Source organism: Salminus brasiliensis, chromosome 5 (assembly GCF_030463535.1).
Source record: "Salminus brasiliensis chromosome 5, fSalBra1.hap2, whole genome shotgun sequence".
NCBI classification, from domain to species: domain Eukaryota; kingdom Metazoa; phylum Chordata; class Actinopteri; order Characiformes; family Bryconidae; genus Salminus; species Salminus brasiliensis.
The window spans coordinates 13583514-13857961 of NC_132882.1; the positions used below are offsets into that span (position 1 = coordinate 13583514).

General features: G+C 40.0%; 14 protein-coding genes across 31 annotated transcripts; 10 read left to right on the plus strand and 4 right to left on the minus strand.

Moving 5' to 3' along the window:
* The first annotated feature begins 10912 nt into the window (after window positions 1-10912).
* npr1b (natriuretic peptide receptor 1b) lies at window positions 10913-72649 on the plus strand. 5 transcript variants are annotated; one of them, XM_072679466.1, is made up of 23 exons: window positions 10913-10948; window positions 13678-13770; window positions 16389-17189; window positions 36274-36461; window positions 40975-41088; window positions 44522-44657; window positions 51589-51683; window positions 53329-53464; window positions 54571-54655; window positions 54827-54947; window positions 55278-55352; window positions 55485-55562; window positions 56829-56933; window positions 57985-58056; window positions 58295-58454; window positions 59570-59725; window positions 66292-66460; window positions 67009-67155; window positions 67314-67437; window positions 68277-68345; window positions 69094-69268; window positions 70034-70132; window positions 71437-72649. In XM_072679466.1, exons 3-23 carry the CDS (start codon window positions 16424-16426, stop codon window positions 71583-71585), a joined length of 3219 nt encoding a protein of 1072 aa, XP_072535567.1. In that variant the 5' UTR covers window positions 10913-10948; window positions 13678-13770; window positions 16389-16423; the 3' UTR covers window positions 71586-72649. The 5 variants fall into 5 exon arrangements, with proteins under 5 accessions (XP_072535567.1, XP_072535565.1, XP_072535564.1 ...); XM_072679464.1 differs by lacking the exon at window positions 10913-10948 and adding an exon at window positions 12986-13502; XM_072679463.1 differs by lacking the exon at window positions 10913-10948 and adding an exon at window positions 12986-13472.
* A 1869-nt stretch (window positions 72650-74518) lies between these two features.
* gon4lb (gon-4 like b) lies at window positions 74519-97905 on the plus strand. 6 transcript variants are annotated; one of them, XM_072679471.1, is made up of 31 exons: window positions 74519-75087; window positions 78367-78590; window positions 79141-79221; window positions 79346-79587; window positions 79732-79806; window positions 79906-79956; window positions 80069-80119; window positions 80754-80852; window positions 81022-81144; window positions 81526-81702; window positions 82543-82750; window positions 83805-83906; window positions 84056-84096; window positions 84190-84305; window positions 87688-87889; window positions 88160-88246; window positions 88944-89118; window positions 89356-89506; window positions 90470-90620; window positions 90709-90825; window positions 90955-93198; window positions 93477-93762; window positions 93888-94051; window positions 94373-94570; window positions 94781-94924; window positions 95127-95441; window positions 95536-95649; window positions 95910-96093; window positions 96236-96575; window positions 96925-97027; window positions 97164-97905. In XM_072679471.1, the coding sequence occupies exons 2-31, from the start codon at window positions 78380-78382 to the stop codon at window positions 97275-97277; spliced, it is 6666 nt and encodes a 2221-aa protein (XP_072535572.1). In that variant the 5' UTR covers window positions 74519-75087; window positions 78367-78379; the 3' UTR covers window positions 97278-97905. The 6 variants fall into 6 exon arrangements, with proteins under 6 accessions (XP_072535572.1, XP_072535571.1, XP_072535575.1 ...); XM_072679470.1 differs by lacking the exon at window positions 74519-75087 and adding an exon at window positions 76521-76595; XM_072679474.1 differs by lacking the exon at window positions 74519-75087 and adding an exon at window positions 76521-76595 and having other exon boundaries at window positions 96269-96575.
* A 1249-nt stretch (window positions 97906-99154) lies between these two features.
* pdia7 (protein disulfide isomerase family A, member 7) lies at window positions 99155-106378 on the plus strand. Its single transcript, XM_072679478.1, has 13 exons — window positions 99155-99431; window positions 100059-100137; window positions 100376-100493; window positions 100589-100696; window positions 101789-101918; window positions 102088-102201; window positions 102501-102626; window positions 102887-103069; window positions 103576-103684; window positions 103760-103888; window positions 103972-104051; window positions 104141-104198; window positions 104813-106378. Exons 1-13 carry the CDS (start codon window positions 99259-99261, stop codon window positions 104900-104902), a joined length of 1497 nt encoding a protein of 498 aa, XP_072535579.1. The 5' UTR covers window positions 99155-99258; the 3' UTR covers window positions 104903-106378.
* Window positions 106379-107406: 1028 nt separating this feature from the next.
* On the plus strand, window positions 107407-113421 carry cct3 (chaperonin containing TCP1, subunit 3 (gamma)). The gene is made up of 14 exons (XM_072679468.1): window positions 107407-107493; window positions 108144-108205; window positions 108299-108349; window positions 108585-108647; window positions 108737-108833; window positions 108996-109113; window positions 109530-109716; window positions 110247-110396; window positions 110639-110771; window positions 111244-111325; window positions 111424-111604; window positions 111845-112090; window positions 112267-112398; window positions 112781-113421. Exons 1-14 carry the CDS (start codon window positions 107466-107468, stop codon window positions 112874-112876), a joined length of 1626 nt encoding a protein of 541 aa, XP_072535569.1. The 5' UTR covers window positions 107407-107465; the 3' UTR covers window positions 112877-113421.
* Window positions 113422-115971: 2550 nt separating this feature from the next.
* Window positions 115972-122607, minus strand: tmem79b (transmembrane protein 79b). 2 transcript variants are annotated; one of them, XM_072678742.1, is made up of 5 exons: window positions 122554-122607; window positions 120606-121342; window positions 119902-120096; window positions 119326-119548; window positions 115972-118753 (listed from the first exon to the last, which is right to left on the minus strand). In XM_072678742.1, exons 2-5 carry the CDS (start codon window positions 121201-121203, stop codon window positions 118552-118554), a joined length of 1218 nt encoding a protein of 405 aa, XP_072534843.1. In that variant the 5' UTR covers window positions 121204-121342; window positions 122554-122607; the 3' UTR covers window positions 115972-118551. The 2 variants fall into 2 exon arrangements, with proteins under 2 accessions (XP_072534843.1, XP_072534842.1); XM_072678741.1 differs by having other exon boundaries at window positions 122444-122601.
* Window positions 122608-125747: 3140 nt separating this feature from the next.
* LOC140555490 (cortexin-2) lies at window positions 125748-128701 on the minus strand. The gene is made up of 2 exons (XM_072678743.1): window positions 128360-128701; window positions 125748-127384 (listed from the first exon to the last, which is right to left on the minus strand). The coding sequence occupies exon 2, from the start codon at window positions 127294-127296 to the stop codon at window positions 127063-127065; it is 234 nt and encodes a 77-aa protein (XP_072534844.1). The 5' UTR covers window positions 127297-127384; window positions 128360-128701; the 3' UTR covers window positions 125748-127062.
* Window positions 128702-133873: 5172 nt separating this feature from the next.
* Window positions 133874-149722, plus strand: phf20l1 (PHD finger protein 20 like 1). Of its 5 annotated transcripts, none has more exons than XM_072679479.1 (24): window positions 133874-133947; window positions 134990-135123; window positions 136191-136362; window positions 136610-136705; window positions 137203-137287; window positions 137368-137456; window positions 138098-138281; window positions 139075-139200; window positions 139437-139492; window positions 139623-139851; window positions 140511-140645; window positions 141905-142096; window positions 142259-142318; window positions 142512-142802; window positions 142984-143196; window positions 143458-143514; window positions 143608-143712; window positions 144099-144242; window positions 144364-144548; window positions 146141-146240; window positions 146388-146583; window positions 146904-147153; window positions 147697-147862; window positions 148089-149722. In XM_072679479.1, the coding sequence occupies exons 2-24, from the start codon at window positions 135041-135043 to the stop codon at window positions 148229-148231; spliced, it is 3357 nt and encodes a 1118-aa protein (XP_072535580.1). In that variant the 5' UTR covers window positions 133874-133947; window positions 134990-135040; the 3' UTR covers window positions 148232-149722. The 5 variants fall into 5 exon arrangements, with proteins under 5 accessions (XP_072535580.1, XP_072535583.1, XP_072535582.1 ...); XM_072679482.1 differs by having other exon boundaries at window positions 143611-143712; XM_072679481.1 differs by having other exon boundaries at window positions 138101-138281.
* Window positions 149723-151258: 1536 nt separating this feature from the next.
* Window positions 151259-197957, plus strand: tg (thyroglobulin). The gene is given in 48 exon segments (XM_072679484.1): window positions 151259-151424; window positions 151647-151755; window positions 153088-153182; window positions 153301-153489; window positions 154343-154502; window positions 156350-156456; window positions 156625-156768; window positions 157329-157511; window positions 158499-159542; window positions 160037-160633; window positions 160804-161037; window positions 161437-161574; window positions 161943-162020; window positions 162236-162336; window positions 162437-162557; window positions 162964-163167; window positions 163282-163488; window positions 164558-164703; window positions 164813-164966; window positions 165712-165876; window positions 166586-166735; window positions 167012-167176; window positions 168033-168155; window positions 168504-168619; window positions 169290-169398; window positions 170137-170334; window positions 170882-171052; window positions 171255-171341; window positions 172232-172315; window positions 172425-172562; window positions 172690-172863; window positions 178321-178432; window positions 178729-178808; window positions 179318-179455; window positions 180376-180441; window positions 180897-181031; window positions 181626-181790; window positions 182343-182547; window positions 182658-182745; window positions 183472-183610; window positions 184273-184469; window positions 191579-191740; window positions 191946-192113; window positions 192196-192383; window positions 195579-195686; window positions 196975-197115; window positions 197216-197409; window positions 197647-197957. Coding segments are annotated over 48 exon segments (8286 nt in total). The 3' UTR covers window positions 197790-197957.
* Window positions 182997-190471, minus strand: sla1b (Src like adaptor 1b). Its single transcript, XM_072679485.1, has 7 exons — window positions 190213-190471; window positions 189030-189129; window positions 187143-187229; window positions 186887-186984; window positions 186664-186795; window positions 186442-186571; window positions 182997-185039 (listed from the first exon to the last, which is right to left on the minus strand). The coding sequence occupies exons 1-7, from the start codon at window positions 190292-190294 to the stop codon at window positions 184814-184816; spliced, it is 855 nt and encodes a 284-aa protein (XP_072535586.1). The 5' UTR covers window positions 190295-190471; the 3' UTR covers window positions 182997-184813.
* Window positions 197958-203356: 5399 nt separating the features above from the next.
* Window positions 203357-209205, plus strand: ccn4b (cellular communication network factor 4b). 2 transcript variants are annotated; one of them, XM_072678745.1, is made up of 5 exons: window positions 203357-203495; window positions 204461-204737; window positions 206756-207010; window positions 207643-207836; window positions 207956-209205. In XM_072678745.1, exons 1-5 carry the CDS (start codon window positions 203445-203447, stop codon window positions 208253-208255), a joined length of 1077 nt encoding a protein of 358 aa, XP_072534846.1. In that variant the 5' UTR covers window positions 203357-203444; the 3' UTR covers window positions 208256-209205. The 2 variants fall into 2 exon arrangements, with proteins under 2 accessions (XP_072534846.1, XP_072534847.1); XM_072678746.1 differs by lacking the exon at window positions 203357-203495 and having other exon boundaries at window positions 204531-204714.
* A 1492-nt stretch (window positions 209206-210697) lies between these two features.
* Window positions 210698-217165, minus strand: ndrg1b (N-myc downstream regulated 1b). The gene is made up of 14 exons (XM_072678747.1): window positions 217026-217165; window positions 216001-216106; window positions 215790-215910; window positions 215179-215241; window positions 214982-215042; window positions 214479-214565; window positions 214044-214100; window positions 213607-213710; window positions 213130-213192; window positions 212996-213047; window positions 212843-212890; window positions 212597-212632; window positions 212448-212499; window positions 210698-211580 (listed from the first exon to the last, which is right to left on the minus strand). The coding sequence occupies exons 1-14, from the start codon at window positions 217074-217076 to the stop codon at window positions 211360-211362; spliced, it is 1122 nt and encodes a 373-aa protein (XP_072534848.1). The 5' UTR covers window positions 217077-217165; the 3' UTR covers window positions 210698-211359.
* A 4648-nt stretch (window positions 217166-221813) lies between these two features.
* Window positions 221814-249876, plus strand: ptp4a3b (protein tyrosine phosphatase 4A3b). 3 transcript variants are annotated; one of them, XM_072678749.1, is made up of 7 exons: window positions 221814-221915; window positions 222788-222862; window positions 239308-239877; window positions 240244-240336; window positions 244723-244853; window positions 247457-247531; window positions 248636-249876. In XM_072678749.1, the coding sequence occupies exons 3-7, from the start codon at window positions 239773-239775 to the stop codon at window positions 248751-248753; spliced, it is 522 nt and encodes a 173-aa protein (XP_072534850.1). In that variant the 5' UTR covers window positions 221814-221915; window positions 222788-222862; window positions 239308-239772; the 3' UTR covers window positions 248754-249876. The 3 variants fall into 3 exon arrangements, with proteins under 3 accessions (XP_072534850.1, XP_072534849.1, XP_072534851.1); XM_072678748.1 differs by lacking the exon at window positions 222788-222862; XM_072678750.1 differs by lacking the exons at window positions 221814-221915; window positions 222788-222862 and adding an exon at window positions 234262-234301.
* A 1772-nt stretch (window positions 249877-251648) lies between these two features.
* csnk2a1 (casein kinase 2, alpha 1 polypeptide) lies at window positions 251649-260236 on the plus strand. Its single transcript, XM_072679486.1, has 15 exons — window positions 251649-251751; window positions 253558-253654; window positions 253883-253961; window positions 254792-254920; window positions 255213-255324; window positions 255444-255545; window positions 255662-255712; window positions 256043-256102; window positions 256299-256382; window positions 256638-256748; window positions 256894-256995; window positions 257101-257201; window positions 257362-257510; window positions 258543-258632; window positions 259278-260236. The coding sequence occupies exons 4-15, from the start codon at window positions 254820-254822 to the stop codon at window positions 259397-259399; spliced, it is 1185 nt and encodes a 394-aa protein (XP_072535587.1). The 5' UTR covers window positions 251649-251751; window positions 253558-253654; window positions 253883-253961; window positions 254792-254819; the 3' UTR covers window positions 259400-260236.
* A 4691-nt stretch (window positions 260237-264927) lies between these two features.
* On the plus strand, window positions 264928-268509 carry LOC140555836 (uncharacterized). Its single transcript, XM_072679156.1, has 3 exons — window positions 264928-264934; window positions 267336-267407; window positions 267935-268509. Exons 1-3 carry the CDS (start codon window positions 264928-264930, stop codon window positions 268507-268509), a joined length of 654 nt encoding a protein of 217 aa, XP_072535257.1.
* The last annotated feature ends 5939 nt before the right edge of the window (window positions 268510-274448 follow it).

Here is a 274448-nt window from a genome sequence, read left to right on the forward strand (position 1 = left end):
TATTTGCTCTCGTGTTTTGTTTTTCTTGTTTGTGCAAGGCAATGATCTCTGAACTTTATGGACAACTCTCCTTATTTGACATATTTTTACCAGACAGTCAAACGACACAGTCAACAAACCCATAGCCAGCCCAGGTATTTGATGTGTTTTATCTCAAGCACACTTGATCTGACTAATCAAGCCCTTGATTTGCCATCTTAGTTGCAAATGTGCTCTAATGAGGGATTCTATTCAGGGGATAGAATAGAATATTGTCATCCAATTGTTCAGACCATTTTATACATTTTACCCTGAATTAGGTTGTGTCCCACATTCCTTTAAATGTATTTTGGGTACAGTGCCCTGTGGTTGTAATTTTGGCTACACTTTTTGTCCATGTTGTGCTGACTGAAACAGCATGGTGGTAATGATTTGTTGTTTGCCAGTGTGCTGAAGTGGAGAATTGCATTCATGACTGCACAGACCGCTGAGAGTGCCTCAACACAGGTGGATTTCTGGCTTAAAGCTGGCTGAAAAAATAAAATAAGAGTGGATAAACTCGGTAATTTGATGCTCTTTAACACCTGACCTGTATCTAGTGTTCCTTAATGCACTTAAACTACACAATTCTAAAGTGCCCACAAAACATGCATGGTCTGTTGTTCTTTGTGTACATGAAGAGGATTAAAATTATTCTATATAATATTGTTGGCTTCAGATCACCATAGCAACAGTGTATGGGTTTGAGGGCAGTGTGTACACTTTTTTTTTTTTTTTTTACTCCTAGTTCTAAAGTGTACATTTGTTTGTTTCCAGTTGATAAAAACCTCATGTCCATGAGGTGCTGAGAATAAGTGGTTCTACAGAAAGAGAAAGAGATACAGACAGAGAAAATAGACCAAAGAGGCAGAGTCAAAGAGAGCTGTATAAAGGTCAGGGAGTCTGTAAATGGTGAATCCAGCTCAGTTTAACCACATGGTGGGAGATGTATCGTCTGAAAAGAATAGATGACTGAAGTTGAGTGCAGAGTTGTCCATTTACTCAGTTCTATGTACTCAAGCAAAGGTTTGATGGATGTGTTCGAATTCTTTGTTTCCCTGCCCTGTACCTTTATCTGCATTACAGCAGGATGGTGTTAGTTTTGCTTATGCTCTTGGGTGTACTGGTCTGATGTACCAAGTAAATTATTAGGAGCAGGGTAGCCCACTGAACACTGATCTCGTCTTTATGTTCATGAAACCAGTTTGAGACCACTTTTGCTTTGGGACGAAATGCATTTTTATGCTGGAAGTAGCCATTAGAAGATGTGAAGATAGAAGTAAATTGCAGCCATAAAGGGATGCACATGTCAGCAACAATCCACAACTAGTCTGTGACATTCCAGTGATGGAAAAAATTCACACCATTATACCACCTCCACCAGTCTGAACTGTTGACCAGCCAGGTTAGGTCTAGGATTCATGTTGTTTGTGCCAAATTCTGATATTCTCTATTATCTGTGTTCTTCAGCAGAAATTGAGATTCATCAGATCAGGCTGTTTTCCAGTCTTCAGCTGTCTAGTCTTTGTAAGCTTGTGCACACTGCAGCCTCAGCTTTCTGTTCTTGGCAGACAGAAGCTGGGCCTGGCGTGGTCGTCTGCTGTTGTATTTACCTCATTTTAGATGGGAAGGATTCTGAAAACACCCTAAATCTTAAACACACTGATTCCTATGCTTATGTACGATGATGTTCCACATATCCTTTTTATTTACTTGAGTTTTAGTTTAGGCCACTCTACACACAAATAGTTGTCTTAAGAGAACATCATACCAGGACCTAAAAGCCAAAACACATTAGAAGGTAAAGTCAGGTTTAGGAACTTGTTAAAAGCTTGTGTCCTACATGCTAGTATAGCTTTAGATTTGTTTTTAAATCTAGCATTTCTGTCACCGTTCTAATCACTGTGCTGCATGGATGAAATATTTCTAATCAGCTGAGAGTCAAGTAAGCGTATTTGATGCCGCTTAATAATTAAAAAGAATGTCCCTGTCTTCTTGACAGATGTAGGGCTCATTAGCATTATTAATGATGGTGTTGAGCAGTGTCTGATATGCGGTTACAGTGATGTGATCAGTTTAAAATCATGGTTTCTTAAACATGTTGAAATTGAGGCCAATTAAATTTGACAATTAGTCGTGAGCACTGAAGCACTGGAAGACGCGTGCATACTTAATCACACTGAATGAGCTAGAGGTAATTTTCTGGTTAAGCAGCTAAATAAACAACCGTGTGGCAAACTTAACAGTGCAGATCATCCTCTGTTAAAACGGCATTCTCCACGAGGGGCAACACATTTGTTAAGCCTCACAGTGATCTGTTGGGTAGACGCACCACAAGAATTATTCATTGGAATGGATGCGTTTGATTTGAGATGTCACTGAACTTCTAGCTTTATTTGTATGCACAGTTCGCAAGTGCTGTTTTATTTAACAGCCCTCTGCTGCTAGCGGCATCGTCTGCATATCATTCAGACATGATGTGACACAGTAAGACAGGAGACACTGTTGTAACGGTATGAAGTCACCCCTCCTACTGCGCTGCACAAAACCGGGCCCACAGAAATCTTTAACAACGGCCGCATGGGACGAGACCCTGATGGTCTCGTTTAGAACACATTACTGTTCTGCTGGTTGAGAGAGTCTTTTTACAAGAGCTGATCCAATTATCACAACCAAAAGTTCATTGCAGGGGTCAAGACACAAACTGACATTGCCAACATAAGCATACTTCTAATACGAAAGTCAGTATAATATAATATACATCAGAACGACCAAGGCAACTGAACTAAGTGCATAACTGTATTGTCCTTGTGTAAATCGGATGGCTCCAAAATAATGAACTAGTTTACTCTACTTGATCATGTTCATGTAGGACAGGGATGTCCAATCTTATCCATAAGGAGCCGGTGTTGGCTGCAATTAAGCCCTTTGCAGATAAGTTTTCCTCCTGATATAGGAAATAGGAAAAAGATTAGAAATAAACTATGAATGAAAGCTGTTAAGTAGTTGCTGTAGTCTTTCGGCCATCAACTGGCATATGTTGATCTGCATCTACGCAAACGTAGCAAGAATTGAATGTGGATGTCTAATATATATTTTTTTTATAAAATGTACCATTTAATGGATGAGTATCAGAGTTGTGTGATAAAGCAAAATTATGCATCACAAAATTCACCAATGGTGCTAGATTTGAACTAAATGATAGTTTTTTGTAATGAAATTAATTCTGTAATACTCTGCTACGTTTGATTAAAGACTTTTCCTTTCTTCATCAACTCCTGACAATATAAGACCTGCTATAGCAAAGTGTATATAATATATAATAGAATATGATATCTTATCTTATCATTGGATGTGGCTCTGCTTTGCCTATTCTGAGGCTCCCTAATTTCTGTTTTTGGTGATCGGATCACGCTCAGATTTTACTTGTCTACATGTGTTTTTCTCTTTGAGTGCCTGGCATAACTTCAGCTGAAAACAACTGGATTTGTTCATGAGGGCAATTTTAATCTGATTCTGAAAGTTGATGTAGTGTTACTGTGTTAGTAAATATTGTCATTTGGGTTCTGTTTTGTCCGCTGTCATTGCTAATTTAATAATAAATAAACTGTGTGTTTAGACACATGCACAGGTTTCATACATAATGCAGACAGACTCCATCTAATTTGTGCATTGAAACTGGTGCAAAATAAGGGTTAGGTGAGGATGGTTTCAAAATGTAGTCTGATACAAATGACTGATTACCTGTTTAAATATAGTTGTAGTGTAATTAAATGGATAACTATTTTAAGGTAATGTAATCTGGTTGCTTTCCATTACTGTTGGGCTACTCTGTTTTTTACCCTTTAAAGCCACGTTCAAATAAAAAATACCTATAATCTGCTTCTGTCTTACTGGCTTAATTCCATCAGTTAATTAACTTGACCGTTATCATATTCTTTGTCCATTTTTGGCATCCAATGTCTATCATATTGTCATCTGATTATTTTCTGACAAAGTTAAACATTGCACAAAAGCCTTTGAGGTTCAACTCGATGAGACATCCCAAACAATAATGCCGCCCATCTGACATCAGGAACCCATCCTGCTACGTGTTCAGATTTTGGAAACTATATGTCAAAAAAAGTGTGTGATTTTGTGCACATTTCTCACATTATACTTAGTCTGGTATTGTAGTTAGTAGTATGTAGGTCTTGCAGGAAAAATGTGCTTTCACCCCCCAGATAATGCAGTCAAATTGAAGAGTTAATTAAGATCAACAAGCAGTATCCAGTGTGAGTGCTTCAGTTAACAACCAGCCTTGAGCCTTTTGGGCAACACTGTCAAGTCTAATTCTAACTTTGGACTTTTAAATCAGAGTGAAACGGTCAGTCCACAGGTTGTCCAGTCATGCACATCTTCTCACAGAGAAGTGAAATTCCTGAACATCTCAGAGAAAGGTTGTATGAGGACGCCTGTTAGTCTGGAGAGGTTTATAAAGCCAATTCTAAAGTTGTAGGCCTCTACTGAACTACAATTGGGGCCGCATGTAGAACTTCCTAAGAGTGGACCTTCTCTCAAAATCAAGAGCAAGGTGTAAATCATCCATTTTGTGACAAAAAAAAACATAAACTTGAGGTCTCTGCCTAGTTTAGTGTTTACGACTCAACCATCAGAAACAAAAACGGATGGGATCCATAGCGGAAACCAATGCTAACTAAAAAAAAAAAAAGGTATAAGATTATTCTCGAGTTCTGGAATAATATATCATGTACAGATGAATCGAGCTCACATGGCTTCATCTTGTCTGCCTAAGTTCTAGTAAGTGCCTCCAAATTATTGAGCAGTGCATTTTTATCACAAGATGTTGATGATTCCAAGCATACTGCTAAAGCCACGTGGGTGTTTTTCCAGAGTAAACAAATGGAAAGTTTAATGCCAGTGAGCATGTGTTTCGTATCCTAAAGAGAAAACTTTAGGGAACAAGGCCCAAAACAAGCAAGAGCTAAAGATGACTGCAGTAAAGGCTTGGTATGACTGCTTTAATGTACCTATCAGTGCTATGTCCCAAACATCATGGAGCTCTAATATGAGGGGGACTGTGTAATGTCAACATGGTGAAAGAAATACCTTTTAAATTAATGTTAAATTGAAGGGGAATGTGGACTTTAATCATGTCCGATTGCTTTGATTTGAAACTATGGAGCAGAAGGCAAAATTAAGCGTGAACCTTGTGGAGGGCCCAGTATGTACTATCGTGTGTGTGTGTGTGTAATATATCTATCTATCTATCTATATATATATATATATATATAAAATGTGTGTGTGTATATGTCCTTTTATGAAATGTGCATATATGACCATATACACCGTGATGAAATTTATAAAGTAATAAAATAAGCAAATACTTAAAGAGTACCCTTCTCAAGCACTCAGTAAGGTCCCTTTAGGCAGGCAGCACTGCCTGCTACCCATGTCTGCCGTAGCACGTGTTTGTTCATGCCTAACATCTAGCTTTAAAGAAATCTATGATGCAGTGTTGATTAGGCACAGGGAGTGGTAGATTAATGCCCAGTGATTGTTCTTTCAATGGATAGTTGTCTCAGTGCCAGCCCATTGCAGCCCAGCACTACTAATGTCTTTTTGGACCTGTGGAAATGGGTTCGGTGTTGCCATGGCACTGCTTCCGTCAGTCCTGTGTTTAGCTGGAGATGGTCACAGAGATGAGAGCCACTGAACTGAGCACCGCTGTTAGCCCCCATTTACACTGGACTACAAGGTGCAAATCTTGTCAAAAGAACATAAAATGTAGCTTCACACTCTGTATTTCAGTGGTCAGACACTAATCAGCTTGTTAGTTTTGGCTATTTGCTTTTTATGTACAACTGTGAAATATGAACAGCAATGTTTAACATAACATAATTACTATAATGTGAGGTTTAGGCCATGCTGTCAGCTGACGGTCGATATATTGTTTTAGTGATGAAGCCGTTCCCACCTGTCAGTACAGTATTTCCTTCTGCTTCACTGCAGTAGACACCAGAGTTTATCCCCCCGGAATGGAACCGTTTATTTGCTTCCGCCTAATTTGTTTTCCAGCCTTCTGGAATGAAATCAAAAATTGATGTTGCTACTCCTGCATAATGTTTCCAGACAGACAAGCAGATCATGTTCCTCTGTTGTTTGGGTTTCCTGTAATTTTACTTTAGCCTGCAGTCCAAGGGCTGTCAGGGGTTGTATAAAACAATTCTGTCAATGTTTGACATTGACATTGTTTCACGAAGGGCAAGGATAAAAAGTCTGATGGTTGTTGTTGGTTTTACTTGTGACTTTAGCTGATCCAGTAGAAAGCTCTGAGGAAGCTATCCCCTACAGCTCCTATGCATTATAGCTCCATATTCCATTTAATTTTATTTATATAACACATATATATATATATATATATATATATATATATATATATATATATATATATATATATATATATATATATATATATATGAATTAATTAAATTTTAGCGCTTGTTTCAAAAAAGACTGGCTTTAATAGATGTTTTGTGTACTTCATATGTTTTTTCTAATGAGATCACAGGTAAACTTCCCTTCAGTTGACCTTTCCCTGCAGATCATTTTTAGTAATATTGTACAGTGGAAGGGTAGCGCTGCACCTGTGTCAGCTAAACTGCATTTCCTTTGCTGCCATATGGGGCCTTGCTTTGCCTTTCTGACCAGCATATGTGTAGTTCTATCTCAGAGTTTTCCTGGTCTTCCAGATCTTCAGTTTGATTACTTTCTTACTTGCTTACATCGCCTACGCATTATAGCTCCAAGGCAGTGTGAGCAGAATTAAGGCAGTTTTTTGAGACAATTCTGGTAAAATGGACTGCATGTCTATACAGTATGCACAACCTCTGTAGCAAACAATTAAAAACAATGTATCATTTTCCATAAATATTGTTTTCAGTTATTAAATGGGGAAAATAGTAGCAATGGCCTGTACAAAAGTTTTGATATCTACTATGTACTGACTGAGCAGAGTATCAGATATTAGCAGAATACAGAATAACTGTAACAAATTAGAAATCTTTTCATTCCTGTTTTCGGAATGGTCACCCCTTCTTGCTTCAAGTTATATGATATTCTTGAGCCGTCTTGCACAGCATGTTGAATGTCTACATTCACGTTCACATTTGCTTCCAGAATTTGCTGGAATTATGTCAAATCAATTTAAATAGAATAGGACTCTCTGAAGTAGATAAACATTAACCTATTGGCACCATGTCTGATACCAGGTGTGGGCTGGTGGGGCAGTGAAACTGTCCCTCTTGAATGATGATGCTCCATGCAATCCTTTTGGGATAAGTTGGGATATTTGGGATGGGGTGGGGTGCTGATCGTCCAGCATCCTGACCTCAGCAGGTTAAACTCTTTTGAAGACCTTTTATTTCACAAGAAACAGATATTCCAGTACTGTTGTCCATATAGTGTTTGTAATCAGTGTTTCTTTCGAAGTGGCTCTGTATGCTGTGGTTCACAGTAAGTCTATTGCTGCCCAGAGGGTGCCTGAGAACTGGTTTGAGAGCCACTGCTCTAGCTGATGCTTGTCATGATAACCTCAGGCCCATGTGCTGCTGCTCCAGAGATTCTATTGACAAAGCCTTTCTCTAGAGATTATTATACAACACTGTTGAATGTTTGTGTAGAAGTTACAGAGCTAATCAAATGTTCTATACTTGCAGCCATACACATGCCACCACAAATGCCAGAATGTGTCGTTAAGATCTATAGTAGTAAGGCTTTTCACCTCAGCTTATGGCTGTCTGAATTTTTATTTGTTTTTACATTTTTACACTTACATCAAAGCATATGTGCAGGTGCATTTTATAGCTTTCTTAATGCAAGTGCCTTTTGCTTCCCTCACAATGGCCTAAAATGTATTGCATCATGTAGAGTATACGATCAGTGACATTACCATTTTCTTGCCATGGAAACAAAGAGAGATCTGTGGATTAAAGATGTCAGACATTATTTTTTTTTATAAGATTTTTACAAGAATAGTCATTTTAGATTTCATGCTCCATCACTCTAGTCCAGGTTTGGTACATCAGTGGAACTCATTTCAGGATGCCGTCAACTGTGTCTAAAAAGAGTTAAAGGGCTGAAAAGCTTGAAAGCTTCATTTGTATCCCAGCTGTACCTGTGGAAAACTCCTTTATGAAGTCTGCAAGGGAGCCTGTGGTTTATGTCAATCAGAAGTGTGTCTTACTGCCTTCTATTAAGCATTACAGGGTCAGTGAGTACTCAAGGGTGATTTGACAATATAATATAATATAATAACAGTCTTACTTTCCTCTGTAACCACACACACACACACACACACACACACATACTTTGCATTTGTGGCCTAATGTTTTGCCCTTTGTGCTGAAGTCAGATTATTCAGTACTTCAGATTCAGTAACATCTATAGAACTGAAATTCAAGTGTGTACACTGAGAGTGAGTAATGGAAGTCTGGACTAGCCAAGTGGTCCTTAGGTTTAGGCATACACACTTTTATACAGTCAAATGTATTGTATGCTTAAGCAATAGAACAGAAGAAGGGAGTGTGTTATTGCGAATAACATCACGGCTGTGATTTGGTCTGCTGTAGATCATCACAGTCTTGATGTTATTGGTGAAGACACACAACCTCGAGTATTCTATTGCTTTATACAACAGGTTTGCATAAAATGAATGCTACGAGCAGATGAGGTTCCACGTGCTAGTGGGGAAAGCCCCTCTCGATGTGGAGACCATAAGAAGAAGAGGTTTTTGGTGGATTATACTGCTTTAAAACCATATGTCAAATTACTGATAATGTGATCTTTGGTATTTTGGTCTCTCCTCATTCATCGCTATAAGAGTCTGGTCTTACGTGTCTGGAAATGCAAAGATGGCCGCCGACTGAATAGTCTTGCCTTTCCATTGTTGTAGACGTGTCAACTGAGTGTAAGTGTGAGAAAGCCATGCCATTATCACAAATATTAACACATCTAGAACGCTTCTCAACCAATCAGAATATGAGGTTGGAACTAACTATTGTGTAAAAGTCTTGCACAGACTAGTCTACGAAGGAAAACAAAAAGGGCCAGGGGCAAAAAAAAACAACAACTCTTCTGTAGAGCAAGAGAAGGAAACCTTAAGTGGGACCCATCCTCCTCTGGTTGGCCCCTAAATAATGAAACACATGAGTTAAGGATTAGTGAATAAGTAAATTAGTAAATAATACAAAAAAAAATCAGTGGGTAGAAATATTAGCAAGACCAGCGGGTGTAAGAGAGGCAGTGTAATAAGCATAAGAAATAAATCAAACTGATTACTCTGAATACATGAGTTGATATTGCTCTATTTGCCAGATGCTTATTGTAAGACATGGTTCATTTATCCCCATAAAGTAAAGCCAATATTGGACACTTACTCACACACATTCAGAATTGAATTGTTGCTCATGTATGTTCTTTTGAACATTGATTCATTGACGATTTCTCACTGGCTACACACTTGCTAACAAACTTGCTAAAAGGTTCTAGGCTTGAACAAACAGTTCTAGGAAAATCATTCGTTGCCCTTTAACACCTTTATTTTTAAGAACTTAATTGTTTTGCAACAAACAGCGGTATGCTCTACTGGGTTGCTGAACTAGCCTCCAATCCCGCAGATCCCTGGAGAGAACCCCTCTAGAGCTGCCCATTAAGGAGGCTTTTCCTGTTGGCCTAAAGAGCTGAAGAGCATCAAGGTTATGGCTAATTTTATGTAGTATGAAAAATGTATGCGGCTAGTGGCTGGACCGGAATGCACATATATTTTTTGTTGCATCAGTGCACACACACAGACACACACACACACACAGTCTGTTTCAAGTCCCAAGTGTTTTATATATCGATACACTTATGTTTTAGATGGACTGTTCTTTAATTTGAAACTGTGGAGGAACCTTTAAGGAACCCTTTTCTTCTAAAAGCCTTTTCTTCAGGGATTCTGAAGGCACCCTAAAAGGTTCCTCTGCAGTTTAAAATTGAAGATCCTCAAAATGTTCCTCAGTGGACTTGTACTTACATTGTGGATGACCCATCTCACTCCTCACACAGACTTTTCACCCTCCTGCCATCCGTTTCACCACCTCCAGACTCTGCAACAGCTTCTTAAATGAGGCGGACAGATTAGTGAACACACTACTGCCCCCAGGCATCACACTGGATCAATGATCCTTTCCAACACAGACTGACCTCACACCTCTTAACCATCACTGACATCACTTTACACTCTGTAGCTTAGAAATGCTTGGACTAAACTCCTTCAACTCATGTACTGCTTTGATATGTCTGATCATTGGCTTGTTGTCCTAGTTATTCTGATTGGTTGGTGTTTGTGTGTTTTTTATTTGATTGTCCCCCTATGGGCTTAGGTGTGTGTGTGTTTATTGCCTTTTATGTACGCTGTTGTGTATCTCAATTCCACTGTACGTAGTCCTTGGTAATGTGCTGCTGGTTTGCCGTTTCACTGTGGCTCTTGGGAACAATGTTTTGTTCCAATGCATACAAGTTATGTTAAGCAGTGACTGTAAATCCACTTGGCTTGACTACTTTACATGGATATTCTTTAAATCTCAGCATTTCATATATAAAAATGGTTATTTAAGGAACCGTCCATTAAGTAGTTCCCCAGAAACCCCTTTTTGAACAGTTATTTGTAACAGTGGAGGCATTCTCGAATCTCTGGAGAAGAGATGGGCTGACTGACTATGGTTGCGCAGTACAATGGAGAGGAAGGTAAGGCAAATTGAAAGACTAGGGGAGGGAGGCACTATTGTGTTGCATCCTGTTTTGGTAACCCTATCCTTCTTGCTGTGCCACTCTCTCTGCAGCCCGGCAGGACTGATCGAATGCTGATTGTACACAGACACGAGACCAGGTTGGTTTTTGTTTAGGTTCTGCTGTTTAGTTTTTATTTTTCCTGTGGGTAAGATGACGATGGCAAACGAAGCACAGACTAGGAGTGCTTCTGCAGCGGCCTGAGGTCAGTTTTACTGGTTTGTATGAAGGAGAGTAATGGAGGAGTGCTAATACATTCAAAAGTTTGGAATCACTTCACTACAGATTTTAGTAATTTTAGAATCCTAAATTCTCATCCTCCTCATTCTGGACATGCCTAAACAAATGTTCAATGTTGAAAAAAAATGTTGAAAACCTATAGTTGCCCCGGTCTCACCTCACACTTAGAATAATTTTATATGTGTTCCGAGCTTCTGAATGGTGATTCTGGGCTTTTGAATGGTTGTGAAGTGGTTGTACATGAAGGGAGCTGAAGGGGGTAGTGTAAGCAGGGTTAGGAGGGCGCCTCTTGGTCTGGGAAGAGATGTGAGCTCAGGTCAAAGTCAGTTCAGCGGCCAAAGAGATTTAGAGCAGGCTCTGACCCTGCAGCTATCTCTACTCAGCCCTAGAACTCCTTTCACAAACTAATGGCTTTATGGCTGACTGCTTCCTACTTTATTGATTTGTAAACGAAACGTGAAGTGGCTTGTAGAAGAGCAGTGAGGAAGCATGAGATGAGAAGATGAAGAACACGGCACACTTTTGTTTAATTGCGATGAAAGGTTGTGGATGCCTGGAGCTTACATATAGGAACACACTAACAACCATGTCTATCATCATACTTGTGTGCATATTATATGGTCTTCAGTCTGTTAAAGCTAAGAAAAGGTTGGTAAGATGAAAAGAAAGAAAGAAAAGAATGAAGAATGAAAAAGAAATTGCAACAGAGTCATTGTGGAGTTGGAGAGTGGAAACAGAAGAGAAAACTGCAAACTTTAAATGTAAAGTACTTATTTTTGGTTCATTAAAACTAAAAAAAGATCAGTTGAAACCACTCCGCTAAAAGGTTCTGTATGGTTCCAAGAGTGGTTCTCTTGTGACATTTTTTGTTTTTGTATTTTTGTTGTTTTTCCTTTAGAGAAAAAAAACAAACAAAAATCTAGTTAAAACAGTGGTTCTTCTTAAGGAACTCTTTTTAAATGGTTGTTTTGGTCTTTACAATTCTCAGCTAAAACCCCTCAGTTGAAATTTAGGGAGTGGTTCCTATTTGATGTTGCATAAAGAACCATTTTAATTGATGTTTGTTCTTTAAAACAAACAAACAAACAACAAATCACTCCGGTTCTTTAGGGTTCCAAGAGTGGTTCATCTGTGGTGTTGCTTAGGGAATCCTTTTAACTGATGTTTTTTCTTTACAATTCTCAGTTAATGTTTTTTTTTTTATTTTATTTTTTTAAACAAACAAGTAACTAAAAATACTCAGTTAAAATTTGAGTGGTTCTTCTGTAGCATTGCCTAAATAACCTATTTAATGGATTTTTTAAAACAAACAAATAACAAAAATCACTCTGATGAAAGGTTATTTAGGGTTCCAAAAGTGGTTCTTCTGTGGTGTTGCTTAAAGAACTTATGTAATGGATGTTTTTATTTTTCTTTAAAACATCAGGTAAAACCACTTGGTTGAAATATTCTTTAGGGTTCCAAGAGTGGTTTATTTGTGACATTGGCTAAAGAAGCTATTTAATGGATGTTGTATAAACAAACGAATAACAAAAATCACTCGAGTGAAAGGTTCTTTAAGGTTTCAGTAGTAGTTCCTCTGTGGTGTTACCTAAAGAACCCTTTAAATTGCTGTTTTTCTTTGCAATTCTCAGCTAACACCACTCAGTTGAACGCTGCTTTAGCATTCCAGTGTGTTCTTTTAAAATGTCTGAGCTGTGTTTTTCAGTAGCGTCACTCCAAATGATACATTTATTTTAAATCAATTCAAGCCATCTTTTTTATTCTCCATCTGTCAATCTCTTTCACTGCCCCTGTCTCTTTCCTCCTCTCCCTTCCTCCAGTAGAAGGAGAAAGAGCGCTTTACAAAGACAGAAGTGCACACACACACACACACGCACACACATTCTTGCCGCCACACACTATTACTCACCCATCCCTGCTCAGTGTGCCTCAGGTCTGCCGTTTAGTGAGGATTCTCCAGCTTAAGGGCAGTGTAATAGATTGATCCGGCAGTTTGGTCCACGACTACAACCAGAGACTGTGCATCTTCTCTCAGACAGGGCTGCTCAAAGCCAGCAGCACTCTTCTCATTCATTACTGCTGGAGGTGTGGAAGGGCTGTCCAATCTACTCCTTCACCGCTGGAACTGATGGGGTACTGAATTTAATTGAATCTGATTGAAACCTGGACCAGTCCTTTATGCTGAAGCTTTCAACATCCTTGATGTCCGTGGGTCTGCTCTATCCGCTTCTCCAAGACTGCAACCAATGACAAGCTCTTTACACAACTTCAGCCACTTCACACATGATCTGGAGAATCTAGGATTAGTTCAACACTCTAATTATAGAGGTGTTTGGGTTTGCTCGAACAAGTGGACAGCTGTACAACCAAAGACACATCAGGTTGGTTTGCAGCATGCTGGAATGCTACAGGTGAAGAGTCACTGTGGGGCAGATCCTCATTCTTTTCTCACATCCTCTTATTCTTACTTTATGTCTGTATTCTGTAGACCAGGACCTGTTCGCTCCTACTGATTACACTTTCATTCTTTCTCTCTCGCTCTCTTGATCTCTCACCCTCACTCTCTCTCTTTCTCTCTCCCACCAGCAGCAACAGCAGAAGCAGCTGAGAGGCATAATCACCCGTAGTTGCCGTACGGAGCGCGGCTCGACATGGAGATAACGCAGTCGTTTATTTAAGGTAATCTGATTTGAGACAAGCACAGCTGGTCTAGCCGCTGTGCGAGGACGCCTAGCCAGAGCACACAAAGCATTAGACCACTCTGAGAGTTAGTCAGCAGCTGTAATGCACTTTGTTCGCCCTCATCAGCGCTGCCCACGCCTGTGTGTGGTGAGTACACTGTAATTGGATTGTGCTGCCTGATGGCTAAATGGCTAAGAAAAGATGATGGAAATTGTAGTGAGAAGGAAGTATTTTGTTTTAGTTGGAAAAAAGAGTAAAGAACGAGAGAAAGGTTGTTCTAGAAAGATCTGCAGATGTAACTGGTGAAGTTTTGCTGTTTACTAGTGTTTACGGTATAGTTGGTCTGACAGATTAATGGTCATTCTTTTTTTTTTTTTTGTCTTTTGCTTTAAAGTCATACATATTTCTGACAATAATTATAGGACACACACAGTTTCATTCTCCATTTCTGTTTACATTCTTCCTTGTAATGCTTGATTACCAGACACAGATTTGCAAACAGGATTACTGTAGGTGCGATTAGCGCAGTTTTCCCAGCTGTGGTGGAAAACTGGCTTGCTTTCATTGATTTATCAGCTGCACAGAGTGGTTATCATTTTAGAGAGCTGGGGAAAAAGATTGCATTATTCTTACTGATTCTGTCACCCACAGGGAAACAACTTAAGACAATGTTTTGTTGTTTTGTCTTTAAACAGAAATTAAAAGTCCAGTAAAAGGCATTTATTTTGTCACAGCATGGTGATGTTCACTTGTGTTGAAGTGAATGAGTTAAAAGAAAAATCTATTCTAAACATATTTCGCCACAACATCGTTTTTATGAATTTAATAAGATTATTTTTTTATTTAAAAGTGTTTTTCTTCTCTCAGATGGTGTGTTATTTATTTTAAAAGTATTTTCAACCTAAAAACCAACAGAGAACCAAAAAATCCCATTATTAAGACACCTGGGTGCAAATTACCACATTGACAGTTTTTAATATTTTAATATTACTGTATTTCTCACATTGTATTCGTTATGAGGTAACAGCTGATATAATTATTTATAAAGCCATTTCTGTGTTGGTGTTTCAGTGTTTGCAGACTGAACTCAGATTTTCATTAAAATTTTAAAACATTTGGTGAAATTTGAAAGTTCACTTTCCTCCTGAATTCATTTTGTCTTTGACATTAATACAACACAAAAGCTCTTCTGTGATTGGCAGCCGAACAGCAAAGAAACCATCCAACATCACATTTGATGGCAGCTGTGAAGTGCTTTTATGAACCCCTCCTTTTCATGCTGCACATGCCAGTAATGCAGACTGCCAACAAGTTCTATTTTAGGCTAATCTGGCTAATGCACCGGGTTCCACTCAAAATTTGAATGACGTTTGGCAAACTCCAATATGCTTGCCTTTTGTTGACTGGACTCTGTGAGGCTTGACCTGGTACAGTCCACCAAAAGCTGTTCACATTATGAAGGTGTCTTAAACCCTGTTCTAGCTGAATAAGTTTAACTAGAGGAGGGCATTTTTAAGTGACTTGATAAGCCAGTTCTTGTGACATAAAACATCTCTAATTTCACCAAATGACCCCACATGGGCTGGATTGCAGCATCATAGTCTGGGGATTTACACTAGTGTTAAGACTGAAATGAAACTTTTATGGATATTGTAAATTTAACACATTTATTGAGCAATGAGCGAATCAATAATGATGTGAATACCTTAGTCAGAGATGTATTTATGAAAAATAGTCCGACTACATACATGGAGCTTGTTAAAAAAAAGACTGATTGAAGATTGAAGGTGAAAAAACACTAACTACTACAAATTAATGGAGGTTTTCAGAGGCTTTGTGAATCAGATTTAAAGTTGGTGAATGATTGCACATTCTGCTTTAATCATTATAAAAGAAACTAAGATATAAGATTGATTTCTGAGTAGCACTAATAGCATTGTTTTGTATACTAAGTGCAAGAAAATGCAAATTTCCTAAGTTTAGGTAAAGCAATGTCGGGGGGGGGGGGTTAGAAGCAATGGCTGATGCATTGGGAAATGAAAACACAAATCAGGTCTGCTTTATTTTTGGCATGCGTTATGAATTCACGTCAAGGGAATGCAAAACCAGCATGAAGCAGACCAGTTCTGTTTCTCTTAGTACTTCACTTCTTTATTGTACCGTGTTGCTAAAGAAAACTAAATTAAATTTAAAATTAGATTTTCTTTTCCATTTCTGTAGGTAATTTGCACACACCTCATGCAGACAGAACTACCAAGTAGTCGTAGGATGTTCACTTTCACATTGAAATTTGAAGAGATATTTGTAGTCTTTCATGTTTCTGCATACATAAATGATTTGTGCTTCTTTACAAGTTCTTCACACTCAAAGACCAGTGTCTAAAAAGGTTCTGTGGAGCTATACAATGGGGGACACACATTTAGTACCCCTTTGAGAGTACGAAAACCCCTTTCTTTAAGGTTGTTCTACACCAGTTAACCAAAAGCCTATTAAGAACTTCCATAAACCTTCAGTACGTGTTTTTCTGAGCATTTACCTTCTTGATCTTGATTTGAGTCTTGATGCTGTGCTAATAAACTGACATACATGTTCTTTCTGTGTTTGTGTGTGTACAGTTTTGCTGACTATTGGGGCAGTAAAGTGTGGTGCTATGAGGCTGCTGTGGTGCTGTTTAGAGGGAGGTAGACTCTCTCTGGCTCTGCTGTTGCTCCTGCTCTGCCATTCCACCACTTACACTCATGCAAAGATATTTCATTTTCGCGAGCCCCACAGACACACCCACAAGCATGAAAACATCATACTGGCCATCATCCTGCCAAAGAACAACACCTCCTACCCCTGGGCCTGGCCCCGCGTCGGCCCTGCCATTGTGCGTGCCATCACCCTTGTCAACTCCAACCCGTCCCTCCTGCCTGGCTACAACTTGCAGTACGTCTTGGAAAGCAGTGAGAATGCTGATGGAATCTGCTCGGAATCCATCGCCCCTCTCATGGCTGTGGACCTGAAGTTCGCCCACGAGCCGTGGGCCTTCATTGGACCAGGCTGCGATTACACCTCCTCACCTGTGGGCCTTTTCACCACCCACTGGGGTCTCCCCATGATCACGGCAGGTGCACCAGCCGTGGGCTTCTCCGACCGCTCTGATGCCTACACCTCCATCACCAACACAGGCCCCACACACAAGAAGCTGGGCGAGTTCGCCTTGAACATCTGCAGGCACTTCGGCTGGAGTCAGCACGCCTTGCTGATGTTCGGTGACAGCAAGATGGGCGAACGCGAGTGCTACTTTGCTGTGGAAGGCCTGTACACTGAACTGAAAGAAGTCAACATCACCACGGTGGATCTTGTGTTTGAGGAGGACAGTCGACCGGTCAACTACTCTGAACACCTGCAGAAGATAAAAGAGGAGGGCAGGGGTGAGTGTCTTGGCTTGTTCTTTTGCAGTTGCAGGTATATGGCTTTGTTTGCACATGCTATTACGAGATCCAGCTCTGTAATTTGAACTGTTATTATTTCTTTATTAATCATTACTTATTATTTAGTAACTGCTAAAAAGCAAATATGTAAATTATGTCGCTAAAGCAGCCTTATGTGAGAATTGGCATCTCTTGCTCCTGGGCTCCCCCTACATTCAGAAAGTTCAATTTGCACTTTGAGTCACCCCTAAAGGACACACTTCACATGCATTTTACAACATAAGAGATACAGAACCGGCATCTGAAGTGAATATGACTCTGGTTATACAGCATTACACATTTATGTTGAGCCCAGATTACTCTTGTTAGAGTAGGCACCCTGGTTCTAGCTTGTGAGCTAGGCATTCTCTAATTTTGACATTTGGCTGCTTTCCTTTAGTCAAGATTTAGAGATTTACTGGAACCTATTAGCTTAGCTTGATGAAAATCAATGACCGATCAGTGTTTTTGGTGTCGATGCTGATCACCTCTCCTCTTCCAGCTCGATTAGCCAATCGCTAATACTGATCGAGGGTGAGGCTGGATGCCACATTAACCTTGGTAGACTAGTTAATACATCATTTGAGGGACCATGCACGAACATTACAAAAGCCCTGCACAGTCCCTCAATTTTGGAATCAACCACATTTAAAACACTGTGAAACACCGTGAAACTGAGAGCCTGCGGATTCCCATACTCCAGCTGCACTGTAGAGCTCAAAGTGGAAATACAACCGAAAAGGGCTGCTTATCTAGTGCTAAAACTTCATTCATTTCTTGAATGGATTCCTTTACCTTCCAGCCAGTTGCTGCTGTACATTTGGTCGTGGTTAAATGTAGCCTGCACGGTTTGTTGTTTTGTGCTTAGTGGTGTTTGTTGTCTCTTCTGTGTTCTGATACTCGCAGTACTGGGTTGAGTAAAGTACTCTTAGTGTGCATCCGGTTAGTGGTGTTAATTCTTTACTCTGCTTCTTCTCCTTTGCTACGGATATTTGTGTTTTACACAGATACAGTAAAAAGTGTCAGACTGGCAAATTTGGCACACGGAGTAGACTATAGCACTGCCTCTAACGGGTTTCTGCAGCTGTGTACGAGCTCTGTCTATTACTCTTCTGAACAACTATACATGCATTTCCTGACGAGCTGAGAGAGAACCGGCATCTGAAGTGAAAGAAGAATGTGGGCTGACCGAGCAAAACCATAATACTGGATTTTACACCGGTATGACTCTGGTCAAGCGTTACACACTTTCTGCAAAAGGTTTGGTGCAGCTCCACCAAAGTTACAGGAGTAGCATTTCCTGACCAGAGTGGCAATGACAGGGGTACTTTTCTCTCTGTTACAGTCAAGATACAGTCAGATTTTCAAGCTGTTTTCTAGCTGTTATTTTATGGTAAATTTACAGTAAATTGCATAATCTGCATGGACTTCTATACAAACTGTTGGGGTCTTTTCTTTAGTAATAGAAGATTGTGAATGCATTCAGCCTGCCTGTGGCCCTTAGGCTTTTTAAGTGGTTAAAATGTGCTTCCAGATAAGTTATGTAATTTGCATTCTCTAGTGCTGAACTATAGTTGCCTCCTCATTGACATACTTTGGGGTACCAATCCCTTCTCTCAGTTTTTGTCCCTGTTGGTCTTATCTGTCCCATCTCTTCAGTGTTGAATTGTGAAATGCTGTCTTATCTATAATAATTTGGCCTTTGTTTTTTCCCAGCAGTAACTGGTCTGATTTATTGTCCTATTTGATTGCACCAAACTCACACACAAAGAACACAAGGGTAGTATCTGTCATCGCATAATATACTGCACAGATTTCTGCTGAATGCCAACCTGGGAGAAAGAGAGGGAAGGAAAAAAGGAAGGAAGTGACAAGGGTGTGAAATACTGCAATAGCTTCTTTCTACTGCCAATGATCATCATTTATATTACTGAATATAATGATCTGTGCAGAGACGTACTGTACTGAATTGACTTTGACTCTGACGCGTCATGTTGTTTATTGTGCTTAATTGCAGCAACACTCATACACAGGCATATCTCTCGCTCATTTCTTTCAATCAAACTCTTCAGTAATGAAGTAGAAATCTGTTCATTAGCCTTAAACTGAACTGCCAGTGAAAGAGCATGTGCGACTCCGAAAAGCTTTGATTTGTACTAAGAACAAATGTAACAAAAAGACATCCCAGGCACTTTCGGTATGTAAGTGAAAGGCTTCTTGGATTCTGTTTAGTTTGTTTTTCGCTTGCGCTGCCTTGCAACCAAAATTCTTGAATGCTTTTGTATTAATATCCTGCTAATAAGAATCATGTATACAAGATAAGTCTTTAATGTGTGCTTTAACATTTATCTCCGGTCCCAGTGGGCTATAAAAACGTCCGTACAACAGAATTCGTTGACACAGGTCACGAGTGTCGACGCCGTATAAGGATGATGCACATTGTATCAGATTAGTTGGCATTTCCTGTAAAAACAAACTTCATTTGCCTGCTTCGCTCCACTTTCCTACTCATTCAAGCTAGTTGACGGTGGTCCACTTGCGAAGAAGGGCAGTCTCATGAGAAGGCAGTCTCATTAAGACCAGTTAAGAGACTGTGAAGACCGAACACTGAACTTTTTTATAAGCCATCACTTTTTTTTTTTTACTGGTACAGTATACTGAAATTTACACCACAGTCAGATCATGGAATGACCACAATAAAGCATGATAAAATTACAGGAAAGAGGGAGCTCACCGTGAGAAATGCAAACAAAGCACTTTATTGGTGTTTTCGGGCAAGCACTTTTTGTGCATGTGCAATGTTGGTCTCTTTGTGAGTCCTATACGACACACACTTCTTGATATAAAAAAAACATTTATTCTCCTCTGTTGTATTCTAATATGAGGAATCTCCAACACCTTACTAAAGGCCGATACGCTGAGCGAGGAGAGCAGGAAAGAGGGTGATTAAAGACAGAGGGGACAGAGGTTAACCTCCTCAACTCTAGATCTATTACTCAGTTATTAATTGTAAGACTTGTTATTCAATAACTGATGTGAAACTAATATGTGAGTTATATACAGAGAAGCAAGAAGTGGGGCCACATCGCCCCCAGATCTCAGCAATGTTTAAGTGAAACTGAATAAGAACTAAGGCTATTTGAATACCTGAGTACTTTATTGTATAAATAGTATGTGATTTTTGTTGTGCTGTAATGCTAAGGTGTGTTTTACATGCCCATTAAAACCCTGTCATTTTGGTTAAGCATAGCTAAATATACAGTAGCATAGCTTTGTTTTTAGCAATGTAAAGGGAATATTTTAAGGGTTTTTTTTAAGGGGTTTTTGCAATTATTCACAAGTTTGCTGTGCTTTGTCTCCTCTTTGTGCGATGTGTGGTTAGCTAGCCAAAGAGATTGTAGCCAGGTTAGCTTTAAGTCTAGCACCCACCTAGCACCTAGCTTTCCCTATGTTTTGCCTTCCTCACACAACGTGGCACTTGTGAGTTCCTCTTCTACATACATAGTTAGCTCTAGTCTAGAGTAGTCCAGTTTGTATTTGAGAAATCAGACGCCTATCATGGTTACCCACTCGCTTTCCTGACAAATTTGCGTTACCCTTCTGCGGACACTGACTCAGGAACAGTGATGGATCAGTCAGTAATTCTGAAGGGCAGCAGCCTTCCTGTTCAACAGTGTTTCACTGTGGAGTCCTTCTGTGTTCCCTTCTCTTCTGCCTGTATTTGATTGTCATTTCAGTTGTAAAGTGCAACGGTTACAAGAACTTCACAGTGAATGGCTAAAGCTAAGATACATTTATAAAGTCTTGTTCTAAAAAACAGTTGAAATATAACCTGTATAGAGGCTGTTTTTGTCAGTTGCAAAAATACATAACATGGACAAAAGAATTGGGATGCACCTCTTAATCATTTCATTCAGTCTCCTTGCCACAGGTTTAGCAAATCAAGCACCTAGCCATGCAGTCTGCCTCTGCACACATTAGGGGAAGAGACAAGAAGGGGTCGTTCTAAGAGCTTTCTATAACAGGATGCCACCATTGCAACAGGTCAGGTTGTGATTTTTTTTTTTTTTATTTCCAGATATTCACGATCAACTCTGAGTGGAACTATTGAAAAGCGGAAGCATTTAGGAACCACAGCAACTTGGCCATGAAGTGGCAAACCGTGTAAAGTTACAGAGTGGGGTCGCAAAGTGGGGGCACGCAGTGGGTAAAAGTCTTCAACGCTCTGCTGACTCAATAACGGAGTTCCAAACCTGCTGTTAGAGCTGCATAGGGAGACCACTCCATATTCATGCCGATGGATTTAGAATGGGATGTCATAGAAGCTCCTGTAGGTGTCCCAATACTTTTGTCCATATAGCGTACATTTGTGTCTTGTTTTAAAACAAGTAATGACCAAAAAATGGAAAAAAGGCCTTTCGTTTTGCCTGGTGTCACTGTGTATGTCATGAAGTGTGGGCCCATATTTGAGTCGGTTCTGTTCTTTGCTAAGCACAGGTGATCTTGAACTGGGAGAAGTAATAAAGTATTTCTTTCAGAGGTTAAAGTGCAATGTTCTGTTAAAGCAGATATGGTTCTGAGTCCTGGTTGCTAGATAAACACCTGTGTTGGGGTGACCTGGGGAGCTGTAACCTTTTCCTCAAGTGTCATCAGCCGACAGGAAATGCTTCTCAATGCAGCCCTGCCTCAGGTCCCCCCCCCCCCAGGGCATAATAAAGACATACAGTACTCACACCAGCAGAAGCAGGAAGGCACAGCAGGAGGATGCAGGCAGGAGATACAATGCCTTCCTGTTCAAAAATATCCCACTGCAGATTCATTCTCTCTGTTCCCCTCTGCCTGTGTTTGATTTAGTCATTTCTGCTGTGGTATAAATATTCTGTCACAGAACACTCATTCCTTGAAAATGTAGTTGCCAAATGTCTCTATTTACAGTCAAAGGCTAGCATATCCGTTACTTTCAATTCAAGAACAATGAACCTTCCTTTACGGTTAATGTTGTGTGTTGCATAACTTGCAAAGATTACACACATACTTATGTGGTATAACCTAACCCTTAAAGGTGCCCTAGAATGTCAAACTGTATTTACCTTGGCGTGGTTGAATAATGAGAGGGCGTTACATTTTTCATTACTTGGTTCATAAGCAAAACCCTTGTAAATAAAACAAGGCTGTAAAACGGGCCAATTCCAAAAGCCGCAAACTGTTATGTAACAGTCTTGACTCATTTTATTTATACTGCCAAAGTGTACATACGCACAGACCTAGCAAAAGCCTGTTGAGGCGAAACACAACAGCTGTTTTGTGAGGATATGTAAGTAAAGATGAAAATGCTAAAAGCTAACGCTTGGAGAATGGCTGACCAGTGCCTAAAGAAAGCTCTTGCACTCTATAAACGCTAGGTTCATAGGAGCGAACAAGTGCTGACTGTACACTTAGGGGTCACTGAGGGGTCCAAAAAAGAACACCACCACCACTACCCAGGGTCTTCCCAAGAAATCAGTGTGTTTCATTTTAAGGTAATATAACAGGGTGGTAAAACATTTTTCATCATTTTTTGTCTTTTTTAAACAAAACACCAGTAAAAATGGCAATAATTCCCAGAATGTGTAAACACACACTAGGTCCTTCAGCAAGCTGTAACCATTTTGTCTCTTTTGGTATTTATTGGAGTGTTTCAGTGCTGGTAAAGTATATTGGCCAACCCTACCGCTGTGGCCCCAGTGTAAGCCTGTTTGTAGCACAGTCTTTCATTAGGACTGCTAATGGCCAAGAATCAGCAGGAGTTTCAACATCAAACCCTCTTCTGTGCGCGCACACACTCACACACACACACACACTTAAAAGCAGCTCTATTGATGAGGACCCATCAGGTTTCTCCAATTTAATCTCTTCTCGTTTCACATCACTTCATTCACACTTGACTGTTCTACTACAGCAGTAAAAGCAGCAAAGCAGTCTTTAGGTCCACAGATGATGCTGCCTCCTTGCTACCACTTTTTATGTTTCTACCAAATTACCCACTAAATACTCTCATTAAATATGATGTTCAAAATTTAGACTGAAATGTAGACAAAGCACTTGAGCTGAATTTGAGCAGGACACAAAAGATGAGCAGATACCATGCACTGACAGAACCCAGCTACAGCACTGTCACCTTGGAAGGTATTAAAAAAGTGGATGTGAACTATGTATCATTTGTGTTCAAAAAAGGTTGCATAAAAAAATGGGGTTCGATGGGGTCTGGGTGGCTATGCTGCACTACCATAATAAGAGTCCTCGGGCAAGACTCTGAACACTACATTGGCCTACCTCATATAGTCATGTAACATGTAAGTGGCTCTGAATAAGAGCTTCAGCTAAATGCCATACATGTAAATGTAATCGAGATATGTGAGTATGAAAAACCTTTTTAAAGGTCTGAAGAACTTTCACTTGATTTAAAATTCAAAGATACCTCTAAGCTTGGATACTAACCACAAGTCAATAGGGCGACCACAATACTCTACTCTTTGCCCAAGTTCTCTCGGAATAGGTCGGTCTTCCGTCTGCATTTGAATACAGTTAGCGACTGTGCCGTATGGACACCCAGGGGAAGTTCGTTCCACCTTCGGTGCCGGAATGGAAAAAAGCCTGGACGCTTGTCTTCCGTGGATCTTAAGGCACACCTCTTGTTGAGACCACATTCAATTGCACTTACAAGGCTAATAATCTTTATATGCATTGACAATACAATAGGGTTCTCTGGAGCAGACATACATAAGCCTAGGGGCACAGTGCTCAATGCTCAGCATCAACTAGAGTGGGATTAAACTACCTGGCATTGACCTCTGGAGCAGTGGTCTGTGTTCTCTGCAGCGATGGAGCTGCATCCAATAGCTTTGGGCTGACTTTGAGTGGAGTTTGTGAGCCAGAAGCAATCATATAACATCGTCACAGAAAAGTAGCGGTTGCTGCTGGGGCAGGGGGCATTGGTACATAGGTCTCCTATATGTGGCCTTCTTGGAAGTCATGCCACCATAGATGCCATACTGCATGTGTGACGCGTCAGACCCTGCCATCACCATGGTTTCGGGGTGAGGGCGCGCCCATGCTGAACTAAACTGCTTGCAGTGCCGTGCTGAGCGTTCCATTGCTCTCTGCTCGGGTCCGTCACATCCATCTGGCCCTGGTTAAAAATTAAGCCGAGCTGGGGAAGACTGTGGAGGCAGTAAGGAGGAGAAAACATGCAACTGTTTCCCATAAGCCTGCTGCTCTTGTTGATCGTAGAGGAAGGAGGGGAAACATGGTTAGATGTGCATGAATAGCCATGGACCTTATACATAAACCCCAGGCTGCTAAGGGAGGAATGTGCTGATGAGAGGAATCTGCTGATGGAACTGCTTGTTCTGGACAAATCCAGTTCAGACTGATACTTCTGTCAGTGGAAACTGGAAACTCTGTATTTTATCTGAATTATTCTCAAGTGGATTAACCTCGAGTTTAGAAGTCAGAAGGTTTTACTGTTGTTTTGCTGTATTTGTTTTAATGAAGTTATGTAACTACAAAATGACTTGCAAAGTTCCTTACGACTTCATTGTGACTTGCATTTACATTTGGTTTACATTTGAGTTACGTTATTCATCAGCACATTGACTCAAGTCTGCTTTTTACTTGCATTTACTTTCATTTCTTTTTGAATCTGCACTATCCGATAGCATGTCTCTAATTGAAGTTAATAAGCTACAATTGGAAAATGCCCACTTATAGCTTCCAATAAATGTATTTATTGAGTATTTTAACTTGTTTGCTGTATAAATAGAAAGTATTTAATTCTAGTCGGGGCCAGATACTTTTTTACAAGCCCATTTACAACCTTGTTATTTTGCTGAATGAAACACCATAGTTTTCCGTTTATGGCAGGCTAGTTGCAAAAAAACACTGAACTCTGCTTTTATTAGCTGGTTTGCGTCACTGTGATGGCTCACAGGAGCCATGTAGCATACAGTAGCATAGCCTAGCCCAGCTTAGCACTTTAGCTCACTTCCCCCATCAGCTTAGCTTTAGCTTTTATCATTTATAGCCTCACTTTCATTTCCCCCAAAGCAGCCATTGCGTTTAGTTTCAAAAGGCTGGTAGACTGGCTGTAAAATCATTATGGGGGTGTAAATGAATTGAGTGAAGAATTTTTCCGTAACAGTTTTGGGGTTTTGGTCCATTTTCCAGCCCTGTTTAGGTTATGCTGGCTTTTTCTGTAATGGAGGAAACAGCAGTGTTTGTGGTTCACAATGTATCGCCTCATTTACCGAACTCTAATTGTTAAAACTTGCCAGGGTGAATATGGTTTTCAGTTCTTGGGCACATAGGGGGGGAAAAGGGTACAGGATTCTTAAGGGAGAGGCAATTGTTCTGTATAGAAACATTGAAACATTAAACCTAATCATATAAATACAAACATGGTTCTTTGCCTGGTTTCAGGATTACTTACATATAAGAACATTTTGTATTAAATTAAGTCATGCTTTTGTTTTCACTGGCCATACCTGAGATTTCAACAGGATACAACAGATTACATATTGTAAAACGCACAGTTTTAGTTTATACCCATGATGTATGACCTCATAGCCCACTTATGAGGACTAGTGAGCTACATTCTGTCCTGTTAACATAAGGCTGATCAGAACTCCCTGGAGCCACAGAGAGGTTTCTGAGCTGATTGAATTTGGAATCAAACCCTGACTCATACAGCGTGTTAAATAAGATTAGATTTTAAATGTAATTTGACAGAAGCTCTGACTCTTAAGCTGAGTTTGAACACAGTTTCAGACTGTGGGCTCAATTATCTACATCATCCTGCCATCATGTAGATGAAGAAAAGAGAGTGCAAAATTGCTTTAGTCTTCATCCATTCTATTTTTCCTGTGGAGCTTAAGAGTTAACAAGGAGAATGAGGTTTGACAAGCGATTAGTGATACAAATGAGCTCCCCAGGAAATGACTGCTGATTCCTATAATGAAGTAACTGAGGCCTGAGAATGTGTTGGTTTTACATTGTTGTCCATGGGATTTTTGGTTGCACACAGGGCTGAAACAACACATGAGAAAAATCTGTAGTGCCTTCCAGGACTCTTGCCTTATTTGGTTTAGTAGTTGACCAGTTGGCTTTACATAGTTCTAACGGTCTGAATATCCAGCCCTAATTTCCAGTCTCCTTTCCTCTTTCTCATAAAACCACATAACTATTGTCATCAGTCATAGTGGCCCAGCTGTTATGCAGTTTATAGGCACACACCTTAAACTAAGAATTTACAGAATCACCCACTGATGTTGCCTAAACACATTCACTGTCTAAATTATTTGTGGACCAGCCCTTTTAAGGAATGCATTCAGCTACTTTAAGTTGCATCTATCGCTGACACAGATGTTTCAGATTGCCAATAGAATCGGACTATCTGGAGCAGATAAACTCGTATGAGGCCAGAGGGGTAAAAAGCCTCCCAGCATTGCACTGTGGAGCACTGGAACTGTGGATGACTCTCTAAGATGATTGTGCTCTATTCAGTTCTTTTGAGTTGGGGAGTTGAGAATGAGGTGAGGTGGTGGTTATCCAACATCCAAACCTCACTAATGCTCTTGTCACTTCTTCTTGAATGTTGCTCATCTGCCTGCATCTCTGGCTAGCCCTGCACAGCCACTCAGTATGCCATGTATGTTCTAAACTCTGCTTGAGTGCTTAGTCATCGCTAATTGCATTTAGAAGACAAACAAGAGAAAAAATAATAAACGTAGTGACTCACGCCAGGTTTTATGGGATTTTGGATTGCTGGAGTGGACTGATCTTTGACACAGAGCTGTAGGAATATAACATTCCAGTAGATCTAGCTGAATGTCACATAGAAAGGGCAAACAAGGCTATGTTGATGTCTGTAGAAATGCAGAAGTGCTTACATTCACATACCCTAAAACCGTCCAATTTTACACATCTGCCTCATGTTGATGATGCTGGTACCTTCTTTAACTTGCATTTCTGACTGATGCGCTACTCACCAGGCATTTCCATCCTTGATTCTAATTACAGCAAGTGCCGTCCAAGACGTTTCCTCTGATTCCACATTTTCATAATTGCAGTATGAGCATATATTGCTGTAGTTCTTTTAGTGTGCTTTCACTCTGGGAGTATGCTGATCATACAGTCCAACCCTTTGACACTAGAACTATCTACTGTCGGCGCTGTGTTTTTGCGAATTGGCTAAAGGAAGCTTTCAGAAGCGCGCTGCTCTGTTTCGTTTCTTATCAGAGTACATGGGAGTTTTAGAGCAGATGTGATCACACATTCTTCTTTTTCCCCACGGTTTCCCCCAGAGCCAGGCTGGGAAAATGAGTGGATGTACTGATTTGAGCATTTTACTGTTTGAATGTAGGACAAAAATAATCCAGCTCAGGTTCCACAGATATTCTTCAGTATCTTAGCACTGTCAAGCAAAAACCTTGTATCTCCATTTTTACAGTTTTTCAGTTTTGAAAATGTTCTTAACATTGTGTCACAATGTCATGATGAATGGACTTCCATTGTTTTGTTTTTTTTATTTATTTATTTTTATATATATAAATTTTCCCCCATTCTTCTGTAAAGTAATCATTTTGGAGATAGGAGATGTTTGCATGAGAACAACAATATGTTGATAAGCTTCAGGGCCTTCCTCAGAAGTAGACATACGCAAATAAATAATTTTTAGCTGGAATGGATGGAAATCCTGGTCATCATGCCCATTCACTTGTATTGCGAAAGTAACTTCACAATAAGCAATTTATTCCCAATGAACATGAAGTCAGAAATAAACCCTAGCTCTTCATTTTTGATAGAGTATGCACAGCTGTGGCCCCTTCTAATGGTAGTGCACCATTTCTTACACACTATTTTGTGTAGTAATGTGTAGTTTGGGAAGCGGCCTACAAGAATGCAATTCATTAATTTATGTGAAATTTCTTAAATGAATGCAATGCCCTGCACCCTTCCACTCTGGGCTGGTTAACCACCTGCTCCTCTACATAACAGAGAAAATTACCTCCCCACACCTCAACATACTGTGGTGGGTCCCAAAGGTGCAGGCCTCTGCTTAGAAAGACTACATTGTATACAATTCCTAATGATTTAACATGCATGCATTCACATGCACACAAAATCATAGCATGGAAGGGCTGGGGCACAAACTAATGGTGGGGGAGGGGTTTGTTGAGTGGCGCAGCTGTCGAAGCGTTCTGTCATCAGCAGATCACAAGCTCAGTAATTGACCTCACTCTCTCTGGTGGGTCTGCTAGCCAAGTGTTGAGTTGTCCACTGACGTTTGTGTTAGCAGCAGGTTGATAAGATACAGTGGTTGGCTTTATATGTGTTGCAGAAGGCACATGCTTCATCCCCATCCCCCAAGCAGTGGTAGCATGGTGTGATAGAAAAACCAAAAATGCTGTATAACATTAGAATAAGCAGAAATATCATTTTCATACATAGTAAGAAAACATTTCAGTGGTGTTACTGTTATTAGTTAGAAGAACACAGCTAGAGGAAGGCAGGTATGGTTGCTGACATCTCTGTGGACTTCAGCTTCTATATGAATTCAGTTTCACCAGAAGTTCACCTGATTTACTAATTTTTTTTTACCTCTAACAATCTACTGCCCAAATAAATATCTTTCTTTGAACTGTATGTCAGAATACAGAAGCTAAATGCGTGCGTTATGATTTCCAGTTAACTTTAACGTGAGCCAAAGACTGGGGCGAGAGAGATGGACAGTTTGAAGAATTAAGAAAGCCCCACTCCCCTGAGTGTATGTGTTTCAGTTCTAGTCAATATTTAACTTAAAGCTGCCGTAAAACAACCGTTGCTTCCTAACCCTTAACTCTGCTAAATGAAGAAGTGTTAGTCACCCTCTAGGGCTTTCCTTCATTATGAGATGTCAGCGCATGTGAAGAATACAAATAGATCTCCTATACTGTCTTTTTCTGCAAATGGTGCAGCGCTCAAATTCCTCAGTGGCTTTTTTTTTTTTTTTTTTTTTTTTTTTTTGCAGATCAGGAATGACTTTTATGCAAACCGTGACTTTTCTGCAGAGCAGTGTCTTGTTTTTCATTTAAAATGGGATGTCTTAACTATGCCAGATTTTTTTTTGTTTGTTTGAATTCTGCTCAGTACTGAATTTCTGAAGCCCACGCTGTGGGATAATTGAGTTGAATTTGAGGCAGATTTTCTCCTCCCGACAATTGCAATTGTCTTCTTATGTCAGAATGATCTTAAATGCTGATCTTCCCAGATTACCCAGATCCTGTAGCGTGGGGCATCTATTATCCAGTCTTTAGTCCTCAGATTTTCTCCTAGTGCAGTCTGGGATGCTTAATATTTAACAACCTCGATATTACAACTCGATACCACAAAGTATCTTTTAGTGTGGCATGGACACAATGCAGATGTCATGCCTGAATGACTGTCAACCAATGAGAGCTTTTCAATAATGCAACTTGGTGCAAGTTGGTGGTGGAATATCTAGGAGGGAAGAAAATTAATAAAATGACTCTTGCAATGGTGGCATTCTGTTACAACACCATGCTGGAATTGAGTGAGCTCTTTCACAAATGTGTGTAAAAGCAGACTGCATGGCTAGGTGCTTTGATTTTATACACTTTTGGCAATGGGACTGAATGAAACACCTGAATTGAATGATTAAGAGGTGTCCCCCATTACCTTTGTCTAAATAGTGTATGTACGCGTGTGATATGAGTGTAAGAAAATAAAGATATATCAAAGTATCATGATACTTTGTTTTGCAACACTGTATATTTACTCACAGTATTGATTTTGAATTAATAGTTTACATGTAAAGATTGGTGGCAGACGCAGTTTAATTTGTGTTATGTTTAAACCCCGACCACTAGTTGTACTGAGATCCCACTCTTCTGATTGCATAAAAGGTTTTTTATGCATATGATGTGTTATTATACTAAGACAGTTTTTCTATAAATTGATGGATCACTGCAGTATATTGAATCATAACCCCTGTCTTGATGTGATGCAGTACAACCAGTATCACAATGCTAGGTCCTTGCCAATACACATCCCTAGTATAAGCCCTGTTGACCCCTTCTTTTTAACCATGGCTTCATCCACATTCTTTTCTTCCTATTGGATTTTTTGTGAAAGCACTCAGGAGCTGTATTTGTTTACATCTAGTTAGAAACTCCCATCTGGTTTTGATGATCTGAGACATCAAAGAGAGTTGCGTGTGCGATTGGAAAGTATGTGGTTTTTCATTTGGGACAGATTGTCATTAGTTATCACGTTAGTTATAGTCCCTTAAATACACAATCAGGGACCGAAAAGCCTGTAAAAAATGTAATGTATGTGTGAGGTCTCATCCTTTCAGAATCTATTAGGATTTTTTCAATCCTGTAGTGTGGGCCAGGCATTACATCAACTGCAGCAGCTGTTTTTGGATCTGCCATTTGACACTTTTATTGCTACCGTGTTCCTACTGTAGCTATTTCTGCACAAACTAACTGCACTGTCCTGATGTTTGTTTGTTTTGTTTTTTTTCTCTCTCTCTCTCTCTCGTTCTCTCGTCCTGACTCACAGTCCAGTCCAGCCGTGGTGGATCCAGTCTTCCCCATTTGAGTCTAGCATTTGCATTCAGTATGAAATGTCATGTCTCCCACTGAATATTTACATTTCCGCCTTCAGGAAGCAGATAGCATATCCAAACTGTCTGCACACAAACTACACTGAGTTCAAATCACAACTTGTCCGCCTTAGGGACAGGACCACATGGCCTCATTCCATTCTGATCACGCATGCATCCATATTAGGGGCCAGCTGATATATTGTTTGGCTGATAAACTCAGCTGACATAAGGTTCCATGGATTTATCAGCATCTGCGGAAATCATTCCTATATATAGCACTGATAAGGTTACAGTCCTATAGAAGAAGACTGAAGAGAAGCCTGTGTTAGCAAGGTCTTTTCTATCTCCGCTGTGGCCTTCCCATCTAATGAAGTAACCTATGTATGTAAGTGTTGATGAGTCCAGACACTAGCTGCAAGTGTGTGATCACGAGAGGGTGGAGCCAGAGTGGAATCTCCTCAGAGGTTATAACTTCGTATCTCCCGTAGCTCACGCTGTTTCCTCCTGTACATCATGTTTCATAGCTCTGATTCTGCTATATACATAATTCACTGCTGACCGGCTGCTATGTGCACTGTGGATTGTTTAGTGAGACTGTGTTGGCTTTAATGGGATCATAGAGACATACACTATATGTCCAAATGTTTGTGGACATCCTTTCTAATGAAGACATTCAGCTACTTTAAGTTGCACCCATTGCTGACACAGATGTACAAATGCACACACACACAACTTGTCTAGTCCTTGTAGAGAGGTACTGCCAATAGGACTCTCTGGAGCAGAAAAACATGGAATGATGGTGCTCCATCCAATACTTTTTGGATGGGTTGGGGATTTGGAAATGAGGTGGGGTGATGGTCATCTTTCCTCTTGAAATGCAGTCATAGCTATCAAATACATACATTATATGGACAAAAATATTGGGACACCTGCTCTTTCGTTAAACCAATTAAATCCACACAGTGGTACTATGTAGTTGAAAACCTTCCCTGGGCATTTCAATACCCTTGATTTCGGAAGGGACAATGAATGAGCAGGTGTCCCAATATTTTTGTCCATGTAGTGAATGTATTTGATGGCCATGACTCGCATTTTGAGAGGAGAGTAAACTTGGCCCTAACGCAAACAGTCTGCTAGTACTCATTTCTATCAGTGGGTTAAAATGCTCTGAGAGTCTCTCCTGTAGGCTGCTGTAACATGAATGAGAGTGTATTTCAGTGCATGCAGCCATCCTGGAGTGTTTGAGACCTGTATCAATACCTTGCTGAGCTATTTTTGACCAGTGTGCTAACGCTTGATCTTTCTTTCATGTATTGTCCATTTTCCCTTACACTTACCTTCAGAAATCTCACTCCCACGCATCACCCTTACCTGAAGCTTTCTACTTCCTTGTGATTTGACATCTGCACACCCGACTCTATCCAGCACAAAGTCAATTTTATTGTCTGTCAGATTACTGCACACTGTGTCACTGTCTATGTCCTTGGCCCTTTCCAGGGTCTACCGTTTGCCTGTAAACACTGGGTGGATGGCTTAGAGAAACTCTCCTTCAAACCACAGGCTTGGTTCAGTTAAGACATAAGGACCTGTGTTGAGGACCCCTGCTATACAGAACCATATACATATTGGTTCTTCTGTATTATGCCTCCTTTTTGGCATCTTTATTTTTCATTTAATAGCAGTTGCTCTTCATTCTTGTTTGGCCATATTGATTAAAACAATAGCAGGAAACCAGTGCTGCATATCCCAGCACGCATATCCCAGTACTAATGCACATCTCTGTAACTAGGCCCTGTAGGCTGTAAACGTCCTCTCTCCAGCTTTCTGCTGATGTTTGAAGAATATAAAAATGGACACTCGCTTAGCACTTTATGAGGAAGGCCTGTACACCTACTCGTTTGTGTGTGATGTTCACATCAATTATCAGCGTGTGGACAATGGTTTTGGAGTGTGGACAAAAGTTTATAGAGAATGGTTAGAGCTGACAGAAAGGCTACAGTAACTCAGATAACCACTCTGTACGAAGACCACGTCAGGTTTCACTTCTGTCAGCCAAGAATGGAAAGCTAAGGCTACAGTGGTCACAGGCTCACCAAAACTAGACAGTGGCAGATTCTAAAATATTTGCTTCGTCTGATAAATCTTATTTTCCTCTGAGGCATTTACACCTGCTTACTTCATGTGTCTCGTGTATCGGGGTTTATATCTAGATAATGCCAAGCCATATAAAAACGTATATAAAAAAGACGCATTTACACCAGATCCACTTCAGGAGGTGGTCTGAGACACATTTGAGCCACATGTTATAGCAGTGTAAACACATTTGTCTTTCCAAGACACATTCAACCAACCAAAACTCCTCCCAGTATAACCCAAACACCGGTAATAACTGCCACGCAACAAACAAATTTGCATATTCTGTCCCACACAGATCGCATTTCAGTCTGACTAACCAGAGACTTATTTGACCACCAAGTGTAAAAGCATGTGGCTAGGATCCTATCATGATAACAAACAAGAGAGCGTAGTCACATGAAGGGACCATGTGTAAACAAGGCCACAGATGATTGGGTCAGTATTTGGTGCCAACAGCTACCTTGTGTGAACAGTACAAGCTGGTGCCGGTGGTGTGGGAATGTTTTTTTGGCACACTTTGGGCCCGTTAATACTCATCAATCATTGCTTAAATGCCACAGCCTATTGTTGCTGACCATGTGCATCCCTTCATGGCCATAATCTTCTAATGGCTTCTCCAAGCATGATAATGTTCCATGTAACAAAGCAAGAAAGTCTCGCTTACGAAGTTATGCAGTAACTTCTCGCAAGCATTGTCCTGCCTTTACCAAAAAGCCTTTACCAAAATTCCATAAAGCAAAGTGCTGAGCCTGGAGTAGCAATGATAGAGAAGCGGTTCCCCCCTTTTTACCAGTAAAGCTGTTATTTTATGGTTAAAATGCTTCACAATGTTGCTTCAACTGGTAGGAGGCTGCAGTGGTCCTATTTTTATTCATACTTACAAAGTAATGCTAATAGTGGTCTATAATTTCAATTCTGGTAGTAGTTTCTATTGTCCAAAACTCAGACCTCTCTAGTGAAACTGCTGTGCATTTGAAACCACTTCATATGTAGCCGATGTATGTTTCGCTCTCTAGTATTGAGTCCTATAGCTGACTGTGCTGCTTAAAATCCAAAGTGAGGTTTCATAATGGATGTACTTTCAGTCTTTCTCTGCGAGTGTGAGAGTGTGTGCGGGGGCTGTGAAGTGCTCTGCCCTTTCTCCTCATGTGAGTCTGACCTTGTTTCTCATCCTCCTCCTTCTTCCTCCATCTCCAGTTTCCCTCCTTCACCTTCAAGCAGATTCCCAGAGTTTGCTGAGAAGAGCTTAATTACCTGTGTTGTGCTGCTGTTCAAACAAATGGATCGAATTTGCAAAAAGAAGTCAAGATGAAAATATTGTTTATTTTTCACCTAGTCTTAATTTTCTCCCCAAGATTTTTTTTTATTCTCAGTTCGATATGTTGTCCCTCCATACTGTGTTGTTTACACTCAAACGAGCACAAGCTCGCAGACACACTTGTGTGGTACTTGTAATTGTGTGCTACTACAGTAATTACACTCCTGCAGCACTTGAAATGAAATGCTAGTCTGGAGTCTCTCTCTCTCTGTCTCGCTCTTTCTCTCTTTCTCTCTCTCTCTCTCTCTCTCTCTCTCTCTCTCTCTCTCTCTCTCTCTCTCTCTTTGTCTGTCTCTCTCTCTCTGTCTTTCTGTCTGTCTTTGTCTGTCTGTCTGTCTGTCTCTCTCTCTCTCTCTGTCTATCTCTCTTTCTCTCTCTCTCTCTCTTTTTCTCATTTAGTCAGCATTAACTGAACTTTTTGTAGCTTCCCCTCACTCTTTTATAGTATCTCTTTCCCGTCTGCTCTCTTTTTTTTAATGCTGTGTGTGTGTGTGTGTGTGTGTGTGTGTGTGTGTGTGTGTGTGTTGCTTTTTGCATAGTCATTCAATGTGCGCATTAGCATCTGTGGTTCTGTATTGATTTTTGTCCATTTATGGCCCTAAGCAGACAGGGAGACTGTGCAGACTGTGGATGGTAACCCAAAACAGAGCCAAATCTAAGACCTCAGCAGGACAATAGGGAGACTGTCTCTGATCCACCACTGATGTCTCTGTAAATGAATGTAAATTAACGTTTTCCAAACAGGCAAACGTAGGACTTGTTCTAGGGTTCAGTAATCTGAAAGTTTAAGGTATAGTTTTAAGTGACTTGTTTCATATTATTTAAGAATTATATTATTTAAAACTCAGTGAGAGCCTGTGAAGATCATATTTGACTGTGACCAGTTATACTTTTATACAGTCAAGCAGAAATGGAGTCCAAAGCACAAGCAAAAAGACCAGAAAGGAAAAGCAGGGAGTGCACGCGCATGAGTGTGTGTGTACGCGCGCACATAGGAGTGATCTATGCTGTACCAGCCTACAGCCCTAACCGCTTTCAGCCCCACCACTGAGACGGTAATAGATCCCTGACAAAATGCTAAATGCTCCCGGTTGCCATTTCTCCATCAGATCAGTTGTCTGACCGTGGCCAGCTGCCTCCCCGGCCTCATTAGAATGGATAAGACCATCACAGCGCTCGTTGTTTGCTCTCTCGCATGCTCGCGTACGCACACACACACAGGCTGCTAATTCCTATCTAGTAGTGCTGGGTAGACACTTCGCTCTAGCCGTATGCCGAGTTAATCTTGTTAGACTATTGATCACCCGGTCAGTGCTGGGAAACTGGGGCTAATGGGTGAAGTGCAAGGGCTATATTTGGACCAAACTCAAACTTTTGACTCAAATGGGGAAATGCTATGAACATTACCTTCAGAATAGCAAAAGGAAATGGCATGTACATGTCTCTTTAGGCCTGTGTATTGGCAAAAATCTGGTGATACAGTTCATATCACGATACAGGGGTTATGATTCAGTATATTATTCTATATTGCGATACTCTTAGCAGGGCCATGTTGCATTTTTTTTCGACATGCAATTCTTAGAAAGCTCTCATAGTATAAAACACACCATTGTGTGCATAAAACATTTTTTATGCTGTCAGAGCAGTGGGATCTGAAAACTACAACAGAAGAGTACAATGCTGCTATCAAGTGGGTGGGGTTTAAACACAATACAAAGTGAACTGCTGTCTGACGGCCATTCTTTACATGTAATCTATCTAAAAAAAAATTTTTTAAAGTCAATACAGTATAGCAATACATAAAATTGTGATAATTTGAGATATCACTGTTTTCACAGACCCCTGTCATCAGCATAAGTTTTAAATAAAGGTTTACTGGGTTTTAATAATGTGCTTTAATAACCATTATAACCAATAACCCCCCCCCTTTTTTTTCTTTGTAGTGGTGTTTGTGTGCTGTTCTCCGGATATTTTCCGGCAGTTGATGGTACAGTTCCGGAAGGCACGTCTTCCTCAGGAGGAGTTTGTCTTCATCTACATAGATGTGTTTGGACGCACTCTAGCATCCCAACCTGCTCGGCCATGGGCCAGAGGTGATGCTGATGACGAACTCGCCAAGAAGGCCTTCCAGGTAAGAGAGAATACAAAGAAAGGTGCTATAGCTTTAGACCTAGCTGTCGTTTCTTAATTACATCTCTAGCTTAGGAAAAGGTTACCTAACAACACTTTTACAGCCTTCTCCTGCTTTGTGTGCAACAATTACTTTCATTTTGAGAGTGCTAGGCAACTGCTTAGAGGAGACTATGGCTGCTGAACTCTAAAATTGAGCAAATGAAAGATCAGTTCATTTTCTACTCACTTTATTATTCATAGTAACAAAACCATTGACCCAAACATTTGCATGCCAGTGTAAACCATGAACAGATGAGAAAAGTAGGAGATTTGTAGGGGTGTAAAGCCGGACAGCGTGAAAGAGAGAGGGAGAGAAAGAGGGAGTAACACTGCAATGCATTTTGCCTTTAAAATCAAACAGCTTTCAGACAGCAGGAGAATAAAATAACTGTAATGGGGGGAAAGAGAGATGAAGAAAGAAGGAAATGGTGCAAAAAACAAAAGCACAGCAGTGAACAGCTTTGGCAGAATGGTATCACCTGCAGCTCTGACTGTGATTATGATCAAATCAATCATAAAGCATGCACACAAACAGTGGACAATCAGCGACTCCAATAACACAAGAGCCCTACAGACAGAAACAGCCAGGAACATGCACAGCGTCCAATCAGAACACCCCATCTCTCTGCCTGAATTAAAATTTCAGCTTTGGGCTGTGCAGAAATGTCATTGGCACTAAAGTGCCCCAATTGTCACAGGTCTCCTACTATTTTCTACCACATGTTTTGTCCTCTCTCAGCTGTCGTTATTCTCATTTCACAAGAAAGGAGGGGTTAATGAAAAGCAGGAACAGAGTGTTATTCAGAATTGACCCTGTGATTTGAGTCAATCATGTTCTGTGGCCTCTCTGCTATTCTGTATTCATTTTTGTAGCCATGGCCATGTTTGTCTTTGGGGATTTTAGCAGCATCCAGACAATCAGACTTGTCTTTTTGTACCTAGACTTGTGTGCATGTAGACGCTGGTGACCCATTGATAACAATTGACAGATCAATGATCCGCCCACACAATTCTCTTATTCCCCCAACCTCCTTATGAAGAAATTCAGTAGCATAAAACAGCGCATAAACAGACACACATAGGCAAATAGAAAATGACAGGAGTGAGCATACTACCTTTAGATAAATGTTTTGTGAAATAGAACAGCTTAAAAGAGCAATCTATATACTTCTGTATACATAATATACACAATATGGACAATTTATCTGAAGTTGAGGGTATTAAAAAAGGTTTTTGGAGCATTGCTGTGAGAATTTGATTGCATTCAGTGCACTCAGACTCTTTAACAAACGTATTAGATGGTTTCCACTGCTAGGTTCATGTTGATCTGCTCCAAAATGTTGGATGATCACCATCTCATCCCACCCCAACCTCATCCCCACACCTCATCCCCATACCTCGTCGACAAAAGTATTGGATGGCGTAGCATAATTCCAGAGAACACTGTTCCACAGCTCAATGCTAGGGGGCTTTATACTCCTCTAGCCCACACATGGCATTAGGCAGCATGGTGCCACTATGTTGATGTTCATCTGCTCCAGAGAGTCCTATTCTATTGGCAGTACTTCTCCACAGGTGCATTTGCACATCTGTTCCAGCAGTGAGTGCCACTTCAAGTACCTGAATGCATTCATTAGAATGGTGTTTTCAACAAACATTGGAGTGTGTGTATATATTGCTCTTACGGACTGCTCTATCTTTACACTACTTTACATAGAGACTCTAAATGAAGTGTGCTACAGTTTTAATAGGCTGAATGGGATTTGTGTCTACTGGTATGCAAGTTGCTGGGAAAGAACACAGTGACGTGTGGAACATGGATAGTTTAATTACAGCTCGTTTGTGCCCTCACCCCAGGGCAGTTTCCCAGTCCTGCTCTTGGGTGACCTACAGCACTGCGCAGTGTCTGTGATCTGATACACCCAGTTGTTAATTATTCACCTAATCCACAGTAAGGATTCCTTAGGTCCCCTGCCCAAAATAGAGCAGTGCTCAATTCACTTGTTCTTACGATTTAGCTGTAGAGGTTACAAATGGTATAAATGTGGCTTCCATTCACTCATATATACCCATCACCATGAGAACCTCACAACTATTATACCCATTATATGACACTGACATATCAAGCTACCAACCTATTAACTCAATGCCAATATGACTACCTTGCCCTGAGTGGGGTTTTAACAGAGGACGTTCCAGTTAGACAGTCAGAAAGACCCACTGAACGTGCCCTGTGACCCTGTGATAACACACTCCTGTTTTTACGGAGGAGGGTTCCCAGAGAAGAGATGAGAATGCTACACAGGAAGCACCCTGGGACTCTATTACTGAAACTGATATACGTTTATTTTACAGTTATTCATCAACCCTTGTGTCTCCCACTCTAAAAGTGCCAAGCAGGATGAAACTGGCTGCATCCTCCCACTGCAGGGGGTTAGTCAGCACTGAAAAAACAGTGCTATGAATTTACATGATTTAAACATAATTCAAAGAGTTGTACTTTTAAAAAAATTTATTAAATAAACACGTCAAGAAGTCAAAAAGCCCATTTAAGGTAAAGGTGCACGTATTTGTCACTGTACAGTGTACAGCGAAATGTGTCCTCCGCATTTAACCCATCTGGTAGTGAACACACACTCACACACACACGTGTTAGGGGCAGTGAGTACACACACACACCCAGAGTGGTGGGCAGCCAACTCCAGCGCCCGGGGAGCAGAGAGGGTAAAGGGCCTTGCTCAAGGGCCCAACAGTGGCAGCTTGCAGAGCCCGGGAATCGAACCCACAACCCTGTTATCAATATCTCGGCGCTCTAACCGCTGAGCCACCACTGCATTTAACGTATTTGAAGCATTTGTGAAGATTTTTACCTGACACTAATTTGAGTCAATAAGGGCTTAACCAAATACATCCTAGAAATGATTGCATGGCAGTATGTTTGTAGTATTGTGTGGTTCACATCTATAGCAGGCATCCATTTGAACTTTATTATTTAAAGTTACTTAAAAGAATGGTTCACCAAAATATTAAACATATATTATTTTATCTTTTTTTTCCAAACATAGTAGATTAGTATGTCAGAATGTCTGTTTGTCAACTCAGTTCAGTTCAACTTTGTTGCTATTATAATAATGCAGGGTTATAGAGTAAAACAAAACACTGTTAGCCTAAATACTCCAACTCCAGTGCAGTAATCGTTAAAGGACATGGGACAGTAGTGCATAATAGTGCATCATGCAAACTACTGTATGTTACTATATTAAAGTAAACTGCTATGAATATTTAGTCCAGCGATTACTAATACGCATTTGTGTACATTAATGGAAAAGCACAGAACGTTCAAGTATAGTTCATTAAAGTAGACCAGGACTTATGTTTGTAAAAGGAATCACATATGGCATGTTTTTTTAATTTTGCAGTGGAGCTTTGAGGCTGATGCAATAAGACAATAGAAAGTAACCGAAATGTTTTGAGATATTTTGAGGACATGAACATAAATTTAGTTTGCTACATTAGCTTCATATCTGCAGTGCTAAACAACAAAAAAAACTACAGGTGTGCAAATGCTCACACAGCTTGTCTAGTCCCTGTAGAGAAGTAGTGCCAATAGAAATGTACTCTCTGGAGCAGATAATGAATCTATTGGCGCCATGCCTAATGCCTGGCATTAGGTATAAAGCCCCCAGCATTGAGCTGCGGAGCAGTGAAACTGTGTTCTCTGGAATGAGGGTACCCCATGGCAACTTGCATTTAAGATATTCTAACAGAGAACATTTATACATAGATGATAATATAACTAAAATATGTAAAGACTGTAATGTAATATATATATATATATATATATATATATATATATATATATATATATATGTATATATTTGTCTACAGAGCTCTGATCAAGGTATAATTTGAGTATAGTGGTTGTAAAGTATTCTTGTGACAAATCCATTACAGTAGTGTTGCCATTAAAACAAAAGCATGGATCGGTTTATCAGCATCTTGCAGAGTAAGAGAGGGTCTAACTTGTGCTATATTTCCTAAATGCCAGAAATCTTATTCAAGATGTTTTAATGACATTGTAAACATAAGGCTGCAATGTTAAAGTGGAGTCAAGCATTACTCAGCGCTGACTCTGACTCTACAGACAGATACAATTGTCTCCCTGTTTCTTAATAATGTAACCAAATGCTAGCACACTAGAACCTTGCGGTACACCAGGACATGCAACCTGATTGCGGAAAGTCAGTAAGATTAACAAAGTACTTTTTACTTTTAAGACATGTCACACCTCTTTAAGACCTTTAAGTTCCTGAAAGGCCTTCCCAATTTCTAAGCAGGTTTGTAAGATCATCTCCTGTAATGATAATTGTAACACACTTTGTATCACTGTCAGTATCAAAATTTAGGTATCATGACAAACCACCTTTTTAATACGTATTGTGTTTAACTTGTTGTTACTTTTTAATTTTCAGAGTGTGAAGATCCTGACGTACAGAGAGCCCCAGAACCCAGAATATAAAGACTTTGTCACTGATCTGAAAGCGGGAGCGAAGACGATGTTTAACTTTACTGTTGATGACTCTCTGGTAGGATATCATCCCTCTGTGTGTATAAGTGTGTATGTGAGTATGTGTGCTCACAAGCACCTGTCTGTATCTTTATGTGGAGTCACCATGGATATGGGTATTACACTATATTAGCCTGTGTAGCCCTGTGCAAACGCACAGTGTGACTCATAGTCCTGGTAAACATTCAGAATAGCTATGACCTTTCGAACGACTTCTGCTGAATCTGGGGACACGGATGAGAATATGACTGTGCACAAAGTTCTAGCTCAAATCCTCAAGGAAAGCTATGCATGTAGAAGACATACATAAGAAAAACTAATATGGGCTAATGCTGTGATAAACTATCAACACGCAGTTATTGAGTTATTCTAACCAGATCTGTGTCTGTGCAAATTCAAAGTCTCATATTTCAGCTATGAGAGTTTAATCCATCACTTTAGCAACCCAATAGAAATGCACTGACTGTGTAGGGTGTATGTTTATATTGGCTATAGAGGTTAAAGTTAGCTTTATGGCTTCGGCCTATAAATTCATTATAACTGCATTTTTAGTTTTCAGATATTTAGACTATTGACTAATAGCCCTTAGGATGTACTAAATGTCAGAGAGTTTAAGAAGCTAAAGTTGTACTAAACTAACTACTATGAGATGGACTATATATATGATAAATCACACATCTTTCCATAATAATTATTTATTAGTGTTGATATTATACAATTTAAAGTCTTTGCATCAGGCTACCAGTATTGTGTGCCCCACCCACACTGGGCAAATCCAATTTAGTTAAGTGGTCATAGGTGTGCATTTTGGATTAAACAGCTTGTATGTGGCTCTTAGAACTAAAATCTAGAACATTTGTACATATGTTGTATGTAATATACAAATGAACAAAATTATTGGGACATAAGGGTCTTAGAGTTGTCCAGCAGAATAAGGAGCGGTCACTATGATCAGAGGATTGCTGGTTTCAATGCTGATCATGCTGTTAGTCAATGGCAGCCGAGGCCCAGAAAGAGCACAATTGGCCTGGGTGGGTAGATGGCACCTTCTCCCCACATCAGAGCTAAGAGCGCTTTCCTCCGAGTACGTTGGTTGCCCGGTGAAGCTGCATTGATGGCAGTCCCTGCTGCTCACATGTCAAAGGTGTATGCCAGTCTTCTCCCTTATTTTTCAGGGGCATTACATGAGATGGGGAAGAATATGTTTGGAATGAAATTTTTGATCCAAATTGGAGAGAAAATTAGTGAGAATAACAAAAAAACAAAAAAAACCCATTCGTAATAATAAGATAAATAGGAGCTCACTGGATTCCAGCATCAGTTTCTGAAATTTCTTACCTAGTGGAAATACCGCGATCAACTGTCCGTTGAACAGCTCTGGGATGAACTAGAATGGAGATTGCGAGTCAGGCCCTCTCGTCCAACATCACTGTCTGACCTTACAAATGCTCTTCTGAACGAATGGGCAAAACCTCTCATAGACACACAACAAATTTTTGTAGAACGCCTTTCCAGAAGAGTGGAAACTGCTAAAGCTGCAAAGGGGGACCAACACTAAACGAATGCCCATGGTATTTCATAAGAGCTCCTATAGGTCTCTCATACTCCGTATATGGTACGTACTGTATCTTACACAGAACCCACTTTTTGGTTAGAATTGAAACTGGCAGGGTAGATTTTAGTCTTTTCCTGCAGTATATTAAATGACTAAATGCATGTGGCAACTTTCCTCTTGGAAGAATTTTACCTGCTTGTTGCCAAACTACGCTTGTTTCTAGCCTGACTGCCTGTCGCTCAGCTTTCAGTAATGATTTAGAAACCCACATCTAAGTCACAACATCCTGTCGCAGTGAGTTGGCTGCCTTGTCAGTATTCATTTGCATTTCTGTTGAAAAAAAAGCAAGATAAATATACAGTATATATTCAATATCCTTTCCCCTTCCCCTAGCGCGCACACACACACACACACACACACACACACACACACACACCATTGCACAGGTTTTTCTCTTGATATCAGGCAGGAGTGTGCATTAGGTCACTCTGTCTAATCCATCATTCTGGCAGACAGGTCATGACTTTTAGTAAAATCATGGAGGACAAGCCCACACTCAGATTTAACTTCAGCCAAACAGAATGGCCTAGACCATAGAATGGCCTGGAGCATCAGGTGAAATGCTGAAATACAAGAACTGAAATGTGCATCCAGAGTGGACTAAAAAAGTGGACATGTCTGTTACAGTCTTTACCTGACAGAACACTTTATTAAAGGACATGGGACATTTGCAAAACACCACTTTTATCCCCTGAGATTCTTGGAGATCACTGTAAAGGTGCCAATATTACTATTTTTTCTATAATATAGTAATAGTAAGGAAATATTAAGTAATAGTAAGTTACTTTTGTGGAAAACAATGAATGCTGCCTTTATTGGCTGGTATATCAATGTGGTGGATCACAATAACCAAATAGGACCAAAGACTTTTCAAAACATGGGCAGCACAAGTGATTCTGTGATAACATTTTATGTGATATATTGTAATGAAATGATTGATGGCTTTGTCTGTTTTATTTAGCCTCGTTAAGATTACACCTAGTGAGACAAATTTCTGTACATTTTCTGGGTGTAAATATAAAGAGTCCAGACTGTTGTGGAACAGTTTGAGTTTTGGAACTCGCCCGTTTTACAGCACTGTTTTACTTGGGTTTTGCATTTGAAGAAAGAGACAGCAGTTTGATGTTCAGGATGTGTCACTTCCATGTCTCAAACTCTCAATATTCCAATATGCCAAAGGGCTCCTCAGTGATTTTTAGCTGCATAATTAACATAATGTAGTTCAAAACTAACTAAAGGGCCAGAAACTGCTGAGGCTTCCGCTACTTCACATGTGGGGCTACATCTGCTCATAACTACATAACTTTCATCTTAGCTTCTTAACAGCTTCCTAATGTTTCATAGTAGTCCCCAAATACTAGGTCCTACTATTTCTAACTGAATAATAAAAACTCAATTTTGATTCTGTCCATAGAATCCTAAACATGAAGTTGTACACTCACACTGATGCTCATACTGAAGAGTACTTTCAGTCTGAGAGCATCTCCTTAGTCTGAAAACTCTCTGATTCAAGTGTTTTTCTGGCCTTCCATTCAATTACACAAAGGGATTAAGTGGATTTGAATAATATACATTTCATTGGAAATGGCAGGGTCATGACTTGTGTGGCTACATGTGAAACTTGATAGCCAACAAAAAGAACACATCTATACACCAGACTTTTTTGCATCAGCTCAGCATTTAGGATACTCTTCCAAGAGAATTTGTCCAATTTAATGAATGAAGGATAAATACAAGACTGTAAGAATGAATGCACTGGGCTTTGTGTTCTTGTGTGATCAATTAAGGTTTCTCAATACCTGAAGTGTTCCTGTAACTTGCTATGCTTAATTCATAGATGAACATCATCTCCGGAGGCTTCTATGATGGCCTAATGTTATATGTCCATGCGCTGAATGAGAGCTTGGGAGAGAGCCAGGGCCGTCCCTCGAGGGAGAGCATCACCAAGCGGATGTGGAACCGAACATACTACGGTCAGTACAAACCACCATCTTTACCACATCATCCCTCACTGAGCCTAAACACATAAAACATGCAGTACTGGTTAAAGGTCTGAGGCATCTGAGAAAATCATGCATAATGCATAACGCATTAAACATAAATTCAAATAAACATTGCAATGATTCCGGGTAGGCTCCGGACCCTCCGCAACCCTGACCAGGAAGAAGTGGATAAGAAGATGGATAGATGTGATGAAATGGCTGTGCTTGTCTGTGTGAGTTTTAGCTTAACCGTTAAGGCCAGTTTTTTCAGTTCCCATCCAACACCTTGTTTATCTGATCAGTCCTTTATTAAAGTGAATCAGGTGAGCTGTCTGTGGACATCCATAATCCACAATCCATACAATGGTTGGAGTTCACAGAAACATCAGCACAAATTAAGGCTATTCTGACTATTAAGATTGCAAAGCTGACCCACATTACCTAACATGGCAGTACTACTGAATTCAAATTCGACGTTTAAATCTGTGACCGCGAACACACACACTTACACATTAGTAATTAGGGGTGTACCAGATACCCAGAACACATACCCAGAGCTGTAGGCAGCCGCCTCAGTGCCTGGGGAGCAATTGCAGGTTAGGTGCCTTGCTCAGAGGCACCTCAGCCATTGTTACCGGATCTGGGGATCGAACCAGCAACCTTACAATCTCAAGCTCTTTAGGCCAAGTGTGCCCCCTCAGTGTCAGTCAAGTAATCATTTCTACAATATTTGTTTGGCTCCAGTCGGGTTTAACTTTCACTTTATTCTTCCATCCTACGTTTACCACCCTGCATAGCTATAATCTTGAATGCTGAAGACACTGTGGTATTAGCAGCGAGGTCTACAATGAGGTTCAAATGAAATGTTATACCTGGCTAAAGCTGTAGGAGCTAATCCAGGTATCATTATTATTCATTTTGACTTTGCTTTGGTTTATTTGTATATATTTGGTTTATATGTTTTGTCTGTTGGATGACTGGCATCAGTATCAGTCATCAGTTGTTGTTTTTTGTTTTTTTTTTAGTCATATGCAGGTCGTCTGACTGATCTTTTTGCACCACGTTCAGTACTGATGTGGTGGTGGTGGGTTATAATTAATTTGACGTTATGTTTTTGCTCACCCAATCCTTGGAGGGCCTTCCAAGGATTTTTCTGCATATTGCCAAATGTGAATTACTGCAAGGTTACAGTCTGCCTCTCTTTGTTTCTCCTTCTCCTTTTTCTGCCCTTCTCACCCTCATTTCAATATAGATTAGGGGATAAAAGAACAACACATGCGCACACACACAGAGAGACACACAGACACCCACACAGATTCATCAGATTCCCTTTTAAATTCTATTTGAATCAATTTCTTTCTCCACTCTTGAGCCGTTGATTCATTCTTGTGTTGGACATCATGTTTTCTGTCCGTCTGTGCTGAATGAATTATTGAGTGGTCAGTGAGCATGGTCAGGGCAGGTGCAGTGAAACTCCCTCTGCTTATGCATCACTGCATCCCCACCGATCAAGCTCAACAAATCAAAACCTGCGCAGACAGAGAAAGTCAGATTTATCCCCAGCATTGTCCGCACAGAGGAGACTGGCTACTGCTGTTTGTTTTTTTTTTAGTTCAATTTATTTATTTCAAATTAATTAGATATTATATTCATTTCATATAGGTAATTACTGAAACTGTCTAACTGTCTGCTCTTACTTGTTTTTGTGTTTCCTAATAAATATATAGCCATCTGTTTTATATATACTGTCGTGAAAAAATGTGGATCACCAAAATTACATCTTTACAAGAGAAAAAAAATAGCATAGTGGATAACACCACCACCTTCCCTATTGTAGAATAGGCACACTGTCAAATGTAAGACACTCTGAATAAGAGTGTCAGCCAAATTCCATATATTGCTGCTATCCAATGAAAAACATGTATCTCTATTTTTGTCCATTTTAGGTTTCTCTATTGTTTGAAACCCGCAGCTGCTCTGTACACTCTGTAAATAATTCTGAATTATTAGACCAAAAGGAAATGCTCTAAATGACCTGGCATAAGGTCTTATTCCCCATTGACTTCTATTCAAAGTTAAGAATGTTTTTGCCTTCTCCTGTAAAGTTACCATTTTGGAAACACCTGTTTTTTCGTGTGTGTGTGTGTGTTAGTTATAAGATGTCAGTAATTTAGATTAAATCTGCTACATGTGTCATTAATACAATACAATCACGATGTGAAAGTCCTCTACTTGAAAGAGAGGCAGTGGAGACTGTAGAATGTGCAGCACGCTCAGTCTTTGTAGTGCAGAGCTCTGTGGCGCCTGTAGTGTGTCCTCATATCCTTGTGCCCACCACTGGTGGCAGTGACCAGCACTTTAATCAGTCCGGTCCAGAGCTTCTGTCTGCTTCTCTGCACTGACACTTACTCTTTCAATTCAGCCATTCTGTCTTCTCCCCCGCCTATCTCTCTCCATCCATCTGTCCCCTCTGCTCTGTCTCACCTCCATCTATCACTCTCTGCTTCTCTGCTTCAGCTTTCATACTTCTTCCCTCATTGTGTCCCTATGAATCTCTCCCTTGCTGTCTCTCACTTTCTCTCTCTGTGGCCGATATTGCCCAAGTGATGGTGGTCTAAAGCCGTAATGATGCTCTCCTGGCCCTACTGTTCAAGTATGGAGGAGAGGGTGGGAGGTAGGAGTGGAAGAGCCCTCACTGTCCACAACTCCATACAAACATTAATGTTATATATAGATACAAAATCGACTGTCTGTTGATCCTAAGACATGCAAAATTGACTCACTTAAAATATGCATATGGGATTTCCTTTTTTTACTCCCAATTTTCTTCACAGCCCTCTAGTTAGGATCCCCCCCAATCAAATTATGTTAACAGTGCTAAGAGGGTGAAGTCTAAAATGTGCAACTCTAGAAAAAGTCACATGATCTTATTCTGACATTAAAAAAAGTGAATTAGGCAGCTGCACCACAAGGAATTTCATCAGCACCCTCAACTAATATTTATATATATATATATCTATCTCAACTAATCTTTAACTAAGCTTTAACAGCATAAGAAACTTTGGTGTTTTACCAGTTGACCAGATTAATGCCCAAAAACAGAACTGAGAACAGAAGCATTCTAGAAGGAGGTGACCGGTCGTCAAAATATTTTTCAGTATTGTGAAATACTTCAGTTCTTGAATACACAACTTTTAACACAAAGGCATCACTGCTACAGAGCTGTTATTAAACTAAACTAGAGTCTAAATCTGACCTTAAAGATGAAATATTCTCTTCAAATAGAACATCTAAGGGTTCTAGATTTAGCTTTGAAAAAACAGATGTCCGTATTTTGCATATTAAAGCATAGTCTTGGCTTATGTAAATTGTGCCACAGAAAGAGATATTGTACATAGTGCAGTGGAAATTAGGAAATGTGTATCTTATAATTACGATGTAATCTGATGCTCTTTTGTGATGTCCTTGGCCAAGTTGAGAACACCAGGATTTTTGTTGGCCCCTCAGTGGTGAGATATTTGACATTTTCCTTTCCTTTCATCAATCCTTTCCTCTGTGCAGAAGATCAGCATGTTATTTAGATAATCAGCTCCAAGACTGGTCACTATCAGAGCTGTATATCTGTTTGATGGGACAGACTCGGGTCAGGCTTTCTATTCAGACATGATCTTATTAAACACAGAGGAAATGACTCCGTATGTCTCTCACAAAGAGGAGAGATGAAATAGATTAGTCTATGCTCTTTATTGCACCCCTCAATCATTCTTTTAAACGAGCATCACTTAACCACACCTTTGCAGATAGAAGAGCGCTGCTCTGTGTTAAACTATAACAAAAAAAATTCTGACATCCAGCACAGAAAGAGGTACTGTGGAGTTGGACATCAGTGGAGGTCAGATGTGAATGTGAATGGCAGGCGTCAGACATCATTCAGCCAATCTTGTTGCTATGAGCTTTCCTGTCCATGTCAATCAGACCACAAGCCAGTGGAAAGTGTCTTAGAAAGGCCTAGGCAAAAATACTGTGCACACACACACAGTCAGTATGGTCCTGTATTCAGTAAAAACTCATAACTCCTACTTTCAGTTTTCTTTTTTACACTAAATAAAAAAAACCCACTGAGCTTTATTACATAAAATGTCATATTGAATGGACTAGTGAAATGGTTACTTTTGCTCTGTATAAGGATGGATGGATAGGTCTTACAGCCATATCTAGCTTGAGGAAATTGTCAGTTTCCTCTTGCTAGGCAGTATGGACAATATCCATACTTAAGAAACCTTCTTTTTGTGTTGTTTTTCTCCCCCATTAAACCGCAGCACTTGGCAAAAAGGCTTCTACACTATATGAACAAAAGTATTGGGACACCTGCTCATTCATTCTACTCGTTTCTTCCAAAATCAAGGGTATTAAAGAGTTCATCCTGCTTTTGTTGGAGTAACTATCTCTCCTGTTTTAGGGGCTGCTTTCTACTACATTTTGGAACATTGCTGTGACCATTTCATTTGCATTCAGCGACAAGAGTGCTAGTGAGGTCTGGATGTTGGATGATTACCACCCCACCTCCTCTTCAGCTCCCCAACTCATATCAGAAGTATAGGATGGAGCACTATCATTCCAGAGAACATGGTTCTCACTGCACTACAGCTCAATGCTGGGGGCTTTATATTTCCTTAGCACACACTCTAGCATTGGGCATGGTGCCAATAGGTTCATGTTTTTCTGCTTCAGCGAGTCTTATTCTATTTGCAATACTGCTCTATGTGGGCTAGGCAAGCGGTGTGTGTGCATTTGCACATCTGTGTCAGCAATGAGTGCAATTTAAAGTAGCTGAATGCATTCATTAGAAGGGGTGTCCACAAACATTTAGTACTAAAAATAGTGAAACCCTTTTTTATGGTTTTATATAAATAGCCTGTAACCAGGACCATTTCAAAAGGCCCTGAGTTCCACTGGAACCACTGAAGCCCTGAAGAGGCTCACAAGTGTGGACAAGTTGCATGAAAGCCCTTCTATAAGTTCTGTTGTTGTGCTGTTGTCTAGAAGCCTTAGTTACTTAGCCCTTTGAGCCTTGGTTTGTTCTCAGGCATCAGTCCTCCACACAACGTGTAATCTCCATCATGTCATATCTCCATCATTATAGATATACAATTTGAGGTCACTGGCATTAGCCTTTCCATTTGGAGAAGAAAGAGGAACAGCAGGCTTGAAAAACAGATCACTCATTTTGTTCTGGTAAATCATACTATATGCACAGGTGTGATGTGTTTACTGCCTTTTTTCATTTACAACCATTTCAAGCAGCTTGAGTCCAGAACCAAATTGGTAACCAAAAGGTCCCTGTGGAGCTCATGGAGATTGTATAATTGCCTAGACTGCTTTTAAGCCCATTTACTGTGAAGACACTTTAGTGACTTTGTGCTAACAGGCTCAGACATACACATCTTCCTCTGAACATTGACATCCAAATGATGGTATGTACTGTCAGTTTCCATTTTCAATGGAATAGGAAATCCACCTAAAAAAAACAGCCCCACCCCTTCAAGACATCCGTCAAACTAGAATCATCATTTAGTGTAAAAGCACATCAGTGTTTTCACAACACATGCTCAGTAGAGTGTGGGCGCCTTACACCCCACTTTTACATTACATGTCACGTTCATCATGGTATGGAGCGGGAGTGATTGCTCTACATGAGAACCTTCATAAGTGCGCATAAGACATGAGCCTCCCAGCCCCCTTTACTTTGTTCAAGGATCGAGGTCTTTTTATCTCTGATTCTTCTATCATGTGTTTTCTTTTTGTCCCACTCTTTAGCACTCACTCTCTCTCCCCCTTTCTCGCTTCCTCTCCCTCGCTCTCATTCTCCTATATGGGTTTGACATTTTCAGACTGGTAATGGCTAAGCTTTTCATATCTGTTTAAATGTCAGTGCTGCTTTCCCCTGAGCATCTGCTCGTGGCAGAGCAGTGCAGAAGCTGGTTGGAGGAGGAAATGAGAGCACTGCCCCATGGTCCTTACACTTGGCCTGCAGATCACCCAGAGCATGGGGGTCACGGGAACGGGGGACCTGAGGATGGGGAGCATGAGACTCAGTCACATTTAATCACTTAAACGCATTCTTGAACACACACACACACACACACTCTGTAAAGCTGCTACAAGGGGTTCTTTGAGCCATGCCATAGAAGAACTATTTTTGTAAAAGAGATGCAAGTGTGAAGAACCATTTAAAGATTTAAGTGGATGTAAAGGTTCTTTACCAGTTTAAAGGTTCTTCAGGTTCTACTATGGCATCATTTAGGAACCCTTTGTATTTGTAAAAGTGTACTGACAGGATGGGCTCTCTCTCCATTAAAACATACAAAAGTGCAGGTGTAAAAAGGCCCTTAAAGTACCTGAAATTACTGATAAGTGGTGTCTGGATTATTTTGGACTAAATGTAGTTTGTGTGTTTAAAATGTATTTTATTTATACTTTTCTTACATGCCATATGTATTTGCAGCGAATGATTCATTTTAAATAAGTAATGAATTTAATAGATATTGTAAAAAAATATTTTATATATATATATATATATATATATATATATATATATATATATATATATATATATATATATAATACTTTATATTATACTTTAAGCTTGTTTTGAGGGGGAGAAGGAAGTTTTACCCATTGCACATATAGACCTATCTTTGAAGTAATCCTTGAAGTAGCTCATGCTTGTGTACATTTCATCAGTTAAAGTGGTGGTAAGCGGTTACAGAGCCTTCACTTAGCTCTGAGGCAGAATTGGCTCTGGGTTCAGAATGAGCCTGTGCTCAGTGCTGTTTGTGTGAGTGAGCGAGTGGTTGGCTTGTCTGACAAGGTGTTAATAGCTAATAACTCTGCTTTCTCTCTCTGGGATGTGCATTTGCAGGTGTGACCGGGCTCGTACAGATAGACAAGAATGGAGACAGAGAGACAGACTTCGCCCTCTGGGACATGACTGATACCAACTCCAGTGTCTTTCAGGTAGTGGTGGTCCCTCTGAGACACACACATGCATGCCAGGGCCCAGGTGGTTTCCTTTTCTGAGGAATCTCACAGATAGTACTAGCTGTAGTGTTTCGTCAGATACTGATACACACCCGCACATTGTGAACACTGCACATTTCTCTCTCATTGTGCTCTGCAGTCACTGCCAAATACTGCATAATTACCTTCCTGCATTCAATCCAATTCTCTCTCTATTCGGATTGCTAGGTCAAGCAGCCAGAAGGTTAATTAGGAGTTGTTTATTCAGTTAGCTCTTGTCACATGTGTGTATGCGTGAGTGGGAGTGTGTGTGGGTAAGTTCACTAAGTGTGTGTGAAAGGGAAAGTGAGTGAGAGAGGGCGTGAGAGAGTGGGTAGATTTAGAGCTGTGCAGAACAGAGGTCAGTAGTCTCAGCTGGCTGATCTCAAGCATATTAAAGCCTGTCAACCATTATGCTGGTCATGATCTCATTTAGCCCACCAGCTTTAAAGAGACACTGCAGGTTCTGTAGGTATATACACACAGTAACTTAAAAGTTCCACATGCAACATATTTCTGGTTTGTGTGGTTGGTGTGGCATATTGGATACTCACCACCACCTTACCAGTAAGCTACCATACCATGTGGGAGATGGGTTTAATTCCTGGTGTGGGTGACTATGCTGCTGTTATGGAAAATTATTTATGGAAAATTATAATATAACAGTACTAACACTACATTGACCCTCCTCTGCATCAGCTAAATGCCACTAATGTAATGTAGGTCCTCAACCCACCCCCTTGTGGGTATATTTGCCAAAAACAACTATAATTTGCTCATTTCTTACCAGCCTCTCTTTGTCAGGCTGTTTTCTAGGCTTTGTTTAAATGAGCTTTTAAAGGTGCCAAAGAATGCATTTATTCAATATTCATAATAAAAGTTTCTTTAGTGTCTAAATAGGAAGTGTTGAGGGATGCTCAGATGCAGTGTTACAAGCCCATTTTCAACTCTGTTATGTTGCATTAGAATGATACGCACTGATTTTCTTTTTATGGAGGGCTTGTGGGTAAACAAAATGATAAGCTCTGTTTTTGTTGGCTGGGTTATGGTACTGTGAAAGCTCACAGGAGCCACATGGCTCAGCACAGTAACAAGAATATTGTAATTCTTTTCAGTCTTATCGGAAATAACTTTCGGCACTGTATGCGGTTAGCTAGCTGAAGAAATTGTAGAAAGTGGTCTGGATTCGTTTTTTGTTTTGCACCCACTAGCATCACCAGCTTTTTCTTTATGTGGGGTGGTCCCTTTTATATCCATATATTGCCTGTCTGGAATGAACAGAATTTTGGAAGTTTAACAGTATTTACATACATCAAATTCAGTTTCAGTGATAAGGAAGCTTTAATACAAACGTCCATATAGTTTACTTCTCTCCCACATGCAGAGTTAAAGTCTCTCAGCAAGTTTAATCCAAATAAACCCCTAAGCGAGTATCTAAATCTTTCACTGGGCTCATGGATCTCTTTTTTTAATATGATCTTTTGTATGGGATTTTTACAAATGAATTAATGATATCCTCTAAAATGTAGACTTCTCTTCATGGTGTTTCTGTAGACACCTTTTACTTTTGCCTGTCAGTTATTTTCTGTTGCTTCTTGTGCAGATTGTGGCAGTGTACAATGGTACTCAGAAGCAAATGAGGACTCTACCGGGTATGGCCTTCCACTGGCCTGGTGACTATGTTCCCCCTGATATGCCCTTTTGTGGCTTCAAGAATGACAATCCTGCCTGCATTGCTCGTGAGTACTCCTTAAGGCCTACAGTACTATCCAGTTTGGACACTTAGACTGTATGTATGAAATGCAACTGAACTTAAATGGTTGTATATTGAATGTAAACCTACACCTAACCCTAACTTAAGTTAACTTTACCCTTAAATCAACCCTAAATCCTAACTTTAACCTTACCCTTAAATCAACCCTAAATGTTAAAGGGGTAAGGTCCGGGTTAGGGTTATGGTTAAATGTAGTATTATATTCCATAGATACTCATTTACATTGAACTTCAGTTGCATGTAAGAGACATTGAGTTGAATGTTAGTTGAATGGAAGGTGAACATCAAGGAGGCATCTACAATAGATCATCCAAGTAAAATGATACAGTGAAAATAAAAATAAAAAATCCTTATTTCTGCACTGGGTGTCATTATTCACAGGGTAGGCAGGGTTACATTTAAAAATGTACTCCAGATTCCTGATTACCTGTTAAAAAAATGTAATTGTAACATAATCCAAAGTATAGTACATTAAGGTAACATAATCTGGCATTACTTTTGCATGTTTTTTAAAGTTATGTATTTCAATTCAAATGAAAAACATGAATAACATATGAGGTCACATCAGACAGTTATGTGAAGGACATAGAAGGACCTTGTTTGTAAAAGAGATGTATGTGAAGAACCTTTTAAAGTCAATGTAAAGGTTTCAGTGCTTGTTTTAAGCCCTGCAGAGCACACAACGTTCTCTGTGCTAGCTAACATTTCTATATAAAAGTACATTTACTGGATTAATGAGCTGGAACAGTGCTCCTGCTGTTTTCATGGTCAATGAGGTTTTGTCACTTTTTAATTTTTTTTCCCTCTCTTCTGCTTAGATAGGAGGTTCAAGCCTTTCAGCATCAAAATGTGGCAATTAAAGCCATACACTTGATTAAATGTGTCCAAACTTTTGACTGGCATGTGCAGCCTTTACTGACAGTCACAGCCTCTCCTTGGTACTTTAGCTTTTGTTTCTTGGAACAGGCACATCATTACAGACTTCAGCATGTCTATAATCTATAGTCCGTGTCTGGCATGCAGGATCATTCAGTATGAAAAGCCTCTTTCTCGCACACTCTCTTTTTTCAGGGACCATCACAATGCATCAGATGGTTTCTATTGTAGTCTTCTTCATCCTTGTCATCATCTTTACCATCACTGTGTTCATATACAGGTAAGTGCATGTGGATTTAAATAAGTTCATATGGAGTAAGGTTGGCTCCTACATATTCAGAAGCATCTTCATAGGAATAGGGAAGCACACTGTTCTTCATTTGTCTCATCATCTCCTCACTATAAATCTCAACCATTTTGTCTCTCACACAAACTCACATACATATGAAAGAAAGCTGAAGTTGGAGAAGGAGCTGGCTGCTCAGCTCTGGAGGATCTCCTGGGAGGACATGCAGATGAGCAATCTGGAGAAGGTGCTGCGCAGTGCGGGCAGCAAACTCACCCTCTCTCTGGTGAGTGGTAAAAGATATTCTTTTTAGTGAACCGTAGAGTCAAAGTTCAGCAAAAATACAAAACATATGTGTAGTGAATCAGACAGATAGCACTGGAGATAACGACCCTATGGTAGATAACAAATAATGGAGGATGGATGTGTTTACACCATATGGCATCTTATTAACTATAAAATAAACAAAAGTATGATCTTTTAGCATCCATGTACTGTATATGATATGCAGTGTCACATATTAGCAAATATTTGAGATTGCTCAACAGCTCATTTTAGTTTGAAAGTGTGTGGTGGTTTAAATCTTCTCTGAAGCTGCTCCCCTCTCCTTGTGTAGCGAGGCTCCAACTATGGCTCTTTGCTGACTGCTGATGGTAACTTCCAGGTGTTTGCTAAGACAGCCTACTTCAAGGTACACACTCTTCATAAAAGATTTGATCACAATGCCTTTTTAGTATTACATGGGTTTGAGCTTTGATAAATGTCTTCCAAAGTCAAAGAACAAGCCCACTACCCATCCTTAACATGTCTGTCTGATCTCCAGGGAAACATTGTGGCCATCAAATATGTCAACAGGAAACGCATCGAACTGACCAGAAAAGTGCTGTTTGAACTGAAGCATGTGAGTGTATATAGAGACATATTATGAGGGGTTGTGGACCCAATAATTGCATTAATTTACTCCAAGACTTAATATTATTAGTTGAGTTTAGGAAATGTTCAGAAAACTTTTAGAGAAAAAAGATTAGTTTTGAATGACATCTCTGATAACACACACACACACTGAACATAAGTTTTACATATTAAACACACTGCACATTATTTATTATATGTGCACTGTATTTAATCTGTAATCACTGAATTATATCTTAAACCAAAGATATAATTTGAGTACATAATTTGAATTTAAAAGTGTTTAAGATATTAAGAACCAAAGTGTTTAACATTACCCCTCCCCTTAACACTTTTAATAGCTGCTAATTAGAGTCTCACAGTGTTGTGAAGGAATTCTGAGCTACTACTATCTTATTGCAAAACCGTTTCAGACCAGTGGGCCTTTGCGCTTCAGCTTCTACCACCACATTTCTGTAGTGTTTAAACAAAAACTCACAACTTCTAGACAAGGTTTTAATCATTGTGAGGTGGACTTGCTTGTGTGCTTTGGGTAATTGTCTTGTAGCATGACCCAGCTGCACTTTCACTTTAGCTATCTAACTATCGGTTAGTCTGTACATAAAAACATTGTTCTAAAATGGTTTTGTCGTGAACTTATGTTGTGCTGTTCTGCCATGCACATCTGATTCTTTGTCACTTCCTTTTTATGCCTTGCTCATGGAGAGATTTTAGAAGGGTTTCCACACCTGGAAAGATTTATTACTTTCTCCATTTTGGCTATGATTGCAGTTAAGTAGAGCCCTAGAGCCCTAGAAATGAAACCTTGTCCAGACTGACCATTTTTCTGAGCTATTTTTTGGCATGATGTGCCTGACTGGACAAACTGAGTACTGATAAGTTCATTAATTTAGATTGGACTTGTTTAGATTAGATTTAGATTGGACAGGGCTGGCCCAAATCAAACTAATTGAAGCACTCACTCTGGTTACTATTAACTGCTCCTGAATTTGGGTGCGTTATCTGGAGGGGCACACACCTTTTCAGACCTGAAGATGTTAAATTCAGAAATTCTAACAGGGATTAGAATTGTTTTTGTTTAATAGCCCTATATTTAAAGGTAATGTCACATAAGGCATAATGGTCACTTTATATATTGTAAGAAATTATATGAAATTCCACTGTTGCATTTATTCATCCTTTTTTCTTAATTTTTCAACATGGGTACTTTCTTAAAGATGTGTGTGTGCATTATTCTTTGTCCACTGTTTTTCAGATGAGAGATGTGCAGAATGATCATTTGACTCGCTTTATCGGAGCATGCATTGACCCACCCAATGTCTCCATTGTGACAGAGTATTGCCCGCGAGGCAGCCTGCAGGTACACCCTGCCTTCATTCTGCACCCTACAGTTCTGGAATAAATCAAAACCAGCAGTCATGCACCCCCACTCTCAACCCCCCACTTGCTCTATAAGCTGGTAATCATAGGAGCCTGTTCAGTGGTAACCATGGTATCTACATCAAACGTGAAATGTCTGCACACACAATATCATTACACAACACACTGTTCCACAGGAGCACTTCAGAGTTGACCAAAGCAATGCGAGGCCAGTTCAAGACTGTGAACGAAACTGTTATGTAATACATATGCTGCTTATACAGCCCAGATATACTGTTTTAAATTCAGGGAGAAAAGTTTTGGAATATAAACATTGTGAGTGCGGCAAGGCTATGGTTATTAAAGATACTCCTGAGGATGTACACTATATGGACAAAAGTATTGGGACACCTGCTCGGTTATTGCTTCGTCTGAAATCAAAGGATATTACAAAAGAGTTTATCGCACTTCTGTTGGAGTAACTGTCTCTACTGTCCAGGGAAGGATTTCTACTAGATTTTGGAGCATTGCTGTGAAAATTTAACTGAATTCAACAACAAGTGCGTTAGTGAGGTCAGGATGTTGAATGATCACCACTCCACCTCAGACCTAACTCGTCAACTCATGCCAGAGGAACTGGATGGATCCCCATCTTTCCAGAGAACACAATTCCACTGCTCCACAGCTCAGTGCTGGGGGGGCTTTATACCTCTCTAGCCAATGTCTGGCATTTGGCATGGTGCCAATAGGTTTATTGTCCTATTCTAGTACTTCTCTACAGGGACTAGACAAGCTGTGTGTGTGTGAGTGCATTTGCACATTTGTCTCAGCCATTAGTGTAACTTAATGTAGCTAAATGCATTTATTGAAAGGGGTGTCCACAAACATTTGGCCATATAGTTTAGTGTCATGAGTACCACCAACACAGTTAAACATTGCATTTATTATTGTCAACAGTGGGGTGCCTGGGTTGTAATGTAGGTTTGTCTGGACTACTATAGATCCATACCCCTGTACACTACTGATCATATTACACTATTTTGGACTTTTAGGACATTCTGGAGAATGAGAGCATCACGCTGGACTGGATGTTCAAATATTCACTCATCAACGATATAGTGAAGGTATGTGTAGCTCTGTTTTGAGCTGGAAAGACTCACTGTGTACCATGAGTTGATGTTTTTAGCCAGTATCAGTAATCTAGACTATCTAATGTGGTCTTTTGCTGCAATTATTAGTCGTTTTGTAAAATAGTACATCTGCTTTCGAGTTTACCTCATCTGCTCTTTTCATTTTTCTTCCTTGCTGTAGAGCCATCTAGCGCTCTCTTAGTCGTTTTGTCTGCTTTTTGTGTCCTCTCAGGGAATGGCCTTCCTCCATAACAGTGTGATTGTGTCTCATGGCAACCTGAAGTCCTCGAACTGTGTGGTAGATAACCGTTTTGTGCTCAAGATCACAGACTATGGGCTGTCCAGCTTCAGGACCGAATCTGACCCTGAGGATGCCCACTCTTACTATGCACGTGAGTCATTTGATCTACTTTTTTGCAGCATGCAGGTGATGCTGGATGACAGTACTGGTTTCTGTGCTGGTTTCTCTGCACTGCCTTTGCAGAGCTTTGCCAAACGGCAAATAAAAGGCAGACAAACAAAAGAAGAGGAGTCCAATGAGGTAGAAGGTGAACCTGCAAATAAATAAATTAGCCATAATGAGCACACGCCCAAAAAATAGAGATGCCTAAAATGGTTCTTGTAGTCTAACTAACTGCTTTGGGTTCCATACCCAACCTTGTTTGTAACAGAGATGTGTGCGAGAGTGTGAAGAACCTAGAAAAGGCTTAAATAACATTTATTAATGTAACAGAGGTTCTATACTAATTTAAGGGTTCTTGATGCTCACATTTTGTGGAACCAGAAGAGCTTTTCCTATGGTAAGGGTGAACAATAATGCAGCAGTAGGTAGTTGTAATCCAGCTGAAAGCAGAAGGTAAATCTTGGGGTATCAAGATATTAAGATGCTTGCTGTCAGGCTAATGTTGACATTTTTTTTTTTTAGCTTATTTTAAAATTTTATGGAATACACTTCACTGCCTGTTTTGAAATTGCAGTTCAGTAGTAAGATAATGGCAACTACGTCAATTAATAATGTGTTTTCCAAAAATGTGTGTTCATTGTATTATACTGGCCTTTTTTTCCTATGTGTGAGATGACATTAGATATTTGATGGTTGAAATACTAATTGCTTCTTACTTTCTTTATTACATGGAAATGCTCATCTCTACAATATATTAAACTGCTAACTGTCTCACTAGCTGCAGCTACACTGAAAAAACAGTTACTTTCTAATGGATAAATGACATCTGTGGTGAACAAAGTCTTATTTTGGAGCCTTTTTTGTCTCATTTTCTGCTGGGCTGTGGGTCTCCCCACTTAAACAGAATCATAAATCGTAATCAATGGTAATTGTCATTCTGGATTTTAATCACTACAATTAGTTAAATGTAGAGAATTATTTTAATTTCATACTATGCTCACAACAAAAGAACTGAGCCTTGTTAATTATAACAGCACCAGTCCAGCCTCATTGTGTGTGGGGGCCATAGCAGTATTTTCTGAGACTGTTCTGTGCTTCATTTAGGGAAGCTGTGGATGGCTCCAGAGCTGCTGAGGATGGGCAGCCCCCCAGCCTGCGGCACGCAGAAAGGAGACATCTACAGTTTCGGCATCATCCTGCAGGAGGTGGCTCTGCGTAGAGGGGTTTTCTACATCGAGGGAGACTCACTCAGCCCTAAAGGTCAGACAGACATGCCTGTGAACACACTGGCTAACTTTACAACCTAACTGTAAACCTCCATTCTAACCCTAAAATAACTAAGCTTAAACTTCTGCTTTAACTGTAATACCTCAACAGTTTAACCCCAAACGTCAACTTTAACCCAATATTAACAGTTTTAATCCAAACCTCAGTGTTAACTATTACTATGGTAAATCTGCAGCCTCGCCCTAAAACTTAGCACTAGCCATATATTAACCCCACAGTGTAACTGTAAACCTTCATTTTAATACTATATTAAATCTTTAGTTTAACCATAAATCCCAACCATTTTCCTGGGCTAACTATACAGCATAGGCCTAAAAATCAGCATTAGCTCTATATTAACTCTATGGTCTTGCCCTAAACATCACCCTAAACTCTATATTACTTCTATATTACCATAATTTAATCAACATTAAACCTAACCGTTAACCCTATAATTAATTCTACAGTCTAACCCTAAACCTCAGCTTTAACTCTGTATTAACTCTACAGTCTAACCATTAACATCAGTTTAAATTCTATATTAAATGTGTAGTCTAACCCTAAACCTCAGATTTAACTGGGGTGGATAATGAGTGTGGTCCACCTGCATTGTAGTCATGCTATAGTTGATGTGGCACTATGGATCTTAATTCTAGTTTTAAGAAGGAAGTATCAGAAATGTTATTTCTAAGGAAAGTCAGGGTTTAGTGAGGCACAGGCAGCATAGGAAGCAGCCAGTCTGAGGCTTTTTTGCTTCAAACGTCGTAGTGGCGAAAGTTCGCCACCCACCACTCCGTAATAGAGGGAAACCTTGTCTGTATTTCATCGTCAATTGAGATGGAGTTACAGACGCAGCAGAACTACATTTTCTCTAACTACTTTTGGAATTGCAAAAGTGTCATTTATCGCCATAATGTTTTTGACAAATCACTTGTTTTAACAAAATGCTATAAAAGGTCTTGCCCTGAAAATGTTTACTTTCACTTTAACATCTGTTAAAAACTACAATATATCTGCAGTCTAACCATGAACCTTAACTATAAGCTTTAATCTTAACCCCGCAAACAGCCTATGGTTTCCGGCAGGCCATATACGTTTTATTACAAACTTCTATTACCAAAGAATAGCCCCACCAGGTTGTAGGGAAGTCCCTGTAGTTACTGAGTAATATGGCTTAGTGAGTAATAAGTCTTGCTGTGTTAAGGGGTTAAGTACTAAATCTACTGCAAATAGCATAGAATGGCAGGATTACTGGAGTTTGAGAAAACTGGAAGCCATCCTCCAATACCTGGATCAAAAAACGCACGTTCAGTAATGCCTGTGTCTGAAATTCTTATTACGAATGAATTTCCTTTAGAAGCGTATACAGTTTTTGGTTTGGCTTCATTTCTTGCAGAAATGCACTTTTCCTGTGGTCTAGATTTCATGGCAGCAGTAATGGCTCTACAAAGTGACATACTTGTCTTCTTAAAGATTGGGTTTCAGAGCAATTTGTGCAAGCTCAGTATCAGTCTAGATGGAGGTTAAGAGGGGCTGAAATGGTACAGTTCCATCAGCTCTCACTGCAGAGTGGCTGTGTGACACTGATGGTTGACTCCATCTTCACAAGTCCCTCACATCTTATCTCTCTCTCCCTTTCGCCAATTACTCTTAAGAGGCACTGCAGTGATGCAGAGGAAGCTCTAATGGAATGGAGCTTTCCCTTCTTACCATCCATAGAAGGAGGTCATCCATGTGCGCACACACACACACAGACACACACAAAGACATGTATCCTAAATAATATCAGCTTCTTTTTAAACATTCCTAATACCCTGCTGGGCTAACGTGTCTGAGGAGGAACCTCATTTTAAGGATTATAAAGAAAGGACGTATTCTGTCATGGGTCAGTTACGCCCCCTACTGCATTATACCATATGTGCATGTACCACAGGTCCTACTGAGCAAGACACAGTTCCAAATGTATTGATTAAAAATAAAGATTGGAATCATTTGGTCTTGGCCTTGCAGTGTTCTATCTACCAGAGTATACATCTGACTACCAGTGCTTACTTCACACACATGCAGCAGTGGCAGTCAGACAGAACTGAAAAAATAAAATAGAGTAAATTGGTCCACCTGCATTGTAGTCATGCTTCCATTGCCATTTCTCTCTGGAACTTAATTCTGGGTCTTAGGTGGGATATCTGAAGCATGCTATTTCTGAGAAATGTCTTTTGCAGCCACGTCAACAACATCATTTTTGTATTTGCGTTTTTCTGCCTCAAGAGAGAAGGTTTGTTTCTATTTTAGTGGGTCAGGTTTGGAACATAGTGCTGCAGACTGGAAGCTTAACTTCATTAGTCAACTGAAAAGTACACTAAGTACATTATTTGAAAGTACACTGTATGGTCAAAGATTAATGGACACCTGCTCTGATCAATATTCTTTACAAAATCAAATTAAAAGCAAGATGGCCTCTTTTCTGCAGTAACTCTCTGTACTCTTTGGGGATACATTCTGGAACATTGATGTGAGAGATTCAGCCACAAAAGCATTGCTGAGGTCTGTTACTCATCCCAAAGGCATTGCATGGTGCTCCACAGTTCCACTGCTCCATAGCCCAATTCTGGAGGATTTCATACCTCTCCACCCACCCTTGGCACTGGGCACTACATTTGGGGTCGGTGAGGGGGGGGGGGGGGTGTAAATTGGATAAACATTGATCCGAAATCTGGCTTGTTTTCTGAGCTTTTTGTAAAATTAAAGGGAATTGTTGGAAAACTGTAAAAGCTGGAGGTCGAGCTGCAGTATACACATTATAGACAAAAGTATTGGGACAGCTGCTCATTAATTGTTTCTTCTGAATAGTATTAAAAAGAGCTTATCCTGCTTTTGTTGAAACAACTGTCTCTACTGTCAAAGGATTGCTTTCTACTAAATTTTGGCATTTATTAGAAGGGGTGTCCACAAATCTTTGGAGTATATTGTGCCCGTCACACACGAATATTCCATCTCCACAATATTTTTGTCATTTTTGCATGAATGGACCAACAGAAATGCTCCAAAAAGACCTGGAATCATCCTTTTACATTGGCTTCCATTGAAGGGCTTTCCTTCTCGTTTCCACATGCTGTAGTTTTTGTTACAGAGCTTTAAGAAGGCAACTGCAACACCATTTAACAACAATTCCTGTTGGTCCGTTGATCATAAAATTGTGACGTAGTGTGAAAAACATTATACCAAAAATAGAAAAGCAGGTGTAGAAGATGGAGATCAGAATCAAGGAGAGCCTTGTGGTTTCTTAAGATGTAATAAAGCCAGCCTAGACGTCTCTACTCAGTAGGAGCTTTTGTTCTCTATAGGGTCATGTTCACACAGTGGTGCTGTCTGGAACACCTTGAAGTAATAGCTCATTTAACAGTGGTGATTTTTGCTGCATAGGTTTCTTTTAGAAACAGAGTAAGAATGCTGTGTTAAGGTGAAATCTCAGTGAGTGGCTGGCATCACACAGTAAAGCTTTATGTGATAACACATTGTCTTGAGGCTGATGAACGACAGTGTGCAGAGGAAAAGGTAGGTTCCCTGATGTAATGAACCGGAAAGGAGGCAGGGGAGAGCTGGGTGTTGAGTTGGTTCACCTAGCTGTGCTATTTCTAGCCTCCAGGAACATTAGCCCTAGCTAGCATTGCTACTCTGTGCACTTTGCTGATGCTATCAGGCATTGAGGGATAAACACACACACACACACAAACACAGACGCACACACTAATTACATAGACATTATTCTCATATCATACGTAAGGAGCTGTTATTAAGAGAAAAAAAAGATAATGATGTTGTTTGATTTCTAAAGGGCAGTGTCCACAGCAGAGTGCCCATTAGACTCACCTCAGGCAGTGAGTGAGTGTCACATGGACATTTCATACCAATTTCCTCAATGGGGCTGACCACAGCAGCAGATGGTCAGCATAATGAGATTAAGGGCAAAAAGCCAGATATGCCTCTGCATAAATACGGCAATGGTAAACAAAGGGCCACACAGTTCGATCACAAATAGACTATAAAAGGATGCAGGATGGTGTTTTGATTTGGGATGTTGTACGTACACAGAGTACACAGGGATCTATTGCAAACCACCATGCCATTTTTTTATTTAGATTTTTGGGAATAATTTATACAGAATATAACCATTTATCGTGTTCTAAAAGGAGAGAAGCCAATATATGCATACAGTGTTTGTCCAAAGATTTGTGGACGCCACTTCTAATGAATGGATTTAATTACTTGAATTATTACTTACCCATTGCTGACACAAATGTGCAAATGCACACACACAGCTTGTCTAGTCTTTGTAGAGAAGTACTGTCAATAGAATAGGACTCTCTGGAGCAGATACATGAATCTCTTGGCACCATGCCTAATGCCAGGCAAGGTGTACAGGGGTATAAAGCCCCCCAGCATTGAGCTATAGACTAGTGGAACTGTGTTGCTCTGTCTAATACTTTTGGGATATGTAGGGAAGTTAGGGATTAATGGGGTGGTGATCATCCAACCTCCTGACCTTACTAATGCTCTTGTCGCTGAATGCAACCAAATCTTCACAGAAATTCTCCAAAATGTAGTAGAACGCCTTCCCTGGACAGTAGAGACAGTTACTTCAACAAAAGCACGGTAACTGTTTTATAACACCTTTGACTTCAGAAGAAAGGATGAATGAGCAGGTGTCCCAATACTTTTGTCCATGATGTGTATAACGGATTCATCAAATCAAAGGAGCTACAAGACTGAGTGATGCTATAGAAGTACCACTTTTGATTTCATAAAGAGCAATGTTTGATTCAATAGAGAGTAACAGAGATGTGTGTGTCAAGACCTTTAAAGAAGTTGATGTAAAGGTTCTTCACACTCGCTACTCTTTCACAATTGGTTCTTTGTGGATCCAAACATGGTTCAGTGTTTATTTCAGATTTATGTGTATGTGTATTTTTAATGAATGTGGTCACAAGGAAGCTTTACAGAAATACAGTTCCGAGCCTCTTTTGAGCAAGCTAAATGTGACAGATGATGGAAAAAACTCCCTCATATCAAGAGGAAGAAACCCTAAGAGGATCCAAGATCTGGTTCTTCTATGGCATCGCTCAAAGAACCCCTTGTAGCACCTTTTAGAGTGTAGAACTATAATCAGTTCTGTGGTACCAAGTATTTGGAAAGTAGTAGTTGACTCCAAAGACTTGAACTTCACTCCCAAGTAGGCAGTGATGTTTCCTCTAGAAAGACCTCACACACATCACTGGATTGGCTGTATTTTACTTTGCATGGAGTGAAAAATAAAAGTCCAAAACGTCTATAACAGCCAAATGGCATGATCAGTGCTTAAACATCTAGCCACCCAAGGCTGACTGAGGAGAATCAGGCACAGTTTAGTTAAAGTTAACTTTGCTCCATATAGTTCATTATATAAACCCCCATCAGGCTACAGCAGTTTAGCCTGCCCATTTACACTCATGTTCTAAGGAGTGCTTCAGCTTGGGCTGCTTTTTGAATGGGGCAAAATAAAAAAGTTCCACTGCTCCATAGCTCAGCGCTGGGGGGCTTTATACCCCTCTAGTCCATGCCTGACAGGGTGTGCAAGGTGAAGTAGCTGAATGCATTCATTAGAAGGGGTGTCCACAAACATTTGGACATGTAGTGTACATATCGTATTATTGCTCAGGTGAATAACAACAAAAAGCAAAGAGCAAAAAGTGCCAGAGAACGAGCCGGAGCATAAGAGGGGCAAAAAGACGTGGTTGGTGAAGAGACTTTTTCACATTGCGTTCTCAGCCCTGCTAAGTGCTTTGACTGAATAGAAAAAGTGCTTACTGTCCTGTCTAAGACAAGGCCATGTACAATTTTCTTCCTACAATAAATACACACACAGACCATGTACAAATGTGTGAAAATGCAGAGGGCTTTCATTGCATTCAGTGCACACCTGTCTACTGAAGAAAACAGACACAGTAAAGAAGGAATTCAGAGGAAATCCACTGAAAGAAGACAAACACATACTGATAAAATAACAGCATTTAGAGACATCCCCTGCGACCCCCCCCCCCCCATGTCCCCCAGCCCCAGTTCAGTATTTGACAGATGCTAAAGTGCAAATGAGTGTTAATGGTAAGGATATTAAATGGAAAATGAAAAATGTTGAAAAATACGGGGGCGCTGAGAAAGGATGAGCTCAATAAAATGAAGCAGGTGAGTCAGAGCAGAAAAAAAGTACTGAGAATGTTTTTACTCGCAGGGAACGTTTCCTTCCCTTCAGATGCACTGCTCTGTTTACAGTCAGAGAAAAAGTGATTACTGTCTGTCTTTCCCTGAAAAACTTTCCCAGACTAAAGTTCTCTCTCTCCTCCTTATTCTCTCTCTCTCTCTCTCTCTCTCTCTCTTTCTCTCTCTCTCTCTCTATCTCTCTCTCTTTCTTTCTTTCTCTCTTTCTCTTCCTATTCTGTTTCTGTCCCCCCCCCCTCTCTCTCTCACACACACACACACACATCCTATTGCTCTTTCTTGCTCTCTCTCGTTCTCTATCACTGTAGAGATAGTGGACCGCATGGCTTTGGGGGAATGGCCGTATCTGAGGCCGACGGTGAATACGCAGGCTCACAGTGAGGAGCTGGGGCTGCTGATGCAGCGCTGCTGGGCAGAGGAACCTGCAGAGAGGCCGGAGTTCAGCCACATTAAAGTGCTCCTACGCAAACAGAACAGGTCTCTCTCACTGTCTCGTACACTCCCATCCCTCACTGTTTTTCACTTTCTTCCATTCACTCATCACTGAGCTCTTCAGCTGTTTTCCAATGGTGGGTATAGTAGCAGCTTATAGCCACTCTCAAATAAAAATACATACACACACACACACACACACACACAGGAAAAATTAACTTGAACAAGAAAAGAAGCAGTATATCAAACCTTAGGCTTACAGTATTGTTACTTCATAACAATAATGACTCAAATAGAAACAACAACAACCTAAAATACTCCAAAACCTTAAATAAATTACCTACAATAACTGTAGAAGTGCAGTTTAATGTCTTAGGATTTCTAGATGAGTAGACAGTAAATTCCTTATCACACTAATACAATAAACAAATAGTTTTTCATTTGGAAATACAGAGAAATATAAATCCATGAAAGTGCATGTAAGCAAATGTATTTTTTTACTACCCACCCCTGTATCTCTCACATATAATTATCTTTAAACACACAGCCCTTTACTCCAGTGCTCACCTTTTGCTCTCTCCTTGCTGCTTCAGGGAGGTTAGCAGGGATATCCTGGACAACCTGCTGTCTCGAATGGAGCAGTATGCTAATAATCTGGAGGAGCTGGTGGAGGAGAGGACGCAGGCCTACCTGGAGGAGAAACGCAAAGCAGAAGCCTTACTCTACCAGATACTGCCCCAGTTAGTCTCTACCATACTGTACATACTGCACATATAAGCATCAATTTGCTTTACCTGGTAGTACAGAGCATTATTTAAGTTAACTTAGTTTAGTCAAGGTTCTCCTAACTCACATCTGTGAGCACTCCGATGTGTAAAATGTGTATTTTGTGCTGCAGTTCAGTAGCAGAGCAGCTGAAGAGAGGAGAGACGGTACAGGCTGAAGCTTTTGATTCAGTCACCATTTACTTCAGCGACATTGTGGGCTTTACCTCACTGTCTGCGGAAAGCACACCCATGCAGGTACACACCTCATCCTGCACTTGCACCTCATCCTGCACAAATGTTTTTAACATTTACTTGATTTACATGAGAGGTATTTACTCCCAGGGCTGGAGGGATGCTTAGTTTGGGCATAGCCAGTAATAGGAGTTAATACTCCTGCCTACACTGTGATTGCTAGAATGCATTGAAAAAAGTCATTAATACTAAATCTGAGCCTCTGTGAACTGTCGGTATACTTTACAGCCACAGAATTTTCATCCAAACTACCCACGCCCACTACCCATAGCATTTTAATCTGTCTGCATCCTATTTATCTTATTTATATATTGTATACTTACTGTCTCAGTACCTGCTGTTTCATATATGTCCTGGCATGTTACATTTCTATGCATCTTATTCTCACTACCTACCTGTTAAATATCTATGCACCTTATAATCACTACCTCTACTCAGTAACGAGTCATATTTATTGCATTCATTGTATTGTCTTTTTTTAGTTTAATGTTGTCACCTATGTCTGCATGTTGAACTTTCTGCAGTCTGTCCTGTACTGTATTGTTTTGTTCTGGAAAAAAAACAGTTTCATTCCACTGTGTAGTTTTACAGAGCTGAAATGACAATAAAAGCCACTTGATTTGACTTGACTAGAGGGCTGTCAATCAGTTCCTCTATTCAGAGATTAGCATTTTCCATCTTCCTACAAATTAAACTTGTGAAGGCCTTTGTAATCCGCTGATGAATTGAATCATGCATGTTAAATGAGGTTGAATGCTATACTCTGCAGTGCTGCAGTCCCCCGGGACTGGAGTCTGACACCCCAACCTAGGCTAAATTTGTCACCACTGTCTTTGTTGTAGGTTGTGACCCTCCTCAACGACCTCTACACTTGTTTTGATGCCATCATAGACAACTTTGATGTTTACAAGGTAATCCTAAGCCCAGACTCGCTCCAGACCATTTTTATGTTACTGATTTATACTTAATATATAAAGTTTTTATTGTAATAGGGGTGTGACAATACTCTTGGGGCACAATTTGATTCGATTGACATCTAATGCAATTCGATTTGATTCAGTTCATTAAACTTGATTCAGAATTCAGTATTCCTGCATTAGATGTCATAATTAATAGATGTGAAAACCTCATATGAACTTTACAGAGGAGGGGTAAAAAATCATAAATGTAAAACGATTTGATTCCAAGTTGTTTTGGGACATTTCTATTGGTCAATTCATCACAAATTTGGGACACAATGTAAAAAGGAACTACCTGATTGAAATGTCCTCAATAAGTGAATAAGAAAAATGGATATACACAGTTTTGCAAGAATGTGACTATATACATTGCTTCAGTTGTCTTGCTTCACTGTATATTAATACTACTGGCGTATTGATATACTGGACTTAAACCTTTTAAAGCCTATGTTTATTATTCTGTTATTATCATTATGCAGAACCTACTTTGAGCTATGAATGGGTTTATGTAACAGTTCAGCATATTTTGAGTCCCACAAGGTTTTATTTTAGACTGTATGAGACTGCTATTAATTATGAGTTGTTCTGCAGTCATGAGAGTGAACATTTAGGCCCACTTTTGGTATTGGTCACTTGGTTAGTGTTTTATTGTGATCGCTCCCTTCCTGTGTGTATGTGTATTTTTACATTCATACCTCAGGTGGAGACTATTGGTGATGCATACATGGTTGTGTCTGGTCTGCCGGTACGAAATGGGAAGCTGCATGCCCGAGAGATTGCCCGCATGGCCCTTGCGCTGCTGGATGCTGTCAAAACCTTTAAGATCCGCCACCGACCTGACCAGCAGCTCAAACTTCGCATTGGTATCCACAGCGGTGAGCACACCTCCAGCTCCTTGTTATCACGAGTGTGTAGGCTTGTGGGACAGCCTTCCTAAGGCTCTATATCCACGACTAGGGCTGATGCCTGAGAATGTGTTCCATGACATTAAAGAAAAGCAGAATGGCTTTAGCAGGGGTGTGGAACTGAGGGCCAGAGTGAAGCAACTTCTCTCGTTTCCCCACCGCTAGTTTGAACAGCCCATTGGGTCAATCAGATGAGCTTCAAATGAAAATTTCCTTGTGGAAAAAAAGGAAACTCATTTATGTAATTATTATATGTTCTGTTTAATAAATAGTATGAAATAAAATAGTTAAGTTAAGTATGCATAGTGAAATACACACTGGTTGCCCATTGGGTGTTTAAAGGACTGTGCTCAGCAAAGAATCTCAGAACTTTACTCTAATCCCAAATTTTGTTAATCAGGTGTTTTATATTTAGTGTTCAGTGTTTGGCCATACAAGTAACATAAGTCTAGGCTATAGACTTCCATTAGTTCTATTACTAGTTTCATAAGTTCCTACAACAGCAAAGTTCTGACAAACATATCTTGACTGATTAATTATGTTTGGAGTAAGGGGGGAAATGGGAAAATGGGTCAACTGGATGTTTTGTTTTCAGCAAATTTATGGTTAGTTGAACTGAAACAACAATTTTAATAAGGTCTTGGTCTGACAACAGTAGACCTGTCCTTTGTCCCCGATATGAGTCACCTTATGTTTCTCTCCCTAATGAATATCCATGTGTGTGTGTGCTTGCAGGTCCTGTATGTGCTGGTGTAGTAGGGCTAAAAATGCCTCGGTACTGCTTATTTGGAGATACAGTAAACACGTCATCTCGTATGGAGTCCAATGGTGAACGTAAGTAATTCTAGTTATGCAAATCCAAATTCCTTTTGCTTCTTACAACAAGGTCATAATGCTGAAATACTGAGGTCTAGAATGATTTCAGCACTAATTGTACAATGTAAAATAACTTTAATGATGCCACATTTATGAAGCATAACTTAACTTTACATCTAAAAATGCATCAGGTAGGTTGTAGAACTCAGGATGTGACTAAACTATAATTCATGGTTTTATGAAGGTTAATGTATTCTGATACAATAGCAAAATCATCTTATCCGTGTATGGTTCCTGAGCGTCGTCCTAATGAAAAGTACCAGACATCCAATTACTAAAAACTGATTTTAGAGTAGAATGCAATTAACTCTCCTGCCAGTGCCAAGAAATGAATGGAATATGCAGAAAAATAAGGTAATTATAATCAGTGATGCAAATTAAGGTTTGAATGTCCTGCAATTGGCCCTATAATGTGAGGCCACTCTTCTCACATTGCCAGTATAAACTGTATTAATTACACACCTCTTTGAATGCATTGGGTCAGTGACATCACATTATGCAGTAGAAACGTGAGGTTCAGGGCGATTTGCAGTGCGTAGGATGCTGGGCCAATTTTCCAGGGTGAAATTAAACCTAGTTCAGGGGGAAAGAGTACTTCCAGCGGAAACAGTGCTTTAATAGTGAGATCTAAATCTGTATTACACTGTGTCTGGAAATCCTTTCCATTACCCTTTAACTTTAGAGGGTGTTCAGAATGATATCCACTATTATGCTGAAAAATATCAGTGCTTGTTGTTTAAGGCAACTCGCAATTTCTGATTTACTCAGTTAACAAAAAGGAATGATTTCAAAAATAGACAAGGCACATTTATTATGCAGCATGTCATATCCAGAGACCATTGAAAGTGTTCTACAATAAGAGGAGAAAATACAAAGGAAAAGAGAAAGAAAATCACAAACATGTAAAACACCTAAAATACAGTGAAACATTTTTAAGGTGTAGTGTTGTAATTTAAAAACTGCTACATTTTTGGCACATTTAAAATATCTGGACGTTACTTACAGTTATGTGTAGCATAGAAGCTAAAAACTGATTCACCTTGTTTATTTCTGATTCTGGGCTCTTCTAGCTGACCTGAATTTCAAGGATCCTGGTGAACTATTGGGTTGTACTTTTTAAGCTGATCACAAATGTATTCTAGATCTAAACCTTTGAGTGTTTTAATGCTATCTATGAGATGTCCAATTAAAAACACATTACAGTAATCAATCCTAAATGATATAAAAGCATGGGTGGGTTACTGAAGTTCTTATTTTGACAGCTCTGAAGATCCATGTGTCCTCGGCCACTCGTGACGTCCTGCAGGAGTTTAACTGCTTCCAGCTGGAGCTGAGAGGAGATGTGGAGATGAAGGGCAAGGGTAAGATGAGGACCTACTGGCTGCTGGGAGAGAGCAAGAGCAACGAGTGAGTGGAGCCAGGTGCTGAGCTGGAACCGCACAGTGCACTAGTGGACCACCTGAACACACACAAAAAGAACCACATGAAGACTATCACAGCTGCCAGGGCTTCTGTCCGCCTTTGCACACTCCTTCACTTGCATTCCAGAAAGACATGTCATTGGAGCCGAACTCTGGGTTATGGGATGATGAACACATTAGGATATTTTGGATGTCATGAACACCCTTCACTGTCATTAATAGAGACCACAAAAAGGAAGGGGATGCCATGTTTCCAGTTGAAATGTAATCCTGTAAAACCTGTAATCCCACTGTTTTAAAATCATGACTTGACTCATGATTCATAATCTCATTAGTCTCATGCTGTAGTAGTTGTGTAATCCCATTGTTTTAGAGGAGGGGGCAGCCCAAGACCAAATGAGCATCATGGCTGTTTGAGAAGACTGTGACTTAAGTTTGAAGTGACAGTGGTTGTACTAGAATATTGGCCTAATTCAATTTTGTGAGGTAATTATGATGACTTACTATTTAGTAACAGGAATAACGCCTGTGTTTTCATTTTAAACATGTCTTTGCACAGTAGTTCTTCACCTATGCTGAGCACACATCACATCTACATAGCTGTTAAGCTGTTGCCTGTTAAGCTGTTGTATGTAGTTATTCTTTTGTCAGTAATGAGTTCCTCATTATGCCAGTTACTCCACTGCTGGAGCTGTATATACTGAATAGTAGTGATGCTCTGAATTTGTGAATCGTTCCTTAATAACTTAATAAGGAGTTCCTGTTAATTGGGTGTTTCTAAGAAACCTTTAGATTCAGGCATATCAACATCAGAAATCAGGTTATGATGAATCTTAAAAGTTGAATTCTGCATTCAAAAGTGCAGCTAAATGTATTATTTGGAGAATCCTTTGGAAATACTGAAGGGAATTAGAGTGGAAATTCCCTGTGAAATTTTTGCCATGTTTTGTTTTCTATGTTCATTTGAAATGTACACAAAAGATCATTACTGTAACTGTGGTTTGGGAGAGAGGATTAGCAGGATGTTCAAATATATTTCTATATGAAACACTTATGTTGTTTTTGCAAATTGTCATCTGTTTTTATAAAAAAGAAAAAGAAAAAAAGATACATGTAAAATGCTGTTGTCATATACTCCTTACAAGTTTGAGGGAAATTAACATGAACTGTAGTCTCTGTTTCTTTGCACACTTCAACATCCCTTCACCCTGTTCTTCAAAGGTCAGGACCCCACAGGGCCCACAGTGCAGCTATTATTTGGGTGGTGGGTCGTTCTCACACTGCAGTGACACTGACATGGTGGTGGTGTGTTAGAGTGTGTTGCGCTGGTACGAGTGGATCAGACACAGCAGTGCTGCTGAAGTTTTTAAACACTGTGTCCACTCACTGTCCACTATATTAGACACTACTACCTCGTTGGTCCTTATTGTAGATGTAAAATTAGAGACAGACGCTCATCTGTTACTGCACAGTTTGTGTTGGTCATCTAGTCCTTTATCAGCGGTCACAGGATTCTGCTCACAGGAAGGAACAGATGTACTACAGTCTATAATTATTGAACTACACAGTGCTCCTATATGGTATTGCATGAAGGGTATATGGTATTCTGCTATTAGATGAAGCAGACCTTACACACACACCTGGAGCAGTGCTCACCCACCTCAGCACCAGGGAAGCAATTGGGAGCTCTGTGACACAAACAGGCCTTTTCAGATACTGTCTATGAATGTCTAAAAAACAAATCAGATTACAATAAGACCCAATAAATTAATAAAAAACTGAACTGAAACAGCAACCCATGTAAAACAAAAATGTAGCGTCAAGTCATGTAAAAGATTAAACTCAGTTTAATAGATCTATATGGTCTTCACACCATATAGAAATATGACAGTACAATTAATTTATTCCAGTATTAACAATGGACCATGAGCCAAGGAGTATATGGAGGGAAAAAGTAGTATCTTTTATTATATCCCGCCCCCCAATAATGGAATGTATAGCTGCCTTTAAGTATGACCCATAACTAAGTGGATGGGTAAATCTCACTGCTTTATTTTCCACTCCTTATCAGCTCATTCTGCCTTTTCAGGCTCTTTTCCTGATTGAGTGTCTCTGTACTCGTAGAACTTCTTTTGTGTCAAAAGCACAAATGTCATTTTGAGAACGTCTCTGGAGGTGAAATGGCTCCTATGCTGAAAAGCGCTTCTTCAGAAAATACTTCAGTCTTTCTTTCCTCTGTGAGCTGCTGGGCCGCTGTGCGCATTTGTACGCTTTTGAACAGTCACATGAAGTAGGAGGATGATTTTCTTGTTGGGGAGCCGGACAACAGCACGCTGCTACGTTACAGGACCGCAAGGACCGCTCACTCTTTAATTTCACACACTGTAAGACAAAACAGACAGACAAATCCTGTAAAAACAGTAACATCTCTAGTAGTAAATTCATTTAGTGTTCATTTAGTCCCCAGCTGAGCCCATGTGAACACTGAAACACTGAAATTCTTTTGTACATGTAATTACAGTGTAAATCTTTGCATTTACAGTTACAATTACTAACTATAAATCATTTTAAAAATCCCATTTAACATAGTAAAACCATTTTCTTTAATGGTGATGGATAATGAAAAATGAATCCTAATACTTATTTCTTATAATTGAATTATTCTGAATGATGGTATTCAATTAACAGATTTTTTTAAATAATTTAAGAAAAAAATCATCAGTTATAATTTACAGTAATTTGGCTGTGAATGCATCCCCCCTTCAAACCCACCTGCTGCTCCTCCTGAGGAGCTTCTGTCTGTGTTAGGTTTTCCTGGAAGAACAGCGACTCCCTGCGGCGGACGCAGGGACTTTCCCCCAGGGTGACGAAGCCGTACGGGGTGGTTATTTTGGCCAGATGGGGCAGAGACATTGCGGCTCTTGTGCCCGGGTCTGACAGAGTACATGTGTGAGGCTCCATGTCCGCGAGGCTGAGTGCTGAGAACGGGCAGCAGCAGCAGCGGCGTGTGACCACACTGTTATGCCGGGTAGAGTGAGCTGAGGCCGGCAACGTGTTGCGCCGAGAACCGCCCCCTGCAGAGCAGCGCTCGGGCCGGCTCGCCACGCACAGCGGCGGGATGGTGAACGGAGGCACGCGGGCAGGAGTCAGCACCATATCCCGCAGTGAAACCTGCCTCGAAGCGACTGGATGAATGTCCTGAAAACCCGGAGGAGCTTGGAGGGACTTCTCTCGTTGAGCAGCTGCTGAACTCGCCACACGGGCAGACGCCAGAACCGGGGCTCTGCTGATGCTCAGTCCTGACATGATGTCCAGATGTCGGCTGAAGTTGCTTCTTGCCAGCTGAAACTAGGCTCTGCACACATTAGAGAACTTGATCGAGCACTGGGCGAACTTAAATGAAGACTGGTGCACCGATGAAGCTCAAGTACAGGTTTGCTGGTGACGTAGGAACACCGGTTCCGCCCACAAAGACTGGACTCCACCCATAAGGTGAGCAACATGGACCACTGGACCTGTGCAAAAACTACAGCTGGGTCTGATATAATACATTATATTATTAGGCTACACTTGGCTTATAATGGACTTGTAGGTTCAGGACTGTTCATTGGGTATTAACAGACTTAACACTGGACGTTTTATTGCATTCAGCCACAGCAGCATTAGTGAGGTCAGGTTGATGATGTTGGATGAACAGTTCTGGATCACAGACGCCCCCCCAACTCACCCTGAAGGTGTTGGCTGGAGCTCCATCACTCCAGAGAACACAGTTACACTGAACTACAGTCCCATGGTAGGGGCTTTATACCCCTCTAGCCAACGCTTAGGATTGAGCATGGTCACCTAGGTCTCACTCTTGCTGGGTGGGTAGGACGGCCCTCCTCCCCCCCTAATTGGGGCAGTGGTGGCTCAGCGGTTAGAGCGCCGGGCTATCAATAACAGGGTTGTGGGTTTGATTCCTGGGCTTGGCAAGCTTAAAAAAAAAAAATAGGTGCAGCAAAATGTGTCCTCCGCATTTAACCCATCTGGTAGTGAACACACACACACACACACACACATGTGTTAGGGGCAGTGAGTACACACACACAAACACACCCAGAGCGGTAGGCAGCCAACTCCAGCGCCCGGGGAGCAGAGAGGGTAAAGGGCCTTGCTCAAGGCCCAACAGTGGCAGCTTGCCGAGCCCGGGAATCGAACCCACAACCCTGTTATCGATATCCCGGCGCTCTAACCAATGAGCCACCACTGCCCCTGCCACTGTTGGGCCCTTGAACAAGGCCCTTTACCCTCTCTGCTCCCCGGGCGCTGGAGTTGGCTGCCCACCGCTCTGGGTATGTGTGTGTACTCACTGCCCCTCACTTTCACTAGTGTGTGTGTGTGTGTGTTCAAAAGAGGACACATTTCGCTGTATGGTGTACAGTGACAAATACCTGCACCTTTTACCTTTAACCATGTAGTGGTCACCTTTTGCTGTTAAAGTAAGTTGTTAGGTCAGTGTTGAGCGTCCTTGAGGTGTTGTGGGCTTAATTCAGTGAAACACTGTGAAGAGAGTGTCTATCTGTTGTAGGGGGTACTAGAGGTAGCGGGCTGGGCCCTTTATGTAACCCCAATGATTAGCTGCACGTTTTTTAACACTTAACTTGTGTAGTTCCACTATTTGTTTGGCTTCAGTAAGTTAAATCACTTTTGTTGTTGGTCAATTTAATTAAGTCTTTGCAGCGTCTGGTGGCACACTGGCACTTTATTATATTTTTGAAATTAATTTTTATTTATTGGAAAGTAATTTTTTAAAAATATAACATTAGATGCCACCTAAATAAATAAATAAAATATTTAACATCAGACCTCGGTCTGTAGGGGGCGGTAATTGTTTAGTGCCCTGTTTTTGCCCCCCGGGGTGGGAAATGATCGCATCACCCGCGAAACGTCAGTTTGTTGTGGACCGGCTGGCTAGTGCGTAAGCTAGCTAGCTACTGATGGCTACACATAGCTGCTTCAGGGTAAGGACTTTACTTCTTGTAAAAAGTAACTGAAGCTAGAGAAATAACATGTATGCTTTGGACAAAGGGCACCTTTTTCTAAACATATATTTGTAGAAAAACATTTCTGCGAAGGTTTGCATCTAGTTAGCCAGCTAGCTGGGAAGCCAGGAAAACGGCAGCGGCTACATTGTCTTGTTTACAGTGGTGGGGCGAGTCCAGGTCCAGGCAGGAGAACTCCAGCCCGGGATTTCTGTTCCACTTGCTTGAGCGTGTCCGCTGCAGGAGAGCCGCTCAGGCAGCTGTAGTAAAACCCTGGCGTGGATTTCTACTCTCTGGACCTGGATTCCTCACCATGGCTTGTTTCACAGGGGGGTGACTGTAAATAGGTCTGTAATTAGATAGCCAGCGCTACGTTTGTCTGTAGTTAGTTAATGAGAGGTTTACCAATGTAGCTAGCTACGTGTTTTCAGACGTGTGTCGGATTGTGGCCGGATATTAGCGATGTAGTGGAGACGTTTTGTACGTTTTACTTAGCTAGCTAGCTAAAGCTAAAGCTAACTGACCTGCCCGGACAGCAGCTAGCTAGCTCGCTCGCTAGGTTTCCGCCTGACTGTGGTAGTGGACAGGTTGGGTATACTAGCTAATGCCCAGTTGTAGAAACCCTTTTAGATGACTGTTTGGTCTTGGCTTCAGGCAGGTCAGTGAGAGACCTCCACTAGCAGACTGACTTTGGTCAATGCATCAGCCGATCATCCCTAATTTCTGTGTGTTTACGTTAAAATGCATCGTTTACAGATAAATAATGCGGCCTTTGGTTTAAATGTGGGGTAGATTGAGGCAGTAAGATGCACTGCATGGGCACATGGGCTTGATCACCTGCCCATTCACCGTTTCTTCCAAAATCAAGGGTGTTAAAAAGAGTTTAACCTGCTTTTGTTGGGGCAACTGTCTCTACTGTCCAGGGAAGGCATTTGATTTTGGAGAATTGCTGTGAGGATTTGATTGCAGAATTGAGTGTTCGTCGCCCCACCCCACCCCATCCCATCCCAACTCCCCAAACTTATTCCAAAAGCTCCATCAATCCAGAGAACACAGTTCCATTTGCTCCACATCTCAGTGCTTGGCATCGTACATGGTGCCAAATAGGTTAATGTTTATATTCTGCTCCAGATAGTCCTGGCCTATTGGCAGTAGCTACTTCTCCTACAGGGAATAGGTAAGCTGTGTGTGTCAGCAATGAGTGCAACTTAAATGAGCTAAATGCATTCATTAGAAAGGGTGTCCACATTTGGACATATAGTGTATCTGACGATGTGGGACCTATCATACCATGTTGAGGACCAGGATTCACGATTCCAGTGCAGTTAGACGATGTTCTTGCTGAAATGCACCTGGTTTAACTCTCCTGATAATTCTAAAGTTTATTAGGTGTGTTAGAGTTGAAAGATCCAGGACTAGGAGAGAAGAAAGGCCATTAATGAAAAAGTTCTTTACTAATTATGACTCTTAATGTAATCAGAATAGATACAGTATTTGCTTTTGTAAAAATATGCATCAGATTGGCCTACAGTAAATAATTGTGTGTTTATCCAAATTATTACTATGGATATTACTATCCATAGTGCTATAAATGTATCACTAATGTTGGAAAGCCTGCTGGTGCCATTGCTCTTCCACATATTTAAATGATGTTAAAGCTAATGCAATCCAATCACAATGTCCACCAGAATGTTTGATTAAAGTAATGAAATGTGCAAACTCAATTTTGTAATTATCCATTTCACATTAGCCCCAGAAGCGAGATGAAAACGGGCCGAGGACGCAAGTCAAGCTCCCCAGAACCTCTAGCTGTTCCATCGAAAGTTGTCCGGAGGGATTCTGTCTCTGGATCCCATGGCGTCTGCAGACTGACAAGCAGTCCAGCAAAGAGGATCTTCACCCCAACCAAGAGAAAGAACTCTTCTTTGCCTAGAAGGCCTTTTCTGAACTTTAAATGCCATGGCCAAAGACAAGGTACAGTATGCGGGAGCTGGTAGACACGATAAAATGGTGAAATTGGTGAAATATTGCTGTTTTGCCGACTGTAGTTAATTGCATGTCCTGAGTTAGGCTCACTTGCTTTACCGCATTCAGAAACTAAAAGCATAGATAGGTTGATTCAGTGTCAGTATTTGCACAGCTTGTATCTTACTATTTTCATCAGGTAATAAAATGCTTCTGAACATTTTAACAGGTCTGATTAGACTATAATGTTAAACATTGGACCTCATTCACCAGTAAATTACTAAGAATTGTATTAAATTTGTCTAGGCTAGATTCATGAACCACAGAATGAAACCACAGAATTGTTTACAGCTCTGCTCTTATAATAATGAGTCCCGTTTTCCTCATAAATTGAAAAAATTCCAAATGTGAAAGCATTGGGATGTCGAAATCTTTTTGAAAACTGCATTAGTGGGTTTTAGGAAGAAAGAAAAAGCCTTTCTTAAAAACAGTTGATTTGAGAAGGCCCAATATTCTTACTTGTGCTAAACCAACTATTTTTATTTATTTTTTTGTATAGATTATACTGAGAGGGAACATGAGCGGTCACCTGGCTTTCATTCAGAGGAGGACACTGAGCTGGGATTGGTCATTACACTGGGTACTGGAACAGTTGTTAACCCTGTTGTGAGCTATTTCAGAGGCAGATGAAAGATTTCTTCAATTTTCAGCTGTGTCCTTGCCAGTGTCCTCTCTTTTTTGATTGAAATTGTTGTTCCGTGTAGATGAAGAGAGGGGTGAGAAAGAAGAACAGCTGAAGAGAAAGAGTGGAGGAAAACTAAAAAAAGTGGCACTAACAAATAGTGATCGAGCACTGCCAGACAAAGAGAGCGTGACTGACGAAACCGATCAAGAGACTGATCAGGAGGAAGACAGCGAGGAAGAGTTCAGAAAACTGGACCGTGATTTAGCCATCAAGTCCAAACAACACAACCTGACATCAGTCAATGTGCGCAACATCATTCATGTAAGTCCTGCTGAGTTCCTCCTGAAACCTGACCTGGCTTAAACTACATTGGTTTGATTAGCTTTGCAGTTTGGACAAGCATGTTTATGTTGAGGGGAGATGTAATCACCTGTGCTTTTTCCTCTTGGCTTTGTTTGAGTACAGGAGGTGATCACCAATGAACACGTAGTGGCCATGATGAAAGCAGCTATCAGAGAGACACAGGACATGCCCATGTTTGTATGTGTGTTTGCACTTTTTATATAAGGTTACATGATTTCATACATCTAATGTTTGATATCTGATGTTTGAAATTATTCTTCTGTCCATTCAATAAAGGAGCCCAAGATGACCCGTTCAAAGCTTAAAGAGGTTGTTGAGAAAGGGGTGGTGAGTTTAGTAACTTCATTGAACTTTTTATTGTCAGTCGTTTTGTTTGTATTTTTGGTCTCTTGCATTGTTGCTATGTCATTTACTGTGTCTTTTGGCTTTGTGTTATCAGGGAATTCCCACCTGGAACATCTCACCCATCAAGAAATCAAATGAAGTAAAGGTACCTTTACTAGGAGGGTCGTTTTAGGGCATTTTCACACTTGCACTTTTTTACTCTGGTTAATTTGGACCCTTGGTGTGATTTGTTTGGGCAGGTGTGAATATAGTAATTGTCAAAACAACCATAACAGCTACACTGAGACCCTTGAGAAGAGGTGGTCTTGGTCTGATCCCAAAACGAGCTTGGATCGTTTGCTGTGAGAGTGTGATTCACCATTGATCCAACCCAACTATCGGCTGTATTCTGCCAGTTTAAGTTAAATTGCCAGTTTAACCTGGTATGGTGCCCAGATAATTACTACAGCTAATGCCATCTCTGCTGCTACTCCCGAGCCTTTAATTTGCACAGAAATATTCACTAGTCCAGAACACAGGATATTATTCCTGTTTTCCTGTTTTTCATGACTCTATTTGGTACGCTTGAGGTTTTGCCAGTGAGAAAACAAAGCAAATCAAGGGGAAAATGCAAGTTTACTCATTACCTGATTCAAACCACAGCAAATAAACTATAGGTGTGAAAACACTCTTGGATCATTACAGTATTACTCTCATGTTACATCTCATGTTATGTGTTATAATACAATAAATTGTGGTGTGTTTTTTTTCTTTCATTCTTCTTTCTCTGTCCCTGAAAGCCTCCTCAGTTTGTAGACATTCACCTTGAGGATGAAGAAGACTCCTCAGATGAAGAGTATCATCCTGACGAGGATGAAGAGGATGAGACTGCAGAGGAGGTGCTGAAGTTCTGCTTGATCAGGACACAATTCGAGAGAAAGAATATTGATGGAATACTGATGGTGCACTGAAGCTTTGTCAGCACTGTAATTTGTGATGCACTAATGCAGTTAATTGTGTGGTCTTTTTTTTTTGTTTTTTGTTTTTTTGTTTGTTTTTACTTTTTAGACTATTCTGGAGAGTGACATGGATAGCATAGCATCATCTCCACGAATCAGTAGACAAGGTCGCTCCCGCACACCAATAGAGCTCTCGGAGTACGATGAGGAAAGGAGCAGCAGTCCACGACCGGTATGTTGTGGCCATTTTCCTTACATTCTTCTTCATAATAGGCGTTTACAATTGAGGATCACAAAGTTTTTGGTGCACTGGTTGAGCGTGCAAGTTTAAACTTTTAGTTTCTATGGATAAATGTAGAGGGCCATATTCACAAAAGTAAGAAGATTTAAAAAAATATATATATAAATGGCATATTATAGCTATTAAGGCATGTGAGTCTAGGCAATGTACACAAATGGCCAAAGTAATAGGAGGTTCTAGTTTCTAATGTTTTTGGTCCTAAAGATTGTTGGTTTTAAGGGCCATGTGTCTATGTTAAATTTGATATTTCCTCATGCAAACAAATACATGTACATACTAAAAAAATGTCATTCTTCTCTCCGTGTCTTTCAGCAGCCGAGGCCATCACGACACCTGAGAGTAGAAGCAGTACCTATGGGTCCACCTGCTCCTCCCTCTCAGTCCTGTGGATCCTCCAGAACCCCAAAGACCATTGACTCGTTCATGGAGAAACTGTATGCTGTGGATGAGGAGTTAGAGCTCAACCCTCTCTGCATGGAGCCTTACCAGGTACACGGACTGCTACATGTGCATGTGCAGTGCTTGAGAATATAGTCAGATGAGCTCTTCCAGAATATCTGTTCTTTGCCTTTATCTCAGTTATCATCGTCCAGCATTGGGCATAGTGAATCATCATAGAAGTTACTCTTCTCTGGAGCAAATGTGGATTAAACTGGAATGAGCAAAAGATCTTAACCAGGCTTCCTGCTGTAAAAAGTTTGCTTTCGCCTAAAATATCATCCAGCGATATATAGTGTTAAAATGATTTTCTGATTAATCAGCTTTAGAATTTTAAAACCATGTTACACAGTTACTCTGTCCTTTTTAACATAAAAAAAACAATAAAATGGTTTCAAGCATGCCCAAACATTTGCATACAACTATATATTACAGTGAAGGGAAGCTGCCACTGTTGGGCCCTTGAGCAAGGCCCTTTACCCTCTCTGCTCCCCGGGCGCTGGAGTTGGCTGCCCACCGCTCTGGGTGTGTGTGTATACTCACTGCCCCTAACACACATGTGTGTGTGTGTGTGAGTGTGTGTTCACTACCAGATGGGTTAAATGCGGAGGACACATTTCGCTGTACAGTGTACACTGTACAGTGACAAATACGTGCACCTTTTACCTTTATTTAAGCTGCTGATGTTTACCTCTATTCATGGCAGTAGTTTTTATATGCTCCTGTGGAGTGTAATTTAGCTGAGTGATGTGTGTTAAATTAGAGCTGTAAATAAACTCTGCAGGAAGGTTTATTTCCAGGCGTGGTATTTTTATGTTGTTTGTTATATTCAGGGAACTCCACATTATAACTTACTTAGGTTCAGGGAAATCCAATTTTTCTCTCTTTCAGACTTTGAACAGTAATGCAGAGGAAAGCCTGGTGGCATGTCGAACACGATCAAAGCGCCCTTTAAGGGACATCCCTCTGGACCAACTGGAGGCCGAGCTGTGCGCGCCTGACATCACGCCGGACATGTACGACTATGTTTCGGCGGTGGAGGACAGAGAGTGGAGCCAGTGGTTACAGGGCCTCATGACCTCACACCTGGATAATGAAGGTTAGAGCTCACACTACACTAAGTGAGTAAAATATAGGCAAACTGATTTTTTTTGGGATGGTTTGATAAATCAGCAATTCAGCACCATGAGTCTGGCAGTGGGCTAAAGGTGAGTATGCAAGCATGGGATATTTACTGATGGGACAGGCTGTCAAGGACTGTTCTCCTAGACAGATGCTTCGCAAAGTATTAATGGCTTTCCCCAGGTGTGGTGTTCGTCTGTACCTACTTTAATGTGTTTGTGCGTCCTAATGGAATAATGGCTGAGTCTCTGTTTGCCCTCTCCTGTTTTCGTTCCCCTGACCTTTCCCCTAATCTTTATACATCACCACTGTGTGAATGTGTGTATGTCCATGCCTCTTTGTGTGGTATCACCATCTCTCTCTTTAGGACATTCAGTCTCCTCTGAAAGTATTGGAATGGCATGGGCAATTCATGGTACACGGAAAAAGCTAAAAAGTTGTAATCTATCCCCAGTTGTTTTGTTAAGATGTATTATAAAAAACTTGGAACTTGGAACTTGGAAACACAATTGAGTCTTTTCTTTGCTTTTTTATTTTTATTTATTTTCTGGCAGAATCTAGGCAGACTGAGTTACATGATAAAAGCAAAAATTAATGAGCCTATTCCAAAAGCAGCCCAAGGCATGACACTACCTCCACCATGATTAGGTCATGAGGACCAACTCCTTTATATATCTCCAAATATTCAGCCCCACATATTCATATTGCAGTTCTCAGGAGTGGTTCAGCTCTGAATGCTTTTAGAAAGAGGTACAGTACAAAGCAGCCAATCAGAACAAAGCTCATTATCTTATAGCAGTCTTGAAGGTGCAATAACAAAACAGGCTGTTTAATGCTAAGGGATAAAGGGAGGTTAGAAAATGCTAGTGGAAGAATTAACTGATTGTATGTGGCACATAAACCCACAAAAACCTTGTAAGTGGACCCCATTAAAATGTAAAATATAGGCCTTTGATGCAGACTTCCATGTCCATTGGATAAATTCTTATTATTATGTGTTTCTGTCTCTCTTTCTCTACGTACATCTTCAGAGGAGGGTGATGATGACGACGATCCTGAATACAACTTCCTTGATGATCTTGATGAGCCAGATTTGGAGGATTACCGCAATGATCGAGCAGTTCGCATCACTAGTGAGTTTAGTCAGGCAGTAGCTCTCGTGTATACATTGATATACATTATTAACAAATGGTTCTTTAATGTAGCCTTAAGAAAACCTGTTTACTTTAATAGTGCTTTTCTTTTTTCTTGTAACTCATTTTGGTTGTACATCTTTTTGCAGAGAAGGAAGTTAATGAGCTTATGGAGGAACTGTTTGAAACAGTAAGATGATTTAAAGTAAAAAAAAAAACAATAAACAAAGTGTCTTTTTAATGTCAAGTGTATTAAGTGCTGACTTTTTAATGTCCTCCTCAGTTCCGGGATGATTTGAGAGTGAACAAACAGGATGAAGGCCGTGAGGAAGACGAGGAGCGGGATGGAGAGACGTCACCACAGAGTGCTGCAAAATTTAATGTCCCACAAGCCATTAGGTACAGCACACTCTACTTTTTTCAGTACAGCTCTACATGCATTCAGAATGGCAAAGTAGTCTTAATCTGCAGTCTCTCACTCCAAGGTTTTTTTTTAGTTTGTTGTTGTTTTAAATTAATAAACTCTAATAAATGATGCTCTTAAACATTAAAGAATAAACACAGCTTTAAGTGCCAAAACAAAACGTTTTCCTGTGGGACATTATGCTGACAAGTTATACACAGGTGGCTCTTGATGTATAACAGGTTGATAACTGTGTAGAGTCCCTAAAAGTGCTTCACAAGTCCATAGGGTTCACCTAGGGGAATGTATCTGAAAATTCCTTTTTTTGTTTCCTGCATCTGTTCCTGTTTAAGTGACCTTACTTTTTCATAGGGAAGATTTATTTCTTTAGTTGTCTTGCCTTCTTTTGTTTCTTTGCTATTTCTCATACTCACCTGCTCCCCTCCCCCTTGTTGAAGCAATACTCTCTCTAGTGTCTGCTGCTGTGGCTGTGAATCTAAGCGTGTGGCTTTAGGCACGTATTCTGTAAGTCCAATCACTGCTGTGCTCTGTTTTGTTTGCATTTTGCATTCAAAGCAAGGCAGGTAGCAGTGCATGCAGTGTGTTATTTATATATACACACACACAAAAACCTCCATCTCTATTTCTGCCTATTTGACCTTTTGCTGTAGTTGAAAATGACACTTGTTTCTCACATGCACACATTTTTGTAAAGCTGTAAAGACAGAGTCACACAAGTGCCTTTAAAATCAATTAAAAATAGAAATATGTAACATCAAACTGTGTGAATGAACCCTCCCTTTGGGACAGAGCAGTAGAGGGGTGCTGTGTCTGTTTGGGTAGGGAGGCAGACTGATGCGCTCATGGTGTCACCTGACTTACAGCAGACTAAAAGTACAGTGTGAACACTTCAGAGCTACAAAGCATGTATGCAGACATACACACACCTGTTCTCCGCCAGGAGCATGCAGGTGTGTGTTTTGAGGAAATTCATTTTATCTATTGTTGAAAGGTGTGTGGGAGAGAGAGAGAGAGACGTGCAGAACCCAGGCATGGCAGACAGAAATAGAACTCATTTACTGTAATAGAAAGCAGCTGTGTTCCCAGACTTGCTACCTGTTTCACGCACAAGTGTACATGGATGCACATGCATATTTTTAAACAAACACGGTGGAGCACAAAGGCACACAACATTACACACGCACGTACACACACATACTCTTCATCAGTCAGGTATAAATGTAGCAGTAATTAAATGGGGTGAGTTGGGATGTGTTAACTGTTCATTTCGCCTCAGTTCAACACTTAGGAATAGAAAATATAGAAATAGAATAGAAAAATCAGCATTTATTCAACACATGTTTATTCTACACATTTTTAATAGAGATGGCAAATCATACTGCCTTTTCAGGATAATGATATTAAAATTGTATGTACAAAGAATAGCAATCTGATATCTGTTCTTCAAGAGCTGAGCTTTAAAATCTAGCTTCTAACAGACCCAGTACCAGGCCCAAGAGATCAAGAGACACTTGCCTAAGCCCATGTCTGCAAAAGTGCATCATACATTGTATTTTCCACAGCAGCAGTTCATCACAAAAACAAAAATGTCAGACGTAACTGCAGAAACAGCTGCTTTTACATAGTTATAGGCTAAGTTTTGTACATAAATATATATAACTGTTATGCAATATGTACAATATATTAGAGTTAATATTTGTACATCTGTGTGAGCAATTAGCCGTCTTTAGATTTAATAAATCACCACTAACAAAATATTAAGTTTGTTTAATACAGTACTGAACAGAAAAGATGAGGACAACTCTTCAATTTGTAGAGCCTACAGGATGACAGTAACCACCAGCATATTTGTATTATAGCATTGCTGACAGAACTGTCAGGTTTGTACAGGACACTGTCATAGGTTAAGTGAAATGTCTTGACTTGGAGATGAGCTAAAACATCTTGAAAGTAGGAATAATAAGTTAACCAAAAATAACAAAAATTGTGCTGCAATATTTGTGAATTTGAATTTTTTCTTGCTTACAACTGCCAGTCTGTCAAATTTGTGTCCATATTAAGTTAATTCTGCCATTATTGTTGTTTATTGGATGTTGTGCTTCTTAAAATTGGGCTCTGTATTGGTCATAAAATGTTCAAACTGGTTGGACTGATTTGAGCATGCCTTGTATCTCCATTATAATAAACGGGAAGCCATTCATTTCTGGAGGTGGCAAAGGCAACGTGGCTTCCATCTCGTGGCTTGTGCAGGCGTCACACAGAGCTCTAGGAACAGACGCTCATCTCCTGCCTGATGTGCGGCTCAAAATGTTAACGAGCCACAGTGACGTCCGCCCTGGCTTTTTCCACCTTGACATAAAGCCCTGTGTGTGTGTGTTTGTGTGTCTGGCTCTGAGACTGTGTTCTGAGCTGTTAGGAGGGTTTTGTGTGTATGCTCCAGTACCTGTGTGACTGAGCTTTAATTGACCCTCAGTATGGTTAGGCTGAAAGGGGTTATGGGCATCATTCTTTCATCAATCTGTGAAGCATGGTGGTGTTTTGTGTAAGTTTTTAACTTCGCAGGGTCCAAAGCAGGTCTGTGTTAGAAATTAACATTGATACTCCTTGTCTGGCAGTGCAGATTGTTACACATTTAAATTGCCTAAAACTAGCATTTAATGTTGACTGAATTCTGTATTCTGCAATAAGCTGTATTTTGTAATATTCTCCCAAATCAGTAAAGCATTTATGACTGCTAGCATATCCATTGAAAGGCTTATAAATATAGAGATGAGACAACATCCTAGCAGTAAAGTTAGTTAATTGACATCAGCCAGCAATTTAAAAACATTTCAGACTAGCCGGTCTCATGTATTGTAACCCAAAGAGCTTTCCTTACATACAAGGTCCATCATCAGAAATGGGTGTTTTCCTTTTCTTTAAGATGTAGGATACATTCAGCTACTTTTAAGTTGCACCTATTGCTACACAGATGTGCAAATGCACGCACATACACAGATTGTCTAGTCTTGTAGAGAAGTATTGCCAATAGAACAGGACACTTTGAAATTGATAAACCTAATGACGCCATGTCAAATGGAGACATAGGCTAGAGGGATATGAAGCCCCCCAGTATTCGGAAGAAACAATAAGAGTAGATGTCCCAATACTTTTTTCCATAGGATAAAAAAATACAGTAAAGTGATGGGCCTCGGTTTTATTATATGTCTTTTAGTATGATTTTCATTCAGCAGCAGCGACCAGGTTATGATTTGTGTCATGTCCAGTGTCCAGAAAAGGGGGGGTGGGGACTATAGCAACATGAAGCTCAATATTTAAAATGCACATATAAACGTATTAACACTCTTCTGTATGTAGGTTTGAGGAGCCTCTGGCCCACATGCTAACTGCATGCAGGCGTACAGTACGGGAGCAGCTTGATGCTCTCCATCAGCGGAGAGAACAACAAAGCAGACCAAACCAGAGCGCCCCAGGGACCACCATGGTGCTCATCCCACCACCCTGCACGCTGGTGGTGACTGCCACCCAGAAACAGCAGCTGCAGCAGCAAATCCAGCAGGTAGGGAGAATTATTTCAAAAATATCATTTCAACATTTATCATCAAATCTGTCTGAATAATCCCCTAATCAGATCATATTCAGTAATTATAATAAATCTGTACCATGAATTACTGCTGTTGAATTTGTAAGCGCAGACCCTTGTTCCAGCTTTGCCCTATTGTAAAACCTTATTCTCTAACATTAATTGTCCCTTATCAGTGACCTGATTCTCACAAAAAAAAATGTATACCAGTTTTAACTGCCCTACATGTGTTTGGTTCTGTTTCAGCACGTCCAGCTTCTGACTCAGGTGAACATGCTGTGTAGCCCTGTGGAGGCACTGCAGAGCCAGGCCGGCACTACCAAACTCTTCCTGGTAAATATCCTAGAACTTAGTTTCCTCTTCACTCTCATGATTTAGATATAGAAAGACTGGTCCTTAAGGGGCTGGACAAACAAACACTTCAATGACAGATTCTCTGACTCAGTCCTTTGGATGTTTCACCCCTACTTGCATGCTTGTGGATGTTCTTAAGTGTAAGTATACCTGGTCTTCACAGGTGGGTTAAACCCATCAACACTACCTACTCCATCCCCGCATGCCAGGTTTAAATGTAGCTGTTGCAGTGCCCTCTTACTTAATATAAAGTATTACCAAGGCCTACCGGGTGGGTTTCTATGAAATGGGTAAACTTTTTGACACAATGGCTAAAGGCAGGCGTGGGCTAGAGGGGTATGAGCTGTGGAGTATTCTCAGGAATAATGGTGCTCTGTTCATTACTTTGGGGGTGAGGTGGGGTGGTGATCATCCAACATCCTGACCTCACTAACACTCTTGTTGCTGAATGCAGTCAAATCCTCACAGAAATGCTCCCAAAATCTAGCTTCCAAGGCCTGATCGGTTTGGTTTCCCAGACTAGGCTTAATGTGGGTGTGTGTGGGATTTTAAACGAAAAGAAAATGTCTCATAACTTAGCTTAATTCCAGGAAGCTGGCCTACATTGCTACTGTACTGTAATACAGTGCTACTATACTGTGTTAGCACTGTATTAATTGTTGGTGCTGTGTTTTAGACAGAGCTGCAGTCATTCGCGGAGCGTGCAGAGCAGGTGCGAGCAGCAGTAGACCCTGGTTTCAGGAGTGTGTTCAGGGTGTGTAATCTCCAGCCATCTCTGAACCTGCTGGAAGAACTTAAACAAACTCCTCTTCCTCACGTACCTTCAACTAAAATTACGCGGTCTCGTGCTGGTAAGACTGTATAACCTGAGGGCTTTGTTGTGATTTTCTTTGAAGACACTTAGTTTCCTTTATAGGGGTTTTGGTCATTTTTAAATTTGCTTGTGGTCCATGTCCTGATCATTGCTCTATCCTACATGTTAATGTTATTATCAGAATCAGAAATACTTTATTGATCCCATAAGGGAAATTACAGTTGTTACAGTTGCAATTGTAATTGTGTGTTTGTCATTGTCTTAATCTCTACAGTAAACCCCTACCCACTGCTCCCTACTCATCTGGCCTGGCTGTTTGCCACTCGATCTACATTCCTTTATCCAGAGTTATTACCCCATTGCAGCCTGGACCCAGATCTGCAACCCCCACGCAGCAAAAACTTCTACACTAAGGGAGAGGATGGGTATGCTACACGGTTCCCTATCTCTTTATTTTTCGCTTATAATGACATTATTTAAACAGTTCAAGTCTGCAGAATTCTAAAATAAAATGAATAAAAACACAATTGCACCTTTTAGTATGTACACTATACACACTCCTAACTACTAATAGGCTTGTCATTTGCTTCAGCACTGCATACACTTCTGTGCTGGTATTTAAGCAGTCTTAAATTAGAAGACTGATCTCAAAGCTGATACATCTGTTTTCTGGTGTTCTAGTCAAGAAAGTAAGCACACCTGAGGTGATCTATGACTAAATTTACTGCATTTCACTGACCTGCCCTTCCATGTAGCGACTGCACATTAATGGAGGAAATTATAGTTTTTCAGTAAAGAAAACATAAAGGATTAATTCGCTGCTCTGAGGCACCGGTGTGCTTGACAGGCTAGGGTTAGTTTTGTATAATAAAAGGCTAACCAGCAGTATTCCACCGCAACACTCAGTAGTGGATACATATTTTACTGAATTACTGAAGATCAGTGTTTTGATCTAATATTTTGTTCTTAAAGTAAGGGTTTAAGAATACAACACAGAATGGTTTGGATGTTTAAATGCCTGGTTAAGTGGTTCTTCAGATTGTCATAAACCCTTAAAAAGTTCTATATAGCATTAGAATAAGATAAGATAATCCTTTATTTGTCCCACAGTGGGGAAATTCTCAAAAACAAAAAATTCTGCCATTGTTCTACTTTGCTGAGAGCGCGTTTCACTATTGAACTTTGAAATTTAGCCTAATTAAATTAATTTGACATAAAACATGAATAGGCCTATGAACATTTTCAGATGGTTATTGGGGAACCTAATGATTTACAAGGGCTTCCAGAATGGGGGAAACACTGCCTGATGGCACTGATGCAGTGAAACTTACTTAGTTTTGTTGTCTCTCTTTCCCTTTCTCACTTTTGCTCTCTTAACCTCTCCCCAGTCTGATTGTTCTGGGCCTCAAACACTTCAGTGAGACAGAGTTCCCCTACCATCTAATGAGTCAGTATCTCATTCGGCCTAAGAAGCTGGATCAACTGAGAGTTCGTGTGAAAGACATGTGCTCAAGCAGGTCTGCAGACAATATCATCAAGGTACCTCAAATTGAACTACTTCCATGAAGCTGTATGATACTTACTTGTTTTATAAATAAATAAAAAAGCTCATGCTGTTTTCCTTCAGTTTTACTGCCAGCACCATGTTGTTCCTCCTCTGCCAGTGGCCTGCTGTCCAGTTCTCCCTGGAGAGGAATGCCCCCCTGTGGAGAGAGAGAGGAACATCATGCCCAATTGGCTTAGGGTACAGTATCCTCTACCCTATAATATAGCCTTTTTCTAATATTAGGAAACTAACACATACTGATTCCCAGTGCCTCCTCATTTGTTTCTTGTAAAATAAATTGAAAGTGTTGAATTCTTCTTTTAACAGAAAAGTTTGCCACACATCCATAAAGTAGTGTTTGAGGGCCAATCAGAAGAAAAACAACCATCTGATAATGGGAAAACTAAAGCTTCACCTCAGCTTGTCTTTCCTGATAGAACACAATACCCTAAATGCCTCCCTAAAGGTTTGACTCTTCAGCTGCATCCTTCGGCCAGGCGACAGAGTTCTGCACGACCACCCAAACCCCGCCCTCTGCATGGTTTTGCACAGCCTTCTCTTACACCATTGGCTAAAGCGCCTACTTGTTCTTCAGGCACCATTAATTTATTGCCAACAGTACCAACATCTCTCCCCTCTCAAGGAGTCATTCTACTGACTCAGACCCCTTGCATCCCAGTGAATGGGGCCCTGCCGGTGAGCCAAATGACCTCCACACCTGCTCATGGAACAGTGCCATTAAGCAGTGTTGGCCCTGTTAACTTCCAGTATGTTGTTCCACAGCAAGGGTGTGTTAACCCTGTTGAGCCTCCTGCTAGTTTGCCTCCTTCTGTAGTACATGTACCCTCAACTCCAGCTATAGCCTGTAATACCCCTGTATCCAGGAATGGGTTAGTTACAACGTGTGTAATACAGTCTGTGCCAAAGAAAGCAGTGGTGCCTAAGAAACAAATCATGCCTAGAAAGCTGCACCCTATCAAGCCCTCTCCTTTGAATCCAGTCCATCAGCTGTCCCAGATTATTCCATTCGCTCCTGGGGCTGCAATGAATGTGAATTTGGGCACCACAGCACCAATAGTGGAACAAGCCATGACTGCAAACTTTGCTGAAAACGTCACTAATGCTGTTCCATCTATGGTCATTATCCAGCCTTCCTCGTCATTGGACAATGCCGCTATCCATCCACAAGTTGCCACACAGGGATGGGTAAAGTCCTCCAATAGCCTTCCCACTCAGGATTCAATCATGAACATCCCTCACGTAGGAACACTGGCCAGGCCATTGTTGCCTAGCAACAATGTCAGAATCCCAAGCCCAGACGGTCCTAAGAAACCAGCAGAGAGTGATCTTAAATTCAAGTCTAGTCCTGTGTTTTTCTCACACACTCCCTCCCCTCCACTCCAAGCTATTGAGAATCTCAGATCAAGCACTGTAATGCCAAACATGGACCATCAAGAACATCATGAAAGTGTCCCCAACACTCTAGATAACGGTCCCAAGTCTAGCTCACTTTTGCCTCAAAACAGCAGTGCTGGAGCTACACCACCAGCTGCCAGCCTGCAGAATCTCTCAGCTTTTACTGGTCCACCAGCAGATAACTCCCAGTACATGCTGGTTCAGGCAGCTTTGCAGGGAGGTGCACCACAGTTTCTTCTTGTCCCCAAAAGCAGTCTGCTGTCAAATCAGCCTGCGCTGCATGCTCCTGAGAGTGAAAGCAGAGTGCCTCAACAACACACAACACTCTCTAAATCTGAGACTTTTCACACCTCAGGCGTGCCAAATGTCAGAGAAGATAACGTGTCACTTGGTGTTGGACTGCCTTCAGAAGGTGCAGTCATCCAGATCACAGCTCCATCATGCACAGACCATGGTGCTGGTGAGGTGTGGAAAGAGGAGATGGAGGTTGGAGCAGAGGTGGGTGGAGAGGAGATGGCAGGCGCCCTTTTTGGAAGCCCTTTTCTTAAGCTGTCTGAGTCCTCCTGTAGCCCAGGCTCCAGTCTGAGCAGCAACAATATGGACACAGAGGTTTCAGAGATCATGATGGAGAACAGCTGGGAAAGCCCCAGATGTGAAGAACAGAGTAAAGACCGAGATGGTCTTTCCGAGTCTGGCAAAAAGGAACAGGGGAAAGGCAGTGAGCGCATGTATGCTTCTGTTACAGTTAAACTAGGAAATTTAAGAGCAGAACATGAAGTACCAGGGCTGCTTACAATCAGCTCTGGGGCTGAGAACCAGGAGACACCTGGAGGAGGCGAAGGGCAAAGTGAAGGGAACAGAAGGGAAGGTGAGGAGGGAGAGGGGCAGCACAATGGAGAGAGTGGAGGAAGGGAAGAAAGAGATGGAAATGAAGAAGGAGAGAAGAAAGGAGATGGAGAAGGTGGTGGGGAAGGAGACGGTAATGGAGGGCGGCAAGGGAATGGAGGGGGAGATAAGAATGATGAAGAGAAGGATGGAGATGGAGAGCGTGAAGAGGAAGAAGAGGACTTTGACGAGCTCACACAGGACGAAGATGAAGAGGAAGTGATGTCCTCAGCATCAGAGGAATCTGTCCTTTCGGTGCCTGAACTGCAGGTTAGTACCTCACCATTGACTTTTTGGAGAAATTGTCAAAATGTCCTGAAATTGGCAGCATTGTAAGCATAAAGGTGCAGCAGAATTAATTTAGGTAGCACTCTAGTGTAGTCCACAGGGGTTGGGGGGGTTGCTTGCTGAACAGACATTTCCCCAGTGGCTTACATTACATTCATACTCTCCATAGCCAGGAGTGCTTTTGATCGACCTCCAGAGGAAAAGATGAGATGGGCAGGGATTTCTCTTTCTTACTGTAACTTGTTTGCTCACCACTGCAGGAGACAATGGAGAAGCTGACGTGGTTGGCATCAGAGCGGAGACTATGTGGGGAAGGTGATTCAGAAGAGGACAACTCTCCAAACTCTCCCACCTCCCCAACCTCACCCACCTCCCCAATCTCTCAAAACTCCCAGGAAGAGAATTCGGAAGATGAGGAGGATGGGGCGATGAAGGGAGAGGAGCTGGAACCCACGGAGGGGGATGGAGGAAAACTGCCTGAAGGAGACGCACCTCAGGAAGACGATCCTCCACAGACTAGTGGGAAAGGAGCAGGACGTGGCAGAGGTTAGGGATGAAACCATGAGCTTCTGTTTATGTTTTTAGATGGGTTTAATCTTGTTCTTATCTAAATCTATCTCTCAGGTTCCAAACAATAGCAAGACATTGTTTTCATTTATTGCACTCTGCAGGCCGTGGTCGCCCTCCACCCCGCAATCTGAAGCGTAGCAGACGTCAGGAACGGGGAAGCAAAGATACCTCTAAACTCCTCCTTCTTTATGATGACCACATCTTGGATAATGATCCAATGAGGGAAAGCAAGGACATAGCCTTTGCCCAGGCCTACCTAAACAGGGTCAGTGGACTTGGCTAATAAATGGCCTGCTTATTTTGAAAATACAAAACAGAATTTTCATTGCTTTCAAAGAATATCCTGGCTTTTAAGCCTATTGTCTATTTGCCACATCTGTATCAAACGCGTTTATTTGTATAGTGTTCGGATTTTCTTTTTGTTTCTGTGCATTGAATCAGTTGTATGTTACAGATGCTGCACATTGACATTGGTTAATGAAAAGATGGACTACTCCATTACATTCATGCACTGCTATGTTGTCATCCGATTGTAAAAAGCAACTTAATTATTTCCCTTTGTCATCTTGTCATTATTTTTTCTCAGGTGCGGGAGGCTATGCAGGATACTCCTGGTAAAATGGAGGAGTTTTTGAGTCTGCTGTATGAGTTTGAGCAGGGAGGGGAGGGCCGTAGTGCAGTGGAACTCTTTTCTCAGCTAAAACCTCTCCTCAAAGACTGGCCTGAGCTGCTGAGTGACTTTGCTGCCTTTCTTCTCCCAGAGCAGGCTCTGGAGTGTGGACTGGTATGTGCATCTTGTATTCTACCAAGTCTTTTATAATAACGTTTTGTTCCTCACCATTCCACTTCATATAGAGATTTTACTGCAGGGTCTTTTTTGTAACGTTGTTATGCTAATATCTGTAGTTGGATGCAGTAAAAAAATCTTCATTTTAAGAACAAGCAGTGTGATGTACTGCATTAAAGGGTTGTCTATTTTAATTGTTTTCCCTAGTTTGAGGAACAGCAGGCATTTGAGCGTAGCAGGAGGTTCCTGAGACAGCTAGAGATCAGTTTTGGGGAGAATCCCTCTCACTACCAGAAGATTGTGAGAGCACTGCAGGCTGGGGCAGCCTTCACACCTTCAGGCATAGAGGAGGTAAAAGAGGACATGTTGGAACTTAATGCACGTTGCCCTGGAAGACTATTACTAAAAAATATTCTAGTCTGTGGCTGAACTTTATTTTGTGCCCAGAATTTCAGTCCTCAGTTTATTGCTTATTTTCCTACATTCCAATACATTATAGTCGGGGGCTCATTTTTTGTGTCTTAATTAATCCTATTCTGTTTTGGTGTCTCAGCTCAAGGCCCAGATGGCCACCCTTCTCAAAGGTCATACACACCTGCAGGGAGAATTCTCTGTGTTTTTTGATGAGCTCCGACCGCCACCAGCACGCCCGGGGCAGTTTGAGGAGGCAGTGTGGCCTGAGGATGCAGGGAGCGGACTGGAGGGAGGAGATGGAAGTGTAAGCTTGACAAGTGGCGGGGCGGTGAGTGGTGGGTTTGAGGAAGTCACACTCCCTGATTTGGAAGAAGAAGAGGAAACTCAAAAGATTCCTCAGATAACAGGCAGAAGCAGGAGAAGGAAAGAACTTGGCACACACAGGAATTACAAGGTGAGACTGCTGAGAACATGCTGCTGGTAACATTTCACTCATATATGAATGCGGTCTTTAATCAGTTTTCTAAACCATGATGTTATGTTGTCAGCAGGACTGTGATTGGCCAGAGAAGGACTGCCCCTGCCACTGCCATGACTCCAGTCATGAAGCAAAGCATCGCCGTCACAAAAGGAAAGGCTGCCCACGCTGCCATAGCCACAAGGTGCCTCGTATTTTTTCAGTCTGTGTATGTTAATTTTCAAAAAACATATCTATGTAATATAATGTTACAATATTTGATAACAATAGTAGCTTTTATTCTGAGGTCAGGATTTGTTTGACAGTATTTTGTGTGTCTTAAATCAATAGTGTGTCTGATTTATTTATTTATTTATCTATATATATATATTTATCTATATCTCACACACAAGATACAGATAAGATGCAACCCCTAAAAATAGAAATGTTTCTTTGCTCTTTCAGGGCACTGATGGCTCCAAAGCACTAAAGAATGGTGATCAGTCATTCCCAACAGCACACCCTCTACCTGAGAAAGGGGAAGAAAGGGAAGAGACTGAAAGAGGTGAAGAGGAGAGAGAGGAAGAAAAAGAGACAGAAACTGAGGTTAAAGATGAGTCTGGCAGTGGAGTGAACAGTCCACATCACGGTACACAAACCGCTCTGTTCTATTGCAATGCCCTTAACCACCAATACCACAACCCTTTATTTTATTGCATTATACTATACTCGTTTGTGTGGAGCTGTGGTTGTTGATTTTGTAAAAAGTACTTACAGAAAGTATTCTTCAGTCTTGACAGATTCCAAATCTGTTTCTTTATCAGAGCCAGAGGGACAAACGTGGGGGGGCAATGAAGGAGACCCTCCCCCCAACCCTGATGAAAGGGATGACGAAGAAGAGGTGGATGAGGAGGAAGAGGAGTGGAAAGATGGAGAGGGGGAGCGCTGTTCTTCCAGCAAGCCCAGCAGAGATGAAGAGAGGGCAGTAACTGAACAAGCAGAGCCTTCTCTTACTCAGTCAGGAGACAGAGAGATGATGCAGAGCCGACAGAGCCCCTCCTCCGACGCTCCAGTCTGTGCTAAGAACATCTCCCTCACACCCAGCGGAGAGAGGGTTGTTCTCTGGACAAGGTAGCATTCAGTTAACAGGGATGGTCAAATGCTAAAAAAACATGGTAAACAAGTAACCAGAAAGTGTTTGTTTCTTTATACAAAATACAAAAAGCAATCGCTATTACAATTTTAGATGAACAAATAAAATCTATTTTAAATTTGTCTGCAATTCAATCTCACTTCAAAATCTGGTGGAAAGGTGTTGCACTTCCCTTTTTATAACCCAAATTGTAGCTTAGTTGTAGAATTATTAGGGTTTGTTGGTATTACACGCTGGAAAACCTGGTCTATGTAATAACTAAATTTAGTTATAAAGTTTGTCTGGTGCTCGTTTCTTTATTTCAGTGTTATTTTCTCCTGTTTTCAGAGAGGCTGATCGGGTCATTCTAACTGCCTGTCAACAGCAAGGAGCCAACCCGAGCACGTTTCAGGCTGTGTCAGCTCAGCTCGGCAACAAAACTGCCAGTGAGGTACTACTCTTTTCCAAAAATTACATAAGGATATTTTGTTGGCTGAGGGTTTGCGATCAGGTCTCGCATGTCAAACAGCAGGCCATGTTGTAGCCAGATGTGAAGTTGCCCTTAATACACTTGCTGTGCTCTGTAGGTTTCCAAGAGGTTTCGGGACCTGATGCGCCTGTTCCACACTTCAGCTCGTCAGGCCAGTTCAGAGGACGAGGGCACTGAACAGCAATCAGCCACTGACGAGGAGCAGGACTGACCTGATGGTGAACTGAAATATACCAGCTAAAGATACAGATTACACACTGGGATGTGACAAGGAGCATGGGTTCACATTTTACTGCTATAACCTGAATTCCTGCTGCCAGCCTCTCCAAAATGGAAACCGTTTTCATGGCAAGCTTGAAAATTAACAAGAGAGACAGAAAATATTAGTAACCCAATTAATCACCAGCAAACTAAATGTGAGAATGGCAGCTGCTTACTCCAAAAGATTGGACAGACTTTGCAAAGGACAAAAATAACTGGTACAATGTACCACAGAACAAGACCAGCTTAGACTTTACGTGCTTGTTTCACTATGGACAGATGATTTGTAAATCTTTGACTATAAGAGGGGGCAAGTCCCCATTATGTACAGTATTTTTATATCAGGAGTTGATTTACGTTTTCTTTCCCATGTGTGTTTCCTGTATGTTTTTCATAAGAGAAAAATACTTGCTTAAGGAAATGATCTAGATGACAGCTGTTAATAAAAGGCTTGTTTGTATTTATATATTTAATGTATGTTCTAGTGCATTGTTCCTATTGTGATTTTTCTGAGCTTGAGGTGTATACGAGAGTTGTTACTGCTTCAGTTTCAACATAAAGGAAAAAACGGTTCTGGATTCTGTGTGAATGCTACTTTTGTATTCGGTCCCAATAAGAGCGGTACAAGAATTGTTTAGCTCTTTTAGGGGAATAAAAAAAAATCATGTTCCTTTTTGAGCGGCGCGGTGGTGTTGCAGACAATATGTGCCCCAACAGCTCTACGGCCCTGGATTCAATCCTTGCTCTGGTCACTACCTGTGTAGAGTTGTGGTGTGTTCTTCCTGTGTCCGTTTAAGTCTCTTATAGGTGCACTGGTTTCCTAAATTGCTAAATTGCCCCGGGTGTGAGTGAATGGGTGAGTGGTACCCTGCAAAGGACTGGCATTATTCCTGCCAGCCGCCCAATGATGCCAGGCAGGCTCCGGACCCATCGCGACCCTGAGCAGAAATGCATAAGAATAATGAGTGTTACTCTTTGGCCATAGAGTGGAGATCTACTCACTTTATTTGTTCAGCTTGTCCTTTTAAGACTTTTTGTCAATCCAGTGGTCGAGCTCTGTGTATGAGCAGGTAAGAGAAGTTCACTTTGTGGGTAGTCTATACTTTTGGTTCAGGTCATCAAACTATCTGAGAAATATTACACTGTAGTTTCATCATTTTTGTGTTTGTTGGTTATAGAGCTTGATAAGGTAAGAAGGCAGAAAAATATTACATTCCCTCTTTAAATAAATCATTCCTCTAAAAATCTGTTCCTGTAATTTAATAAATCATTCCCTAAATTAAAAATCTGTTCTCTCCAATGAATAAATCACTCAATTTAAAAATCCTGTTCTCTCAATTTAGCAATCATTTTTTTTTATTTAATAAATCGCTTCCTCAGTTTAGCAATATTTTCTCCTAATTTAATAAATCGTTCCCTCAATTAGGCAATCCTTCCTCTTAATTTAATAGATCACCCCCTCAATTACATAAATCCTTTTAAAAATGTGCAAATAATTTCTATCATTTCTAAGTTAACAATCTGTTTTAACAAAATTTTGCTCCCTAAATGTAATAATTTGTTCTTGTAATGTTTTGAATTGTCCAATCCAATAAATCCTTCTCTCAATGTAGCTGTCCGTTCCCTCGATTTAAATAAAGTGCCCCCTCTACACTGCAGGGACGAGTTCAGTGTGTGATCATCCTGTCCCTGTCCTGACTCCTCACTCCACAGTCTGCTCATATGGGTTGGTCTCGTGTCTGAGTGAGTGGGAGGGGCTTGCCGAAGTTGGGCATTGTAAGTCAGTCTCCTCAGCCAATCAGTGAGCGCCTCCGCTGCTGCGCTTTCCCCAACGCGGAGCTGAACTTCTAGTATGAGTACCTGGAGTTAGCTAGGTCAGACCCTTCGGACATAACGAGTCGCATTAAAGGGGTTATAGGCTGTTAACTGACATGTCGCTTAATCGTTCGGTTCACATGTATTTGCTTCCCTTCGCTTTCCTTTGTCTGGGCGTCTTGCTGAAGGCGTCTGTGGAGGGCAGCGATGTGCTGGAACTGGGGGACGCTGATTTTGAGGTCCGTGTGGAGGCACGTGACACTGTGCTGGTGGAGTTCTTCGCCCCTTGGTAGGCAGCCCTTCATTATACAGACAGCTAATCTAGCTAATCTAGCTAACCACGGGGTGGGTGCAAAATGCATTTGGTGATCTTAGCTAACAGGCTAACTATGCGACGGTATACCAGTTTCACAGGGTCACTGTGCTTGGTGATTTAGCTGTATTGCTAATTAGCCATAGTAACGTTACAGTACCCCAGCACATTCACTACCCTACCCTATACCTTATACCTTATACCTTACCCCTTTTCCTGTGTTCACAGTGAGACAGTGTTAACGAGCTAGCCAGGAAAATAATATTTACATTTTTTTTACACATTTTTTTGTTTGTTTTTCCTTGTTCATTAATTTAATTTAATGAATAATTCCCTACATTTATTAAATCATACCCTACATTTAATAAATCGTTCCCTTCATTTAACAGTCTGGTTCCTCTAATTTAATAAATTGATTTAACCCTCAATTTAGAGGAGACTCTTCAGTTAAAATGAGGGAACAATTTATTAAATCTTCAGGACGGTTTATTAAATTGAGAAAATGTAAATGTAAATCAGTGTTCATTTGGCTTCACAATAATCTTACAGGTGTTGTCACATTTCACCTGTGTAACTAATAGCCTCTCTTCTCTGCACCTGCAGGTGTGGTCATTGTCAGAGGTTAGCACCCGAATATGAAGCTGCTGCCACCAGGTTAAAGGGGACTGTGTCCCTAGCAAAGGTAAGCACATGATGTGATAGCGGTAGCCCCTTTCCTGTAAAGTCAGCCAATCAAATCGCACTCTGCATGCTGATCTGATGGTCCACTGGTCCACGAATCACTGGAGCTGCATTCTCTGGAGATGATGGAGATCCATCCTTTACCTTCGGAATGATCATTTAAGCATCTAACCATCAGTACCTGACTGTTATAATGATTGTATGTCTGAATGCAATCAAATCCTCCCTGCTGTGATCAGGTTGACTGCACTGTAAACTCTGAGACATGTGGGAAGTTTGGGGTGAATGGATATCCCACTCTGAAAATCTTCCGTAATGGAGAGGAGGCCTCTTCGTACGATGGCCCCCGGACAGCAGGTGTGTGTACTTCAACTGTAACCCAATCTTGATTAAAGCTTCATGCTTTTGTCATTGTATGATCAGATTTGAGTGTTATTCTTTTACCTTTACAGATGGAATTGTGAGCTATATGAAGAAGCAGGCAGGGCCGAGCTCTGTACCCCTGCACAGCGAGGCTGACTTGGACTCTTTTATAAACACTTTTGAAGCGAGTGTTGTGGGTGAGTTATAATCATTTTTCCCAGTAATGTGAAAACCACTGATCTGAAAGCTTGTTTTGAATGTAAGTGTTGTACCACAGTTATTTGTACGAGAGGCATTTAATTAGTACCAACATCTCCCAATATTAGGAATGCATCAGTCATGATTGTTTTTAAATATTATTTAATTTAATTAAATTTAATTACACCGTATAGACATGCTTTGAGTAAATGTAGTTCTGGTACTTTCCAGTACAGTACCAGCTTTTTTATCAGTTTTTATTTTAATTAAAATTTAAAAGGAAAAATGAAAATTTAAATAAGAAGTGCTCAATCGTCATGTCTGCTGTCCTCCGCATTTAAGCCATCCATAGAGTAAACACACGCATAGGGAGCAATGAGCACATGTGCCCGGAACGGTGGGCAGCCCTGGCTGCAGCGCCCAGGGAGCAGATGGGGGTTGGGTGCCTTCAGTCACATCCTTTTATTTTGGAGAATTAGGTCGGCAACCTTCTGGTCACAAGGCTGCTTCTGTAACGTTCAGGACAGAATTATTCACACAAAAAATAAATATAAAAAATCTACAGATTTTTAAAAATAAGAGACCTGTCCAAAAGCTTTTTTTTTGTTTACAAGAATTGGGTTTCAGTTGTGTTAGCATTTGATATTTTTACGATATAATTCTCACATATAAAAATTATGTCTCCCATTTAGAGCCATATAAATAAGCTTTCTCTTTGTCCCTAAAATTAATATGATGAAAACTGATGAAAGTGTGGTAAACTGTGTAATCACAGTAATACACTTGAGGTTGTGCTATGCTGTGGAAATGCTGGTGCTCCTTGTATTTTTAGAGAAGTATTTCCTTGACCAATGACAGTTTTACAAAACCCGTTCTTACCTATGAAGGAACTTCAAAGCCAAACCTGCATCTCTGCAGTTTTGTTGCACCACTGTGCCATTTCACTAGACCTGAGTCAGCCTCTGCTGTCTGTCATATTGTCCATTTAGATGTCCTATCAGCAGACTTCAGAGTAGGCTATTTAAATGCCTTGGGTCTAATTTTAAAGGACAGATTGTTCCTACTTTTGTCTTCCTGTCCCTGTGCACCAGGCTTTTTCTCAGGACCTGACAGTCTGCAGCTTGCTGAGTTTCTGAAGGCCTCCAGTGTGTTAAGGGACAGCTATCGATTTGCCCATGCCACAGATCTGGGAATAGGGCTGAAACATGGCGTGGATGCTGAGTATGTGGAAAGGATGAGCTTTAAAAGCTAATCAGCAAAACCGTTTGAAATACTGTTAATTATTGATAACAATATTAACTATTGTATCACAACGTATTTCTGTGTGGTCATTAATTATGTTGTTAATGTTTTTACCACCACCCCCCCCCTCCCTTTAAAATTCCTCTAGATGTGTCCTTCTGTTTCGGCCTCCACACCTGAACAGCAAGTTTGAGGAGAATGTGGTGAAGTCTACTGAATCTGTCTCTACCTCTGCACTCCGTACATTCGTCAGGGACAACATGTGTGTTTCTGCTCTTTATTTACAACATTTTGTTCAGATACCAGTATGTGATTAATCACAGCACATACTGAGAATGCAAATAACTATTTTCCATGAATTGGAAATCATAATGCATGGTCATTCCCTACTGTGGAAATACCACGGGATTAAGGAGGGGATCTGCTCAAGCTGAAGAGAAGTAGGGGAACACAGCAATTTTGCATATGAATAATGATGAATAATTAATGAGCTGAGAGTGAAATAGACAGATTTGATTCAGGTTCACTCTAATTTTGTCTCTTTTCTCTTTTTACTTTTAGTTTTGGGTTGTGCCCTCATCTGAACTCTGAGAACAGAGACAGCTTGAGGGCGAGAGATCTGCTTACAGCGTATTATGATGTTGATTATGTGCGAAATCCAAAGGGAACTAATTACTGGAGAAACAGGTGAGATTTTTCACAGTGTGGGCGTGACACTGATTTAAGATATGTTTTGCAAGAAGAAGAAGACTTAAATAGTTATATAGTATATAGTATATATAGTATTAAATAGTATGTATTTTACCCATTACATGGATCATATTGAAAAGTCAAATACTAATTTGGTGTGAATGAGAAGTGCTTGATTGGGGTATTGATTCTTAATTTGGGTGTTGATACAACGCTCATTTCCCTTCTCCTTTCTGTTTTAAATTCCATCCTGTCAGGGTGATGAAGGTGGCGACTCAGTTCGAGACGCATGGGCTGAGTTTTGCTGTGGCGAATCGGATGGAGTTCCAGGATGAGCTGGAGGAGGAGTTTGGGCTGGGGCTTTCTGATGGAGGAGAGCTGCCTGTTATCACCATCAAGACTAGAGCAGGACTCAAGTACATCATGCAGGAGGAGTTCACGTATGTACCCTGTGAAAAATGCCTCTCTGACTGCAAATGGAGAAAATCTGTAAACGATGAATGTTTGTAGCCTTTTAAGCTCCCAGGTTGGAATCTAAAGGATTGGTCACTGTTTTCCTTTCAGTTAGGAATGGGGGTATTTTCAGAAAATGAAGTATTTAATTGAATTATTTTTTTAACTGTCAGTCTTAAGCACCCAGCAGGTTACCTAAATGGCAAGTAACTGGCAGGTTTTCTATACAATATGTAAAGTGCATAAAATGGAATGGATATAATACCCATTAACTATATATCAATAATCACGCTAAGACCAAAAAGCTAGACGTTATTTTGGTCGTGTTGGCAGTTGTGGTGGTGTGAATGTCAGTGACTGTTTTGCACTTCAAACATCTGGCAGTATTGTTGTTGGCTGTTTGTGTGTGTTTGTGTGTGTGTGTGTGTGTGTGTGTGTGATATAAAATTATTTAATTATTTAATTTTTTTATTTGTGGTTATGTATATCACAGGAGAGATGGTAAATCTCTGGAAAGGTTCCTGGAGGAATATTTTGCCAATCGGTTAAAGAGATATGTCAAATCAGAGGCTGCTCCAGAGTCAAATGATGGTCCTGTTAAAGTATGTACACACCTAGAAACATCATTTCCCTTTTTTCAAGTACATATTAAATGAGTGGACTTTGTTCATCGGCAGGTTGTTGTGGCGGACACGTTTGAGGAGATTGTGAACAACCCAGAGAAAGATGTGCTTGTGGAGTTTTATGCTCCGTGGTGCGGCCATTGTAAAAATTTGGAGCCCAAATATACTGAGCTTGGAGAGAGGGTAAGGGATTTCTAAACCTATTTAATTTAAGTGGTTAATGTATAATATCCTTATATGTAATATGATTTTCTGATGTGTCTCAGCTGTCTAGTGATCCCAACATAGTCATTGCTAAGATGGATGCCACGGCCAATGATGTTCCTCCAAACTATGACGTACAAGGGTAAAGTTTCTAATATCTTAATAATTTCTTACTTCAGAATGATTTATTTATTTGTGCATTAATGTGTTTGTTTTTGCTTTTTTTTTTAGCTTTCCAACCATTTACTTTGCACCTGCTGGACAAAAAGACCAACCAAGGCAGTATGAGGTATGTTAACATTAGGGATGTTAACTTGATGTTAACATAAACAACCATTTAAGAGAGTAACTATCGTTACAGTACCCGAGTTAAGTTGGTTCACGTTAGTAAGTATAGTTGTGGCTCAGCGGTTAGAGCACCGCTCTGTTGATGGCAGGGTTGTGGGTTTGATACCCGGGCTTGGCAAGCTGCCACTGTTGGGCCCTTGAGCAAGTCCCTTTACCCTTCCTGTTCCCACGGCTCTGCAGCAATTGCTGCCCACCACTCCGTGCACGTGTGCTCACTGTCACTGTGTGTGTCTGTGTGTGTGTTCACTGCACAGATGGGTTGAAGGTTGAGGCCAAATTGCCAAATCTGTGTCCAACACAAATGGAGAATATCATCTGAGTTAAATAAATAGAAAACAAGTTTAGGAGCATGTGTAAATACCTTTTATAAGCATGGTTACTCCCTCAGGTTACTGTATTTATATGAGTGACCCATGTGTTCAATCCATTTAGTTTGATAGATGTTTTCAGAAAGTGCTTTACACCTACAATATAAACTCTCAGAAAAGTACAGCCGTATGATCTGCACTAATACAGTTGCTTTATTACTTTTTTTGGTCTTATTTCTTCCCTAAGGGTGGACGTGAGGTTAATAACTTCATCAGTTACTTGAAGGAAGAGGCCACAAATCCGCTGCATCTAAGCACTTCAAGAGATGACCTGTGAATATGACACCACCAATGAAAATAAGAAGAGCCCAAAAGACTGAGAGATGAACTGATGATGGTGTTAAATTTATTGAGCTCAGAGTGGACAGAGTATCCACTCAGGGGCATTATTTTGGTTTGAAACGAGCACCAAATACACATAGTTTTTAGGAATCACAGTTGCATTTCACATGACATTGCGTAGGATCATCAAGCAGCAACCCCTCACTATTACATTACACACATGTCCAAATGTTTGTAGACACCCTTTCTAACGATTGCATTCTGCAACTTTAATTTGCACATATTGCTGATGCAAATGTACATATGCTGTATGTCTAGTCCTTGTAGAGAAGTATTGCCAATAGAATTTCTGTAGCAGATAAACATTACCCCATTAACACCATGCCTAATGACAGGCGTGGGCTAGACGGGTATAAAGCATTGAGCCGTGGAGCAGTGGTGCTGTGTTCTCTGGAATGATTGTGCTCCATTCACTACTATTATTCAATACTTTTAGGATGTGTTGGGGTGGTGATCATCCAACACTTGTCAGTGAATGCAATCAAATCAAAATATACAGCAATGCTCCAAAACGTTACTCCAACAAAAGCAGATAACAAAAATATATATATTTCAGCAGAAACAGTAAATCAGCAGGTGTTCTTACTTTTTTTTCCTTATAGTTTACGTTCACAAATATGTGGGTAAAGGTGTAATTTTAGGCATTAAGAACTTATCTATTTTACACAGATTTTACAACATTTTGTAATTTAGAATTTTAAACATTTTTTGTTTGAGTCTGTACTCTGTTCATAGAATCTACAGCCATTTGTCTCAGTTTATACGCTGCAAGGTGACACCCTAACAATCCATACCCTGCAGTCAGTTTCTCTTATCTGATCACTTGGAGGCAAAATTTGATGACCAGTAGTTCCCCCTTGAAAAAGGGAGTGTGATATTTTCTAAAATAGTGTCATCCATTTTAAAGATGAGTATCATGCTTAAAAATGCTTTATATTATTATGGTTTAATTTTCCTCAGTAATCATTTGTTATTTGGAATTACAGAAACCATCATTTCAGATTTCCTACCAAAATCCACATATAAATCCTATCCAGATTATTTAAAGAGCTGTCGTTAACACTGACCATAATATGGGTTTGCATTTTCAAAGAAGTGGTCGATTTACTGTCTTACAGTTTTTAACAATATTAACATGGTTGCAGACAACTGAAATATTTTCAAGGATCATGTACGACTGCTGCAGATAAAATGCAGGTCCTGTGATCTGCACCGTATACTGGTGTGTTACACTAGTGTGGAATCTGTCAAATCTGCTGAAGTCTGCCTTCAATAAACTGGATTCAGGCTTCCATCTTTGGACACGTGGTGAAACTGATGGGACTTCTGTACTACCTCAGCAGACCTGAACACTATGTTGTACTTGAAGGACTTCTTGTGTCTTCAGACAAATAAAAACTAGTCTAAATGATCTTGTCTAATTTCTGATGGAAATGGTTATTAAATGGTTGTGGCAGGGCTGCTAACTATTTAAGAATATTGAGGGGTGGGTGGACCAATCATACAATATAAATACTACTAACTGAACATCTTTATTTATCTTTGTATTGATAGATGGTGAAAATTATTCTACATAAAAGCATACTCGATATAAGAGCTTCACACTCCAGCTTTCTTCTTGCCCCATTCATAGGTGCAAAACAAAAACTGCTCCTTGTTTTAATCCTACTTTTCCTTTATTTAATACTTGAGACTTTGTGTATTGCAATACGACAGAGACCATGCACTGGGCTTCAGGGAGCTACAGGCAAGACTATGATGCATGGACTAGTATTATGGATTATATCACTTATATACAACTTATAATAGTTTATTTAATATTACAGCTTAATTATACAGGCTGCATACTAGTGTTTTATTAATTTTTATGATTATGATTATTATTATTATTATTATTATTATTTGTTTACATTGTGGCCAGCCACAACAGGTGCACTGTAACTACTATCGTAGAATGCATTATTATTACTATAAAATTATAGTTCTAAACTATGTAATGGCATAAGTGTTATGATGTTTTTATCATTAATGCTATTACTATATGTGTTATAAACACTGCCTGTTATCTGGGCTTGCTCTTGTCGGTGGTAGTTACATTCTGGGGTTTTTTTTATGTGTCGGGATAGCCTTGGAATTGTTTGGTATTATGTTGAAAATAAAAGTATAGTATTGCCCAACCCTGATTATAACGACTTGACTGTCCGCACCATGACTGTATAAGTACCGTTAGACAGTTTCCTGAAGCGCTTCACAAGGAAATTTCTGGTATGTTCATCTTAACCCCGCCTCCAAAACGCTGCTTCCCCACCCTTTGTTCAGTCTCTAGCCCTAAGACGCTGAAGCCTATGCTCTGATTGGTGAGAAGGGGTGTATGTCAAAACGTTTTTGTCGCTGATTGGTTCACGCCGTTGCCGAGTCGGTGGCCCCGCCTTGCCTGTCCTCTCTTCTTCACCGTGCGTGCGGATTTGGGTGCCGGCTAACAAAACCACGCTGCAAAGATGATGGGCCGACCGGTTCTCGTGCTTAGTGAGGATCCCTGTTTTTGTCTGCTAAAATGTGTACCGAGATAAATGTAACGTTTGCGAAACACTAGTCCACGGAACTTTGGCGTTTATTAGACATTTCCCTTTGTAATAGCTGGCAATGCTAACAGGCTAACATGGGCATGGCATGGTCACCGGCTAGCGCTGCTTAGCATTGCCTAGCCTAGCCTAGCTTAGCGTAGAGTAGCATAGCCCTGGCTGTCTTAGTTAACCTTATTTGTCAGCTTTTGACAATTGTGACTATTTAATCTGTATGTTAGCTAAATATCTAGATAACTGTTAGCTCGTTTGACTTGCTGAGTCTGCTGGATAATGTTGGGGTATGTGCGTTAGCTGCTTGTTTGTGGCCAAATGTAGCTAACGTTACATTGCAAAATGTGACGTTGTCAAAGGGGGATCTCATCTAGATGGTTTTGTTGGCTAGACATGCCATTCTTTTAAGAGTTTAATAATAGATTTCAGTGCTTAAAGTCTAGTTTGTGAGAGAAACAGTGGCCTAAGGCTGGATATGAGTGATGTTTAAGTTTACTCGGTAGCTAACTGGAAGGGTGTGCATTCAGCATCTCTCAGCACCTAACTGACACTATAATTCTCCTAATTCTGTATGTCTGTGTCTTCTCTTCTTTTCTTTAGGCCAGAATATGAAAAGAGAGTCTGGAAGGAAGGTCCAGACTGGAAACATTAATGCAGCTAAGGTGGGTCATCAGTTCCAGGTTCACTTGCTGCCATTTTCACGTCTGTGGTTACAGGTAGTGTGAGATCTTACAGCCTGTCACTTGGTTTTTCAGACTATAGCAGATGTCATCAGGACATGTCTGGGACCAAGAGCTATGATGAAGGTGTGTACCTTGGAGGGCCTCAGCATCAGTTATACATCAATCATGTGATTATACTGAGAACCACACCCTTCTGCCATTGTCATCTTGTATTGTAGTTGTGTGTGTGTGTGTGTATGTATATGTGTCTTGTTCAAGTTGGATATACATGCTCAATTATCATTCTTAAATCTCAACTCAACTTTTATTGAATGTATGGGGAAAACTGTGGTTCTAAATGTTGTGCATTTTTGTGCAGATGCTGCTTGACCCTATGGGAGGTATTGTCATGACCAATGATGGCAATGCCATTCTTAGAGAGGTATTTCATAACTCTAAAAAGATTTTGGAGTTTGTAGTTGTTTACCTATAGTATAATTTTTCATTGACTCCTTTTGTCACTGCCTGCAGATCCAAGTGCAGCACCCTGCAGCCAAATCCATGATCGAGATCAGCCGCACTCAGGATGAGGAGGTGGGAGATGGTACTACCTCTGTCATTATCCTGGGTGAGTGTTTGTGTGTTGTCATCTTTATGCTTTCACCTGCTTGTATGAACAGCATATGGTATCAGGTTCTCGAGGTGGGGAAAATGTTTATAGTAATGTATAAGGACTGTTGGAAAGAGTCAGTGCTATCACAGTACAATAAGATGTGATTTTTGCGTGTAGCTGGTGAGATGCTGTCCGTGGCGGAGCAGTTCCTGGAGCAGCAGATGCATCCTACGGTGGTGATTAGTGCTTACCGGCAGGCTCTGGACGACATGCTCAACATGCTCAAAGAATTCAGGTAGTGTTTCAAGATCCAAGAATGACTGTCAGTATTAATTAGATGGCATAACATACTTTATATTTTTAGAATAATTAATCCCAGTATTAAAATCAATATAAATTCAAGCATGTCTCTTAAGATGGGTATCTAAAAGTAGGGTGTCCTGCTCAGTTCATCAAACATGCTACTGCCTAACAGGAAGAAATACACAGCTAAAAATTGTCACTTTGTGCTATTTAAACTAGATTGTTTTTGTTCACTGATTTCTGATACAGCATTTTCAACTGTTACCCTGATACCGCTACCAAATCCATACTGTCTTTGTTATTAATTTGGATGGAAATTAGTTACTTCATAATAAAGTGGATCGGCTGCATAGAATTACGTACTTTGGGTAAAACATTAGGTAACCATAAAATGCTACTGTCCTGCAGCACTCCAGTCGACCAGAATGATCGTAGCATGATGCTGAAGATCATCAACTCCGCAATCAACACCAAGGCACTCAGCCGCTGGTCAAACTTGGCATGTAACATTGCTCTGGACGCAGTGCGCACTGTAGAGCTTGAGGAGAACGGTCGCAAAGAGATCGACATTAAGAAGTATGCCAAGGTGGAAAAGGTAGGTCTCACCTACAGTATTTCGAAGTGTAGTATAGCTCATCCAGTATTTCTGAGCATGTCAGCAGAAGTAAAGTTACTGGTATTGTTATTCAAAATCTCCAAGTAGGATTTTAATCAGAATTTGTCTTGGGACTCGTGCTCCAAGAGTAAAACATGCAGTTCAAATAAGTAGAGACCCCACCCATTTTGCTGTTGTACCTTCACAGAGTACGTTTTTAGTACATTTCAACAAAATACTGTGCTCATTGGACAGATACGTAAAAGTATTATTTGTAGTACAGAAAATGTTTTTTTTGTTGTTTTTTTTTAATGAACATTTTTCCTATTCTGTGTTGCAGCAGTTTAAAAAGAATATAATGCATAAGTGCAGTGTAGTTTATTTGTGGAACTATGGTTTGGCGAAGTAGATTAAGGAGATGATCTATTGATGTTTAAACAAAAAAAGAAGAAGAAAATATCGAACTATGACAGTGACTGTTTTAATTGAAATTAATAGAAGAATTAATCAAAAGATTTTTTTGTTTGTAGGTGCCTGGTGGAATCATTGAAGACTCCTGTGTTCTGAAGGGAGTGATGGTAAATAAGGATGTAACACACCCTCGCATGCGCCGCCTAATCAAAAACCCCAGAATTGTGCTCCTCGACTGCTCCTTAGAGTACAAGAAGGGTGAGAGCCAGGTAAGAGTGATGAAGGAAAAAAAAACATCCTTACATTAACTTACTCACACACGTGGCTCTGAAACATGTTTGCACACTTGAAAACTCACCAGATTGATTTTTCTAGGGTACTCAGCTCATGCTTCACTGTGTGCAATCAATGACATTCTAAAAACAAATAAGTGATCAGCAGTCATGTTGTACCACTGTCTGCATTGAGCTCAGAGCTGGGGTTTTTCATTGCAAACTTTTAATCTCCTTAGACTGATATAGAAATCACTCGCGAGGAAGACTTTGCAAAAATCCTGCAGATGGAGGAAGATTACATCCAGCAGATCTGCGAAGAAATCATCCGCCTTAAGCCCGACCTGGTCTTCACGGAGAAGGGAATCTCAGGTACGCACATGAGCACAAAGCTTGCATGATAATGTTATTTAGACAATTATCTTCATGTTTGGAATAAGTATTGTTGTACTTCAAACCCATTACTACATGCAAGTGTTCGTCTTACCCTGTAGCTGTCTGTGCTGCTTTCATCTTCACTGTGTAGTTACCAATTGGACATGATTCTAATATTTTAAGATTTACATTTTTTTAATAGATTTTTAAAATGATCATGATCGTTGTAATAAGTACATTCTGCAGACGTCATGTAGTGTACAAAGGAAGTGGCTCAATAAAGGCAAGCAGTCCAAAAATCTTGCCACTTAACTTAGTGAGGGAACACTATAAATTGCACAATATTGACATTTAAGCTATTGAGATATTTAATATTAACAGTGGCACACAGCAGCAAATTCATGCAATATTTAACATTCTCAAATTTCTTCTTTTATCCCTGCTACTTTTAACTAATTACTCCTTTTAGATCTTGCTCAGCACTATCTGATGAAAGCCAACATCACTGCAATCCGTCGCATCAGAAAGACAGACAACAACCGTATTGCCAGGTAAGCACAGACATGAAAAGTAAGGCCTTATTTTGTCTTTCTTTTCCATTTACCGCTAAAGACTTGACCTCAACCTCTCAAATGTCTCTCCTTTTCAGAGCCTGCGGTGCACGTATTGCCAGTAGGACAGATGAGTTGCGTGAGGAAGATGTGGGAACAGGGGCAGGTCTGTTTGAGGTGAAGAAAATCGGCGATGAGTATTTCACCTTTGTCACGGAATGCAAAGACCCCAAAGCCTGCACCATCTTGCTCAGAGGAGCCAGCAAGGAGATTCTGGCGGTAAGACACAGGGACTAGGCAACGTGCTAAAGAGGCTGTTTCTGCTTTACTTTAACTTGTCTTATTCACAGTGTTGGACACAGTGTCTTGCTTAAAGATCATGGTGCCGTTTTTTTTTTTGTGACTGAACTTTTTCCTGATGTCAGGTAGAATGTAATCACTGTCATGGAAAATTTGAGCACATTTGATGATAATCTTAACTGTGTTTTTTAATTGTCTTGAATTGGTGTCTCCTTCTAGGAGGTGGAGCGTAACCTGCAGGATGCAATGCAGGTGTGCCGCAATGTGTTGCTGGACCCATACCTGCTGCCAGGTGGTGGTGCTGTAGAGATGGCAGTCTCCCACAAGCTGACTGAGCGCTCGCGAGCCCTGACTGGGGTGGAGCAGTGGCCTTACCGTGCTGTTGCCCAGGCCCTGGAGGTCATCCCCCGCACCCTCATCCAGAACTGCGGTGCCTCTACCATACGTGTGCTCACGTCTCTTAGGGTTAGTATGTTCATTTGTGCAGCACCACTAGCCTACCTGTATACATAAGCTTTGTCTTGAGAATATGTGACTTTTGAGAATGTGTTTTTGTTGAATTCCCCTCAATCTTTGTCCCAACAGCTTGGAGTGTTTTCTGTGTCAAAATAATTTCATGGTCTTTCTACTCTCTCTTGCAGGCGAAGCACACCCAGGATGGCAGCACCTCATGGGGTGTGAATGGTGAGACAGGCACTCTAGCAGACATGGTGGAGCTGGGCATCTGGGAGCCTCTGGCTGTCAAAGCTCAGACATACAAGACTGCAGTGGAGGTACAGACTCAATTTTCTCTTTCTATACTACTCTCCATTTCCCATATATTGATGGGATCAAAAGTAATGGATCAGTTTTTCCAGCCATTACTGTGCAATTCTTTGCTCATTCCACTGTTTAAACCAATACTCTAGCACTCAATTTCATTTTCAGGGGAAGCTTTTGCAATTCTCGTGCCTTTCTAATGCAGCGCCGCTAACACTCACCCATAAGAGCAGAGTGTTGCATTTAATAATACCTTACAGAGCTAAATTAAGATACCTTAATACTCCTACACAGAGCCCTATTCTGTGCTCTCTTTCCCTCCCAATTTTTTATGCCAGTTACTTTTCTTCCATTATTACCAAGCTCTGGGCAGTCTAACAAGACTTTTCTTTGCAGACGGCCATCCTGCTCCTGCGTATTGATGACATCGTGTCTGGGCACAAGAAGAAGGGAGAGAGAGGAGAGCAGACAGGAGGGCAGGGAGCTGAGTAGATGGACATAAAGAAAACATGAAGGTGTAAAAAAATGGGAGTGAAGAAAGATCAAAGGTGGATGTCTAGAATAGTCAACACTGGTTAATAGACTGTTCTCAAACACCACAATGTTTGGCTTTTTCTACCATTAGGCACTGATTATGTAAAGCTACACTTGGCTCGTTGTGTTCTGCCCCTTTGTGAGGAAAAATTAAATGTTTAGATTTGTGTGTTAACACCTGAGTGTGTATATCCACTCTGATGCTTCACTCCATACCTGTCTGCTGAGGTTGTTGCCGTTTGATTTGCTACTGGTGATAAATTTCAATATCTAAGCACACTGTGTCAGGGTTGTAACAGAGGATGACATCTGTTTGCGTCTGAGTTTGTCCGTTGTTTCACAGCAACATGTCTGATTATTAAGGGGTGGATTCACCTCCTTAATGCAGAATCACAATATATGATCAGTAACTGAAGTTAGAATACAGCAGGAGTGTATGGTATTGACTACATTTTCATAACTGGCTACAGAACAAGGAATCACACATTAAATTATGGATTTGGCATGGAAGCTTCTTTAATTTTGCATTACGAATGAACAACTTTAGAATAATAAGGAGTCTTACTTCTGCCACTTTATGTAAAAACAGTGCTGGATTTAGCGTCTTGCTGGATTCAAGCTTACTGCACTTCAGCAGGAACCTGGTATAGTAAAACATTTCTAACATGAAAAACAAATAACTTAAGTTTAAAATTAGACTTTAAAAACTTGCACCTGCTTGCCAGAGTCTAATACATCCAATACTGATTTTTTTTTTCTTGAATGATGAATTAGAAGATTGAAGATTAAACATTCATAGTTCTGTGTTCACTGAAATATCACTCAACATTATGTTCTCCAAACAATTACAAAAAATGGGCTAGATGCCAAACATCTTAAAAATATATACACACCTGCCAGTCAATGTGAAAGTATGACACCTTGCCTTTGAACCTCGTTCTGTAATGGTACTATACCTGAGCTAACTAGCCAGAAAGGTGCTCTAGCCTTGCCAGTTAACCTAACTCGCTCTCAGGTTTCAGTAAGACATGTCTCTGCTTGTGCCGTAAAGACTGGACCAAATGGTCACAGAAATAACATCAAGGTTGTTACCAAATTTTAAAAAAAAAAGGGTTTAATCCATTGGAATGCTACCAGATGTGAAGTCAGACATCAGATAGTCTAGATCCACAGGTGTCTTTTAGGAGACTTTAGGATGTTACACTTGAGCTCTTTCGCCAGTCTCAGGGTCCACGCCACTGTCGAACTCTGCAAAAGATACAGTGCATAAAAAGCTTCGCCAGCCACCACTCTATTCGGATTTTACAAGATACTGTTGTTAAACTACATCAGAAGTTGAAAAGATGTCTGGAAAATGAAAGATGTCATGGGGGCTGAGGGATTATCATGTGAATCCTTTCTGCTTTCTGGGGTCAGTCATTATATTGTGCATAGTTCCAAAAATCCTAGATCTTAATCCAAATATAAATATCCAACTGGAGAACAACAATCTGGAGAGATTATGCTTATTAACTACATGTCCAAAAGTTTGTGGACACTTGTTCTTGTGAAATCAAGGGTATACATAAACAGTTTGTCTCTCTTTACTGAAGTAGTAGTTTCTACTCTTCTGGAAATTATTTACACTAGATGTTGAGATGAGGATCTGATTGCATTCGGCACCAAAAGTATTAGTAAGCCTCAGGTACTGATATTGGACTTTTTAGCTCTGGATCACAAACTTCCCTCCAACTCATCTTAAAGGTATTACACTGAGCTCATCACTCCAGGACACCATTCTGCTGCTCTACAGCCTTGTCACCCCAAAAGGTGGCACTTGGCATTGGGAATGATGACCATGGGTTCATGTACTGCTGCTCCAAAATTCACTATAAGCGGCGTCTGGATACTTTTGGACATGCAGTGCATCTTCACCCACCCATACTGAGGTCACTTGCTGACAAGCTGCTCTGTTGGAGCCTCACGAGGTTGGAGCCATGTGTGATGGAGAAAGCTGGTCCAGCAATATCTGGTGCTGCCTCTGCATCCATGGCTGTTAGAGAAATGAGGGAACAGAAGCTGATCAGCAAGTTTCAGTGAACTGAGGTGTAAACCAGAGGTTGTCTGGATTAACAGTGTACCTGAATGATCTTCCTGCTGTTGGTGATGATAAGACTGGATAAGTGGATAAGTCTCAGCACAGTTTTCCAGAGGAGGCACCGTGGCTTGACAGCTCCGCCATCGCCTTCCTACTGCCTCTGAAATGCTGGTGACTTTACACAGCGAGTAAACACACCTTGTTACGTAACGCTGGATGACGCAGTAGCTTCCTAATGGCGCAAGGTAGATCAAATGTGAAATAAGAGCAAAATATGATGGTTTAGGGCATATTGAGTGGAATGAACAACTTTAGAATAATAAGGAGTCTTACTTCTGCCACTTTATGGAAAAACAGCGCTGGATTTAGCGTCTTACTGGAATTGTCCGTTCCACCTTAAATGGTGCAGCAGTTACATTCTGGCGCCTGAGGCGCCAGAATGTAACTGCTGCACCATTTAAGGTGGAACGGACAATTCCAATACGAAACCAACTAAAGTCGCATTTACATGTAAATTTACATATTTAAACCACTAATAATAATCGATAATATCAATCTATACATCTGAAGTCCCTCAGACATCTTATAAAACCACTCAATTCAGGTCTGTTTACTGTCTACAACTTTCCTTACCTCCACACTTATTTTTCCTCAGCTTTCGAGAAGCACAGCTCTCCCTGAACCTCAGCATGCAGGCGCCGTGCTTCCGTCTCTCTGCTGTGCTAGTCATGGTTTCTCTTATAACTTCGAAACTTTGTTGAAGTGTAAGTTAGATTTAGCCCCAAATCGCCCCGTATGTCCGCCGTCTTGTGTATTTTTCGGTGAGTAAGCAAAGTAGGCAGCCAATTTTCTGCCCTCCGACAGAGCCCTGAATGACCAGTAACCCGTTTTACAGGTTCGCAGTTTGACTGAATGGCCTGAGCTCGAAACTGAGGAACTTAAATGAAATAAAAAAAAAAAAGACAGTCAGTGTTGTAATATCTGTTTATGTAAAGCATTTATGAGCTACAAAAGTAATATCCAGCATTTACCAAAAAAATAAACTGGTCTACATTCACAGTTACAATCAACCAACGTCTGATCTAGAGATTTACATGAGTAAGTAAACAATTTAAAGGGGAATTTCAGTTGTTAAAAACATATATATCATTAAATAGCTTTGATGCAAACAAACTTATTCAGGGTGGTTAAATGTAAATTGCTCGGTTCTTGAAAATATTACACAGTTGTCGACAAAGGGAGTGAATGGAACCAGACGTCTCTAAAAGCTACATCACAATATATTTTACCCAAAAAAAGGTGATTATTGGTGGCAGGTGTCTCGGGTGTTGTGTTATGGGTGCTTCTGACAGTTTTGAGATTACAGTTTTACCCCAAGATATATTTTTAAACATTCATTAATGATTTAGAAAAGTGCATGGAGGTGTAGGGCATTAAGGGTTTGTTTATGAGTATAAAAATTAACCAATGGTACATTTTTAACTAGTGTTTAACCATGGTCAACATTGCCTATAAAACCCTGATGTGCAATGTGATAGTAAGTCAAATAGCTACATTTGTGGTGTAGTCATTACAACACCTGGTTCCCATCAAGAAATCGAAGTGGACAATTATTAACCATGGCCTATAACTAACCCTGAACTCTGTAATTAACCAATTCACATCAAACCACACGGAATATATTTTTATTTACATCTAAGCTATACAATAATTTACCATTAAGCTACAATAGTCTTATAGTGCACGGTCTATTGTAGATTATATTGATCCTATTCAGATACAATGTCCTATAAATACATCTGTCAGTCTAACAAAGTTTATAAAAAAAAAAAAAAAAGAAAAAAAAATATATAATATATAGAGTCAGCAAATGTGGATTGTTAGAACAAAAGTAGCAGGTGAACAAGTTAAGGCATGCATTAGGTTTAGCATCAGTTCAGCAATTCAACTGTTCTTTCGACCCACAGTCTGCGAAATTCATCTATACCATGTCTACCAAACCTACACAAAAGAGACAGAAAGGGGAAAGTCTGCAGTGAAATAAATATTGGAGAGAGAGAAAAAAGAGGACTTTTTCAGCAGCGCCCTCAATCCTCTTTTTTCTTCTTTCCTGTCTCTGTGCAGTCAAGGCGGATTATCCTCGCATAAAGAACTGGCAGTGCATTTTCTTTCTTCTTCTTTTTTTTTTTTTTACATTTCACCAGAAAACCTCATTACAACTAAATCACTGCACATTACAAACCGCTGTAGCTTTTGCGAGATGGGTAGGTTGCATCTGCAAGTAATTCAGAGGTTTTCCACTTACAGACAGTTATGTTGATTAATAAGAAGTTTGTCAGCAAAATGTTGTGGGGTTTCTGATTATGTTTGTATTTATCCATAATGAACACCATTATTAAAAGAAGAAAACTAAATGTAAATATTCACCTTCACAGTTTCAGTGGAAAAGGTAAAGCCTAGTTACAGACACTGCACAGTACATACACACAATAATACAAATCCCACTCCTTGAGAATACCATGGATGAATCATTTCAGGTAAACTCCAGTCATACAAACCAAGACCAATTCCAGAAGGAAAAAGCTCAGAGCTTATTTTGCAATATTTTCATACTATACACAGAAAGAATGCAGTATTGATATTCCTCTGGCTCTGTGCAAGTAGAGAGAAAATAAAAAGATTAAACAGCAAAAAGCTAAAGCACCTGTACTTAGAAACCATTTCAGTTCTATCGCTCTACCATGTGCTTAAAGTTTTCGCATTTTATTTGATCTACTATAACTAATTTATTTCATTAAGCTTATTAACTGCACCATAAACATCCGATACGCTGTTCTATTGCTGTAGAACTCACTTTGCTATTTGGCTTAGTTGAGGGAGCCAGCCCTAGCCATGTCTGTTTTTCTGCCCAGAGCCTTGTCTTTAAATCTATACTGCAGCCCCTCCCCATCAACCTTACAAATTCCCACAAAAAAACAGATCCAAGTCTAGTTTTCCAAAAGCATCTTAGTGTTAAAGTCATCTCAACTGGTAGAGAGATTGTTCAGTGTGATGCTCTCTCGACCATTTAGGGATAATCTCTATGCCAAGATGCTTTTAGGAAAGCCAGCTAGATCGTTTCACTGAACTGTTCACTCAACTGTTTTGGACTGGTCTTCTAAAGCAGTCAGGCAACCATCCACCTCTCTGGTTTTCTTTTGGTTTCTGCTTCTCAAGGGGGGGGGCGTACTGAGGGGAGGGGGTGCTTAATTAAGGCACTTAAAGTCAAATGGTCTTATTAGGATGCAAGTAATTTCTGTGCTTTTTACAAACACTAAGTGCTTTTAATAGGAGCAGCATCCGCTGTTTGTACAATCGGCTGCAGCATTAGAAGCTAGTGTAAACCTGCAAATGTTAAGGTGCAAATCACTGATTCTCTCCCAAACCATCTGCCTACTCAGTGTATGTGAGGCCCTTATATAGGTTATGTAGGTCTTTTATATTTATAAAAAAAAAACCAAAAAAACTGAAACGATTCAGTGGAGTAAACTCATCCCCTCTTTTAATTGGTGCTCCTTTAGCCCCAAAATCTCTGCCTCTGCTCTGGAGAATTTTCAGGAAGGCCAAGCTCTTCTGATGTGAAGATTGAGCCAGAGGAGTCAGCCATGAAGATGAAGTAAAGGTTGGCCACCAGCATGGTCAGCATAGGCCAAAAGGAGAAGCCAAAGCCAAAAGCCCTCACACTGCTGCCCAACACAGCTGCAATCCAGTACACCAGCCTGCAGAATTCACAAACACACTGACTAAAGCTCTACATTGTTCAGGTTTCTCTGAGAGGTAAAAGGATTCCACACCTACACACATTTTCCATCCCTGCTGAAGATGTGTGCCAAGCAGGGATGGAGAATCTGTACTGCCAACATTATACTCAATTAAAATTAGAGGTATGGGGCCAAAATACATTTGAATCTAAATAAATAATTAAATAAATAAATCCTCTACATACATTTAAAATAACCACTGAATACATAAAGTAAAAAGTAGAAGTATCCAATTCCAATAACACTTATTGGTAAAGTACACATATTACAAAACATGTTAATATTGACAGCAGAGTCAAAAAGAAATGATCTACACTTGGAAACCAATTAATTCATTAATCAATAATTCAATTAATAGGTATTAAAGAAAGTATAGATATTAATGTGCGTGTATGTGTATATATGCATAACATACGCAAAGGACAATGAATAGTTATTTATAGAGTTACATCCACCTACTGTAACAGCTACCACAGCTTTTTTTAAATTGTATGAAATGTGTGCATCTATTGGTAGGAAAGGTTCATTACCTGCCAAAGGCAAAGATGATGGTGAAGAGGGGCACTAGTTTGAGCAGGTTCTGGTTCAGATAGGCAGCCATAACACCCAGCTGCAGGAAGTACAGGATGAAGAGGGAGATGGAGTCATCCACATAGCGCCGGTGGACGCTCACCTGTTCAACATCAGCCTCTCCGTCACAACGAGGCTTCAGAGACCAGTAGCGCAGACGGGACACACCCAGAACCAACATACCTGGAGGCGGTTTAAGATTTCTAGTGAGGCACTATTGAAGCTGGTTAGAGAGATACTATCACTTAAAAGGTGTAATTATAATACAGTATGTTTGGTAGTGTTTATGAGTTTGATAGCAATAACTGCTAAATGAATGGCCTTCTCTAACGGACTGTTCACTATTTGTAGTGCTGTTCCAATGTAATATAATCCAGGTTACAATGTTTGGGAAGAATGAGACAAATACTGTATCAAATCTATTGCTAAAATCCCATACAAACAACAGAAACTCTCCTCTAGTAAAAGAAATTTAGCTTGAATACTGCTCAAACACAAACTCGACCAACAGGTCCCAAACAGAGCCTCTTTCTTACCCAATACAATTGGAATCACAGCAAAGACTGAGCAGCGCAATGTGTAGACCAGCCTCAGAGGGGCACTGTCCAGCAGAGGAGCATCAAAGGGCAGGAAAGTGTGGCCTCCCCACACCAGAACCGGGAAAATCAAGGCTGACATAAATATAGACACGCCCATTTTCAGCACATCACGATTTGTTCCAGCACATCCACCTTGAAAGGAAAAAAGATGAACTGTTATATTGCCATTCTTGCAATAACTGGACTGTACACTAATATGTGGCTAATAAGTGGCTTTAAAAACCATCTACCCAGTTTCCTCTAACTTCAACAGCTCATTGCCTCCACAATATGTTTATAGTGTTCAGCATGATGCTGTTTTTGAGTCTGTTCGCATTCTATGTAGAAATCTGTGTAGGACAACAAGCATCCTAGCTTGTTGAAAATGACTATTAAGTGATAGATTATTTCTTGCTTCTAAGCCAATACAACAAGAAATTCAACCAAGTTAAAGTAAGAAGATTTTGTGTGAACCATGTGAACCATCTCTAATGGCCCATTCCTCTTCAAGATGTCCACTATTTAAAATAGCAGCTGATGGTAAAATACCAATAAATAAACGAAACTAAAAGCAACCAATCAGAAACATTAGTGAGATTATGAGGTTTTGATTTGACAACAAGTATCTTCCCACCTTATAATTAAACTTATTTCCCACTTACAGCATTGCCTGTTGTTCTTGGAGTAGTCATAATCATAGTCATTGTTCCTGGTGTAGTACCCATCAGGTGGTGTTCCATGAGGCCTGAGGAAGGAGCTTTTCTCTGTGTGCTCATCACAGCAGACTGTGCTCTGTCTGGGTGGTTCAGTTATGCTTGAGTGATGGACAGTCACACAGGGGCTGAAGACCCCTGCTGCTTTCTCTGGCATCAGATTCAACTCCTCCACTTTAATCTCCAAGTGTGCCCCCTTTTCCTTCTGTTCGTCAGACTCTTTTTCCTGACATTCCTCACCTTCCGCTTGCTTCTCCTTCACCTGAAATTCTCTCTCGCTCTCTGTCTGGCTATTAACTCCATGGACTGATGCGCAATCTGATCTCGCACTTGCTTCCTCTGCCGCAACATCTGTTTCACTCCCGTCTAGTTTCAGATCAGACCCTTCCTCGTTTCCCGTCCCACCAGGTTGATTAGCTTTATCTCCAGAATACTGCAGAGTGCTTGCCTCCACATGAGCAATGGGGACAATTTCATCCTCTCCTTCGGTCAGTACTAGAAGGCCCTTGATCATTGGCACCGAATCTGCAGGAAGGGTCTCAGACATCCTGATCCTGATTTAAGATGTGGTGCTTTAATATGGCTTTCTATTCAGTTTTGCAGTGACTGATTAAATATCATCAAAGGCCATCTCGCAAAACATCATCCATGGGATTACATGTGACCACTCGTTGTATTTCCTCCTTCTAGAAAAATAAGAATGCAGTATGGTAAGTTTTTCGCATAGGTTCAATTACAACAAACAAATGAATAAATGAATTCAGACTTGGGCAAAGCAATTATACTTTTTTTGCAGATTATATGTAAATCACAGGAATCAAATGCATGACCTCTCATCTGTTGTATTAAATTCACAGATATCCATATTTCTATGATTAGTCTTTAAAAATAGGAGTGAAAATGAGGCTGTCTAATTTCCCCGTACAGCTTCTTTCTTTTTTTTTTTTTTTTTTTTTTTTTTAAAAGATAAATGGTTATTAAAAACTAAATATGCTTGACAGTTTTCACAGACTGTAGAGAATATGCTAGATAGTAAAGGACATTAAATCAAATGTTACAATGATTAGGAAAACGTTGCCTGTATGCAGTCTGTTAATGTTCAAATGTTCAACACTAAATTAATTGTTCTCTCTCTCTCTCTCTCTCTCTCTCTCTCTCTCTCTCTCTCTCTCACACACACACACACACACCTTTTTTAAGAGTCATCTAAATGTATATTTTTACATTGTCAATATTAATTCAATATATATATATATATATATATATATATATATATATATATATATATATATATATATAAATAAAATATGGATACATTTAATTAATATTGACAGAAAGAATGTAAAAATATACATTTAGATGACTCTTAAAAAAGAATATATATATATATATATATATATATATATATATATATATATATATATATATATATATATATATGTCATTTTCATATATAAATAAGGTTGTTTGAACGATATGGGCTGATATCATTCAAATATATAAGGTTGATATAAGGTTGTGTGAATGATATCGGCTGAGCTCAGCATTTCTCAGAAACGAGTAACCCGACTGGATGTTTGACCGCATGGCGAACACTGAAACTGAGACCTGGGGAGAAACTGAGGCAACAGAGAAACTCAGCAAGTTTTAGTTAACTATTTCTAGTCTATTCACACACTTTTTACCACTGATACTCATTTATTCAGGTTTTTAAAAGCTGTGTCTGAACATTTTTCTGATTTTACTGACGTTAAATCCAAACGTTATCAGGCCTACTGTAAACAAACCTCCACACGGAAGTGAGCTGCCAGGCCCAGTCTGCTGGTGTCGACAGTCAGACAGTCAGTCAGACAGACATCTCTAACCCGCCTCGATCGTCTGTGTTCAGGGCGCTCACCTGAAACTCAGCAGAAGACAGAAGATATCTCCGGGGTTTGGTTTGTTGTCTCCAGAGAAATATGGCCGCAGTAAGTATTGTTTTGGGCTTTCCGGGGGAGGGAGTTCAGGTGTGTCCAGGTGAAGGAGCGCATTGTTAAAGGCATTAACTCTTAAAGGGGAGGTTAACTCTGCCCTCCCTCTTCTTCTGCTGAATGGTTTTACTTACTGTTTCCAGTCCAGTCCAGTCTAGGGCTGAGGTGGCTGCAGGTTTTCTTTCCAGACCAGTTAAGGTTCACCTGATCCCACCTAATCAACTTTTCTCAGCCTTTGAAATATCCTGTGATCTTCTGGTCAGAATAAAACTTGCCTCTAAATCAAATCAGTAATCAGTAAAAAGACAAGAAATCAACAACATAGGAAGACATGAAAACCTAAGACCCCCAGTGATCAAGCCAAAGGCAACAGGTGCCAGGGGAAAAGCTCCCTTAGAGCTAAAGGAAGAAAGCTTGGGAGGAACCAAGACTCACAAGGGTAGACCCATCCTCTTCTGATCTGAACTATTTATGATTTTATATATATATATATATATATATATATATATATATATATATATATATATATATTATTGCTAAACATCTCTGAACCACTGAATTGGACTATTCTACTGCTCAGGTGCACCCCTGCTGTAGTTAAGGTTGCAGGGGTGGGTAGAGGAGTGTTAAACATTGACTTATGTTTGTTGGACGCTGTTCTTCTTTGGGATCATTTCGTTCTAAAGCAAAATGTCAGAGGTAGCAACAGGAATGTGGAAGCTAATAAATGAATAATTGGAATCTAATAATAGTTTACTTAAATATAGTTCAGTATTAACTAAAAATATAAAATACTCAGAGAAGTACCACCCCCATAAAATTGTACTTCAGTAACCGTAGTGTACAGATTTGCAGTTCTGCTGTTAAACACTGGGGCTTGATGTATTTGGAGGGTTTGGGGATTCCACAGAGACTCAAATTAATTTATGGCAAGTCACAAATCTGTCGGATTTGTCAGACAGTTCCATTATTATTATCTCAGTAAGTCTATTAAATCAGAAGACAATTGCTTGTGTAAGTGAATGTCAGGGAACTATGAGAAAATCTCTCTACTTACCACTGCAAACTGGAAATTAATACGTAAAAGTGATGTGAAAGGAGATGTTTTTCGTCTCAGATAAGCATCCAGTGCTGTTTTTTTTAGTGGCAGTACCAAGTAATTTTACTAGTTTACTTTTCAGTTCTGTCCAGGCAGAATACATGATAATGATAGAAGTGTATAATATTACACATGATTGTACTATAATATGTCATTTATACTAGGGCTGCACAGCATATCGCATATGTGTGCATGTGCAATAGTCACACTGCAGGATGTGCAGTGTCACATAAGGCAAATTCAATCAAACACATAATGAGACAACTTGCTGAATACAACAGGAAACTCTGCACTGTTCTCATTTTCCATGACATATCGACCTGAGGCAGATTATATTTATTATTTTTTTTAGTTCAGTCTTTGATATCCAGAGGACATTATTAATATCATGACGTGTTGGATCATTGACTTCTGGAGAAATCTGGTGAAATTTCCAGTTTTTTTTATATCACAATATATATTTCAAAACAAAATATTGCAATATCGTTTTTTTCAATATCTTGCAGCTTTAAAATATAAATGGTTTGTTATTTCAACCTAAATAAATACTTAATGTTGGTTTATTCTAGTTTTATTTAAGGCAATGCAAAATTTAGACACACAAAATCATCATTAGTTTAAATCTCAAATACAGTTCAGTTCAAATTCTGCTCTCTTCCACTTTTACAGTTTACAGTTTCTTGATGTTTTGCCTAGTTAATATAGACAGAAGTGACTTTGTTAATTAAATGTGTGAATCTGTTAATAAACGGTAAAAGGTGTGTTTGTCTATTAATAAGGGAAAGATTGGCTTTCACATCTGCTCGGAAGAAAATACCATTTCCAGTGCTGTTGCAAGTAGCGCATTGTCTTCTTCACTCCATGTGTCCAGACGTTCAATCGCAAACCGAATGTGTAATTGAATCAAGTGGCGCTCCTCTTTATACATTATATGAGTCATTACCCTCTCTGTCATGATGGGGCTAAATAAACTGGCTCCACAGTGCTGGCATGAGTGTTAAATGTCCCACTGGGTGGTGGCTCTGTAAAATAGAGCTGCCTCTTCTGACCTAAACAAGAGTGAAGGCACATCTGTAAATGTTGACATACAGGGATGAAGATGGATCTGTTAGGTCTGGTTTCCCTGTGGCTTTGCAGGAGTCTTGTTTCTACATCAGCGTTGCTGAGATTCTTTATTAACAGAGGTCCTTCAGTGCTAATTCTCGCAGGCAATGATATAGACATACCATTTACATTTACATAGACATATGTAAATGAGATATTTTTACAGTAAACTACTGTCCTGTATGACACTTTCTTTAATACACTTTGGCTCTGAGTGCATTAAATCAAGTGTTTAAACTTCCATATTGTTGCTGTTATGCAAAACCCTTATATTATATATATTACTATCTATTTGTATTGTTTTTCACTTTTTGGCATAATGTGAATCTGGCATTCATGGTGAATGGACCAATAGAACTGCTACATGGCTTGAAGTAAAATCTGTTTACATTGAATTTTATTGAAAGTTATTTAGTTTTCCTCCTCCTGTAAAGTTGCCATTTAGGGAATATGAGGTTTTTATTGAGGTTTTATGTGGCAACGATAATATGCTAGTTTGGACCATATGTCGAAGATGATTTGGGAGAAGACTGTAAGGAAGGGGGGGGACTTTTTAGGCTGGCATTAGGGTTCCTTCTGCCTCGTTAGGAGGCCAGTACTCCCTCTGATATGTAGGGCCAGGAATGATAGACCACAGAGTTAAGAGGGAGGTGACAGGATGGCAGAGAGCATTTTGAATAAAAATCAGAATAGATATATTGCATATCATCATTGCATATCAATGGTCAGCATCGCAGCTGTGACCATTTCTATTCTGGAAGTAGACTCTCTACTTGATTTTGATCAATTTTTGATCGATATTTGTTTACATTATTTTAGTAAATGAAGACATAGTAAGTAAATAAAGACAGCACACTCCTTAATAAGCCATTCAGAAACTTGAGAGAGTCCCGAAGTCATTCAGATTTTGAAGTCAGCTTGAGAGAAATACATTTATCTTTATTTGGAAACAAATATAAAAAGCACAACAAATGCAAGACCCACTTGTGAACCACATGGCACATGGTCTTTCTGAAAAAACGAGCGTCTGTCAGCATTAAGTATCTAATAGATCACACACGCATTAGTGCACACACCACACACGCACACACACACACACACACACACGCTTAGCTAAAACACAATGTGCATTGTAATGACGACTGTCATTCCAGACACTGGAGCTTAGTGTACTGTGGCAATAACTGTCCTCAATACGGACAAGTTTATAACAGAGCAATCTCACCTTTACAGACTGTAAAGCAATAGCAAATAGTAAAATGAAATAGAAACAGGCACCAGAATGGCAAATACTGATCTTGTCTGCACATCATAGACACATTTTCTTGCTTGTGTGAGCTTAATTTCTTTTTGGAAAAAAAACAAAACATGGAGTTAAGCTAGAACCACAGCTTGCACCAGAGAATTTGCGCAAAGACACTAATCCACTGATAGCCTGTGCACGACAGCAAATTCACACCATCAGAATGGACAGGTCGTTTCAGTGTCGGCAAATACTGTTGAACGATATGCACAACATCAGACACACCCTATCGAAGCACACTGCAGTTAGAGAGAGAGAGAGATAGAGAGAAAGTAAGAGAGAGAGAGGGGAACTCGTCAAAGTGCTCTTTCAGATGCCCAAGGAGGGTGGTTGGTCATTACATTGATTGACATTTAGCTTAATAACAGCAAGGCCAGGTTTTTTTCTGGCGGTTCTGTAAACACACTGAATCGTAAGGCTGAAAGCTCAGGACTTTCTCAACAAAGAGCTCAGAGGATTTCACAATCCCTAAACCAAAGCACTTTATAATCCTACCAAGGTAGTATACTAATAAATTCAGTAAAGGATCGATCTCATTCTTAAAAGGAAAAAAGATGAATCATTTATACACTGCATGACACGAGGTTCTGTAGGTCGGCCAAATAGCTCACCCGAACGGCCTGTGACAGGTAATTGACAAGTTTTAGTTACGGATGTGTCATCGCTAATACTTCTCCTGCTGGACATGACATCAATTATCAGCTGTGTTGAGAGGTGTGAGGTATTTTGCTGGCAGTAAAATATCCCATAAGAACTGATGGAAGGAATGAGAGGACTTTAGAACACATGACTTTTAAAAATGACACATCATGCCACCAAACGCACGCCGCCAGCACGGCACGGCAGTACCGCGGAGATGCCGGGCCTCTCTGAGGTGGAGGCAGTGAGGTAGCCATCGCTTGTGGCACCCATGGCCCCAGGCAGAGTCCCTCAGGCGATGCGGTAGTCGAATGTGTCTTTCTCCATATAGTCTGTCCATGTGGAGGAGGGCATGCTGCTATAGGGGTCCAGCAGGATGCGGAAGCAGCGCACGATCAGCAGGCCCAGGAAGATGAAGAGGAGCAGCACGAAGACGAAGGCCGCCTTCTGCTCTAGGGTGAGGAAAGGGATGGGCTGAGTGGCCCCGGACGCGGACAGCGTGCTGCTGTGGAGGTGCTCCGCCATCCTCAGCCTTGCACACACGGCTCCCTAACCCAGCAGCCTCCCTCAGCGTGTGCTCATCACGGACAAGCCTCAGATTCAACAAGTCCCCCTGTTCAGAGCCATTTTACATTCCATTAGAGTTTATTTTGGAACAGAAAACATGTTGTATTGTTTTTTTTTTGTTGTGTTTGATGACCATCTAGAATGGACGGGACCAACAGCAAAGCATGCACTCTCTGTCTTAATGTACAATGCAGGTGTTTATTATTATAAATACTGTAAATTCACCAAGAAGTTGGAAATAGGAAAGTCCTATTACAGATTTGAGTGGAATCTTGTGGCTTTATATTTAATGCCATTTATCTTGCTTATGTAATTTCAGCATGTGTTGCCACGCACTCAAGGTGGTCATCAACGTGGACCCTATGAATGATCAGCATACGTTTATAAACACACATTATGGTATGTGACTTCTCCTCTGACTATAATAAATTGTCCATATTGCAACAAACCCATTATGTCCACACATCTGAAAAACAATTCAGACCATTTTCAACCACCTCAGATTTCAGCGGAATAGCACAAAAGCAGGCAACGTGATCTTTTCACGGCAACACATTGAAATGCTGGTGGTCAGTGACCCTGCAACGGCACCGTTCTTTGATGTCAGTACCCAATAACTGCTATAACAGACCTGGCACTCCCTGCCATACTTCACATTTTCTTCTAACAGAGACATTCTTGAATGTGCCTTCCATGCAACTCTCAAACTCCCTGCCTTTAACTCATACAACTGTAACGAGATAAAGAATCTCAGCACATGAACGTGACTACATGAGCAAAAATTAAAGTGTAACTGACACCCATGTGCCTTCATGTGTGTGTTAACAGAAATATGTGCAGTATGCGCCTCCTCTTGTGTATATCTTTCATATATCCTGGCCTCCGAATCAGGCACGTTTGCATGTATTCTAGCTGCAAATGGCTTGGATTAAGCTTGTAAATGAGCGGAGTTGTACGGATGTGAGCTCCATGTTCTATTTCGCTGGCAGTTTGGAGTGCAGCACGAGAATCACTCACTTACCTGTTGTGGAGGAGCAGCTAAAAAAGATCCGTCAGAAGCAGGAGGCAGACAGACGCCGAAAATAAACGAAGAGAGGCTCCTTTTCCATTATGGCTGCCTGCCTGAAGCCATACGTCTCCTCAACTTTTCAGAGCCGGACCCTCGGTTCATTCGGGGATCAAAATAACAGCTTCTCTTCCTTGCTTTGCATCCCTGGCTTTTGTTGTCCAACTCCCTCTCCCTCCAGCAGATGAGTGTGTGGTGGTGTCACATCACCCATAGCAACCAGTTGCCATAGCAATTCCTCCAAGTGTGTTCGGCGAATGCTGGGCGAGCGAGAGCGATGTGTGATCCAACTGAGGCTCTCCGCAAATCACTGTTTCACTGGAGCATGAAGATTCAATAAGGGCTCAGAGATGTGTCATATCAACACATGCTAAATATAGTCAGGATGGTCAACTTTGGCCTTGACCACATTAATAATAGATTTCCATTTGGTCTCCGGCAAATGTTGCTCGCAGTAGTGCTCTGACGGAAAATGCATGTTTTTCAACACTGGGCTAAACTGGTACACACTTGACAAATGTGGAATAGCAAAACAAGTGATGCAGGGAATAACATGCATATTTGAACAGCCTGGTATCTTACATCATTGCTCGGACGGCCAGTGCACATCAAGCTGGCTATAAAGACAGGTTAGACCTTTATTTGGCCTTTTGGTAAAATGAAGCATTTTGAGAATTTGAGCTTTTTATGAACTGATCATCTTTTATCTGAATTCTGCGGCAAATTGTGGCACTTTCCTATTCTGCTCCTACATGTGTACTCTCCTCTGGCTGACTTTCCCTGAAGCAGAGTGAAAAGAAATAAATCCAGAATGATTATTCTTGTAGAAATCCCTTTAAGCATAATGGGCCTCATTCACCAATATCTCTCTACGAATTTTCTTAAATTTGTCGTTGAGAAAAGTCTACATCCGATTCATTATGTGTTTTTAAAGTGCTGAAATGCTCTCCTCTTATAATGATGGATCTCATTGTTCCCATAGACTAAACAATTCCCGAACAAGAAAACATTGGTGAACGACAGAATCTTAGTGAAAACTGCGTGAGTGGGTTTTAGCAAGGATTTTTTTCTTAAGGATAGTTGGTGAATAAGGCCATATTAAAGGTAAAGGACATCTTCCAAACACCAGACCTGCACAGTAATTCCAGCATGTAATTCCAAACATGACACCTTTGAAGTCTCCTCTACTTTGCAGATGGTCATTGCATTGTACGAGGTATGTGCTGCATTTTAATGCACGTGGGTGCACTTGCAGAGATTTTTGATAGTTTTGTAAATTTTTTAGTAGGGAGGGGAAAAAAAAGATGGACCGATGCTTTTCGCCCTGCTACTGAAAGGCCACTCCTGCTCACATTCACTGGCTAGTCAAAGAAAAGGACATGTAAATGCCTTCATTCATTCTCTGTCACCTTTTATAATAGCATAAAATTGCTGATGCATTATACATGCTCATCAGCTTGTTAATCACATCTGAAGAGTGCAGACTTTGTAGATTTTCTCAATTTCCTTTTGAAGCAGGCTCAACAATCAGTCACTAAATATTCAATGCAACCTGTTAAGTAATCTTATGATCTCAGGTTATGATAGGATTGCATGTTGATTAAGCACACACCTCACAAATGATGGGACTTAAATGGTCTGTCTTCAAGACATGGATGCCAATACCACAGGACACCTTCAGAGGTCTTGTGGAGTCCATACCTTGAATTGTCAGAGCTGTTGTGGCAGCACAAGGGGGACCTACTCAAAATTAGGCAGGTGGTACCTGACCAGTGTATATAAATGTAATGTTTAACAGAACTTGATATTTGGACAGTTATGTCTGTGAAACAGAAGTGTAGAAGTCTATCCTGTGTCCCTATAGAGAATTAAGGCTGTACCCCAGCAGTGGCAGGGAATCCCCAAAGATAAAGCTGCATGCAGTCTCCTTCAGCAGGAGCGATGATCCCTCTCTGTCTCACACTGTGCAGAGTATTAACTGATCAGGCAGAATTTTGATGTAGCTCATCGTTCTTTATACAGTCACTCTCATCATTATGGATTCCAGTCAAGTAAAAATACTTCATCAGCCTAATAAAGTCTGCCATGCTGGCTTTTTAGATTATTTTATTTTTTTTTATTTATTATAAAAGAGAAAGATCAGCTAATGATGACGAATATCAAATCTAACTCAGTACAAACTCACCTTGAACAGAAAGACACCGGTGAAAGAATGTTCATTGATTTCTGCCTAGCATTAAACACCACCTTACTTTAAAGGCTAGTGACTCAGCTCAGAACATTTGACCATGACAACAGGATGCAACTGGGTCCTAGACTTCTTCACTGGTGGGCTTCAACCTGTTATAGGGGAATTCCATCAAACATTCTGCATACCTAAACCATCAAATAAAGTCATTCAGAGTAGTATGATGAGGAATAGTTCACTGTGGAGAAACATACCACCTCAGATTTCTTTACATTACTGGTCACAGAAACCAGGCATTGCAATGTCTATAAAACAAAAATGGACTTTTTAATTACTATTTAAAGCTACCAGTGATCTTATACATGGCACATAATATTGGTGATGTTAAAATCAGTAAATCTTTGAAAAAAAATATGCAAAAAGATGATGCCAGGAGCCAATGGGAAAGTTTCAGGTACACAAGTGAGATAGCTTGATCAACCAGCCAGGTTCAGTTCATGTTGTCGGCACAATATCAGAGTGGAATCTGTTGGCATGACATGTTTTTGCTTGTTAATGCAAAGTCAATAAGATTTCCTTGTTTCAGTACCTCAAAATCACAATTCAGGCATCATTCAAACATAGTTTACAATTTTATTTACAGTTTTCTTATAATGTAACTACAAAAAGTACTCATAGAAATGAATAATTAATAGATTTGCTTGAGATGCATAAAATGCCATTTAGAACTTGAAAGGGCAAAATGTAAAAATCTATAAGGTACAACATTAAAAAATTGTGGTTTTTGAAACAGTGCAAGCTTTTTGCTTGATTTCTTTGTTAATTAATTTATTATTTATTTTATTTTAATAGAAATGTATGATATGGCCAGACAGGCTCTAGGTGGGCTGGCTTTGGGTAGCTGTTAGGTGCATTAATGGCTAAAATATCTGTTTCTTTTCACCACCTGTAGACAATTAGGTTTCTCTAGAGTTGTTTCTCCCATTCTGACTCTGTTTACACCTAAAGTTTGTTTTATGAAGAATCCTTGAACATTCTGTGCAATTTCCCTCTAAGTTAGGAGGCTGCACACACACACACACACTGCTCTATGCCACACCGCTGTGTTCCACAGCATGACTCAAACTACCTCATCAAGACTGCTGACACCTCTCCAGTTGTAGGCCTCATCACCAACAGCCTATCGAGAGGAGGTAAAATTTCTCACAGCGTGGTGCATGCATAACCACCTGTCCCTCAGTGTTGACAGAACGGCCAAAGAAAAGCATCTGATTGACGACTTCAGGAGAGCAGGTAGAGGACGCGCTATTCTACTTGTCATCAGAACTGATTGTAAAGTGTGAGCAACTTCAAATTCCTTCAAATTCACATTGCAGAGGACCATTCTGGGCCACAACAGTCAATCAAAATGTAAAACTGCACTGCCAATACGACTCAATAATCAAAACTAGACATCTGGGCACCTTACCATAACTTACAGAACCACAGTGTGGTCAGCTTATAACCAAACACTTGTCCACTGTGGAGCTATTAATACCACTTCCTCAAAACCTAGAGCAGGGGTCTCAAACTACCAACCCTGAGGCCATATTTGAACTAAAAGACAGCTTCATACGCCCCTCATGTCATGCCCCTCTTTACATTATGTTACATTTTGCAGCATGGGAACAGAGAATAATGCTTCCTCTGTAATCAGAAAGAAATGTGGTTAAAGCGTAAATGTGTATGGAACAAACCAGCATCAACAAGTAGCATGTTTACAGTCTTTCTTAGTTGATATATATTTTACCAATGATAGTTAATGTGTTTGAACACTTTAAGAAGGCAATTAGTGGTGTCATATAGTGCATAGTGACACCTGTAATCAGGTACAAAAAGCCTTCATAAACTGGCCAATAACCACCCAATTTATTTTTTAGAGCGTTTAGTGTGTGTATTGTGTGATTACATCTTATAAGAAATAGGACACATACAGGCCGTTAAAGCTTTGTGGCAAACACACTACCTGTGACGCCACTGTGCTGCCCCAAACGTGAATGAGTTTTAAATGAACTCCCCAGTCTTAAAATTTCACTGTGATGCCTGTTTTATAGTGATACTCCAAATAAATTGTTTTGATTATTTTTGGACAGTCAGTTTAGTTGTTTAATGTTTAGTTTCCTCTTTATACAGTTAGTGACTTTCATTGTGTTTACCTTGGCCTACATTAAACGTTTCTTCCTTTTCCATATATACATACAAAATAATGTGAGAAAATTATACATGGACTTTTAGTAGTCATTTAGAGCATACTGTATGCCTGACTGAATACAAATTACTATATATATATATATATATATATATATATATAATAACCATGTAATATTTAAATATTTAATAAATATTTAAATATATAATATATCTAAATATAATAATATTAAATTGTAAAACTGAATTTTTGATTAATTATGGTATAGTATTAAAAGGCACAGTGGCGCCACAGGTGGTATATGTGTGTGTGTGTACTATTGGTTCTCAGTTTATTACCTTAAGATTTAATGGTAATGCCTGTTTTATATTGATACTTATACTGATAAAGGGGAGTGTGTGTGTATGTGTATATATATATATATATATATATATATATATATATATATATATATATATATATATATATATATATAACTTAAATTTTTAGGTAGTGTGTGTGTCGCACAGCTCCAGTATTTCTAACTATTGGTTTATTTATTTATATTTTTGATGCCACTGTGCTGCTCCAACCGTTAATTAATTTTAAATAAATTAACCAGTCTTAAAGTTTTATTGTAATGCCTGTTTGTAACTCAAAAAGAAAAGTACTATCAAATACACTGACTTTTTTTTTAATTTTTGTACAGTTAATTTAGTTGTTTATTTTTTTCATTTCCTTTTTTTAATAGTTAGCTAGTGACTTTTATTGTGTTTACTTTGGCCTTTATCAAACTTCCCTTCTTTTTTCCATTCTTGCACACAAAATAATGTGACTGTTGTTGGCTGGAGGACATCCCTCAATAGGGAGTCAGTCATAGCCCCGCTGTCATTAAGTCGTTTTTTTTATATATATATATATATATTAATAATAAATCTGTAATGTGGGATCTCCGCAGAGGGACCGCTGTTGTGAAAGATCAAACACTACAGAGGGCGCGTAAGCGTGCGTGGGTTGTCACGTGACCTCTACGTGTGACGCGAACGCTGCGGTCGCGTCCCCCCCCCCCCCTCCCCCCTCCCCCCTCCCCCCTCCCCCCTCCCCTCCGTTAAAATAGCTCTGTACTGAAGAATGAACAGAAAGCATATTAGGAACTAAATAGCCAAAGCTCTCAATGAATTCACAAAGGTAAAGCACAGCGCGTTTTTTAAACAGTGTGTGTGTTGCAGTCCTAGTTGTACAGCTGACATTTACTGAAAGACAAAAGTATTCTGTCCTGTTTTTCGCCACATTACTTTTATTCCCCTCGTAAACGACTGGCTGGAGAAGCAGCAGTGGCCAAATCAGCTGGTACAGTTCTAGGTAGTGGAACTGGCTAGCTAGCTTTATGGAGTGTGGGTACGCTTTCATGATGTCGTTTTGTGCTTTTATTTGTTTTGAATGTTTAGAAACACGTGATTTTAAGTAACTGATGCGCGAAAGGCAGCAAATCGGGCTTGAGGCTGCAAAAAGTGAATGAACTCGCTAGCTAGTGTTAGTTAGCTTCTGGCTAACTGGCAAGTTCAATGGAAATATGGCTGGCTAGCCAAGGCTGACCAAATCTGGGTCAAATGATATTTTTCGCTTGTGTTCGCATATTAGAGAAGCACCTGCTGTGCTGTGTGGTCTTTTACAGTAGGTGCATATGACTAAAAAAGGCACTGTTGTGACTGTTGATGCTGCAGTGTGAGTAACGTTAGCCTGCTGCTACCAGACGAGCCTTAGCTAGCCGCTTGTGTCGAGCTCAGACGCTAGTTAGCTAGCTAACTTTCCTTTCCTTAAGTGCCTTAAAATGTAGAGTTTAAAGCAGCTGCTCGATGTAGCTACTTATTAACCCTTATCAAATAGGCCGACAGTAGCCAGCGTTATAGCTAGCTAGCTAAAATACTACGGTTTAGCCTCAAGGGTCGAGACTTGTTGCAAAGTTGACCATGTTCTTCGGACCCTCAGTCGAAGGCAGGCCAGTTTTGAGCTCTACCATCAGATAAAAGCTTTGCTGGACTTCGTATTGTTTTCTGGTAATGACATCTTGTATAACCAAACCACACTTGAGTACATGAATGTTTGTGTTTACTCTTAATCTGCTTATTTAAGGACTAAACTGAAGTAAACTGTCTGATTTGAGTGTTAAAAGGTGTTTGCATGTCGCTTCACTTTCCTCATAAATGTCATTTCATTTCATGGTCCACAGGCTGAGGCAACGTTTGTGTCTTGAGAAAGACCTGAACATATCTATTTGAAGATGAGCAAGAAACCTCCTAACCGACCTGGGATCACTTTTGAGGTTGGAGCAAGAGTGGAAGCTCAAGACTATCTACAAAAATGGTAGCTAGCTAACTTGTCTTTCAGATCACAGGTTTTCCTGAGCTTTATCTGTTTCTTGTGTTTGTAGAAGTGACCGATTGAGTCTGTGGGAGTTTGTTTTCAGTAAATCATTTTTTTTCCTGACATAGACCACTGAAGATATGCTGTCGGTTTGTAGGCAGTATCAGCCTTTTCTTAGTCTCCACTGTGTTTCTCTGTGGTAAAATGCATTATCCTGAATACATTTTCATTTAAATGCCACTGGGTCATAATCTGAGTGAGATAATGTATTGATTAACCCGGCTAACATTCCACACTTGTGCAAGAACACAGCGCTATACCAAATTGAATAATTGGGCGAGACCTCAATCACTGCATTTACCACCACTGTAGCACAATGTCACTTTTATGGATCTTCTGAATTGTCTTGAACTTAGGTTATCAGGACGTAGAAATATGAATATCGATACATGCATGCTTACTGACATAAGAATGTTAACCTCAACAAAATACCCCACAGAAACCGGCAAGCGTTGTTCAGTGTGGTACGATTTGAGTAGCTGTGGTAATAATTAAGTGATCAAGAGCTTGTTTGAAGCTTTTATCATTTGTATAATTTTGTCTATACTGTCAGCCTTGCCATTTAGCGAGAAATGTACACAGTAGGTATGGAAGTGACAAATTTTATCATCGTGATGCACTGTAAACATTTTTGAGCTTATTGTGAATATTGTCAGTGTTTAAAGAACACAGTTTAATACTGAGAGTGTAATTATTCCTGTTTAATTGAATGTAATGGGTAAGGGATACTTTTTGAATAGGAGTAGCATTTTGTCTGTATGTCAGAATATTGCATTAAATATTGTGAATGCTAAAATGGTTTTAAATATCATGATATAATGATTTTACTGTGTCACCCAGCTCTGGTACACAGTGCAGAACATTAAGATGATTTTATCACAGGGTAAACTGTTTATTTTTCATATACTGTTTGAGTATGACCCCTACAAATTGATGAACTTCAGGAACTTGTTTCCAATATAAGACCTTAGACTTAGATAGAGTTTTCTTTATATTTAACAACATAGGTATCCTTCACGTATTGAGAAGATCGACTATGAAGAAGGGAAGATGCTTGTCCATTTTGACCGTTGGAGCCATAGATATGATGAGTGGATTTTGTGGGACAGCAGCAGATTACGTCCTCTAGAGAGACCAGCACTCCGTAAAGAGGGACTTAAAGAAGAGGAAGAGGTGTCTGTATGTCTTTATACTTAAACTCTTTCACACAGTGTTACGTAAACATCTCGTAGCAGAGGTTAGTTTATATATAGACTTTGAACAATATGAAGTGCAAAGCATGTGTTTGGTTACATGCCTCACAAAGGATATTCTAGTGAAAACATTCACGTTCTATAGATGAGAAGGTTTGTTAATTTATCTCATTAACTATTTGTTAATGAGATTGTTAATTTAATTAATGTTTTCTTGCAAACATTTCTACCAGGAGAGACTCGGTGAGATGAGAGCATCTCGCCTGCGTGAGCTTCCTGGATGTACAGAGAGCACAGAGGACCAAACAGACTTGCCACAGCAGAGACAAGTACATACAAACATCAGCTGCCGATCTTCCCTGATCTGGCTCTATATTAACTGCTTGTCTCATCATTGTTTGGGTTTTTTCTCCATCAACTACAGAAAAAAAGCCATTTAGGTTTATCTAAGCTTCATCTGTTTCTCATGTTTGTTAAAGTAACCGATTGAGTCTGTGGGGGTTTGTTTTCAGTATCATATTTAATATATCATTATAATGTCTATTAAAGAGTCCTACATTGTGTTTTGAAATGTTAAATGTAATAGTATTAAGAATAATGTTAAAGGTTCATGAGTTTTTCATGGGTTTAACTTCTACAGTATGTAATTAATGGATCTGAGCTGTTATGCATTGATCTAAATGACTATGAATTTATATAATTAGAACTTTCTACTTTCATTGCATGTAATGGCTTGTATACATTTACAAGCTTATTTTGCTGTGAGATGCAGTATGATTGTTTATACTAATAAAAGAAAGATCTTGTATGTGTGCTTGAATTCTAGGAATTGAAGGACGGTGAGGAAGTTCTTGCCCGATGGACAGATTGTCGTTACTACCCTGCCAAGATTGAAAGCGTCAACAAAGAGGGCAAGTGTCTGTATCTTATAGGCAAGAGTAATATTTGTGGTTCTGTTTTTTTAACAAGAGAACATGTTCATCATTCACAGGAACCTACACAGTCCAGTTTTATGATGGGGTTGTTCGCTGTGTGAAAAGAATTCATATTAAGTCCATGCCAGAGGATGCCAAAGGACAAGTAAGTTCACTTGTGCTTCCAAGGCTTGCCTGTCCTACTCACGAGTGCACCAGGCACTTTCTTGTCTTATCATCTTAACGATAGCTAAATTGCAGATTTAATATATTGATTCATATTTGTATTTGTGTAAGTTGGATGCTTGCATAATAGTTCAAGCATCCAAGCATCCCACTCTTCTCTTTTTTAGAAGGTATAATAATTCAAGCCATTACTTTTTAAGTAATGAATTATGTGGGTTGATTACTCAGGAAACATAAACTAGACAGCTTAGAATTATTAGTGGCTTCTTTTCTTCACTGAGGGACACCATCTTACTCTGTATTCATATCTGTTGCATTTTCCTTATTTAAGGAATATGCCCTGTAAAACTACTTAACACAGGAAGTGTTTAAATGCTTACTCGACTTTTGAATTGTCATTTGCCGTTCATGTAACTTAAATTTACTTTTTCACTGAAGATAAGATAGTCCTTTATTAGTCCCGCAGTGGGGAAACTACACTCTTTTAGAAAGAGAGCATACCTCCTGCACAGCCCTGATATCTTTTGATAATATTTTGTGTATATTTAGGAGTTATATAAGCCTAGATCGTAGCTGTTCTTGCTGTTAGCCATGACCAGTGACCTGTTCTGTGTGCTGAAGCAGGATTGGATTGCCCTTGTGAAGGCAGCCACAGCTGCTGCCAAGAGTAAAGGAGGATGTAGGCCTCGCACAAGTGCCAACAGCAACAAAGACCGAGAGGATCGAACAGAACTCAGGTTTGATGAACTTGAAGAGGAAGACGAGGAAGAAGAGGAGGATAATGACGCAGATTCTGATAGACTTGGTACTTAACATGGTTTCATTGCTTAATCTCTACTGAATTAGATCTGTCTCATTTGAGTTAACATATTTGTGTGTAGTTCCCTTACCTAACATGCAGACATCTGCACTGTGTGTGTTTATCCAGTGGCATGCAAATGTTTGGGCAAAACCTTCAGTTTGCACTTATAGATGTAATCTAGTGTGGATTTTGTGGTAGGTTTTGAATTATCTTGCTATGGAAGCTAATAATTATTTCATCTTTAGCTTTGAAACAAAAGCCTGATCAGTTGTAGTGGTCTTTTTATAGTTTTATTTTTTTAACCAAACATACCTTTTGCTTATTTAACTGAAGTTGCGTTGCTGAATTTTGTGGTGAAGATGGTTTCTACGCATGACTCTTCCGTGAAGTTCTGAGTTATTCAGACTTCAACTTATGAAATGAAGCGTTCTTTTGCTTTGTGGGCATCAATTATTTTATTTATAATAAAAGAGCCCATCATTTAATTTGCAGAGTCTTTTCTAAAACTAAAAAATTTGCTTCACTTGGCCTTTCCTAGTAATGACTGAAATATAATACTCATGTAATAGTTCCCAGGAACTGTACATGTGCATACAGTATACTTTAATACACTGTACATGATAAGATATTGCCTATATCTGGTTTTGGGAATGTTACTTTTAAATGAATGTTATAATCCATTGGTGTCGAAGTCTTAGGGTTTGCAAAAAATGAGCAATTTCTTCCGATTGTAAAGGATTATGCCATCATAAGATCTCTCGCCCTAATCATGTGTCTGTCCCTTTGCCCTATTAAGCCTCTTCTGATGAGGAAGACTGTAAGCCGTCCCCCGATGAGCTTGAGATGGCTAAAACAAAAAGAAGAAGGAGCAGACAGGGCAGTTTCTGCAATGTGAAACGAGCTCGCCTCAGCAAAGTTGCAGGTAAGTTTCATCTTGTTAAAACAAAGGTTACACATTTATTTAGCTTAAATTGCTTTTACAATTAAGGCTGTAATTAATGGTTCTTAATGGGACTATGATATGATTATGACTATAAAACTATTGTTTAGTTTCTATATTATCCAGCAAAAGTACAGTTCAGATGGTTTGATGCCTCAAAATATTGTTTTTTTTTTTTGTTTTGTTTTTTTATATTAATGTTTCTGCTTCTGGTCTAGGATGTGTGAAAAGTGAGAGTGACTGCAAAGAAGAACTTACCATGTCTTCACAACAGGTGTGACTAGGCCTTTGTAACATGACTTTCAAGTTTCTTTTTAGATGTTTTTCCTTTTAACTGTCATAAAGAGGCAACATTTCAGCTATGCTTTGGATTTTTTATTTTTATTTTTTGCATCGTGTTACAGGCTTCCTCACAGAGAGATCCAGCAGCCGGTAACAGCCCAGGGGAGGAAGGAACACAATCTGTAGTTGGCCAGAGGCACCCTGTCCCCCTCTCCATCAACTCCCCAGGCACTTCTCGGTCCAGGAGACTAAAACACGATTCTGGAGAGTCAACCATCAGCAGCACAAGCACAGCAGCAGAACCCAGTCCATCACCCAGCTCCATTCACACCCTCCCAGATATGAACACAGGTTGGCTTGGTCTCATGTTTATTTTCTTCATGAGCAAGAACACCAAAAAAATTGTTACTCTTTAGGTTGTAAGCTGCTGGCGTCAAATGCAGGTAATTAATATTGGCCATAGAAATTGGGGACATATACAGTCTGTATATATATGTGTGTGTGTGTGTGTGTGTGTGTGTGTGTATATATTTGTATGGCTTGATCATTGTTCAGCATTAATATACAAGCAGGTATGGAGAAAGTGATGGTTGCTGAAAGCTCATCAAAGCTTGTTGTAGAATTCCATGTTTTATTTATTAAGTGTTTCAGCTCATGGGCCTTCATTAGGTTTGAGGAGAATAGTGAAATGAAATGTTCTTTGTGTATTTAAACAACAGTACAGTCATTATTCTCTTTAATACTGACGAAGGCTTGTGAGCCAGAATGTGTTTGTGTGGATTTCTCCAGTCAAGTGTTGCTGGTTTTGACCTTTTATATGTGAATTTATTTTCTATTCAAGCACTGCCTGTACAATCATCCACAGTGTCCCTATCCATTGTGCAGCCTGCTGAAGATCTATGGGTTTGTGCTGTTATGTGTGACACATAACAGCACAAACAAAAAAGTCTGTGATTCTACATAAGTGTGTGTGTGTGTGTGTGTGTGTGTGTGTGTGTGTAAAAATGTAGCCCCTTCGAGCTCGCCTCATAGACGGAGAAGATCTCAGCGCCTAGCAACGACCTCTGACCCAACCTGCCCTCCTTCGCCACATAACCGGGATTCCAATCACAACTCTCCCCAGACAGACAACACACAGAAAGCAGGTAGGAGAACCAGGAACATGGGCAAAAAACAGCATTAGAGTTCTCCTGCTGCTAAAGATATGCCAACATGTGCAGTTCAGTTCCAACCCTGATTTTATGGTTAGCTTTGGTAGTCACTTTACTTCTAAACATCTTGACTAGCTGAATGTGGTGATGTGTGCTTTTATGACATTCATGCAGAGATGTCACGATTGTCCATGAGTGTCATAAATTTGCTTGTTTTACTTGAGCTTCAAGTGGTGGCTCAAAGTGCAAGATTATTTATTGATAAGTAATAACTGAGTGCAATAGAAATGATTGTTAACTTGGTTATTAATTGCCAATAAATAACCTCATGTGCTTAAAGCCTTATAGTTCACACTTTGAGTCACCATTTAAGACCATGGTTTTCTGGACACACACTGACAAATACAGAATCTGCTTCTTAAAGTGAAAGAAGCATGTTGACTGACACGGTGGAGTAATGTTACAGGATTTTACACACACATATGGCTCAGGTTACACAGCATTATGCAGTGTGCCGAGCCCGGAATAGCAATGATGGAGATGGTATTCTCCCTTTTACAAGTCCGTGAGCATCACAGTGATTTTGAAACTGTTAGTTTAATGCAAAAACATGTTGCTTTAAACAGCATCAGTGCTGTCCCTGTTGCCAGTTGTTGTGTGCTGTGTCTTTTTGAATTGCTGTAGAACTGATGTGAATTCTGTTGGACCCCCTAGTTTGGCGTTTGGCTGGCTACCCCACCTACCATGGTTGTCTGGTGATGTCAGCTACAGATAACTCAGATGTTTATTGCCTTGCCTTCACAGTAAATAGGGAAGGTGCCAGTTATCTCTGAGCTCTGGGTTAGACAATAAAAATGACCTTGTTTGTATTGCTCTATGTTAAAGAGCAGAAATGAAACTGGGGTATAATCCTGTGTTTTGTGAGATGCTGGTTAAAGTTCTTTAATCACTTTGTCAGCTAGAGCAGGTAAATTGGTAAAAAAAAATCCTATTCATCAGAAATTAGTGGTTTTGTTTGAAAGTTACAGGAGTAAGATTAAGCAAATACATTTTAAATCCACATGACTTGACACTTCTCTTAAATAATTTCAGTCCTGGTTATTTTTACATATATTGTTGGCTAGCTGAATCATGTTTGATTAAGCCTACCTTTCCCCTACCACTGCTCTTTGTCAAGAAGAGATGTAGGGAAAACATGGGTAGGCTTGTTTCCTTTTCACAGAGCCTCAGTCCAGTTTTCTAATTTATTTCAGATTGTGACAGTAGCTGTATGGTGAAGACTGAACCTTCTGTAAACAAGCCAAGCACAGCAGCTCCTTCTATACATAACTCCCCCATTCCTCCCCCTGGAACTGCTCAGTCTCCATTCACTGAGAAGGAAAGGATGACTGACATGTTGCTAATTAACCATACAGCAGTGGCAGAGAAATCACCTATTGTAACAGGTATGGTCATGTTGGTAATACAGGACAGTAACAAGAACATCTGTTCACAGGTTAGATTAGTAAAATGGGCAAATACTGGATGAGTCACCTTAGACTTTTGAGACAAGTTGTGTTTTTTTTTTTTAATCTTTCTCTCCTGCTTTTCCATCTCTCTGTCTGTAGCCACAGGTCTAAAAACTGCTTCCAGGACCCCCAAAGCCAACAAACACACCAGGGAACCCAGTATGTACCTGTTCTGTTATTAATCAACACCTGTGATAGTGTTATGGTTTGAGCTTAACCATATATGTTTCTAAATGCAACATTTTGAGAAATGATGATTAATTATGAAGGAATTCATTACTTATTTGAAATATTCAAGTGAGATGAAAAAAACTGTGTTTAATGTTGTGGCACCTCACTGTTTCTTTGCCAGTCATAAACACCAAACGATCTGATGACCCCACATCTCCCAGTGAACCTCTGGTTGACCTGGACCACAATAAGTTCAAGTGTCAAATTCCCGGCTGTTCTAAAGCCTTCCGGAAAGCCAAGCTACTGGACTACCATCTGAAGTATTACCACAATACTGACAAGGAGCTGGAGAGTGAAGTGTGCTCACCTGAGAGAGGAGGTCGCACCAGGGCCACATCTGCTTCTGTTCCCAACAGCACTCTAGTAGAGATACCAGACAACAAGAGGCGCAGGACAGTCTCCACATCCTCCTGTATGTGCGATAATGATAAAACTATTAGCTTTTCCAGTTGGCCAGTTCCATTAATATATTGTATTAATCCCAAAAGCTGAATGATTTGGAAATGGTTATAAATTATTTGAATTGTAAGGGTTGACAGCACAGCTATGCTTAATTGCCCAGTTGGTTTAACAGTGCTATTATTCCTTTACAGCTCTGTCTCCGCAAGGCCATATGTTACAGCTGGACTGTGCTGGCTCCTGCTCAAAGCCTCCCAAATTCTGTAAAAAGAAGCGGTCTTCTGCGTCTGTCAGCTCAGACAGCACTGAAGTTTCACTGCCTTCTCTGACGAAAGAGAAGACATTTGAGAACTTCCACGATAAGATGCTCAAGAAGGTCATTGATAAGGACAAACACCTAGAAACAGGTATATGACTTAAAATATGTGATTATTTGAAAGCACTTCACTCATTTATCAGAAGTCTCTATTTGTGATCTTGTATGTAGCTTCACAGGCACTAAGCTTATGTTTACACATTACTTTAGTACCTGCTGGAATCTGTTACTCCAGTTTGCATTGCATTGTTGTGTATAACTGGCATACTTTGTTTATCAGTGAGTACCAGCTCAGGACTAAACCTAGGTTTATGTAACCATCTTTATTGATGCACAAGTATTTCCTTTTTAGGACTATGTATAAAGGCTGAGAGGAAATTCAAGATTGAAGATAAATGCCAGCTCATTGGTAATTAGTTGTTTTCCTATATATTTTAAATTAGCAAGCTTGTTGCTACATATCATGCTGACCTCCTGAAATGATCCCTTACTTTTCCTTTAGCAGGGAAAAAGAGGGATAAGGAACGCAGGGACAGAAAAGACAAGGACCCTTTCAAAATCAAGCAGAAGAAAAAGAAAAAGAAGAAGAAGAAATCCAAACAGCACTGTAAGAGATTTTTATTTAATACATGGGCAGTAAGCTCCCTTATAAGACTCAGTTAAACATCTTGTCAAAGAAAAAAAGAACATGCCACTTTAAGTTTAGCTTTGAGTTTTGAGCATTATAATTTTAGTGTAATTTCAGTGTGTGCTTATTTCTACAGTTTATCAGACATGTTTTGTCCAAAAAGACAGCATAAAAACAGATAAAACGTGACTGGGTCACCGTACAGGCAAAATTAGGACGCTGTAGTGAGGAACAGAGCCATATGTCATGTAAATAAAGGATAATAAGCTAGGTTTAAGCTTGTCTTGTCTAAAGGGACAAGGATTAGGAAGAAAAAAAGATCTCCATCAAAATAATGATGGTTTGCTACTCTTGTGCTCCCTCAGGTTACTCAGACATGGAAGAGGTCTCTGTGTCCTACTTGGAGAGGTCATCATTACTTCCTTATCGTTCTTCCACCAACTCCTTTACCAAACACTCAGCCTTCCAATACCCCCGTGCCATTCTATCAGTTGATCTCACTGGGGAGAGTGAGTATTCAGTTCCTTTAAAATAAATCAAGTCCTGAATGTGTATCCATAAAAATGCATGTTTGATGTATTGGACCATGGTCTTTAACATTTGCCTCAATGGCTTTGAACATCTCACCAGATTTATCAGACATAGACTTCTTGGAAGACTCTACCACAGAGTCCCTACTGTTCAGTGGGGATGAGTACAACCAGGATCTGGACTCTCTCACCATGGAGGACTTTCAGGATGAGGAAGATGAGTCAACTAACGAAATCGTCCGCTGCATCTGTGAGATGGATGAAGAAAATGGTTTCATGATTCAGGTTTGTTGAGCGTTAGAGACTCACATTGTGATCAAAGTGATTCATTTTAAGAAACCAGGAACATTTATGTCTTCTCAGTTCCATGACCCAGCCTGTTCATCTACTCTCTCCTTGTCAAACCGGTAATAATTAGTCATAAAACCGTGGCATTGAGACCAAACATCCTGTTTAGTCAAAAGTAATTGGACAGCAACTATTTGTTTGTTTTCTTTGTTTTGGTATTGTGCTCCAGCATTCTGAGATATGATACGTAAACATTTATAAAACATAGAAATTGAAATATAAGAAATATAGCATTTTTAGCACGTATCGATACAAAATGCAGTGCAGTTGATAAAAATCCATATTTTAGTGATGGTATCCCAGTATCACCGAAGTGTTCCACTCTTCATTAAATATGTAATCAAATATTTGTAATCTATTTCAGCTTGTTTATGTAGGCTTTGTGTTTTCCATCTCCTCTTGAATACACATAGTTCACATAGTGACTTTAGCAGCATGAGTTTTAAAGGGTTTGATTGATTAGATCCAAACAGTTAAGATGTTTATGTACACTTTATCCTAACTGCTGCTGCTGTCTGCAGTCATATCAGCTGTAGCAAGTTTCACTGATGTGTGCATTGAGAGACCACAACAGACTCCAGATGCAACACCACCTGTTGTGCATGAACTAATTAAACATCAATTCCCAGCTGCTACTATTTGATTACTTTTTAGTCCCCTAAAGTGACTTTTCTGTTAAGTTTTTCTCCAAGTTCGTACTGCCAATTAGCCCACCCATCACAACTGCGAGCCAACTAACAGTCAACTTGACTACAGAGTAATACGAAGAGAGTGTGCCATCAGCTCGCCCAAAGAGATCACAGCCAAGTTACCACTGATGGCAAAGCGGCAGGGCTCGGGATTCAAACCATCGATCCCCGGGCCTTAGTGGTAGCGCATTAGACCACTGATGCCTAAAAGGCCTTTTGTATAAAAAGGGGTGAAAGTCAAAGATTTATAGCCAGTTTCATTTTAAATTAAAAAGAATTGTTTACTAGAACAGTGAATGCTGTCCCAGTTTTTATTTTTAGACTGCAGTTACAGAATACCCTCACTTGTTAAGATTTAATAAAAATGAAATGCCACAGTTTAGTGGCCTTGCTTGGTTTGTGTAAGTTTGGTCATTCATTTGGTGAGTAGGGGGCGATCGTGGCACATGGAATTTCTGCAAATCACTCTAGAGCGATATCTAGTTCCATTTTTAATCTAATATACTTGATTCAACTAATCTAATCTGAAGAACCCTCTGAACAGTAAAGTGAGGTATGTTAAATTAGGTTGGGTTAAAAATGTGTAGTTCTCTTTTGAACCATTTTAAGTAGCTCAGTCTTGAGTTTGAGGTAATTAATGTTTTAAATCTTGTGGTGTTTAAAATAGCAGCTATACAATTTATATCTGAGCTGTATTTTAATGTTTTAATTATTTTACTTATTACTATTCAGACAGTATTTATTATTTTTCTCCTGGGTGAAATGTAGTGTTTGCATGTTGCTGCATCTGATGAGCTTTGCGATTGTGATTCTGTCTCTGCGGTTGTTTCTCTCCTGCAGTGTGAGGAATGTATGTGCTGGCAGCATAGTGTGTGTATGGGGCTGCTTGAGGACAGCATCCCTGAGCAATATATCTGTTACATCTGCAGAGACCCACCAGGTAATAAGCACACACTTAGCCTGGTCAGATCTGGTTACTAATAGGAATGCTTACATCTTAATGTAAATCAACATTTTAGCTTGGGGTAATTATGACAAAGTATCAATTACATTAAAACTAATGTTATTTCATTCATTTATGAACCAGGGCAGAGATGGGGTGCCAAATATCGCCATGATAAAGACTGGCTTTATAAAGGCCATATGTATGGCTTATCCTTCCTGGCAGAAAACTACTCCCATCAAAATGCCAAGAAGATTGTTTCTACCCATCAGTTACTGGCTGATGTTTACAGTGTTAAAAAAGTGCTTCACGGCCTTCAGCTCAAGATGGACATCTTACAGTAAGAGCAATTTTGTGTGTGTGTGTGTGTGTGTGTGTGTGTGTGTGTGTGTGTGTCAGAACAAAGTCTGACATAACTGGTAAAGAACAGATATACAAGTGATGAGATGTGGGCAATATATTGAGAAGTGGGCAATATATTGTTGTATATGGCTATATATGACTAGTGTATTGTCACCATCACACACAAACCTTGTATTTCCATTTTATTTCTCTTTTTGAATTTGTGTGAAGGTGATGGAATGTGATGGTATGTAATTTGTGTGTAATGCTTTGTCAAACATGAGATGCAGGCATTTTAAAATGCTTCTTTCTCTCAAGGAACAAACACAATCCCAGTTTGCATTTGTGGGCTAGTTCCTGGGTAAACTCGGATGAGGACCAGCCTATGGGCGGCGTTCCGGACTGCATCTTGTTTCAGGAGCACTTCAACCAGAACTCAAACCCTGAAACCTACATCACCAGCGAGCACAGCTACCAGAAGCCTTCTAGCACAGGCCACCAACACACACATGAGCAGGGGTCCCAGACTGCCCCTCAGACGCTGTTGTTTGTACCAAAGGAGGAGGAGGTAACTAGTTTCATTTTGTAGTCGAAATGTAATGGGATCCATTTGTACTTTTACAATAATATTGATTGTTCAGTCCATTGTTTAAGATAATGTCCATTTCTGAAAGTATTGTCCATATATTATTGTCTAGCTTGGGGATCTCAAACGTGCTGGCGGGAAGTGGACTGAGAGGCTCTAATCCGGCAGGCCAACTAAATGTTAAAACCATTTTCTTGTTCACTCTCTGCAAGAAAAACAATTAGAATTTATATTTCTATTTTAGCTCGAGGTTGTGGCCATGAACATGAGGTGAAAGTAGTAAAAAACTAGAATTAAAGACAGTGTTGGATTGTCCTTTTTTTATTTTTTATTATTGGACAGAATGTAATGTGTATACAGCATATAATGTGACGAGTTTGCCACCCCTGATCTAGATGTATTTATTTATGTACCCTAATAATGTTTTAAAATATGATTTTTGTATTACTTCCTTGCAGTGGTTGATGGTTCTGTTTTAAAAATCTTTCAATGTAAAAATGTCTGTCTGTGTATCTGTCTCTGTAGGTGAGTAGTGCTATTTCACTGTCCAGCTGTATGAGAGAGACCAGCTCAGGGCAGGTGGAGCAGGCTAGAAACTGTCTGCAATGGCAGATGAACCTGCTCACACACATAGAGGATGTTCAGAATAAGCTGGCTGGTCGGATGGACCTCATTGAGAAAGAGCTGGACGGTAGGTTTTACCGGGCTTTTCACCAATTACATTATTTGTAATAAAAGATGCCGTGTTTTTGTAGCAAAATATCTGAATGAAGCTTGTATACGTGAGACGTGTATAAACATCAACGTACCATTGAAAAATGGCAAAAATGAAGATGGAAGGTTTTTGTGGGACAGCGATGGGATATATCTTGAAAGCTGATGACCAATTAAGTTCCTGCTTTCTGTTCTGTGATCAGTGTTGGAGAGCTGGTTGGATTTCACTGGGGAGTTGGAGCCTCCCGATCCTCTGGCCAGGCTGCCTCAGCTCAAGTGCCGAATCAAACAGCTGCTGACAGACCTGGGGAAAGTGCAACAAATGAGCACACTGTGCTCTGTGTAAACTTGGTCATAGAAGCGAGGCAAACACGTAAGGGCTGTGTGTGCGTTTGTCAGGTGCTTCTAGACACGACAGTACGTACGTGCGGAACCTACATGCTGCCTACTGTTAAAAGAGACAATCTAGGGCATGTACCCGTCTCCACTGATCAGTAGCAGTAGTATAGAAAGAGAAAGAGCTGTGCTCTGTGAACTTCGAAAAACCATTGCACCTTAATAGTGCGTTCTGTTAAAGTTTCAACAAAGCATGAAGTAGATGACGTCTGTTTATTTGAACACAGTGAATCCACTTGCACTGTTAGCAGTCTAAACTATACATTAGCATTAGGAGATGATCTGTTTCTCATCCCTTGTTGTTAGAAATGCTTGGAATAATACAGTTAATTACACAGAACAGCACATAGGAAATGTGCTGTAAAAAATGTTTTTTAGGGTTTTTTTTTTCCCCAAAGTGAGAAAATATTTGTTCAGATAATCTAGAGATGTTGCGACTGGAATGCATTTCCACCTGTTCCCTCCATGACTTCCAAAAAGGCAAAAAAACAAAAGCTTTCAATTCTGATGTGTGTTCTAAGTATAATATATTTAGAAGTCATGTTAAAACCATCTATTTTATCAGTTAAAGACAGGCACGTCTATATCTGCATTCATTTATTGACCTCAATGTAGTAATGAAGAACTATTTTATTAAATGAATGATCATTTCAAAAAGCACCAGGTACGTAAATATATCTATTCTTTTAAAGCAGAATTTTGTGGTCAGATTATTTTTGTTTGAAGAAGGTCTAAGACCTGGCTTAATCGGTGTCCAGCCAACCAGTCCCTACAGGGATTAAATGTAAAATTAAAAATCAAAAACTTACAATGGGATGGTCTCCAGTACAATTACTCTAGTCCAGATACATGCTTAATTTTTGTTTTGCTGGTTTTAAATATCCTCTGGCAATCGGCACATCTTTCTGAGCAATGCCCAAACAGTTGTCAGATAGGGAGCATCTATGACTTTCATGTATGTTTGGGTAAGTCTGCAGCATGTTTTCCCTTTTCTGGTGACGTGCTGCAGGTCAGTCCTTTTGACAGTGAATTTGCCCAGGCAGCTGGTCCAGGATGGGTGATCTACACATCATTTTCTCTCATCTTTTGTCTCATTATTAAAATTTCTTTTGTCAATTTGTTATTTTGAGTGTCCCCAGTGCAACAAGCTAGTCCGAAGCAGGGTGTAAATGCATTTTTTCAAGCAGGTTAGTGCAGTTTGTTTAGGTGGGAAATATGTATATACTGTTTGTATGTACTGTAAAGAAGAGGAAAGAAAAATAACTAAGGTATAGTAGGACAATATATACTTGAAATGTCTGTTTCAACATTTCTATTAATCTGTATAAAGGTGTTTAGAACTGAAGTTGATTTTGATGAGATACCAGCTGTACATTAAAGAGTTTATTTAAAAACATGATGCAATTAACTTTATGTACTTCAATAAAAGATATTCTGACTAGTTTGGACTATCCATCATTTGTATATCTGACACAATAATTGAATTGAATAATTGAATCTGAATTAGAGGCTCCTAAAACATTATTCGGTCATCTTAACCTACTGACAGAAAACAAATTCCCTTATGAGTGTGTTAGCCACCATATCTATAAATAAAGGCTCTAGATGACAAGAAATTGCAGAAGTCATATATGCTCTTGCTTGTAGGACTACTTATAAAACTCATCAAGCACAGTTTGACTGCAAAAGACCAGGAGCAGATTCTATTGTTGTAGTGTACTGTGTACATTTTGAGATTCTGTGGACTGGATAAATTACAACAGAATCTTTTGGCCATAATGAGCCAAGGCTGTTTGTTCCAAAATATAGACTATACAGTGTGCACAGATGTGGAAAGGTTAAAATGTTGTGCTTAAATTATTAAAGAAATATTTTAATCAGGTTCTTGTTTAATTTAAATATGTATTTGTGTAGTGGTTTTCATAACAAGTGTTGTCACGCAGCAGCTTCACAGAGATCCTGGTCTGAGCCTTTTGAGCAAGCCAGTGGCAAAAAAAAAAAAAACCTCCCTCAAATTGAGAAAAAGAAACCTAGAAGGGAACCCATCCTTCTCTGGTCGTCAAGCCATAAATGATGAATATGGGAGTGTAATGTGAAAGTCTATGCAGGTAAACAGTCATTAGCAGGATAGCATAGCAGTGGTCAGAAGGGTAGTGGAGAGCCAGGTCTGACTGTACTGGGACAGAACAGTTAGAACAGGGCATCTCAGTACATGGGAAAGAGAGAGAGGAAACTGAAAGGAATGAAAAATAAAGGGGTTAAGAGGAGATAAATTGGGGGTGGGGGGTGTTTACAGTGGGACTAGGCAGACCCAGAAGATGTTCACAGTGTCGGATATTTTGCAGGCCAATGTAGATACGAATGATTAACTCACTACTTTTGGTGAATGAAACTTTTGCATAAACTGTGAGTTAAATTATGACCTCTTTAGTCCACAGCTTGGTTTGTGAAGCCTCTCAAAGCATAACATACTATAATTTCATAAAACAATAGGATTACTTAAGGAAGGTCTGGGCTTTGACCTTCATCTGTCAAACAGAAACCTCATCTTTCTAAAATGACAGCTTTACAGGAGAAGGAAAAAACCTCTTAACCTTCACTGGAAGTAATTGTAAAAGATTTAATTTCATTTTGGAGCATTTCTATTGGCCCAATCATTATGAATTTTGGACATGATATAAAGAACACCTGCCAGATTCAAATCAAGACAAAAAGAAGAAACAAGCGATGAAATGCAGCCTAGTGCCTGTTACTCATGGTTATCCTCTGTCTACCTTTAACTTTCTAAAGATTCAAGTCTCTGTAACGCTCTTGTGCTGGTGGCCCCCATCATGAACATACTCAAAGCTCCAAGCATGGCTGCTCACTTTGCAGTGGTCTGGAAACCTTACGTTCACTTGAAAGTGCTTTATCCAGACTCAAGAACTTGATGTTTTTAGAGTGAAGACGCCAGACACTCAAGAAGTGCCGCACAAGTATGACGGTGCAGATCTACACAGTATATAAGCTGGTGCTGCTGCTGCTGCTGGTGGGTGTTCTTGCGTTGGGTTGAGTGCAAGACACAGGTGTGGTGAAGATGCATCTCTTCTGTGCTTTGGCCTTTCTGCTCCTCAGCTGTTCCCTCACTCAAGGCAAGATTTCAGGTAAGACTGACCTGTGTCGTATTGTAATTTCTGAAGAAGGAGGTGCTCACTGTGATTCATGTTGATTTCCACTGCATTCATTTTCTTCAGGACTTCTTGACTTGATCACCATGTTTTCAGCAAATATAGGTTTGCTTTGGGATATAACTGTGTATCAGTCACTGTGAGGTGTAATTCCTGAACCAGCTCTTTACATAATTAATTTACATAATTTTCTTCCAGAATATCAGCTGGAGTCTGAGACCCGCAGTCAGTGTGAACTGCTGAGAGGTGTTGGGTCAGAACAGCAGCATGAGCACATTCCCCAGTGCTCAGAGGATGGCCGCTACAGGTACTCTGAACTCACTGAACTGATTCCTTATCTCTTACCTTACCTTGATTCTACTCATGAATATGTTATGTTATGTACATATTTACAATTGTATTGAGGAATTTAATACATAAACAGTACTGTGAGGTTTTGGGCAACAAACCACAGTAGACCTTTAGAACAGATTCAGGTAAACAGTAAACATAAAAAGAATGCTGTTTCTAATTGACAAGCTCTAGTTTAAAGAGCAAACCTTGGTTCCAGATTTCTCCTGGACACCCCCATCCAGCACCAGCTCAGCTCATCATTAAGCCCTGATTTACCAAACTAGTTGTTGTATGGTAACTATAAATAATACTAGACTCCCACAAGTAGAGCTCAGTAGATGTACACAGTGACATAGAGCCACTACACTTTTCATACTGTTCATGTTTTTGGTGTTTATTCTAACATTAGTGTTTAACTGAGTAAATGGACACTTACTGCCCAGAAGTGCAGCTTTTTCATTCTATGTTTTTATCTGTGCCTTTTGCACTGTTCTGTATAATGGACTTTGCATCAGATTATCTCAAACTAGCTTGTAGAGTGTAAGTCTCTTTGTAGACGCTTATCCAGAACATTTCTATAGCTTATTCCAGTATATCATCGCTGTCAAGCAAACGTCTTGTATCTCCAAAATTTACAGGAGAAGGAAGAACCTTATTAATGTCTAATAGAAGACTATGTAAAAAATGTTTTATTCCAAATCATTAATCATAAAACTTGGACACAACTGTACGCACAACAGGAAGATTCACATGTGTCAAACTTCATACCTATATAATCTATTTATCCACACTAAATAGCCATACTATTAGTATGAAAACATGGATTATATTCATCATCAGTGGCATCTGTCAAGAGGTGGGGTAGATAAAGCAGCAAGTGAACAGTCTGTTCTTGAAGGTGATGTGTAAAAAAAGCTGAAATAATGAACAAACAGAAGAATCTGAGCCACATTGTGATGGCTAGACGACTGGGTCACCTCCAAAACATCAGTCAGGTCTTGTGAGGTGCTCCCAGTATGCAGTGGTCTGTAATTACCAAAAGTGGTTCAAAAAAGGAAAAATCTGTGAACCAGCAACAGGATTGTGGGCGCCTAAGGCTCACTGATGCGATCCATGGAGGCCCCACCTCACAACTTACAGGGCTTAAAGGATCTGCTGCTAACATCTTGGTGCCAGATACCACAAGACCCCTTCAGAGGTCTCAAATGGTCAGATCTGTTATGGTGGCATAAAGGGGGCCTACTCATTGTTAGGCAGGTGGTGTTAATGTTATGACTGATCGGTGTATATAAATGTGTCTCTGTAGATATGTTCAGTGTAGTCGTGGTGGAGAGTGTTGGTGTGTGAACTCGGATGGAACAGAAATTCCTGGAAGCCGGCAGAACGGCTCTGTGGTGAATTGTGAGTAAAATTCTGAATCAGCCTCTAATTCACAAAATGAGAGAAAGAGCTGTTGATAATTAATGATGTATTGGTCAGCTCATGTCCATCTCACCAAAACCCCTCCTGCTGCCCACAGGTCTGTCGTCATGCCAGCTACAGAAACAGAGGTTGCTGCTGAGTGGGGATGCTGGTCTGGTGCCTCGCTGCATGGACTCAGGCGAGTATGAGCCGGTGCAATGTGATGGTTCTCTTGGCCAGTGTTGGTGTGTGGACCTGGAGGGCATGGAGATCTACGGCACACGGCAGAATGGAAGACCATCTCAGTGTGAGTGATCCAGTTTAGTCTGTGTGCTACCTGTTCATATACAGTAGTTATTTGCATTAAAGTTCTATGACTGGTTTAGTTTTATTAGATGAGTATTTACTGTCTTGTTGATGGTATAATGTAGTATTTTTAAAAAGTATTCCCTTCATTTGATCATTTTCATTAATAAAACATAACAAAACTTTTTAAGGGTTGTTTCAATTAACAATATATCAAGTTATCTAATTGATCGATCTTTGAAAATACATTATATGTCCAAACATTTGTGTAAATGAATGCATTTTGTTACAATGCACCAATTGCTGATAGAGATGTGCAAATGCACACACACAGCTTGTCAAATCCATTTAGAGAAGTATTGTCAATAAAATAGGACTCTCTGGAGCAGATAGACATGAACCTATTGGCATCACAACCAATGCCAGGAATTGGCTAGAGGGGTATAAGGCTCCATGGCTCACTTGACCTTGACCTCACTAACACTCTTGTCACTGAATGCAATCAAATCCTCACAGCAATGCTCCACAATTTTGTAAAAAAGCTTAATGGTTATTTTGTCTTTCTAATGTCTTACTATCTCACTAACGTGACCAGACACATTCTCAATTTGGATATAGATGATTCATAGCGTACAGAGTCCTTCTCGCCCTCGTATATTCACCTGGTCTGCTGTAATTATGGATATATCTGTCTCCTCTTCATTGAAAATGTAAAACCATACGAGAGGATCTAAGCCTCTTTTCACACATCTATAAATGTATCAATAAGCAAGGAACTGTCTGCAGTTTTTTTTTGACAGATATATAATTGTAAACTGTTTATCCAGACATCAAATTTTTATGTGTTGTCCTAGGTCCAAGTGTTTGTGAGGTGAGGCAGCGTCGGCTTCTCCACGGCGTTGGAGAGGCCTCTCCTCCACAGTGCTCAGACGATGGCAGGTTCCTTCCTGTGCAGTGCAAATTCATCAACACCACAAATATGATGGTCTTCGATCTGTTGCATGCATTCAACAGGTAGGACACCCCTGCTGGGTCAGTGTTCATTTTTTAAGAAAGACTTCTTATCCAGTCAATGCTACACTGTATGTCCAAATGTTTTTGGACACCCCTTCGAATGAATGCATTTAGCTACAAAGGTGCACTCTTTGCTGACACTAATGTGTAAATGCGCACACACAGTCCATTCCGTCACAAAGCTAACTCACTGGTCTCATCACACAAGATATCTTATCACACCTCCACCCATACAAATGCACTCACTCACTCACTGGAACTGTGACCAACAGCTCAGTCACACTGCACCCACTAAAAACTTCTCCCTACTCGCACTACACTTGAATTCACATCACATCCAGTCTTCATATGTAAACAGTAATGTAGACATCTCTATGTTTTACTGGTGATTATATATTAAACCTGTACAGTTTACACAGAGCAATAATGTGTGTATAGATACGTATAGTGTATATATTCTGTATTTGTATTTTGTAAATAGTTGTGTTTTAGTACTGTGAGGGACTGTGCACCTATGTTTTCACTCATATTTACACATGTGATGTACCAATAAACCAGATTTGATTTATCTGGAGCAGAAAAACATGAATTGGCACCATGCATAATGCCAACCATGGCTTTGGGGGGGGGGGGTATAAAGCCACCCAGCATTGAGCTGTGGAACAGTGGAACTGTGTTCTCTGGAATGATGCTGCTCCATCCGTTACTTTTGGGATGAGGTGGAGAGTTTGGGATGAGGTGGGATGGTGATCATCCAACATCCTGACCTCACTAACGCTCTTGTTGCTGAATCCAATCAGATCCTCACTGCAGTGCACCAAAATCTAGTTGTGAGCCTTCACTGGGCGTACAGTAGAGACAGCTACTCCAACTAAAGCAGGATACACTCTTTTAAGTATTCAATTTCATATTCATTTACATGTTAAACCCTAAATCTGAGTGACAAATGATGAACCATCGATTAACATCACCTATCTGAAAATGCAGATCCCTTTATTCCAGCGTGTATATGTGTGTGGAGTGGAATGGGAATATCCAGTTTCAGATACACTATGTCTCCACTAGACAGCAGCAGAGTTTCAAACTGAGGTGACCTCATCCATGGCTGTCTCCTGACAACTGTATGAGGGATGTTTCTGCTTCCCCTAGCAGCTATTTTATAGTAAAAAATTCTATAGTATTCTATAGTAAAAAATTACATCCTGTGAAAAATATTTAGAGCAGTGTGTGATATTTAGTTTCATTTATGGTTTCTAGTTATGGACCACACACATGACAATGTCCTTCTTACATCTGACATGTAGCATCTAAGGAATTGCCGAATAGGACTAGCGCTTCCTATGTTATGAGTTAAAAGAAGCACAGATAGTGTTTTAACTCAATATATCTCCCTTTGTTATCAATGTATCCTAATGTATCTAGATAAAATCAAGATTAGAGAAGAACCTCAGAAGGGGATTAAGGATTCCAGGCATAGCACATTGTGGAGATTACATGGACCATGGGCTGATAATTAGGGAGTGTAGACAGAGAGGGGCAGTGGGGTTTAAGTGAAAGTTAAAGTTGGATGTAAGGGCAAAAGATTGAACCTTTTAGTTTTGGTAATATAGTTTATTTAAAAAAATACTTTCAAGCAAATTGCTTTGGGTTTTATTGACCCCTTAAACTGGTCCTTCTTGTCCATGCAATATGTGTTTTCTTGACTCATTTCTTTCCTGTCCTGTGTAAAATAATGCACTTTTAATACTGATGCATCATTTGAGGATGTACTTGACCACTGTGTTTTGTCTGCAGTTTCATTAGTTAACAAATAAACTGAGTTTTAATGTGGTCTCCATATATTTCAGACTTCCAGAGCTGTTCCAGACATTCAGTGGTTTTAGAAAGGCCTTTCCTGAACTGTCCAGCTACTGTTACTGTCCTGACACTCGAGGCAGAGAGCTTCCCAGCACTGGTAAGCAACCACTGTGTTTTTGAATTAATCGAGATGACACTGACATTGAACAAGTCAAATTCTGGATTTAATAAAGTCAAACTGAATCAAATGCATAGTAAAGACATTGACATGCCCCAAAATGAGCCTCAGTGTTTGCATCGAATCTGAAGCATCTAATCTGTACAGGACTGGAGCTGCTGCTGGATGAGGTATACGACACAGCATTTTCAGGCCTGGATGTAGGGCGCTCATTCTCTCAGTCCAACATGTACCGCATCCTACAGAGGAGATATTTCGCCGTCCAACTGGCCTTGACTGGGCGGTTTAGATGTAAGTTTAAATGACCTACATACTCTATTTCTGTCTTGAGGTTATAGACACCAGTTCACCCAACCCTCTTTCTACAATCAAGGGTATTATCAGCTTGTTCCCTGGTGGGAAGGATTTAGACTGAATGTTAAAACATTACTGTGTGGATTTGGTTATGGTCAGTCACCAGACAACAAGTACTGATGTTGGATGATTACTCTCCAAGGAGCTCCATTGCACAGTTCCTTTGCTCCACAGCCCAATACTGAGGGGCTTTATAGACCTCTATAGACCTTGGCATTGGTCATGTTGACCTAAGACTCATTTGAGAAATGATAAAAGCTGATAAAAAAACTGCACAGATGAACACTTGTCATTAATGGGTGCATCTTTAAAAAAATGGTTGTCTGGAAACGTTTGGACATGTGTCAATCACTGAAAATCCTAAAGTGAGTGTAATGTTGATTTGTAGATATAGATAAAGAAATATCATTATTTTTATTCGTTTGCAATAGATTTATGTTCACAGATTGTTTTTCCTTATGCTGAAAACACATCCTGACATATATGTAATGCTACAGGTCCAACCCCTTGTGAAAGTGAGCGTTCTGCAAGCTCCCAAGCAGGAAACGTCTTTGTGCCTTCATGTGATGCCCGTGGGCAATACCTGCCAACACAATGCCAGGCTGGGGGGCAGTGCTGGTGTGTGGATTCTGATGGCAAAGAAATCTTTGGGACCCGTCAGCATGGTGTTCCAGACTGTAGTGAGTTTGACATGAACAGCCTTTTGTTTGGTTCACTGTGAAGCTGAGCTTTAATGTGCTGTAATTGTAAACGGCCACATAGGAATTCACATAAGGAATTTGTTTGACCTTTTGCTACTCTCTATTCACTTTTTGGCAGTGTTTTCATACTGGAAGCCTTCTTTTATAAGTTTATTGGAATTCTTCCTTTAAAGACAAACACAGCACTGTGATAAGTGGTTCAATAGGGAAAGGAATTCAGCATATTAGGAAACAAACTTTGGCTAGCAACTAAATAGCGTTCTTGGCTGTTGTCTAAAGTAAACAGTGAGGTCAGTCTGGCTACATAAGTATACCATACACTATATTGACAAAAGTAGTGGCACACCTATAGAAGCTTTAATAACTATTTTAAATCCATATACATTCATATGGGATTGCCTCCCCCCTTTTGCAGCTCTAACAGCAGGTTTGAACTATAGGGTCAGCAGAGCGTTTGCAACTTTTATGCACTATGCACCTCAGCACCCAACAACCCCGCTCTGTAACTTTACATGGTCTCTCACTTCATCGCTGAGATGCTGTGGTTCCTAAACCTTTAAATAATACCACTCACAGTTGATGGTGGAAATTTTACAAACTGACTTGACCTGGTGGCATCCTATTACAGTACCACGCTAGAATTCAGTGAGCTCTTTAAAACCACCCATGCTTTCACAAATGTGGGTAAAGACAGACTGCATGACTAGGTGCTTGGTTTTATACACCTGTAGCAACTGGACTGATTGAAACACCTGAATTCAGCGTTTAGGAGGTCCCAATACTTTTGTCCATAAAGTCTATGTGTAGTTAACAGAGAGTGTTATTAATTGTGTATTGGTTTTATTAGTAACCAGTGATATTAGGACACATCAAGTGTTTTACCTGCCAAAACCCTTATGATTTTTAGATGTTTGAATAACATTATGGAGGGCTGTATATCTGATCTGCTTGTCTCTTTAGGTACAGAAGGAAAAGACTGCCATACTGAGAGGAGACTTGCACTGTCCAGACTCTTTTACGGCCCAGTTGGACACCTCAGCCAGAACAACCTGTTCTCAGCTTCTCAGGACAGAACACAGAGAGACGCCTCTCCTCTTGCTCCATGCAGCCCAGAATTCCAAGAGCTCCTGGCCAACTCCGGCCTCATCAGATCACTGCCAGAATCAGAGCGCTCAGATATTGGTGACATAATGGCTGAGCTTGTTCAGGGAATGTTTCCCACAGGAGCTCTTGCTTTAAAGGCCCTGTCCCTCACCACTAACCCAAAGAGGCTCCAAGAGAACCTCTTTGGAGGCAAATTCTTAAAGAACGCAGGCAACTTCAACTTTACTGGTACCGTTGGAACCAGAGGCACTTTAAGCTTCAGTCAAGCTTTTGGTCAGGTTGGCTTGGCCCAGGATAGTGAAGACTTCATCAAGCTGGCCAAGATATTTTCACCTGACTCTTTTGGTCCAAGCTTGGACCAGGACATCTCGGACGCATATGGCCGTTCTGTGAACCTTCAGCGCAACAGAGATTTGATCAAGCTAATTGGTAGTACCCTAGAAAACGAGCAGTTTTTCACTACACTACGAGAGGCCATCACTTTGCTCAAGGCAGAAAACAGTGCCCAGCTGGGACCACTTTTCCAGGCACTGTTCCAGAACTTTGATGGTTGCAGTTCACCTGCTTCCCCTTCATCTCTGTACGTACCTCAGTGCACTGAAGATGGCCAGTATGAAGCAGTCCAATGCCAGGGCTCTGAATGCTGGTGTGCTGACTCTCAGGGCAGGGAGGTTATGGGTTCTCGTTCCACTGGCTACAGACCACGATGCCCATCCCGATGTGAAAAGGAGCGCATGATGGCCATAGCAGTCAAAGCAAGCAGCTCAGCAGGTTCTGAGGTGTTTATCCCTAAATGTGAAGAGAATGGAGAGTATGTCTCATTGCAATGTCTTGGAAAGAGCTGCTTCTGCATGGATCGCAAAGGAGTTAGATATAGCACATTGGGTTCTGGATCTACTCTACAGTGTAAGTAGTAGCTCTACATATATGACCATAAAAGACTGATTTAGAGGTCTGATGTTACAGAAGACATTTTACAGAAAGAGAAGAGAGTTTTATGGCCTGTAAAATATAAAAATTCTGTAGCCAGTTCTTCAGGTTTCTTTCAGGTTCACCTTTACTGTCAGAAAGTCAGAAAAGTCCAAAATACAAATCCTGGCATGGGTATGGCCAAAGAAGTTGATAGCACTGTTTTTAAGTCTTTAACATTGGACAATGTTATTGGCCAAACCAAATTGATCAGTCAGGTAAATCAAAGGCATTACCAGTATGATATTTACACAGAGTGGTGAGGCAATCAGAATTCATTCTGAGACTGCGAGTACATTGCTTTCATCTGAAAGATCATAAGTGTTGCCTATGGACTGATTTAAACAATTTTAGCAAAGAAGATGTATGATACTTCCTCCTACACTGTTTGCAGTAACCATGGCTTATTGTATGGTTTTGATTGCTTTCAGGTCCAACAGATTGCCAGATTACTGCAAGCCGTTATTTTCTGAACACAGTCAATTCCATTCTGGCCAACCCTTCTTCCACATCACAGCTTTCTGATATTTATGTTCCTCGCTGTTCTTCGGATGGCAGTTGGCACCAGATCCAGTGTAATGGCCCGCCTGAACAAGCCTTGGATTTCTACCGGGAGTGGAACAAAGTCAACAATGATGGAAAAGAGCTGCCTGTTCCTGAACTCCTTGGAATTCTGAAGGAATATGCCAAAAACGCAGAAGCTATGGCATCATTCAGGGGCTTTCTTTCTGCATTATTCCAAGCCAGACACCAAGGGGTATTCCCAGCTCTAGCCAAATTTAAAGCATTCTCAGAACTTCCAGCTGAAATTCTAGATGGGAATAGTCAGGCTGTATCCGGACCATCTGTTTTTCTGAACCCACTGTACCTATGGAGACTACTCATGGGTGACGCTAGCCAGTATCCAGGATCACTGTCAGACTTCAGTGCCCCTCTGAGTCACTTCAACCTGCGCCAGTGCTGGTGTGTTGACCAGACAGGGGAAATGATTGCTTACTCCAAAGCTCCAGTCAACCACGTCCCAAAATGTGAGCAGAAATGTTCTTGTTGTTTACCATGATGTTTCTTTAATGTTCCTGTGGGTTCTTCAAAAGAATGAATTTGGATTACCATCTTTCCATGCATTTCTATCTGAAGCTCAATGTCGATACTACTGTGTAGAGAGGAACTCTACTTAATGTGATTTACCGTTTTTCAGGTCCTGGGCCATGTTCTCTGGTGAAAGGTCAGGTTGATGAGTTCCTGGCAAAAGCAGAGAGACTCATCTCTCTGTCCAACAGCTCCTACATACCTGTGGGGTACAGCTTTCTCCTGGCTGAAAGTGTCAATCTGAGCCATGAAGCAATGCAGCAGGCTTTCAGTCATGGCCTTCAACTTTCTGAGGACTTCCTGAGCAATACCAACTCTGCCCTGCGCCTTGCGGCACACTCTAGTATGAGATGACTGGTTTGATCCCTCTTCTGTTTTACTCTGTAAAAGTACTTCATCCTTGATGCATGCTATGGTGTATTCTTTACCATAAAAGTGTTAAGCTAAAATGGGATTGATAGGTAGACAACTTGTTATTTATAGTCACTTCATATTTAGCTATAAATATAAGCTTCAGCTTGACATGTAGTCATTTCTAAGGTCTTATTGATTCCCAGATGATTTTCTAGATAACTCTCAGATTAAAATACTGCATGCTACGGTTAACTATTACATTGTACCTGATAGCCTCAGTCTGGTAGCAGCTACAATTATAGGCCTATGAAGGATGAATTCCACATGTCAGGTAGTGATATACTGTTACCAAGAGTACTGAGGACTGATTGCTTTCACTTTTCTACAGCTCTTCATTTCTACTGGCAGAGCAGACAAATGGCCAATGAAACAGACAGACAGAGTCTACGTCTTGGCTACCAACCTTATAGCCCACAGTGTGATGCCTATGGCCAGTGGCTGCCCAGTCAGTGTTATCCTAGCACAGGTATATGTAACTGCTGACTGGTGTTACACAACTTTGATGTGAATTCCAACACCTTGACATTTTAGACTTTCATTCCAGACTCCTGTGGCTTAGTAATATAATCATTTTGAATGAATTTACATATAGTTTCAAGCCTTAAGATGGAGACATCCTTGAAGTATAAGGGGTCAGTGTTACTTGGAGAGCAATATCTTTTTCTCACAATGTAAAGCACACAGTATGGGAAATCTTTAATGTATTCTGCATATTTTTAATTGTTGCTAAATTCTTGATGTTAATTCTAGTGCTCCTGTCTGGAACCTCAGAGTCAAATATGGACATCACATTCATATAAAGTGTGATGAGACCTTCTGACCTATTCCCTGTAGGTCGCTGTTGGTGTGTGGATGAAGAGGGAGGATATATCACTGGATCCCTGACTGCTCGCACCAGTCATCTCCCACAGTGTAACTCCTTATTACTTCCTTCATAATTACAGTTACAACCTGGAACAGGTGCAATCTAGACCAGATTATATACAGTTGTAGCAGTTATCAAGACTGAATATGTTCTTTCTTTTTATTGTTGATGTCATGCAATTAATGTAAAGATGATTATCATTATGTTGATAGATGATTATCATTACATACAACTCTTTATTTGCTAAATTATGTTTTTTTAGGCCAAACTATGTGCCAGAGATCTCAGTCTCACTACATTATGTCTGTTTGGACCAAGTCAACCTCTGACATGACTTTCTCCTACAGCCCATCTTGTGAGGAGGTACAGTTATTTTATATGTTTGTGTAAGTCCAGATATTTGTTATATCAGACTTATGTTTCATGAATAAAGGAACGTGTGTGTGTGTGCGTGTGTGTGTAGGATGGTGAGTTTTCTGTGCTTCAGAGACATGAAGCTATCAGTTCTGCAGCCTCATGTGTCAGCCCTGTTACTGGAAAGATGATCCAACCGGCCATTCTTAGCCCCACTGGAGACTTGCAGTGTAAACTATGCATTCATTCATTCATTCATTCATTTGTTCATTCATTCATTCATTCATTCATTCATTCATTTATTCAATCATTTATTTATTCGTTGTGCAAGAAAATATGATACATATCTCATACATGTCTCAACCTAAGGCTGTTTCTACTTCTGTATGGTGTCTATATGACAACACATGTATATCAGCCCAAAATTAACAGCACTGACAGGTGAAGGGAAGAACATTGAATACCTTCATCTACAGTGACATCTGTCAAGGGGTGGGTAGAGCAAGCAGCAAGTGAACAGTCAGTTTTTGAAGCTGATGTCTTAAAAGCAGAAAAATAGGAATGAATAAGGGTCCTTATCTCCAAAATATTTCAGATAGATTTCTGTCTCTGATGGTTGTGTGTTGGTGTATGTAGGCCCTGGTTGGTGTGCTCTCCAGAAGAAGCTTGCAGTCGAGCGACAGGCAGGTGTTGGATTTGAGCCGGTGTGTGTGGAGGACGGAGAACGCTTCTCACCTCGACAGTGTGACGCATCTTACTGCTGGTGTGTTTCTGAAAGCGGCCAGGAGCTCCCTTCTACACGCAGTGCCCGAAGCCTAGGGAAAACACCATCCTGTGACTGTAAGCAAAGTACAGTGGATTACACTGACTAACTCCCCATGCAGCTGACTTTCTTTACAGTTATGCCTCTGTAGATATTTGTCACAAGGCTTTCTCTTTATTGTTTGTTCTTAGCTCCACAGTGTCCTCTCCCCTTTGGGGACTCCATTTCCTATGGAGCCGCTGTCTGTGGCTATGAAAGTGTGGCAGGTGAACAGAGGCAGCGCTGCAGGGTTTACTGTCAGCAGGGTTATATAAATACCCTTCATGTGGACAGCTTCTTGTGTGACCCCGTGAGCAAAACCTGGCTGAGTGATGCTCCTCTCTCCTATGCCTGCCAAAGTAAATACTGCACTCAAGCAAACACACACAATACATGGTTAACTGCTATAACATAATTATTTAATTTAATGTAATTTTAATATAATAATGGATTGTAAATGAATCATTTCATAGATTGGTTTGTTCTAAACAGAACAGTATTTTCCCTGCTCCTGTGCTTATTCGATTGTCCACCCAATTATAAGTTCTTTGACATATAAATTGTACATATGTGATTTTTGTTGGGGGAGAAATGTTCAGATTTCATGTCATTATATCAGCCTATTTTACAACACTGTTATTTTGTCTCAACATAAAACACAATGATTTTTCATAGAAAAAAAACCCAAAAAGGTAGAAGCTCCGCTTTTATTCGCTGATTTACAGAACAGAAGAAAGCTATCAGGAAGCCACATATTTTAACACTGTTACAAAAACACTAATTATTTCTGAGTCTTTCCAGATGTGCTGCCCTCTCGTCATGTCCTCTCAGCGCTATGTGCTGTTAGTAAGCTGAAAAGATTGCAGCCTGGTTAACTTTTAGCCTTGCACCCATTACTTCTCTGGGTTTGGCTTTCTCAAAAAAAGGTTAGGTTCAGCTGAGATAGTCCAGTTTGCTTTAGAGGGAGCGGATGATAGAGAGAAGAGATGGTAAAAGCTGCCATAGGCTAGCATTAGCTGTTAGCCTAGCACTGATCCCTGTTTGTTTCTCTTTGTCACATGCCGAGTTCCCGTTCTGCAAACACTAGAGGTGATGTACTGCTCTCTAGTATTAACATCACCATATTCTCCTAAAGTCGCCGTCATGTTTACCGTTTCTCCAGCTTTGACTTGAGCTTGCATTGGTAGGCTGGGTGCTGGCCAAATTTGGGGTGGTGTAATTATGATTTTGAGGGTTTTTGGCATTGGCTTATTTTCCAGCCCTGTTTTGATTAGGCCGAAGGAGCAGAGAATAGTGTTTAGGGTTCATTGTATTTCACTTCTATGTATTGATCTCTAATTATTCAACTATATCTTTAGGATGTATTAGAAATGAGGATATATAAAAAATGCAGTGGTCTGAAAACTAGTGTATTAACGTGTTTGTTAGGAGTTCAGCCGCTGCAGACTGTGCAGGTGTCTTCAGGGCTGCAGCTGACTCTGGCAGAAGGTCAGCAGGGCTGCAGTGGTCAGCGCTCTGCACTGCAGGCCTCTCTGCTGCATGACATGAGAGCGGCAGGACTCTGCAGCTTGCAGGTACTCTCATCCACTACATTTAACTTCAGTCGCCTGCACTGCAGCTCTTCAGTTTTCTCACAGTCTCTTCTGTACGTCACAACATCTTCTTGTGTGTTCTGTGGTTTAGCTGTATTCAGGACAGTACAGCTCGTTGTCAGTGTGTGACGAGTCGTCCGTGTCCCTGATGTGTGAGAGTGAGCAAAACCTCACTGCAACCATCACTCTTAAAGCTCGTCTGTCTGACCTGCCAATCGATGCCCTGCCTGATCTCTATGACATTGGTAAAAGCATCATAATTTCTAGTGGCTAGATTCTCTGCACAGCATAGTTCAAAGTGAGTGTTACTGCTACACAGTGTTTTACTGTATCTCTTGTAAATCATGAAACCGTTCACTTGGTCCAAGCCTGGACTTTGTCTAACCTGGATTTGGACATTGGTGAAAACAGAGGACCTATGTACTATATTGACAATAGTATTGGGACACACCTCTCAATCATTGAGTTCATTGAATTTCATTCAGTACCATTGCCACAGGCGTATCAAATCAAGCAGCTAGCCATGCAGTCTGGCCTTACACACATTGAAAGACTGAAAGAATGGGTGGTTCTAAAGAGCTTACTGAATTCCAGTGTTGTGCTGTAATAAGATATCACAGTTGCACCAAGTCAGCTGGTGAAATCAACTGTGAGTGGTATTACTGAAGTGGAAGTGTTTAGGATCCACAGCATCTCAGCAGAGCTTTTAAAGTTGGGTCACTGAGTGCTGAGTTCAGCGCATAGTGCATAAAAGTTACCAACGCTCTACTGACTTAATAGCTGCAGAGCTCCAAACCTGCTGTTAGAGCTGCATAGGGAGACCAACTCCATATGGATGCCTGTGTATTTAGAATGGGATGTCATAAAAACTCCTGTAGGTGTAATGTGTAGGTGTCCCAATACATTTGTCCCCATGGTAAAGTTGGCAAAAATTCAACCTATTTTAATGATCATTCCTTGACCAGTTTCTGTGTATGTGTGTTTGTCCAGACACTGTTTTCAGTAGTGAGAGGATTTTGAATGGTGTGATGGAAATAATCAGAAGTGGCTTGGACCGGTCAGTCTTTGTGTCAGAACCCACTGTGGCCTTCTCCTCACCGGCCTCTTTCAGCTGCTCCGTGGGCTATCAGCAGCTTCCAGACTTCACTGGGTGTGGTACGCTGCCTCCACTGTCCATTTCTGCTCTAATCATAGGTCTGCTCTGGGTAATGAATGGGAAAGGGGTGATTTGGCTCAGTTTTGCCAGGTTTCTATTTGCAAAAATGCCCTCAAGTAACCTTTTAGTTTAGTCTACGATCATAGAAAGTCAGACTGTTTTTTTATATGTATATGTGTATGTGTGTTTTTGAATTTCACACATTCTCTTTTTAACTCAACCTGAAAAAAGAGTCACTCTAAGTGTGTGTGTGTGGGGGGGGTGTTCTTTGAGTTACAGTGGTGTGTATAGATTGATTGAGTTGACAATTTCTTGATTCATTTAAAGTGATTCAGTGCATCAACCATAAATAATTTTGAAATGACACTGAATACACAGTAAAAAACACTGACTGCACTGTAGTCAAATACCAACAATTAATCAAACTTAATGTGGGTCAGTTTCAAGGTTCAGTTTGGCCAAACATTGAGTGTATACAGAAGTTATATAGAATATTGTTATAATAGATGATAAACATTTTAGATTTAGAGGCAATCCTTCACTCTCTTTTCTTTCTTTCTTTCTTTCTTTCTTTCTTTCTTTCTTTCTTTCTTTCTTTCTCTTTGAACTCTTTCTGTCTTTCTTCTATTTCTTTCTCTCTTCCTTATTCTGTCTTCTCTCTCTATCTCTCTCTCTGTCTCTCTCTCCCTCTCTCGCTCTCTTTCTCAGTGGTGTGTCCAGCTGGATCGTTCTCCAGTGGCAGACGGTGTGAAGAATGTCCTCGTGGTTCGTATCAGGCTGAGGCAGGGCTGGAGTTCTGCTCCCCCTGTCCTTCAGGAACCTCCACTGCAGCACAGGGAGCCTCCAGCCCTTCACACTGTCAGTGACGGTTAAACACAGCCTTTATGGCAGTTTGATTTCCAAGCAGCAGAAATGTGTTTAAAAATGTCTTTCCTTTTCTTTAGATTAGAAGACTATTATACATATGTAGGTTGTAGCTGTCAAAAAAAGCATACCTTCACTGAGACTCTTTATTGTAGTTCTTGAAATAATCAGAGGAATCTGAATATTTTACTCTTTCAATGTGCAGAAGTTGAGATTCTCAGTCTCTGTCGTCCTGTCTTTTTGCTCTCTCTCTCTCTCTCTGAATCAAAGGTGTATCGGAGTGTCAGCAGAGTAAGCTCCGCTGTACAGACAGAGGAGACTTCCTTTCAGCCCAGAAGCATTTTCTGTCTGGGAAGTGGCTGTGCATCACTTCACAGGGAGAGGAGCTCTCCTGGACATCTGCAGATGGGCCTTTGAGTGCAGACCAGTGCAAAGGTATGAAGCTGAAATTTGCCATAAATCATGAAAAACAAAATTGTAAACATTGCTGAAATTTCCTGCCCAGGTCCATATAGTCCATAAATGGAAAATGAGTTGCAAAAACAGGCATTTGAATTATTTGTTTTCGTGATTGGACTCTGTACACTGGCCTTTAAAGTAACAATGGAGCAACAAGGACCAAGAAGTCCAAAAATAGTACTACAGAAATGTTAATGTTAATATTAACACACATTAATGCAAATAAACCTAAAATGACATTATTGGCTCTTTAAAGACCATTAACTCAAATACACTGATCAGCCATAACATTCACGCTACAGATAGGTGAAGTGAAAAACATCTGTCAAGGGGTGGGTTTTTTTAGGCAGCAAGTGAACAGTCAGTTCTTGAAGGTGATGATGTGTTTAAAGCAGGGAAATTGAGCAAGCATAAGGATTTGAGCCACTAGGACAAAAGTGTAATGGCTAGACTACTGGGACAGAGCACCTCCCAAACATCAGGCAGGTCTTCTAGGGTTTTTCTGGTATGCAGTGCTTAGTACCTACCAAAAGAGCTCCAAGAAAGAACAACCAGTGAACCGGCTAGAGGTCATGCGCACCTAAGGCTCACTGATGCGATCCGTGGAGGCCCCGCCTCATATCTTACAGGACTTCAGGAAGATCTGCAGCTAACGTCTTGATGTCAGAACTGTTATGACGGCACAAGAAGGACCAATTCAATATTAGACTTGTGGTATTAATGTCATGGCAGATCGGTGTGGATGTCAATATGTGATTTTTCAGTAAACTGCATATCCACTACTATTACTATAATATAATAAATTGGCGTATCCTTGTGTCTGCATGAGCAGTACTGGAGAAATTTGAGGCCGTTCCAGTTTCGTCCTTGCTGTTGGATTCTGCGGATGCTGTGGTACTGCGCTCTGATTCCTCATCACAGCCATTGGAGGCTCAGCTCAGGAAGTGTGTGTTTGGTGAGTATGTGTGTGTGTGTGAGTTCTCTGAGTTTTTATAGAATAAAATCCCATCCAGGGTTAGAGACGATTCATAAGACTTTTCTACTGATTATGGCCAGCTTGTTTCCATTACTGTTCTTCTGTTTTTCCAGTGTCATCATTAACATAATTAAGCAATTATACACTGTAGCTACTACTTTATTACCATTTTAATTTGTTCCAGACTGCTTAATTGCCAGTTGCTCTTACCGGGATCCAAATATTTTCCCCACTGCATGACTGGATTAATTGTTCCAACTCAGAATACCCAAATATTAGGTATGTTAGGTTGTTAGTGACATTTGTTTCTCACATTCGCTTTTCTAGACTGTGCCAATGATGACTCATGCCAGCATGTTGCTGTTTTCCATGAGGATGCACAAACCCTTTGTGACCTCTACAGCACAAGCACAGCTAATGTTGACTGCCGGAGCTCTCAGCAAGTACGAGGCTCGCATTACACTCTGATTAATGATGATTCATGGCTCAGTATTGTATCAAGCTCTTTCTCTCAAATCCCCTTCCACGTTTTCCTGTGTTGTCTCAGCACTGGACACATGCAGGAAACATTTGCTGTGCATCTGAACTATCATCTGAACCAGTAATAATATATCATAGCAGATCTGCTATCTGCCGCTGAATCAGGATCAGAAATGTCTGCTCGTCTCGGCTCCAAATGTTCTGTAAACCATTTCAGTAATCATTTGGTAATGTGAGAGAAATCAGATCATAAACATGTTGAAATCATGTTAGAATTGGACATTTTATGAACTTCTGGGTGTTGCTTTGCATTCTTGTAGCTCTAAAGAAAGATCACTAGATAGATATGTCTCAGGATAGGCCAAATGGGAAGTGTGATTATGAAAGTATTGCGAGTTAAAGGAAACATCTGGAAACAAATGGCTGGCTTTGGCCGTTACATGTTTACATTCTTCCTAGCAACCAGTGAACATCTCCAAAAATGTTCAAACACTTCTAGCTGCACTTTAAACATTTGTCTGGAGTTGCTCTCAAACTGTGATGGGTAGAATCAAGCCCTGGTGATCTGACATGAATTACACTGCTATTGACGTGGCTTTCTATTGACCAATTTTGGTTGGTTTGCTATTGTAGAGAAAGGGATTTCTGGGAAACGAAGGAGCTGAAAGCTTCCAGACTCTGAGATGCTTGCTGAAGGTGAAAGTTGGAGACAAACCCAACCTCACAGTGCTCAGAAAGAAAGGTAAAATATGGGACCTGGCTGCTTGGGTCATTTCTTTAATATTTACTTGCTAAAAAATCATGTTGTTTAGCATATTTAAAGTAAGGAACCCTACAGTCATCCATAATGGGAAAGATATAGTCCGTAAGTACTCCAATTAATTAACTACCAATTAATTAATTTAGCAGTTTTATACTCATGAGGTGAGATTGCTGATATGTGTTACATGACGCTCATACTTGGACTCGTAACTATCTGCCACTATTAATATCACCATTATTAACTATCTGTTGTATCTGGTTTGGTAATTTTTATCATTAATGTTTAAATAGTTCTGACCAGAGGAGGAGGGTCCTACTTGTGAGTCTTTGTTCCTCCCAAGGTTTCTTCCTCCAGCTCTGAGGGAGTTTTTCCTTGCCACTGTCGCCGTTGGCTTGCTCACTTTGATCCATCATGTCTTACATTATTTCTTCCTTTCTTTGTCTCTGTCTTTTATTAATTACTAATTATGTGTAGCTGCTTTATGACGACAAAAGCGCTATACAAATAAATGGGACTTGACTATACAGACACTAAGTACATATGAGACTTTAAGTCTTTAAATTTAATCTCAGATTTATGTAACTGAGAAAATAGTTCTGCAGCTTCTGGGCCCTTCTTTGAGGCTTGGAATGCTAGCCTGTCTTTGGAAAGGTTTTACATGTCTTGACCCAAAAAATACCTTTTTCTCTTAATTTATCCATGTTTACACCCTAATAGGTCATGAATTCAGCACAGCAGGCCTGAAGAGCTTTGAGCGGCTGAGTTTTCACAAAGCAAGTTCTGGGGTGTACCGGACTCTCGTGTTTGAGGCATCTGGGGCATCTCTGGCCGACGTGCATCGTTTCTGTGTGGACTCTTGCAGTCAGGAGAGCTGCTGTGATGGCTTTATCCTCAACCAGAATGTTCTCAGTGGAGGTAGTTGTGGTCTTAGGCTACAGACCTGGAATTCAGTGCATTGCTTCTCAACTCCCTCTGTATTACACAGTACTAGTCAATCATTTAAACACACCTGATAAACACACCTGCTTGATGATTATAAACTAAACTTTACTCTAAGATATTGTTTTGTTTTAATACATTTTATCTAATTCAATGTGTTAATTCATAGTGTGGATGCTTAGTGGCCAGAGGTGGGTAAAATAGCCTAAACCCATGCATTTTACTTTTATGTAGTGGGTAAAAACCCAAGTAGAAATAACTTTCTACTAGTAGAAGTACAAATGTCTGCTTGGTAAACTACTTAAGTGGAACTTTTAAGGAAGTCTGTCTGTCTGCATAGAAACGATTAGGTGCAATTAATATTAAAATAGCATATGATAACATGGCTAATCATAAAGCGGTACAGATGGTATCAACAACATATAATGAAAGTAAAGACGTATGAGGAATTGCAGGTGGAGAGTTGAATGTGAGTTGAAAGTTGAACAGTTTGATGAAGGTTTCTCTGTGTGCTGAATTACAGGTTCTATGATGTGCGGTCTGCTGAGTTTCCCTGCTGTGCTGCAGTGCAGTGAAGGTGACTGGGATGTGAGCGCAGTGGCCTCTTCCAGTCGCGTCTGTGGAGCTGGACTCAAATACAGCAAGGAACAAAAACGTTTCACCTTTGAGTTTGGTGGACAGAACTTCACCATCAGTAAGGCACCACAATTCAGGGTTTAAGTATGAATTACAGATCTGGTGGTTGATAATGTGGAGTATGTTTGTTTATATGAATAGTGTACCTGGTTGCAAATCACTGTAGTCTGTGCCCTTAACACAACTTACAATGTACTGTAAGAATGCTTCACATTATTTTGTGTTTTAGACTTTTAGATTCATTGCTCTCTCCCTTCCAGCTGATTCGGCTTTGCCTGTATCAAGCAAAAATAAAACTGATTATCAAGCCACAATCATCGGTTTCCAACGCGTCTACCTCTGGAAAGGTACGAATACAGCATGCCTGGACCATATAAACAGTGCTGTTTGTGGACAGCTACAATATGCACTGCTTTTTAGTGCCTGCTTTACAGATGCAGAGTTTAAATGTCCAGATGCAGTTTTACACACCCATTTAAAATCCTGTTATTTTCTCTCTGAATAAAGTGTCACCGAAGTGGTTCAAAGAAGCCACAAAGCATAGCATAGCATGCTATAGCATAACTTGTAACAAGAACTTTGTGCTTAATTTTGTAGTTGCATTATGTGTTTAGTTAGCTGAAGTGTTTATGGTTAGCTTTCAGCCTAGCACCTGCTCGCTTCAGCGGACACTGGTACAGGAGGCCATGAGGTCTGGTTTACAGAGCAGCTTGTTTTCTGATAACTAACAGAAGACTGATTCTCAGAAGACTGATTAAAAAAATATTGAACAAAAATTATATATTTTCCCAAAGTAGGCATTTTGTTGTACTGTGTACTAACTTTGACCAGGGCTAGCAGGGCTTTAACTAGTGAGGTAAGTGTATGTAAATTTTGGTGATGTAAATATAAGGAGTCAAGACTGTTACATGACATAGTTAGTTTTGGAATTGGACAGTTTTCCAGTGAGTAAGAAACAGTGTTTGAGGTTAATGGTTATTTAGTTCCATGTTTCATTCAGCACCATTAATTGTGATATTAAACCTAAGTTTAATATCTGACTAAATTGTAAGGAACTAAAGTTTGGGAATGTTGCTTGCATGTTTTAATGCCAATAATGTCTGACAATTTGTTGTATAGATTCCTTTGGTTTGAAAATATCTAGGAGATATTGTTATTTATTTATTTTTTAAATAGTTTTAATAGTATAATAGAGACAGTAATAGTTAAATAGTAACAGCCATGATCTCCCCTGCAGAGTCTGATATGAGCACTCGGCCGAAGGCTGATGGATCGTGTGGAGGAATAGCTCTTTTAGAAACTCCCACTCTCACCATTTCCGGTATGTCACTCCCCCAGCATTGCCCTATTCCTCAACACACAATTGATAGGACGGATTTGTATTATTGGTATGATCTGTCTAACATGATGCTTTTAATATTTCCCTGCAGACCCGATGAAAGAGATGTTTGATAACCTGGCTGGCAGTGACATAAACATTGACTCAGAGAAGAATATACCCAGCCAACAGTACTGGCTCTTCAAACACCAGTTCACTGCAGAAGAGGCACAGCTCTGGTGTCTTAAACGTAAGACCTTATTTAGCACTAAAAGACCAAAGGCTTCTCATGTTTGAGAATACTTCATTCTTCCCTGAACTGAATTCCTTTGTCATGTGTGCATGTGGTGGACATGCTCTGTGTGTATGCATTGAAGGTTGTATGGACGAGGAGCTGTGCCATGTGGCTGACCTTCGAGATGAGGGCTCTGTGTATTCTGCATGCGTGCTGTATCCTGATACCCGTGTGTGTGGGGCCTACAATAAGCCTCTGAGACAGGCCTGCAGTCTGGTGCTGCCTCAGGATCCTCACACTGCCCACCAGAAGAAGGGTGAGCCCAGCTAATCTACACACATGATTCTCTTGTGGACTAAATATAGTTGAATGTATCCTGAATAGGTGCTTTATAGCTATTGACTAGCCAGCATTTGTTTCTGCACAATTTATCAGTGCCCCTCTATCATGTTCATCAAAGAAAAGTAATAGGAACAGGTGGACAGATGGCATCTGGATCAGTATAGCAGTTGCACTCATATGGTAATGGCATGCTTATGGGCATAAATTGGTTAATTCTGAATACAGCCTAATAAAGTGGCCAGTCTATGCTTTTTCTAAAACACATACCATTACCATAATTGTGGCACTGCAGGATTAAACGTGTCCCCCCATCTTGCTGCTAGTGTTGGTCTATATGTACACACATTAACATCAGGTGTGTCAAACATAGGGCCAGATAAAGGTCCTAATTTTGCCCTACACATAAATTTAGAATTTATGTTCTTTAATGGTAACTACTTGACTGAGTTTAGCTGCTTATTAAAAGAAATCCTCTCTCCCTAAACTGCACAAACTGAGAGAGAGTCAAACTAAGAGACAGAACCGATCAGAATCGCTGGTTTTGATGGGGATGGATTCTCTTGTTTCAAATGGGTTTGGGACAACAGAGAGTGAAAAGGGGGTTGTCAATATGTTGAAAACAAACAAACAAACATTTTTTTTTGCACTTAAATCACAACAAAGGGACCACAGTCAGTGACATATATGCTATAGTGTACCTAAGAATAACATTTTCAATGAGTGTAGATACAAGGTCAGTGTAGTTAACATAGGACTTGAGCTTTTATTTGAACCATGACGAATAAAATGAAATGAATGAAAACTCCTGTTGTGCTCAAATTCAATTGGTGCCTCTACAATCATTCATGAGCTTAATCCGTTTAGATGGGAATTTATTCTCTGTTATAACAGCTGTCTGCATTTCTACTTCTTAAACTATGTTTTCCTGGCATGAATTAGGCCGTCCATCAGAAATCCATTATCTGGAACTCTGAATACAACACAACCTCCAGTCACAACGTTTTCATCCATTAAATTATAAATCACTTGTAATGTGGTGGCATTTTAATGATGAAATCAACAGCTCTGGCATTATGTCTTTGCAGAGACCCGTGTTACGATGGATGCTGCATCATTCCTAGCCTCCTATATTTTGATTAGCTTCTTTTGGTGCCTGTTGATCTTAGCAACTGTCCCAGAGTTTAGACCACTTTAAAGTTTATACAGCTGGGTCTGCATTGCTCTGAGCCTGAGCAGTGAGAGGGGAGAGAGGATGTGGTCTGATCAGATGATGTAAGCTTATTTATTTGTGTATGAACTGTGTGAGCAAGCGCTGGAGAACTTGAGGAGCTGATGACTCTGTCTGGCAAAAATGAGTGTTTCTGTGATGCTGCTTAAGTAGAAGCTCTGCTTGTCTGCCTGTGAGGGTGTATGTATGTGTGTGCTGGCAAACCCAGCTAAGAACAGGATGTGTTTATTTGAACCCAAAAGCTTTAATAAGGAAAGTCTCTGCTTTAGAGTGTACAAATAACAAAAACAAGAGCTATTCATTGCTAGTTTCTTAGTTATCATAACACTTTACCAACACCCAGAACATATCTACATACTCTATGTGGACAAAAGTATTGGGACACTGTTAATTTATTGTTTATTTTGAAATTAATGGTATTAAAAAAAGAGTATCCTGCTTTTGTTGAAGAAACTTCCTACTAGAGGCTTCCTACTAGATTTTGGAGCATTGCATTCATCAACAAGAGCGTTAATGAGGTTGGTGTCCAATCAGTGCTGGGGGGCTTAATGCCCCTCTAGCCCACGCCTGGCATTAAGCATGGTGCCAATAGGTTCATGTGTATCTGCTCCAGAGGGTCTATTGGCAGCATATCTATACAGGGTCTAGAGAGGCTGTGTGTGCATTTGCTGCAGTGTCAGCAATCGGTGCAACGTAAAGTAGCTGAATGCATTAATCAGAAGGGGTGTCCACAAACATTGGGACATATAGTACATATCTTATTAAAGCATTTATATATATTTACCAGTCCTAAAAGGACTCCAGTTGTGCATCTAGAACCTTCTGTCAGTTTTGTTGAACGTTGATACTCAGAGCAAAGGGTTTAAAGTCAGTCTCAGTCAGGCCTGACTCATCAGTGGGTTATGTAGCATTTGGTTTGGAGTTAAACCACTTAATTTAAACATCTGCTACGCTCTTCATTTTCTCTCATCTAGAACATTCCTAATGGCTCCTAAATACAATCTGATCTCCAAAGTTTCCACTTCAGAACTGTCACATTTCATAAATGCCTTGGCAAGTAGATTATGATTAGGTTTCCTTTAAAAGGCATAAGAAGTGTCAACGTTCCCTCAGATGCCAGTTCTTGTTGATAGGAGCAATAATTTCTGACCTATGTTGTGATGATGTGTAGGGGTTTTCTTTGTATACATAAAAAAAAATCCATTTGCAGAACAAATGAAAATAACATTTTTTCATCCACATAAAACTATGTTCCAATATAAAGAAACATTTAATAGAAGAGAGGTTTGTTGGATTATCATCAGAAGATCCTATGACAAGTCATTTTGGTAATTTGGCTGTATTATCATGTACACTATATGTCAAAATGTATCAGCTACTTTAGTTGCACTCTTTACTGGCACAGACACACATTGCTTGTCTCGTCTCTATAGAGAAGTAGTGGCAATAGAACAGGACTCTCTGGAGCAGATAAACAAGCAACCTATTGGCACCTTGCAGTTGAACTGTGTTCTCTAGAATGATGGCCAATACATTTCAGATGAGATGAGGTGGGGTGGGGATCATCCAAAATGTTAATTTCACTAATGCTCTTTGTCGCTAAATGCAATCAAATCCTTACAGCAATAATAAATTCATTTACAATAAATACCCTTGATTTCAGAATTAAGAAAGAAATAAAGAATGCGTAGGTGTCCCAATACTTTTCCACAATGTACCTCCCTGTTACGTACAGTAATCATTCCCTTCCATTTCTGTAATGTCTTAGTTTTGTCTCCATGGAAAGAAGTCAGAATTACATAACGGTGCTCAGGCAGCTGTGGAGTAGTAACGTTTTCCTGCCCATCTGCAATGGTTCTGAACACCAAGCATTTTGAAGCCACGTGGCGATGTTCTGGTGTACACCTGATTTATAGCATTTGCACTGGGCTGTGAAGCTCCCTCAGGTTACTCCGTCTAGTCTGCCATGTGACTTCATTTCTCTGCCAATGCACAGTCTTAGTAAACGTAAAGGTAACTAGGAACAGGTTTCTTATTGACAACAGATGGCAATTAAGACAAAGCTTGTTCATGTATTTTGTGCTCAAAATGCTGTTAAGTGCTAAATAGAGAATGCAGTGTGTGTTTAACTGTGTGTATTGCATTGTTTAAACACTGTATTGTCCTGGCCCTCACATGTAAACCTAGGCACACCTTTATACCAAGATTACAAAAGCTCAGCCGTTTTCTTAGCCGTCTTTTCCAGAGCAGGCATGGTATATTTCATTGGCCTATTAAATAATCCACACCAGAAAGCGGCTAACATAAACTCCTCACATGTGGTCTGTCTGCTGTTGACTTTGATAGGTGGAAAATGATGCTTCCTGTGAGCAAAGCCTCCTCAGGGGGCTTCTCAAGGATCGCTGAGCCAGCGTTATGCCTTTCTCCTCCCTGGAAATCAAAGACTCTTTTTACAATTAGAGCACTTTTGCTCCTTCACTGGCTTTACTGTGAGTTTTCTCCCTGTTGGAAAGCATGTCCTGTCTCCAGGTCAAGACCAAATGCAGGAAGTCTTTATTGCCTAGCTCCCAACAGTCCCTTATTGGATTTCACATTGGATCTTCTTTGCATCTTTGCAGTTAAAATGCATAAAATGAATAGGTCTCATGTTAGTACTCTTTGTTTAAAGGTGCCAAAACATATGTGACTTTCATTGGGGTGAGAATGGCTCAGATGTTGCTTAACAAGCCTATTTACAACCCTATTATTGTCTCTGGATGAAACACACTGAATTTCCTTTTTACGGAAAGTTAGTTAAAAAAACCTATAAGCTCTGCTTTTATGAGCTGGTTAACAGCATCAGCGAAGGCTTGCAGAACCCACATGTTATAGTGCAGTTTCAAAACTGTTACAAAAACACGGTAATTACTCCAGAGTCTTACCTCAGTGTGACTGTCCTCTCATTTGTTCTTCTCAACGAGATTGGCTTTCTTCCCACTCGCTTCCCTGGGTTTGACTTATGTCAATGTAAAGTCTTATGTATTGTACTTTCTCTTCTGAGTGTGTTTAGCTCCAGGCTGGTTCGGCTGAGGTAGTCCAGTCTATTTATGAGGGAGCAGACGATGGAGTGAAGTGATGGTAGAAGTAATTTGGCTAGTGTTAGCCTAGCGCTGAGCTCCCCCTGGCTTTCGCTTCATCATGCGCCGAGTTTGAGTTACCCTTCTGCAGGCACTGGCTCAGGGAGAGTTGTGATCACAAGGCCTGGTTCACATAGCAAACCATATTCCCATAACTTGCAGTCTAGAGTCTGGTGTGATGTTCTGCTGTCTAGTGTCAACAACACCATATCCTCCCATCTCCATCGCTTTTTGCTGTTTTGCCAGCTTTGATGATGACTTTTGCCAGTGGGCTGGTTTTATATACATTTTAGGGGTGTAAATATAACGAGTCAAGACTGTTATGTAATAGTTTTGAGGTTTTAGAATTGGCCTTGGTTTGGCCTTGGTTTTGGTAATGCTGAATTTTCTTTTCAGTGAAGAGATTACAGTGTTTGGGGCTCACAGTGAGTCAGTTCAAAATATGACATAAAATATAATACATGTGTAAACATTATATTATTTGCTTGATTATTTGTTTATTTTTTGTGTTGTGTCTTTTGGAGGTCTGAAATTTCAAGCACTAGGGGCTTTGACTCCTGATACAGGGAAAACCAAGTGTCTGTGGACTGAATTGTTCTCCTTATGGTGAATGTGCATTTAAAATAGTTTCCAGTCTAGCACTGGCACTGGCACTGCTAATACAGCTCTGAGCACTATTCCATTATATCATTCTAATGGCATGTTTACATACACGAACTTGTGGAAAGCTTTGTGGTTTCATATCTTTTCTCTATGCAGCATTTTTAATACCATATTCACTCTCATCACTCTCATCAACTTTTCTTTTCCACCCTCAGCAGTTCTTTTCTCCAAACTCTCAGGCTGTTTTTTTTTTCTTTTTTGTCCTTTAGTGAACTCTCAGTTTGAGTGATTGTAATCAGTGCATCTGGTGATCATACATTCTAAACTATTTATTTTAATGGAAACAATATGGCTTCCCTTTATTCTTCAATTTCCAGTGATTATTATCTAAAGCATACATTGGAGAGAATTCATTTGGTTATTCAACAACATACAATGAATAGTTCTTGGAAAAGAAACTTGTTTTCCGTCTCTCTCCATGCAGTTGATCTGTCCGGCAGTGTGGAGAGCTTCTATAGCCGAGTGCCGTTTAAAAAGATGGTGTCTTATTCCGTGCGCAGCAGAGTAAGCCTGTCCAGCAAGCCTATTACTGAAGGGTAAGTAAGTATTGCATGTCACTTGAGAGTTGTAACACAGTGTTTGGAGTACAGGGAGATTGCAGTGTAAGTTACTGGCCCCCTGACCACAATGACAACCCGACCTTACTTAAGCAGGTAATTATGCACAAGGTCTTGCGTTTGATCTGAAATTTCCTGATCAAGTAATCTGTCACGATCACAGCTTACAGTCAAAGCCTCTGCGTACCCCAACCACATATCCTCTTTTGTGGTGCTTGACTGGGCTAGTTGATAATTATTTCCTCTCTGCTGCTAACTGTCGCTGTGTTGAACAGGTTTTTTGAGTGTGAGAGGCGCTGTGATGAAGACCCGTGCTGTAGGGGAATCGGATACGTCAGAGATACTGGAGCTGCTGGTAGGAGCATGTGGTTGAATACTTAAATAACCTTTTGTACCCTTAACATTAGTACATATACACTCATTAAAAAAAAAAAAAAAAAAAAAAAAAAAATATATATATATATATATATATATATATATATATATATATATATATATATATATATATATATATATATATGTATATATATATGTATATATATATATATATATATATATGTATATATATATATATGTATATATATATGTATATATATATATATATATATATATATATATATATGTATATATGCTTTTTAATGCCATAGAAGTAAATGAACAATGCCACTTGATGTAAGTTCTTTACCAATTAATAGGTTCACATATATTACAACTATCATAAACATGCTTCTTTAAGGAACCAAAAGTAGATCTTTCAAGGTATCATCCAAAGAACCATTTAAAGCACATTCACTCTTTAAAGCCTATTACTCACTGATGAACTGCAGCTACTGTACATGTCTCTTTTCTCCCCTCTAGTCGCAGATGTATTGTGTTTGACTCTGAATAGTCTGGGCATTCAGACATGTGGGGAAGAGGACAGCACTGAGTGGAGAGTGCAGGACTGCTCCCCCTCTAAAGTGCAGACTGGGCTCTACCCCTTTGGCTGGTATGAGAAACCAGGTAAGTGTGAGACGAGCAATGAGAGCAGACAGGTCTACATAAGTGGCCACATACACCTTACTCTGTAGATACTGGTATGGTGGTGAAGTGACTGGGTTTTTTTTAAACTACAAGCTACTGTTTAAAAGTGTGGATTGCTTGTCATATTTCAACATTTTCAATAGTAAATTAAAACATGTAGATTGCAAAACTATTAACCAGACATCAGAAGGTACTTGTATTTTTTTATTCGGTGTTTCACTCATGATATTATACAGTTTTTACAGTAATACTACTGTAATAATCTCTGTGTACAAATTTATAATGATTTCTAATGTATATGAGATATTCTAATGTCTTGGTATTTCAAAGATTAATTTATTTATTCACCTTTTTTACAGCTTCACACAACCATTGGTTTTATACTGTTAATAGAGTTTGACATTTCGTGTTGTGATTTGTGTATACAAATATATACAAAATATGTTTACACTTGGTCATCTCATGCGTCTTGAGTATCAGGATTAAATCCTCGTAAGCCACATACAAAATACTAGTGTAAACACCCAAGCTTCATTTGCAAATATTGGATTCAAATCCAATCACTACAACCACTTCAAGAGGTGGTCTAAGACACATTTGAGCCAAAATGTAAACCCCTCCTAGTACAATTGAAACACCAGTAATATTTGCCACACAACAAGCTAATTTGCATATACAACCCAGTGTGAATGCATATGGCTAAGATTTTACCCACATGCAAGTACACTGGGTTGTATATGCAAAAACATACTATATACTACTACATACTGCTAGTCACTTGCAGTGATCATGTGTAAACAAGGTCTAAATGTATCTGAATGTGTGTATGTAATATACACCGGTACATGTGATTTTAAATTGATATCATTTACTTTACAAATATGTATTTGTATTTCCAGTGAATCAGTGGACAAAAAGTCCAGATATTTGTCCTTCGTTTAAACTTCAAGCTCCTGCAAAAAATGGTAAGAGCATCATTGTTTTTTAACTGGAGGCTCATTGACTTTCATCTGATATAGATTACAAACACTAGATGTGCAAATGTAAGTTAGTCATTTCCTTATTATAAATTTGTTTTGCACAGTAATGAAGGTAAATCTCCTCTTTCTTAGTCCATGCCCAATTCTGCGTCTTCGTCACCAATCCCATTTGACTTATACAGTATATCAGATCTTTTGGGGTAGAATACTGTAATGTTCTTATATAACAGGGGTGGAAAACTCTGGTCCTGAAGGGCCTGGTTTCTGCTCAGTTTAATAATTTGCCTGCTCAGTCAAGCGCACCTGATTCAGCAGCTATTGGTATTTGTTTATTTGGTATTGGTTTATTTGGTGGGCTAGAGCAGGGGAATCATCAAACTGTGCGTTTGTCTTTCAAGGCTTATACTGTAACTTTGTTTTATGTTGATCATTTATTACAGTTAATTTAAAGGACTGGAAACTGTTGGATGCATCATCTATTCTGGTGGACTCGTCTGTCTCTGCATTTGACATCGTTCACATCAGTAAAGACATTGCAAAGGATTTGGATAGAGTGCGTGATTGGTGCCTGGCTGGTAAGAGTTTCTTTTTATCTTTATAAATATCAGCACACAAATATTTCTAGTAATCTGTGAATTAAATAATACTTGTTAATGTACAGTTTACCAATTTACTTGGTTGGAAAACTGAGCTAGGCTACAATGTCAAGGACAAAACATGGTTTAGGATATGCAAAGCCACTTCTTTTTAGTTAATGAGCTGAGAGGGTTAATATAACGTTATACTGTATATATTCTGTAAAAATACAGCGAAAGAGTTTTATGCACATTTGTGCGCACACTAATCATTACACCCTAAACCTAAACCTAGTAATCCATATAAGGAACCCTAAGGGAAAAGAACAGTATTAATAGTTCCCTCAGTGGTCACATGGTGTCCAGATCCTAATTCAGCACAGCATCCCCAAATCATCACACTACCACCACCATGCTTCACAGTTGAAAGGAGGTTTTAAATACAAATAAAATAAAAAACATTTAAAATACACATGGGCCATATTATTAATACATACATAAGTACTTAGATATGTATAATGCAAATGCCACATCTACAGATTTCATAAATACAAGCCTGTATGTGTTTGATTGTAACTCTTTCCTTTTCTGCAGCCTGTGAGGGGGATCACTCGTGTTCTGCTGTATCAGTGGCCAGTAGAGAATCAGCAGTGCGATGTGTGATGTATCCAGACAATCATATCTGCCTACCCTTATCCAGAGGCCAGCACTGTGTCTTCCTCACTAAAGAACCTGCCCAATATGTATACCTTAAAACAGGTGAGAAAATGTCTGGACTGTAAACATGATTCTTTATGTGACAATTTTATTGTGTAAAATAATGACTCGTTATAATATTATGCAATACAGTTAAACTCAGTAGTGTGCATACAGTACAACTGATGCACCCAGCCAACAAATTAACAATTCTCTTTGAATTCATCATAAATGTTTGATTAAACATTTATTAAACTTTGAAAATTATAATCCTTAAGAGGGGACTATCATTTTATTGTTTTAACTAATTGTTGTATCATATATATATATATATATATATATATATATATATATATATATATATATATACATACCCATGCACAGTGTCAAATTCTCCATTGTCGATTAGCTGAGGTACTGCAGAAAGACAAATATTCTAATCACTGCAGTGATTCTCAAAAATAGGCAAATAAAATAAATAGCCGTTTGTTTACTGAACCTCTGTTTAGCACTATAATGCACCACACCCACTCTTCCTTGTAAAATCCTTCTCAACAAACAGCTCAGAAACTCTCAGATTAATGTTTTGGCTTTAAAGGATTTTATGTGTTTAAGTTTTGAAGCCAGAGCTGACCACAGTATCCATCCCTGGCCATGGAACACTCCTTGGTGAAAACGAGGTGAAGGTGATTGGTGCAGACAGCAAGAGCGTGACCTATTTCCTGGGTGTACCGTATGCTCGTCCTCCAGTCGATCAGCTCCGCTTCAGCCCTCCACAGCCAGCTGACTGGACAGGCACCTGGAACGCCACATTTGCTCGGTCTGTATTTCCTTCATGTCCCTGTACAACTCATTCATTTTTGTGTTTTGTGATTGGCTGGTGGTTTGGTTATTGATGTTGAAATATTTGATTGAAATGAATGGTTTTAGACCCAGTTGTCTTCAACCTGGTGATACCACCGTTTCACGCTCCAGTGAGGACTGTCTCTACCTGAATATATTTGTACCCGGCAGTGTGGTATGTCCTATATTAGTTTAATACTAATCCATTATACTATCCATATAACAATGCACAGTGAGTATAAGACCAGTTAAAGGTGAATCAATGAGTCATTAGTGTGAATATTTACATAATTTTTAAATCTTATACATTATGTTGCAGATGCTCTTTTTCAGTCACCTACTATGGTAGGTAAATGTACGTTAGGAGTCTTGCCCAAGAAGAGTGTCCATATTGGCCAGTTGTGCAATTTTTATATAAAACCTTTATTGTTCTGTTGATAAAGGAGTGGTGTTAACCACTACATTTACATTTAAGGCCTTTAGCAGACACTCTTATCCAGAGTGACTTACAAAAGTGCTTCACTGTTTACACAGAAAATACCCTTACCCTTAGTTAGCTTGTATCTTCTAGGATCCAAAAGATACCAAAGTGATACTTAAGTGAGTTGAAATATATGTAAAAAAATACCCAACATTAGGATACTGCATCACCTCATATGATGTCAATTTGGCAGCTAAATTATTAGTTATAAAAATAATTAAAAATTCTGATTTCAGCACAGTAAAAGTTCTATTTTCTTTATTGGAGGCTGGCAACACTTTACTAGAAAATGCAGTTCAGGGCAATCACATGAGCAGGACTGGAAACACTTCCCATACCATATATTAACATCACATCAACTCATCCTGATTGCATCCTGATGATCATTGTACCAAACCAGTTGTTGTGTTTATCTAACAGAAGCAGGCTGCATCAGTTCTTGTGTTTTTCCACAATTCTGTCTCTGGTCTTCTGGATGGCTCTTATCTCGCTGCCGAAGGAAACATCATTGTGGTTACAGTGAACTTCAGGGTAGCTGCTTTTGGATTCCTTAGCACAGGTACTGAACACTCCGGCATACACTCTTTATTATCTTCACTTATTATTCATGGCATTTGTTTTAGTTAGTTTAATTAGTAAGAAGGCAGTCGGCTGTAGACAATACTAATTAAACATAAATAGGAAATAATTTGAGTTGTTCAGATATGTTTCCGAGAGCACTTGGTGAAGAGTTCTTATTACTGTCAAACAGCCTTTAAATAAGAACAACTTAATGGTTACTTTGCCAGCTTGTAGTATGTGTTGGTCCATTTACCAAGACAAGTATTAAACCTAGGCCTGGACAACACTTCAGTTTGAAAGGAGATTTTTCATTGAAAAGAAAATAACTTAACTTAATCACTGTCTGTGAAACCAACCCTATGTTGAACAGTGTCCCAAACAGATTTGTAATTAGTGAATTCAGCTAATTCTCAGGTGTACCAATTGCTAACACAATTGCACAATTGCTAACACAATTGTGTGTTAATTTACACACAAACACAGCCTGTATATTTAAAAAACTGTTGAATGCATAGTGTACATCTGCTGTTGCTATTGCAGTATTAAGGATGGCTGTTTGGGAATTGACTACCATGTACATTACTTAGAAGCGTGCAGCCAGCATCGATTAAGTGAACACCTGGTCAGCCAGTGTTATAGTTTATGGTTGTATGGTTGCAGGTTCCGGCTCTCTTCCTGAGAACTATGGGCTGCAAGACCAGGCAGCAGCAATTGGGTGGGTACAGAAGAACATCGCACTTTTCGGTGGAGATCCCACCAAGGTGACAGTTGGAGCAGACAGAAACGGTGCCGACCTTGCCAGCCTTCATCTGTCCTCGTCCCTATCCTCATCTCTCTTCCATCAGGCTCTGCTCATGGTAAGAACTGAAAGTGCATCTGTCTGATTCATGGGGAGAGGATGTGCCAGAACGGGAAATAAATGTCTTGGTCTTTTCATGGTTGAAGAGAACATAGAAAATGCATAGTGAAGTCCATATGTGGTACTAAAATATGAGCAATGAAAGTCAGAGCGTGACCCGCCTTTTGCAAGCTCTGATATGTTGCCGTTTGCCTACTTTCTCAGGACGTCTGTAAGGTTAGTTAGTTTACCAGGATGTTACCCTAGAACAAAATATATTACCTTGGAATAGGTCCGTTTGAGTTGGATCATGGTCCAGTCACTCAAATACAAAGCATAATAACCTCTTTCTGTGATTATTTGTTACACAACTGCCTGATAGCTCTCTTCCTCTGTAGCAGTACTGTTGATTTGTTGGCTAAATGGCAAGTAGATGGATCTCCATTTCTTCCTCTTCCAGCTGGGCTTCCTTTTCTCTTGGATGCCAGCCAATGAGATATAGGTAGACACACTGTTTTGGACCCCATAACTGATGCCAGAGTCTCTGCGTGAAGCGGGGTCACCGGTATTCTGCTGGACATGCTCTGTGCTGTGGAGGGGTTAGCACAAAGCACAGTTAGCAGACTGTTTAGATGGAGCTGAGAGATCACAGGCTCATTTAAAGCAGATTGATAGTGTATGTTTAGAGTTACTGGTTTAGCTACTTTAAAAACAGAAACCATTGGATGGTCTTTGCAAAATTACTTTTTGTGACCTAAATCAATAATTTCTCCCTTATATTGATGAAATCATAACATTCTCGACATCTGTTTTAATATGAGGATGAAACATTGTTTAATTATGATTTTAAAATGAAAGAATTTTGTTATTTGTGTTATTTTCATGTCATACTTACTCTAGTTAAAAAAGAAAAAGAAAAATGTGATTATAAAATCTTGTAGAAAAAAAAAATGTCTAAACAGTCTGTCTAAATTTAATGTGATCTACTTTTGTTTCCTGTGGGTTTTTTTTTTTTTTTTTTTTCGCAAATCAGCAACAGTAGGTTATACAATGTACAAGTTATAAGAGAGAAATGTCAAACAGTGAAAGTGAAAAACATTCGAGGAGTGGACTGAAAAATCTTCACGAACCACAAGCCAAAGTGTTTAATTTGGAATGAAACTGTGGTCATTGTGAAGAGTGGTAACGTGAGGCACCACTATGACACCAAACATAAACCCACAAATCAACCAGTTTATCATGTGAAGCCACACAGCATGCTAATATATTATCAAATGAACACTGGAAACAGTGTCTCCTTTTGTTTTGAGTTGGGGAACAGACTGGGTAACAGAAACAAGGTGTCCTTTCTCCTGCTATGTTGCAGTGTTTTTCTTTGTGCATACACTATATGTTTAGATGTTTGTGGACACCACTTCAGTGCATTGAGCTGTGAAGCAGTAGAACTGTGTTCTCTGGATTGATGGTGGTCATCTAACATCCTGACATGACTAATGCTTGTCACTAAATACAATCAAATCCTCACAGCAGTGCTCCAAAATCTAGTAGAAAGCCTTCCCTGGACAGTGCACAGTCACAAAAGCAGCCCCCATACTGTGGTCATCTTAAATGCGTGTAAATGAATGAGCTATTTTGGCCATGTACTAGATGTACAGATCAGAAATTTGATACATCAGACAGCAGTGATTTTTTTTAAATTTTTTATATGCAGTGGCATGCAGTATTACCTTTATACTGCCCAACCCTATACTTGTCTCAGTCGAACTGTCCATTTTATAAATAAATAATAATTGCTGTGATGAGGGTAATGAGCTTAACGCTGCAATGGGCATTTCATAACCGCAGAATTGTGATAATATGTAGTCAGAGCCCTTATCTAAATTAATGTAAAAAGTCAGAAACTGACCGTATAATATGTCATTCATGTAATAAAGTGGGTATGTAGACTTAGGTAGCAGCAAACAGATCAAGGATATAGAGGAGTTCTTTACCTGTGTGCTGCTGCCCAGTTGAAGTTGTGTGGTCTTCCAATTCGAGCAGGCTGAGATAGCAGGCTCTGGGATGGGTCAGGAGCAGCCAAACAAGGACCGGTGAGAACACAGCACAGCCCATCCGCTATGTCTGTGTGAAATTAAAAAGACTGCATGGGTCTGGATCAGACTAGATGGTAGTCCTGCAGAAAATTGGTAGAAATGCTACCAAGGTATGGGTACCTGAGTAGTGGCTGACCAGGTCCTCTAGGCACTGGAAAGTGAGGCGTGGGGAGATGAAGTACCAGTTGTTTGGCAGCCGATATATCCGGTAATGCATTATGACCCTGTGGCGCACTGACAAGGCGTACATTCCTACAGGTTCAAGATCCAAACCAAACTCTTCAGATAACATAGCAAGACACACTGCTGTTTCAGGTAAAAGCATTATCACTTGCGTTCTCACCTCTTGTGCTGACTCTGATCATGAAAGACCCGACTCTGTTGCCAGGCAGATGAAGTAGCTCCTCCGCTTTTTCCCTCTCAACTCCCTCAAACAACCACCTGAAACCATGAGGAGAACATCATGTATAGCTTGTAATATCACACTCAGTGAATGACTCTTCAAAGAAATACTTGAGAGTCTTCAGCCTCCAAGAGTTAACAGTCTGTGGATGACTTTAACTAATAATTACTGCCAGTAGGTAAAGTTTAGCACTCACCCATGGTAAACCTTGGCTGCATTACAGTGTGGGATATAGTTTTCCTCTCTTGTCTGCATAGAGTAAACCTTCCACCAGTACCCCTCACTGGAAGAAGAGGGGTAGAGAGAAAGAGAGAGAGAGAGCATGAAGGTTGTGGCTCATGGCGTGTTAATATTTCCATGTACTTATTACAGAGGACTCACATTAGAGAACTTGATTAGCTTATGAGGAGAAATCAACAATTATAGGTCAAAATTGTTGTCCTGGTAATAAACATTGGATCTGAATGTATGGCCATTCTTGGGAGTATAATAACAGCCTGTATTGCTTGGACAACAATAATACATTCTACAACAGGTTTGGGAGGCCATTTAATGATAGCTCTATTTAGCACATTTATTTAGTGTCCAGTGAATAAAATATAAATCCTGCCTATAACTGTGTGCTAATGAGCAAACAGGTTCTCAAACAAATACTAAATGTGTTGTTAAGTGTGCTGTGAACATGATAAGCAATATTTTCATTTTCATTTACAATTTACAATATATGGACAGTTTGATAAAAAAAACTGTGTTTGTTTTCTTTTTTTATTTAGAATAATTAAATATTTCTATAGTCCAATGTCTGAAGATTCTTAACAATTAAAAATATTGCTCTTTAAAATGAGATTATTGTATTACTATGCATTATGTTATATTATCATTATATCAGTGGCATAAAATGGTCCCAGAATGTCAATAATACTTTATCACAATTGTTTCTGGGACAGTATATCATTAAAAAAATGTGTTATCTTGACAGGCCTACTGTCACACAAAAACCTTGTATCTCCAAAACAGTATCTTTACAGAAAACAAAATCCAAACTTTCAATGAAAGTCAATGTTGAAAGATTTTTATTCCAAGTCATTTTGAAGCATTTCTATTGGTATATTTATTATGAGTGACAACTCTGATTGACAAATGAGTGACAAATGTTTCTCTTAGACAAGTCAAAAATGTAGAACTCGCAGCTCGAAATTAACTTAATTTTTTTTATCAAAGGTTACCAATTGCCATCATAGAGTGCCATTGTTCAGCAAACTTTTATGTTTTCTGAATTGGACGCTATTAAACTTGTCAGTCCCTGATGATTTGAATCAGTTGTCGTAGAGCAGAAAAATAACTACTAAACTGAGCTGGACACTGGCCCTCCAGAAGCAGAATTACTTCTTCTTTCAAGCTACTTTTTTTTCATCAGCTACTGTAATGCAGACTATGAGACTGCTGAGCTTTTTAGTGGGCCAAAATACTGCATGTCAAACATACTACAAGAGATCTGCAGTTGTAATAAAATATTGCCTTTTTGAATCTACATCTATAACCCTTTGTTAAAAACTTAACAGCTGGGCCAAGAGGCATGAAATCAGGTGTGGGATGGGTTGTGTAAAACAACAAATACATTAACTTAACTTTCATTGTATTGACGCTCATTAATGACACAGTGTTGAGTAAAATGCATTGAAGCAAGAGTAAACGTTTCCAAATATAGAGCTACATGAAGCGTAGATCCTTAAACAATTGACTTTAGGGCAACCGTAGAGTTTTCAAATCCTGTGCAGCTTTTTTTCCACTGATGTGCCAACCTGGTAATGAAATATAGCTGATGTGCTGATGTTTATCACCTTTAACTTTGTGGTAGCTCAAAGAAGCTTGCTCAGCAGTGTGTGATCAGAGTGCCATCAGTGTGTGAAAAACTCTTGGTGGGGCAGGATGCCATGTCAGAATGAGCATTTTAAGTCAGACTATTCATTAAAAAAACATAATGAATTATTATAAGTCTTGTTTCTTTGTTTTTTGGGAGTTGGGATCCATCATATTACTAAAACTGTTCCTCAACATAATGTGAAAGAATGCTAGTGCTTACTCTGCTAGGAGTCTCAGCCAGTCTCCTGTGTGGAAAAGGGGCTCACACACATCAGGAGGAGGGTAATCACTCAACACCACTGCTGCCTCTTTCTCACTCACTGTAACAAGAGAAGTAGAACCATATTAACACCATATTAAGACTCTGGGTTTTCAAGTAGACAGTGCTGTAGACAATCATTTTCAGTGGACTGAATCACTGTACATGTGCACTTCGGTTTCTGATATAAGTGCGTTTTGCAGCTTTAACTTAGTACAGAAAAAGCATTATAGCAATATTGCCCATGCCAAGAGACTGTGCTACAGATGAAATGGACAGAGATTAGGCTGAAAACCCTCAAGTATTCCTTTGAAGAGTAATTCACCGAAAGGCCCTTTAGAGAACCAAGCCTTGATCCTTTATGGAATTGCTCAGAAGAACACTTCAACTTTAAAGAGTGAGTAGTAAAGTTAGTAAAAGTGCTGTTTATTAAAATCAACAGTATGTTTGGATGGAACCTGGTTTGAGCTGGTACATCTGTCCAATAACCCTAAAGCCACGTTATCCATATCAAATGCGTATGGAGTAAACAGGAAGCATCGTCTCAAAGTTCCCTTTCCAAATCAGATAATACATTCGTTTTTGTCAAGTCATCAACTGGTGAGTTCACATCAGTTTTGATGGTTCTCTCGCATTACCTTTGGTTAATAGATCAGTTTTGATAAAGAGTAAACAATCATTCAAGTTAACTAGTGTGTTTAGGGTGAGTAAACACCGGCCTTTTCTTTACTTTTCTGACTTGTTTACCTTCAAAATAATATAAAAAATGAGGCTATTTTGGAATTTTTGAGGAATGAAAGTAAGTATCTACATTTCTACACCTCCTAAAATAAAGGCGCAACAAATACTTTAAGCAATGCCTGACATGCCACAGCATAAAGAAAAGAGATGTGTGTGAAGAACCTTTTAAAGTTGATGTGAATGTTCTGTACCAATACAAAGCTTCTTCACGTCTTTTCTGGTTCTATATGGAGCCAAAAAGGGTTCTTGGATGCGAGACAAATGGAATTGAGGAAAGTCTTGTTGGTTCTACATGTAGTGCAAGAATCGTAACAGTAAAAATAAATGAATGCTGACCTTGTGAGCTTTGTAATATGTCAGCTGTTTAGAAACAGAGTGTAGGATTTGTCAGTAAAAGTATTACCTCTTGACGGTAGTAGATCAGCATCAGCAGTAGTTTGGATGAAGTTCTCCGTAGACTTCAGACTTGCCTGTGTGTTACCCATCACTTTATTGTCCTCTCAACATGCCAACTAAAGAGTGATCGCTGTATCTACACGCTTCATATCCCAGTCGTACACAGTCCCGCTTAGTGGTCTCTCCTCTTTTGGTTTGAGCTGCAGGGCACTTTACTGATTCTGACGGCTGATTTGTTTTCCCTAGCGTCCTGTAGATAAGTGTTGATTTTATAAGCGACCCGTCAGAATGGGGAAGTTATGTTTCTCACCACATTTTCCACTCCAGAAATGAACAAAATAGGAAGTGCTGATAGGGCTGTCTGAAACATGCAAATTCATTTACTTCACTGCTGGGAACAAGAAAGTCTGTAAATAGCTGGTAATAAATAAGTATGCATAAAAAAAGAATTGAATATTATTATTCAGTGGATCATTTTTAAAACTGTTGTCATACTATCACATGTGTCTGCTTCATATTATGCTCTGTTTTTAACATATGGTGAAATACTAGAGGTTTGAGGAATGATAGGGTTTCAGAATTGAGTTTGTCTCGTGTTTCACGGCTTTTGCTCTGTTTTGTGCTGCTTTTAGATTAAACTGGGAAATATTGTTCTTATTGTTCTTGATTATTTAGAAACACCAGAGACAGGTTAAAAGTTTTGATGTACATTAACCCCTAAACTTTGTTTTTCGCACAAAAAACAAAATTGCCATTTGGATTGTTTTTGACTTTTTGACATACACTATGTGTCCAAATGTTTGTGGACACCCCTTCTAATGAATGCATTTGGCTACTTTAAACTGCACACATTGCTGACCCCATAGCATGGGCTAGAAGAGTATAAAGCCCCCCAGAATCAAACTGTGGAGCAGTGAAACTGTGTTCTCTGGAATGAGGGTGCTCCATACAATAATTTTGGGACTAGTTGGGAGTTGAGGATGAGGTGGGGTGGTGATCATCAAACATTCTGACCTCAATCAAATCTTCACAGCAGTGCTCCAAAAATCTAGTAGAAAGCCTTCCCTGGTCAGTAGAGACAGTTACTCTAACAAAAACAGATTTATAATAATTAATACCCTTGAATTCAGAAGAAATAATGAATGAGCAGGTGGCCACATAGTGCAATCTGACAGTTGTTCTTTACATTTTGTCACAATTTCATGATGAATGGACCAATAGAGTTGATTTTTTCAATTGAAAGATGAGAAGGTTTTTTGCTCCTACTGCAAAGTTGCTGTATTGACGATACAAGCTTTATGTGTGACAGTATTCATATATTATATGTACTCAGATAAGCCATGATGATGATTTCTCCATGTGTCGTCTACTAGGGTGGGTCAGCGTTCTCTCCAGCAGCGGTAATGAGTAAGCAGAAGGCCCTGGAGCAGACAGTGTCTCTGAGCATAGAGCTGGGCTGCTCCTCCGAGCCCACACAGATTCTGACCTGTCTGAGAGGAAAAACAGCTCAAAGCATCAACGCTGCACAAACCAAGGTTCCTCTCCTCTACTCCCCCCCCCCCCCCCCCCCACACACACACACACACACACACACACACACTGTGACTGACTACATCTACAGTACATTATTCTGCCTTGATCATTGTTTTGTTTAAAGAAAGGGCCTAGTTCTGTTTTATGGTCCTATTTTCACGTTGTAATGATGGTGAACATGTTGTGTTTGCATGTATCTTTGTACAGTTACTGGCAGTGAGTGGTCCCCTCCAGGCCTGGTCTCCAGTGGTAGATGGTGTGGTGGTGAGAGAAGAACCCACCACAGCCCTGAACTCTGGCCGTTTCTACAAAGTGCCGCTGCTGCTGGGTTCTTCAGCAGAGGATGGGCTGATCAGCAGAGCTAAAAACATCAAGGTCAGATCAAAGAGAAAAAGAGTCTAATGATCAAATGGACAAATTCGTTTCAGTTGTTTTATTAATTATGTTATTTTAACAGAATTTTGAGCTGCTCCAGGGAAGAGCAGACAGTAAAACAGCTTTCTATGAGGCTCTGTCCAATTCTCTCGGAGGAGACGATGCTAATGTCTTTGTGAAGGAAGCAGCTACTTGGTTCTACTCTCTTCAGCACTCTCCAACTCCCTCCGGATACAACATTTTCTCTCGGGCTCTAGAAAATGCAACAAGGTGAGAGATGCCAAAATCCACCATAAATGACCAGTCCGTGGTCCACCTGGTTGGACAAAAATCCCACATCCCAAAAGCACAGCTCTTTGGTCCTCAAAAGACCAGAATTATTCACTTTTTACTGCTACTGCTACATGGGGAATCTGTGTAACATTGGGGTTCCAGGTTATAATTCTGTGTTTCTTAGCTTGGCTATTTTTGCAGCTGATTTTTAACGTCAGATTAAAAAGTTAGATCAATTACAAATATACTACACCTGTGGCCAGATTCAGAAAAGCTTTCCTAAGAAAAAAACTTACTTTATCTTCAAGTCTGCATTTTACAGCTTATCATGAATGACACATGACACATTTTTAAATTTTCATTATTCACCAAATCCATGAGAATAGCAATCCCAGTAACAAAGTAGGCATTCAGAAAATTTCAGTCAAGAACTAGAAGTCACGCTGGAGGAAGCAGACAACAGGAAAAAATCTTCCTTGGAAAATATGATAACAGTGGTGAGATATGGGAAAGCCATTATTTTCCTCATGTAGACACTAACAGTAAATCTTGTCAAATGAGACATTAATTCAAGCCATTCAAGTATTAAAACTGATCTATTTATCATCTTCTGAAGATTTACAGTCTAAGACCGTGAGGAAATCATATGGTTACACATTTTTATAACAATTACTCTCAGACTTTTTCTGAAGGAAAAAGAAAAATAGTTTTTGAATAATAACTATTGTAAGTGTTTTCTTCAGTGTGTTAAGGAAAGTTAAGGAAAATAGTCCATCTCAAAAGAATTTCTTTCTTAAGGCACTTTTGTAAATCCAAACCTTTACTCCTTACCATTATCATTCACACATATGCACAGTTGATGCATCACACTCTCTAAATTTTTTTTATAGATCCTGAACCATGTATTTCCAGTATTAGTTAAGTTAAATAGGCTCTTTGTCAATATTTTGAAAAGCTTGCCCAGTCTAGCAACAATTACCTTTAAAGAATGCATCTGTAAAGGCAGAAAATGGTCATGTCAATTAACCGAATAGGTCTCAGATCCCTCAGATGCCTGTTGACTTTCACAGTGCCATTTGAAGTTTAAGAGTTGTTCTAAATTTAGAAGCAAATGCAATATGGTGGCTTTTGGAAGTCAAACTTGGAGGAATGTTTAAGTGACAATTTGAAGTATCATGTCATGTTCCTCAAAGGAGTAGGCATGTCGTAGTGACTGTTTATGCAGTAAATTATCATAAATCAAAGGTTCATTTTCCTCAGGACTGTCTTGAGTTGTACTACCTGGATCATCAGCTCAACATGATTCACCCCCAGTGTTTAGCCAGTATTTTAGGCTTGCAGTCAGTCACCGGCATTCAGTTAAATAAACAACAAACAATTCCAGTCTGTCTTTTTGAGCAATAGATGCATTCTTAGTGGCATTCGTAGAAAAAACATGGCCATATTTTCTTTTCCCAGAAACCTCTGAAGCATGTTTAGCGGTCAGGAATGCTTTAGGATCTAGAGTTAAAATAGTTTTATGGCCTTAAAGCAGTCAAATGGCTGTATGGTTTAGCTGTCTGGTTGAAGGGCAGCTTTCTAAACAACTTGCAGTGGGGATGCCGCCACACGCTCACACTAAGAAGGGTGTAGCTGTTGTAATCAACAGGAAGGAAATGGTTTAGCTTAAGAGTCTGACTTAAATAGACTCTGAGACAAAGTGAGTGAGTGAAAGTAGTCCTGTTCTTACTGAGCTGAGCTTTTCTCCCATTGCTGACAGAAAGACAGACAGCCAACACAACACTGACACGCAAAAATCTTGTATCTTCAAAAGGGCAACTTTACATGAGAAGACAAAAACTTTCTTGAGATTTAATGGAAGTCAATGTTAAAATATTTTATTCCAAGTCCTTTTGGAGCATTTCTATTGGTCTATTCACCATGACATTTTGACATGACGTAAAGAACAACTGCCAGCTTGGCATTCTGTTAAAGGGTGAAAAATGATAAAAACGGAGATCCAATGTTTTTGTATGACAGCGACGATATATTAGGGTGGGGGATGAAAAATCTTCAGAATTTACTTCAAATAAAAAGAAAGATCAGTCTGAGCCACAAAGCTGGCACTAGAACAAAAGACTAGGAGCCAAACACAGAATTGGGCAGGCTTAGAGATGTGTGTGCGCGCGTGTGTGTGTGTGTGAGCGCGCGTGCGCGCAAGTGAGGTTTCCCACCCACATAATGACTAGTGTCAGATATAGCATGGACTAGAGCTTACCCACACAAAAGTAACAGAGCTGATACACACGCACACAAACAACACATTTGCCAACTTGCAGCTCTCACAGAAATATAGCAACCACCAAAGTGTGTATTCAGCAGGACATGTGTTATATTTCCTGACAGTTATTATAAACAGTCATATGCAGTTACATTTTAATTGGCTGTACAGCGCTACTGTCACTTTATCTGACTTATATGACTCAAAGGGTCCTTATGTCTTTGTCCAAGATAATATCAATATATCATGACCAGGACCTTAATACACACTTTGGTCTTGCTTAGTTTCTTTTGACTTCTGAAGACAAACCTAAAAATGTATGATTGACATGCCTTGAATTTCCTGTCCTCTCTAACCCCTGTAAATTCCTGCCAAAATGTGTCTAGTTAAACATGTTGAGAGCTGTTTTAGAGCGAGCTCTTTATTTACAGTTTCTTAGACATGTTGGTGTAACAGGACTAGACTGAAAACTGTGTTTAGTCTTAAACATAAGCCGACATGGAAAGTCTTGGCTCTGGTGTAAATATAAGACATTCTTGAGAGGAATGCATTACCACACATCAGGGAAAGCAGTGTGAGTCCAAATCAGTCAAGAGTAGCGAACTAAGGAATGTTATTGAAACAATTAGACCATTGGAGACTATTACATAATCCTGCACAGAACAGGATTTAGAGGGATGGCTTCTTCCATTCCACAATGATCCACTTGGGCCTTTTCCCTTTTTATAATTTATGATATAAGAAAAATTTCACATATCTGTTGACTACTGTTGCAGGAATTTTTTTTTTTTATAAAACTTATACCACACCAAGAAATATTTGGACTGGCATTGCTGAGTATTTTTGTGTAGTTAGTACATTCATCATGGCAATCCTGTGGGCAGAAATGTGACCAGGCCTGTCCACTTATAACTTGTGTTTTTCCACTACAGAGATTTCTTCATCACCTGCCCCTCTGTGGACATGGCCAGCTTCTGGGTCTCCCACACTCGCGCCAGTGTTTACATGTACCACCTGCCTGAGGACATGGCACACACTAGGTACTGCACCTTAAAACTTTCTGAAGGGTAGTACAGGCCAATAAGAGAAAGCTATTAGTCAAGTCAAGTCAAATTTATTTGTATAGCGCTTTTTACAACTGTTGTCGTCACAAAGCAGCTTTACATAATTATTACTTAATAAAGAACAGAGACAGAGAAGAAAGAAGAAATAACATGAAGTTTTTCATGTTATTTTTATTACTAAAATAACATAAGAACATCATCCCAACTGTTAAGCATGGGGGGTGGCAGTATGGTTTGCAGCTGCTTTGCTGCCTCTAGAATTGTACTGTGTATTGTACCAGCAGATTCTACCATGACAAAGCTTAACCATATGTGGGCCATGCAGCAAGACAATGACCCTATGCACACAAGTAAGTCAGCAAATAAATTGAGAACCTCAGGCAGGCTAAATTCTTCATTTTGGAATGGCAAGTCAAAGTCCAGACCTTAATCCAATAGAAATGTTGCAGAAGGACCTAAAAAGAGCCCACCAACATCAAACAGTCTTCCAACATCAAACAGTCTTGTTGTGCAGGATTGATCACCAGTTACTAGAAACGTTTGGTTGAAGTTATTGCTACTTAAGGGGGTCCCATTGATTGTTGAATAATTTTGTTATAAAAATAAATGTTAAAAGTATGTTTTGTGGTATATATTTAATGGGGTCCTTTGTATCTAGTTTTAGGTAATTTTATTGATAATTTCTAAGTAGTTTAGACCAGAGGATGATGGGTCCCACCTATGAGTTATCGTTCCTCTAGCTCTAAGTGAGTTTTTCCCTTGCCTCTGTCTCCCTTGATTGTTCACTGGGCTTTTTGTCTTTATGTTTTATGACTTGTTATTCACTTGTCCTGTTACTAGATTCCTGTAAAGCTGCATTGTGACAACGTCATTTATAAAAAAGTATTAAATATTAAATACATTTAATTACATCTAATTTGGTTAAATTATCCCTTAAATTAAGGGTTCATAAATGCAGCACTATATATATGCATACTTTGCCAGTTCATTAAACTTACTTGTTTCCTTATCTTACATCTTGTGCCTCCTGGAGTTTTACCTAATTGTGTCTTTGAAGGGAAATTCCAAAGCTTTTATCTCATGAATGATGATGTTAAAAAATGCTTTGAAGAATGTTTGAAGTGAACAAGCTGATTCGTAAGTTTAATAGACCACCATCTCTAAAACAGACAAAGAGCAAGCTAGGAAGCTAGGAAGAAATGATTATCTCCTGTCATTCTCAAATTATATGAAACTAATATATTTTACTCTCCTCACCATCCAGTGCTGATTTATCAGCCCCTCTGGATATCCACTACATGTTTGGAGGGCCACACGTTTCAGCAATGCGAGAACTCTTCAGCAACACTGAGAGAAAACTGTCTCTCCAGATCATGAGCTACGTGGCCAACTTCATCAAGACTGGGTATCCGTCATAACACTCATTTATGTGTTAAGATGTCTGTGTATTTATCCCCCTGCTCACTCTCTCATCCATCTTATTGCTTCTGTATGTCTCTCGGCAGCAACCCCAATCTGCCTCTCTCAGTGTCCACAACGTCCTTCGGTGAGGTTTTGCCTCCCTGGCCTCAGTTCCTGCCCCACCCAAACGGGCAGAACTATAAGGAGCTGTCCCCTACCCTCAGCAACCGCAAGAGCCTACAGGCAGCCCAGTGCTCCTTTTGGTCCCAGTATGTGCCAGCTCTGAGCGCCTCCACAGGTCAGTAACACTGCTGTGCGTAAGTGAGTGAAGTAGTAAGAGTTTACAAAAAAAATAGATATCATTCCGTCGTTACTAGAAAGACAGATATCATTTAACAAAAAACAATGTGGTCATCATATTGTGCTCGAGTAACAGACATTTACTGACTGTTCTACAAATGCCTAAATGACAGTGTATTATTTACCAGTATGGTATTTTTTAATAATTTAATGCTTGTTTTCTTTTACCTTTCAGGCAAATTATCACGTGATGCTGCAGTGGGCGAGACTGGAGCATCTCAACTTCCAACATCAGAGCCAAAGCCAGTGCCTTTCACTAGTTTCAGCTCTTCTGTGACACAGAGCAAACCCAAATCTGAGAAGGATGCTTACAGTTGAATTTCTGCTGGAAAAAGCATTTAAGAGAATTTAATTTAGGATCATTTCAGTTTCAGCTGCTAAAACACATAATTTATGTATTTCTGTTGCTATTGTCTTGTAATCATGTAACTCAGAGCTAAACGATCAAATTAAACAAACAATACTAAACAATAAAACTGCATATTAGAAACACAAATACTTTCTGTTGCTTTGGCTGTCCTTATTGTTGTATTGTAGAACCTAAATGTCATCTGCAGGTTCACATTCACATCAGAGTCACTGCTGTAGATTTTTCAACCTGAATTATTTCAACCTGATGACTTAAAAAGACCTAGCCAAAATAAAAGAAACAGCTTTGATTAAAGCAGCTGGGCTATTGTAGTGCTGAAAGTTTCCAGATGCTTTGGAGTGATCCAGTTCTGCCTGAGTTCTGCGGAAACAAATTTATGCCAAGATGCTCTTTATCACTCTATTCTTATACATCATTCTGTCTTCTGCCTGCTGTGATCCAGCTGTGCGAATGCTGCCCTGTGCCTTTCGCCCTGTACATGCCAGATTATGTCCAAACAAGTTTTTCATACCAAGGATTGTGCAAAGATGGCGTTTCCAGCTACTAAATTCCAGTCCTGTCTTAAATGGACTGCAAATGCAAAAAAACATTTTTCAACATATTTCAAGTCTCATGGCTTGTATATATTCGCTACTCTTAAGAGTAGTTTTTTTTTTTTTTTTACTAACCAAAGGCAGGTAGTGAAGCGAATACCCCTAAATACTTATCTAGAGTATTTAAGTGGGAATATCTATTTTCTTTTCATCAACATGATCTCCAACACCAGGGATGGCCTCCAAGGCGCTTTGTAATAAAGATATTTTGTTAGATTCGCTTTCGATTGCATGGAACAAATGCATTTAGCTGCTCGCTGCCAGAGTAATAATGCTAAAAAGCTTTAAACATCAGTCTGTGTGTTAATACCTTCATATAAGTCCATGACAACACAGGAATTCAGTCTGCTTTAAGAAAAACCAGTCTTTAGAGTAGTGTCATAACCCCAGGGTATAATAATGTCTCTGATCTTCTACAACCCCCTGTAATCCTTGATTCTTGGCACTACTTTGGGTATGTTCTAGAAACCACTTGATTGGTCCCAGAAAGACAGCTAGTATGCTAAAATTATTATTAAGTACTATGATTAATGCTGTGCTCAGCAAGGTCTAAGTAACACTAATAACTGCATTCAATCAGAGCTAAAAGTACTTTATGTCTACTTCTGGACTGCATTGCTTCCTCAATAGTAGCTTTCAACTGAGCTAAACAGCTGGAGCGTTCGAACTAATAATGCACACTGTTTCTACTTACTCTCACTACCAGCTTCCTTGGGAAGATACTGCTCTCAAGTGTAAAATGAAGGTCTTAATTAAAGGTCATTATATCTGCAAGCTGTCTTCCCCATTAGTTAATAGTCCAATAGTTTTATATATATATAAAACCTTTGTTCTAATTGGATGCACTGTATTGTGCCTCCCCATTCAAAGAGCTGCTGTAGATATGACCTCACCAAAAGGACAACTTCAAAAAGACCTGTGTTTATGTCATAGATCTTATGTCATAAAATCTATTTAAAATGTAATACATCAAACTGGGTGTACTGGAGGTTTATGTGCCCTTTATGTGTCCTGTCTTAAATGGACTGCAAATGCAAAAAAACATTTTTCAACATATTTCAAGTCTCATGGCTTGTATATATTCGCTACTCTTAAGAGTAGTTTTTTTTTTTTTTTTACTAACCAAAGGCAGGTAGTGAAGCGAATACCCCTAAATACTTATCTAGAGTATTTAAGTGGGAATATCTATTTTCTTTTCATCAACATGATCTCCAACACCAGGGATGGCCTCCAAGGCGCTTTGTAATAAAGATATTTTGTTAGATTCGCTTTCGATTGCATGGAACAAATGCATTTAGCTGCTCGCTGCCAGAGTAATAATGCTAAAAAGCTTTAAACATCAGTCTGTGTGTTAATACCTTCATATAAGTCCATGACAACACAGGAATTCAGTCTGCTTTAAGAAAAACCAGTCTTTAGAGTAGTGTCATAACCCCAGGGTATAATAATGTCTCTGATCTTCTACAACCCCCTGTAATCCTTGATTCTTGGCACTACTTTGGGTATGTTCTAGAAACCACTTGATTGGTCCCAGAAAGACAGCTAGTATGCTAAAATTATTATTAAGTACTATGATTAATGCTGTGCTCAGCAAGGTCTAAGTAACACTAATAACTGCATTCAATCAGAGCTAAAAGTACTTTATGTCTACTTCTGGACTGCATTGCTTCCTCAATAGTAGCTTTCAACTGAGCTAAACAGCTGGAGCGTTCGAACTAATAATGCACACTGTTTCTACTTACTCTCACTACCAGCTTCCTTGGGAAGATACTGCTCTCAAGTGTAAAATGAAGGTCTTAATTAAAGGTCATTATATCTGCAAGCTGTCTTCCCCATTAGTTAATAGTCCAATAGTTTTATATATATATAAAACCTTTGTTCTAATTGGATGCACTGTATTGTGCCTCCCCATTCAAAGAGCTGCTGTAGATATGACCTCACCAAAAGGACAACTTCAAAAAGACCTGTGTTTATGTCATAGATCTTATGTCATAAAATCTATTTAAAATGTAATACATCAAACTGGGTGTACTGGAGGTTTATGTGCCCTTTATGTGTCCTACCTTAAATGGACTGCAAATGCAAAAAAACATTTTTCAACATATTTCAAGTCTCATGGCTTGTATATATTCGCTACTCTTAAGAGTAGTTTTTTTTTTTTTTTTTACTAACCAAAGGCAGGTAGTGAAGCGAATACCCCTAAATACTTATCTAGAGTATTTAAGTGGGAATATCTATTTTCTTTTCATCAACATGATCTCCAACACCAGGGATGGCCTCCAAGGCGCTTTGTAATAAAGATATTTTGTTAGATTCGCTTTCGATTGCATGGAACAAATGCATTTAGCTGCTCGCTGCCAGAGTAATAATGCTAAAAAGCTTTAAACATCAGTCTGTGTGTTAATACCTTCATATAAGTCCATGACAACACAGGAATTCAGTCTGCTTTAAGAAAAACCAGTCTTTAGAGTAGTGTCATAACCCCAGGGTATAATAATGTCTCTGATCTTCTACAACCCCCTGTAATCCTTGATTCTTGGCACTACTTTGGGTATGTTCTAGAAACCACTTGATTGGTCCCAGAAAGACAGCTAGTATGCTAAAATTATTATTAAGTACTATGATTAATGCTGTGCTCAGCAAGGTCTAAGTAACACTAATAACTGCATTCAATCAGAGCTAAAAGTACTTTATGTCTACTTCTGGACTGCATTGCTTCCTCAATAGTAGCTTTCAACTGAGCTAAACAGCTGGAGCGTTCGAACTAATAATGCACACTGTTTCTACTTACTCTCACTACCAGCTTCCTTGGGAAGATACTGCTCTCAAGTGTAAAATGAAGGTCTTAATTAAAGGTCATTATATCTGCAAGCTGTCTTCCCCATTAGTTAATAGTCCAATAGTTTTATATATATATAAAACCTTTGTTCTAATTGGATGCACTGTATTGTGCCTCCCCATTCAAAGAGCTGCTGTAGATATGACCTCACCAAAAGGACAACTTCAAAAAGACCTGTGTTTATGTCATAGATCTTATGTCATAAAATCTATTTAAAATGTAATACATCAAACTGGGTGTACTGGAGGTTTATGTGCCCTTTATGTGTCCTACCTTAAATGGACTGCAAATGCAAAAAAACATTTTTCAACATATTTCAAGTCTCATGGCTTGTATATATTCGCTACTCTTAAGAGTAGTTTTTTTTTTTTTTTTTACTAACCAAAGGCAGGTAGTGAAGCGAATACCCCTAAATACTTATCTAGAGTATTTAAGTGGGAATATCTATTTTCTTTTCATCAACATGATCTCCAACACCAGGGATGGCCTCCAAGGCGCTTTGTAATAAAGATATTTTGTTAGATTCGCTTTCGATTGCATGGAACAAATGCATTTAGCTGCTCGCTGCCAGAGTAATAATGCTAAAAAGCTTTAAACATCAGTCTGTGTGTTAATACCTTCATATAAGTCCATGACAACACAGGAATTCAGTCTGCTTTAAGAAAAACCAGTCTTTAGAGTAGTGTCATAACCCCAGGGTATAATAATGTCTCTGATCTTCTACAACCCCCTGTAATCCTTGATTCTTGGCACTACTTTGGGTATGTTCTAGAAACCACTTGATTGGTCCCAGAAAGACAGCTAGTATGCTAAAATTATTATTAAGTACTATGATTAATGCTGTGCTCAGCAAGGTCTAAGTAACACTAATAACTGCATTCAATCAGAGCTAAAAGTACTTTATGTCTACTTCTGGACTGCATTGCTTCCTCAATAGTAGCTTTCAACTGAGCTAAACAGCTGGAGCGTTCGAACTAATAATGCACACTGTTTCTACTTACTCTCACTACCAGCTTCCTTGGGAAGATACTGCTCTCAAGTGTAAAATGAAGGTCTTAATTAAAGGTCATTATATCTGCAAGCTGTCTTCCCCATTAGTTAATAGTCCAATAGTTTTATATATATATAAAACCTTTGTTCTAATTGGATGCACTGTATTGTGCCTCCCCATTCAAAGAGCTGCTGTAGAGATGACCTCACCAAAAGGACAACTTCAAAAAGACCTGTGTTTATGTCATAGATCTTATGTCATAAAATATATTTAAAATGTAATACATCAAACTGGGTGTACTGGAGGTTTATGTGCCCTTTATGTGTCCTACCTCCTTGCTTTGATATGAGCCTAACAACCAACCCCCATGTACATACAAATGACATAAAATATGTTGTACACTACATGTCCAAATGTTTGTGGACACCCCTTCTAATGCCTGCATTAAGTTATACCCATTGCAGATGTGCAAATGCACACATACAGCTTCAATAGAATGTCAATAGAATAGGACTCTCTGGAGCAGACAAACACGAAGCTATTCCCACCCCACCACCCCATCTAATACTTTATGGACATCCTGATCTCACTAATGCTCTTTTAGCTGAATTCAATCAAATCCTCACATCTGTGCTCCTAGTATCTAGTACAAAAGCAGCATAGATTCTTTTTAATATCCTTGATTTGAAAAGAAACAGTGAATGAGCAGGCGTCCCATTATTTTTGTCCATATAGTGTACTATCATGAACAAGCCAGCTTGGAGGTTTCTGTTAAATCAGTGACCTTCACAACAGTTCAAGAGTTTCCACTTCTACACCCAAGTTCACTGCCTGCCCAAGGAAGCCGGTAGTGGGAGTAAGGTAGCACTTGAAATGTAATCCATGACCTGTAGGGACAAGTCCAGTGGTCAGGAATAGCCGCATAGCTGTAGGGGGAAACAAAGGGCAGCAGGGTAAGACGGTGCAGCTCTCTCTTTTCCTCAGAGGAGAATGAACTGGAGCTGCCTCGCTGACGTCAGCACACAGTCAGGCACAGCGGAGCTGCTGCTGTAAATGTGGCAGTGAGACTCACTGATGCCTCACAGTCTCCCTCACACACTCAGGAGCAGGGAGAGCGATGGATTTCCACTCGAGAGGAGAATAAGTTGTGTCTCAATGTGTCTCCCTCAGGATTTCAGTGATGAGGTGGCTCCTGTTGTGGATTCTTTTGGCAGCCAGTGGCCTCCATCAGGTGAGTGGCGTTATTATTAGTTGAGTGTGGCGTGGGGGGCTGCGGGGGCTGTGGGACAGGAGCTAGTGGAGGTGAACTTCAGGGAGGGGTGTGATGGACAGTGAGGTGAGAGAGAAGCTGGTGCTACGTGGGCAACAGCCCTAATTTCTGCAGTATTTTGCTTAAATTGGGAATTGGAATTGACAGTAATCATTAAACCGTGGTTTACGACGAAGCTTGTTTACAGGTGGGGTACCTGTGTTTAATGCTTTGTTTTTTTTAATAACCACTTTGAATGGCTAGATGCAAAGTCATCAATATTTAATAAGTTTACATGCGATCAGTTAATATCACAAACTATTTAATGCCCTTCAGGAGCATAACACAATGCTGCCCTCTTGTGGATCAGGTTGGTATTACACGAGAGTAGACCTCATTCACCAAACGTACTTAAGAAAATTCTTCGTAAAACCAACGTACGAAGTATTTATTTATTTTTGGCCATTTTCTTTATTAAATTTTTATTAAATTTACAAGAACGATGAGGTCCATCAAGTGCAGAGCTGTAAACAAGCACCCACCTTTAATGCGCATGTGCACTTATTTACTCACTCACTCACTCACTCACTCACTCACTCATTTATTTATTTATTTATTTATTTATTTATTTATTTATTTATTTATTTATTTATTTATTTTATTTTATTATATTTAGTATTTTTTGTACTTTCTGTCGACGCACCCTGGCTCATGCTTTGTCTGTTGTCCTTATTTATTACTGCACTGGATACTGCACCTATTGAACTGTACAACCCTGTATTACTTTAGAGACAATAAAGTTACATTGAATTAAATTCTGTTGAACACATCATGAGTCTGATGTAGAGTTTTGTAAGGACTGTTCTCTAAGACAGTTCTTAGGAAAGTACTGGTGAATAAGGCCCAGTGTTTTCATGCTTTTCTTTCTCTTTCCCTCTTGAGTAAAGGCCCTGTCCCAAAATTCCACCGCCACTCCCCTTGTGACCACAGACTTGGACCCCTACAACAGAACACAGTACTGTAAATGGCCCTGCAAGTGCCCCAAGAGCCCCCCGGTGTGTCCCCCCGGGGTCAGCCTGCTGACAGATGGCTGTGACTGCTGTAAGACCTGTGCTAGGCAGTTTGGTGAAACCTGCAATGAGAAGGACACCTGTGACTACCATAAGGGACTGTATTGCGACTATAGTGCTGACAAGCCTAGGTACGAAAAAGGAGTGTGTGCATGTAAGTGACCCTAAATACTAATCAGTTGTTTTTCTTTCATCCTCTGTTTATCCAGCACATGCAGTAATGTGCAAGAAAATCAGAGGCCAGACTTGATGTTCTGAGTTTCCAGTCAAAATGGCTTTGAGTAGAAGTTCTTCATATTTCAGCAGATGTTTCTGAGGTTAGCTATAAGAGAAGGGGGGGGGGGTCCCAGGAGCTGGTAGATCACCAAAACTGGCCTCATTAAATAAACAGAACTAAATATCAGATAAACAGAATAAAAGCTTGAAAAAAGGGGAGAATCAAGCTCCATTCTCGCTTCAGTACTCAAAACTTCCACTGGGGTTTCTCTCCATGCTTCCACTGTTAGAAGACATCTCACCACTGTGGGTCTGAAAGGATGTGGAGCTGATCAAAAAGCTCTTACTGAATAAAGAAAACAGAGAAGAACATCTGCAAATGTAGCTTCTGAAGCTGTCTGTGTTCTCAGAACAATGGACTGATCACCCCAGGGTCCAGACATGGATTGTAACTTCTAAGACTTCTAAGACCTCACTGCAGATTTCTGAGAAACTGAAAGCGAGTCTCTTGAGACGAATGTAAGCTGAGCTGTGTATCAGTTTTTCTTTGACGCCAAAAATGAATAGCTTGTATTAGATGTTGGTTTTGACTGGAAATTGTATAAATGAAAGGTGGTCTCTGACTTCTGCACATTACTCTACCTTAACATGACATCTGGCATATAATCAGTAATATAGGAACCAGCAGTATACAGCCCTGCCCTTTTCCTTGATATTTATATCTAGATGTGTTGTACAACGTAAAACATGGCAGATGCAGCAGCAGACAGCCCAATCTGTTAATATAGTATTAAGTATAGGAACAGATAGTCTTATCGTGACTGAACGAATCCTCTGCTTAAAATAGTACACTATAGTGCAGCTTCATATTTGGTAGGTAAATGCTGCTAAATCCTTTGTTGTGTTTTGGGACATTGTCTTGCTGCTTGATAAAGTGCCCCATGATTAGATTGGAGGCGGTTCTCTGTACCGCCATGAGTTATATCATCATAAATAAAGATTGATGAGCCTGTTCCAGAAGCAGCCATGCAAGCCCGAGCCATGACATTACCTCCACCATGCTTAACTAATGCGCTAGTATGTTTTGGATCATGAGAAGATGCATTCTTTCTCCAACTTTGGTCATGGAGGTTAACCTTTGTCTCATCAATCCATTAACATTCCCAGAATATTTATGGCTTATCTGTGCAAATTCCAATCTGGCCTTCCAGTTCTTTTTTGCTGATGAGTGATTGCGTATTGTGTTGTGGTCCCTACAAATCTATTCGCAAAGCCTTATTCCAACTGTGGTGCCTTCACCCCTACGCTGTGGGGGTTGTCGGTGATGTCAGTGTTACTTTTCTTAGGCACCCTGTATTGGCTGACCTGGTTATTAGAACACCAGTGGCTTTTTCTTCCTTTTGAGTTTTGCAATTTTCTCCATAGACATTTGTCTGGTCTTCGTGTTGGTTTATCCTTTTCAAAAACAAGTGCAGTATTCACAGACAACACGTGGGGCAAGAGTAGATATTCAGAGCTATTAATTATTTGAATAAATGACTTGAATATTTATGAATTATTTAAATTTTGATTTAATTATAAAAAAATAAAAGACAAAAAACTGGCTGTCAATCACATCAACATGTCATTCCAGTATTTTTCTCACTTGAAAAATAGGCGGGTTCTAACAAAAGATGCCATGTTTTGAGTTTTTTGAGTATTTTGCTGTTTTTTTTTTTTGCTACTGTTTGAGTTGAGTATTTTGCTACTTGCTACTTTACTAAATAGATCAGTGATGTATATTGTTTAACAGGGCTGGATAACTTCATTTTCTGAGTAATTATTTACACTCCCACATCTCATATTAACATTTTCCTTTTTCACTTTTATAATATTTATTATCAAGTGACCATTAAAAAGATTAAAATCTAAAGCTCTAGGTCTTTACACTTCAGTGCTGCTCTACATGTGTTTCAGATATGATGGGGTCAGGGTGTGAATATGATGGTGTGATCTACCGTAACGGGCAGAGTTTCCAGCCCAGCTGTAAATACCGCTGCCTCTGCGTGAATGGAGCGATTGGGTGTGTGTCGTTGTGCACAGAATCCCTTCCGCCCCGGGTTTGGTGCCAGTCGCCCAAGCAGGTGAAGATTCCAGGTCGGTGTTGTGAGCACTGGATCTGCGACGAGCCTCGGAAACCAAGAAAAACCAGTCCCAGGCATGCTCTGGAGGGTAAGTACCAAAAGCAGAGGCAAACCAGCAAAATGTCCATATTATGCAGACCTGAAATACTGTGCAGAAGCCTTACGATCCTTAACTGGGCAGTAAATGTTTATTTACTGAGTAAAACATTTATAGTAAAAAACATAAATAATAATCATACAAAAGAAGTGATTCTACATCACTGTGTTCATTACAACATCTCCAAAGCTCTCCTCATGAGAGTCTAGTACTATTTATAGTTATCATCCAACACCTGGTTTTGTAAAGCAGTGCTTAATGATGTCAAATCAGGTAAGCTGGTGATGGAACAAATCCTTGCACTGGTTGGGGGATTCAAGAAGAAATCTAGTTTTCTCCTGGACTAAGCTTTGTTCATTAAACTAGCTCAGAGGATCTCAACTACCTTCTTTAAAGTGAGAAATGCTTTTTTACTGTATTTCTGTTTTCCTGCCTCTGTTCCAATGTGATCTGGTGTTTTTGCCAGCAGAAACCTAGATAAATGAATGTAAATAAGGTGCATACAATTTCTGGAGGTCTTCACATCTTTACATTTAAGGAGCTCTTTACAGCTCAAATGGTATTTTTGGTAAAGTAATTGGAAAACATACAGAAAATAAAAATAAATGTTTTGTCTTTCTCAGTGTCCCTAAGCACCAACGACATCTGGCACAAAAACTGCATTACCCAGACCACCCCTTGGAGCCCCTGCTCAAAGACCTGTGGGCGAGGTGTATCCCTGCGAATCTCCAATGACAACGCACAGTGTGAGATGGAGAAAGAAACCCGACTGTGCAACCTTCGACCCTGCGATGTGGACATTGTTAAACATTTTCGGGTAATGATGCTCACTAATGTCTTTATTACTTCAGTACTTCCAGATACACTAGAAGGGAATTATGGTAAATAATAGACTAAAAAATTTTTTTGCTCACTGTTCTTGTTTCTGTGACCTAGCCAGGAAAGAAGTGCCTGAACATCTACCGTGAGCGTGAGTTTCAGAACTTCACCATCTCCGGCTGCGTCAGCAAGAAGCCCTACTGGCCAAAATACTGTGGAGTGTGCACTGATGAGCGCTGCTGCATCCCCTACAAGTCCAAGACCATTGAGGTGGAGTTTGAGTGCCCCAATGGGTCCGTCTTCACTTGGAAGTACATGTGGATCAATGCATGCTTCTGCAACCTCTCCTGCAGGAACCCCAATGATATCTTCTCGGATCTCCAGCCCTTCTATGAGCACAATGAGATCATGAACTGAGAAGACCACTGAGGATACTGTCACACATTTGCTTACAGTGTGGTGTGCTTCAGTGCCATCAGTGCTGGCATGATTGATGGTCATGAGAGGATTTAGTAGGTTTAAGTGTTTAAGTCATGTGGAACCCGACTGCCACCTTTGGATTCAGAGAGCTGGAGCAGAGCTAATCGGTATGTGCAGTATTTGATTTTGGATCAGGAAAAACACTGGTTTTATGGCACAAGATGATCTTCAGATCTCCATGAGGCATGTGCCTTAGAAGGAATGTGTGGTGTTCAGTCATCTGGAATATATTTGGTGAGATGATTAAAACCTTCCCTTTGACATTTTTATTTTGTTCTTTGGCTACAAGGTTCCTGAGTGAAGCGAGTGGACGAAGAGCTTGTATAAAATGTGCTTGATGAAGAAATACAGAAAAATGTATTTCATTGCAGAATAAAATGTTAAAACTGAATATGGAAATATTGTTTAACAAATGTATGTGCTATTTTTTTATTACTGACAATGGTATATATAATATTTTGAGACAGTCAGCTACTATTAAGCACAAATTCTTTCCTCACTAGATGGATATTGTTAATCTATAGGTATGTTTCATGTGTATTTTTTTTTTGGCCAAATGTGTACATTTTTCTTATACAATGTTTTTTTTATATATATATATATATATATATATATTACAATGGGAAAATAAGCACTTTCTGAACCCTGGAACAATGAGCGTATTTACAAAATACTGTGTTCATGCTCCAGAGGACATGATGGGGCCTTTTTAATGATGTATGTGAAAATTATCATGTTAACATTTTGCTTAGATTCTATTTTACATAGCAAATCTACATATTAGTATAATGTACGTTTGCCCATGTATGTCACGGTGCTAAATATGCAATGGACCTATAACTTATTTACTGCATTCAGTAAGAAGACGACTTGTGGGATAAGTGTGTTTTAATGTCAGTGCTGATTAAAGATGCAGCCTAGCAAATGCACATTCTAAAGACGTGTTGAAATTTTATTTATAAGGACTATAAAAAACCCATCAACTCCATAAATCCTTGTTTTTTTTTTTCTTATTTATCACATACAGTTATGGCCAGATGTTTACATACACTCATTATGGACATGGACGTCATGGCAATATTGTGCTTTTAGTAAATATACATACACATGCATTCAGCTACCTCAAGTTACACCCATTGCTGACACAGATGTGCAAAGGTGTGTGCACACAGTTTGTTTAGTCCCTGTAGAGAGGCGCTGCCATTAGAATAGCACCGTTCCTAAGACCAGGCCAGCCCAGCAAGTTCATTTTGGGATGAGTTGGGAGTTGGGGATAAAGTGGGGTGGGGTGAGGATCATCCACCATCCTGACGTCACTAATGCAGTCTTGTCACAGAATGTAATCACCTTCCAAGTCTATGGCCTCTTAACTTCCTGATCATGATTGACTACAGCTGAGAGCTTCTCTGTGCCAATGTAAAAAGGGTTTGTTTGCCATCACTCACTGGATTGACCAACACACAGTACAATGGCAAAGTCCAAGGAGCTCAGCGCAGATCTGAGAAGGGTGATCATAGATTTACACAACTCTTTCTCAAGGTCTGAAAGAAGACTCAAACTCAGGTTCACCCTCAGATGAAGGGACATTGATTCGGATGGTCAGAAAAGACACAAGAAACAAGTCACAGTCCTGCCATGAACTGGAAGCTGCTGGGGAGATTTTTGAGGTTTTGGCCACAATGACCATTGGTATGTTAGAAGGAGTAAGTATGTTTGTGAGGTGTTCATCCCCAGCAGCGTTGTGCAAAGCATGGTAGTGGCAACATTGTGCTCTCAGGCTGTTTTGCTGCCGGTGGAACTGGTGCTCAAAGTGGATGGAATAAGGAAGAAGGACTACATCATAATTCTTCAGCATAACCTCAAACAATCAGGTAGATGTTTGAAGATTGTATGCAAGTGGATGTCTCAGCAGGACAGTGACCCCAAACACACACCAAAGTTGGTTGTGGGATAAATAAAGCAGGCTAACATTAAGTTTTTTAAAATACTACAAGAATTTCGCCAGACGCTTGTTGGTGGCTACCAAAAGCATCTGGTCAATACTTGTGCAACTGTATGTGTGTGTGTGTGTGTGTGTGTGTGTGTGTGTGTGTGTGTGTGTGTGCGCGTATATATAAATATCATGACGATGGTGAGTATCATGATATGAATATCATGAGTGGTTGGTGTGACGCAACGGATAACACCAGTACCACTGAGGTACTACACCATGTGGGAGACTGGGGTTTGACGCCCGGTCTGGGTGACTATCCTGTGCTAAACCTTGGGCAAGACTCCTAACACTACATTCGCCCACCTCTGTAATACGAGCTACCTTGTAAGTCGCTCTGGATAAGAGCATCAGCTAAATGCCATAAATGTAAAATGACAAGAGAGCACTTTTTTTGTTTGTTTGTTTCAGAGCTTTAATTTCTGTTGCAACTGGTACAAATGCTGGATGCAGTTATCCTGTCCATTCATGGGAAGCTTTTGTAAATTAGATGTCCTTACCCTGACTCTGCAATGTACAGTAGAAAGTCGCAGGTAAGGTAAAATAGTGTAATGCATAAATCTAACATTAGATTCTTCACTAAAACATAATGCAAACTGCTGTACTGTATAAAAATCCCATTAGCTTCACTTTAGCTGTAATAAGTCTCCTTATAGGGTTATATGAAGTACACATCTTTCAATATACATCTTTCAATATACATATCAACACACATCAAACATACATCCATCATACAACCATACATCAAAGTGCTTTCAGTTTGTCATATGACACATGAGAAGAGAATATTAGTATTTTCATATGTAATACATACAAATTACAATACACTCATGATACAAAAGCTATTCTGCATGTCTAAACCTGCTCTCATTCCACTGACAAACTGCATATGTCACTTGATTTGAGGCATTAAATATTTGAATTAGAGTGGAATTGAGCATGAGAGCAGTCAGGTAAGATGTGGTAAGTAGCTTGTTATCCTCAGCTCAAACAGTGACCTGTGTAAATAACAGCACAGGCAGGAGGTGGGATGTGTAATGTAGGTTTTTTTTTAGCAGGACACCTCAGCGGACTTGATCATTGCTGGCAGGCCTGGCTCAACACAGCTGTTGGAGGCACTCTCCATTGAAACATCAGTGTGAGACCGTCCACGCTGCTCCTCAATGGTGTGAGTGCGGCTGCGTGTGCGGTTCCGGCTGGCCTCCAGAGATGAAACGCTGTTTCCAGAGGTGGTGCGAGAACGAGACAGGCGAGTCATGCCTGCAGAAGACACTGAAACAGACAAAGAAAAAGGCATAGACAGAAGGTGAGGTAACACTGTATGCAAACACTTTAAACTACAGGCCTATCATTCAGCTCTTAATCTTACAACTTACTGTCAAGACGTCTCGTAATAGAGTACGGGCTAAGTAACTTACTTAAAACTAACAGTAACTACAATGAACAAACATGTAAGCTTTGTGTTTATGAGAGTGGGGAACTAAGCTGTATGCCAAATAAAAAACAAGGCCCAATACCTACACTATATGGACAAAAGTACTGGGACACCTGCTCATTTGATTGTTTCTTTTCTTAAATGAAGGGTACTAGAAAAAGGTTTATGCTGCTTTTAATTGTCTCTGCTGTGAGGATTTCACTGCATTCAGTGACAAGACTGTTGAATATGGAGGTCACCACCTCACCTCATCCTCAACACAGATCACTGCTAGATGCCTTTAATACCCCTCTGGCACACTTAGCATTGTGCCAATAGGTTCATGTTTATCTGCTCCAGAGAGTCTCCTATTTTATTGGCAGTACTTCTCTACAGGGACTGAACAAGCTATGTGTGGATTTTTTACATCTGTGTCAGCAATGGGTGTCACTTCATTTAGCGGAATACGTTCATTAGAAGGGGTGACATATAGTGTGCAATGAGTTCAAGTTAAAGTTAAAGTTGGCTTTCTAACCCCTCAAGCCGACATTTCACATTGGACATGTGCAGCTTCTCCAGAGTACCCTACTCTATTGGCAATGATTTTCTACAGAGACCATACATACTGTGTGTGCATTCAAACACCTTTGTCAGTAATAGGTGCACCTTAAAGTAGCTGAATAACAATTCTGTCCTGTGTATTCATGTTTATAGTGTTCACTTACTGTAACCCAGGCCCTGGATAAAGTACTTCAAAGCCTCTGCCAGCTTAGCAGGCTATAAAATAAAAAAGACACATTAAGTAAAGTAAATATGCACAGGATCAGTTATGTAAATTGCAATTAAAGCATGCTTTTAATAGATGAATACACACCTGATCCACCTGGGGAAGACCACCACAGTCAGCCATCTACATAAGGAACAATAACCATGATATGTTACACAATAGGCTCATGAACACATACTAATGGAATGATAAGCCAACACTACACATCATTTTGGGCATTTACAATACATGCAAATACATTAGAAACCAATACAATGCTCAATATTCATTTTAAATGATCATTAGGCAAACAACAGCAAGTACAGCAAGGTCTGAGATGTGAAGGTCACTAACCTTGAGAAAGGTGGTCTTTGTTGGATTCATTCTTGAGTTGCAGTCAACCTGTAAAAGAGAAATGACAGTACAACATCATCACCACCATTCACACACACATTCACATATATTAAATCATGTGTTTTCTGATGATTATGGATAACCAAAACGTACCACTGCATCAACTGCAGGAGAGCTATCTCCCACCACCAGGAGAGCTGGACACCTAGAGCAACATAACTAAGCATAAGTGACTGAGGGATGAAAGAAAAATGTACATGGAATGAAGGTCTGACTACAGCACTTACTTTAAGGTCTTCACGTTGACATTAACGGTTGGGGCAGGTCTCTCAATGTCCAGATTCCGTCGGCTACGAAAGACAACAGAACCGGTAAGGTTGGAGTCTGCTCTGAAACTTCCTCCCAGCTTACCTGTTCTGATATATTCTGTATCGCCGCTGTCCAATGAAAAACATGTATCTCCATTTTCGGTTTGAACCCTAAAGCTGCTCTGTACACTGTATAAATAATTCTGGATGAATAGACCAATAGAAACGCTCTAAATCACTTGGAATAAATTGTTTTTTCATGTACAACTTACATACAATCACTTCCATTCAAAGCTAAGAAAAATTTTGCCTTCTTCTGTAAAGTCACCATTTTGGAGATACATGTTTTTCATTGGACAGAAAGGATATCGAAGATCCAGTAGTAGAGACATAGTAGAGACATATAGTCAAAATATACTGTGGAAAGCAAATAAATGAATTACACTTCAGTGATACCTGTTATAGGACTTGACAAACTGCTGGAGGTTGGTCTGGTTAATGCTGGTTGTAATGTGATGGCGGAAGGTTGCAATGAGGTCATGGTTGTGGTGAATCTCCTCCTGTCACAATGTCATAATGCATTTAATCATAATGTAATTAATTATAATGCATTTAACAAATAATGAATCAATCTAAGCAACCATTTGTTACAAAACTAAGTAATCAAACCATTTTCTAAATGAACATCATTATGGTTTATTAGATGTTGCCTCTCTTTCTAAATACACAGTAGGCCTGTAAAGAGCATTATTAACAAGACACTGCTTATCTTTTACATATGCATCTGATTCTTCAGTTAAGTTTCTAAGGTAATCAACAAAACACCTACTTCCAATTATTGAAAAAGTCAAACATTTATAAATAATGATGTATTAACTAATGTTTTTGTTTACCTGTCCAAACAGGTGGGAGATGACAATATCGGGGGCAGCATGGGCCCAGCCAGAAATCTGTGGAAAAAGTCATTTAGTCTTTAGTAAGTGGAGTACAGTACAAGTAGCTTTGATCAAATGTGTTTATTAAAAGAGGGTTAAGGCTGAACTCCATTTCTAATCCCCTAAGAATGAAAATCTAGGATTAAATCTATGTGTCACCTTAAGCCTAGCAACAAAGTTGCCTGCATACTGTGGATAAGTAGCACTTTGAGACCTGTTTTCACAAACTGATAGTTCAGTAGGTTCAAACGTGCATCCGCCCATTTAAACCATCTAATTCTAATGTAAGTACAGCTTGAAAATAAATTACAGCTGCCCTTCTTCTGAGAATAGTACTCGTCTGAGGTCTGATATAAAAAGCTACTACATATAGAGTACATAAAGCTGTGGCACCTTGTGTGCTGCCCAGTCCATCCAGCCCTCTGCCTGAGCATTGATGTTAATCAGGACAAGACCCTCAACCAGATCAGGGTGGTTTAGCTGGAAAAGATATATGCAAGAGTCCAAGGCAGGTAAACCCACAGCAGGCAATCAATGCCGAATCATCATGTTGAAAAAGCAATTATGAGTACCTTCATGAAATTTACAATCTAGGCTACTTACAAAATATATATTCACACACACACACATATGTATAATATTAAATTATGTATTTAATTATATATATTTCAATAATTGAACAATTCTAATGTGTCAGTAAGAGTAGACATTTGTCCCTAGGAGAACATTCCATTGGATTAATAGCCAGCTTGCCAATTATACTGAATAGGATTACGCTGCCAGTATCAAGTGTCAACATACTGCTACATAGCAAGAATTTAACTGAGCCATAATCCTGGTTTAATCACGGCGGAGCTCTGAAATGGCCAACAAAGATGGACAGAATTGCAACTCACAGCAAACCGTGCCAGGATGTAGGCTCCAGCCCCAATGGCCAGTCCAACAACACTCGCAATACTGTGAAAAGAAAGAGTACATTTTAATGAAGAGTACATGAGTTTAATGAAAGAAGAAAAACTTCAAAACACTTTAAATACAAGAGGCGGTGTTTCAGATTATTAGAAGGATCACATGTCATGTCTGGGTCACTTACTTAAAATGCTTGAGCACAATAGGAAGGGTCTCTGAGAGCTGATCCATTGAAGGGTAAGTGAATCTATAAAGAGAGAATTACAGTGGTTTATTTATAATCCTGAGTGTGGGAGAATCATCACAACTGGCTTATCTGCTAGGAGCAGACTCTGATGCAGTGTGAACTACAGCTAGAAATAGAGAGCATGTGGATACCAGGAAGGGCAGAGATGATGAAAGTCCAGCTATAGCTCACTAGACATGTCAACAGTCTAGATCTCCAGATGTTGGTTCAGCTCTGAAAATGTAAAGTCTGCTTCTATATTCTTCTGACTGGCTGCTTTAGCACAGCAGATGCTATAGATCTGCCCAGGAACAGATGGCAGATCAGACACTGGTGCCTTGCTGAGCTCCAACCCTGGCACCATGACACCATGACCTACATTCTATCTGCCTGCCAGGGAGTGGTGAAGATTAGTGAGATATGTTGTGGTTTTACGGCACGAAGATGCCCATGGAGTAAACATAAAGTCTGTGGAAAAGCTAAGAGGTATGACTTTGGTCTGGCTTTAGATTAGTTCTAATATTAGAATATCTTCCATTCCTTAAAATGCCTTATTGCCTCACACTCACCCAGTGGGAAGAGTGCTGGCACCTTCTTGCTGCCCAGGCGCGTTGACGTGGCACACAGCAAAGTGGCGTGTGATTTCTTGCATGTCCTCATGGCTGAAGAAACTGTCAAAGCAGGTCTTATCTGAAGAAACCAATAGACTGTCATCAGCAAAACTCAACAACTCATCTAATAACACATGAAAAGATTCTTTTTGAAAGCGAACATTCTTACGGTTCAGTCCAATGTCATGATAAGTAAGAATGACGGGTCGGTTCTCCCTGGGAACACCTGTCAAGATGCAGTGTACTGTGCCAAATGGGGTTTCCACATTATCCTCCTGCAGGAGCAAAACTAGGGTTAAAGGTTTAAGTCACATGCTTTTAAGCCACATATAAATACACTGATATTAGCCTAAAATTCAAAGATGACGGACATTTTTTAAGAGGTACAGAATCATTACATTATCCGTTCTCACATCTCCTTTAGAAAAAGGTGGGTGTTAAGAATCATCTATTGCTAGGAGCTTTAGAGACCCAGATGTGGTTCCTCTACAGCATAACTCAGAAGATCCCATTTAGTCGTAAAAACTTTGGTTCTTCGTTATCTCAGGATTTGCAGAACCAGACCTCTGTCTTAAATGATGTCATTATTTCTAGCAAATCACACTTCTGGCTAAGGTTTAACTGGGATGTTTGCAAATAAGCATGTGCCAGAAGAAGGCACAGCCAAGTAAAATCATTCATTAACTAAGGGTTTTTGCAGAACACAAAGCTTCTGGATAGACAATGTAGCATTCTCCTTCACTTTCACCTTCACAGTATGGCAGTGAAGTTAGGGAAGCACTGGGAAACAACCATGAATGAGACGTATGTTCATATTTTATTTATTATCACACAACATCTGTCCCAGCAGTCAGTAAAAGAGCTCACTGTGGATAATGTAGGGCTGCATTTCACAGACAGTTCCTCTCTTATTCACACAACAGCTGGGAGACTCTCCCTCCATCAAACACACAATCATACAGATCCACATATCCTGATAGTTGTCACACATCTCACACGAGAGTGGCATGACTCGAAAATGCTCTACAACAAGTGATACACTATAACCTACTGCCACAGCATGCCAGTCCACACCGTCCACAACATTGCTACAAACTCAGCATGACAAATCCAGCAAACCACCTCATATCACAACCAACAGATTGTCTAAACGGACAAATAAATAAACAGTGAAAGATGAACAGGAACACTCACAGTGACTTCAGCCTCAAAGACAGAGTCATACTCAGAGTCCTCCAGAACCATGCTTGCTCTTCGTAGGTGAAGCTATGTATGCGTTAGAGTATAGATGCTGTTCTGCTGCTCTCCAGGCTCTAAATCCTAATGGACAAACATGCACTGAGCTGGATTTTATATCCCTCTGTTTACAGTGAACTGTAAGCCTCCTGCTCCCAGCATACCTTGCAAGTTGGCCAGAGAAGGTAGCCTAATTCTCGAGGAGAAATCTCCAAATTGGATCAGTCTGTCAAAACAACCTGGGCATCCTGCAATAGGGCATGTCTACGTTTTTGTTTTGCCAGTACAAGAGATATTGGCATATTTAAAAATATTGAGATATTGTCAGAATGAGGAACTAAGGAGCTCTAGATATGCATATTTTCCATCGTGTGCAAACCTTATATCTCCAAAATGGCAACTTTACAAATGAAGAAAAAAAACCTTCTTAACTCTAAATGGAAGTCAATGCAAAAAGACTTTATTACATGTCATTAGGGAACATTTTTATCTGTCCATTAATCATTAAATCTTATCACAATGTAAAGAACAACAAATTCACATTAGGTCAGAAAGTGAAAAATGGCAAAAATGAAGGAACACAGTATTTTACGGGACAGTGACAATATGTAACATGGGAATTCTAAATGCTAAACAGCTACTAGCCTTAAGGCAAATGTGTTCTTCCCAGTAGACACGAAAGGGAATATATAAATATCAAAATAGTACCCAAGGTACAATGGATGTCTATGTAAACATGAGAGGTTCGGTAAGATCCCATCTTCACTACTGACACTCTGAAACCTAGGTAGTGTTGTCTTAATTCAAATGAACACAACTTCATCTTCCTTCATCTCCCTTATGGCCTGTTCATTCTAGCAGTGACCAGCAGTAAACCTTGCTTAGCTGAGGCAGGACAAGGTCTACAGTACTGTATGTGCTGCATCTATTCAAGCAGGTCATGGCAGATGGTGTGGTCCTCTTATCCGAACGTCATCACTGTTCAGACTGCTTTCCAAGACAGCATTGAAAACTACAGGCCTGTAATTTGTAGTGAGGGTCCATGTAAAACAGCAAGCGGTTCAACCACTTCAGTGTGCTGACCGATCTTTATTTTGTACATTTACTGCCTTCTTTTCCTGTATTGTTTATTTCACACTACATATAGTTTATTACACCGAGAATATGCCAGACTGACTCAATCACATTTCCAGGAAGTGCAAATTGAAGGCATCTGCGTTTAACTGTGGAGTAACTTCATTACATCCACCACATTGCATGTGACTGAGATTAAATATTCTTCAATGCATTGCAGCGGCAGGCTACAAATATGCTATACTGTGTAAAATATATTATTGAAGAGGGTTAATTACATACAACATGTTGACCCCATAAGACCTAGAAAAAGAGTCTAATTTGTAAACAAACTCAACCTATTTGCCCTAAAAATAAATTGGATTCTATCATAGTGTCACTGTATATTATCTATCTATCTATCTATCTATCTATCTATCTATCTATCGATCAATCGATCGATTTAGAGGGTGAGAGGGTAATAAAACAGAGAGTAGAGAGGGTGGTAAAACAGTTCCCTATCAGGATTTACCTGCTCCCCTGATGGATGTATATAAGGTGTCTCTGGAAGCCTAAACAGACCTGTGTGTGAATCAAGATCTTCAAACTAAATTTGACTGTAGAATCAGAGTGATCTTAACAGAGTATTATGACCTGTAATAGAGTCTCATGACCTCACTGAGGTGACTTTGGCAGTCGACTCGGTTTATTGAGGTTTGATGACAACACAAATGAGATTTCCCTCAGTCTCCATGACCAGAACTTTGATAATGAGCTTCTCATGTACCCGCTGGCTTCATTCCCAGCCGATGTATCAGGGCTAGTAATACTGTGCCATCAGACGTACATCTTATTTACCCAGTAAGAATGAGAGATCAATAAAGCTCTCTGACAAATGTACAGAGATCAGCCATTAAGATTCTTATGCTTGCATATTTTCCCTATTTTTAACACATCATCTTCAATAACTGACTGTTCACTTGCTGCCAAATATATCCCACTGTAGGTGAAGATAGTAATTTTGTTCACTTCACCTGTCAGTGGTATTAATGTTATGGCTGTTTGGTGTATGAAGTAAGCTCTCACATCATCTCTTACAGATTGGTAGAAAATGGGACAAGTCATTCAGAAAACATTTGAATATTCTGTGAAAATGTGGTACATACAAATATGGACAATGTCCCTGACACACTTCCACTCACTGTCTTATTAATAAGCTGTAAATTGGTATGTTTGCACATGAATACCGTAAGGTGTGAGTGCACAGGGTACTCCAGGAGGGCAATAGCATGTATGTGAATACACAAGAGCCTGGGCGAGCCATGTAGTCCTGCTCAGTAGAGAGTCTGCTGCTGTGTGCTCGCCATGACTGCTGCCCAGCCATCTCTACTTAAAATGTACCTTGTGATATGTAATGTCTAACTGCCCTGTGAAGCTGAATTAATGTGTATTTCAGATCCACTGATTTTGACACATTTCTGAGCTCACTATCTTTATTTACTATATCATTATTAAGAAAAGTGCCTTAACGTTGACCTTAACAGGCCATTCAAGGAAAAATGTGATTGATGACCTGGCTGGCTGACCACATATCCGGTCAATGACCCAGGCCCATCTGCTTTGTGACATATGCCACCGTCTGCTGTATTTAGGTGATGACCTGCAGTTGTCAGCCCTAACCCAGACAGTGGATTTAACCCGTAAAGCCTGATGGCAAAAATAGGACACTTACCTCACACACCATACATTCACTATGTGACACTAAACACGTATAACCAACAACCTGAGCCTGAATTATATAGTGTTTGGTAACATATCAGCATTTTAATTAAATAATTAAAATATTTAATTCACCAAATGCTATAAACTTATGAACTCTCAATATTAGCTACAATTGCATCCAGTATCTTATTGGCCTGTTTTACAACACATTTGTCCCTCTAGATGGCGCAGCATAGCAAATCTTCACCCTCTTTCACTCATCTTCTGGTTTCTGATTCTCGTCTCTCGTTCTTTCTTCTTCTTTCTGAAGAATTAAAATAATGCAAAAGATAATAAAAAAAAACATTATTAAAAACATGCTTAACCAGACCCAAATATTTTATATTAACACGGCTTCATTTTGTTTTCTCGCGCGCTCTTCATCGTTGTATTCCCGCCCACCGACAACATCAAAGATGTGTCTGATCTCCCAACAGGTCTCCTGTGTATGGCTGCAATCCTTTACATGTAGCACAGTTAACCTTCAGCAACCCAGAAGAGACCATACGTTTAGGGAATGTTAATGTTATACCAATGCACATTACCGTTTTAGACACTTTCTAAAACTCTCAAAGTTCTTTAAGTCAGATGTTTTTCAATTCATTTTTATTTAACAGTTATTAAAAGAACATTTATTATTATTATTATTATTATTATTATTATTATTATTATTACATTGACATTTATAAATGGTAAAAATATTAATATAATCGTTTATAATATCGTGCATTCAAAAAACACTGTCAATTGACGTAAAGCAAATATTGGCTCGTCATGCCCCGCCCACTGGTTACGCCCATCGATAAAAAAAGATGCGCTTGCAGATTCCCTTGCTAACTCAATATAATTGTTCTAATAAAAATGACCATTAAAGACAATAAGCATAGAATTATACCAATAAAACTGAAGTAGAACAACAACAAACCTTTTACATGTGGCGGAGAACAGGTACGGAATACGTAAATATTCACTATATACATTTAAAGAAAATCCATACATATTGTTATTATGTCGTACCTTTATTTATTTATTTATTTATTTATTTATTATAATATTACAGACATCTGGGGTGCAGCAATCCTTTCAGGAACCAAAGCAACATAAGACAGCAGTTAGTACGAATTTCTATTTTTTTTTATTTTAATTGAAACAACTTCTTAAATAAAATTATGTTTATGTACCTAAACATGTAAATAAGTATATTTTGCCGTTTAAACACATATTTTGTCTTACAGACTTCCTAAAAAGTGTTTTTTCATCCGTTGCCTCGGGGCAACATTACGCATTATCAAATGATCAGCTGTTATCAAGCAGCTGCAGCACTTCAATTTCAGATCATCATGTGAATCAGGTGTGATGGAGCAGCGATAAGGATTAACCAGGGTTATTAAGTTTTGAGAGTATTGAGTGATGGGATGTATAATTATGACAATACTGCATATTGGAGGAAGACTGTGATCAGGCAGTTAATGTCATTCCTTCTGACAGTGAGGACACTGAGCTTAAAGAGAGGGGCAGTGGGTGGACCCTAGAATCAGGTTTGAGGAACAGTTCGGAGGTCAGGGGGCAGTTAGGGTTAGGAAAATAGTCACTAATAAAAATCACTAGGCACGGCACAAAATGATAAAAATAAATATATAAATAATGTAATAGATCCTAATAACATGCGTACAAAAAATACAATTTACGTCAAACTAAAAAGTCATGCCCCGCCCACTGGCCACGCCCATCGCGTACAAATATTTAGAAAATGCGTTTGAGGATTCGTCTTGGATATGATTAACATTTCATCAGTGAGGTGGTTAATATTTCTGTACAAAAAAAAAATACATTTATAAGCTATCTGGTTAAGCTGGGTTTCGTTGGTTGGATTTTTGTCCCCTCTGCTCCGCCCCCCAGGTTCCGCCCCGCTGGTGTCGAGCCGGAGCTGATGGTGACGCCGCGTCCCCATGGAGACCGCGCGGAGGGAGAAATGACACACTGGCCCTGAAACACATGGACGGAGTTCGGTACCGGGACTGACCGCTGATACCGGTGAGTACGTGAGGAAAGCGTGGGGTAGCTAGCTACCACATCACTCTGCAGGAGCGCGGTGTGTGTGTGTGTGTGTGTGTGTGTCTTTGTTCGGGGCGTCACGCCTTTAGGCAGAGCGCTCGCCCCCTCTCTCTCTTTCTCTGTAGCTAGCTAACACTCTTTCTGTGAGCGGTTGAGCTGCGCCCTGCTAGCTAGCAAGCAAGCAAGCATACATGCGAGTGAAGTTCGAGCTAGGTGGGTTGTGTGTGTTCAGATAAACCAACAAAAGCACCTGTGTGTGGTGGGGTTTGTCAGCTGAACGCCGGTGTTGAGCAATTTCACATTTCAGCACAGTGTAGGAAGAGCTGGGAGCGATGGTGGCAAATCCAGGTCCAGGAAGTGAAGATCCACCTCAGGATTTTGCTCCAACTGCCTGGGCAGCGCAGCTGCAGCTGCGCTGCCCAGGCAGTTGGAGCAAAATCCTGAGGTGGATCTTCACTTCCTGGACCTGGATTTGCCACAACTGGCTGGGAGTGATTAAGTTAGCCGGCTAACAGTAACTATTAATGAAAGCCTGTTTGTCTGCCCTGTTAAACTTCAACTCTGTGCTTGCTGCTGAACTTAAGGATGGATCTCTCACTCAGTAAAAGCTAGAAAAGCTGGCTTTAAGCTCGTTTTAGGGTTTAGATATAGCTGTTTTTGTTTGAGGAACTCCTAGTGCATAGTGATTTACTAAGCTAGCTAACAGAGAGTTGAGTCGTTTAACCCATCAGTGATGGGAGGGCCATTGTTCTTTTGCACTGGCATCAATTTTGCTGTGAAATGTAATGTGACTTCACTAGAAAATGGTCTGTTCAGGTTTCTGTCATGTATTACACCCCTTATCTGTCCAGGCAAAACTACAGCAAAGGACTTCTCAACATGTGACAGACTAGAGAGCAGAAAAAGCCAGCCAGAGTTATGTAAAGGTATGGGTGCTGTATTAAGCTTACTCACTTAAAAGTGGAAGACCAGAGACAAAAGATAACAAACAAATAATCTGAGTAAAAAAATATTAAAAACATACTAAACTAAGCTATATTTAAACTAAATGCTGACACAAAGATACATGGGGATAGCTGTAGGTACTTTCATTTTACATGGATTCGAATTTGAGTTAGGGCTGGGCGATATGGCTAAAATACTGTATCACGATATTTATATGTTTAGACTTTTTTAGCGATGCAGTAATGAAACCTGCAGCTGATCAGTGTTTATTAAGCACTAACAGTAACCTCAATGTGCTTAGAAGAGCATATTGTTATCATAATAAAAAAAATCAGGATACAATACAGTATCCCATACAGTATATTGCCCAGCTTGAATTTGAATATTTTTTATATGTTTGACAGGAGAAAAATATAAAAATCTTATGCCCTTTAAGGTCTAGATGAAAATGCACAACCTGGAAGAGATGCTCTTTCTGTCTTGGAAATGTAATTGAGTAAAAGTACATGCCTTTAATTTCATAATGCAGATAAAAGTTTGGAATGTTACTCAAGTGTTTTTGCCTTTAATAATGGGAGGGGATTCATTGATATAAATATTTAATATACAGAGTGTCTATACATTTGGTTGACAAGATAATTAGTTAATAATTTGATGTCGCTAAATGGTGAAGCTATCTAAGGTTTTGCTTTGCTTTCAGGAGATTTTGAGTTAGGCCAGCGCCAATACCTCTCAAGTCCAAGAGAACACATATTTTGATATTGATATTTTTATATGTTGCGTGGCTAGTGCCTGTTCAAACTAATCAAAACTCTGAACAACACAAGACTAGGACATGTATTGTGACAATACAGATTTTCTGCACTATAGGTCCAAATGTTTATGGACACCCCTTCTAATGAATGCATTCAGCTACTTTAAGTTGCCCCCATTGTTGCCACAATTGTTCAAATGCGCACACACCTCTTGTCTAGTCCCTATAGAGAAGCATTCCCAATTGAATAGGACTCTGGAGCAGATAAACATGAACTCTATATCTATTGCCAGGCGTGTGCAAGTGGAGTGTTAGCTGGCTTGTAACGTGGATGAAGGAATGTTCCTGTTTCAATTTCAACTCTGTAGACATTTACATTTACATTTACAGCATTTAGCTGACGCTCTTATCCAGAGCGACTTACAAGGTTCCTCGTATCACAGAGGTGGGCCAATGTAGTGTTAGGAGTCTGGCCCAAGGACTCTTATTGGTGTAGCGCAGCATAGTCGCCACAGACTGGGAATCGAACCCTGGTCTCCCACAGGGTGTTGTAACTCAGTGGCAGGTAGTGGTGTTATCTGTTGCGCCACACCACTGTAGTGGCCTTCATATAGAGGCACTTAGTGAAGATGATATACAGAGCGCTAACAGTCTCAGTCCCCTTCAGTTCTTCCATAGAGAAATCTAACAAAAAACATACACTCCAGAACTGTGAGTACAGTGGTAATGTGCCAGTGTTTTGTTACCATTGCACAGCGTTACCTGTGAAAGTAGCTGGGGCTCTTTTCTAGCTCCACTCATACACCCTGGTTCAAAACCAAAATAAGCATAAATACACTCAGTTTTGGGTCACTTGTTAGTGGAAATGATGCCAAAATAAATGACCATGGATTTGTATCTGCATCGTGCCTTACTTTTGCAAAAGCATCATTTGATTCTGTCCGGATCTGTACTGGTGTCGGTTCAGGAAGATTGGAGAAATCAGCTGATGCTCATTGAAGGATTCTAAACTGTCCAGAACATTTGTCAAGGTCATGAGCAGTCTTGTTGTCATGAACGGCCGCTACAAGAAAAGCTTGCCATGCAGGTCCAGTTAATGAGATGCCACAAACAGTATGATGACGATGATGATAATGATGATAATACTACAATTAGCTCCTAAATATCACTCCAGTGGAACATCTGTCACCTTTTGTGTTCCATTCACTCATCCTGTGTTTTAAAGGCAGTGCCCAGCTGATTAGGCCTCAGCTGTGATCCAGGAAGGTGTGTGGTTGAACCGCGCTCTAATCAGGCCGAGCAGGAAGGGCTTGGGCAGGGACGGGTTTCCTTCTACCTGCTGCTCGCGCTTCACGCCGCCTCGCCCCCCCCAGGCCCTGGCCTCCGTTCCGCCGGCCTGTGGAGCTGGAGTGGTGGAATGTTGGAAGCATTGCTCTTGGCACCGAACAGTGAAGTATAACCAATGACGTTAGCTGCCACTATGGGGCAAGGGGTGGCTTCCTCCACTAAACGCCTGCGAACTCCTGATTTATTAGGAAAATGTGAGCAGGGTGGCTGGAGCTTTGGACGTAAACAGAATTGGTATATGGTTGAGGATAATAGTGGTGGTAGGGGAGCACATGTGTGAGCACATGAGTGTGTGTTCACTACCAGATGGGTTAAATGCGGAGGACACATTTCGCTGTAACAGTGTACACTGTACAGTGACAAATACGTGCACCTTTACCTAAATCTTTTTACAGCGATGCTTGCACTAAATATTATTGGTAGATCTTTTTCTATTGTGAACTTTCTATGCCGTAGGCTAGGAGGACGGAGGATTGATATGAAGGGATTGCAAATCCCTAAAAACACTGAACCTCAAAATTCTACAAGAAATATGCTATTTTGATGCGTTTCTAAAAACTGTAATTTTAGACCGTTTCTATTGGTTTATTTGCCATGATGTGTTCACAAAATACAAAAAGAACAAATGGAAAATACCCGTTTTACTGATTTTATGATCAGTGATTTTATGATCATTGTAGGATTAAAATTTGTTTAAAATAAAGCATTATAACAGGCAGACTCTGACATCAAAGATGACTTCACCATATGGTTTATTAACCATTCCAACCATCCCCTTAAGAAAGCACTGCTAGGCATTGCAGTGCATGAATGTTACTAAGTGCTCTATAATAGCATAAGCGGTCATGGTGCCCTGAGCAAGGTCTTCCTATAATTGGGCCGGCCAGTCACAGGGTCACCCTGTTTGACTTTCCCCTGCCAGGCAGGTCCTGAAATGATTAGAGTTTGTACTGTGGTAAATGAAATAGTTAAGCTCAGCTTTGATTCCCCAAAGAGCCGTTTTCCACGCTCCCCAAAACTGGCATTTAAGATCACTAATTGAATACAGATATCACAGCAAGCAAACTCTGCAATACGCACGCACACACTGAGGCAGGAAGCACATTGTTTTGAATGGGAAAATTTTTGTGGGGTGTGAATAGGTAGCTGGTTCATTTAGCGAGAGCTGCTTACACTATGCATCTGCTGTACCCAGTGTGTGTCTGATCTTCTGCTCTGAGAGATGGCTGAGGTTCACCTTGACTTTTTGATGAATAAACATAGAAAGGTCTTCTTCATGGATCGTCTGCGGGGTAAGGTTATATTTTGTTCGTTTTTGGGAATAGCCACTCACTCAGCCGCTCCAATAAGAGACACTGAGTAATAAGAGCATACATAGTTAAGTTATTTCTCTCTCTTTTTGTTTGCATCTCTGTATAAATCTTGTTTCATCAAATGTTGTCTGCTGCTGCACACTTAATGGAGAATCGCTATGCTGTCAAGTGATGCCTGATCTTTAGTAATATACCCACAATATAAACACTAGCCATTTCTTGTTGGCATGGCTGAGATGTAGATACATATTGAAGAAGTCACAGAAGTTTGCTGTGGGCAAGCTTGACATTAACCTGATAATCCCTTTTAATGTTCTGTAATAGTCGACTGAATAACTGCTGTACCAGAGTGCGTTGTGGCTATGCGGTTTAAAATGGCTGTAAGCTGCACTCAGCCTAATAATCACTGAAATTCACAATCACTGAAAGTAATCAAACAAATTTCATTGTTGTCATAATCGCACAGCCATTATTTTTTTCTAATGTTCTCTCTCTCTCACACACACACACACACACATTTATTTTCCAGTGATTTTAATGGAGATAGGACTGTAGTTCAAATGACTGCAGAGGTGGTATGTATGTGTGTGTGAGAGAGAAATTGTGAAAGAAGAGAGTGAGAAAGGGATGAAATGCATTTATATAAGTAAGATAGCAGGTGAGAAATGTCAGTAGAGAGTCCTTAAATATTAAAGTAATAGAACAGTCTATTTTAGTATAATTTATACTATCCATTATATACTATCATTTATCCATTATATTCTGTCTGATGTTTAGATGAATGGAGCTTTCACACCTACCTTGAATCACAACTAAATCTGAAAGAAAGAAAAAATAGGCTTAAGTTGTCTGATTCTAATATTCTAACATTTTGCATGACAACCCCATCTTGCATCCTAAGCCCCCTATCTCTCTCCCTCTACCTTAGCCAACCTTATGTGCTATCTAATTTGTCTGCTGCCTTCCGCTTGCATTGGTTAGATAGCAACGGTGCTTGCGAGTATATCTACACTAAGGGATGTGGTGGTCTCGAAATGAGGTGTGTTCTGGTATCTCTACAACGGAAAACACAGGTGCGCCACTGACCGAAACAACCTAGGCAGACGTCATCAGTGAGAAGTTCATTGCTATCTTGGCAATGGAATTGTCATTGAATTGCGTAAGCTCCCGCTTGTTACACATACAGAATTAAATAAACAGAATATAAAATAAGATACCTTTTATTCTAGAGACAAGGCGCTCCACCGCTGCAGCAAGCCTTCCCAGATTGTGCATGATGCGCCATTGAAATAGCAATCTGCCAATGTCAGACCACACCTGGCTCTTAAAGGGAATGGCAAGGACACGCCCTAAATCAAGTTGCGCGATGCACAGTTGACAGCTCGCCTAAAGATTGCTAAAATAGCCTTCAGATTTTCAGCCTGCTACACCACTAATACAAAGTTAAAGGCTGCAGGGGCTACAAACTATGAAAAAAAGTCATTTCATAATGCAACACAAGCGCAAGCTGCATTCTGAGTATTGCCGCAAGGGGCGCTACAACGACAGCCAATTTGTCTTGTACTACCGGTAAGCTTTTTTTCCAGTCAACTTTCATGGCATGAGCATAAGGGTTCTACAAGAGTCCAGTCTAGATACAGTAGTTAGCCTTAATGTGATGATTCCTTTAAGAAGTATACACATGAAATGCTGGTGTGGCCGGGGTGGTTCCAAACGAGAGATGCACATGAGCTAGCTTTGCTAACTGAGTGTTTGATTTAGACTTTGCTGGCTAATTTTCTTTGACTGAAACACAGTAGATGGTGGTAAAGTTTTGGTATTTGTGATTACCAAGGCACTACCAAGCATCTACGCCGATCAAGGTACATGTATATTGTATAAGAGCAAGATAACCCTAATAAAAAATCAGTCATGAATTAATGTTCCCTGGGGCTTTAACTATGTAGCCCATTAAGAGGATTAAACTTATATTAATTTCATTCCACAGCTACAAGAACAGGGAAATCAATATGGACACTAATGGACTCTTATTGATTAGTAGACTGCTACTGGTGAGCTACAGTATTTATACATCAAAATAATTAATAATAGGAATAGTAATTGTTGATGTTAATACCAAGACTGCATGGGGAAAACTCCATTAGCTTTCCAAAATGTTCCCACTTCTGTAGACCATGTAGATAATGTACTATATGGTAGATGGATGCCTTTAGGGATGAGCAAGACTGGTTCAGCTGTATCCAGTGAAGTTTTTGCCTGTGTTGATGGACATCCATGGATAACCCTGGAGACGTGATGAGCGCAGGCCCACCAAGCGATCAACTGAGCACATATGAGAGAGTTAGCAAACCCAGTGTCAAGCACTTAGAGACACAATGAAGGGAAATGCTTCCTGTGGGGATTCCGCCAAGTTCCGCTATCAGCGGGTCATTCCCATTGTGGGAATTGCCCTCTCCAAGCATCATTTGCATTCATCTTAAAGTAGAGCTCCAAGCTCTATCTTTAAGATAAACACAGGGATTCACAGGGGTATTGGGAGCCCCCCAGAGCACCAGTTAGGATTACAGCTCTCATAACTGAAGAGAATGGGGGAAACATCTTAACTTAACATTTTGGTCCACATCATTTTATTAAAAGGTGGGGTGATCCTGGAATAGGATGAGGTTGTGTATGTGGAACCCCTGTGTGGTCACACGCAAAGAGTCAACTGCAAACCAATATGTAGAAAGTAAAGTGATCTTTTTGACTGTCTTCATTTGTGTCCAAACAGTTTATTATGAATCAGTCTGAAGTCAAAACAAATAGCTTTGATTGGGCAGCAGATGCAAGGGCCAAGAAGGGAACCATTGGGGGAACTCCTGAAAAAGGCTGTTTAAAATTTGTCCAGCCAGTGTGTTTGGATGCACGTAGACCAGCTAGATCAGTAGGACTGACAGGGAGTGACATGCTGTAGATGTCAGTTACTCAGCACTTAAACCTGTCTGCTCATCGGCTGGGTTATGGCAGAAGAGAGCTCTAAAAAAGAGAGACCCTATTCAAAAACTCTTTGCCGTTTTCTTAGTGGTTGCTTTTCATTTCTGTGTGCAAGGTTGCAAAGGTTTTGTGGAAACATGTCTCATTAGAACACCTTTTTAAAATAGTTTTCTTTGCAAAAACTGCAATACAAATATAAAATCATTTTATAATAATATATATAAAATGTGTTTGTAATATGCTCATTCTTTAGTGATATATCATGTTTAAATAGATTTGAGCTAATCTACAGTTATTTATCATTACACAATTGACAGCTCTTACACAGTTTTGTCCAGTGTGATTGTGAAAAGATGGTCCTTACAAAAGTAATCAGCTGTGTTTGCAGTGTGGAGGTCGGAGGTGGAGGTGAGGACACTTGGGAGGAACTTGAAGAACCAAACTGCCCGTTTCTGTGCTCAGTGAAACGTAAATGCAGGCCAATATTCAGCCATCTCAAATTGAGTTTTGACAGCATATGTTTACTATTATTGCTGTACAGTGTACTTCTAGGGGTTAGCCTAAGGAGTGAGGGTGGTTTGTATTTACACACCTTGTGTGCAAGGACAGGCGAAAATGTTTCAGCCCAGGTTTGAGTGGCAGAAGGCAGATGGGCCTGACACTGGACTCCAGCTATCTGAAGGAGAAGGGTCAGCAGTAGTAGGACACTTTTTCTTAAAGGTGCATTTAAAGGGTTCATTGTGTTTAGTGCATTACATTTTTGTATTTAAATGATCAAATTCCAGTTTCTAGCTAGGAAGTCCTATCCCATGATGTTACCAGTGCTGGGTGGGTGAAGCCAAACGCATGCTTTCTTTGAGACACATGAAGCCGGCAAACCACTTCTTTTCTATCTGTTGTGAATGCCACATCATTGGACAGCTAAACATGCTTGGACAGAACACTAACTGCAAGTAATGGGGAGCAACCGTGGCCTAACTCTGGGGCATCCTTGGCTTAGTGGTTAGAGAAGTACTTCATTTTTAGAAGTACTTCATATGCTGATATCTAATTTCTATCTGTACGTTTGCTTTCTACTGCACAGGACAGTTCATGGTGGCTCTGCTCCATACTCCTGATGTGCTTTGTTGGGTGTTGGAAAGTGCTCAGCTTAGTCTCGCTTGGCCCTTTCTGAGGTCTGGGGAAGTTCCATTAAAAGAGCTTGGTGATGCATGCGATTAGGACATAGTAGAGTACAGTCAGCACATCCCCTTCTTTTCATTGTGCCTTGTCCTTGGCATTATGCAAAGCAAGCACACCTGTAGGGCTTCCTGCAACTGGATTCAAGTACGTTGATGCATCGTTGATTTTAATTTGGGTCTCCACCCACCTTCAGGTCAAACTGGTAAGAGATATATCTCAGGCTTAGGAACAACAGGAGATGTTCAGTGGATGGGGCGACCTGGCATGTGGTCTAAAGTTTGTTAATTCTTGTATATAATTCAGTTGGAAGTTCAAGAAATCTATGTTCTGAATTTTATATTCAATCCCTGCTGCTTCCTCAAAGGCTTAAAATGCGCCATGCAAAGCAGGCCTCTTTCCTTGCTTATCTGCCTCGTATTGCTTTACAAGGCAAAATTAGCAGACCTTGCGGCTTCCCCTCTGCTCAGCCTAGTTAACCACCCTGCCTCTGTCTGTGACACTAGGCTTTGGATGGGCTCAGCTGGAAAAACACATGGTTTGTATGGCCCTATTTTTGGAAACGTGTATTTCCTCAACGGGGCTCCCCAGTCTTAAGGGGAAAAAAAACATTAACGGGGAAATCCACATCAACAGGAGTTGCTCTGTGGGAAAAGTGACTGATGTTTACTTTGAGAGAGACTGGTACTGTTTTGGATGTAAAGCTATTTAAATTCACTTATTAAAGGTTGAATTTGGCTTCAACACACTTTGCTTTAGCCAATGCTTTTTAAGTAAAGCTATTGTGTGCAAGTTGGTTGAGGTTTAAAGTTAAATGCAAATGCATGTTCTGTTTTTTAAAAAATGGACTGACCTGACCTGTTCTAGAAGCTGCTGGACTGATTTGTGCTTAGCTGTGTCATATGATGGTAGAGACAGGATGACCTCACTGTTCATGCAGGGATTACATTAGTCATACTTCCATTCTGCTTTGAGGGACATCAGGTACAGCGGGTCGAAAGGGATAAGGATGAAGGCCACTCTTGGGTGGCTATTTTGAGGCGAGCAAGCTAGAGGTATGTTAATTGGTTATATTTAGCCAGGAAAAGCAGACTTAAAGCAACATTTATGTAGCATTTTTACCTTAACATGACAACATCCAAATCATTATAATGCCCCACTCATTTGCAATATGGAGAATAGTGCCTCTGCCGTTGCTACTCCGGGCTCGGTAAGCTGCTAACTGCAGTATGTAACTTTGGAGAAGCGAGGAGGATAACACTTACAGGAACTGTGTGACGGTTCATAGCCCAAGTCATATTCGTCTAAAATTCAATATTAATGTATCAGGTCGGTTCACGTGCTTCTTTTTTGTCAGTAACTGTTCTGTATCGCTCAGCTTGTCCAGAAAAACATGTTCCTTAGGGGTGGCTCACAGCGCAAATTATACTTCCCAACTAAAGGGGGAGTCCAATAAATCAAGAAATGGCAATTTTCTGCAGTGTTGCTTTAATGTTGATATTATATGTGCTTTTCAAGTCTCCAGCTGTTTGGCAACATCTGCCAGCTGTGATGTTTATTGCCAGGCCCATTCAACACATTGAAGTTGCAACTTGCCTAAATAAACTCTGATGCTGTAGTGCATCACTGTCTGTAGGATTGGTTTACATGCATTAGCCAGGTCGCTGAAAGCATTCGACTCTGCTCCTGAGGTCTGTTTGTGGCTTCTTGATGAAACAGATTGTTAACGTGACAGAACATTAACATAGTCTCAGTGTGTTCAGCTTGAGCCACTTTCAGAATAAATGCATTAGAGATCCCATGTCCGCAGCTCCTTTACAAGCAATGTTTTGGGGATAGCATAGCGTGTGGTCCCCCTTAGTCTGAAGATGGAGTTTCCAGGGAAATGTTGAGAGCACTAACATTTGCAAGACCTCTGTGTACCCTCACGGTGTGTCCCCCTTTTTATTTAGTCGCTGTGAGCTGGAGCAACACGCTGCTTGCATACTTTTAAAGGTTGTCACCATCACTCATTTTTACTAGCAGACTTTGAAATAGCTTGACACTTGAAGCAGAGGAAAGACCAGTCCACCGGTAGGCTAATTAAATCAGAAAATCTGTAAGCCCTGCTCCATTTTCAGACGTGGGTAATGTGAATATCAATACTGACAGATTGTGGTTTTGGCTGAACATCATCAGAGACTAGAATAGAGACATTGGTGCGTACACAGTGGTACATAAATGTGTGCACTTCTCCTATTTCATGCTGTGGTGTTCTGCTTAGAGTTTGGTGTATTTTCATGTGCCCATTTTGGAGAAACCGACAGTAGTAAGCATAAACACTGGTTTTACTGTTTATGCACATGTGGTTAAAAGTGGCAACACATGCACATGCACATTTTTTGCACATGCATGTGTATCTTATGTCTCTTACTGTACTTTCAGCCAGCTGGTTTGTTTTTAGTATGTATGTGAGAAACAGTGGGCAGTGAGAGGAAACAAATGTGTCAAATTCAAATACAGGCAAAGTATTCACAGTATTCAGTGTAATGCTTGCAGCCGTCATAAGCTTTCACAGCCATGTAACAGTGTTAATACTGGCCTCTGCTGTATGTAGTTTTCTTAATTGTTTTAGAAATGACCCGTTAATCACAGGTGCAGTTGCTGTTGTATGTATGTAGGTGAAGGGTGAGTGCTTGAACCTGTGCACTTTTAAGTGAATAGGGTCATGTGATGAGGATTTTGATCCCGTTATTTCCCAGATCTGGTGATGGCACGTTGCACAGTTCACGGTACTCTGCACACCTGCATCAGCTCACCAGCTAATTAATTAGGTCTTAATGGGTCTTAAATGGGTTGTGTTGCAGTGCAGGGACCCTTGTGTCTCATCATGTTATTTAAATATGCGTAATTTGAAGTGCCTCCAAGCACAGAGTAGCCTTTCAAACCCGGCGACGTGCTATCCCGACTTTTTGGGAATCCAAATACTCAAATGTCAAACCGTATTGAGTTACACAGCCATTAACTACGTCTACTTAATCACTTTCACACAGATAATTATTTAATCCTGTCTTAAATGTGGCGCTCACCAAAGGCAGCCTTCACATTTTTAGAGGATACTCCTGTTTCAAAACAAGTCTTCTGGGCTCGCCATGTCCCATCCCTGGGTTATCTAAATCACAGAGGCTCTCTTCATTTCACCCCTTGCTAAATTTATTAGGTGGCAGCTGGTGAAGGGTAAATTTAGATCACAGGTGGCCCTGATAGCCTTGGTGTCCTGCAGCTCAGCAACACAGTCAAGTGCTCTGTAGAAACGTGATGGAACAATGCAGGGCCAGGCCTCTGCTCTCCTCCCTGTCAAACGCAGCTTCAGCTCCACAAGCACGAGTGCTCTTGTAGACCTATTGAATCGTCCAGCACTTCCATCTCTCCTTTGAGTGCCCTCGAAGAGTTGCCAAGTAGAATAAATGATGGGTGCATTTGTTCCTGTTGGAGAAGCATGTTATGTGCTGGAAAAAGGTAGCATGCTTATCTGCTGACTTCAGTGGCCCACTGGAAACTGTGATCCATTTTAATGAAGCGAACATTTCTGGTATTTTTGGAAAGCTGGCATCTCTTTCAATTCCACGTTGTTGCTGTTTAGTTAGAGTGATATAATGCTATTTGCTGGCTGTGTTGTCGGAAGAGCACGAGGGAGTGCCTGCAGGGTGGTCATGTGATGTAATGTGAAAAAGGGGAACTCCTTTTCTGCTCATCTCATCTTGAACAAGTGCTGATTGCAGCTGCCTTCCAATAACCTCTGTATTAGGTCTAGAAGTCTGTCTAATGGGAAGTAGAAGGCTTGACTGGTATGCAGCCCACTCAAGTGGTAAATGGTAAGCAGTTCTAGCTATTTCACATAGATAGAAATCATGTACTTTTCTGGTAAAGATAAAAAGGAAGCCTTTGAAGTACTTCATATTATTATTATTATAAAACATTTAAACATGTCTTTTTAAAATATGCCTGTCAGGGTCGGTATGAATGCTTGAGTCATTTTTAATATTTGTCATTTTGTGAACTTTATGTTTTGTGAACACGTTATGGCTCATTATACAACTGTGTTTATGGTATAAATATTCAAGAATAATTAACCAGTATGACACTGCTGTGGTAAATTTTCTGATATCACCTGTATGGGAATTTCGGTGTTATGTTGCACGTTGGACCGGTCAAGAAAGCCTGCCTCTAGCTTACTGACTGCAGAGCTGATTAGTGTGGCCTAGTTCAACTAAACCATGTACTTTTACTGATACAAATAAACATACACACAATAAAAGAGTTAATATACAGGTTACCATTATGTATATACAAGAATACAGTTAGTAGGTCTGGTTGCTGACTTTTCTGTGCACTTCAGTCACTTTATGGATTTAATTGTACTTATAAAATGTGTTTGTTTGCTGGTTTGGTTTTGTGTGTAAGGGCATTTATCTCTACCTCTAGCTCTGTTGGTATTAGTTGAACCTCAGTGGTCTAATGTGCTACCACTATGGCCAAGAGGGGCCACAAGTTCAAATCCTGAGCCATTAGGCTATGCCATCAGTAGCCAAGTCCAAGAGAGCACAACTGGCCATGCTCTCTACATGGTGCTTTCTCCCTTCATTGCTCTTTAGCGTCGGTTAGCTGGTGTGGGGAAGCTGTAGGTCCGGCGCTTTTCTCCAGACGTGTTGGCTGCACTGCCAGCTGGTTGAAAATGGCAGTGTCTGGCTTCGTATGTAGTGAATTCTGGAGTTGGTGTTTACTCTGAACACTGAATAAAATTCTCAAAATTAATTACATCTTAATCTGGGCTGTAAATTACAGCACAGGCTGTCTGGGATAACTAAGCCAAAGACAGCCTGTTTAAACAGGCCGTATTTGATCTGATTCTCAGTAATGGGTACACAGATCTTTCTAGCGTGTAAACAGTTGACTGTGCATTCTAGAAGTGTTGAGAGGTGCGTAGATGGTTCAGTCTGGCTTCTTGAGCTTCTTATCTGTCTCACATCCCCGATTAGGACTGGATGTATGCTTGTGTCCTCCTTACCCACTTTCTCTAAAGGCCTCTCCATGCCAGCCTTCACGTGGCTAATCTCTCAGTGTAAACATGTTTGGTTTGTGGTCATTTTACTGTTACTCCACCTGTGCACTGTTTATTTTGGCCTGAATTATTATGAATGAGATTTTTTGTGTACGAGCAAGTGTCTTTGTAGAGAGTGCAATAGTGCACCATGATTTATTTTATATATAACGTAATATATATTTTTTTCATGGTTCTCTTTTAAGTATAATGTTCCCATTCCTGTTTATACCAGGATATCTGATTCAGTGAATACATGTACAGTATTAAATCTTTGTATTTAATTGGTTTTCTGTTTACAAAGTGAATAACTATTATTATGCATATCATAACATCATCTCATAACATCTGATGTTTTGTTTTCCAAAGCAGTTTTATCAGACCATTAAATGCCAGGTTTGGTTTCTTGCTTTGAAGAAAGTGGTTGGTCAGAAGCCAAGCGCTCAATGCTGGTGGCAAAATTAAGCACACCCCCCCCATTATGTGTGTTTATGAGGCCGCCTTTTAACAAATCACGTGATTGCTTTTCTCTTTGAACATTTGTGCCCACTGCCCTTCATGATGTCACTGTCGTGTAAGCTTCCAATTAATGGGTTTGTTTGAAGCCTGGCCAGGACTTCTGGGAAACGCATCGCAGGAAGTCTTTTGTGTAAACCTGTTTACAAACAAGCCAAGCCAAGCTAATTATCGAGTCGGTGGTTTAAATCAGAGGTGATTCACAAACAAGGTCTCTGTTAACTCACAGGTGTGTCAGGCACTGTGCTGTGATTACAGTGGCTCTCCCTACCAACTTACTCACCTCCCTTTCTCCACTGTATTTGCATGCGAGAGTTCCTGGCTCATTATCGTGGGCCGTCCAGACACGTTTGGAATAACAACATGCTTTTAATTTAAAAGTTATTTAGAGGCCGAACAAATTATTCACAAAACCTTAGCAGTAAAGAGTCGGAAAGTTGACTCTGTATTTATCATTCAGCGTTCAGCTAATCACTCTGAACTGAGCAGGCCATCCCCCAACCTTAGCATTGTGTAAATGGATTACACACAAGCTGCATTAAGCCCTCGTTGAGGTGACAAACAGAGAGATAGCGTAAAGGTAAGTTTTCCCTCCGTTCCCAGGTGATCGTGGGGCCTGTTTAACCTTTGCAGCGCTAAACCGATCATCACCCCGCACATTTCAGAAGAACGTGGGTGTGTCTTCTAAAGTCAATTGGTTTATTCTAGCAAATGACATAATTGCAAGTGCTAGGGTAAGCACTTTCAATTAGACCTTTCTCGAGTGTTCATGGGGAATATGCCTGGTCAGGCACTCCACTTGCCCTTTATGAAACTCAAGCCAGCTGGAATCGAGACTAGGGTAAGGGTTACGAAAGCTTGTTTTGCTTTCTGTGGAGGTGTTACAGAATACGATTCCCTGTTCTTTTAAGTAACTCTTAAAAGTCCTAGCTTTTAACATGTTTAAGATGTATGAATTAATTTCACATCTACGTGGATGAAAATTGCAGATGACAACATTTATATGTAGAGGGGTACAGGGGCAGTTAACTGAATAGTGGTGGCTTGTTGGGCGGTCACTGGGTTATTTATCACAAAATTTTACAGGATGTTCAAACACAAAGTATCGAACCCAGATCCATCTTTGTTAATTATGTGTTAGAACTTCCAGTGCAACAGTAAATCTGTCGGTCTAGATTACAACCACAGTGATCATAAACATACAGTGAGTAGTAAAATATGCTTATACAGAAAGATCATAGTTTTGTGCGACACCATTTCATCATATTATCGTGAAATAATAATTCATCTCTAGTTTATACTTTATAGTTTAAATAGTTTATTTTTATACGTATGTATGCTCTTTTTTTAATACGTCTGTGTTACATGGCAAATATTTTCTGAAGCCCTTTGGAAACATGTATTGCGATGTATGAAGATAATAATCAATAACAAGTCTTGCTCCATATTCCAAGCCAATGAGGTAAACGCCTTTTTAAGCTTAATACTGACAAATGGGACAAGGCACCGATGCATTGTCTTGGCTGATGGCTGCTGTTATATTATATAGACTGTCCTCTCTTTTGTTCACACCTTGTATTTTGAACTTTACAGTTTACAAATGGATGGTGCTGTGTCATGAAGTGCTTGAGGGGGAAAGTGTGATATTCATCTTTCAGGAGTGTAACAATACATCTTATCATATTACACTATTCAGTGTTAAACTGTCAGTTGAGTACACAGAGTATACCAGAGTAAATACTCCTTTTACTACTGGTTATACTTCATGAAGTCTAATAAAACAAACATTTTCTGAAAAGAAAATCTTGACCTTTTTTTCAAAATGAAGAGCAGGAGGGAAAACACATTCCTCCTAAAACATATATTAGTTTGTATCATGTTAGCTTGTGATACTTTTATCAGTAAAGGCACTCTGTATTATTCTGGATCACAAACTGTATCAAATCAGATTCAGAAATTTGAGAATACCCCATTAATATTTGGCTTCTATTATTTAAATATTTGTCATAATTTTAACACTTGTTATGGCAATGACGTCTGGTAATGGTAATTTGTAAAAAGTGTACACTTCAGAAATACCTGGATTTCTGCATTATGGCACCTGGGGGGGTTGGGATGTTATAAATAATATATACATAGAATAAGTCTTTTATTTTAAAGACTTAACAATTTTAACAAAATGTATGCAAATTTAATTTCTTTCAAAAGGTAAGAGTTGTAAATGAGCAATCACCCATGCACACCTTTGCTTAATGCCTACAAAGATCCTGTTGGAATTAAGCAATGCAATTGGAGCAAGACGATCAGAGAAAGTGCAGGAAGATCATGCACATGTGTTTGTTCATCTGAGCTCACTCCCATGGCTGACATGCAGCATATACTCTATGGATGCAGTGCAGGTTTATTGGCCCAGGCTATTTTTGTGGTGAGCGAGCGGGAGAGGGAGAGGCACGACGGGGGGAGGGGGGCGGGTTTCCACTCCGCCTAAGAGCATTAAGAGTGCATTTGTTTGTGACATTAGCAGTGTGCTCTGTCAGTGTCATATGGCCAGCCAGGGCGGCTTCAGCTGCTTCAAAGCAGAGACGGCTATTAGTGTACTCTGGGCTCCTCTCGACACAGTCCCAGGCTGAACCTCGCACAGAGCACGGCTGAGTGCCGAGGTAAGTGACACCCAAGCTGGGGGAGGGGGTAACTATGTACCTATGTTAGGTTGAGCCTTGCAGAAAAGCCCAGTGAGGATCTTCACTTGTGCTTGTGTTTAGATTTCTCTGCACTTGCTAAATGCCTTCACAGGTGCTTTATTGTATTGAGCTGTGCTGGCCCTTGTTTGTAGGATGCACCTTGTGTATAAGACGCTGGCACAGGTGAGCACTTTCCGTGCTTTTTGGCAGATTTTTTTTTTTTGCACCCAATGGTGCATTCTTTGGTCTTAGTTTTAGATTTGTTTGTTGTAGAAGGAGATCATCTGGTTGTGCATTTCACATTTAATTCTGTGGTTTTCACCCATCCAGTGTTTATTATTGCGTAGAGAAGCTTATCAAACAGCTTACAAGCTTTATATGAGTTGATATAGTCTTAAGCATTACTAATTAATGCTAATTATCGGACTGTTCCTAATGGCAGTGCAGACCTTCATTTCTGGGTCACTGGTTCAGTGTGTATGTGTCTATATGCACGTATGCAGAACCATGCATCATCAGAGGTGTATCTGTGTGTATCAATAACAAGGTCATCTATCTCTCTCTCTCTCCACTTCTCTTCCAGCTCTGTTCCTCAGGCCCCTGTTTGTTGATGGAGTTCTTGCAGGGCAGCGGTGACTACTGCCACGCCCAACATCGTGACGTCTGAGCTCAGGTGGTTCTGCCTGTGTGTGACACCTGAATGCGCAGAGGAACTCCCTCCCTCGCCCCACCCTCACTCTGGTCCTACTGACTGAAGACCGATCCACACACACCAGATGGGTTGGCGGGCGTCGTGGCCCAGGGCTTTCGGACCGCGCTCCACCCGTCACCAACTTCAGCTTGTGTCTGGTTCTCTGGGACGCTGAAGGCTGCAGGAACCAGACAACTGCTTTTTTTACGGAGAGGTAGCAGAAGACTCTGCAGCCTCCTAAGGCCTCGCACTGTGACAGTGCAGCTACTGTAACCCTGCGGATAGAGTCGAACTAGTAGTGTTGTGCTTTTACCCGGAGGACACTGGCCCAGCCTGCAGTGTGGCTGGCTCTTGGGCATGGCCAGGATGAATCGCCCGGCCCCTGTTGAAGTCTGCTACAAAAACATGCGCTTCCTGATCACACACAACCCAACCAATGCCACTTTGAGCACCTTCATTGAGGTGAGAAAATGATTCAAGTCCTTCCACTTGGACCGCAAGTGCATTCACACATGAGAAAAATCGCAAATGAGAAAAGATCTGGACTAAATACACCTACGTCTTGAAGAGTCTGAAATTTGGCCTACTAATAGCATGTCACTTTCCTCTAGAATGATCTGTGTGGCTATTAGAGAAGCTCACGTAATAAGCTTGCACAACAGTAGACAGCCAAGTTTAATTGGCAGAGTATCCGCTACCTGTTTCTCAATGACCGAACTGAGTTATATATATATATTTATTTATTTTTATTTTTTTTTAACTGATTTTTAAACTGAATCCATGTATTGCTTGATGCATCATACAAAGTGATGGTCTGTGTTTTTGTAGGATTTGAAAAAGTATGGCGCAACTACAGTGGTTCGAGTGTGTGAAATCACCTATGACAAGACACCACTGGAAAAGGATGGAATAACGGTCATGGTGAGTGTTCTGCTGTGCGATATCAGCCAGTGCCAACAAATACTGCACTAAGGAGTTCTGCTTCTTACTCACTAGCCATGAAGTACTGTGCTGGATAATGCCAGTTCAGTGCAGCCAACCCAGTGCTTTTCAGACTGTACAAATATATTGGGACACCTGCTCAGTCATTGTTTCTCCCAAAATTAAGGATATTAAAAAAAGTTGATCCTGCTTTTATTGGAGTAACTGTCTCTACTGTCCATGGAAGGCTTTCGACTAGTTTTTGGAACATTGCTGTGAGGATTTGATTGGTTACCACCCCACTTCATCCTCAACTCATCCTCAACCCGTCCCAAAAGTATTGGATGGAGCACCATCATTCCTAAGAACACAGTTCCACTGCTCCACAGCTAAATGCTGAGAGGCTTTTTAATACGTTCTTATTTTCCCCCTCCTCTCTTTCTTTGGAGAAAGAAAGAGAGAAAGACAGAGAGAGACAAAAGACAGCGAGAGAGAGAGAAGTAAAATGCTTTCACTTCTCTCTGTATTTTGTGTCGCTTTCTCTCTTGCGCTCTCGCTTTCTCTCTTCCTCTCTCTGAGAATTCCACAGTTAACTTGATTCCCAGTTTGGCTGTATCCCAGGGTTTACTGTAACCCTTGTTTAAAAGAAAAGAAGCAAAAAAACACAGGGGGCCCACAACACAGTAGACAGTTATGTAACACAGCCTCCTCCTCAGAGCCATTAGGAGGACACTAAATCTAGAGAAACTCTTTATAGGGACCTTAAAATGCACTGTAGTGCTTTTCCTATAAAGGACTATTTATGCTTCAAGAAAAGCTGAACTGCACACAATTTAGGAAATATTGGCCAAGCATTCTGTAGTTACTGCCATGCTAAATGTCATACACTCTTGTATGATGAAGAACAGAAATTATGTATGTTTGACTAGATAAGGTTGTGTTTGTCTATGTATTCTTCCCATTTTTACTAGAAGGGCCACTTTGTTCCATGTATAGGGATTCACTACATCAAATTATGCCACTTATGGCCCCCTGGGTCTTGGATTGTACACTCCCATCCTGAGCATTTCACTACTTTCACACTACTTTCTTATAGCAACAGAAAGTGGCATGCAAGCAGTCTGCATGTAAGACGTGGTGTTTCACACAGTCTATAGTGTCAAACACTTCACCTCAAGCTCTTAAAGGAAGCAAGCTCACACCTTTGTAAAAGGGGTGAAAGCCTGCTTGAAGCACAGCCTAGGAGTTCCTCTTCATTCCAGCAGTCTCTAGATGATTGCAAGTGTCGCTTGTTGAACTGGGACAGCATTCTAGTGTTTTGGTTGTTGTGCCTGAACTGAGGTTAGCTGAAGTGTTAGCATGCTGACTGTGTCAGTTCAACAAGCGGCATAGTGTTCTCAGAATAGCTCTCTGATCTGTGGATTGGTGTCTGATGGTCTGCCAACTGCTATTTGCAGGCAGGTATCAGAGTCTGGGAAACACTACAGCAGTCTTCAGTAATGAGAAGTCACAGAGAAAAATGTTCAAGTTTATCTCTCTCAGTGTGAAGACAAAAACTGTAATAGACAATGAGTGATGGTCTTGTTTAAAGGTGAGAGAGCAGTGGACATGTCAACACTATTTTCGTACCTCTCCCACCCTCAATAAGTTGTAGTCCAATGATTACTATGGCCATGACAGGGACTTGGAATTAACATCTTGCTATGTGCTCACATCCTGCAGTCATGGCGTTCCTCGCAGTTCAAGTTTAAAAAAGAAACGTAAGAATCCTGTTGAAGGGGAGCGTGACTGTGAAGCTCCAAGTGTTTGAAAATGGCGGTGTTTGTTGATGGGAAACAGGTGCCTAAGGCTTCACCCTCTCTTGTAACAGGGGAGTCAAGTTGCTGGAGACATAGCAGGTATGCGATTCGAGGAAAATGCCAAGGCATTTGCCACAATTAGCCTGCAAGGTTGGGAGGGAGGAAGCACTGCTTTCTTGGAGCATACAGCTCTCACTACTTGGCCTCTTGGAATTAGTAGCTTATGCTGGACCTACTAGCCAAAGAGTGGGCGGGAGCTCCTCAGTCTGGATTTAATTGTTATTTTTAACCCAAGCAATAGTATCTGGTCACATTGACATGTACATAAGAACTCCAACTAACTTGTTAAAAAAATTCTGAAGTAAAAGTGGTGTGCTGTTGGGGGATATTCAGATTGTTCTACTTTCTTACATTTTGAGAGAAACTGTTAACTGATAATATTTGTGGACTCCCCTTCTAATGAATGCATTCAGCTACTTTAAGTTATACCCCCTGCTGATACAGATGTGCTGGGAAAATGGCAGCCATGCCTTATGCCAGGTGTGGGCTAGAGGTGTATAAAGCTCCCAGCATTGAGCTATGAAACAGTGAAACTGTGTTTTCTGGAAGGATGGATGGTGCTTCATCCAATATTTTGGGGATGAGGTGGGGTGGTGATTCAACATCCTGACGTCATTAATGCTCTTCTCACTGAACGCAATCAAATTCTCACAGCAGTGCTCCACAATTTAGTGGAAAGCCGTCCCTGGACAGTAGAGTCAGTTACTCCAACAAAAGCAGAATGAATAATCATGGCCTTGATTTCAGTAGAATCTGATTTCAGCAGGTGTCCAAATACCTTTGTCCATATAGTGTATTATTGTAGAAGGTGTGCAAGCTTATGGCCTAGTGTTTTGTTCCAGCAGGATTTCTTGCAATAAGACTGACGCACAGTGGTTTTGTAAAGGTGCTATAGAAGAAGCAGTTTTGGTTTCATAAAGAACCATGCTTTGAAAAGAGATCTGTAAATGTGCAGCGTCTTTTAAATACTTCACTCTCCTTTTACAGACATGGTTCTTCAGAGCATCACTCAAAGAACTTTTTGTAGCACCTTAAAATTTAACAGTGTAGACTTTTTCAAGCATTGCATACAATTCAGTTGTTCGTCCTTTCAGACTTGAATGTATTGCTGTGATGATTTAGCTGTTACATTTGGTGCTGAACACTGTGGCGTACTTGTTCCTGCTGGTGTGAGAGACAGGCTGATAATTTCGTACATGAGCGGGTAGTTCAGTACATACTGTGTTTGCCATGCCTGGGCTTGTGAGAATCACACTGGAATCATCAAAGACTCTTCACTGTTTGGTGTGATTCAGCTACAGTGGAGAGACTGTTCAGTTAGAGACCCCAGATAGAGCCCACGTCTGCAGATAGCTTGTTTCCTCAGAACATGCTGTGACCATGGATAACAATGAACTTGCACTGACTGGCCGACCGGCTTCATTAAATGTTTGCATGTTAATGTTTCTGCGCTCACTTTCTGTTTTATCAGCTCCACTTACCACATAGGAGCACTTTATATTTATATAATTCCAGACTGTAGTCCATCTGTTTCTCTGCATACTTTCTTGTTCTTCAAAGGTCAGGACTCCACAGGACCACCACAGAGCAGGTCGTATTTGGGTGCTGTGGCATTCCCAGCACTGTGGTGACCCCGAGAGATGGTGGTGGTTTGCTGTGCGGAGTTCAGACACAACAGTGCTGCTGGAGTTTTTAAACACTGTGTCCACTCACTGTCCACTCTATTAGACAATCCTACCTAGTTGGTCTACCTTGTAAATGTATAGTCAGAGACAGAGGTTTTTCTGTTGCTGCGCAGTTTGAGTTGGTCATCCTCTAGTCCTTCATCAGTGCTCACAGGATGCTGTCCACCACCCAAATAATAGCTACTCTGTGGTGGTCCTGTGCTGTGAGTCCTGACCATTGAATAACAGGGTGAATGGAGGCTAGCAAAGTATACAGAGAAGCAGATGGACTACTGTCAGGAATTATAGAACTACAAAGTGCTCCTATGTGGTAAGTGGAGTGTAAAATCAAGGAGGTGGTATTTCTTTTTTAGTTTTGGGCACGGTTATGTATCATTGATATCATTGTTTGAGTATTCATTACATCACATCATGAAGAGCCAAGGAGGGAATATAATAATCAAAAAGAAAATCCCATCTGGAAAACATCTAAGCTTACTTTGTAACATGATTACACTGTTTGGATAATTTAATAAATAGAATAAATGTGGCCAGTAAGGTTATGTGTTGATCTTCAATTAAGCTTGAAACAGTAACTGAAGGAAAGTGATTTTTATACACCGTTATCAGTTTTCCAGTGGAAGACAATACTACTTTTACAAATAACAAATGTAGTCATAACATTTAAAATCAAGTAATAATACAATTAATACCCTTCCTTCGTGCTACTCAATTCCTATCTCTTGCCCCAGATTTCTTTTAAACAAACATTTGTGCCAGATCTTGTCAGACCTTTATTATTACTAATATTTGTGTAACAGTATCCTCTCATTTCCTTTCTCTGTCTCTTACCCTCACTGCAGGACTGGCCGTTTGATGATGGAGCCCCTCCACCCACTAAGATTGTGGATGACTGGCTTTCTCTCCTGAAGAACAAGTTCTGTGAGGATCCAGGCAGCTGTGTAGCTGTGCACTGTGTGGCTGGACTGGGCCGGTGAGTGGAATCAGCAGAAGCTTTCCTTCTATGGATGTATTAAAACATAAGCCACCCTGACCACCTACAGATGGTCAGATACATTCAGCTACAGATACATTCAGAGTTCACTGAAAACTGAAGTGTTAAAACCAAAAATAGTCCAGCTAAAGTCATGTATAGACCATAAAACCTGCAGTCACAAGTATACGGCATTAACTTTCTGGACAGAATTAGGCAGGTGTAAGTGTGGAACACTGCTTTGTTCTTGGTAATTGCAGCCTGCTGTATGTAGTGGACTTAACTTGGGTTATTTTCCTTCTCACCATCTATCTATGTGTCTGTCTATCTGTCTACGGCCAATTAGGACATCCCATGAAAAGCTTTTCTTTTTGTTGTGTTTTTTAAACATATGGACATTAGATTTACAATATTAAGAGATACGGGATGGTGGTAGTAAACTGCAAAAACTGAAATATAATTTAAATTAGAAGTAAAAAAGAAATAAAATAATTTCTTGTAAGGATTGTTTTTTTAAGTCCTTTTTTAATAGTTAGTTACATTTATTACTACTTCAGGTGTCACCAGGTGTACTTTTTCATTGGTGCATTGGTGATACTTTTCTGCAGCTGGGCCTGGAGAGCTTTCAAACATAGAACTCACTAGGAATTCTTTATTGTATCACAGGGCCCTTGAGGAAAATGTGAGACCATCTGTCTAAAAACTGAAGCTGATACATCACACAGCTGAAAGAATTCTGCATGGTGGACCGAGGGAAAAAATTCTCCCAGTTGATGTCAGAGACTGGTAGATTATTACAAGGGGCGCCTAACTGAAGTTATTTAAGCCAAGAGGGGGATATAACAATTATTAGGCCATAGCGTGTCCTAACTTCTTCTTCACAAGATAATTGCATTATTATTAATTACATTTTATAAATGATTTTTAAAGATGAAGATAAAGATCAAATGTCTAAATATACTAAAAAAAAGACAAAGGTTTTAATGGGGTGTCCTAACTTCTTAACTATCTATCTATCTATCTATCTGCCCATCCATCCAATCAATCAATCCCTCCCTCCCTCAGCTATTTCTATCTGTTCACACAAGAAGGCAAACCGACCCAGCAATGCTCACATAAGAAAGCCTTACAAATTTTGATGTCAGATTTCTAAAAAAAAAAAAAACAAGTGTAACGGCCAAGCGGACCTTGGATATTAGGCTATTTGCTGTGCACAGTAAAGGAAAATGGTATTAATCCAGGTCATGTCGTAGCTCACTAGCGGACAAACTGTACGATTCATTGACAAAATGTACTGCCCAGTAATTAATGTCCATTTAGTGCAATACACCAGTGTTCGAGTATTTTAGATGATACTACCTTACAAGGCTTGAGATAGTTTAGGACATGGTGTCCACTGTAAATGTATTGTAAATGTATTGCTTAGTGCCTGACTTGATGACAGATAGGTTTTCTTTCTGAAACGGGTCAAGGACGGTGGCCCGTAGTTCTGGCTTGTGGGAATCCTGAGCTATATTCCCACTCTGGAGGGTTGTTATGCTGTGACATTTTCTCATCATATAGTTTTCAGTTTCACTCCAAATACCCTAGCACGGCAGACCTCAGTCTTGTCCAGTGCCCAGTCTTCTCTGGATCAGGTCACCTTCATTCAGCGAGCTTCAGTAAACCTTGCCAAAATCAACCGTCTGCTGGGGGTCACTCATTCGATATTAATCCCAGTTTATTATGGAAGGTGCAAAGGTTGCCGTCCAACAGTGAAACAGGAAATGGCCAAAAAGCAGCACTTTTAATTGCCTCCTCTGAATATGGGTTCTGTGAACCTCTGCAGATGTGGGCTGTTGTGTGGTCATTGTGCTCTCGCGTGTGACCCACTTGTGAGAACACACCCAGACCGTAAATAAGTCAGAACACTTGAAAGGTGAAAGCAGACAGCCACTCGGTCACAGCTGAGTATATGCAGGACTGGAAAGTTGACAGCAGCTCTACGTGTCACTTGTCTTCTCTCTTGCTCTCTCGCTCTGGCTGGTGAAGCACCAGCCTCTCTGACGTAGTTTGCTGGACCCGTGGGAGCCCTCTACTGATCTTGACAGGGAGCCAATGTTTGCTTTACTCGGGCAAGTTTGTTTTGCTATTGATCTGTAGGAGGCCTAAAGGGTTTTGGTAGGTATTCACAGGATACTTCAAAGCTGTCAGTTTGAACAAAACTGTAAAAGTTGAATCACTTTATTGTTGTAATAAAAAAAAGACCATCTTTAGACTTTTATTTCCTGACACAAGAAAACAAACACTGTGGTCATGTTAATGTACTCTCTCTAGTTGTTATATGTGACAGATAGCCATTTTTAATAATGCCATTACTTTTTTTTAGAAACAGCTTTAGTAGCATTGTGGGAGAGAGTTGTCTTGTATGTCCACTTACATCATCGCTGGGGGGGGAGGGGGGCAGCTTTTCCCATGCATGAGGTGGTAGCCTCGCTCTGAAAGGCTGGTCAAATGAGGAGGAACCCTTTCCCTGGAACTGTTTTGGGCCTCTTTAGCTGGACACGCAGGCTTGTTTGTGCTGCTCTGTTTCCTCTGAATTCGGATGCTTTTCTGTGTTGCAGAGCTCCAGTGCTTGTGGCTCTGGCACTGATCGAGAGTGGAATGAAATATGAAGATGCAATCCAGTTCATCAGACAGTAAGTGCCCTTGAGACATTGAGGGAACCCATACACATGACTGATTTGTGCTATGATCCACTAAAAAATGCATTTTGCTGTAGTAAATTTTCAGTACATTAGAATATATATATTTATTATTGTGATAAACTACAAATGCAGGTTTTGTTACAATCAAAATATAATAGTTGGTGGTAATTGGATTTACACCAGTGCATTAAAACATTCAATTGTAGGGGTAGCAGCAAGCGAAATTCATAGTTTAGAACTTGTTTGGTAAAATGGATGGGAGAGCAACAGAAACCCCCAAATGCATAAGGCTAGGCTACAGACAGTAGCACTAACTCTAAGTTACAGTTTGTTCCACCTAGTGTCAAAATTGTCCTCCTGATGTAGTTGGTACAGCTTGTAGTTTATTAAACATTAACATGTGAACATACACTGTTGCGTAGGTCATATTTTTATGTAGGGCTAATGAACAAAAACAGAAGGAAATGGGCCACAGTGAGCTACAAATCATCAGTACAAAATAAATAGAATAATACAAAGATAATTAGGAACAGGCTTTCAGTCAGTTCCACTTAAGCCCAGTAATCCAGAACTTTTCCAGACATTACCTAGAGGAGCTGTATGCATGACCGTAAATGTCCATCAGTTGTACATTATGAGAACTTCCGTTCATATTTCAACCAGTGGCCAGTTTCCTCATTTATGACATGTCTGGAGCATGGCATGGTTAAAAAACTAAGGTGCTTGTGAAATATGGCTCCTTATTACGTTCCTCAATTTTTGCACATAGGCTATTGAGTATTTCCTGTACAACTACATGCACTGGGCCATAATGTCCACACTGTACACTCCATTACACTCCAAATCCTTGATTGTTCATTCTAACACATTCAATAAATAAAGAAAAAGAAAAAATATCAAGACGGACTGGATTGTGTGAACGTCCTGAAGTATTGTGATATAATATTGGTATTTCTCGACCCCAATTAGAATCATATCGATCAGTGATATATTGGACCACTCTGTAATATCATATGCTGAGAGAGTATTTTAGGTAACAAGTGGAATATGGATTTGATTTGATTGATTAATTGGGCTGTGATGTGATTTTGACAGGAAACGCCGGGGTGCCATCAACAGCAAGCAGCTGACCTACCTAGAGAAATATAGGCCTAAACAAAGACTGCGCTTTAAGGACCCACACAACCACAAGAACAAGTGCTGCCTCATGTGAGGCAGTCTCAGCCAGTCTGCCACTGAAGGAATGAATAAATACTGCGTGGACTGAACAGGACTAAAGCCACTGACCCCAATGCATTCAGACTTTTTACCCTTTACTATTTGGAAGGACACTCGACCCCTCCTTAAATCAGCGGAGGCCCCTTGCTGCGGGGGCTCTATGAGCTCAGGGCTGTGAAAGACGAGCCTCTTGAATTTTGTCTTTACACATCTATCCCAAGTGTTCTCGGAGATGGTGTTGTAAACACACACACACACAACCTGCAATGCCAGCAGCATGCACTCCAAAGATGATCAATGCCATTACACTGTTTACCATTGCTAGCCACCATCTTTAGCTCATCTTTTGGCAGGGCTAATACAAGTGAATGGAAAAAGGTTTTTTTTGGTTTGTTTGTTTATGTTTGTATCTTCCTAAGAATCATGTACAGTTTTAACTACAGCACAGCTTCTCTTTTGATTTCTCTCTCTTACTGTCTTACCAGGCATGTCATTGTAGTCCCTCCTTCCTATTCTTCAGAAACTGGTTGTGTGGACAGATGATTTCATTGTGAGAGCTAGTGGCTGATTTTTACTAGAGCTATATTTTTACATTGTTACATGAACTACTCTGGGATTTCAACACTGCACCACTAGCTTGGTCAATGAACTGTATGAGAGCAAGCTGGCTAGATGGTTAAGATGAACCCACCCACCCCTCGGAATAGTTTGCCCAGTACACTATTGCTACTTTTAGACTCTACAAGATTTTCAACGGGTTATTAGGAAATAATGTCAAAGCTTTTTCCCCAGTTTTGCTTGTTGCTTGAATGCATTGTTTTTCACTTTAAGTGTGAAAGCAACATACATCATGTGTCTCATCACCTGGCCATGCTACAGATTGCGTTCTCTTGTTAATGGGAAGGAAGTGAATAAAGCTGGAGAAGTGGAATGGGAAGAAGCCCCTCGTTCACCGGGGTGAATGATCACCAAGCTGTGATCCAGGTACTGACTCATGGCTCAGGTCCTGGAACATCATCATAAAATAAATATGTTGTCATTTCTCTGCCTTTTAAATGAAAAACACATCAGATTGTTCACAGTCAATGATTTTAAAGTAATAAAGTAATTTTTTTTAACTGTGATTCATGTGGTGCTTTTTGGGTCTATTGCTTTATATACACTGTGTAGTTTTTGATCAGTGTAGGTTTTGTTTTAATTCTGTATTTAAGCTGATTAGGAGGGTAAAGTGCAGACTATCATTACATTTGAGTCTGTGTCTACATACAGGGAACCATGTAACCTGCTTTATCAACAAACTTTTTAGCAAATTATACAGCCATCTACCATTGCTTTGACAGTTGTTTGACTCATGGTGACCCACCAGTGGAATAATAAAGGCTACACTGGGAAAACTGGGGACCACAGGGTAAAATACTCTACAATCTACAAAGGTTTGCATGTAAACTTTCTGAAGTGAAAATCTTGAAGGACATGGTGACAATTAACAGTATAAATGGGTTAGATGTGAAGAATAACTCATATTTGTATCTTTTTAGTAAAGCAACTTTATTAGTAGTGCCAAGATGATTATGTGCCATTATTTAAGACCAAAACATGCATGTAAAATCTGTTATTATTTTTCATATTTTTACAAAAGGTGATGGAAAGTAAAGATGTCTATAACAGGTCTATAGAGGTGTCTAATAATAAATACATCAACTTCTGTGGCACGGCACCATGCAGCAGGTTCACACGTTAACAAAGCAACACATTCATCAGTGGAAAAGGGACTTTTTAGACATTTAGCAATTTCTGTTTTTGTCATCTGGATTGTTCATTTGCCTTTTTTAATTATGGTTATGGGTGTCTAAAACCTGGAGCAAGTAAGTATGTACTGTTTTCATCATGCTTTCTATCTAAAGTGAGGGAGGACTAACTACATTCCCTTTTGAATGCCTTAGTATACATACATACATACATACATACGACTGACATTGCTTAGTACATGTACAAGGAAATGTAATGCAGGTAGCATCTACTAGAAGAGCCAAAAGTAGCACTGTGCAAAAACTACAGGACAGATTGCAAAGTGTGCCATTTCTATAACTTTGTTATATATGGAATGATGACTTGCACTATAAGGATTTAAATATTGTCAATAAGACAATTATGTTTTTTATTCGATTTTTATTTGTTTTTTGATATTTTGTAATATTTAAATGAGCACACCCCTCACAAATCTCTATAAAGATTAATTTAGAGTTTGTGTTCTGGATGCTCAGTATAATACATGGGATCTGCGATTGAATTACTACACAATTATCTTTATTAGGTATCTTTATTATTACTTTATTAGTTATCATGACTTTTTGTGACCTGTGAGATTTACAATTTAGTGACAAATTAGTTTAAAATGGTAACATGGTGTAGTGTGGTGTAATGTTGTTTTTTTTTTTTGTTAAAACTGTTACATATGGAATAATAACCTGTAGATATGTATTATAAACGACGATAATTGTATTTTTAGATAATCTGTTTAGTATTTTAATTAAGAAGTTTGTAAAAAAAAAAAAAAAAACGTAACCCTTATGATTGTATGAATATAATCTAATAATTTGAGACGGGCTTGTGTTCTGTATAATTACTGAGTTCAGTATATTGTAGTATTTATGTAGCTGGCGCTCTATAAGTAAATCATGTAATTGCTGGACGTGGTTATCTACTACTCTATGAACTGCATCCTGGCTTCTTCTCGGTAACTGTGTGATATATAGATAAATGAGTCCGGAAATATTAACCTCGTGTTTGTTCTGGTCTCTTAAGTGTTGTAACAGGTATTTCTAAACACACCGAGCTCCTGATCTACAGACCCCTCTCCGCCTGTACCGGAAACTTGCCCCCTAAAGCCCCTCTCTGTGTGAGTGTAGCCCGTTAGCGCCGCTGCTAGTAGGACTAGCGTCGCTTCTACGCTCGCTGCCTCCGCCATATTCTCTACTAGGAGACCCTCAGAGGTAATACAATGCCAAAAATATGAACCTAGCTACTCAGAAAAACACCCATTTCTCCTTCCTTAATATATACACAGCCTCGCAATGTGTTACAGATGTTGAGTTCATAGAGGTGGCTTTCGCATGAGCTTTGATTCGTCTAATTATCGGGGGCACAGCTCTCTCTCTCTCCAGCTAGCTTAGCTTCATTAGCTAGCTTGAGCGGTTAGCCGGAGCCTGCTCGCTGCTGTCCCTCTTGGTTGGTTGAGCAATATTATCTCTCGGGCCGTAGCTACGTCGATTTGATTGAATGCGGTAACTAAATGAGTTCGTTTATCCGACTTTTATCCCGTTCGGTGTGGTTTTAGAGACGGTTAATAATATAATATAATGTTTGTTTGCTTGCTTGCTTTCCTTTAGTCACCCGCCCGGCTTTGATGTGGCGCGCCACAGAGCTAGATAGATAGATAGATGGCTACCCGCCGATTACTTGCAGTTTTATATGGAGAACAGACACCGCACTTCGTTTGCCACGCTAGTAAAAGCTGCTTTATCAGCTCTACTTTATTTTAGTATCAGAGGACACAGTAGAAAACGCACTGCGAGTGATTGGGAACCTATATGGTTAAGGCGTGGCAAAGGTTCAGCCTCACGTCGGACAGCTGTTGTGGGCTAGCTGGGTAGCTAGCTAACAGTCTCTGGTGTAGTTAGTTAGCTAGGTAGCTAACTAGCTATGCCCCCATAGCGCGGCTGCACACGCTTGTAGTTGGGGTTAGTCTTCTAGACTGTTGGTTATGGTAAAGAAACGAGTAGCTAATTAGGTTGGAGAGCTACTGGGAGTCGTAGCTAGCTAGCTAACATTTTAAGTGGGGGTAAAGCAAGCCAGCTAGCTAGCTAGCTATTTCGCTAGCATGGCTAGCTATTTCGCTAGCGCTAGGCTAGGCCCGTGTGAACATCATTGATCAGTTCACTAAAGACATGTTAACGAGGGCATGAAATTAGATTGGCCCTACTGAACACTGCTTCCCCCAGCCAGGATTCCTGTTGCATTAAACCTGATGTGTAACTCTGCTAGCTCACAGTTTTGAGACAACTAGCTGTGTTTTGTCCTTTACAGCTAAGCTGCTGCCAGTTTGGGTAGGTGTAGTTTGATTGTAGGGGGGCTTTAGGTTGGTTGATTGAGTTAAATTAGTACCTTTGAGTCAGACCAAGGTTTTGTGAAGAATTTGTATGCACTGTATGAGTAAATGTTTGTGGACACCCCTCCTAATGAATGCATTTGGCTATATGAAGGTGCACCCATTGCTGACACAGATGTGCAAACACATGCACACATGCAGCTTGTTAAGACACTGTGGATAAGTACCACCAGTAGAACAGGATTCTGGAGCAGATAAACATGAACCTATTGGCCTGCCTAGTGCCAGGTGTGGGCTAGAGGGGTATAAAGCCCCCAGCGTTGAGCTGTGGAGCAGTGGAACTGTGTTCTCTGGAATGATGGATGGTCCTCCATCCAGTACTTTTTGGGATGAAGTGGGGTGGTGCTCATCCAACATCTTGATCTCCTGATCATCCAATCATCCTGATTGAGATTGTTGCTGAACACAATCTGATCTTCACAGCAGTTCTGCTCCAAAGTTTAGTAGAAAGCCTTTCCTGGACAGTAGAGACAGTTATTCCAACAAACAGCACTGATTTCGTAAGGAATGATGATGATGATGATGATGACGAATGAGCAGGTGTCTCAGTACTGTTGTGATGGGTAGGAAATAAATCCTACTCTGCATTGTGTTGTCTGTGCTCACTAACCATTTTGGTTTTGTTGTGCAGGGCATTTCAGCATCGCAAAGCCTTGAGGAATGACATTTCTGACTGCAGTACCTCCTGAATAAACTGCTGGATGTCCTCTCATCGCAGCTACAATCAGGTTAGTTGACTTCTCAGGATGTCTGTTTTTCTTAACCAGATTTGTACAGTGCAGTGTAACCTGATGAATTTGACCTTGTGAAGCTATAGAGCTTGCTGGTTTGATACTGAATTCTTTCTTACAGGGAAAAAATACATGCTAGTTATCTCAGACCTTTGCTTATGTAATGTTTATGTAAACCTTTTTTTTTTTTTTAAATTAAAAAATGAGTGTTTATTTTTCTTGCAGCCTATGCTCCTCCATAAAGCCATCACATCTGCTTTCATCAGCGCCACATCTCATCTACTGCTTGGAGGAAACCTCCAAGGTAATTATTTTTAAAATTATTATTATTATTTGTTTAAATGGTGTATTCACATTAGATGTCTGTATGGTACTGCATTGTCTGAACCCCAAACCCAATCCGAACCACCACCTATGCTGTTATTCATCTGCTTTAGCGGGACTAATTACGCTCTTTGTATTGAAATTTGCAGTTAATCAGTGTTCTTTACGCACTGATGATATCATTGATATGCTCAGATAGGTGTATTGTATATCACAATAATATTGCTTGTACCTTGAGGAACAAAATTGGACCTTAACAATACCCTTTTTTGAAAGTTCAAGGCATTCAGTTTAAAATTACAGAAAAGGTCTATATGAGAGTGTGTGTGACCAAAAATAAACACCCAAATTGCACCCAAAATAGACCCAAGTCTGATGTACTCCAAAAGCACAAGTCCATTGCAAACTAACTTTGGTACCTGCTGAAGATTTAAGGCCCAGGCCCCTGGGCTCAAGTTGGTCAAGCAGAGAATGGGTGCCTTTATATAACAATAAAGAATAAAGAGAATTACATGAGACCTGGCCTGTGTTCATAAAGCTTCCAGAGTATTAAGAAATCTAAGATCGCCTGTTCTCAGTAAGGTCATCCTAAAAACAAAGAGCAATCTGCATAGCTTTAGGAAAAAGGGCCCTGATCTTGGATTGGAAGTGTGATTACTCCTGGCCTACAGACTGTTGTATTAGTAAAACTAAAAAAAGTTTTTTGAATTTTACATGTAATTGGTCTTCTTAATGTAGCATCTGCTGGCTTGTCTCTGTTTTTTAGTGTGCACCAGCTGTTCTGAATCCATTCCTTTTCCTGTTTCCTAGGTGCTCCTGGGAATATCCTGTGTAGAATATGTCCGGTCCTGTCTCAAGCCGCTCTCGAGTTTACCCTGATGTAAACACACAGAGACCCAGAGAGTACTGGGATTATGAGTCCCATGTGGTAGAGTGGGGGTGAGTGCATTCTGAAAACAGGCTTATAATTAAATGCTCTATAGACGGCAGTATTCTGCTTATGTATCTCTGGGTAAGGGCGTCCACTAAATTACCTCCGTAGCATCCTAATTACAATGGACTGACATGTTTTCTGGTCACTATACATTGAATTGTTGGCACAAAGATGCTGAAGCTGTAGAACATTGCTTGACCTGTGTATCTAATTCTTACTTAGATGTTGGCTGTTTAGCTTGTGGTGCTGCTTTTAAAATTGATTTTTTTGAAAATTTGTCTTATGTATTTGCTTCAGAAATCAAGATGATTACCAGCTTGTACGGAAGCTGGGTCGGGGAAAGTACAGTGAAGTGTTTGAAGCCATAAACATCACAAACAATGAGAAAGTTGTGGTCAAAATACTCAAGGTGCGTTTTAACATACTTGTACCTTTTGAAGAAAGTGATACATTTGCTGTTGTAACACGGTGGGAAACAAGTCACATTACACAAGTTTGTGTTTGTTGGGTTTTTTTTCTAATCAATAGCCTGTGAAAAAGAAGAAAATCAAGAGAGAAATCAAAATTCTTGAGAACTTGAGAGGAGGCCCCAATATTATAACACTTCTAGACATAGTGAAGGATCCTGTGGTAAGTGTTGTGCTTAGTTGTCTTACTACATTCTGTCTTTCATTTGTAATTCTTTTCTTTTAGTGTATGTATACTTCAGGACATTTAATATCCTTCTAATGTGTATTTCCATATAGTCGCGAACACCTGCACTGGTTTTTGAGCATGTGAACAACACAGACTTCAAGGTAAGAGGAGGACTAAAAGTTGCTACTTTTTTATTATTAATACTGTTTAAGCATAGGTCTAGTTGTTGCTGTTGACATTAAGTTACTGCTTGTTTTGAAAGTTGGTCATTTCATTCATCCATCCATCTATCTCTGGGGTGTCTTAATTCATGGCAAAATGTGTAACATTAATAGCTAATTAATGTTGTATTTTGATATGTGAGTTGTATGGTTTTGTGCTTCTTGCTGATCTACTGAAGGATTTAGTGAGCAATATTACTCCTTGCAACTTGTGCTTGATCTGTATTAATTCCTTATCGTTTATCATGTTATTTGTTCTCTTTTACACAGCAATTGTATCAAACATTATCAGATTATGACATTCGCTTCTACATGTATGAAATTCTGAAGGTAAGTTCACTTCTGTAGGTTTAAGTACTCTCTGGCTTTGAAAATGTGCTTAATGTTTCTGTGTAATTTCCAGAGCAGTAAATATTAGGCAAAAAAAAATGTGAAGGTGCAGAGTTTTTCTGATTACATCCAAAAAGCTCTATTGGGTTGGAATTAAACCGCCTTGCTAAATGCATGGCTCTTTATTTTTCACTAGGCTCTAGACTACTGTCACAGCATGGGCATTATGCACAGGGATGTTAAACCACACAACGTCATGATTGACCATGAGCACAGAAAGGTAGGCAACCCATGAGGTGACCTCTTAATTTTCAGATGTATTATTCTTATGGTTTTTGCATCATTAAATTATCATGCAAAAACCTCATATCTCTTTCCTGGAAAAGGGAAAAAGAACTTTATTTAACATTCAAAAGATATCATATATACATCAGTAATAATGGTGTTTGTGTGTCTGCTATGGTATACTGGAGTGTGGATCAAATACATTTAGTAAATCATTAATTAGATATTCTCCCCTCATCCCTTGGTAAAGCTTCGTCTGATAGACTGGGGCTTGGCAGAGTTCTACCACCCAAACCAGGAGTACAATGTGCGAGTTGCGTCCAGGTACTTCAAAGGTCCCGAACTACTGGTGGACTACCAGGTGAGGACAGTTTTTGTGGCAGTTTGTTGCATTGTGGTGTTTAAATAAATAAAATTATATTTTAAAATATGCAATTGTTCAGTAATTAAGTTAGTGTGACTTTTAATTTAATTAAATTACCTTTTCCATTTTATTTCATTCTTAGATGTATGACTACAGTTTGGACATGTGGAGTTTGGGTTGCATGCTGGCCAGTATGATTTTCAGGAAGGAGCCGTTCTTCCATGGACACGACAATTATGACCAGGTAATATTGCTGTTCCTTAACAAATGGAAAAAAGGGAGGTCAAAATCATTTTCGTTTGGGTTGTTTTTTTATGTCATGCTGATTAAATTATTTGCATTTAAACAGCTTGTACGGATTGCAAAAGTCCTGGGCACAGAAGACTTGTATGACTACATTGACAAGTACAACATAGAACTGGACCCACGATTTAATGACATTTTGGGCAGGTAGGAATTACCTAGGATGAAAATTACAAGCAGCCATTCTAGTTTCTGTCTTGTTTGAAGTAATGCACACTCTGATATGTTTGTGTGGGGGTGTGTTTAATTTTGAATAAGTGGGTATATGTGCAGTGTGCCTATTGAGCACTATGTTTTCTATTATCAGGCACTCGCGTAAGAGATGGGAACGCTTTGTGCACAGTGAGAACCAGCACCTGGTGAGCACTGAGGCCCTGGACTTCTTGGATAAACTGCTGCGTTACGACCACCAGGCTCGCCTCACTGCCCGCGAGGCCATGGATCACCCCTACTTCTGTAAGCCAACTTATCCTACAGGAAGGTTTTAGGTAGCTATTGTCAAGCGCATTACTTTTAAATGGAGCAAAGGCTTTCTCTTACCAAACCCTTGGTGTAATGAATGCTTCATTTGAAAGGCAGTGAATCTGAAACATTGTATGGTTTGTAAATTCACACCAGCTTTACAAACTCAGGTTCCCAGTGTGCCTGTGACTCTCAAATGTCATTGTATTGTTGTTTTATGTGGTAGTTTATGCTGTTTCTATACAGTAAGTTGGCCGGGTTTAAGAAGGGATCTAGCCTGGAACAATTCCATGACACTTGTCATTTCACACCAGACGCGACACAAGTGCTCTCTGTTTTTCCCCTATGAAAGGCTTTATTGACCAATATAGGAGTCTAGTGCTTGCAGGACAACACGTTTACCTTGTCTGGTGTGACCAAGCTCCTTTCATTGGCAAACCACCTTCATGCTTGAACATTAGAGAATGTTGGGTTAGAAGTGGTCAGCCAATATATATGATATGGCAGGGTATTGAAATTAAATGATTGATGTAGTATATGTTCTATACAATGAACATCATGCTTGGATGTATTCACTCTAGGCCAGTGGTTCCTAAATGAGGTATCCCATAGAGGTACGCCCAGTGACCTCTGGGGTCTGTTGGAAAATTCTGACAATCTCTTATTTAATTTTGTTCCGTTATCCTGCTGTACAATTACGCAGATGCTTTCTTTATGTGGACGAGTGAGTGTGATATTTCTAAAATCCAGTACATGATAAACCCTGCTGTAACAGGTAGTGGTTTTTATAAACATTTATTATTATTATTTGTATTAAAAAACACACAAGCATTTTGCAATTCAAGAGAAACACATGCCAGTTGGGGTTATTTTATTATTGTGTAGGTGAACTAAGTTTCTTTTATTACGTCTAAGGCATGTTTGTTTTGAATTGGGATCCTCTTTGCAACACTTGACGTGTGTGTATGGTGTGTTTTTTTTTTTTTTTTTTTTTTTTTTTTTTTTTTTTTTTTTTTTTTTTTGTAGTCCCCATTGTGAAGGACCAGGGCAGAGGAGCAAACCCTGCTGGAATGGCTGCTAGCTCCACCCCTGTCAGTTCCTCTAGCATGATGGCAGGTATGCTCTCTATTACAGGCTTTTATGAATTGAAACAGAACCTTAAAAAAGGAATGGCTGGGCAGACCATCTCAATTATACAGCGTTTCATTTTCTTTAATTGATTGACCAAGACAAGTTTGTCCAAATGTTTTTCTTTAATTCTACCTTGTTGGTTGTGCACTAAAGCTATAACGCAGAGAGAGTGAATTGTTAATTTCTTTATAGTCCACATTAAGTCACACTGTGTCTTAAATCACATTAGAAAGTTTCTGGCAAAGTAAAGACCTGCTTGTGGGTTGAGAGAAATGTTTGGGCATATGTTTACCAAAAAAATGAGCGCAAAAGCATTTTTTAGCTTTTAATGTTTTGTTTGTGAAAATAGCCTTGTATCTCTAGTGGTAAAATATTTTAGTGTAAATTTGTGTACATTTCTAAAGGGTCCAAATCTGATTTTTGCAAGTCAAGAGCCATTTTGGGATCTTTTTATTTTTAAAACAAAGTAAGCTTAGCCTGTAAAAGTAGGCACTGTCCGCTGAGCTGTATGGCTAGAAGAAAATGACCATAGGCTTTGAAAAAGTAATAAATGTCCACACAAGGCCTGTCTGAGATAACGATGCTGTCATGTGTGACTGTGTCCAATGGCTCTGTTTACCATTCTTGCAGGCATTACCTCCATGGCAGCCAGCACACAGCCCATAGCCAACATTGCAGCTGGCTCCCCTGTCATCTCTGCCCCCAACGCGCTGGCTACACAAGTTCCTGCTGCCACAGGAGCCCAACCTTGAACCTCTCTCTCTCTCTCTTCCCCTCTCTTGTTCTCTTATCCGCTGTCTGTTCTTCTTTTTGTTTTCTTTGACAAATGTGGACGGAGCCGCTCATTTTTGTTACGATTATGTTCACAGTATCTAATGCTAAGTTACCCTTTTCCCCCCTTCTTCTCTTCAGTTCTGTTGTATAGGGATATGGACTCCCGTTATCTTTTAGCACCTGCCTGGGTGAGTTATAATAGGCAATTGGGTGCGATTTCTCTCTTCTCACCCTGACTCTAGAAACACATACACATGTAGACCTGAAGAAGGAAAATAAAAATTATTTTATATGTCCCTCAAGTATTCTTGTGCTTGAAAGAGAAAAGAAAACCAGTTCCTTTACCTTGTTCCCTTTCGGTTGTGTTTTTTGTGGTGGGGCTGGGGGACTCAGCATTTTATTGCTTCACCTTTGGGTGTTATTACACTGTGAAACTTGATTACAGACTTCACAAAAACTGAGCGGGATGCAAACTCGTGTTCGTTAATGGTTGCACCCGTTCTGCTGTACCGTGCTGGAGCTTCAGTTGTGCTGTTCATGTGGACTTTTAACGTTCTTGGACCCGGGGGCCAAATTCAGTCAAAACTGCTAAAACATTACTGACAGTGTGTACTCAATCATTGTGTGTGTATAGCAAAACTCGCTGATCAGTAAGTAGATGCTGTTTCATTGTTGCTTTATTGATATGATGGCGAGCTGATAGCAGGTTGATTGGATTTGGCTGTGGACTTTTACATAGATACTCAATAGTTACTTTTAGGACATGTGGCCAATGCTGAGTACCACAGGGTCGTTAGTTTGCCAATTTGTGTTACTCACAGAACTCAATTATTATTTTTTTCTTTTTTTTCCTTTAATTTTTTTTTAATGAAGCTTCTGACACATTTGTTTAATAACATGAAGAATTTTGTAAGTTTTTTTCCTCTTTGATAGATTATTCAGTGAAAAATGTCTCCAACTCCACCATTAAATGAATTAAACAGGCAAAATATCTCTTTAGCACTGCATGTTGTTTTTACTCTGATATAACTGACTGACTGACGATAAATATTTACGTTTTTGTTTTTCGCTCCCCTAAAACTTCTGCTTAGCCTGGCAGATCATTTAGTACCTTAATGATAATTTAATTGTTTCCAAATGGTTCTTTCTTTTGGTCTTGTCTCTCAGTGAAGTACTTGGTGTGTTGAGTAGTTTGTAAGGAGACAGAAAACAACCACTGCCTGTACCAAGTGTGGATAGTTAAAATCTATTAAGATAACATTGTGTATTGTAAATTAAATCATATAAAGTTTGCAATACATGTTTTGCAGCTACTTTCTTTTGCTTTTTAACTCCTTAAATTTACAAACAGTATGTTTAAGAAAATGTTACTTCTCACTTCTCATGTTGCTGTAAATTCAAGGCAGGTTTATTTTTGTTTTTTTTCTTTTTACAAGATAGTGAATGGCATGTCAAGCCAAGTGAAAAGACAAGGCTACCTCACGTTTATTATACTCAATAAAAAGGATAACGACTCTTGACTGTTCAGTTTAAACAAACTACAGGAGTAAACACTTCCAAATACTTTCATCCAGTATTTTATCCTCTTTAAAATCTGTTATTGAAACGTATCCAGGCTTTCTAACATGCAAACAGTTTTAAGATCGGCTTGCCTAGAAATGTATAACTTTCACGTTTGGGAGCAGAAAGAAATGATTTCTGCCTGTTTTCTGGTGTCAGAGCAGGGATCCCATTGTATATATGGCTGCTGCTTTTCCTTGAAAGAAAGTGGGTGTGTTGCATCAGGAAAATGTGGAGGGTAGAGGGTATCTCAGAACCTTAGTTAAAAACCACTCTCTTACTGGATGCAGTCAGAGTTGTGGGTTATTGTATATAACATGGTTTAGTCTTTAAATGAGCAACAACATGCAGCGTTTTTACATTTAAAATAACTTTCAAATCTTTGTGGTGATCCACTGACTTGTAAAGGGGGGAATAGTGTCACTGTCGTTGCTACTGCGAGCTTTTTTTGAGGAAGTGGCAAGGATAGCCTTGTTAGCAAGAGCGCATCCAGAAAAATGTGTGGCTCAGAGTGCAAATTACACGTTGCAGGAGCAAGAAATGACAATTCTCCATAGTGTAGCTTTAACACAGGAAAACCCTGACAAATGTAAGGGCTTATTGTAACTGCTAGAGAATCACACAGCGCAGTTCTTTTGTTAAACCATTTTGTTTGAGGTTGATTTAATATTCTAGAAAGTTGTGAATAGTTCAGTCTGCTTAGTTGGCAGTTTTAACAGTTTTTCGCTGAAAGTATGAGGTATATGCTTCAGTATGAAGTATTACTAGGGTCAGGTTCATCTCTCCAGACTCATTTTGAGGGGAAGTACAAAACTGCTCAAAATCATACAAAGTGCTTGGTCACCATCTAGTGGTTAACTGGTCACATGGTTAATGCATTCAGATCTGTAATTGTGTCGCACAGACATCTGTAATTGTGTTTGTCTGCTCGGTGTGAGGGGTTTCGAGAGCCCCAGAGCAGATTTGATCATTAGAGGTCCTAAAACGGTACTATAAGGCAAGAAAGGTTTCAACAAACAACAAGCGTTATGCCATATTACTGATACTCTATTAAATTACTGAGAGCTGAGATCTTGTCCCTGAATTAAACTGAACACTGCAACTGTTAAAAATATAAATATATTTCATACATGGAATTATGACCTGCTGTTAAAGTTAATGACTAGAATGTGGTGTTTTCTGTGTGTCTAATAAATTATACTATTATAGCTTTTTAGTCAAATCCCAAAGCCCTGCAACCCTCCTTAAAGTTCACACTTTGGTAGGCAGACAATGTGCAGACCAGTAGGGCAGGAAAAACCGTAAGGTCACTTGTTTCAGACATTAATTTGGCCTAGAGTGGTGCAATGTGCAGGCTCTACTGTCCTGGGCTCTATTAAGCATACCACAGTACATTCAAAATGCAACATTTTTGTAAGTACATTTTTGTAAGAGTATGCAAGTCTTCGGCCTGTGTTTGAAGACAGCAAGTGATTCTGCTTTTCGGACACCCAGTGGGGAGATTGGTTCCACCACTTTGTTTCCAGGACAGAAAAAAGACTGGATGCTTATTAAGATTATGGATATTTAAGTCATTGACATTAGTATGTTAGTAAGTTAAGGTTGTCTTTTGATGATTCCTAAATGCAGGTCATGTTTGTGCAAGCAGTGTTGCACAGTACAACAGTGCACCACCACATCCTGTCCTGTGAAAGTCTGTCCTCACGTGTCCGTCCCAAAGGTTTTCTTTGTCTTTAAACTTGAAAATCTCACTCTAGAACCTCAGATTTAAACCAGTGCTCATAACAAACGTCCTTAAACCACACCTCGGACAGGCCAGACCTAGACATTGATAAGATCCGCTATATTAACAAAAGTATTGGGACACCTGTTCATTCGTTGTTACTTTCCAAATCAAGGGTATTGTCTGTGTCAGCAATGGATACAAATTAAATTAGATATTCATTAGAAGGGGTGTCCACAAACATTTGGACATTTAATGTATTTGCAAGTGCAATGCCCTGTACACACTGCTACTTCACATGTATTAGTGTACTATTATTAGTGTGCTAAACTGGCTCTTTCACAGCCTTTTTTTCACACTGGAAGGAAGTGCCACAGGGCGAGTGCTTCCATGCATCACATCGTCCAGCTCAGGTAGTCTCATTTAAACTCCGCTGAATGCAGTCCTTGTGTGTGACGAGCTCCTGTGCAGGTGTCTGAATCTGGCCAGAGATCAAATGATCCCATCTTTTTCCCATGGTGGTGTTTGAACCGGGTAGGGAACTTCACTATGAGTCTGTTCCTTATCTGGATACATACAGTCCTACATACTAAAGTTAATTTTCAGTCCCACTGAAAGCGATATTACAGAAATGTCAGACACAGTAAAGTTCAGTAGATGATTCTGTCTATTTAAAACAGTATTAGGTGACATAACTTTCAGAGGCCTGGAACAGCCTGTTTTTCATTTCAAGGTTACTCAGTTTGTACATTTCCAATGGATGTCAGTATACAGTAGATGGGTTTCTGTGCAACGTTGTCACTGAGATGATAAATAGATAGATAGATAGATACTTGATTGATTCTTAAGGAAAATTTGGCAGCCAGTAGAAATTGTATTACTGTATTTTACAATTTCTACTGGCAATAATAATTACAATAATAACAATAAATAGAATAAATATAAATAAAGATATGCATTTGAACCAACCAGAGATGAAAGGCAGTGCGGTTATAAAGAATAAGGAAGGAATAATGTGCAGGAGGAGGGGAATTCAGAAGACAGATGATTATACAGAATAAATATGTGCATATATTGCTGTTTAAGTAAAGTGTCAGCAGTCTAAAGTGTAGATGTGTGCACAACCAGGGGCAGAAAGCAACAGAGAGCAGCACTCTCCAAGCCAGAGATCAATACGACGTATAAGACAAATGGCAAGGAGTTGTTGTAGAGTAAAGTGCTCCACACAGAGATGGATGGTAAATGTTTAATATTCTGAGGGGATCAGGTCCCTTTGCCTAAAATCATAGAAGATTAAGTGTTTTTCACACGCACTTTTCTTTTAGCAAAACTATGTGGTTCTTCTGCGGTAACTTTTTAGAAGCATACACAGTCTTACACTGTGATGTTCTCCTCATTCACTTACACTCCTGAAGATAAAGGAACCGTAGACGAAACACGTTGAGTTGCCTGAAAGCCTTTTAACGTGTGGTCCTTCATAATGAATAATGCTGTACTATGTGTGAAGAGATTCCTCAGAGTTTAAAGAACCTCCACATAATGTAAAAGGTTCGACCAGCTGAAGAATGCTCCTAGACCTGTTCATTCAAGTCCAGGACCATTTAGAGGCCTTTGTTTTTGAGGGTGTACACAGAAAACAGGCAAGTCAGTGTACTCTTCCTCTGTTCTTCAACTCATATTAGTTCTCTGATCAAGTCTTTCCCCCTGTGTTGAACAAAACCCTTGTGGAAGTAAATCAATGGCCCTCTTCACTGCAACCTTGGCCGCTCTCCTGTGGTACTATTGTTCCTTTCAGACCTGTTTACACATCAGTGATCTGCACGGGGTATAAAACCATCTGTACCGGAAGACTCCCCAAGACTACCTCCACTCTTCAAGATGAGTATGTGAGTAATGACGATGCTTTTCATTCTAAAACCTTATTCTAGGTTTAGCATTTTAGCCTATGCTTACATTGAGTTTTGTAAGATTATTCCCGTCACAGCTGATTGTCTATTACTGTGTATTAAATACTTCATTTTCAGCACTGAACTAGTCTGAATATGTAAAATGATCTAAATTAAATGACATTTATGCTGCAACACAGACCATAGATAAACATTTAAGTCCAAAAATATAGAATTATTTGCTGTCATCTCAAGTTTTCCCCTCTGTTTCAGATCTGGCTGTTACCTGCCTGTCCTGTCATTCCTGGTATTTATACCAGCTGTATTTTCAGCATCAATGAGAGGTAATTATTTTGACAGTTTATTTAATAAGAAACGTGGTTCCTTGTTTAGCATTCTGGTTTAACAACTGCCCTTAAAATACCAAGTATAATGACTTTAAAAAGTCCCTAAAAAAAGTCCCTTTTTAATACGTTTATATAAACACTTAGGAGACCATATTTTATTTAGTTAATATTGAGGTGACCAACATCTTAAAAAAATGATTTTCACATTTTTGTTATGATTTTGGTGGTTGCTAATGCTGAATAATCCGTTCATGCTGATGCTTTTTTCATTTTCTGGTGTCTAGGTCAGAATGAAGAGTTTCTGAGCTTTCTGAACGGTTTGTTTCTCCCCTCTCCTATTCTTATGTCTAAAACAGTCTGCACATAAATAAAACAGTGTTTCTATGATTATATGTTGGTTCATTGTTTTACATTATCTCAATCACTGTGCTGTCTTTGCAGATGCCTTTAATATGAACGCTCCTTCTGAAAGCCCAGCTCCAGAAATCTTTTCCGGTCTGTACTGCTAAATTATAGACTCATAATTAAGCTGCATGTATCATTTAAGTTGCAAAACAAAATCTTGTAGTCTTGGAAACTGGACCTTTTGGTTATAGTATACTGTTTACACCTGGTGAATTGTATCCTGATAAGATTTTAGCCACATGCATTTACACCTGGTATTTAAAGTGTCACCAGTCAGACTGAAATCTGATTGCTGTGTGGGACGAAAAATGCAAATTCACTTGATGCACGTCAGTTATTGCTGGTGTTTTGGTTGTACTGGGAGGAGTTGACACTGCTATAATGTGGCTCAGTTGCGTCCTGAAGTGGTTTGAGTGATGGGATTTGTATCTGTTTTAAATGAGTCTTGGGTGTGTTTACACTTTTTCCTGTGACTCCGCCTTATCCAGATAAAATCCTGATACTCAAGACGCTTTAAGTGACCAGGGTATTTGACTGTTTAAAAAAGGGAAATGTGGTGCATACATACCCCTGTGTTTCACTGCCTGATATTCTGCTGTTCTATTTTTTATTATTCAGTTTCAGACGCACCAAATTCTGTCCATCTTCCAGACCCAACAGCAGGTAATCGTTTTAAAATGTAGGAATAGAACGTGTGCCGCCAAAGAAATGAACACTAAACACAACAATAAAGTTCATTCGTCAGCTCTCTAATGGTTTTCTTTTCCACAGTGTGCACAACTCCCGGCCCAGTGCATAACTCTGCTGGTTAGTTCAAATTTTTGTTTTTTTAATTTATTTTTTATTTTATATATATATATATATATATATATATATATATATATATATATATATATATATACACATTTACATTAAGTAAATTTATATATATAATAAATAAATAAATATAAGTTTTAGTTCTTTAGGGGTTCTTCAACTTAAAAAGTTCCTCAAAGCACATAAAGAGGTTTCTTCACAGTTTCAAATTTAAGAACCTTTTCAGTGTTAACTTTTAACAGTGTGGTGGAACCGCAGCCACTTGTATCGTATTGAACTTTCTCTCTTTTTTAAAAAATAGCCAGTGTGACTCCAGAACCAGGTTCACTGACCTTTTCAGGTAAGTTACTGAAGATATGCTACAGCATGTGTTATACTGAAATAAAGGTGCTACAATATTTTTATATAGGGATACACTGATATAGGAATTCAGAGCAGATATTGATCTACAAACAGACTTTTGCTGATTTTGATACGAAATTCAGAACGTGGGACTATACTAACTGGATCACCATTACAGAGAAATCTAACATACATTTCTGTGGGTTCTGTTCTGTATTATCAAATAAAACAATGACTATCACTCATCACATGACGTGGTCTTCTCAGAGCCTGCTGACGAAAAATCGAAAGAGAACAGCAATTCTGCAGATCGTACAGGTAAATCAGGTAAATTCAGTTAATATTCACTGAAAAATCAAAAGACATGAACTGCAGTGACTATAGATATATTATATGACGAAGCTGTGATTTAGCAATTTATTGAACACTGATGAATTAGAGAACTAAGCAATTACTGCAGCTTATAGAGGTACTGACCTCTAAGGCATGGTTACAGATATGCTTTAAAACAGTGAGGGCCTCATGCCCACCAATAGACACTGTATTTTAAGTAATATTGTGAAACTGATCTGTGTAATGAAACATATTGCCCAACTATACACACGTCTTTCAGAAGATTCTGATGACAAAAGCATAAAGAAAAGCAACACACTACCTGGTATGACACTCATATTTCTAGAAATCTCAGAAATCTCTAAAATGTCTTACTGAACATTTTACTGAAATGTCTGTTACTTCTGTTACGACAGAAACTGTCAGACCCCCCAACACAGATACACATGATCACTGAGATATATTAACAGATACACCTGTCTCTGCTTCCCTCTTGATGCAGACAGCAGCAGTGCAGAAAGGACATACACAGACACAGATGTTAACGTTGAGGAGCGGCCCAGCAAAATACAAGGTATGCTTGAATCTGACAGATGTAAACTAAATATATACATATATATATATATTTCTGCTTGTATTAGCATAATCCTGATATCCAGTATTGGATCAGTGCTATCTCTAACCTTTATAATTAACTAACCTTAGAATTAACCAACAGAACCTTTTACATTTTAGAAAAAATAATAATAAATTAGATTTAACAAAATTTGTTACACTGTCCTTTGTGGTCTCACACTTTTGAACCGCACTGTAACTGTAAATCCTAATCATGAGCTGGATCAGCTGGATCATAGAGATGGGCCTAGGGTTAGCCGTTTGCAGGTATAAGCATATACATGTTCAATATACTACTAAAAGAAAGTACAAACCTAAGTGAAATGTGCTTGGATAATACACCAATATTTTTCCATTAATATAAAAGCTTAAACAGCGATGCGTGCCATTGACTGGATCACCATGCTCAGTTCATGCAGCTCATAATACTGCAGAATGCTGTTATTGCTGCTATTATGGACTTGTCTTTTTCTTTTCTAATCCAAGGTCCAGTCACAGTGGACAAAAGCAGCCAGGAGATTGATGGACGTCTGGATTTTGAGACCTATCAAGTAAGAAAGAGGATGATAAACACAGCCACAGGAAGTCAGGGTGGAATCACTGGAACCAAGGAGCCTGAGGCTACATATAATTACTCACTTGACCAACTTCAGACTGACGAGAGAATGAAGAAAAACAAAGCAGAGCTGAATGTGGACAGCAATAGTGCCAAAGAGGCAGATAAACAAGCCATCAGTGTCTCCATCCCACTGAGTGATAGCCAGGGTAGCACTGATCTGCAGTTGGACTGCACGGACATATCTAGCAAGACTACGGGACATCTGAATGGAGAGAACACCAGGACAGTTGGTTCAGATATAGATCCACAGAATAAAGATGGGATCTCCAACTATGAGAGCCAACTTAGGAGAATGTGTGCTGCTAGAAGAAGACTGAGAACACTCAGCGTTCCCAGAGAGCTGCTGGACCCAGACAGTGTAGAGACGGTAAACAGCGAGCTGCTAGACAGAGACAACAGCAACGAGAGGACAGATGCTGGCATGCCTGCTCTTCTCTTGTGAGACGTTTCACTGTTGAAGATCTTTTTCCAGTGTTTTAAAATGGTAATTATGTGAATTGTGTGTTTCTGTATTATTCTGAGAGTCTCTGTCCTATGACTAATTGGGTGTCTTGATCTAGCACTCACAGTCTAACAGATGAATAAAAAGTGGATTGATTAATATGGACATTATGGAATGGTTTTGGAAGCACATATTTTGTTAACATTAAATGTAATTTTCTTCTTACCTAAAAAACAGTTGATCAGTCAAGCCTTGCTTGGTTTGCTACTTCAGCTATTGCACTGGAGCTAATGTAGCTACTATTCACCCAGAATACCCAGAATAAAGAGTGACTTGGGTGCCTTTGCAACTCTTTTTTTTATTATCATTCTTTATTCTATTAACATTTTTCTATATTAAACCAAAAAAACTGAAATTATATTTACTTTTAAATAAAAATTTACCAAAGATCCAAAGAATTTGATTGCATTCAGCAACAAAAGTGTTAGTGAATTCAGGACGTTGGATGATCACCACCCCACCTCATCCACAGCTCTTCCCAAAAGTATTGGATGGAGCACCATGATCCCAGAGAACACAGTTCCACTGCTCCACAGATCAATGCTGGGGGGCGTTATACCCCTCTAGCCCACTCCTGCCATTAGGCATGATGGGTCCTATTCATTCAGCAATACCTTTCTGCAAAGACTGGACAAGCTGTGTGCATGGCATTTGCACATCTCTGTCAGCAATGGGTACAATAAAGTAGCCAATGCCTTCATTGCTGAAGACTAGACTGCTGGACTAAATGAGTGTATTTATCTAGCACTGACAGCTTCTTCTCTCTGTGGACGTGATGAGGAGTGTGTCTGCGTGCTCAGCCAGACCCACCGCTAACCTGTTTGTCAGACTGCACTCGTCTCTGGCTCATTTTGGCTGGTCAGCACATGTTGTCTTTGGGTCGGCCAGCAGCGGAGCGCCACCGCGCAGCCGATCCAGCTCCAGCTGCCTCATCCGCGGCCGCGTGGGGCCGTAAATTACACAGCTCCTCTCTCGACTGCGGCAGGCTTCAGCAACTCTACCGGGCCTCTGAGAGTCTTTCGCCGTCTCGTAATCATGACAGAGATGTCAGCGTGTCGGTGAAGATTTACAGCTGATTCGCGCCTGTAGAGGTTGTGAAATGGCGCCTGTGCGCGCAGCTGTACTCAAAACGTGAACAGGTTAGCCTACATGCTAACCAAAACAACACTCTTGAGGAAAATAAACCTGTGAGAACAAGTACAAGACAAATAAATAAACTGCTTACCTGTAGGCTTCTCCAGTCATGCCAATGGAGAAGTTGAGCAGTAATGTGCTGTTTTTATGATTATTTTTGTTTTTGCAGGCCAGGGTGTCAGTGTCAGTGCGGCGACATATTGGAAGAAAGTAGTCCTGCTGGTAAAACTAGGCTATATGACATTAACTCAATAAAAGGGGACAGTCAAGTCTTCTGTCACAAACCCTTTATAAATACGATAAATAAGGAACATAAATGGCAGCTTTGTGGGCGATGGAAAATCCCTTCATAACTTTCAATAGAAGCCATTTATGACTATTGGTTCATTTACTGTGACATTTTGACAGTTAAAGAACAACTGGCTGTTTAAAATAATGGGCTTAAAGGCTTGATCATCAGAGGAGTGGTGGTGCAAGAAGTGACAGGCCAAACCTTTCACATGTGTTCAAAATCCACTAGGCTGGGTTCCCCTAAAGCTCCTGAGCTCAACGTTGATTCTTGATGAAAGGCTTGAGCAAGCGTCACACTGAACACTCGTTATCTGAACATTAAGATGCTCTTGAGAAAGGATGCTCTTAAGATGCTTTTGAGAAAGTTTCAGTGAAGAGAGTGGGCAGGCAGGTCTCCACCGTTGTCTTGTACATTTTAAGGTTTCCCAGCTCCAACACTCTTACTTCAACCCTGGATTATTGTCTAATATCTTGAAGCAGGTTGGAACTGGTTGATCAGCATTGGTTATATTTTTGGCTGGTCTACCAGCATGACCAACCAGGCTGAGATAGCCAACCAGTGCGACCAAGCTGGTTGGTCAGCATGACCAAGCTGGTCAAATACTATGACCAGCTTGACAACCAGCCAACTTGGTCAAACTGGTCATGCCGATAGACCAACCAGTCCATTAAATTTGAGTGACAACATACCCTATCCTGGTCAAGAGCTAAGCTGGTTAACCAGCATGGGGTATGTTTTCACCTGGATTACCATTTTTTAAAACTACCCTGACCATCAAATACTATCTGAAACCACCAGCACAAGATTTTTCAGCAGGAAAGGTTTTTGTGTGACAGTGATGCTATGCTGACCAGTTTCCATCTCTAAGGTGTTCTCTGAAAATCAGTAAACTAATGCATCTGTACCCTGGTCCTGGAGTACCTCCTGCCCTGCTTTCCCTGCTCCACCTGCTCCAAGCTATTAGCCCTTCCAGGGTTGCAGTAAGAGTGTTGGAGCTGGGGGAAACACTAAAATGTGCAAGACAAGGGTGGAACCTTGCCTGCCCACCCTCTTTCCTGAAATTTACCAGGGCAGAGTTTTCCAAGAGCATCTTAATGTTCAGATAATCTTAGAGAGAGTGTTTAGTGTGACGCTTGATCAAGCCTTCAGGAATCATCGTTGAGCTCAGGAGCTTTAGGGGAACCCAGCCTAGTGGATTTTGAACACATTTGAAAGGTTTGTCCTGTCACTTCTTGCACCACCACTCCTCTGATGATCAGAAATACCCATTTTTTCCCCTTACCATAAATGTAGTCAGTCAGACAAAATATGTTGGTGTTTGAGTAAACATGTAATAGATGTTGAGCCACCAGTTAACGTCATGCCCAAAATGATTACATACTTTCCTCAGGCCATGTCGTGTTGTAAAGTAATCAGTCTTTATAGCTAAAAATATGCACCAAAGAAAATCATAACTAAGAAGAGTAGTAGTTGTCATCTTGAAGGCTGAATTGTGCTGGTGCTTTTCACGGTTTTATAGACAATCGTAAGTCATAGAGTGTGAAAACTACGGCCTTTTTAATAGATTACTTAACTTGATGTGGTTTTTGGCAAGTGTGGACATGTGCAGTTTGCGCAAGGCTAACCTGGTGGCTAGAAGCTTCCATTATTTGTTCCTTTAGCTTTATTATAAATGTTCCAGAGTAAAACTGAAATAAGCAAACCTCAGACACCAAACATGTCTTGGCTGATGGAATACATTTGGGGTGAGAGGAAAATTGTGTAAATTAGATTTTTGGCCGAAGCATCGCTTTGAGGTTTTATTTTACTTGTTGCGATTTTAAGTCATATTTCCACTGAACATCATTTGCCAGTACTGTTCTGGATAAAGACGATGACCTGATTTGCACCTTGTGTGCATTAAATCTTGAGATGTTAAACATCTCCAGTATGATCCAAATGATCCATTGCCCAAATGGTCCATTTTTATACTGTAGGGCTTTCATGGGCTAACAGGTGATTCCCTTCATAATCAATCACTCTCAGACCCAGTGAGGTTTATAAAAAAAAAAAAAGACTTGTCTTTTCATTACATGTAGATCAGAGTCACAGAACCTGGTCAATAGTAACAACTAGATTGCTCTAAGTTGTTTTAATGTTTCTTCTGTATCTCTTGTCTGTGTTCATTGTAGGAGCTGGACTCAGCATATGCTGTCCTGATATCTGAGGCTGGACAAGGAAGCTAAAACGGCTGTGTGATTCTGTGGACTGACAGATGGTGAGGAATATGTTATTGATTTTTCCTTGTCTTAGATACAGGTTTTCTATAGACATGAACGCAATAGCCAGGGCACACCACTCTAGACAAAAGCACAGACAACTAACACACATTAAGCATTAATAATAGGGGAATAGAGGAATTCCTCTGATTGATCAAAACTATTAAAAATAACAAAGAAAAAAAGGAGTATGTCACTGAGAGTGGTTAGATATGCTGTTCTAGAGAAGTTCACAACAATATTGCTCGAAACCAGATACCTAAAGCTTTTAATGCCTTTTAAAAAGAGTTATTTCACAAAGAGCTTAGAGATATGCTGCCTTATGCCTCAGACATTAATTCAGTACTGGTTTGAGATAAAGTTCTGGTCTAAAAAGTTTTTTGTACGTGCATATGTTAAGACAAATTAGTACTCAAACTTTTTTTCAGATCTTTTACATCTTTTACCACTCTCAACATTACATACAAACACTCTGAGGCTGAGCTGCAAAAATCAACTATTTTAATAGTTGAATAATCTAGCGATTATTGAAACCAGTGTTCCAATAAAAGTATATTTAAATTACATACAATTAGGCTTTTGTGTGGCACCCAGGAAACTATTCAGATTGAGCCCAATCCTCTTCTGTGGAGAATCTCTGGTGGAGCTCAACCTGAGTTAGTTGAAGTTTATTTAGGGGGAATTTTTTTGCTATTGTTTCAGTTTGTGGTGGTTTGAAGCATCAGCATCCGCTGCTAAAAACGTTGTACCTACTGTTTAGTATCTACTGTTTAATGTGCAAAGTGGAAAGTCATGGGGAGCAATAAAAATGCTTCTCTGCCACAGTCAACCATTTTTTCCACATGACCAACATCAGACACACTTCATTTTTCCCCATGGCTTGTGGATATCTGGAGCAGTCTCCCAGTCTGTGTCCACTAGAACTCTGCAAACCCACCCCTGCTGTCATAAAAGCCAACGGGCAGTACATTTGTTTGTTTTTATGAACAGGCCCATAAAAAAGTAGACTGTGACATTGGGTACTTTGCCGTGCAGCTGAGGATCCAGCTCGGGTTTTAAAAACCCTTTTATTCTCACTCCCTCCCTTCCTTCCTTCACTCCCTACCTCCCTCACTCCCTTTCATTTATAGTCTTTTAATTCAACCTGAGACATTGCAGTATTGTTTCTCTTTGAGATTTGAGATTCCAAAGGGGCTTCAGGTTATGATCACCTTACTTTTATTTTAAATATATCTGTCAACTCCATAGTTAAAAGAAGTTAAAATCCTATATGGTACATTTCAGCCTCAAACAAGAGAGCTGACCTATGTAACAGGAATCGAAGGATCTGACAGGTGGCTCATCTTAAATGGTACAGACGGGGGTGCAGATTCAGTTTGACTGTGAAAGGAACCAACACTGGCCTGCAGCAGCCTACATACACACATTTATACTAAAACTAGGTGAACAAGGAATGACCATAATCTCACAAAAATCAAATGCACGGTATTACTATCAGGAGTGAATGTTCTGATAAATATAGTATGGAGATTCAGATTTTTGTTAATATCATTATTATCTTAATATCATTGTTTGTATCATATGCATTTTTTCCATATTTTGTAATGATACTAAACCCCACAAACCCCCTGATCTTACATCAAATCACAAATTCAACACCAAAAAGAAAATACATGAAGAGTAAAAAATGAACAGAACTGAAGTCAGAAGTCTTGAGAACGAGTGCTACACTAGGAGAGGGTATTCACAATGTTTCTACTCACAGTTTATTAGCTTCTACTGCCTTGTACTTACACTCATTGGCCATTTTATGTGGTACACCTACACTATATGTCCAAATGTTTGTGGACACCCCTTTTAATGAAAGCATTCAGCTATAGATATACAAATCCACACACACACACACAAACACACACCGCTTGTCTAGTCCCTGTAAAGAAGTACTTACAGTAAAATAAGACTCTCTGGAGCAGATAAACACGAACCTATTGGCATCATGCCTAATGCCAGGTGTGGACTAGAGGGGTTATAAGGCCACCCAGCATTGAACTTTGGAGCACTGGAACTGTGTTCTCGAGAATAATGGTTCTCCATCCAATACTTTTGGGATGAGTTGGGAATGAGGTGGGGTGGTGATCATCCAACATCCTGACCTCACTAATGCTCTTGTCGCTCAACCCAAAAAAACCTTACAG

Coding starts and splice junctions, on each gene's coding strand:
- npr1b (XM_072679466.1), top strand. CDS start 16,424: ATGAGGCTGCTGTGGTGCTGTTTAGAGGGAGGTAGACTCTCTCTGGCT. Junction 53,465..54,570: donor CAATCCTGCCTGCATTGCTC/GTGAGTACTCCT, acceptor CTCTTTTTTCAG/GGACCATCACAATGCATCAG. Junction 58,057..58,294: donor TCATCAACGATATAGTGAAG/GTATGTGTAGCT, acceptor GTGTCCTCTCAG/GGAATGGCCTTCCTCCATAA.
- gon4lb (XM_072679471.1), top strand. CDS start 78,380: ATGAAAACGGGCCGAGGACGCAAGTCAAGCTCCCCAGAACCTCTAGCT. Junction 90,621..90,708: donor CTGCAGACAATATCATCAAG/GTACCTCAAATT, acceptor GTTTTCCTTCAG/TTTTACTGCCAGCACCATGT. Junction 97,028..97,163: donor GCAACAAAACTGCCAGTGAG/GTACTACTCTTT, acceptor TGTGCTCTGTAG/GTTTCCAAGAGGTTTCGGGA.
- pdia7 (XM_072679478.1), top strand. CDS start 99,259: ATGTCGCTTAATCGTTCGGTTCACATGTATTTGCTTCCCTTCGCTTTC. Junction 100,138..100,375: donor GGACTGTGTCCCTAGCAAAG/GTAAGCACATGA, acceptor TGCTGTGATCAG/GTTGACTGCACTGTAAACTC. Junction 103,070..103,575: donor ATCATGCAGGAGGAGTTCAC/GTATGTACCCTG, acceptor TGTATATCACAG/GAGAGATGGTAAATCTCTGG.
- cct3 (XM_072679468.1), top strand. CDS start 107,466: ATGATGGGCCGACCGGTTCTCGTGCTTA. Junction 108,206..108,298: donor GAAACATTAATGCAGCTAAG/GTGGGTCATCAG, acceptor TTGGTTTTTCAG/ACTATAGCAGATGTCATCAG. Junction 109,114..109,529: donor AACATGCTCAAAGAATTCAG/GTAGTGTTTCAA, acceptor ACTGTCCTGCAG/CACTCCAGTCGACCAGAATG.
- tmem79b (XM_072678742.1), bottom strand. CDS start 121,203: ATGTCTGAGACCCTTCCTGCAGATTCGGTGCCAATGATCAAGGGCCTT. Junction 120,097..120,605: donor CAAGAACAACAGGCAATGCT/GTAAGTGGGAAA, acceptor TTTCCTTTCAAG/GTGGATGTGCTGGAACAAAT. Junction 119,549..119,901: donor TGTGATTCCAATTGTATTGG/GTAAGAAAGAGG, acceptor AACCGCCTCCAG/GTATGTTGGTTCTGGGTGTG.
- LOC140555490 (XM_072678743.1), bottom strand. CDS start 127,296: ATGGCGGAGCACCTCCACAGCAGCACGCTGTCCGCGTCCGGGGCCACT.
- phf20l1 (XM_072679479.1), top strand. CDS start 135,041: ATGAGCAAGAAACCTCCTAACCGACCTGGGATCACTTTTGAGGTTGGA. Junction 137,457..138,097: donor CAGAGGATGCCAAAGGACAA/GTAAGTTCACTT, acceptor TGTGTGCTGAAG/CAGGATTGGATTGCCCTTGT. Junction 147,863..148,088: donor CATTGAGAAAGAGCTGGACG/GTAGGTTTTACC, acceptor TTCTGTGATCAG/TGTTGGAGAGCTGGTTGGAT.
- sla1b (XM_072679485.1), bottom strand. CDS start 190,294: ATGGGTAACACACAGGCAAGTCTGAAGTCTACGGAGAACTTCATCCAA. Junction 187,230..189,029: donor TGGCTGAGACTCCTAGCAGA/GTAAGCACTAGC, acceptor CTCTTCTTCCAG/TGAGGGGTACTGGTGGAAGG. Junction 186,985..187,142: donor GCAGCCAAGGTTTACCATGG/GTGAGTGCTAAA, acceptor TCATGGTTTCAG/GTGGTTGTTTGAGGGAGTTG.
- ccn4b (XM_072678745.1), top strand. CDS start 203,445: ATGAGGTGGCTCCTGTTGTGGATTCTTTTGGCAGCCAGTGGCCTCCAT. Junction 204,738..206,755: donor CGAAAAAGGAGTGTGTGCAT/GTAAGTGACCCT, acceptor CATGTGTTTCAG/ATATGATGGGGTCAGGGTGT. Junction 207,837..207,955: donor ACATTGTTAAACATTTTCGG/GTAATGATGCTC, acceptor TCTGTGACCTAG/CCAGGAAAGAAGTGCCTGAA.
- ndrg1b (XM_072678747.1), bottom strand. CDS start 217,076: ATGGTTCTGGAGGACTCTGAGTATGACTCTGTCTTTGAGGCTGAAGTC. Junction 214,101..214,478: donor TGGACTGGGCAGCACACAAG/GTGCCACAGCTT, acceptor CTTTTTCCACAG/ATTTCTGGCTGGGCCCATGC. Junction 212,891..212,995: donor CTCCTGCAGTTGATGCAGTG/GTACGTTTTGGT, acceptor TCTCTTTTACAG/GTTGACTGCAACTCAAGAAT.
- ptp4a3b (XM_072678749.1), top strand. CDS start 239,773: ATGGCCAGGATGAATCGCCCGGCCCCTGTTGAAGTCTGCTACAAAAAC. Junction 240,337..244,722: donor AGGATGGAATAACGGTCATG/GTGAGTGTTCTG, acceptor CCCTCACTGCAG/GACTGGCCGTTTGATGATGG. Junction 247,532..248,635: donor GCAATCCAGTTCATCAGACA/GTAAGTGCCCTT, acceptor TGATTTTGACAG/GAAACGCCGGGGTGCCATCA.
- csnk2a1 (XM_072679486.1), top strand. CDS start 254,820: ATGTCCGGTCCTGTCTCAAGCCGCTCTCGAGTTTACCCTGATGTAAAC. Junction 255,546..255,661: donor ACATAGTGAAGGATCCTGTG/GTAAGTGTTGTG, acceptor ATTTCCATATAG/TCGCGAACACCTGCACTGGT. Junction 255,713..256,042: donor TGAACAACACAGACTTCAAG/GTAAGAGGAGGA, acceptor TCTTTTACACAG/CAATTGTATCAAACATTATC.
- LOC140555836 (XM_072679156.1), top strand. Junction 267,408..267,934: donor GCGGCCCAGCAAAATACAAG/GTATGCTTGAAT, acceptor TTCTAATCCAAG/GTCCAGTCACAGTGGACAAA.